This window comes from Salminus brasiliensis, chromosome 1 (genome assembly GCF_030463535.1).
Source record: "Salminus brasiliensis chromosome 1, fSalBra1.hap2, whole genome shotgun sequence".
Lineage (NCBI taxonomy): Eukaryota > Metazoa > Chordata > Actinopteri > Characiformes > Bryconidae > Salminus > Salminus brasiliensis.
The window spans coordinates 50982086-51265374 of NC_132878.1; the positions used below are offsets into that span (position 1 = coordinate 50982086).

The 283289-nt window shown below is 42.8% G+C and overlaps 11 protein-coding genes and 45 non-coding genes across 62 annotated transcripts in view; 47 read left to right on the forward strand and 9 right to left on the reverse strand.

The window, feature by feature from the left end:
• Window positions 1–2226: 2226 nt before the first annotated feature.
• Window positions 2227–48987, reverse strand: ipo13b (importin 13b). 2 transcript variants are annotated; one of them, XM_072681886.1, is made up of 21 exons: window positions 48435–48987; window positions 34941–35066; window positions 33461–34071; window positions 22447–22587; window positions 20723–20864; window positions 18534–18700; window positions 18141–18261; window positions 17667–17814; window positions 17306–17487; window positions 17084–17110; window positions 15751–15885; window positions 11305–11454; window positions 10566–10646; window positions 9965–10102; window positions 9482–9578; window positions 8288–8340; window positions 6627–6693; window positions 5252–5310; window positions 5048–5137; window positions 4770–4951; window positions 2227–3977 (listed from the first exon to the last, which is right to left on the reverse strand). In XM_072681886.1, exons 1-21 carry the CDS (start codon window positions 48504–48506, stop codon window positions 3881–3883), a joined length of 2886 nt encoding a protein of 961 aa, XP_072537987.1. In that variant the 5' UTR covers window positions 48507–48987; the 3' UTR covers window positions 2227–3880. The 2 variants fall into 2 exon arrangements, with proteins under 2 accessions (XP_072537987.1, XP_072537997.1); XM_072681896.1 differs by lacking the exons at window positions 2227–3977; window positions 4770–4951; window positions 5048–5137; window positions 8288–8340.
• Window positions 48988–51030: 2043 nt separating this feature from the next.
• LOC140557461 (uncharacterized) lies at window positions 51031–75001 on the forward strand. Its single transcript, XM_072681909.1, has 5 exons — window positions 51031–51563; window positions 66051–66272; window positions 69059–69556; window positions 71693–71838; window positions 72157–75001. Exons 1-5 carry the CDS (start codon window positions 51482–51484, stop codon window positions 72199–72201), a joined length of 993 nt encoding a protein of 330 aa, XP_072538010.1. The 5' UTR covers window positions 51031–51481; the 3' UTR covers window positions 72202–75001.
• Window positions 75002–76960: 1959 nt separating this feature from the next.
• LOC140557467 (uncharacterized) lies at window positions 76961–88699 on the reverse strand. The gene is made up of 12 exons (XM_072681922.1): window positions 88658–88699; window positions 88169–88243; window positions 87905–87947; window positions 87481–87626; window positions 87204–87285; window positions 85764–85962; window positions 85455–85528; window positions 83983–84059; window positions 82734–82834; window positions 82330–82418; window positions 82084–82224; window positions 76961–77619 (listed from the first exon to the last, which is right to left on the reverse strand). Exons 2-12 carry the CDS (start codon window positions 88232–88234, stop codon window positions 77459–77461), a joined length of 1179 nt encoding a protein of 392 aa, XP_072538023.1. The 5' UTR covers window positions 88235–88243; window positions 88658–88699; the 3' UTR covers window positions 76961–77458.
• A 258-nt stretch (window positions 88700–88957) lies between these two features.
• mmachc (metabolism of cobalamin associated C) lies at window positions 88958–91871 on the forward strand. The gene is made up of 4 exons (XM_072696015.1): window positions 88958–89047; window positions 89675–89872; window positions 90893–91045; window positions 91242–91871. Exons 1-4 carry the CDS (start codon window positions 88958–88960, stop codon window positions 91578–91580), a joined length of 780 nt encoding a protein of 259 aa, XP_072552116.1. The 3' UTR covers window positions 91581–91871.
• Window positions 91872–93638: 1767 nt separating this feature from the next.
• LOC140538267 (U5 spliceosomal RNA) lies at window positions 93639–93753 on the forward strand. The gene has a single exon (XR_011977727.1). It is a non-coding gene; the product is annotated as a U5 spliceosomal RNA (small nuclear RNA).
• Window positions 93754–94289: 536 nt separating this feature from the next.
• Window positions 94290–94361, forward strand: trnad-guc (transfer RNA aspartic acid (anticodon GUC)). The gene has a single exon. It is a non-coding gene; the product is annotated as a tRNA-Asp (tRNA).
• Window positions 94362–98214: 3853 nt separating this feature from the next.
• Window positions 98215–98286, reverse strand: trnad-guc (transfer RNA aspartic acid (anticodon GUC)). The gene has a single exon. It is a non-coding gene; the product is annotated as a tRNA-Asp (tRNA).
• Window positions 98287–98829: 543 nt separating this feature from the next.
• Window positions 98830–98944, reverse strand: LOC140538269 (U5 spliceosomal RNA). Its single transcript, XR_011977728.1, has one exon. It is a non-coding gene; the product is annotated as a U5 spliceosomal RNA (small nuclear RNA).
• A 1614-nt stretch (window positions 98945–100558) lies between these two features.
• trnad-guc (transfer RNA aspartic acid (anticodon GUC)) lies at window positions 100559–100630 on the reverse strand. Its single transcript has one exon. It is a non-coding gene; the product is annotated as a tRNA-Asp (tRNA).
• Window positions 100631–104369: 3739 nt separating this feature from the next.
• On the forward strand, window positions 104370–104484 carry LOC140538275 (U5 spliceosomal RNA). The gene has a single exon (XR_011977729.1). It is a non-coding gene; the product is annotated as a U5 spliceosomal RNA (small nuclear RNA).
• Window positions 104485–105041: 557 nt separating this feature from the next.
• On the forward strand, window positions 105042–105113 carry trnad-guc (transfer RNA aspartic acid (anticodon GUC)). The gene has a single exon. It is a non-coding gene; the product is annotated as a tRNA-Asp (tRNA).
• Window positions 105114–106859: 1746 nt separating this feature from the next.
• Window positions 106860–106931, forward strand: trnad-guc (transfer RNA aspartic acid (anticodon GUC)). The gene has a single exon. It is a non-coding gene; the product is annotated as a tRNA-Asp (tRNA).
• A 497-nt stretch (window positions 106932–107428) lies between these two features.
• Window positions 107429–107543, forward strand: LOC140538282 (U5 spliceosomal RNA). Its single transcript, XR_011977730.1, has one exon. It is a non-coding gene; the product is annotated as a U5 spliceosomal RNA (small nuclear RNA).
• A 553-nt stretch (window positions 107544–108096) lies between these two features.
• Window positions 108097–108168, forward strand: trnad-guc (transfer RNA aspartic acid (anticodon GUC)). Its single transcript has one exon. It is a non-coding gene; the product is annotated as a tRNA-Asp (tRNA).
• Window positions 108169–109914: 1746 nt separating this feature from the next.
• Window positions 109915–109986, forward strand: trnad-guc (transfer RNA aspartic acid (anticodon GUC)). Its single transcript has one exon. It is a non-coding gene; the product is annotated as a tRNA-Asp (tRNA).
• A 497-nt stretch (window positions 109987–110483) lies between these two features.
• Window positions 110484–110598, forward strand: LOC140538289 (U5 spliceosomal RNA). Its single transcript, XR_011977731.1, has one exon. It is a non-coding gene; the product is annotated as a U5 spliceosomal RNA (small nuclear RNA).
• Window positions 110599–111155: 557 nt separating this feature from the next.
• On the forward strand, window positions 111156–111227 carry trnad-guc (transfer RNA aspartic acid (anticodon GUC)). Its single transcript has one exon. It is a non-coding gene; the product is annotated as a tRNA-Asp (tRNA).
• A 1746-nt stretch (window positions 111228–112973) lies between these two features.
• On the forward strand, window positions 112974–113045 carry trnad-guc (transfer RNA aspartic acid (anticodon GUC)). Its single transcript has one exon. It is a non-coding gene; the product is annotated as a tRNA-Asp (tRNA).
• A 485-nt stretch (window positions 113046–113530) lies between these two features.
• LOC140538295 (U5 spliceosomal RNA) lies at window positions 113531–113645 on the forward strand. The gene has a single exon (XR_011977732.1). It is a non-coding gene; the product is annotated as a U5 spliceosomal RNA (small nuclear RNA).
• A 557-nt stretch (window positions 113646–114202) lies between these two features.
• On the forward strand, window positions 114203–114274 carry trnad-guc (transfer RNA aspartic acid (anticodon GUC)). Its single transcript has one exon. It is a non-coding gene; the product is annotated as a tRNA-Asp (tRNA).
• Window positions 114275–116020: 1746 nt separating this feature from the next.
• On the forward strand, window positions 116021–116092 carry trnad-guc (transfer RNA aspartic acid (anticodon GUC)). Its single transcript has one exon. It is a non-coding gene; the product is annotated as a tRNA-Asp (tRNA).
• Window positions 116093–116589: 497 nt separating this feature from the next.
• Window positions 116590–116704, forward strand: LOC140538302 (U5 spliceosomal RNA). The gene has a single exon (XR_011977733.1). It is a non-coding gene; the product is annotated as a U5 spliceosomal RNA (small nuclear RNA).
• Window positions 116705–117261: 557 nt separating this feature from the next.
• trnad-guc (transfer RNA aspartic acid (anticodon GUC)) lies at window positions 117262–117333 on the forward strand. The gene has a single exon. It is a non-coding gene; the product is annotated as a tRNA-Asp (tRNA).
• Window positions 117334–119079: 1746 nt separating this feature from the next.
• Window positions 119080–119151, forward strand: trnad-guc (transfer RNA aspartic acid (anticodon GUC)). Its single transcript has one exon. It is a non-coding gene; the product is annotated as a tRNA-Asp (tRNA).
• A 497-nt stretch (window positions 119152–119648) lies between these two features.
• LOC140538308 (U5 spliceosomal RNA) lies at window positions 119649–119763 on the forward strand. Its single transcript, XR_011977735.1, has one exon. It is a non-coding gene; the product is annotated as a U5 spliceosomal RNA (small nuclear RNA).
• Window positions 119764–120320: 557 nt separating this feature from the next.
• On the forward strand, window positions 120321–120392 carry trnad-guc (transfer RNA aspartic acid (anticodon GUC)). Its single transcript has one exon. It is a non-coding gene; the product is annotated as a tRNA-Asp (tRNA).
• A 1746-nt stretch (window positions 120393–122138) lies between these two features.
• Window positions 122139–122210, forward strand: trnad-guc (transfer RNA aspartic acid (anticodon GUC)). Its single transcript has one exon. It is a non-coding gene; the product is annotated as a tRNA-Asp (tRNA).
• A 497-nt stretch (window positions 122211–122707) lies between these two features.
• LOC140538359 (U5 spliceosomal RNA) lies at window positions 122708–122822 on the forward strand. Its single transcript, XR_011977745.1, has one exon. It is a non-coding gene; the product is annotated as a U5 spliceosomal RNA (small nuclear RNA).
• A 557-nt stretch (window positions 122823–123379) lies between these two features.
• Window positions 123380–123451, forward strand: trnad-guc (transfer RNA aspartic acid (anticodon GUC)). The gene has a single exon. It is a non-coding gene; the product is annotated as a tRNA-Asp (tRNA).
• A 1746-nt stretch (window positions 123452–125197) lies between these two features.
• On the forward strand, window positions 125198–125269 carry trnad-guc (transfer RNA aspartic acid (anticodon GUC)). Its single transcript has one exon. It is a non-coding gene; the product is annotated as a tRNA-Asp (tRNA).
• A 497-nt stretch (window positions 125270–125766) lies between these two features.
• Window positions 125767–125881, forward strand: LOC140538311 (U5 spliceosomal RNA). The gene has a single exon (XR_011977736.1). It is a non-coding gene; the product is annotated as a U5 spliceosomal RNA (small nuclear RNA).
• Window positions 125882–126438: 557 nt separating this feature from the next.
• trnad-guc (transfer RNA aspartic acid (anticodon GUC)) lies at window positions 126439–126510 on the forward strand. Its single transcript has one exon. It is a non-coding gene; the product is annotated as a tRNA-Asp (tRNA).
• Window positions 126511–128256: 1746 nt separating this feature from the next.
• trnad-guc (transfer RNA aspartic acid (anticodon GUC)) lies at window positions 128257–128328 on the forward strand. Its single transcript has one exon. It is a non-coding gene; the product is annotated as a tRNA-Asp (tRNA).
• A 497-nt stretch (window positions 128329–128825) lies between these two features.
• Window positions 128826–128940, forward strand: LOC140538365 (U5 spliceosomal RNA). Its single transcript, XR_011977746.1, has one exon. It is a non-coding gene; the product is annotated as a U5 spliceosomal RNA (small nuclear RNA).
• Window positions 128941–129497: 557 nt separating this feature from the next.
• trnad-guc (transfer RNA aspartic acid (anticodon GUC)) lies at window positions 129498–129569 on the forward strand. The gene has a single exon. It is a non-coding gene; the product is annotated as a tRNA-Asp (tRNA).
• Window positions 129570–131316: 1747 nt separating this feature from the next.
• Window positions 131317–131388, forward strand: trnad-guc (transfer RNA aspartic acid (anticodon GUC)). Its single transcript has one exon. It is a non-coding gene; the product is annotated as a tRNA-Asp (tRNA).
• Window positions 131389–131885: 497 nt separating this feature from the next.
• Window positions 131886–132000, forward strand: LOC140538347 (U5 spliceosomal RNA). The gene has a single exon (XR_011977742.1). It is a non-coding gene; the product is annotated as a U5 spliceosomal RNA (small nuclear RNA).
• A 557-nt stretch (window positions 132001–132557) lies between these two features.
• trnad-guc (transfer RNA aspartic acid (anticodon GUC)) lies at window positions 132558–132629 on the forward strand. Its single transcript has one exon. It is a non-coding gene; the product is annotated as a tRNA-Asp (tRNA).
• A 2314-nt stretch (window positions 132630–134943) lies between these two features.
• Window positions 134944–135058, forward strand: LOC140538323 (U5 spliceosomal RNA). Its single transcript, XR_011977738.1, has one exon. It is a non-coding gene; the product is annotated as a U5 spliceosomal RNA (small nuclear RNA).
• A 557-nt stretch (window positions 135059–135615) lies between these two features.
• On the forward strand, window positions 135616–135687 carry trnad-guc (transfer RNA aspartic acid (anticodon GUC)). Its single transcript has one exon. It is a non-coding gene; the product is annotated as a tRNA-Asp (tRNA).
• A 1746-nt stretch (window positions 135688–137433) lies between these two features.
• On the forward strand, window positions 137434–137505 carry trnad-guc (transfer RNA aspartic acid (anticodon GUC)). The gene has a single exon. It is a non-coding gene; the product is annotated as a tRNA-Asp (tRNA).
• A 497-nt stretch (window positions 137506–138002) lies between these two features.
• LOC140538249 (U5 spliceosomal RNA) lies at window positions 138003–138117 on the forward strand. Its single transcript, XR_011977724.1, has one exon. It is a non-coding gene; the product is annotated as a U5 spliceosomal RNA (small nuclear RNA).
• A 561-nt stretch (window positions 138118–138678) lies between these two features.
• trnad-guc (transfer RNA aspartic acid (anticodon GUC)) lies at window positions 138679–138750 on the forward strand. The gene has a single exon. It is a non-coding gene; the product is annotated as a tRNA-Asp (tRNA).
• A 5183-nt stretch (window positions 138751–143933) lies between these two features.
• Window positions 143934–144048, forward strand: LOC140538328 (U5 spliceosomal RNA). Its single transcript, XR_011977739.1, has one exon. It is a non-coding gene; the product is annotated as a U5 spliceosomal RNA (small nuclear RNA).
• A 557-nt stretch (window positions 144049–144605) lies between these two features.
• Window positions 144606–144677, forward strand: trnad-guc (transfer RNA aspartic acid (anticodon GUC)). The gene has a single exon. It is a non-coding gene; the product is annotated as a tRNA-Asp (tRNA).
• Window positions 144678–145297: 620 nt separating this feature from the next.
• trnad-guc (transfer RNA aspartic acid (anticodon GUC)) lies at window positions 145298–145369 on the forward strand. The gene has a single exon. It is a non-coding gene; the product is annotated as a tRNA-Asp (tRNA).
• A 247-nt stretch (window positions 145370–145616) lies between these two features.
• On the forward strand, window positions 145617–153258 carry mgst3a (microsomal glutathione S-transferase 3a). 3 transcript variants are annotated; one of them, XM_072681942.1, is made up of 7 exons: window positions 145617–145781; window positions 145894–145970; window positions 150747–150878; window positions 151023–151096; window positions 152573–152630; window positions 152710–152782; window positions 152986–153258. In XM_072681942.1, exons 3-7 carry the CDS (start codon window positions 150762–150764, stop codon window positions 153123–153125), a joined length of 462 nt encoding a protein of 153 aa, XP_072538043.1. In that variant the 5' UTR covers window positions 145617–145781; window positions 145894–145970; window positions 150747–150761; the 3' UTR covers window positions 153126–153258. The 3 variants fall into 3 exon arrangements, with proteins under 3 accessions (XP_072538043.1, XP_072538051.1, XP_072538035.1); XM_072681950.1 differs by lacking the exons at window positions 145617–145781; window positions 145894–145970 and adding an exon at window positions 150197–150367; XM_072681934.1 differs by lacking the exons at window positions 145617–145781; window positions 145894–145970 and adding an exon at window positions 150368–150449.
• A 5976-nt stretch (window positions 153259–159234) lies between these two features.
• On the reverse strand, window positions 159235–159306 carry trnad-guc (transfer RNA aspartic acid (anticodon GUC)). The gene has a single exon. It is a non-coding gene; the product is annotated as a tRNA-Asp (tRNA).
• Window positions 159307–159935: 629 nt separating this feature from the next.
• On the reverse strand, window positions 159936–160007 carry trnad-guc (transfer RNA aspartic acid (anticodon GUC)). Its single transcript has one exon. It is a non-coding gene; the product is annotated as a tRNA-Asp (tRNA).
• A 524-nt stretch (window positions 160008–160531) lies between these two features.
• Window positions 160532–160646, reverse strand: LOC140538353 (U5 spliceosomal RNA). The gene has a single exon (XR_011977744.1). It is a non-coding gene; the product is annotated as a U5 spliceosomal RNA (small nuclear RNA).
• A 9643-nt stretch (window positions 160647–170289) lies between these two features.
• lrrc52 (leucine rich repeat containing 52) lies at window positions 170290–207435 on the forward strand. Its single transcript, XM_072673282.1, has 2 exons — window positions 170290–170983; window positions 199135–207435. Exons 1-2 carry the CDS (start codon window positions 170290–170292, stop codon window positions 199452–199454), a joined length of 1014 nt encoding a protein of 337 aa, XP_072529383.1. The 3' UTR covers window positions 199455–207435.
• A 15694-nt stretch (window positions 207436–223129) lies between these two features.
• LOC140576555 (uncharacterized) lies at window positions 223130–243108 on the forward strand. Its single transcript, XM_072696016.1, has 4 exons — window positions 223130–223571; window positions 229303–229481; window positions 230849–230981; window positions 241245–243108. The coding sequence occupies exons 2-4, from the start codon at window positions 229304–229306 to the stop codon at window positions 241777–241779; spliced, it is 846 nt and encodes a 281-aa protein (XP_072552117.1). The 5' UTR covers window positions 223130–223571; window position 229303; the 3' UTR covers window positions 241780–243108.
• A 2608-nt stretch (window positions 243109–245716) lies between these two features.
• On the forward strand, window positions 245717–255272 carry echdc2 (enoyl CoA hydratase domain containing 2). Its single transcript, XM_072681984.1, has 9 exons — window positions 245717–246150; window positions 248655–248722; window positions 249131–249218; window positions 249465–249551; window positions 250691–250783; window positions 251025–251081; window positions 252240–252427; window positions 254233–254331; window positions 255022–255272. Exons 1-9 carry the CDS (start codon window positions 245937–245939, stop codon window positions 255097–255099), a joined length of 972 nt encoding a protein of 323 aa, XP_072538085.1. The 5' UTR covers window positions 245717–245936; the 3' UTR covers window positions 255100–255272.
• Window positions 255273–255990: 718 nt separating this feature from the next.
• On the reverse strand, window positions 255991–274823 carry zyg11 (zyg-11 family member, cell cycle regulator). Of its 2 annotated transcripts, XM_072681971.1 has the most exons (16): window positions 274435–274823; window positions 272894–273059; window positions 270881–271395; window positions 269873–270118; window positions 269120–269260; window positions 267583–267759; window positions 265723–265787; window positions 265039–265138; window positions 264790–264840; window positions 264489–264650; window positions 264232–264279; window positions 263034–263231; window positions 261747–261799; window positions 261548–261645; window positions 261173–261352; window positions 255991–259469 (listed from the first exon to the last, which is right to left on the reverse strand). In XM_072681971.1, exons 1-16 carry the CDS (start codon window positions 274435–274437, stop codon window positions 259453–259455), a joined length of 2220 nt encoding a protein of 739 aa, XP_072538072.1. In that variant the 5' UTR covers window positions 274438–274823; the 3' UTR covers window positions 255991–259452. The 2 variants fall into 2 exon arrangements, with proteins under 2 accessions (XP_072538072.1, XP_072538062.1); XM_072681961.1 differs by having other exon boundaries at window positions 255991–261352.
• coa7 (cytochrome c oxidase assembly factor 7) lies at window positions 274236–277850 on the forward strand. The gene is made up of 3 exons (XM_072681996.1): window positions 274236–275317; window positions 275574–275714; window positions 277124–277850. Exons 1-3 carry the CDS (start codon window positions 275212–275214, stop codon window positions 277564–277566), a joined length of 690 nt encoding a protein of 229 aa, XP_072538097.1. The 5' UTR covers window positions 274236–275211; the 3' UTR covers window positions 277567–277850.
• Window positions 277851–279738: 1888 nt separating this feature from the next.
• Window positions 279739–283289, forward strand: part of ralgps2 (Ral GEF with PH domain and SH3 binding motif 2) — a 134326-nt gene continuing 130775 nt past the window's right edge. For 2 of the 3 annotated variants that reach the window (XM_072682021.1, XM_072682042.1), the window contains exon 1: window positions 279739–279960. The gene's annotated coding sequence lies outside the window, so the exon portion shown is untranslated. The remainder of the gene's footprint in view (window positions 279961–283289) is intronic. The other variant, XM_072682029.1, reaches the window with a different exon arrangement.

The window sequence follows — 283289 nt, forward strand, 5'->3', positions numbered from 1 at the left end:
CGAAACCGTCCAGCCTCTATGTGTATGTACACACATCACTCTACTGTAAAACTGTGCTCCTCAAGACATTGCAAAACTAACTCATGATAAAGAAAAAACCTATACTAGACCTAGTATACTATACTAAACCTATACTGTTCCTGTTCTTTACATCTGCTAAAATAATATTTTTCAGCATTAATTACACATACATATATTGAATTACTAGGTTAAAAACACTAGAACACAGGATTTTTAAAAGAAGATTAGAGATGGAAGTATCACTCCCTAAAACGTGCTGAGAAAAATCACTGAAAGGAAATTAGTCCTAACCCATAAATAATGCAAGATCTATTCCTGTTCCTAGAACTCATTACAACAGCTGACTAATTCTAACATACTTCATGAATATTGATTATTTTGGCTAATTTTAAACATCCCCAGTAAAATAAAATGACAAATGCTCACCTTAGTAAAAAACTAACCTGAAAATAGTGTAAATAAATGTACATTAGATTTTATTTCACAAAAACAAAGACAAGACAAAAAAAAAAAAATTGAAAGATTATTTCTTTGGATGTTCTATAATTTCATAACCTGTAGGAATCCTGATCTGAAAGGAGCTTTGTGGCTCATAGAACAAAGAAACACTTGTGCTAGCGTCCTAAAGTTGTCCTTAAAATTTTATAGTGCTTCCCATATTGAGTAATCAACCCATCAGAATTTATAAGCAAATCCAATTAATCTGGATTACAAATGACACCGTTTTGCACAGTCATATGAAACTGAGCATAAATCTAAACACATTTAAAGTACTATTGGCAATATTTTGCAACAAATGACTACAAAATGACTACAGTGCGGTTTGCATAAGTATTCAGCTATACAGCTTTATACAGATGAAAGATACGGCCTTAACATGGACACAGTTGGATTACGGCTGGCCTCTACTTGTTAAATATTAAAAGGTTCACCTTTTCTGCATACAACACCCCCTTACCTCTAGCACCAGTAGTCAAACTGAAAATCTGAAGAAAAGCTGCAAAATGAAGACCAAATATGTCAAAATGTTTTATTATCCCAGTGAGCACCGTCTGATCCAAGTGCCAGGACCCAGAAGCTGCATCATACCACCCAGACACCAAGTAGACAAGGCAGTCTCTCAGAAGTCAGCATTACAGCAAGAAGTGTACTTGTGTACTTGAGAGAATCCACAGAGAGGCCAACAATCACTTTTAAGGAGCTACAGAGTTTAGTGACTGAAACTGAAGTGGAGGAACTCTATTCAGTGATAAAGAGGCCTGCATACAACTGGCCTGTTGGGTGGCTAGATGCCACTACTAATGTAAAACACATCAAAGCATGTGTGGAGTTTGCCAGACTGTTGTAGTGGTCATGGGCAACAAGTTTTTGCCAACTCTCCCTAGCACTAGCAATGCTGACACTAGGGTAAGGACTCTCCTTTGATACATGCAAAGCCAGCCACCACTTCATTTTCAAACTGGTACTTTGTGGGGAAAAAAAACCACCCAACAGTGAAGCATGAGGGAGGTAGCATCACGTTGTAGAGATGCTTTTCCTCATTTCCTCAGCAGAGAACTGTTGCAATTGTTAGACGTATGGATGCCGGACAATACAGGCCTGCTTCAGTCTGCTAAAAACAAAAGAGTTAGTTAAACAACAAACGTAAATGTTCTACTATGACCAGTCAAAGTCCAGATCTCAATCTAATCAAGAATCTGTGGCTCTGTTTGAAAACTGCAGGCCACAAGCATTGTCTAACCAACTTGGACATCCTGGAATAAATCAAACAGAAAGAAAAGACTTAATAATAAGTTCATATTGTTATTGTCATGCAAAAACCTTTGTCTCCATTATAGACTATTTTCTCTTTTTGATGATGTAAATCTGTATGTTGCTTTTCACATCATGTCAAATATTTATGATGAATGGACCAATAAAAATGCTCCAAAATTACCTATGATTTGTTTTACATAGACTTCTATTGAAAGTAAAAAATATTATGAATGAAATAATAATAATTATAAAACAATATAATAAAACAATTACTGGCTGGAACAATCCGAGTGTCATTCATAATCCAGGCAAATCTGATGAATTTAATGAGTCTGAACACTTTTACAAGGAGCTGTACATGCACCGTCCTTTGTTAAAGCAGTTGAGCTGTATTGGTTTCTTTACATTTAGCCTCAATTCAAGACACAGACACAAGTCAAATGATGCCATCTTAGATATATTTAATAAATTAAAACAAAGTACAAAAGAAAAGAAAAAAAAAAAACAACAAAATCATGTACATGTCCCTCCTCCCATCTTTCCCTCCCTTCCCCTAGAATCTATCACCACTGGTAAACACATGCAGGAAGAGAGCGTCTCCTCCTGCTGAATGCTCACAACACATTCGCTTTGCGCACACCCAATTCCCCAGCCCAAAACTTTTAAAACACACATGCTACATGTTTGCAGGCAGCGACCGGGCAGTAGACTGGGACAGAGAGAGGCCTGGCCACAGCAGTGTCCCTTTTCAGGGGCCTCAAACAGCCATGAAAAAGAAAAGAAAAAAACTTGTAAGGGTTTGTGTTCAGTTCCTTGATAAGTGCACTCAAAAGTCTACAGAGGCTGCAGTTTGGACGAGCCCTCACACACGCAGGTCTACAAAGGCACATGCGCACACGCACGCGCATACACACAGACACGCACGCTAAAGGACCGTTTGTTTGCGGTTCTAAAACATGATAAATAAGATTTTCGCTTGGCTTTACAGTGTTGAGTGCACAGCTCACAGTTACGAACGTGTGACCTCTCCTCTGTCTTCGCAGATGCTGTGGAAACTATACACACATTCTGAAAAGACACACAGGGAACATTCACAGGTAGATTCTTCCAAAGCCGTCCTGGGCTCCCAGCAGCTCTCCCCGATGGACACCACAAGCAGAGCAGAAAACTAAAGTAGCGAGTTGTGGATCTTCCTCCATGAATGCAAACGCGTGATGTTTGTACAATATATTGTTATGCTCCTAACATCAGTTCTTGCCAGTCTCACATGTGCTGCTAATTTCACATATCAAAAATAATTAACTCACAATAATAATAATAATAAAAAAACTTGACACATGACAAATTTCACAATGTTTTGGCAGATTAATGGCTTGAGTGGGTGTGGTTAGGTAGACAAGATTATATATATATATATATATATATATATATATATATATATATATATATATAGCCATAGAGAACAAAATCTAAATAGTTCTTCATTGGTCCCTCTCTCTGTCAGTAGCAGTAGCTATGTAGACTCACATACACACATCTCCCGTGGTTTGCTAGATATATAAGTGTTTATATATAGATTTAAATATATGTGTGTGTATATACTTATTTAGCTTTCAGTATCTCTAAATTAAAAAATAAAACATTTAACTACCACTAGATTCTTTGTTCGTACATTTTCAAATCGTCACAAGGAAAACAGCCTAGGAGCCACGGAAGATCGAGGAAGAACGTTAGAAGGGGGCGGTGAAAGGGTTTACAATCCACATGCTGCAAGGGTGGAGGTGGGGACAAATAGAGAAAAGAGGAGGGAGGGGAGAAGGGTTTTGTATGAAAAGTTCTGCCGCTCAAAACGGGCAGCACTGACCACCTTCCAGAGGGCCCGAAACAGGCCGGCGAGAGCAAGACGGAAAGACAGAATAAGGAGGAGAGATAGAAAACGAGATAGAGCACCCTCCTCAGGTTCTTACAGTGCATGCTCTGAACGTCTTCTGTTTGTCAGGCTGTCACGCTAGCATTCCTGATGTCTGTGTTGAGTTTCCAGTCGGGGCTGCTTGGAATTGTAGTTTTGGATCGCTTTGGACTTGGCAGGGGAGGTGGGGGCTGTTCAGTACTCTGCTGCATATTCTGTCCCATGCAGCCCTCGACACACCAGAGTAAACTCTTTAACTATGTCCTTCACACGCCGTTTATTCACTCGCTCCCTGAGAGAGAAAGAAAGAAAGAAAGAAAGAAAGACAAAGAGACAGTAAGAGAAAAAGGAGAAAGCAAGTGAGTAAGAGCAGTGAATAAGAGCAAAGAAAGAGCGAGCAGAGAGTGAAGCAAGAGCACAAAAGCAAGAGAAGGTGAGAGATCAGCTCAATTGTGTGCAAACAGTAGATTCTGTATTGATTCTATACATAAATGTAAATATGTATTCAGTACCACAAAGCCTGGTCCTGATAAAGAATGTGCTTTTCCCACCAGACATGATATAAAAGTCAGCCGTGTCTCAAAGCTAAGGATGCAGTCAGAAGGCCACTTAATTTGAGAAATCGAGGGATTCATCAGCCGCAATCTTTGACATCTCCAATACTCCTACAATACAAAGCTATTTGAAAAACCGGAACAGCAGAAACAGCTGTTAGTGAAGAGATGCTGTGGCAGCAGATGTGCACTGAAATGCAATGCAATGAAGTTTACATTTATTTTGACTAAATATGTCAAGCTCAGGCAATCTTAAATGTGCATGAGTGACCACTGAAGATGAGCCTCGGTAGACCTTTGTCTCTCACATCTTGGCTGCAGCCTTTACTGTGAGACACGTCTTATACTGAAATGCATCAAGTCCTTTCTAAGACAAATAAGATATTATGGAAGGTCATCTAAGTCATTTAAGTAGTTTTGATGTACTACTCCGGCGAGTGGTATAGAGTGGTATAGTGTGTGTGTGTGTGTGTGTGTGTGTGTGTGTGTGTGTGTGTGTGTGTGTGTGTGAGAGAGAGAAAGAGTGCTACCTGAGGACTTGCTGGCTGAAGGTGTCTTTCTGTTCGTCTGAGACGCGGGAGGAGGGGAAGCCTGGAGACTGCAGAGCTTCTTTGAGCCACACAGTAAGCAGTCCGAAGCAGTGCTTATTCATAGAGAACAGCACCTCGGCAAACTGGTCCATTAGACTGCGTGAAGACTGACCGCCGATCGCCTACGAGAGACCGAAAGATTGTTTTGTTTGTTGGAACAAATTTGGAGAAAGGCGGGGTTAAGGTAAAGAGTCGAAAGCTGAACATCATGCACTAACCTCCAGCACAGCCAGCAGCAAGAGTTTGCCATCTTGCTGTACCACCTGACCCACAGGAGGGATGTCTGCACAGTGTGGCAGCAGCTCAGTCTGTTCAATGCACAAATACACAAAACAAAAAAAAATCTCATACTGCCACCCTTATGGAAATCAAATGTATACCAACTTTTGCTAAGCAGTACATAGTATTACTGTTCAACTTACAAAGAAAAGGCAGGTAGACTTGACTGTAGGGGCCTCTGGGAATTTGAGTGACAATACTCCTACAGATAGGAATATAAACAACACATTCCTATTACCATCACTTTCACTGAGGGGCAGTTATAAGGCGCGCATTAGTTTCAGTGTATTTGATACAGGAGTTGTGAAAGAATGTGAATTTAATACAGTTCCATTTTCTGTTATATAAAATTGTGACATTAGAAATGCTGACAAATTGTAATGGCTTCCACAGTAATCAAAAAAGATTATTTATCAAATTAAAACAAAATAGAAACACCAGGAGGCTGTTTACACCTTATAGCATGTGCTTCATATCTGGATAGTATAATATATACTATATAATAATAATACTATATAATATATGTGTTTACGGCTTCAGGAGAGTGTAAACGGTTCAAGGAACGGTGGGATTTTCCCACAACACAGTAGATTGACAATAAATGGTCTACACATTCCTGTATTTACTTCATCAGAAATTAAGATAGTTTCAACCGAAAGGTAACACACTGTGTAATATTGCAAGCTTTGGTCAATCATCTACCGGTAGATAAGGTTCACATGCCCACACTCAGAGAGCGAGAGAGATAGTGGAAGAGATGAAGAAATAATCCATAACATTCTGTAAACGTCAGAAAGACTCAGTTTCTTTTGACCATTTCATTAACAGATGCATCCCACATCATCTCCGAATGTAGCTTGAATCATTTGGTCTTCAAACCAATCACAATGTCTGAAACAGAAGGCAGTAGGTCGCTGACTTGCTGCCTATGCTGTCTAAGTCAGTACCTAAGAAGTCATTGTGATGAAGGTACCTAGACCTGAATTGCGAGTCACACTTCAAAAGGCAGCAATAAGTCATGATGTTGCTAGGATTCAGAGAACTGCTGTCAGATGCTGGCACAACTAATTCAAATCATTATAGATACAAATTCAGCTATTAAAGTGATAACTTCTCAGAAATCAAATATTAAGGGAAAAGAACTGCATCTTTGCTGGCATCATTGCAAGATGACAATACCTTAGCATGCAGCATTTTATACAAACATTTGATTCGGTCATTACTCAATGTACAATCCTGGCTATGAACACTGTCTGGGCCAATGTGTTCTGGCCGTGTTTACACCTGGTTGTTCATGTGGTCAAGTAAAATACGTACATGATCCAATCCCCAAAAGCACATTTTAGAGCAAGCTGTAAACAACCTCTAGCATGTTCTTAAATGAGAAGTGTACCATGGCACAAAAACGAATGTATTGCAAGACCCCTAATTTCTACAGGAAGCTCATGATCAGATGCGCAGACCAGTGTGACAGAGTGGCATTTTGGGCTTCAGACCTCCGAGGTCCGCATCACTTACCACAGTGGAACACCGCTTTCACGTCAAGATTCTCAGATAAGAACAAATCTGGCTTCCGTTTGAGGGCCTACAAAGCAGACAGAGCCAGTGAACATGGCACACAGCACAGACTCGACATCTGGACGGTCGCAAATCCCACACACTCCCCTCCCGCTTTCGTTACCTCCCTCTCCTACATTCTATTCCAATTAACAAAAAAACAACCAAATGTACGTCAACTTATTCAATGCAAACAGATCAGGTAAGTAAGAAATCAACTGCAAAACACTGAAATCAAACACTGAAATTTAACTTAAGTCAAACTAAAGGTGGTATGACTTGCTCTGACTCTCTTCTTGTATTAGTCTCTCCTTGATCTCTACTTTTGCTCAGTTGAACTGAATACTCAACAGAAATCTAAGTAACATGTACGGATAAAGACAACTGATGCATTAAGGAACTCATTGAGGATGAGAGGATCCTTAGGGAGGGAGGGAGAGAGGAGAGGGAAAGAAGGACAGAGAGAAAGGAAGAGAAACAAAGAGACGGACCTGGAGTCCAGCCAAAGGCAGAAATGAGAGGAGGCATGAAAACCAAAGAGAAAAACCAAATATGAAACATATGGTGCCAATCAAGTATTATTCATTAATTAATTCAATGGGAGATTAATTAATTTAGGGATTGAATTGGTTTGGGGGCTGGAATGACAGTGGGAGGAGGGGCTTCAGGGACTCTCTAGCCCTGATTGGCTGACTGTGAGGGCGTCCTTTCAACTATAACCTGTTAATAACCTGTTCCCTTTTTTTAACTACACATTCAAACTATGGCTTAATAATACTTCTCTGTTAATCACTGCATGGTAGGACAGACTCACAATCATACATTGTTATATATAACAATTATAATATCTATTTTCATGATAATGAATTACACCATAGAAAACATTATGAAAACAATATTATTGTCATCCAATTTGATTCATTTGAACTGTATCAGTGAAGTAAATATTTACAATAACAATTTAATTTTCTCTACAAAAACATTTCCTCATTCCAAGCTTAAGCTTGAAATCTGAAAGCTCGTCATATTTTGGGGGTGTTTTTACACATTTAATTCCCAGTGTGACAGCAACAGCTAATGAGAACTAATAAGTAAACAATATCACATAAATTCCAATATCAAATGATCTAGGTGTGATTTTAAATGGGTTCTTTGCTATATCTGAGTATATATTACTGTATACAATGCTAACTTTAGTAGCCACTTAGTAAACTAACCCCAACATAACCTGGAAAACTGTCTACAGGTATAGTTGACAGTGAAGGACCCCTAATTCACAGTTCCCTCAGCTGTGTATATGTACGCTGTAGGACCATACACAGCATATGTTCACATCTGAGGGGTGGCATCCTTCCTCTGAAATGAGCGGTCACATTTCTGAGGGTCTCAACAATGCCTGACAGATGCAAGACTATTGGAGGAGAGAATGCCAATCATCCAATAGTGCCCCTCAGTCTTTTTCACAGCCCAGTTTAAAAAAAGAAAAAAGAAGAAAGGGCAAAAGGGCCCCAAAAAAACAACACAGGACAGAAAGAAGGAGAAAGGGAGAGAAAGAAAGGGGATAGGAGAGAGAAAGAGAGAGAGAAACCCAAAGTGAATGAAATAAGAAACCAAAAACACACCTGAGCTTGGAGTTGCATAAATGAATCAACAATATCAGGATGATCCCTGGGCCCTAAAATATAATAAAGATGTAACTTAAGAAATAATAATAAGAATAATAAGAATATATACAAACAGCAACAGAACAGATCGAACAGTCATGTGGAAAGAAAAGGCAACAGAAAGGATCTCGTTGAAATAATTGCACGCGTGAGAAAAAGAAGGGGAGAGAAGGAAGGGAGGAGCATGTAAGGCGCTGAAGGCAGACTCCAAAAACAAAGAACTGAAAACCAGACGGAGTCATGAGTCAGTTTGGAGAAAGGATAAAGAACGAACCGAAAGAGAAGTAATCAAAGAAAAAAGGAAAAAAAAGAAATAAACCTAAAAAACAACAACAAAAAAAACAACAAAAAAACAAAACAAAAACAAAGTGGGTTTGGAGTGGGAACCCAGGAGGCACCTGTTACTGTGACATTTCTTTCTCTCTCTCCTTTTTTTGTTGATTTCTCTCTTTTACATTTTTAACTTAACTCAAATCATACACACTTTCCCAACTTGCCCCACCCCAGGGTTTGCTGAGCTCTTGGTCACCACGGCCGCCTCGGAGAGCGGGGCAGCAGTTAGCCCCAAACTTCCCTCCTCTAGCTGTTCCGACACTCCAAACAAAACCCCAATCAACACCTTCAACTCTGATCCCCAATCCTCCCAGAACACCCCCCCCCCCCCCCCCAAAAATAAAAAAGAGCAAACAGTCAAAGGAAAACAGGCCATGGCAGGTCATCAGAGCCACAGTAATGGGACCTAAGAGGAGATAAGAGGGTTAACGAGCACAGAGAGACATGATGTCTGTTAATTGGTGAACGACGTGGCAAAAAAACTGAAAAAAACAAACAAAGTGAAGGACAAGAAAGGGGACGAAGGAGAAGCGAAGGGGAGACAGGAGCAGCAGACGATGAGCAGCCACATCTGAAAAACAGCTTGACAAGTGTGTGTGTGTGTGTGTGCATGAGTGTCATATGGGAGGTAGAGGGCTGAGACCTGTATATAATCGGCTTCATTTAAACGTATTACAGAGTGTTTTGCAATTTAGAAAAAGGGTAATGCTGCAACCTAATGTGATGAAGATCTGTGGGACATGTGTGCATAAACAGTACTTTCAGGAGGAGATTATTAGTCATTTAGGCACAGAAACAGAATAAAGTTGCTCTGCATACCTTGCTGGAAGATGGTGAGCGTGACAGAGGTGACTAACTCAAACAGGGCTTTGATTGGAGGAAAGTGGTCTGTCTCACTGGCAAATATATGCACCATCTGGACATAAATGAATAACAATAAGCAACAATGAATAAGAAAGCCATCTAAGCACATGGGGAGCAGTTGAGAATTAGGTGTCTAGCTCACAGGCACCAGAGCTGTGAATGTTGATGGCGGAGAAAGCACTGTTTCTTCTTTTAGCCCCCCAACCCCTTCTTTTGTTCCTGCCGGTCCAGGGGATAACACGGCAACCTTTCAGTTCCAAGTACGCCTCTCTAATCTTTAGGTCATGGCTGCCCCACACAAGTAATAAAAGCAAAGCATGCATATTATATAATATAATTATGTAAGTCGGCAGGTACCGTAGTAGGTATTAATGTGGGACCTGAAGCGTTTAACACATGAACTTCTGAAATGCACTGTGTGTGACACTGTGAGTTTACCTGGCGTGTCAGATCCAGTGCAGAGGCCTGCGGAATAGTGCTGTACATCTGGCCAAGCATCTCGCTCAGCTGAGCCACCATAGGAGCAAAATCGTGGAGAAGAGTCTTGACTGATTTTTCAAAGATAGCACATACAGCCTGAGATGGAGAGAGTTTAACTGTTTAATCATGCAATTATTTAACAATTACTTTTTCATGTTTAATATTTCTCATTTACATGTATTACGGATGTTAGTCTTAGAACTCTTTACACAAAAAAACAGACAGCTCATAATTTTAATTATGTTAGTTGTCCAATTACTTTTGAGCCTGCAAAAATGGAGACTATGCAAAAAAAAAAAAAAAAAAGACTAATTCCTAAATAATGAGTGCAATATATTTATTTAACTTCTGAAATGAAATGTGAAAATCTACACATCAATGCTTTATTTCAAATCTACTGTTCCAAAATGACTGTCCAAATCCTTATGGAGATGACAAAATATGTAAGATAAAAAATAAAAAAATAAAAAAATAAAAGCAAATCCATTTTTGTGGCAGTATGTGATAAATGTTGAAATGGCCCGTTGGACTTGCTACTAGTGCTGGTAAAAAATCTTACCTCTACGACCTGTGAGTCATTCAGCCATTTACTGAGGACTGTCTGAATAAGGGCAAAGACCTGCTGCAGCACCACCACCACCTAAGTGACAGACAGACAGAGAGAGAGAGCCAGAAAGAGAGATGAACAAAGGCACACAAATACAGAGCGCTCTAACAAGCAATGCCTTAGATTGAATACCATAGTAATGCCTTTCTGAATAACCACGTTGGGTAGCTGGCAGCTACGTATTAACAGTTTCTTGTGCATGACAGGTGCAGCACGGAACCCATGGAAGAGCAACACTGCCCTGCACCATTAACACAAGATCACAGTATTCTACATATATTAGTGGTCATCTATTTTCTTTTGCAAAAAGCCACAAATAATCCTTCTCCCTTTTAAAAACTCCAGACGTATACATCTAAGGCCTGACACTGGGTTGCTTGGGCTTAATTAAGTTCTCTCTACTCAGAAGAATCTCTACTCAGAAGAATCTCACTTTTGATTGGTTTTAAACAGAGATAATTCAGATCATGTGAAAGTGATGAGGGCGCTGCAGTCATTTTACATCTCATGAGATTTTGTCTCCTCTTCCCTTTTTTGCCTTTCCTTGTTTAGGGAGCTAGACACACTTAACAAGAACTATTACATCTACTATTTTGATGATTAATAAAAAAAAGGATAAACAACAACACTTTTGGTAAAGGGTAAGAAGCATTTCTATATCATCTCTGCTGCTGAACGGTGCAGTACTCACTGGGTTGGGGCCAGTTTGTGGCGCTGTTGATTTGACAGGCGGCACACTCTCCCCAGACTCATCCTCCTGCTTGGTGATGTCGAGCGTGGTGAAGAGGTTGGACAGCAGACCCAAGATGTGGATAATCGCCAGTTTATTAGAGGGATTGGGCTGCAGGGAAGAAGAAGGCATAAAAAGAAAAATGATTTCGTTACCTTTGCCGAGTTGTAGAAAACTCAACAGCAGTGTTAATCAACAAAATTAGTACTGTTAGGACTTTTGTATTTTTCAATGCGATTGGCTGCAGAATTGCTGAACTGATAATAAAAGCAGGGACAAATGAACAGAGTCAGCAGTCCAGGCACTTGAAAAGATGGCAAATTATAGTGTTTGAGGAAACTTTAAAACAAGCCCTTAATTACAGACCACTGGGAGGGAGAAGGATAGTGAGAGAGAAAGAAAGAGAGGGAGGGAGAAAAACAGAGAGATGGGGAGAGGCCATATTGCAGCAGAGCTTGTGGGAACAACAGGAGTAATTAGGGCCCGATGGTTGTTTAACGACTCTTTAATCATTGCTGTTAGTGCCATGACAACAGCCAGTGTGATTGGGAGCTTGAGTCATGATAAAGTCCCTTTGCGCCTCATGACATCATGCCAAAAACCCAACATCAGCAACCACAGACTATCAGGGGGGATGGTTTCAGGGTCGTGGTAGAACAGAACAGCCCTTGTCTGTATTAGCCTATATTTAGGCTTATACAGAACGCTCACATGTAGTGAATAAATACATGTATGGTAAAGATGCATACATATACACATTATAACTACTCCACAAACCAAAAACACAGCAGCTCATCCAATGTGTCTACTGAAATCAACAGTATTAAAAATGAGGCTGCCCCTCCTTGAAAAAAACCTCTACCATCAAGCATGGCAGTGGCAGCATCAATTTCACCCCTGCAGAGTAGTCCTAATTGTCTTGGTGGTCTCCTTCACTGATCTCCTTCTTAAACTGTGACCCATGGTGTAAGGACGATCGGCTTGGGCAGCAGATTTGCACACCAATCCCATATTCCTTTCTTTTCTTAATGTTGGATTTAACTAAACTCTAGGGGATGGTCAGTGACTTCAACAGACTCTTCTCTGAGCTTTGTGGAGTGTTCTTTTCTGGTCTTCTTGGTGTTTTTGTAGCCAGAAATACTGATTAACCAGTGACTGGACCTTCCAGACAGGTGTCCCTACAGTCTCTTGAGACACATTCACTGCACTCAGGTCATCTACATATCTCCATTTGTACTAATTGTAAGACAAAATTTATGATCATGATTCCATGAATAAGAGCAATAAAAGGGATTGAAAGGGGTGAATACTTTTAGATGCTGGTGTGAGGATTTGACTGATTTCATATCATGATCATTTTAATAAGGTTCAGATACTAGATGACTGATGCTAGATGATTAGCTCTGGTTCACAGACACCACTCTAAATCATCCCAAAGGTATTGGACAAAGCTCCATCTCTCCAAAGAAGCCAGTGTCGCTGCTCCACAGACCAGTACTGGCACACTTGGAACTGGGCATGGTGATCTTAGGTTACATGTGGCTGCTCCAGGGCATCTCACTGTACTAGCAGTGCTTTTCTAAGGAGATTATATAAGCCATGTCCACAAATGAAGATCTGTGTCAGCAATGGCTGCTGCTTAAAGTGGCTGAAAATAAACTCTTGGGTATTTAATGTACCATTTACCTTTGTGTATCGTAATACAGCCTCGTATCATCATAGCCCTAACAACGTTAACAAAGTTAACCATGGCAAAACGGAATGTTGTTACATTAACAAATTAAAAAGTACGAAAAAATGAGGGTATTCCTGTCAAGTTGGGAAAAACAAAACGAAATGTTGGTTTCTAAAGAATCAGTCACTTTTCAAATGGCCATTAAAACGCCCTGCTCCTTTCTGTTATTTTCCTCACCCCAGGCACTTTAAAAGCTATATAAATAACATCAGTCAACTGACACATGAATAGACCCGCTGAACAGACGCTGTTCTTCTTCAAGCCTGCCACGATTTCATCATCTAATAATGCTCCTAAGGGTCCGCCACGTTCCTAAAAATAACCACACAGAGCTATGGTTCCTCTCATCACTAGGTGTCACTGTTTGACAGAGCATAAAGAGCAGAGCCTGCTCTCAGAGTCTGATGTAATGCCTTCTTCTTAAAAAAAAAAAAAAAAAGACGTAAGAGGAAAACTGTGCATGAGTGAGAGAGAGACAGAGAGAGACAGAAAGGCAGAGAAAGAGAGCATGTGAGAAAGAGATGAAACCCTTCATATGTTCGAACAGTTCTGATACTTGAGCCACTAGTTCATAAATAAACATTTACACTCTGTTCAACTAGTCAGATGGCGTTATTTACAGGGTCCAACATGTGCGACATTCGGTTTCTTTGTGTGCGTGTTGATGTGGGGGCAGCATTGTGGCAGTGTGCCTCTCTCTGAGGGACTCTATGCATGCTCATTTGAAAACAGTTGCTAATAAAACTAGCAGGGCTTAATACGTGAGGTCAGTTTTCTGTCTGGGTGTGTCTATTTTGGGGTGGTGTGGGAATATCCTCCTGTGAAGAACAAGGGGTAAAATGCAGTTTAATCTTCACAATCTATCTGCTCTAATGGCTCTCTAGCACTCCCTACTAATGGCTACCATTAGCAATCGCAGAGCCTATCAGCTTCAATTAGTCAAGTTTGTTGGTGTAAAGTCTGGAGGCAGGATTTTTTAACATGTTTCATGTGTTGTGAGCTAGGGATGGGCAATGTGGTGCATGATTTGTTAAAAAGAGATTTTAACAAGCTTCAAATGTGGCACAGCCTGAAGCTTTTTGTCCATTTCAACTTCTCTAACCTCAGGAAAACTATAATTTATGATCCACATAATTTATGATCAATTCTGTGAACTATGGAAAGCAGTTTGTACATCTTTCCATGCATGTTTTCTTTTACGATCCAAAAAAAAAAAATCATCAAAACAATTTAAAAGCATTTGACAAAAAGGCTTCTGTGCATGGAAATAAATTCAGCCTACAGAATGCCCCAATTTGCCCTCATATATCTGTACATTTCCAGCAAGTCCACCTTCTTTCATGCAAACAGTAGTGAGCTTGAATGATTTCTGCATGATGTTCACTTTGTTGGTGACCGCCTAAGCAAATTGTTTTATATATATATATATATATATATATATATATATATATATATATATATATATATATATATATATATATATATATAACTTTTGGTTTTGAAACAAAGCAGGCATTACCCAACCCCAGAAATACACTGTGACTGCATATGGTATTTCAATCACAGATAGAGATTAAAAGATAAAAAGAGTGTGTGTGTGTATGTGTATGTGTATTTGTTTCATTAGTCTTAGGTTAGCCTGTGGCATATTGCTTCCGGAGTCCGGTGAAATGCCAGTCTGGCCCCACTGAGAAATGTTCCATAATAACAGTGAGCGCACACACACACACAGGTCTGTTCATATGGAGCAAGGCCAAAACGAGAGTCAGAACTACAACAAAAACCTGCCCCTTTTCCAATTTGTGACAACATAGCAACAACCAACCCCAATCAAATTCAAGCAGACAGCTGATGTTAGCTATCTGATCTGAGAGATCTGAAAAACACATTCAACTAAATAGGAAGGTTCAAATCAACTGAAGCTTCTGCTAGGAAATGCTGCTGCTGGAAAAGATCTTTGGCAGTGACTCAGCTTGTCAGATTAACAGGGAAAATACAATCACTGTTAATGTGTTAATGTTTTGCAAAATACTACACAGTAAGTTGACACTGTCAAGTAATACTTTTAAGCATTTTTTTAAACATGAAATTACAACTGAAAACACTGAAATGATGTCTAGAACAACCGCCAGATTCATGAAGGCAAAAATACATCAAATAAATGGCGATACAAGGTTTTAGCTTCACACAGATGATTTGTTTCCATACATTGAAAAACAAAGGGACCTTGGACCTTGGACCCCCGGACCTTGGTCGGTCTGAACGTCCATCATAGTAAGTGCTGCTGGGGCATGTCCAGCAACAAAGCCTACATTACTCTTTGACTAGTTCAGAAGTTAGACTGTATGCTATTTTCTTATGCACCCTGGAATATTTTAATTAATCTGTCAGTTTTCCTGGTCAAACAGGAACCCTGCCACTGGGGTATGAACTACTGGACTGGAGCAAGGACAAGACTAAGACAGAAAAAGAAAAAAAAATTCAGAGGAACTGTCATTTAAGGAATTACATTTAAGGGATCTGTATAGAGTCTGATGAGTCTGTCGTGAACGGCCATTGAATTTTTGACTGTAGATTGAATCTTTGACTGTAGAGAGATCTCTGAGTGGGACAAAGTTAGTTTAAGTCTAACTGTAGTAATGCAGGTCTGTAATCACAGGTAAGATTCTTACCGTCTCCTCAGCCAGTTTCTCCAGCTGCTGGATGTAGGGTGTGATAAGAGAGTGGAGGTTCCTCAGAATGTCCTCCACTGGCAGCGCTGACAACAGAAAGCCTAAAGCCTGCATCAGCCACATACACTGACTCGTCTGCCAGGGGGAAGAGAGATAAGCTATAGTCAGTTTTGTTATTTAAGACATTTATTACAAAAACAAGAGGAAAAAAAAAAATCTATATAGGGCTGCAACAAACAATTTACATAATCATTTATGTAAAGCAAAGGCATCAGCATGCCAATAATTAGCACATGGTTGCACATGGCTCATTTTTAGTGTGTGATTTCGTGTGAAGAGGCCCATGTGAAGATGCCCATGTAATTGGTTGAGTGTTACAAATACACTAGTAATACCCATCTAATTACATGTAGTAATCACAGCAACCATTTAGCAACACCCTAGTAGCAACCACCAGGCATACTTTAGCAACCCCTAAGCAACAGCACTGCAATCACCTGAAATACTATAGCACCCATCTACCAAACACTCTGCATTACGATAGAAGGCACCAAGCAAAAACTGCATGACCCTTGTTGCCAAGTAGCAAAAGCTTAGCAACTGCCCAGAAGTGGGACCCACTTAAGCTGTTCAATCTTTAGAAAATGTAATTTTACTAATACCAAAAACACACACACACACACACACACACACACACACACACACACACACACACACACAAGTGCACACATTCAGATCTGAAGCTCAGTGCAGCAAAATGGTAAAGTTTTGAAAACCTCCACTGTGGAGAACATTTTCCAAAAGCTCAGTTTTCAGTGACCTGAAACGCTATTTTTGCTAAGGCACAGAAAAAAAAGAAAGTAACCGTGGTAACCGTACAGCAGAGTGTAGACAAGCGATTTCAAGATACAAATGACCTCTTCAACCAATGTCGGCCACTTTTTTAGTTGCTAAATCTGAACAGAGCAGGCAGAAAAGCAGACAATGATATGCTACTTGACTTCTCACTAAGGTTTCAGCATCTCAGGTACTTACCATTCCAAGCTTCTCTCGTGGGTGCAGTGAGTCTTATAAAAAGATGCACATGCCTGACCATGCTGCCATGCCAGGTGTTTTTTTATTTTAAAGTGAAATGTTGGCATATATGTGACAGTCATATTTTATACTGTCTACCAACAGTATTTTTCCACAGTTCAAACAAGTGGTGTAAACAAACACTATTAAGGCAATTCATTGATATGGTGTGTTGCTAACATTTTACTATCAGCATTCTCCTTGTTGAAAAGCTGTTGCAGCCATAGTTAACCTTAGAGCGAAAATGAGAGCCACTGACCTTGTGGATCTGTTTAATCAGCACTTCCTGTAGGGCAAAGAAAGCAAAGGACAAACATTAACACATTTGTTATAGTGCACTTGTTCAGTGCATATAATGAAATGAAACTTTAGTTCAAAAGGAAACCTCCATGTTCTGGTAAGTGCAGAGCTTGTATGTCTACATTTAGGTCTGCTCTGTAAAGTCAACTGTTTCGAGTGTTTGTGTGGATGAATTCATCACCTGTGACACAGCAACTATGTTTGTGGCGTAAGGGGGCAGGTCGTATTTGCACTCTCTGCAGATTTTCTTTAAAGTGGACACACTGGACACGGACAGGTCCGGATTTCCCAACGCCTGCAGCACCAGCGGCAATACGCTGCTCAACATCACTGGGTGATCTGCTAACCATTCTGCAAGTGCACCTAGAGCGAGAGCAGACGAAAGAATATTTTACACTTTAACTCAGCATGATAGCCAAACCACATCTACATATACATACATATATATATATATATATATATACACACACACACACACACACACACACAAACATACACAACTTGAATTAGGTTAAGCCCATTATAACACCTTTAATACAAACCTATAGTGAACATGACTGTGTCTGCAAGCTGTACATTGTTGATGTTGATTCGGGGAATAAGGCCAATCAAGCCGGGAATGACATCAGAGTAGTTCACATCTATCGTTTCTGCTATGGACTGGAAACCGTACAGCAGAGCTTCGGTGTGCTGTAGAAACCAAACATACAAACAAATGTTTAGTCCCTTAACCCTCAACCTAATGATTCAGTTTTCAATCCTACAGCAAAAATGTCCACATAGCCATTTAGTTTACCAGATTCTGTGGAGTGCCAAAGGTTCTATTTAAGGGTTTTTAATGTAACATAATTTATACAAATAATGCAGTAGGGGGTCTACATGCAGGGTTAAAAGGATTTATAGGGGTAAACAGCATACAAAAACATTGATGTTAATCAAGTACTGTGTATTAGCCAGAAAGTTTCTTCTTTGGCATTGTTTGCAGATCATAGGGGTGTGTGTGTGTGTTTTCTTACCTGCCAGGACATTGGTTGTTCAGCATTGGTAAGCAGTCTGCCTAGCTTGTCATACAGATTACTAAGCAGCTCTGCTCCCAGCATCTCATAGACGTACATCAGCGTGTCTGATATGTCCACCCTAAACAAAGAACGAAAGTTACTGACAAAATATATATTTGGTCTCTCAGTCCCTCGCTCTCTCCGACACATTTACTTCTGGAGGGCAGCTTTGTCTTGCATTTTAGCCTCTTGCTCTGGTGCCAACTCAACAAAACTCAGCAAAAAATGTGCTGAGTATAATAATTGCATTTTATTTGTGTGACAGGCATAGGAGGTGAAACATGCACATGTTTTTCATTGCAGCAGCATATCTTTTCCTCTCTCAAAATACACACACATGCCCCAACACACCTGTAGATCCTGAACTGCTCTTTCTCGTCAGAGGACCAGGAGGCGTATTCTTCATCAGTGGGGAACTGGGCTTTGTGGAGCAGGACGTCCACCAGCTGGAAATACACCGGCCTGTACACCTGGAGATACACGGCCTGCTTCTCTGCTTCAAATGACATGATGTCGTCCTGTGGCACACACAGAGAACCATAGGGTTAACACCACTACATCCTTATTAATAAAAACAGAAATGTAATAATCATCATGTGGCTTTTGGAATTACAAACACTGATTATTTAGCACCCCAGTTGTAGTTCATACATTCTCCGACACCTTTATATTGAGTGGGTGTGGGGTCAGCAGAGATTTTTCTATTCTGTACAACTCACTAAGGGTAGCAAAGTTATAGGTAAACCCAAACACAGATCAGAGGTTGAAACCTCTTACAGGCAAGAATAACTGAATAATAATTTATAATTGTAATCATTTACTTTTATTTTTACACACGCTGGTAGAATACAGTGACATTCAACTTTTTCACATATCCCAGTTTAGCCCATGGAGCAGAGAGGGTTAAGGGTCTTGCTGTAGGGCAGCTTAGTGAACACAGGTATTAAACCCATAACCCTGTGATTGATGACCCAGCACCACTGTCCTACATACAAATACTATACCAATAATGTTATGCTCTACTATTGAAGAGCGGAGTACAAGACCGAAAATAATGTAAAGGATTACATTACATTACAGTCCTGTCTGCGTTAGCTATGAACATTTCTACTAATATGAAAGATAAATAAATTCCAATATCTTTTAAAAGTCAAAATTTAAAACAAACGCGCTGTTCACGTGAAAGACAGCTGCTCAGTCTGAATGTTTTCAGGCCACCCATGTCAAAACAGCTGCCCACCCTCCTGCCACTGCTATCTGCCTAACGAGCATGTTAAAATTCACATGGACTCTGGATTATCTGCCACTGTTATTAATATTATTATTACCACTATTACCCATAATTACATGCTTTATTCTTACCATCTCTACCATGATTATATTAGTTATATCAGCACACCTAAGCAAGACAGTCTTATGTGGTGATACTATGACAATTAATAATAAAAAATATATATATATTTATAAATATATAATATATAAATATATAAAAAAATCTAAATTATCACTAATTTAGAAATAGTTCTGATTAGAGGAGGATTGGTCCCCCTTGTGAGCCTTGGGTCCGCCTAAGGTTTCTTCCTCCTGCTCTGAGGGAGATTTTCCATGCCACTGTGGCCCTAGGCTGCTCACTGGGGGTCTTCGGTTTCTATGTTGTTGCTCTGTTGTCCTCTTACTGATTGCTGATTTTCACTGCAGTTCTGTGTCCAGACTGAGGGGATTATTACTGCAAAATGTAACAGCGGCAGCAGAAATATATTCCACACTGTTATGGTTAAACTTTGGCGATTAATCCGTGGTCCACGTATGTGCAAACCTGTTCCTAGTTAGTGCAAGTAATATGCATGTTGGTGTTTACGATGCAAATTTATATGTACCAGCCCAGCAGCTCTGTCACATGTTCAAACAGCAGAGAGGCAGATATAAAGAATGAATAATTTGATGTGCTCTGAGCTGAACAAATTATTGTTTGCGTTTCTGTAACAGCACATGACTGTGCACGATTCTTGGTGTTTGAGTGGGTGTGGGATGCGGGGGAGGAGGGAGGGAGAGAAGGAAGGAGGGCTAGAAAGAAGGGAAAGGAGGAGAGCTATACAGAGAAAGGAGAGGAATGAGGTCTACAACATTGATGCATCAACAAGTACATACATGTACATGGTCAATGGGGAAGGACATAAAGGACAAAACACCATTGAACATGCACAGCAGGGATGGGCTGGTCTAGAGTGACCTGAGCCGCAGTTTAATGTTCACTGGCAGCGTCTATTATCTTGACAGTAAAGGTCGAACTATTTATATACATCCCTAACGCTCTCACAGACACGCACAGTCACAGTGTGTACGTGCATCTGTGGGCATGAGTAGGTGACAAAACAACCAGACAAAAGCCAGTTTGTTTTCTTCTTGTTTACCAATTCTAAGAAGTCTAAAATTCATACTCAGAATCTGTACATCACGCATGATTGTGAAAAACTGGACTATGGAAGACTGTCACTGCAACCCCAAACATACTGGAACTGGTTCTGTGAGATGCTGCATACCTGCAGAGTGTACCAGAAAGTGAGAGTGAGGGAGCTTGTGGTCTCGTTGACTGGGTAGTGTCCAGGGATGCCTGTGCAGAACATGATCATGTTGACCAGTGCCAGGAAACTCTGCCAGTGCTCCACCTGCTCCAGCAGTGCCCTGAAGGGGTTACAGCAGAATAGAGATTACAAACAAGCACTCCAAAGTCACTTTTATGAAATCTATATGGAACACCAGCCTAAGGCTTGGACAAGACTGACCGAAAGGCATTTTCACTAAATGAAGAGTTTGAAAAATAATGTTCTATTTAATGCCCCCAATAGGTCTGCAAAAGCACCCAAGGTCGCTTCTTATGAAAAAAGCATGTTGTGCGCCGTCATTCACCATCACGTCAGAGTATGTGTTTTCAATTTATTTGTTATCGGGGTTCAAACCAATGATCATCTGCTGCATGTCCATATGTGAATGTGGGAGAACTGGATCTATTGAGTGGTACTGGCAATGAAGCTATCCTTTTTATTTTAGCCAGTGTGACTCAAAGAGGCAGACAGTGGGTCACAACAGAACAGTATACGTGAGTCTCTGCATCAGCTTGAAGTTCTGAGCATTAAAAGGAGTGAATAAGCATAAGCAACCAGAAACTCTGGTCTGAAAGGCAGCATTAGTGTTCATTTTCAAAGCTTGACATGCAATTACCCCCTGGGTAAAGAGTCAGATAGTGTGAAAAGACCTTAAGGCTTTGTCGTCTCCTCTGGACATAACTGTCCTAGATACACTGAATATGTGCTTATAAATGACACAATTTGAAATAATTATTATATTAATATTCGGGGATAATCTTGTTTGAATTGATTTGATCTATTTTGAGCTCAACTTATGAAGATTTTTGGTCACTATGATAAGTATGTACAAGATGAACTTTAATTAATTTTAAAATGAGATATTCATATTAGGGATTAAAAAAGCTACTAAGCTAAAATTTAGATCACCTCAAGAGATTTGAGCTTTCAGGTCTGGTCAAATGAGCTTGTTCGAGCTTCAGCTTGTTCAGTCATCATTAGGAAAGTGATGCAATAAAAAAAAAAAATCATTTAACCATGTCCCGACAACCAGCAGCCATTGCCTCCTCTAAGCAGTTGCCTGTAACTTTAAATTAAAACTTTAAATTTGTGATGCCCACAAAGCAGAGGAAGGCTATAAAAAGATTGTGTACCTGTTTTCAGGTAGCTGTTTTCTCAGTTTGTAAAGCAATTGAGAAATGTCGGTTAACAATGCAAGAGATCATATATACAGCACTTAGCGAGAGAAACCAAAGCATTCATAATCAAACTGCAAGAATTCACGGCAGCTGCAGATATGTTTCAACTCTACAGGTATGGTTAAGCTCCTATAGAAGAAAACAATGCAATGGCTGCATCAGTATGTTGTTCAGCGTGTAAGGAGAAGCTATGGACACGGGCATGGGTATGTTGTCTGAGCAACACTGGAAAATCTGGAGAGCTATTGTAACACCATCGTGCTGCAAACTGCTCACTCAGCTAGTGCACTTGCTCACTGAGACCAACTGCCCTAGTGATGAGCGCCACATAATTACTCAACAGCACACAGGTTTACTCATACACAGCACAAAGGCACATTAGAAAATATCCCCAGCAGAGAAGCTCATGTTAAAATAAACGATTGCCTTCCAACCATGTGTACAGCGAACCATATGGTAGTGTTAGTTGCATTATACGAGTACCTGGAATGGTTCTCTCCTAGAGAGACTGCGATTCGGCAGATGCCATGCGATGTCTCCATGTCTCCATTTTGTACTGCTTCTCGTAACTGCTCCTGTAGCTGCAGCACCTGCGGAACCAGCTTCAGCAAAGTGTTCACGTATCTAAAATGGGAAAAAAAAATGTTTAAAAGAAAAAAAGGTTCTTTAGAAGAGGCCATGTTTCTATGTTAAACAGCGTCAACCTTTTGAGTGTTTAAATGGTTCTTTGCCTGGTTAAAGAGTTCTTTAGATTCATTGAAATTCATCTATTGACTGTTCCTAGCTATAATCTTACAAAAAAAAGGTATATATAGCACCAGAACATTCAAACAAGAAGCCTTTTCAGCACAGTACGTTGATTTAGAGGTCTCAATCGAATCCAGTGACCCTGGATCGGGGATTTAAATTGGTCGGCTATCGACTTTTAAAGCCCAATCCAGTTCCGAGCTTTGGTTTTGTTGTTGCAGAGATCCCTCTGGTGTCCTATAGGCACCATTAACAGACACAATTCTCAGCTGCCGCCTGCCACAGTGAAGAACTTGAAAACCACCCCAAACTAAGCAAAAAAAAAAAGAGCTTTATTTCAGCTGATCAGTGGACTGACTTCCTCTTACTCGTTCCACCTTAAAAATAGCGCTTACACTCAGTGGCTGCATTATTTAAGGTGGAATGGAGAGTTATAATTAGAAATCTTGTTTTTGGCTGCTAACAGTTAATCTCACTTCACTTATCAGTTTAAATAAAGGGCATCTTGTTTAAGGTACTTTTCGAAAAAGAGCATCATGCAACCATGTGGAATGGAAAAGTTTGTGTAAGACTCAGGTAATCATAACTTAGCTACTCTAAAACATGACGCATTGTAAAGGACATGACTGAGATGGCGTAGCTTCAGGCACTTCAACTTATATAAACTAGATATTAAGTATTCTAGTTAATGTTAGATGAAAAAACATGTATATAAATGTACATCATCCACTGGGAAGAAAAGACCTCAAGTGGATGTCACTGGGTCTTCCTTAATATGCAAATACTGGGTTAGCTGTGTTAGCTCTTTAGCTCCTCCTTTTTCTCTGCCAGCAACTTAACTCTTTATACTAGCATCATCACCTAAAATTAACACTACAGCTCCACATTAGTTTTGACCATTTTTTGGCCGTTGTTTATTTCCTTCCTTACTGTTAACCCATTAGCCATTGAGCATTACTCCAACATCACAATTACGCTGAATGCACAGCCCTAGTTGATCCTAAAAGAGTGGATATATTCGGTGATTCATGCAAGCTGAAAAGACACACAAACACAGACTCCCACTCACAACACATTTTCCTTAAAAGCAACAACATGACTGCTCTTTCGGAGTGCCCCAGGGCCAAGTACTGGGTCCAACCCAGATTGCTCTGCCCGAATACATTTCTCAAACCCTACCGTTACGGACACCTCGATTCCTATAACATAACGAGGTTTTTGTTCACATCAGATTCATGCTAACCTACATTTCTTCAAAGCTCTCTCTGACATCCTCTGCCAAAACAAGCGCATAAACACACAGCCTGCCAGCCCAGCTCTTTTCCCTCACAGTCTATTCTTCTCTCTCTCTCTCTCACATGTTTTCTTTTCATGCTCTTCTGTCAGCTACTGCCACCTAATCTCCCCACCTCGACTTGTGTCAATTACTTCACTGACTTCCTGCCGCTTTAGCCTTTCTGGAACAATCTAAGAATCTGTCTCTGCACCGTGCCCTCGAATACACACAACACATTAGCTCATAGTTCCCTCCTTCCCCCCAGATCGATACAGCAGAGAGGACCTGCGAAAGGAAAATCGCTAACGAGGCGCACACTAAGAGAAAGACAGTTATAGCCTCGTTATCTCTAGTTCCACCAGCGCATCTGCCCCTGCTGCCTTTGTTAGAGTGAGGGTTCTGACAGTGCACCAAGCCCCATAGCCCCTGCTGTCTCGCTTCCTATGAAAAACTAAAAGAGTTATTGCAGAGATGTTACAGAGACTCGGTTATTCATTTTAGGATTGAGCAGACCCGATGCACTCAACTCAATGAGGTCCAAGGTCTGTTTTTAAACAAATGAAAAGGAGCTAAGGCAACGGTGCTATTGCTGCAACTGTCAGGCCAGGGCAGAGCCACAGAGCCAGCTATATTTTTCTCATCATTCAGGATTTCTGTCATTTTTCTGGCTTGCGCATTCATAAAATAATTAATGAAATAAATAACAACAACAACAATAATAATAATAATACAAAAACATCTTCCAATAATCTACACTACAAAATAATCTTGATGGCACTACTCCTTGTCTGGGAGGGCAGTGCTGCCTTGAGTTGACCCGTCATTACGCCCAATTATATCCTACGATACGATGACACTAAATTATAGATGAGGCCAGTCGGTGCGTAAGGGAGGCTGGTTCACGCTTTGATAGTCTTCAACTCCTTTGTCTAAATCCTCTTTAAACAGTGGATAGAGGAAGAGACCAGACTCGTAAGAGGCAGTGAAAGAGAACTGCTGTTGAATTATAGAGGAGGCCAAGGTCATCGCTCGTTTCTGAAAAGCTCTGCATCCTTATGCTTTGTTTAGCATCCTCTCGCCCTTTCGCTCTTCTTTGTGGTAAAGTGGCTGGACTGGTTGGCAGGCCTTCTTTAGGTCAGCAGCATACCATGCCATAAGTAACTATCTGCATAACTGAGATTCTTAAGAGAGGAGACTGTGTAGCCCTCAGTAATTACAATAAACTCTCTAATGCCCTTCATCTTCATTTTGAAGCCCCTAGTTTTTCCACTACATATGACACTAAGCAGACTAAGAGTAGAGATTTGAATCTGAGAGAACCTGGCTGCTATCAATATAGGATTAAATAGAACCTCACAAAGAAAAGGAAATGAGACGGAGTAGAGTTTTTATATACTCTGCTTCTACTCCTCAGTACAAAAGCCAGGCAACCTTGCCATCACCCTCAAACACAAGAGTACACGGTGACCTCAAAAGCAGGCCGTTAAAAATGAATGGAGTGTGGATGGAAAAGCCAAACAGCTGAATACCGAGATGAGTATATGCGGTGGCGGGTCTCTGAATGAGGACATATACGTTGTGTGCTCAGTGCGTAATGTGGCACTACTCAAGCTGGGCATGGCTTCATGGCTTCTTTTCTTCTGTTAATTTCATGTTGTGGAAGTCGTGAGACAAATCTGGATGGTCAAGACCCATCACCTGATCTTAAATACTGCACTACTGATCAGTCATGCGTGCCCCCAATGATACCAAGGACACAAGGGCATAACTGTTCAGTTATGACAGGAGAGTGTAAATGGGGCAGTACACATACATACATAGCATACATACTAACAGCACTAGTATTAACATTACCTTAGCAAACTCTATACAAATAAAAAACAAACACCTATTGATCTCTCAGAAAATACCAATCTGATGCTTGTAATGGCCATGTGTGTGGTGGTCAGTCTGAAAAACTAAAAGATTAAAGATAAAAACTGAAGACAGGCACAGCTGGGATCACCCTTACATTAGTGTGCATTATTGTTTTAGTTTTTTTCTAAATTAAAAATAATATTGTACAGCAATCACCTAAATAGAAAGGCTTGTGGTGGTTATGGTCAAATGTTATGGTAATGGTAATACTGTTTTTACTGTTTGAATAAGCAATGGTATTGATAACAGGATAATTCCATTTAATTTATTTCATACAGGACCAAGACTTGACTGTAGTACAGGACCAAGACTTGCAAATGTGCGCATATATATATATATATGTGCACAATCGCAATGAGAACATACAGTAATTTCACAAGCTCCCGACTAAATATGTTGCAAACCATGAGGTCCAAACCATGCTACCAAGTGAACTACACTATTACACCCCTAATAACTGTCTATATCCAAGATGCTGGGTGACAGACCTCCATTACGCATTAGATACATGGGCTGATCGAAGCAGGGCTGAGAAAGGCAGAAACATCAGGCTTTAATTGATGTTTACCTGTTCTAATTACAGCAGAATCGTTTACATTTACAGTGTTTGGCTGATCATCTTATCCAGAGTGATTTAAGTGTTGGAGGAATCTTGCCAGGAAGACAGTGTTGCTACCAACTACATTAAACTAACTAGGTTTAGAAATAATTAAAAGACAAGGACGCTTCTGTAACTCAAACCTACCAACCTTCCACATCCATTTTGATGAACAACCCATGTTTTCAAACTGTAACATCTTAAAACCAGTGCAATCATCTACAAATGAAGCCAATGGCACTACTCTGGCACTACTTTCTTGCTTGCTTTTCACCCTGGTCATTCCTTTCAATGGAAATACAACTACATTTTCCCCCCAAACTGTTTAGTCTTACTCCACTCCCTCCTCCTTCTCCTCCTTATTGCTCTCAATTTTTTTTTTCCATCCATGTTCACATTTATTTATTTCTTCTTCTGTCTGTCTCTTTCTCCTGTTCTCTCTGAGGAATGTGTGTTAAAAAAAAGAAAAGAAAAAAAAAGCACAGATTATGTTTCTAACAGTGACCTCACACACACTCTCATATGAAATCTGACATCCTGTAATTTGCCCAGACACATGCTTTGCACCCCTCTCTCCCTTCCTGTCTCTCCCTGTCTGTCTATCTATCTATCTATCTGTCTCTCTCTCTCTCTCTCTCTCTGTCTCTCACTCACTCACACACGCAGACACGCTACTGCTCTCTCCCAACTCTTTCCCGACTTCCTCTCCTCTCCCTCCCCCCCAAAAAACCCTGCAATTATCCTCAGACGCCAAGAGACAGACGAAATGAGTTGCCTGGCAACAAGATGCACTTGGTCCAATAGCATCCTCCCAAGTAAATAGATTGTAATGTGTTTAAACAGTGAGAGAGCTGTGAGGGAAATACGGGGAGAAATTGGGGAAAGGAGAGAACGAGAGCCCTGAAACGTATAGAGAGGGTGATGACAGAGCGAGTGATAGGCGGTAAGATGGATGGGAGAAATTATGATGGGAGAATGACAGGGTGCTATGAGGCAGTGGGAATCGACAGCCTGGCCTTTAAATCCAACAACAACCCTTTAGGAGCAAGGAAAGTAATGTGGTGCATTTGGGGACTGAAAAATTGATAACAAGCCCATGCTGAGCCTGAGCCCAGTCCTGCAGCGCTGCAAGCCCCATCTGTTACTGTACAGAACACAGTGAACGTGTGTGTGTGTGTGTGTGTGTGTGTGTGTGTGTGTGTGTGTTCCACTATCCTACTGGGATTTAAATCAGTCATCCTGATCTCTCTGGCGGCGAAGGACACTGCAGGTTTGGTAGAAAATGACATGGAGGTTTTACATTATTCTCTTAGTATATACACTCATTATCATTATTATAGCGCAGTAACAATGTACTTGATCAGTATAAGGTACTCTGATCAGATCTGAGCTTTTTAATCCTGACTACCGGCAGACTTCAATCCGATATTTGTGTTTCGAAAAATAACAGCACAGCAACTTGGGTAAGATGTGTTCCACAATAGTAAACAGCAGTATGATCACTATGTTTAGTACCAGTTTCTGTAATCAGACTAAATTCTAATCTGATCTACTTTGTTTGGAGCAACTTTTTAAATGACTGTTTTAAACTCTATAGTGTTTAATATCTTACAGTCCAGTCTGACTGACCCACCTGACCATTCAGCATCCAGTTCCTTTACAACACTACATTCAAATCACTCCGTTTGTGTACACCAGCTTTAGTCTCCTTCTCGGTTCTGAACGTGCCATTCAGAGCTGGTTTAGAACCAAAGAAAGGAGCGTGGTTCTCTCTCTGGTAGAGCAGAGCATTCCCACCATAGTTTTGTTTGCAACCAGGCAGAATTCAAGAGTATAGACAGGATGGGAGTAACGTTAGATCTTCCCAAATGGATCTAATGGGATAAAATATCTCTGTCGTTGCACAACTACAGCCTAACTGGGTGGTTTTTGGTGGTGCGGACAAAAATAGTTAGCAAATAGACAAACAAGTGTTTTTTCCCCCTCCTTTCCGGACGTGGCTCTCCTCTACCCTCCTGCCTGCTGTCCTGCTCTGGTGCCTCAGATTAATTCATCCTCACCTCAGTGCATGATGCTATGCTGGCTGTTTAGCTGCAGGACTTACTCACATTTTTATATTGTATGGCTTGACGTCACATTTACCATTGTTTTCTTAATTCAGTTTAGTTTTATTGTTTATTGCATATTGCTTTTTATCATTATCCGGTGTCGACCAGAGGAGGATGGGCTCCCCTTTTGAGTCTTGGTTTCTTCCTCTCAACCCGACTATCCTTGCCACTGTTGCCAGTAGTTTGCTCTAAAGAGGTTTGGACCCGGATCACTGTAAAGCTGCTTTGTGATAACATTTGTTGTAAAAAGCTCCATATAAATACATTTTGATTGATTGATTGATTGAAAATCATTCACTTCTGACATGAACTAACAAACTCTTTAATCGCTGTTCTATGCACTGGTTGTTGCTGCTGCGTCAGGTTTTCCTCTTCCCCAAACTTTCCACTCCACCTTAAAAAATGCAGCACTTAGGTTCTGCTGTTAAAATGTACACAACATGACACTAAGGTGGAATGGAGAGTTAGGAGTGGGCTGCTAACGTCAAACGTATTCGCAAGATCAGATTTGCGGCTGTTTAACTTGAGTCTTGGGTGTGTTTACACTGGCTTTTTTTATGTGGTTTGGCCTGATCCAGATATAATCCTGATGCTGAAAAGAAGCATGATGAAGTAATCAGGCATATCATTTATGTCCAAGTAAATTTAGCCAATCGGGACAACATAATCAGGACAACATAATTGGTCAGATGTGACTAATCCATTAAATACTGTTTCTCAGTAGCGGTAACAGTGCTAGTGTTATGAACTTTCCCCATTTAAAAGGGAACTCATACATACTGACTGTTAAGAGGTGTACATTTACATTATCATTAAAGATGACTTACAAAAATGATTCGCTGTTTACTCTGAAAAATATCCTTAGCTAGTTTGTATAGACTAGGATCCAGACGATACCTTAGCTTAGATACTACCGAATACAAAAGCCAGTATGGAGACCACGATACCTAACACTACACTTCACTCCTGGAAGAGATGGGTCCTCAGTCTGAGTGTGAAGACAGCAAGCGACTCTGCTGTTCCAGCACCCTGGTGCCAGAACAGAGTCTCTAGGTGCTTGTCATGCATCTCGAATGATGGTTAAACAGAGTCGTACTTGCAGGGTCCACTGGTAGCCTGCCATTTTTATGTCATGTCCTAAAATGACTTCAGGGTTGCTCTTGCTTCAACAGTGAGGACCAGGTAAATATTTAAATAAACTAAAATATATCATTCAATCTTTTTAGCTTTAGTGTGAAGTCACCTTGAGAGACACATCTTACTCACCTAGCTGATTCTCAGCAGGACTGAGTATAGAGCAACCAAATTACATCACACAAGTACTTTTTTTAATAAACAAAGCATTTCCTTTTACTACATACAGCCTATTTTAACAGAACTCACTATACAAATTTAAACAGTCAGTGTTCAGCTCTAAGAAGATTGTGTCTCATTCATCTTCCCAAGAACCTTAAATTTGTTCTTGAGAAATGACCAAAAGTCTACAAAGGTGAACGTAAGAATCTTTGTAAAAACTGTACAGGTAGGTTTTAAGAAAACATTTTTTCCTAAGAACATTTGGTGAATGAGGCCCATTGTTTGTGTATAACCGTCTCTATTATGGTATAAAACAGATGAACAGCAATGTTTAGAAGTGCCTTTGGGTCAATAGCAGCCAGTGCTCAGATATCAGAACTGCTAATGAGAGAGAATAAGTGTATATTCTCTATTTCTCACAGGGGTGGGGACGGTACACCTCGCCCTATCATTGTCTTCAGACTTCCTGCCTGCTTCAAATGCCACATGCACTTAAAGTGCCACGTGCACTTTTAGTAAGGGAAACCAAGTCCAGAAGGTTCTACCTGTGTGCACACCCTGCCATATGGTCTGCCTTACAATTCGTTACAGCAGAAACACCACAGCATGTCTCTGAGGACACATGCAGTAGCTATGCATAGTAATGACATGGATGGCTGCAGACACACTGATGTACCTGTGTGCAGTAGCAGTGACGCACTATGGCTCCAGTGTGAAGTCAAAACACTAACTGATGTAATTTTGAAGCAACATTTGATGCAAAAATAAATAAATAAATAACCTGCTGCTTTCGGATGACTTCAACAAAACCTCACAACAACCACCTGCTGCAGCCTTTCTAAGCCTACTCTCCCATTTGATTAATCACGTAGCCACATCAAATCAGCAACCAGCTTGCTCTTCACTGATGATTTAACACCTTCACCATGTAGGTGGATGCTGTAAACCTCAAAAATATTATCTCAGCCCCTTTTTACATGGTCCCGGAGCTGTACATGCTTTTGTATCTGTGACCAATCCCATTGCTAATGATGCCCCCCAGATTGCGACCAGAGGAACACTGTGTTCTGCTGTTAATTGGAATGCAAAAAACTGGCATGTTTATTCTGGAGCAGCTGCTTACAGGGTTCGGGGAGGCATTTACTTTGGTCCAGAACATACTCTGAAACAAAAGAACAACAAAGCACCAGTCTCTGGCTTTTATTTGTCGAGCAAGCAAAAAAAGTTTAATGCAAATAAGCAGGAAAAAGTGGTGGGAGTGGAGGTGATGGGTAGGTTTTGAACACATTGGTCTGCGTTATAGACTACCAACAGGCATTCTTTAAATGAAAACCTATGGCAAACAGCCACTCAATAGTCAGAATGTGGCTTTCTAAAGCTGTTCGATCATCAAGTTGAAGCATATGGATTATTGGGGAGTAAACAAATGACATTTCTTTGTTTTATAGCACTTTTCAGACATGCACGGTAATCCAGAACGCTTCCGGACATTACCTGGAGAAGCTGTACATTATCCAGGCTTTATCATGCCAGTCCCCTAGTACAAAATCCGTGTAATATCCGCGTGAGCCCAATATGTGCAAATAGAGCAGGTAATTTTCCGGTGAATTCACAGGGCTCCTGTGACGCCCTAAACCGGCGCTGCCCCTTGCCTAAACCACAAAAACATTCTGGCAAAGGGCAACTGCGCAAAATGAGAAATAGGTCTGAGAAATATCAGAAACAGATGATCCTAGCTAAGACAGGTAGCTGATAAAACCCAAATACGAAGCAGAACAGCAGAACACAGTAACAGTCTCATTATGATTACGGTGTGCATATAATTTCCAATAGCCCTTCATGCAGCACTAATTCAATACCAATAATGCTTAGTATTTTTGGTACTAGCCTGAGAAACCTTCCAGTGTTGTTGAAGTGAGGGACATTTCACCAGTGATGGAGGCATCACGCATTCATTGATTGGGCTGTGCTTATTTTTCGCTCTTAAAATATTCCCTTTTACAACATTCCACTCTGAGTTCAGTATCCATACCGCTTTGGATCTAACAAGAAATATCAAGCAGAGTCATCCCTCATTCCTGGAAAAAAAAGACCTCTCTCTGCCTGGTCCATCCTTTCTCCTGGTCTCTCTCTCGATATCTCTCTCAGAGGGAGGGCTGGGGGGTGAGCTTAACGTGTCTGTACCAACCAGAGCGTAAGACATCGCTCCCTTGCTCTATCTCCATGGAAACGCCAGCCAGCCTTGAAATGCACCCCCCCCCCCCCCCTTCTCCCATCCCCTCTCGGCTGTTCTCCCTCGGTCCCTCTGCGTTTTCCCCTCGTCCTCTGATGTGTCTGTGTTTCAGCTCAGCTTTGTTTTCCTGCCTCTCCTCCATGTCAGAGTAACCACCCAATCACTTGTGCTCCTGCTGTCTGGATCATGCCTCTCACAACTCCCCTCTTTTACACTGTCTGCCCGTCAGCTCCTCACACCCTGTCTCCCAAATCCCCACAGCACCTTGACCTGCAGTGATATTCCATGTTTATGAAGATGCAAGTTATTAGTGGATGGACAGACATTTACACAATCTCCCTTCAGCCAATCTTGGTCAGCCATTCTATCCCTCACAGCTCTCACCGTCTCGGTCAGTGTAGGTCACCCTCTCCTTGCCCAATACGTCACACCTTTCTTTCTCTCTCCACTGCCTTTCTGCCTCACTGCAGAGGACCAGAGTCACCTTACAGTGCCTCTGCCTTCTGTGTGGCTCCTTGAGATTATGTGAATGTGCAGAATTATCTATGATGTTAGCAGCGTCAGCTGCGCGCTTGTTGCTCTAAGGTGATAGCTGTCTTGTCTTTGCTATACGAGTGTGTACTCAGCTCAAGTACTTGAGCAGTGAAGGCTAAAAACACTCGAAGCACTTAGTCCTATTCATCCTGTCATGCGTCTTTATCTACGCCTCATAAGTATCAATTCAGCACTTTATCAGGTAATCGAGAAGGTGACATGATGTCCAATCTGAAAGATCAGCACTGAAGCCAGCCAGAGCACATCAGAGCTGTAAAAACAAGAATGTTAGCTTTACCGGAGGAGGGAAAAGCTTTTTCACGTTCAATAGATTTCAGGGCATTTCTATTGGTCCAGTCATCATGAAATTCTAAAGGACTATGCCAAAAACTACTCATTCAACTGATCCACATTGTGCCACAAAAAATGTCATATGATCCCCTAAAAACACGTTGTGTGTTTTCTACCTTAAAAATGTATAAATAATTAAAAAAAAGAAATACTGCAGGACAATTCTACTCCGGTGGCACAGTGTATCCACAACAAAGGTAGCCCCAAAGGGTCTACTATTCAATCGTCAAAGGAGCAAAGTGATGTAAAATGTGCTAAAGGAAGATTTTATTTTTACCATATTGCCCAGATAAATGCTGTTTATTGCCATCATTACTGTAGATATTTCTAGTTATTGTGAGAGGCCTAATAACAGTACAGACCACTGTGCTATGAAAGTTACCTGGATATATGCATTTTTTGTGTTAAAAAAAGGGGGGGGGGTATTTTAGCCTCACCTTTGCGAGTCAGGTTGTGAGATGGCGTTGACGATGGCCTCCACGGCGGTGTCGAAGAGCTCTGGGTCGGAGAGTGCAGCGAATCCAGCCTCCAATAGGCCCTCGCTCTCACTAAGTGGCACATCCAGCAGCACCCAACTGGACAGGCACTTGAGCACTCGTGCCTTGACCAGTGCTGGCGAGTCAGGCTGGCGCAGCAGCTGCTGGAGGAGCGGGTACACAGCAGCCCACTCACGGCCCAGGGCTCCCCGCACCTGCCCCTTGCGGTACTGCGGCAGCCGGCTGGTCTGGAACTCTTCAGGCAGTACAGTGAGGAGCTCCAGCAGGGCCAGGCAGCGTGCGCGGCCGTCCACTCCGCCGCCCTCCTCCTGGAACATGCGCACCATCTCAGACACTGCGCCTGGCCACGCCTCGGGCATCATGTTGAGGGCCAGCGAGGCCAGGGCCACGCACAGGCGTGTGAGAACGATCTTGGAGCCAGAGGCAAACAGGGCAATCTGGGAGAAGAGCTGCGTCTTCAGGGTGTCATACTGCTCGGCTGGAATGTCTCCCCAGTAGCGGGAGATCTTAGTGTGAAGGGCACTGGCGCCAAAGTACTGGATCTCTGGGACCTGGGCAAGGAGGAGAAAAGGAGGGGAGCTTTAACAGACAGTTCATAACCAATAGTTAAACAAGGGCGAAGAAAGATGAAAACTGAAACTGTAAACATTTCCCTTGGGAAGGATGTAAGCGCTTTTAGGATTTCTCGTTTCCTTTGCAGCAGACTATACAAGTACAAAACCTGACAGTACATATTCATCACCATAATCTTGGTTCAATCCCGCGGGCTATGAAGCCCATCATGCATGAAGCTCTAATCTGGGACCACGCAGAGAGGATGCGCCTCTTAGTCAGCTCGGATCAGTTACAGTAGAATTAAATATGCACCAGGGCACATGATGGGCCAGGTCACATGTAGACTGTTGTGCCCAGTCAAAGCGTGGAGTGAAATCAGGTGTAAACAGTTCATTATGGGATCAGGAGAAGTAAAGAGGAGTGAGTAACAGAAGGAAGATGCTCTTCTACTCATCTCTTATTTCTAGACAAAGCAGGACTTGGGGAAAGAAGAGGAGGATAGGGAACGATCAGCAGTGATGTGATTTCAGTAAAATAGAATGTAGCTGCAGAGCAGAGTATTACAGATAAATAAATATATATAGGAGCACATTAGATGAAGATAAAGGCATAATGAAGCAGAGGAGTCGTGTAGAGGCAGCATACAGCAGATTGCAGCGGATTGAGGTAAAGTGGAACAGAGAGAAGTGGAGCAGAACAGAAAGCAAAAGAAGAAACGCAGAGAGCAGAGAAGAACAGGGGAAGAACGGGATCAAGTAAAGAGGAACGAAACAAAACAGTGCATGGGAAGGAAACAGAAATAGAGCACAGTTCCATACAACAGAGCAGTAGAAGTTAAAAAGAAAGTGGAAGACATTGAGCTCACCTTGTCTGGACTGAGCAGAGCCCAGCAGAACTGCCAGGCCTGAGGGGAGATCTGGGCCTGCATCAGCCACTTCTGAGCCAGGTTCTTATTCTCAATGTTCGGGTCATAATACAACTGATGAAGAGCCTGGGAGACAGAAAGACAGACAGAAGAAGGGAGAGATCTGTTGAGATGTTCAGACAACAAACACAATGAGAATAATGCCCTGCCCGCTTCTACATAGTCACATAGTCCAGAATCTGGCAGGTCGAGCCCAGATTGGGAATGGTATCGGTGCTACTCGTCCTATTTAAGGTCAGTGGAGCATAAACATGATTTTGAGGCCGTTATTTTAAGGTCAAACTGCTACATAAAGGTTGCTTTAGCTGGAGTTCTACATTCATAACTACAGGTTGTCCAAAAACATCAGTTTGTATTTTAAGTGAAAAACAACAACAACAAAACCCCAAAACAATAAACATTATTGCAGCCCTGACCCCTGATGCAGTCGATCAGCCAAGGCATGTTTTATATATATTTTTTTTTAGTTTAGAGCTGGAAAATCTAGGCTAATAGTCGTTACCAAACACTGGATATTAATCACCAACGTCATTGTGCTAAAATAATAAACGTGTGTAAATGAATATAATAAGCCTAATTTAACGGTCTAAAAAGTCTAACAAAAAGCTATGTAAACACTGTATTCTCTATTCCACTTTCAAATTGGACCGTAAAATTAATAACATTAATAATGCCTCACACAGTGCTAGCATTAAGGTGGCTCTGGTTACAAAAAAAAAGGTTGCCCCGCCATTCAGCTACACAGAGATGTTCATAGACTAACGTAAGCCATACTGTGTTCTGAACCACGTTGATTTGTCCATGTGAAACAAATAAAAAGTTCTAGATGCACTTTGGGTGGTGCAAGAGACCTTTTTGTCGGCATGTATTTATGGAGATAAGATTGGTGATCATCTAAGGCCAGTGTTTATCGGCAATGCTAGCCAACAACCTCCCGTTCTAAACTAAAGAAGCAAACTTCAGATACCAAACGTGGCTTGGCTGACAGATTGTGTCTGGGGGTAGCGATAAATCATGTTAATGAGATCTGTTGCCGATACATTCCTTTAAGAAAGGTCAGTGAGGGAATAGCTAGATGAGGGCTAAAGCAAAGTCATAGCTCAGGTGTCACTGCATGACTCCTTATTATAATCCCACTAGTTTGCTCTCGGTCACTTCTGATGAGATAACATGACAGCTGAGCACAGCTTGTGCTATATTAGACTGAGTGAAATCTGTCCCATTGAGACGGACAAGCAGAGTAGAGACCCGCAGGGAGCTAATATAGAGGGGGGTGGAGAGTGGAAGGAGGAAAGTGCGAGAGCACCCCTAGAGATCTGGGGTGGGTAATGAGAGGCAAAAGGGATGGAGGAATAGGACGTACATGAAAAGGAGACGTGGGGAGGTAGAGTTAATAGCATGAAGAAAGCAACAGAAAGGAGCTAAGTGTGTCAAAGGTAACGGTGACTGCATTTTTGCCATGTACTTTTTTTTTTATTATTAAAAATGTAACAGCTCATCGATGTCGCTTCATATATAATAAACGTGACCAACCGAGGTCAAATTCATAGATAGATTTTTATTTTATTATTGCCTGAAAACCAATTTAACTGGGCTCTGAACAAGCTAGTATGTTTACTCAAAAAATACAGTGCATCCAACAACAATGAAAGCCTCAAATATCAGTTATATAGCAATAAAAACATAGTAGTGCACAGAAAGCTCTGATTTGACATGCTAATCTATTTTAATATGCATAGCGCACTCCTATGGAGACAAATTTAAACCACAATATTTAAACCAGTCAATGTGGGGATTAGAGTAGTTCAGTGGTTTAATGCAATGCCACTATCGCGAGTTCAAATACAAAGTCATTAAACACTTTGCCATCAGCATCCAGAGTCCGGGAGAGCACAACTGGCGCTCTCCCTTCATCACTCTTAAAGCCATTTTGGCTTGCACAGGCATCTGTTGGCTGGTGTGGCGGGGCTGGGGACCCGGAGCTTTCCTCCAAATGTGTCAGCTGCCGGGCACTGTCTGGTTTCACATGTATCGGAGGAGACGTGCTGAGACCTTATGCTCCTACTGTTGGAAGCATTGCTAGTGCTAGGTGGAGCTACGAACAGGTGGGCGGTACCAAACAGAAAAAAACTGAAGAACATTTCAAAGAAATAAATAAATACATAAATAAATGCCCATTCTCCCAGCAAAATGGCCTGTCGGGGGCCTGCAGAAATTTAAGTAAGTGCAACCAAACTACCTGGTTTAACAACTGATATTAGCCAAAACATTTATTTGTAAAAATCTGTGTGCAAAATCTTCCATATGTTATACGTTATCACACACAGGTCATCATCTCCATATATCGTCTCCCTGCACTCTCTTATAATACATAGCTGCTCAAAACACAAGGTTACTATGACGACCCTCAATTCCACACCATCTCATCTCATCCTCATACGACTTCAGACAGTGCAGGTCCTGAATGACTGTGGTCCACTGACAAGAAGACTGACGATTGCAGCCCAGCATGTGTGCTGTAAAGGAAGGCTGCGTGTGTGTGTGTGTGTGTGTGTGTGTGTGTGTGTGTGTGTGTGTGTGTGTGTGTGTGTGAGAGAGAGATGAGAGATGCTCGGCGATGACTCACTCTGTCCTTGTGTTCCGCTCTGTTCACCCGGTCATTAATCACCGCGGCTCCCCGCAGACTGCACGGGTGGCGGCCAGCACATTAGCCACATTACTCCCTCGCTTCTCTTCCACAGCTCGCACATTTGATTTTATTTGCCTGCTAAAGCTATGCTCTGTGTCTTCTGACGCCACACATCAGAGATTGTCTTTTAACAAGTAGTTTTCATCATGACAAGGTTTGCGGGCGTTTAAAGACCGGGGAACGCTGAGCCAATTCACATAATTGCAGCTTTAATCCAACTAGAGCAATAGACTCCTGAGCTGAAAGAGTGTGATCAAAAGTGATCAAACCCAGAATATAGGAAAAGCTGCCTTCAACTTTTCTCTCCTAAGACCCATCCGCCTGCCATGCTAACTGTTTAAAGGGATATGGATATGTACCCCTGCCCACTCTTACACAGTATCACAATTAATTACACTAAAGGTGCCCTAGAATGCAAAACTGCATTGAGCTTGTCATAGTTAAATAATGAAAGTCCAAGACACAGAAGTGACATAGCATAAACCTTAAACACGGCTGTTTTCCTCAGCAAGGCTAAAAAAAAGATAAAAGCCAATACAATATCGACTACACCAAGCAAGGATGTGGCTATCCAGTGGTGTGCTCTACTCTAAAAGTAGAGATAGAAGGACAATTGGCTATGTATCAATCAGTTTCAGGCCAAATATGTGATCGGCCAACAAGTTAGCCCACCTTGAGAGATTTGCTGCAGCATTGCCAAGGTCACTAGATGTTGCATTTCCAATATTACAGGCAATATGAATCTCACAGCTGCAGAAACTTCACTGAACCACTGTTGAAATCTGGTCCCGGTGGTGAATGTGTGGCGGTTTTAACCGCACCTGACAAACATATTTGTAGACTGTGTAAAACTAACAGTGCTTTGTGGTGGAAGCAAGGAAAGACATCCCTTTCAAGAGTACTCAGTTCAGTACAGTGAGTGTCAGAACACAGCAGAGCTAACAAACAGAGCCAACACCACCTTGAGCTATACAGTGCCGTCCTGTACTTGAATTCGCAGGCTTAGGCTCTCTGATGCTGGGAGTCCACCAGCGTTTAAAATGTGGTTGAAGCACATTTCATCTTGAAAGACAATGTATTACAGAAACTCTACATGACGAAGCATTGCCAAGTTCGCTCCCAAAAACACTGGTCCATTTCTAGCTAAAAGTTAACACTATGCCAAATAAAGCAAGCTTCAAGGATGTTATTGAACATGAGAGAGTCTCTGGAACAGCTAAAAGCTAATGTTAGGCCAAACGAAGCATGTTCTGATGCTGCCTCTGGACTGGCTAACACCTAAAGCTAGGCTGACTGGTTACAACCTCTTCAGCGAGCTAGCCACATGTACACTGTGCCAATAAAATGGGCACAAAGATGACCCAGGGAGGACAGCAATATGATGTTTTTAATTTGTCCTTCTTGCAGTACTAGGCTATGCTTTGGTAGACTACGCAATCCGGATGTAGGCAGTCTCAATGATGTAAACCAGTCAATGAAAGCAGATTTTTTTGGGTTTTGGCTACATAACAGGGCTGAGCATCTGAGCATTTTTCACATGCCTCCTAATTTATACATCGAATAACCTACAATACTCAAATGCATTCTATGGCACCTTTTATTTTAAATACACAGCATTCTCATATTTAGGTAAATAAATAGCTTGTCTGGGCAGTGCTTTGGCTAATGCCTACTGTCCAGGAACTTAGTGAGGTGCCCATCATTATTTTTTTAACTGTGAACAGCTCAGTAGAAGCCAGCTGACAGAATTCCGTTCCTCAAGCAGTCTGGCTTTAATTCGCTTAAGTACTCTCACAGCCCACAGGGACATGAGGAGTGCTGTGACAAGCGTATCTTCTGAATCAGACAGCTGCTGAGTTAAAGATGCATGAGACAAAGCCAGAGAGAGTCTTTAACTTGCTGCTGTAAAGTTTAATTCTAGGGTTCAAATACAGGTTTCTCATGAGCAAGTGAAAAGTGAAACAGCGATGAACTGATACATAGCTTTGATCTAATCTTAATCCAAGTCAAATATCTGATTACATGGAGATTGCTCTGAGGTATGTGCAAAGATTGATGAATAGGAATGTCCTGTGCAGAGAAGTGCATTGGCTGTTGCGCGAGCTGCGTTGAAAGGGCCATGTAGGATATCTTGCACTCTTGACCATGCATGTACTTGTGTGAAAGCCCACTTTTGCACTGTGCCGTGAACTCCCTGCTGTTAGACCCAGGTATGAAATAATCCCCTCTGTCTGCAGTGACTGGTTAAAACCCAATGCAACCAATACAGACAGTAAAATATCAAATACGGATATGAATGGAGTCTTCTGTCTAGCGAATGTATTGTTTAACATCACTGCCAGCATAAAGGATGCATAGAAGCATGTGGGCAATGGACAGTTAGATCATTAAAACAGCCCATATCCCCTTTCGTACATGAAGGGATTATAACTGCATCAGCAGAGGCGTACTCGGTACTAGGGTTGGGTGGTATACTGTATACCACGGTGTTTAAAAATGTTGGTGGTATCTAAAAATGAGGACGGTATTTTAAAATTACGGGGATGGTGGGCAACAGTCCATTCATCTCAGTACAGAGGGTGGGGGCGCTATTTGAGCTCACTGATTGGTAATGTCGCGCTTTGAAAACAGGTGGGGGGGGGATGCCATCGTAATCACAAGTTAAGGACGCTCCGAGTTCATTTAAAAGGGAGATCAAGCAAACCTGGATACCAAATATGCCTGAAAAACAGTCCTAACAGTCGCTCGATCCGAGTCACTAATGCTAACCAGCTTAGAGCAATTAATATGTGCAGTTGTTGTCAGGCTGAAGATGTAACATTTATTAAATGACAAATATATTGCACTTGTCCACTTTTTCACCCTGTAAACAAACTGAACTTTTGTATTTGACCATTTTTAGTTGTAAAATAAGGCAGATTGAGGTGATACAGAAGTCATGTCATACATGGAGACCATTAAAAAAAAAAAAAAAAGTGGATACAGCCCAACCCTACATAGTACAGTGATTTTTATTCAAATTTACTGCACAGCAGCATTTTGTTCTTAATTAAAACAGGACTTATTATGTTCTTTGTAATAAAGCATGCAGCTGGAATCAGAACTGATGATATCCACAATATCCTCAGGAAAGCACATTAAAATACCACAACACAATAAAATACTGTCATACTGCACAACTCTACAGGTAGGTCTTTTCATGAATACATTTTGGAAATCCCTGCCTTCAGCTGTAAGCAACATGCCATGCTAAGGTTAGCCCAATATGATTAGTGACTTCAATTTCGATAGATAGATAGACAGATAGCTAGAAAGGGGTGTAGGCAGTCAGATAGAAAGACAGCTATAGAGAATCACACATAGATATACAGATAGACACATAGATCGATATACAGACAGACAGACACAGACACACACACCGTGGCATGTACCGAACTGTGACTCTACGAGCACAACCATCACTACTAACTATCACCATCACAAATACCATTACCATTACTGTTGCTGCTACCACTACTAGCATAATCACAAATCCAGCACTAGTACTGCTGACTTCTAACTCTTCGTTTTTCTGGAAATTAAGGTTTTACCATTTTAGGATAGCCTCATGACGAGTGCATATCTGTTACTTGTTCGAGCCAGCTCACAGACCTTTGTAACAGGAGAGCAGCAAACGTGCAGAGATTCTTCCATTTACAAACTACCTTACAGCAGACTGGGTTTAAAAAAAACAACACCACTTAGGATCCCTACAGTCTTATGAGCCTCAACAGGGCTCAAGGGTGGTGCAATGCCTCCAGGAAACGGAGGCAAGTGGAACTGACTTCACACCATTCTTCATTAAAAAGACTTGGGTGCAGTGTGGGTCAGTGGTGTACGTCAGAAAATGAAGAGATTACGATGTGGCTGTTGACAGTTTCGTACAGTCAGTGCAGACAGAGGGAGGGAGAGAGAGAGAGAAAAAAAAAACCTTTCAGGTTGCCATTGACGACCAACTCCCAGTACACGGTGTACAGAATATAATTAATGTAGCTTAAGCCCAGACTGATGCTGAAACAGCAACTTCTGGAACACGTATAAATCAACCTTCATACAAAACAACAACAACAAAAAAAACCCAGGTAGGGTGGGCAACAGTCCATTCATCTCCCATGATCACATAGAGACAAGACAGAGCCTTTAACCTCAAATGGGAGACAACACTACATGTGGTTGACAATTATGAGCTACATAGTACATAGTCGAACACTGAACTGAATGAGAGCTATACAGAGATTACTGTTATACAGTAAATATGATACTGGAAACATCAGGACTTCTCTGGAAGGAAGAAGACATAAATCAATGAGCTAAACAGGTAGGGCTGAAAGCCAGTCAAGGTTTAGTTCAGCGGCGCTACTGAACTAAACCATGACTGGCATTTTTTTGGAAACTACCATAGTATAAAAATCAACATACCATCGTATGTATAAAATAAAAAAGGTCAAATCTAAAGGCTGACTGTTTCTGCAGTCAGAACGGTGAGATCTGAAGGCAGAGTACAACACCGCTACTCAGTGATCTGGGTTTAATGCCACCATAAAATGAATCACTGTCTGACCCCAGTCTTCGCATGCAAACTATTGTGACTGTGCTTTCAAGAATCAACATAGAACTATAAAAAAAACACATTACTTTTGGAAAAGGCCACTGCAAATGTCTGATTAAAGCTTTTTTATTCCTGGTCAGGGTTGCGTTTTGCCACGGCCTACTCAGAAACTTCAGACACAAGGAGGGAATATCCCCTGAACAGGGCGCTAGGCCATCGCAGGGTAAAACACACACCCATTTACTCACACACTCAGACCTAGGGGTAATTTAGCATGGCTGCCATGGGACAGGAGGAAACCGGAGTACCGGTAAGTAACTAGGAAGAGTACACCAACCTCTGATCCCACAACCCCTGAGGAGCTGTGCAACACAAACAGTACCTGCAGTGCCACAGTGACCCTCTACACACCTTACAGGTTTGGTGCTGCTAGTAAAGCTAGTAAAACTGTCAACAGAAATTCCTGTCCAGAACAATAACCATTTTAGCTAATCCATATGCAAATGCTCTTGAAACCAAAGGATGTATTAATTGATGTATCCTTAAAATCTACATAACAAGCAAAAAGCAAACTAATCATGAAGGTTAAGCAATTTGAATTGTTTACATTAAAACTAGCGACTAACGGCCAACACTACAGCCCCTGGAGATGCACAGTTGTACAGCTGCCTAGTCTAACACTGGAAAAAAAGGTCTAAAAGTGAGAGGAGGTTTTTTAGGCCCAAACAAAACATGTGAGTTTAGAGCAGCATGTCTCTCTCTGCATTGTCCAGAGCAAAGACTTATCTTTGACCAGTACAGCATCTGACCATTCACTACCAGCCACGTTGCCTGACTATCGCATCCTTTCAAACAATACACAATACAACCTTCTGAGCCACAGATACAGAGCCACATAGTCCTACACAAAGGTCATTGTGAAAGTGGAGAGAAAAAAAGACAACCGCAGATTTACAGAGAAAAACAGGAGAGAGACGACTCGAGAAAGGATGGAACGGCTGCGAGAAAAGATGGAGAAAATGAGGGTCGAAAGGGACACTGGAGATGGCAGTAGAATGCACACACACTACACTGCTCTGACGCACCGAAGCATCAGTTTAGGCAGATTGGTGCTTGATGGGTTCTGAGCTTTGAGTCCAGGGGTGAGGTAGGACGAAAAGTTGACAACCCTGTCAGTTGTTGTTTTTTGTTTTTTTTGCAGACAGACAAGACCTTTAGAGAGTTGTGAACTTAAGGTGAAGTAAATGTAAGTAAGGCAAAGGCTTTCATGGGGGGTCCTATTTTTTCTATTGACACACACAGGTCTCCATCAGGTCACTGTTTGAAGCAGTTTCAGTGAATTTTTAAAGCTAATAAATGTGTTTTATGCCCTGCTCTCTGAATAAACCAGCTTTTGAGATTATTAATAAATTGATCTCAGTATTTTGGACTGCTGGTCACGTTCAGAGCAGATGTCTATGTCGCTTGTCCCTGCTGGAAGAGCAAAGGTCCATATGATATGAACAAAGATGCTGCTGTGGGATTGCAGCATGAGAGCCATCCAGTCCTCTCCTCAGTCCTTTGCCTGAAGCTCAGTCATTTCCTCAATCACTTCGCCACCCCCGCACCACTCTTTTTGATCTTTACATTTTTCAAAGCCCCGACTGCATGCCAACTGTCACCAATGAAAAGTCATTAGCCATGCATGAGCTTCCTCTCTGTGAACTACAAACCCCATCCTCTCTGCGCCATTCATGAAATCACGACTTACATCACCATCTCTAAGCCCCCTACCCACCTCTTGCGTCAGACACAGATATCCATCCCACCATCTTTCTTCTGCTTCATTTGATCCACAGTTTTATTTCAGCTGTTCTGTTGCTGCTACCTTGCCCAACCCCCTCCTCTATTCTCTCACTGCGTCTGCCCCAGAGTCACAGACTGCACCTGGCAACAGCCAGACACAACCTGCAACAAGAGATGTGTAGGCAAGAGACAAACACACACATACACACAATAGGCAGACAAATCATTTCACAGTCCACATGCTCACAACAGGTGTATGGGAACATAACGGGTACTTCAAAAATATTATAGAGATACACTGCACTGTCATGACATCAGAAATGCGAGAGAAAGAGGGAAATCAATGATAGACAGGGTAGCGAGAATCAGCTGACAGACATCTCATCTGGCTTAGCTAATGCCTCTACTCTCAGCTACTCACAGACTGGTGGTGGTGAGGAGAAGATGCATGTACAGATGCAGATTTTCTCTCACCAGATACCTGATATGTGAATGAAGGCCAATTTCAGTACTGATACAAAACCACTGCTCTGTTGGGGCACTCAGAAAAAACCCTAACTATATGTACCCTTCAAAAGATGTTTTTTAAGGGTTCTTTAGTAAAACCTAAAGAGCTTCTATACACACAGATCAGCCCTAACTTTAAAGCCACAGGCAGGTGAAGTGAATAACACTCTCCTTGCAATGGCATCCATGTATTAGGCAGTGTAAGTGTAAGTATGTGAGCAACTTTGATGGACATGCCAGATTATGGTGGCTAGACAATGGGGTCAGAGCATCTTCAAAAAAGAAGGTGTTGTGGGGTGTTCAAGGAATTCATGGTTCATTACCTACTACGTGGTTGTCCAAGAAAGAACAACCAGTGAACCAGAAATGGAGTTATGGGCACCCAAAGTTTATTGATGTGATCTATGAATGCTGCTCCTCACAATTACAGCACTTATAGGGCCGGTCTTGATGCCAGATATCCCAGGACACCTTCAGAGATCTTGCAGGGTTCCCACCTCAATGGATCAGAGCTGTTCTAGCAGCATGAGGGGGGACATACACAATATTAGGCAGGTAGTTTTAATGTTATGGCTGATCTGTGTAATTCCTGTATTTCTACGACTAAGAACCCTTTTTCAGTCCTACAGAACTCTTTATGTCCCCACAGAAGAATTAGTAAGTTGCGCTGAATAAGGATCAGTTATGTCTGCTGTATAACCAATATCTGATGTTAAGGTCAGTGCTTGCGCTGATCCAGTATATTAGATCAATGCATCAGTAACAGGTACAACAAACCCATTCCCTATTGTCAGTGCTCCTGGCTTCAATATTTCACATCCTGGCCACTGAAAATACAGAGCCTCTAGCATGATCACTCGGCTTAAAGATTTCCTTTCCCCTTCAAGCAAACCTCTGGACCGCTGAACTTCACACACATTTCACGAACATCCAACATTAATAGCAAAACAATTACTTTTTCACACTCCCACATACAAATCCACACTGCCACTGACACTGATGAGGAGTATTTAAAAAAAAGAAATAGGTAGGAAGTTCAGAATGAAGGATTATTTTAAGAAGGATGTGATGTTCTGTAGAGCATGTTGTGAGCTTCTGTGACAGGAAGGCATAAGATCAGTTTTTACTGGCAGTGTACTGTATAACCCAAAGCATAGCTGCTGCATAAAACATAGGCACTGGTGTAATGGAAAAGATCTTTAGTGATCACAGCAACAACCCTGCAGATGAAGGTGAATCAGGAGGATGCTAAAAATCTTCATCAGTTAGACTAATTTTCCAGTCTGACTGGTATAACGAAATAAGTGGATATAGGAAATTAGTAGGAAAAAGAAACACCGGACTGGTTTTTGGTAAAGAAGTAGATGCACTGACTAAAAATTAAACATATTCCTTAAAATTCTGTCTAAAAGGTGCATTGGCTCAATGCCCAAATAGTCCAGTGCAATTTTCATCTCTCTCCAGGCCTGCATTAGGGATGGGAAGGGTAGATATGTCCGATTTACATGGCCTGACATTTTTATTTGCAGTAATTTGCTAACTTTAATCACTGTGGTAGCTGGTGCGATGGTGTGATCACAGTAGAACTGCCAGCCAAGCCAGTTCACCTGATCTCAAATGTTGTTATTTCATTGGCTGAAATTTGTAATGTCATGACACCGATCAAACCAGGAGTGACTATCGTAGAGTGGGATATACATATTAGGCAGCAACTGAACAGCAGTTCTTGAAGTTGATGTGTTGGAATCAAGAAAATGGACAAGGATCTTAACAACTTTGACAAGGGCCACATTGTGGTACCTGGACAAGTGGACCAAGGCACATCCACAACGGCTTGTTGTGGTTGTGGGTGCACAAGGGAAGGCTAGCATGTTTGGTCTGATCCCACATCCGCACAAACGGCTGAAAATGATGAAATTGTGTAGTCCATGCCTCGCCAAGTCAGAGCTGTGCACAAGAACAGGGGACCTACACAATATTCTGCAGGTGGTTTTAACATTAAGGGTGATGAGCATCTGCAGTCAGGGAGGACACATTCTTGGTAAACAGCATCTTTACCATACCTTCTTCCACGTTATTGAACATTTCAAATATTATTCATAAAATTACACCCACCGCATAGTTCACACCTGAGGAGGTCTAAACCACACACAGCTTGTAAGCAAAATGACATCACATCTTATAATCTGCCTACTATTTACAAAAATCCTCCAACTCATGCCTGAGTAATCAGAGCCCCTTAGTTCTCAGTTCTCAGCTCATCCTCAGTTGTCCTATTGTGAGAAGTACCAGTAGACTGAAGATTATGTCAATCAGTAGTCTGAATGTGGGTGTATCGATACAAGACAAAACAAAGCACGTATATACTCTCAACAGGAAAGTGTGCGTTTTAACAGACAGTGGCACACGGAGAGCGGCATTCATTTTTCAGACAGTGCATGTTCTGTAAAGACCGACAAAGGCACACAGTATTATGGAATTAAGTGGAACTGTATATATAAAACATCTCGTCGCAAGACCTAATATACTTATTAAATATTATAGATATGGATATTAATCAATGATTAATGACCAGATTTTGTTACATATCTTCCCCTCTGACTAGCACAAAATGCAAGGCTTGGAGGCAGTATACCAGTAAAACATAAGCTGGAAAAGATTTCTAAGGTATAACTTATGTAACTTATATATTAAATATGCTTCTTGTTGTAACTGAATGTACAAAGCTATTAACTTATAGACATCCTATACAGAGCAGCAACCGTGTGAGTCCCATAAACCAAGTGTGATCATGCTCCTTTCCCTCCTCAGTCTCCATAGCGGTCATAAGACCCTATTAACTAGCTGTACTTAGGAAATCTACAGTAATCATATCTGAAGATGACACACACACAAACACACAGGTTTACAAATCATTACTACATCATCCTGGCTGCCACTGTGAAAGTTACAACTACAAACCAGCAAAAAAAAAATCCAGCTCAAGACAAGCTTTAGCTGGGAGCTGGTTTCAGATGGTCCAAGTTGGTCTTTGATGGTCAAGGTGGTCAGGAAAACTGGGGAATACACCCTACGGTTGTAAGCGAACTGGTTCAGCTGACTGACCAGCACCCACTCTTGACCAGCTTAGTGTAATGTTTTCATTTGATCTGATGGACTAGTTGGTCTACCAGCACAACCACCACCACCAACAACAAAAAATACAGCCTGTCCAACTCTTAGCTGGTCCAGCCTGTTGGGATATGTTTTGTGCCTAAGCTCATTGTCCAGGATGACCACACTAGCCAACCAGCCTTACCTGGATGGACACTTAGCATGAAGAACCTGACCACCTTGGTCCACCAGTATGACTGATCTGGTCACCCAGCTTGTTCATCCTGGTAGACCAGCTAAACCATCTAACTCAACCCCTAGGCTCATAGGGTTTGTTTTTAATCAAGCTGACCAGGCTAGTCGACCAGCATGACCAACCTGTGGTCCACCACTATGATCCCTTTGACTGAACTGCTCCGCCGGCTTGGTCATCTCATCGTGTTGGTCTTGCTGGTAGATCAGCTAAACCACCACACTCGAACAGACCCTCTAAGTCTAAGGTGGTCAAGAGTGGAGCTGGTCAACCGGCTAACCCAGCAGCAGTGAATAAGCGCTTTATTATCTAACAGGGCTTAGGCATCTTGGGCATCTCCGTGCGATGACCGCTGCTATTCTCAGACCACCAAGCATAATTCACATTAATTCAGATCTAAGGTTTATTCGAACAGTGTAAAATCAGTATCTTTAGGCCAACCTTAACCCGGTCCTGAGAGTGTAAACACCACACATGGACACATGGACTACAGGATATTAGAGAGTAACGGGCGGTTACCTTCTCCACGTTCTCCACTGTGAAGTCTGCTGTGTCCGCCGGGCTGGCTGCTATCCTCCCCGGCGTGTCCATGCTCTCTGTCTGTCTGTCTGTCTGTCCGTCTGTCTGCTGGCTTGTCTGTCTGTCTGTCTGTCAGCGCCCAGGCACACGGGGGCGAGGATGACAGACGTCCAAGGTAGGTTTACCGCTACCTACCAACGCTTCCAAGCCGACCACACTACCGGCACTACCCCTGCTTTTCCTCCCGCTTAAAGAAGCCAAGACAGCTGCCAGTGATAGGTTAGCTAGCTAACCGGAGCCTCGACTAGCGCTAGCGTTGCTTAGCTAGAAAACAACCATGTTCGTGCTCCTGTACTCCGTCTGTCCCGCGTTTCTGTGTGACACCGACATTAACTATCCACATTATAAGACATTGGAGTTGCCTACAGAAGTAGCTAGCTAATTAGGTAGGTGTGAAAGCCTATCCGCGTGTGTCCTAACCGGCGAGCTGTTCCTGACTTGTCTAGCTAACAGCCGCTCTTCCTTTCTCCCTCTCCTTCCCCGCCCGCTCTCTCTCTCTCTCTCTCGCTCTCTCTCGCTCTCTCTCGTGCTCGCGCTCGCGCTCGCGCTCCCTCTCTGCTCACACTGGACACTGCCTGCCTGCCTGAAGACTGTCAAACCAGTTTCTCACATAAACACCGCGAACCCACCACCTTTTTAGTAACACCAGGACACGTTTTGGACGATCAATGACACATCATTGATATAGCTAAATAACAAAGGATTTATTACGATTACAACGATTTTTTTTTATTTCTCTTCCTTCCTCGGACATATGAGTTATTTAATAGTATAGATTACCCCCTGGCTTTACACTGAAATGTACAATACGCATTTATTTTTAAAAAATTGTTTTATCAAATTTTTCTTATCATCGCTTGTTATAGACAGGCGGCACTACAGCTTTTTGAAAAGGTCCCTCGCGCTGCACTCTGGGAAGCGTAGTTTTGTTTTTCAAAAGTGCATTTTTACTCGAACAAGTAGCGTACTGGCGTCCCCGTGTGTCGCTGGGGGAAATTACAAGTGTAAACGTATGTGTGGTGAGTCGAGGTGTGTGTACATACACCTACACACACCTAATTGGGAACACTTGTAGACTACTCATTTATGATCTGGTCAGCCAGAAGTGTGGCAGCAGTACAGTGCATGAAATCATGTAGCCCATCAGAATAAGAGGAAAAGTGAGCGTGGCCAGACTGTGCCAGTGTTTGGAGAATCTGCTCTCCTCGCTGATCTCCTGGGATGTTCAGCACAACAGTCTTTGAAGTTTAATCAGAATAATGTCATAAAAAAGACAGCTAAGAACAGAAAGCTGAGGCTGCAGTAGCTCACCATTATGGACTAGAAAAACATAGTCTGGTCTGATGAATCTGGATTTCATCAGGGGTCAGAATTTGGCACCAACAGCATGAATCCATGGACCCAGCCTGCCTTGTGTCAGCGGTCCAGGCTGGTGGAGGTGGTGTAATAAGGTGGAGGATATTTGTTGGAACATTTTGGGCCCATTAAGACCAATATATCAATGCCACAGACTATTTAAACCCCATTCCAATTCTTACAATATTTCATACAGTACAGAAATGTACATCTTCTGTGCTCATTTCTACACTTAATACTTGGTTGAGCTTCCTTTACCACGAACTACTGCATCAGTGCAGTGTGGCATGGGGGCAATCAACTAGTGGCACTGAAGCCCAGCTATCATTGACAGCGGCCTCCAGCTCGCCTGTATTGCTGGGTGGGGTGTTTCTCATCTTCCTCTTTACAGAATCTCTATGTGGTTCAGGTCTGGAGAGTTGGCCGGCCAATCAAGCACAGTGATAGCATGGTCAGCAAACCATTTGCTATGGCATTTGGAAAAGGAAATCTACATCTCTATAAAGCTCTATAAAGTCAGTAGATGGAGGCGGGCGTCCTTCAGGCTGCGTTTGACTTTGGACTTGATTAAAAAAACACAGCGGACCAACACCAGCAGATGCAGACATGGCAGCCCAGACCATCAGAGACTGTAGAAACTTCACACTGGACTTCAGACAGCTGGGCTTCTGTGCCTCTCCACTCCTCCTCCTCCTCCTCCTCCTCTAGATCTTGATTTCCAAACATTTGAATTGACTTTCTTCTGAAAAGAGGACTTTGGAGCACTGAGCAACAGTCCAGTTCTTGATATTAGGAATGCAGCTGTTGTAGCCCTTTTCCTGGAGGACATCTGTGCATGGTGGCTCTTGCTGTCCTGACACCAGCCTCTGTCAAAGTTCTTGTGTTGACTCTTCTTGACAAGGCTGAGGTCGTCCCTGTTGCCTGTGCACATTTCCCCCCCACATTCTCCCCTTCCAGACAACTTTCCATTAATATGCTTCTCAGCAGCCTTGCCCCTGATTGTGGCTGTGTGTGTTGAACTAGACTGAGAGATACACGGTATTTACAGTGTTTGAACAGTAATTCACTTAAAACTCCAGGCTGCTTTCTGGTTGTCCTCCGGTGTCTGACGTTGATGCGTGTGGGGGTCTGAGGGCGTGTCCTGCTCCCGTCTGTTCAGCGGCTCGTCCCAGGAGCTCCAGTGCTGTACTGTAGGCTACTGTGTGAGCTGAGAGCGGAGCTCTGCTGGAGGACCTGCGGTGTTGGGGCTCTGATCTCCGCACTGTTTGAGTGGACCGAGGCCGTTATGAGTAACCGTGCCCGTGGGTGAGATCCTCTGCGATGGAGACCGCTCTCTTCTTTGCTGTGAACAGCTGAGCGCTGTAGGAGTGAAGGGTGAAACACGTGGCATATGAGCTCAGAGAGAGAGAGAGAGAGAGAGAGAGAGAGAGAGAGAGAGAGAGTGAGTGAGTTAGAGTTGAGCTGCTGATTCAGTCAGAGGAGCTGAGCGCAAACGACAGCGCGTACACCGAAGTTCACTCAGTTAGCAGCTTAGCCACGAACTCAGCACAGACCGCCGCGTGTTCAGTTTTACAGCAGTCTGTTTCAGTCAGGCTATTTTTATTCGCATTTTACCGAAAGACAAGAGAAAGATGAGGGATCCAGCGACCGCTGCTCCGCGCCTCCCCCTCCTCCTCCTCCTGCTGCTCTGCTGCTTCTCTTCTTTCACAAGAGGTAAGAGTTGACACATTTCTCTGCTTTTATGGGTCTTAAGTGAAACAGTGAGTTCATGAAGTTAGCTGTAGTGCGACCCAACGTCCTGTAGGTCTTCGGTCCGTCCACAACGGGGATCGATTTTCGTGGTTCAGATGCTTAAAAGAGTAGAAAAACTAATACAAGTCATTTAACATGTTAACATCCCCCCTCTCTCTCTCTCTCTCTCTCTCTCTCTCTCTCTCTCTCAAACATATTTTTACTTTACCCGTTTTTATCTGTATTTTTTCTTTCTTTTTAAATATATTTTCTTCTTTATTTTTATTTATTTATTTTATCTGTCTATATGTCTAGCTATCCCTATACATCGCTTTGTCTTTTATTCTATCTATCTATCTATCTATCTATCTATCTATCTATGTGTATCTATCTACATCTCTGTCTCTCTCTCTTTCTCTCTCTCTCTTTCTTAAACATGTCTAGCTATCCCTATACATCTCTTTGTCTTTTATTCTATCTATCTATCGATATATCGATCAATCAATCTATCTATCTATCTACCCCTCGGTCTGTTTGTCTGTCTGTCTATATATCCCTCTACACCTATCTATCTATCTATCTATATATTTATCTATCTATCTATCTATCTATATATTTATCTATCTATCTATCTATCTATCTATCTATCTATCTATATATTTATCTATCTATCTATCTATCTATCTATATATTTATCTATCTCTATCTATCTATCTATCTACATCTCTGTCTCTCTCTCTTTCTCTCTCTCTCTTTCTTAAACATATTTTTACTTTCCCCGTTTTTATCTGTATTTATTTTTCTCTTATTTTTCTGTCTTGACATTTTCTTTATTTTTATTTATTTATTTTATCTGTCTATATGTCTATCTATCCCTATACATCTCTTTGTCTTTTATCCTATCTATCTATCGATATATCGATCAATCAATCTATCTATCTATCTACCCCTCGGTCTGTTTGTCTGTCTGTCTATATATCCCTCTACACCTCTATCTATCTATCTATCTATATATTTATCTATCTATCTATCTATGTGTATCTATCTACATCTCTGTCTCTCTGTGTCTCTCTCTCTCTCTCTCTCTCTATATATATATATATATATATATATATAATTTAGCTTCAGATTCTCTGTATCTTGTTTGTTTCCTGCTCTTTCCCCTTCTGTTTATTTACTTACCTCACCTTTCTTTCAGTTCTCTCCCTGCCGCCCCTGCTCCCCTTTCACTCTCTTTCTTTATGTTTTTATTTATTTCCATATTTTGTTTCTGCTTTTTCATTATTAATTCATATCCCCCCTCCCCCCTCTTATTACTTTCCCGCTCTCATTGTTCTCTCTCTTACACATTTGAAATCGCATATGTCCTCTCAGACCTTCTGTACCGTACATTGTACATAACACTCCAGCCTGACTGTACAGGGCCATATTACAGTCCAGATCCTTTCTGAAGGAACAGCTTCATTTTTCCTCACTCACTTTCCCCGGCTGAGGTCAGTGTGCCCTGCCTCGCTCTTTTTAATTAACAGTATTTCCATAGGAGAGGAAACCAGATGACAGGGCTGTGCAGTTGCGTTCTGATGTATTCAGAGAGAGCACTGGCAAGCTCGCTGCCTTAATTACAGCCCAGCGCTGCCACCACAAACATTCAGCTCAGCAGAGCTGCTCACAGGACCGTAGGCCTGAAAAGGAGACTGCAGATGATAACCAGCACAAGGGGTGCCTTTGAAAATATGACTCATGTACGGATCACCTTGCAAGTTACGCAGCCCAAAAGTTCAAGTAGCTGCTTTTTGCCTTTTGGACGTGGTCAGCTTGAATTATGCTGCCATAGATTCGCTCCATAATTCGCTATCGCTGCTCTCTAAATCACAGCTGGCTTTCTGTTTTGCTAAGGCCTTCCTGCAAATAGCCTTAACGCTTTCATTGCAGATGCATGTGTTTCTACGTCAGTGTGGCAAGACTGGCAGGCTGTCGATCTTGATATAAGCTGAATTCATGGACTGCGCAACAAAGAGGCCATCTGTCTTCATCATAATTATTCTGTTCTCTGGGGCTCTTGGGCCATATTACACCACTATTACATGGTGTCAATCAACGTCCAGTGATGACGAATGACTGCGGACTGGGCATTCAGGTCATGTGACTCAACATAAATGAGGGACTTCTATGCACCTACTCAGAGCCTGTATAAGCAGAAAGGTTAAGAAAGTGAATCACATGATGGGAACATTGGGCTGATGGTGTTTATATATAAAAGGTGTGATGTCCTCCATCTCTCTCTCTACCCCCAAAGCATGAGTGAAAAAGGCACAGATATTTGGTATCTCAGTTACATCACTCACATTAGGGTTGTTCAGGATGTGTTCTCATCTAAAACCACAACACACTCTCTCCTCCGCTCTCTGTGGCATCCCTTTAACTACTTGTTATTAGATGTTCGTCATTGGCTCACAACTCCCCTTTTCCCATTTGCCTTGTAGCTTCTTTTGTGTTTTAAGCCGATGGGTTTTTTTTTTGGTCCGGAGACAGACCGCCGCTCTGACCTCCTTGAAGTTTCAGCGGTGCGTACGTGGGTGAGTGAGACTGTACTGAACACGCTGCTGAACAATCACAGTTTATTTTTAGAGCCAAAACCTCCCTTTGTCACACTCCATGTCCTAGCTGACTGCCCGCCAACGTCTTGTTCCACACAGCTTGGTCTTGTCCTCGCTGCCGGAAACAGGCCCTTTCCAATAGCCTCTCTGAGCTAATCTACTTTCTTGTTGTACAAGAAAAGAAACGCCTTCAGACTGTTAAAGCAGAAGTCTGATGTCAAATCTGATTTACAGAGTTGTGCCCTTACCCCGACCCCTAAGTCTTCATCAGCCAAGACAAAGTTGCCTCTATAGTTGTGCACTGGCTATTGTTGCTAATATATGGCATCAGTTGGCATTGTGTAGGCTTAAGTAATTGCAGATCAAATCTCCAAAACCGTGTCACACAGCGATCTTAAAGGTGTCATAGAATGCATTGATGGAGTATTTTAAGCAGCTCTTCGATATAAATAGTATGTATGTCACTTTGGTTGGGGTGAAAAATGCTCAGATGGGATTTTACAAATCCACTGATAGCCATGTTATTTTGCCATAAAGAATTACTGACTCATTGCCATGAAAAGAAGAAGCTCTGTTTTTATTAGCTGGTTTACAGCATCACAACAGCTTAGCATAGTGTGATTTCAAGTGTATGTTGGGCGAGGAGAAATTCATTCACCTGACTTGGTCGCATTCATGTGGTTTGTGTAGAAAAAGTTAAAAGTTACTTTTTTTGTATTTTAATAAATAGTTTTTATTCAAAATAACATGCATTGATTGTAGATGTTAATAAATATGTTTCTATTATAAGTAATTGCCCAGTTTGTGCAGAATTAAAAATTTCGATGGCTCCAACTTCAGCTTCCGACTTAAGAGTGTGTTCGTGTGGAGCCAGTAAAACCACTTGAATGCAGCAATAGCCCAGCCTGGCTTAGCACTGTAATGTGAACGAATTATTTTGTGTAATTATTCCTTACTATCCCTGTATGATAATGCCCATGTCCTCTCTGTATCTTCTCAGATTATCTATGTCTGAGAAGAGACTGTAGCCAGTGTCCAGGATTAGCTTTTAGCCTAGCACCTGCATCTGCTAACGGCTTCCTTGCAGTGAGCGGTAGTCCCCTGGCTTCTTCCGGTTGGCCCGTCTCCCATTCTCTGGTTGGCATTAGCTTTTATACCCTTGTGTCCATATTCTTCGAAAGTAGCCATGTGTTTACAAAAAAAGGCTTTCGCTAGTGGGCTGGGTGTATGTAAACATGTGTTTGAAGGTTGCGGTAGGTCACTTTCATGTACTGGACTCTCATTATTCAGCTATACAAGACAGATAGAACGTTCTAAGGCACCTTAAGGTGGCCTTAAGGTGCCTTAAGCAATCTGTCAGCAATCTTCCACCTTATAGATGGGAGAAAGCCTATTGGCACATTGCCATTACTTCTAAACACTATGAGAAGTGTTTTATATTACACTCACCTGCCATTCTCCAAAGTACTGTAATATCTGAACTGACCGTCTTAAGCTGCAGAGAAATTTGATATTAACTGACCTCAGTTGCACTGTCTCATATGCTTGCACTTTTGCACTATTTACGTGGCTTCTTTGAGAATGAACTGATGTGGCATTCTTTCGTTTTCTGTTTGGTTTATGTGTGCGAGTCATATTTATTGGAGCTAGCACACAGAGCTGAGCCAGCTTTGTCAGTATTACTTTGCAGAAACGGTCAGCAATAGACAGCTGAATGGAAAAGAGCCACAGGCACTGGGAGATTGCTGACAGTGTGCCTCTGCCTGGCTTAGCAGTTTCTTGTTTCTGTCATATGGCTATACTTTTTAGCTTGAGTGATATTACAGGATAATAGTACCATTTGCTAGAATTGGTCATGATTCATTGGGTGTTATTAGAATCTTGTAGCATGTCTTATAGCTGTGCGCTGTATTGTGTTGGCATCTCTTGGCAGATTTCGTACTTTACTTCTTGGAGTCGGAGGTGTGCATCAGTGTAAGTGACTATGTACTGCTGCCGCTTTCGCATGCACATTAAGCAGCCATGTGCGTCTGTTAACAAGGTGCAAATGAGTCACATTAATGTGGAGGTATTGACCTTTATTCAGACTGAAAGGATCATGAGCACAAGTACTTACTGGTAAATAGGAGTCTGCAATTATCTTAGCACATCTCTAGTGGAGCAATGTTATTCCACCCATTGTCTCATTTTGAAAAGCATATATATGCAATATATGAGATCTATGATTGGGATCTATAGATAATATTATTATAATGAATATTTCAGTAATCTCAGTTTACAATGAAAATGAATGTAAATATTTTATTCTAAGTAGAGAGACTTTTCTGGGCATAGGGCTGGGCAATATGACTATTTTATTATATTGTGATACATTTCTTTCCTTTTCTAATCATAACGAAGATATCAGTTGGAGGAAGTGCAGCAAATTATGATTTAATTGTGATTCAATTATGAAATTATAATTAAAATCACTGTACTAAGTTTGGGAGAGTATTTTAACAGCAGTTTCTAAGAATCTGTTGCTACTTGTGTATTTTTCCACAATCATGTGTATAACAGTATATATTGTGTATCGTGAAAAAGACCTTTTTTAAAATTGTGATATTTAATCATTTTTACCATATTGCCCAGCCCTATCTGGGCATATCATGGATAAAATCATCGCAACACTGTGCAACTGCACTCTTCCTTATGTTTCATTAAAGCAAATGGTTCAATTCATTAAAGTAAGTAATTAGTGCAGAACAGTGAATAGAATCAGTATACTAAGTATAGGATAGTATTTGGACAGCAGTGTTTAAGAATTTGCTGCTTCTCTTGCATTTTGTCTGCATGTCAACATATTGTGATAAATGCTGTGTACTGTAAAAACATCTTAAATGTTGTAATATTAATGTAATAATAATATTCTTACCATATAACCCCTAATTTGAAGTCATTGTGGAGGATTTCTATTGGTCCATCCATCATGAAATTATGACAAAAAAGAAAGAATGGCTTTTTATCAGATTCAAATAATGTTAAATAGAGAAAAACAGCAAAAAGTGAGTTTTCTAGAGATCTCTACTTGTTGTGTAGTGTAAGATTGGCCTGAGAATGAAATAGGTGTCTGTTGTGTACCAGACAATTATGATAACTGCTAAGGTGGTTGAATACATCTTTCTTCCATTCCTTTCTTTTCCAGCGACCTCAACTGACCTTTCTGGTTCTAGTCAAAAGTAAAGCCTCTCCTCTGCTTGGGTTGGTAAACTGTCATAAACAACTGTTATTCTGCGACTACCTGTCTAGTGCCTTGTTTCACATCATCAGCATCTCCTACTTGTTTGAGCTCATCAGATCAGAGGCTGTTGGCTTTTCTCTTTGAACTGCCTTCAAAGCTGCGATTAGCAAAACCATGTGGCTAGGTTAAAAGCACAAGCCTTTTCAAAGTCGGCTGAGCCCAGGTGTGTATGTGTGTGTGCATGTGATAATGGCTAGGATGATACAAGTAGTGCCCTTGTGCTTCTGCTATTGCCTCTACTCATTTGCTGACGTGATTCAGTTCCCACTGACGCAACTGAAACAATAACTGATCCCTCGACTCCATTAACCCGCCTTTATCTCTCGCTCTCTCTCTCTCTATCGCCCAGCTGTGTGGGAGGGGGAGGGATATGTAAAAGTTTCATAACGTCACAAAAACGAAGAGAACGGGCTGTTTTTGCAGCATGCATTCTGTTTATGGACTGTGTAGACTGTATAGAGTTGTGAATGGTCGAGTATAACGGAGTCTTGGTTTTCCAAAAAGCAAGAAGAATTGGTAATGGGGAAGTGTTGGACCCCATCAATGGGAGATTGCCGGTTTGATACCCGGTGATGCCACATCCATCCGTGGCCGGGGGTCCCAGAGAACACTGCTTGCTGGACTTTCTCAAGGTGTGTAGGATGGCCTATCGTATCTCCCCATCAGTCAGCTAACCTGTGTGGCCAGTACACTACAGTATTTTAGCCCCAATTTTCAAAGATTGCAGACAAAAGCCTCAGGTCAGGCAAATCAGTGTTCAGGTGTTCAGTTGACATTGGTTCAGTTATGTGTGAACTTCTGAAAGACATGATCCGAGAGCTTGCCGAGTGATCGCCAATGCCTTACAGCCCTTTGACTAATATCTAGCAGGTCTGATATCTGAACCTGTCAGTGACTCTAAATTCGGTAGCATGAAAAGTGTTGTGGGTGGAAGTTAGTGCAGCGACTAGCTACAGCCAGTGAGAGTGCAAAACACAGGGTGAGGAGAAAGCCAAAGGTGGAGGGTGTCACTGGTTTCTTACACATCCATTTTAGAAGGGAAAATGTGTCTCGCGCATGGCATCACCAAGCGTGGTTTTGGAGATTCTGGTTAATTCTGGAGGTGGGAACTGGAAATTAGTCAAATTGAGTGGGGTGAAAACTAGAATAATAATCAACAACTGAATGCATTATTAGACATATATGCTAATTTTGGAATGTGCTTGAATACTTTAAGGTACCAGTATTCAAATACAGAAATCACTATTCAGGGCTCCAGATGATGACTAAACTGATTGATTGGTTGCAACCAAAACTATTAATTGGCAAGTAATGTAATTAATAAACTCGCAAGTGGCGACAGATGGCAACTTTGAATTATTATTTTTATAGGTAACTTTACTTACTTCTATTTGTCTTACTTTTTCTTAATTTAACAAACATTTAAGTCTTTATTTAAAAAAGTTAATGATAGCAACAAAAAAGGAGGAAACAAAAATGCCTGCTTGCAGAATTTCGACTAAAAATGTGACCACCAAAGCAGCAGCTGAGCCAAGCTGAGCTCAGAGTATTAAACATCAGCGTGTAGAAAATGGCTCTGTTAGCACCAGTGGGTTACTGGAAGAGTCTACATGATATCACATGATGACATGAGGAATTACCCATCCCCAAATTCACATCCCAAGTCTTGCTAATGGAAAAAAACTGAATGTGTTGATATTTTTGTCTCCTTAAGCTTTTTTTTCTGCAGCCCTGCTATGTGGGTCTGTCGAATCATGGACTGTTTACAGCCTTTAATAATGTTTATGTGTATTTGGGTTCTCGGAGACCTCAGACATTCAAAGTTTATTATTAATAATTTATTAGCAGTCTTAATAAAACAAGGAAAGGTCAATGTCAGGCTGATAAAACAATGTCAAGTGTGTTTTTCTTTGACCTTTTAAAAAAACTAATGCAACAAATACAACATGAGGCAAAATGCTGGCAACACTCATTTCTGTCCTCTAGATCATTTAGAGGACATAAGTGGTACCGGTGGAAACACAACGAAATGTCTAAAAGCCACTATTAAGAAATTAGTTATATGTATTTTTTTATTCTCCACCTGCATAATGATGCACTGGCATATCTCGCTGCAGAATTAAGGAACACAGATCTCACCTGCCCAGTAAAGGTCAGTGAAATGACAGGGCAGGAGAAAGAGACTCGTTGAGGGAGTGAAAGAGCAGGAGGAAAGTAGTGAGTATCAGTGAAAATGAAAAGGGCAGAGATGAGCATCAGTACGCTTGGAAAACCTTTTCAGCTCTGTCTTACGAGCCCCGCTTATTCCAGTGAGAGTTCTGGGTAAATGCCAGTATGTGTGCTACTTAAACATTTGTAGGAGTGTAAATGTTGTAGATTGTGTTTTGTTTTTTTAACTTTCTGGGGAAAACGGCAGTGGATGGGGGCATTTGCTGTAAAGATCTCTTGAGGAAAAGCGCTACACATACATTTGAATTAAACAGAATTGAATTGAGAGAGCATGCCATTCCCAGATCAGTCTGGCTGTTGACCGATCTGGCATTAAAAGTCATGTAGTAAAGCAAGGCACTCCATATCCATTATGATGATGCACTGAATATTTTTGATTAACATGAAATTGCCTTATTATTATTTAATTCTATGATAACCTTTACACAGTTTTGATATGGCTGTTCTTGGGACACATCATCTAGGTTATTCAGATTACCTAAGTAGAAGTAGCCGTACTTTCACAAGCAAAGCACACAAAGAGAATCAGAAATATTATTAGATTTAGTGCAGCATGCTTGTGACATGCTGAATAAAAACCAATAAATGTGACTTGCCTGTTCCAGCTGACCAAAGGTGCTGCATTAATGACAGTGTCCGTGTTTATTCGTGACAAATTTCTTAAAATGGAACAAAATATTCATGGGTGACCATCAGTATACACAAGGGGAGGTGCCTACTGTGATCCTAGGACTGGAGAACTGTTCAAAGCTCAAATACACACAGACAGTGATGCGAGTTAACCTAAAAGTGTGTTATTTACACACCAGTCACACCCAAAATACTAATTCTCTAGTCCCGAGGTCTAATATGAGCCTCTGTGGTGGCTCTTGCTCCGATGGGTGGGAGGTTTGCGTTCTCTCTACAGGCTCTCACTACCTAACTGTGAGGCTAGCACCCTCTATTGCCTCTACTCATTTGCTGACGTGATTCAGTTCCCACTGACGCAACTGAAACAATAACTGATCCCTCGACTCCATTAACCCGCCTTTATCTCTCGCTCTCTCTCTCTCTATCGCCCAGCTGTGTGGGAGGGGGAGGGATATGTAAAAGTTTCATAACGTCACAAAAACGAAGAGAACGGGCTGTTTTTGCAGCATGCATTCTGTTTATGGACTGTGTAGACTGTATAGAGTTGTGAATGGTCGAGTATAACGGAGTCTTGGTTTTCCAAAAAGCAAGAAGAATTGGTAATGGGGAAGTGTTGGACCCCATCAATGGGAGATTGCCGGTTTGATACCCGGTGATGCCACATCCATCCGTGGCCGAGAGTCCCAGAGAACACTGCTTGCTGGACTTTCTCAAGGTGTGTAGGATGGCCTATCGTATCTCCCCATCAGTCAGCTAGCCAGTGTGGGTGTCTGTTCTTTAGGATTTTAGCCCCAATTTTCGAAACAACAGCTGTTTTTCAGATCGCAGACAAAAGCCTCAGGTCAGGCAAATCAGTGTTCAGGTGTTCAGTTGACATTGGTTCAGTTATGTGTGAACTTCTGAAAGACATGATCCGAGAGCTTGCCGAGTGATCGCCAATGCCTTACAGCCCTTTGACTAATATCTAGCAGGTCTGATATCTGGACCTGTCAGCAACTCTAAATCCGGTAGCATGAAAAGTGTTGTGGGTGGAAGCGACTAGCTACAGCCAGTGAGAGTGCAAAACACAGGATGAGGAGAAAGCCAAAGGTGGAGGGTGTCACTGGTTTCTTACACATCCATTTTAGAAGGGAAAATGTGTCTCGCGCATGGCATCACCAAGCGTGGTTTTGGAGAGTAGACTGACTCGTGCTAGGTTTCTCCTGGTGAAAGATCTTGTAATTGGTGGCCCTGTGTGGCCCTGTGTCAGTCTGTGAGGCTAGCACCCTGTCTATTGGCTCTCGCTACTTGGCCCGGAGGCTAGCGCCCTGTCTGTTGGCTTTTGCTACGAGGCTGAGAGGCTAGCGCCCTGTCTGTTGGCTTTTGCTACGAGGCCAGGAGGCTAGTGCCCTGTTCATTGGCTCCCACTACTTTGCCAGGAGGCTATCGCCCTGTCTATTGGCTCTTGCTACTTGGCCCGGAGGCTATCGCCCTGTCTGTTGGTTTTTGCTACTTGGCCAGAAAGCTAGTGACACTTTCCTGTGCCTGCGAGAGCTTAACCTGTAAAGCCACTAGGAGCATCTTTTTTACAAGCTGCAGGTAAAGGTAATGGGTTCCCAGCATGAACTGGCTAGCGAAGCGGTTACCCCACCTTTCTCCCACAAGTAACTAGCAACTAGCTCCTCATGATCATCATGGATATCAGCCAGAGCACACAAATACACAACTTTATACTAAAGACACCACTGGGCCTGTAGCAGCTTTTTTGCATGCACTGCTACCATACAGGTATACTTAGTTTTTTTTCTTTTCATGGACAGACTGTCCTCCCTCTTTGGATGCCCCACTCATGATTTAGCTCTGGCGCCATGCCTGGCTCTCTAAAGACCTAATATTAGGACTGGCATAGAACGAGTATGATGCTAGCTCTCCATGCATATAGACAGCAGCAAAGTAAAACACTGCTGTGGTTCTTGCTTTTCATTGCCCCCGTACATGAAATAGTGAGTTCCTCAAAATCCTTTCCAATTCGCGCTAGCCCCACTTAATTGCTCTTGATAAATGCTGGCCTTGTGTACCGTGGCTGTGATATGTGAGCTGCATTAAGCTTGTGTTTGCGTTAGGTAGCTGTAAGCCATGATTTTTCCTGGTTGCAGGGGGCTCTCAGGCTGGGCTGGACAGGCTGGGGCTGGGAGGGCCAGGCTGTAGCTTGTGAGAACAGGGCCATTATTGTGGGGCTTGCCCTCAGGAGCTGTATTCTGCTCTCAGGGTGTGGTGGAGGGGTCTACACACACACACACACACACACACACACACAAGCTCCCTGAGGAAACTGACCTACATGTGTGTATGTGTGGGTGTAAGGGAGAGAAAGACAGAAAATGGTTGAGGGCCAGCTACTTACCTAAGAGCTGTGTGGTTTCCAGGAATTGAGGGGAGGGGGGGAGGGGGGTGAGAGAGAGAGAGAGAGAGAGAGAGAGAGAGAGAGAGAGAGAGAGAGTGAGAGTGAGTGTGAGAGAGAATCATCATGGATTCTGTCAGGTAAGTGTAACGTACAATACCCAATAGAAACCTTTGTGTAGCCTCATTCCTCTCACTTCAGTTGAGGGACTGAAAGGCAGTCTTTGAGTGTGTGTGTGTGCGTGTGTGTGTGTGAAGAATGGGGATTGGTATGAGGGTGACATGCCTCTCTGTATCAGTGCTCTAATGACATTAACATGAAGTATCTGGATTTTCTCAAGATTGCAGCAGCAGCAGAGAGCAAGAGGGCTAAAGCGAGGACGTGTGTGATTTGTCTAATGCATGGCATGAAAAGCAAACAAGAAATAGAGGCAGTGTTAATATGGTAGTACAACTAGTGAAATATTATCCATGAGGACTAGCTTTGACAACAGATATCTGCTCTTGCTGAACAATTACTCAACAAATACGACTTAATATGACAGCTAGCCAGTCAGACTGTGGCAAAATACAAACGTCCTGGTGGGTTTTATAGTTTAATGTGGTGAAGATGATCAGTAGCTGGAATTGACAGGCCAGGGTCTTTTGACTGGCCTGCAGAACAACCAGTCACAGAGTGTTGTTTTTTAGGTGACATGGAAAGGTAGCTGCAGCACTGTGCAGCAACAAAAACAGACCCACTTAAAATGTCACTTAAATGTGGCGTGACTGTTAGTATTTCACTTGATTTTGTCTTTGTTTCCCAGCAGACTGCCAACGTTCCGACAGTTGTGCATAGGTTGGCATACTAGATGCACAAGATGGCCTGCACTGTATGGACAAAGTGCCTGAAGCTGCAAGTAGAATGGTAGTGTCCAACACTAGTGAAACCAGTTTGTTCCACTGGTCCAGAACAATGTCATTTCTTCTTTTTTATATCTTACTTCTGATTTTGATTTTCAGAATGGAACTAAATATGCACAGGTGGCTGTTAGTATACATCAGGGGAAGTGCCTTGATCTATTTCTTCTATTTTAGTGTTTTTGGTGCTATACAGAACCTTTTACAAAGTTTAGATATGAACTATTCTAGCTTTTCTCAAATATGGAGAACCTTTGAACAAGACGAAAACCATTTAAGCAAGTGGTTATTTGAGTTGTCAAAGATCTATATATATAAACCATTTCCAGTACTAAAGAACTGTCAAATGTCCCATAAAAACATATATCCTCTGCCTCGTTTTCCTTCCTGGCTTCCTGTAGCTGCTGCCTATTTCAGATTCAAAACCCTGACGCTGGCCTACAAAGCCAAGAATGGACCAGCCCCTCTGTACTTGATGGAAACGGTCAAAAGCCGATCAGTACCAAGAGCCCGTCCAGCTTCAAGTATAGCTCGGCTCGACCCGCCATCCTTTTAGAAGAAGGAAAGGGGCTAAGGAAGTGGGTAAATTATTGGCATGTCTTTCTGCCAACACTAGGTCATGGTACATGCCTGTGCAGCACTGTGAAAATACGTGATGCCTTGTATTTAATTTATTTCCTCACTCCTCCCTCTTGGGACCGCTGCCAGTTCTGTGGTGCTGAGACTTGAGATGATAAGCTGTAATCACTTACAAATTGAGACAAGCTTTTGAGAGACAGGAGCAGGAAAACATAACAAGGGAAGTGAGTACCATGAGTCCAGTGAGGCGAACCGTGTCCAGCTGGACTCGGCGCTGTATGACTCAGCAGTTACTACTGTAGCATGATAAAACTGTGAATATTCTGGCTGACGAGACAAGATTTCGTTAAATGGTTGAGAATGTTGTGCTGGCTGGATAGTAGTAGAGGATGTGCTGTTATTATGTTTCATGGACCATGTCATGTGACCCTGCTTGGTAAAGGACACAAGCCTTGCCCTCAGAGCCTTAATATAGAGACCACATATTTACCAGGCTGGTGCGGCAGTAATGCTACCATTGTTATAGTGATAATACAGATGCTTGTAGGGGTCAGTGTATGCCGCAGTAGCGATGCTAATGCCATGGAAGCGATGCTGATGCTGTTATAGCGATGTAGGGCGAGGCCAGCAGTTGACACGACAGCACTCCTAACACCGTGGTAGCAATGTTGGGCGAGGCCGGCGGTTGACAGAGTAGTGATGCTATCATCACAGGAGTGCTGCCGTATGTAAGCAAAATTGGCTTCTCTAGGCTGGCCCACCAGATGGTCATATTGTGAAATAGTTTATCACAATTATGATACAATAGCACCATATTGTCTGGTGTCTGGTGTTTTGTATTGAAGACCTAGAGGGCCATGGATTAGAATAGGTTTTCCTGAGAAACTGAGACAGCAAAACATTTTTTTTTTAATTCAAGGTGTTTTCCTGAGAGCTGAGGCCATTGCTTAAACATATGGATGGTCTGAGCTGTGGTCTGATAATCTGAGCGTAATTCTGCCTGCTTTTAGTTTTTTGATTATGAGAAAAGATATAAGATATAATAGTGATGTTATTTATCCCCATTTTAATTTGTAGCTTTTAAATGAACAAACAGCAGTTTCTCAAAATAGCTGTAGGTTAGATGTCAAACTTCTACTGCAATAAAGTACCACTTCACCCCACAGCCACTGAATTGCTGGATCAGACCTACTGTGTTGTGCTTTTGTGTTTATGTGTGTGTGTGTGTTAAATGTACCGCATATCACTGTGGGCTAGAGTAAGCGCAAGTGTCTGCTGGAGAAGCTGGAGTGAGTCAGCACCCCTCTAGGATTTTAATGTGGTCCAAACACATTTTCTCATTTTTTATTTATGATGGACAGATAGTGCTCATTTCCATTCAGAAAATCCAGGCTGTCCTGAATAATGTATATTTCAGAGCCAGCTTTTAACAGCGCCTTTCCCCGTCTTCTGTTGGTGACTCACTACATCCGATTTCCCCATTTTCCCCCCGATTTACTGTTCATTTCCCCTTCATTACACATGCAGACAGATGCGTCGTTCTACTTCCTCTCTATATATATTTCTACCACCCACTGACACACACACACGTAGGTGTATGATTAGCCTGGTACTGTTGTGTAAAAGTTTGTTTGCCCGCAGGAAGTCATCAGAAAGTCTTTTTTATCATCGACCCTACCATCAGGAGGCCGCAGCTTCGATCCTCTGTGACGCCACAGCCATCTATGGCTTGCTCGCTCTGGGTGGCCCTCCCAGTTAGCGTGACGCTCATTAACACGTCTGGCTATTCAGAAGGGCTGAGATATATTAAGCAGCTTGATTCAGACCTCAGTGTAAGATCATTTTTAGTTAAACCTGCTTGTGTTCCCCCTCTAGGTGAGCATGATGCAGGCCCATTCACGTCTCCTCCCAGTCTTGGACCACCAGAAGCCTCCACACCTACACACTTCTTCAGTGCAGAGGCCAGCTCCCCTACAAACTCTACAGCTCATCAGCACATGAACATCTCAGCAGTGGACAGCAGCACTACTGAACATTCTGCTAATGGCACCCTCTCCCAGGGTGAAAATAATACCACAGACAGCACAGAGGCTCCAGGTGAGGTTTCCATGGACAGTGATACTAGTCTGTCTGTTCGTGTGCTTGTGTGTTGCACATTTATCAAACTTTTTAAAGTAAGAATGCTGATCTGGGATCAGTTAGGGTTCACTGAATTCAGTTAGACAGCTGATGGGAGGTGATCTTAGTTCAGTATGTTGACTCTGAGATGCTTAAGAAATGAGGTACCCATAATCAGTTAATAATAAAAAAAACGTGCCCACCAGACAGGGATGAAATTGAGGATGTACCCATTGTAGAAATATCATGTGAAGACTCACAATTTGCTATGTGGCTTGAAGCATATCCCACCAGGGCAGCTTAAATACATTGTACAGACCACAAAATTACATATAACAGTGGATCCTGCCCTTTCCCAGACTGAAAACAGTGCTGAAAAAAATCAGAGCAGCAAGAAGGAGCCCTTCTTATTAAGTGCAGGCCAGTATGTCTGTAAATGAACTATAGACCTAGCATTCAGCAGCTCTTTCTGATTCCCTCTTTCTCTCTGTTGGTGTCTTCTGCCAAGTGGGCACACCAAGGCATTGCCAGACGTTCTCAACATAGCCCCTCTTCACTTAGGGGGTCAAAGGCCAGGGTTATTTTTAACTGCCAGCCTGGATTGCCCTAGTGAGCTGGCATAGCAGGCACTGCTGAGACACTGACTGCTGTTTACAGATCACATTTGAGAAAAAATGAAAGAACAAAAGGGCCTGGGCTGAAGGGCAGAGAGAGACTGGACAGTCTGTGTTGTAGTAGTGTGGATTGGAGAATGAGCGGGGTGTCCATCACAGTCAGTGCAGAATCCAAGACCACTAAAGAAGGTTCATGTCATGGAAAGAATATGACTCATCCCTGACCAGGGAGATTACAGAGACCCAGGTGTGAGGTAGCGGTTGCCAATGTGGCAAAATGTCATATGTGTTTGGCAGCATGCAATGCATATCATGATATCGGGGTTTTTTGTTTTTTGGGGTTCTTTTCCCACCAGAGAATTGAAAAGCTGGAACAAAAGTTGGGACTGTGTTGTTACAGCCTTAGTAACTACAAGTTCATTGTCACAGCATTGTCCCCTGTATTTTCAGGTCATGTGTGAGGCTTCCTGAGGTTTCTTTGCCGTCTGTGATCTCTTGATCTACGATGGATAAAGGGCTTCAGCTGGCCAGTCTGCCGAATTTGTAGAACAATGGCATCAAACAAGCCTGGCTGCGTAGAATCACAATAGAGAAGTGGAGAACGTTAGGCTAGAGGAGAGGAGAGGAAGGGGGCTGGGGGTTGGGGGTTGGGGGTAGGGGGAGGGCGGGGGGGTGGTGAGAGAGGAGAGAGACTGTGTGATTAAATGCAGTGCGAGATTTGACAGGAAGGTGAGAAAGTTTGAACGCTCATGGCGCTTCTCGTGCTCCTCTTCATATACGAATGCAGAGAAACACCTCCTCAACACGGTTCACACGTTTCCAACAGCTGCTGGCAGTGGTGCACACACTCGCACACACAGGTGTATGTGCTAACGCGCAGCATGAAAGTGAGAGAGGCATGATTTTACAAATCAGACATCTCTCTCTCTCTCTCTCTCTCTCTCTCTCTCTCTCTCTTTTTTTTTAAACACACACAACATGGGAAAAGTGAAGTTGGTTGTACTGTGTTTGTTCTACACTATCACATCTCACGCTCTGCTTCACAGCTTGACTTGCTCAAGCCAGCTCACACATAAGCTCCATACACTCCCTCTCAAACCAGTCTCGGGGCTTCTCTCTCGCTCCCTCTCTCCCTTCCTCCCTTATACAAACACACACATACACATACACACACACACACAAAATTGCTCTGTTCCAGTAGCAACAGCACCATGATGATCACATGACAGAATCACATGGACTATTTGGAACGAATCCGTGTACGTGTGACAGACATTGTCTAATTCAAGTTAAGAATCTCCTGTTTCTCAATTAGACACTAATTAGAGTCTAAGGTCATAACATTCCTTTTTTAGCTTGATATCGTACAGTGGCATCTTGATTGTTTTTTAATACAGCAAAATTAAGGAGTGTCTGAAAATCGGCATAACATTTAATATGTTAGTAATTCCATTTCTTTTTTTAAACTACTAGGGGCCACAGCTCCACAGTGGGCTGAGTGCCATTAGCCCATGGGCTGAGGAGAAAATGATGTGTTTTACAAATTTAAAAGTCGGTACTACATCAAACTTGTTTAATTTGAAAACGTGATGGTTTTCTGGATATGGACCCTTTAAAAACCTCCAATGAACCCTCCATTGAAAGGTTCTTTAAAGGACTGGTCTGTGTCACTTTTCTATTTACAAGTCTATAGATATTATTCAACCCTCAGTCAGTTGGTTCTATTGAAGGCCTGTGTCTGTCCGTGCATGCGTCCCACTCATGTGAGATATCTGTGCCAGCTGGGAGGACACAGCAGACAAAAGCTGCATTTTCTAAAGACGATTGTTCATTCACTTCTTTAAAAAAAAGAATAATAAGCTAACGTAGCACACATGTTGCATGCCTTTCAATTATTGAGCATAATACAATTTCCTTATGAGCAGAGATCCTATACAAACGCACTCGAACTAGCGTTATCATTTCCTCTGTCTTACAGTTTGCTGATTCCATAGTTACTGTCATGGGTTCATTAATTCCTAATCTAGGCTAATGCTGTCATTTCCTGTGTAATATGTTTAGTTAATAGCCGTAGTGTAGCACTAATGCCTTAGCTGAGTGATGTCTTATCTAAGCTAATGTGTTTCTTCACTTCTGATTCTTCTCATAAAGCCTCTGCTGCCACAGTGGCTGGAACTACAGTGGACCAACTCGCAGCAGGAAATGGTACAAGTGTCCCTGGCAACCTCACAGACACCCAAGATGGCTCTGACCTTTCAGCAGCAGATAACCCTACTCTCTCCACCATGACAGCTCCCACTACAACTACTACTACTACTACCACAACCCTGCCAACCACCCAACTGCCCAAAACTGAGCCTCAAACCAGCACGCCAGCTCCCACCACTACACTTCAGACTCCCTCTGCTACTCCTTCTTCTACCACCAGTCCCCAAAGAACCACTGTTACCCACCCGTCAGCAACCACCAGCTCGGAGCCAACAAGTGCTCAAACCAGAAGGAGCTCTTCAACAGCTCGTACTAAGAGCACAATGGCGCCAACCACCACCGTGCCCCAGACTACCGAGGCCAGCAAGACCCACAGCAGCACTCCGGTCCAGGCTAAAGCCCGTGCAGACACCCCTTCTGAGCTGAATGTTGGAGATGAGGGTGAGTGAGCACTGCATTGAAGTTTAATACCTTCATTTTGTTCTTTAGTCCCGCAAAAAGGGTCTAGCGGAGAAAGGTAATGACGCTGTGACCTGAGTCATGCTGCCTGTCATCAGCAGCCAGAGCCAGAGAGAGCACAAAATGGACAAAAATGCAGATAAAATTCAAGCTTCAAGATAGCTGCTATTACTATTGTAGCCATGTTATCTGCATTTGTTCATATAAAGGATAAAGGATAATTCGTCGTATTCGTCACTGTACAGTGTGGACTGTACAGCGAAATGTGTCCTCCGCATTTAACCCATCTGGTAGTGAACACACACTCACACACACACACGTGTTAGGGGCAGTGAGTACACACACACACCCAGAGCGGTGGGCAGCCAACTCCAGTGCCCGGGGAGCAGAGAGGGTAAAGGGCCTTGCTCAAGGGCCCAACAGTGGCAGCTTGCCGAGCCCGGGAATCGAACCCACAACCCTGTTATCGATATCCCGGCGCTCTAACCGCTGAGCCACCACTGCCCACTCCATATAATAGACAGCAGTATATCATATAAACTAAATGAGCCAACTTTGGACACCAACCACATGAATAATCAAATGTGTTTGGGGGTAGGAAAAGTTGACGTGGTAATAAATTGCCACCTTAAATGCTACATTAATGGCATAATTTTAGATTGGCTAAGGTTTCTTCTGTTGAAGCGTAGTTCTTTTCTTGTGTGTGTGTGTGTACACTTAAGACAGTTGCCATGTCGCTATGCGCGCACATCACTTTCTGTTTGTTTTCATAGGGATACGTCATGTAGTCTGCTATGCTGTTATCAAAATGCAGCTGTGCACACGCTCCCCAACATACAGTTTGCACATCTGCCCCTTTGTCTAATTGAAGGCGAGCTGTTCAAAAACCTGCAGCAGACACTTCAGTAAAAACTGAAAAGGGGCCAACCACAGCCCAGGCTGCTGGTTATTTATGTGTGTGTGTGTGTGTTAAACAAGAGCGTGCTTATACCTTTTGGAGGCTCTGAGGCTAACCAGGGGCAGGGACGACTTTACGCTGACAAAACAAAAGAACAGACTAAGCTTTGTGCCACTGCCAGTCCTGTGCGTCAGCTTGGTGCACGCGCAGACACACACACACACACACACACACACACACACACACACACACACACACACACACTGACACAGACGCATGCTCTTGTATACAGATACATAAACATTTCCTGGTATCTCTTTGTCAATAACTGCTGCTCACTTGTTATCTTTTAGTGACAGTGCGTCTCTGAAGACATTTCTCCTCTCGTACGGTTCACTCGTTTATGTCCATACAGTACATATTTGGAAATGAAGCTGCAAAAATGGCTTATTTTGAATCACATGAACCAACACATTTTCAGAAAACACCTGTAGATCTGCTTATTTTGCCTAAAGAATCGTAGCGTGGCCCACCTAAGCTATTCTAATGATCAACAGGGTACAATGGAAGACAGAATGAAAATGCATTATATCTGTTTTTGCATTATATCTCTTTTTACAAATATTCTGATATGCTTACTATGTGCAAATTGACAGGTTTCAGGTCATTACTGGGTCAAAAATGTCAAATATTAAATATTCAGAATTAATTTTTTTCTCCTTGCCCATCCATTCCCAAATGCAAATGTGCATCATGTCGACCTGTTCCTGCCCGCCGTCCTGTAGTAACTCACTGACCTCTAATTAATTTTTATTTGTTAATAGACTTTAGGCAGTTTGTTCACAAATGAATGAATTGTGTTGAAATAATATGGCAATAATGGTCATCAGGCCCTGTTTGAAGTAACTTCACCATTGGCTCTTCATTCCTAATAAACACAAAGGAAGAAGTCAACCACAGACGGTTTTTCATAGTTATGTATTACAGTCCCAGGCTGCAAGATACTGTGGTGAGTCCCACAGGACTGCAGACCTCTACCGCAGATGACTGTTCCAAAATCCTTAAAATGTTGAATATCTAGTGTAAAATCTATAATGTGTCATTTATAGTACATCCATATTATTGACTTATTGATTCCAAACTTTTAAACAAGTCCTAATTTTGTTTGTCTTTGTCTCCTCCGCTCCCTCTCAACGTTCTCGTTTGGCTGGGATCTGCAGACTCCAGTGCTTCCTTGGATCCGCTCTTGGCTGGCCTCGTGTCTGTCTTTGTGGTAACCGCTGCCATAGTCTCACTCCTAATATTCCTGAAATTCAGACACCGCAGCGAGCGTCCAGAATTCCGTAGACTCCAGGATCTCCCCATGGTGAGTCGCGGTCTTCTGCACTTTACCCGCTGTCTCAATACAAACATCAGTACTATGGATCCTGTAGTTAAAGCTCCAGCATTTTGTCATATCTGTAGTATATGCTTAATTTGATCTTGGACGGTAAATCAATGCAGTAAAAGCCAGACTGCCAGGCACCTGTTCTTTTTTTTTATACGTTTTCTGGAGAAATTCTTGTTCGTAGTAAAATGCTGGGGTATTCCTTTGATGCACAATTTCTAGGCACAAGGAAATAATAATAATAATAATAATAATGTACCATAAATGTAGCATTTAATGCATTTCTTTTCTTTGTAGGATGACATGATGGAGGACACTCCTCTCTCCATGTACAGCTACTGAGCAGCCGAGAGAAACGCTTAATTCCTTGAATGAGACACAGGCCTCCTCTGAGCACACCCGCCCTAAAGCCACCGTTCCTGTATTTAAAAACAGATGTTTTGTTGTTAGGGTACACTGCTGTTAATCTGTCACTGTTTTTAGAAGGGGAATGCCATGCACTCTTGTTCTCTATGGGGACGTTAACTCAAAATCCTGGGCCAAAGTTATTTATTATTTCTTTTGCTGAAGGAAGATGAAGATTGTTGCCGAAATGAGGGAGCAAGGTTTTTCAAAATCCCTCACAGTGAGGGTGAACAACCCTGCTTATATACACCCCACATCAAGCCCCACCTTCCAACAGGGGTAGTTCGATGGCCATTGGCAAAACGCATTACACCAGTAACACCTTTTATGCGAGCAGATTTAACCCTGGAACTTTAAATCCTGGATTACTTTGTGAAATGCTGAGCCTAACGTCAGTGGGGGTAACCAAAGGCAAAGACCAAAGGAGCAATGTGCCTTCATCACAAAATACTAAAGCTCCAAGCCAGATGTAAGTGGACGTCAGTGTATTAAAATGATTCTGTATGGTTTAGGATTTTTTTCTTTTTTTTTATGTGTGTTCTGGTTGCTGTAGACATGGATATTTATACACGACTCCTCTGTTCAGAGACGCAGTGCGGTCTTTGATTTTTGGGTCGTTTTTTACGATAATTATAAACTGCATGTGTATTACACTAGTGTGGAATTCACATACAGTTTATTTTTGATTTATTCAATCTAAATCAAACACAACTTGATCGTCCTAAAACTGAAAAAAAAAAAAATTTTGTGCCCCTTAAATCTTATTTACTAGGTAACCTCAAAAACGTGGTTGATCAGGCAGATACGGTTCTGTGCAAAAGTCATATACAATTAAAAAGCTTGGCATCAGGACAGTACAGAGCAAATGTTTATGTGCCCGGGAAACACTAAAAATAGATCCAACTATACATTAATACAAACAGTAGTGATTATGGCAGTGTGTTTTGCTTAGCTATTTCCAAGCGGAAGCCCTCTTTTCTTTGTATTTATCATCCAACACCTGATTTAGCTGTTCATTAACACTGACAGCATTTGGCCGATGCTCTTATTATCCAGAGCAATTTCCATCTGCATCAAGTGACACAGGGAAGGTGAATGTAGCATTGAAGTCATGCCCAAAGATTCTTATTAGGGTCGTGAGGTAGGCTTTTCCAACTGAGGAATCAAACCCCAGTTTGGGGGGCTGGGGGGGGGATGTAAGCCACCATTCTTCATTACAAATCTGGAACCAAACTTCTGTACTTCTCAAAAGATATCAGTGACTTTGCTTGTGAAAAATGTAACAACAAAATACATGCAAACAAAACATCAATACTGTACTGCATGGTTTAAAGAAAAACACACTAATTGCCACATTAAATGAGTTAAAACACTTTGCTTTGGTGCCTAAGACTTTCACACAATACTCTGTGTGTGTGTGTGTGTGTATATATAAATTCCTAAACTCCAGACAACAGGTTTTTGGAAAGTGGCTCTAGAGGCAGTGCTGCCTTTACAAGGTTGAGGCCGTTAGACACAAAATGGCCTAAACTTTGAAAGGATACAAGAATGTGAAGCCACAGACAGCATTCATTTAAGTCAGTGTTGACAAACTTTGATTCTAGCATAGCCGCAGATACTGTTCTCGGTCACGAGAATACAGTAATTACACGTAATATCCCCCAGCAAGTGAGTTTCCTGCACCGCTGGCTTTTGGTGCCTCGCTATATGGTAGAGAGTTGTTTGCTTGCACTTTATTGTGGGGTTGTGGGGGTGGGGTTGTGTTGTGTTGCGTTGGGGAAGGTTTTAGGGAGTGTGTAGTTTTTTTTCTTTGTTTTTTCTTTAAAGTAGTGTTGTCTTTGGACTTTGTATGAGTGAAAACCATTTCCTCTCTCCTCATCAACGAGAGAGGCTTTTAAGAGCCACTTGTATATCAGATCCACGTTCTGATAGCATCCTCTCCTGGAAAGCTCTCATTAGATTTGCTTGCTCAGAGAGTTTTCCTACATTACTCAATCCTGGGCCGCGTACAAGCGAATCACTTGTTCCACGCTGCAAGTTGATACTGAATTCAAAGCATCCATCATTTCATTTCACTCACGATTCACCGCATTGTGCGGAATGTGGTCACATGTCTGAGCAGCAGTCCTGAATACGAGTCTGTGCCTGCATGAGAACTTTTAACTGGAGGCGTGCTCTTAACTTGGACTGGTCGTGTCAGTCAGGAATGGGAGAGAAAGGCATTGACTGCAGGCTGACCTTTACATGTCTCACCGAACACTTACAAGATCACATGAGTATTCTTATATCTGTCTGTCTCTCTCTGTCTCTTTCTCTCCTGGCTAGTCACTTCTTAGAGCTGGGTTTAATATTGTAAGCCTACTGCACGGTCGGAGATGCTGAACTGAAAGTGAAACAGGACACCATGCTTGTACCCTCTTTGTTCAGAATGAAAAGCCATATAGGTAGTTGTGTAGAGAACGTACAGGTTTTTGCCATCACAAAGTTTGGCCTTCATATGTCCAGCTTTGTGGAAATCAACTGTTATTTAGCAGGAAACGGCTGAATGAAGGTTTCACTTTTTTGTTTTTTCCACAACTATGTTCCACTGAAATCAGGATCTTCAAACTTTGTTTTTGTGGTTTGTTGTTGCTTCAAGTGAAATGTGCCAAAAGTGCTTTTGTATGATAGAATTCTACCTTTTTTGTGTTGATGTTTCACATTTCTTTTTTATTATTAAAATCTTGACAACACATAATTTGTTATTGTCTGAGTATATATATTATAATCCTTAAGTTACAAGGGCTTCACAATTACATGATTAAAACTTCTTTTTAAGCTAATTAACTTGATTCACATTTACATTTATCTCTATAAATCAGCTTGGTGTTTGGTTCACAGTTTTGGTGATAAACCGGAGATCCACAGATTAATTATAAAGCTGTATTCAGCAGTCTGAACATTCTTCACAAGGAGTAGTCCTTTAGCTTTCAAGAGGTTTTTGTGTGAATCACTGAAAAAGAAGACACCCAAACCAGCATGATCTCATTAAGTCATGTTTGGTTGCTACAATTTTATGAAGTAGAATTAGATACTTGTTATACTAAAAAAATATTGTTGCCAACCCTTAAAATGAAAAATGAAAAGAGTGAGCCCGTTGGCAATACACATTTCTATTAATTTTCAAAATGCTTCCCTTTTAGATTTTCTGAAAATGTAAATATTCCAAGGTGTCATAAAAAGGAAATTGTTCTTAGATGTGCTGTTTTTTTTTTAGCTTCATACTTAAGATCAATGGTTACTGGTCAAAAATCTTATCAAAAAGGTCAAAAAAAAGTATCACATTAATTAATTTTCACATCTTTTTCTCCTACTAAAATTCAGAGAACTACTGCTATTCTTAAACATATCTATTTTTCCCCTTATAATAGTCCCACACTTGTCTTAGACTGTAGGTTCAGATAATAAGACTATAAAATGATAATACTTTATTAGAATTAATTAAACCAGCTGAAGTACTGTTAGTGTCTTCATAAGGAAAATAATGGACTTTCACACCACGCTTTATATTTTTAAAGCATATTTCTTTTCCTCCACTGTCACTTCTAGCTCTTGTTTATTCATTTTCTTTGAACAGTAAGTCGGACTTGTTTTCCCCCTGCTATCCTGCACAGGTTTAACTGAATCATGGGAAATTTCAAATGTCACGTCATTTATGATACGTTGTCAGATCCAGAAGGGAAAAAAGGCTATTACAAATTTCCTACATAAGAAAAAGTCCTCAAATATTCCTTCCCAATTTTAGATATTCAGTTACCTAACCCACTCATGAGTACCCTCCCTTATCAAATGTACTGTTCCCAACACTGGGAGGGTAAAGGGCCTCCTCCAACACATGCACAACCAGCCATGCCTCTTTAAACTACTGTCGATGCAACGTCACCAGGCAACAAATGCTAGCAGAATCACCCTGAAGTGACTTGGGGAGAGAGAACGCCATCTAACCCCACCCCCAAATATTATTTTAAGAAAGTCTTAAAAAAAGAAATAGAATAAAAATAGTCTGTAGATCACTAGATTTAATATAATTGAGAGGCATCCCTATAAAGATACACAAGGTACCCATACTTATTGGTAATTCTTATAGATGAACATTATAGGTGAGTTTACTTGCTGTAGTCTGCTACTCCATCATTTTTGAATACCCCATTACTCTGTCCATCAATGGAAAGAGACCACTATCGAACCAAACACTGACAAAAGCCAAAATACAAAAAGTTTGGTCATACAGCACTTACTGTGGTGCATACAATCTGAATTTGTGCACACACTGCAAAAGAAAAGTATAGGATGTGCACAGAGCAGATAGAGACAGTAAATGAAGAGGAAAAGGCATATGAGGATTATGGGGGATTGTAGACAAGGCCGGTGCTTCATTTAATATCTCTAATATTTCTCTGGGAGCAGGCCTTCTTTTAAGCCTCCCCTAAAGAGGTAAAAGAAGTGCGTGTGTGGGAAGGGGGTTATAATAATATTCATTTCAGACGAGTTCAGGTTGGGGTGCTTCAGCACAGTGTGTTCTCTTAACTCTCTCAAGCTCCTGCGAACAAAGCCCTCAGTCTGCCCAACTGTTTAAAATAGCCCAATCTACGTCAAGCCTAATTTGCACTGGAGGGGAAAAAAAAAAAATCCACTCAATTGCCAACCAGTCTATCACTGAATGGAGCCAAATGTAAAGCACCTTTATTCATTTTAGTACAGCCACTGTGAACAGGGAACTGATAGAGAGCATAAATGAGGAGTACATGCCACTCAATCTCTCTTTAAATACTAGTTCTCAGCTAACTTTCTCCTGGTTGACCTCAGCATGGGGATCATATTTTTAAAGAACAAGTCTCTTAATGTTTTAAAACCTGTAGCCAGACGCCGTAGCCTGGCTAACATGTCTCTCATAAAGAGACAGAGCACAAAAAGAGCTTAGTGTGTTCACAACGATGCTTTTACCACTCCGCAGATCGATTACACAGAGTGGAAAGCATGTTCCATTTGATAAATACGGCCGGGTCACGAACTCCGCTACAGTCAAAAGTGAAGATGTGTCTTCGGAACCTCAGAACAACAGGAATGGGAAAAACTCTGGTCAGTCAGATTCTTTTAATTCTGGTGACTAATCGGTCATGTGCGCCACCGACTGCAAACTCATGTTTTTTTTGTGTCAGAGGTCACTGAGACTGAGGTCTGGAGGACTGTCTGAACCTCCCCCCACCTCACCAGCTATGCCATCGTGGTTGCTCTCAAGTCCACTGCCAGCATCACTGAGGTCACTCCCAGAGAGGCTAAAGTGTGCACCTCGTCTACGGCTTCTTACTTTCGGAGCTAAAAAAGGAAGAAAAAAAAAAAAAACAAGGCTGTTATTCACAAGGCTGTTATTACTGGACTGTAGGAGAAATTGACATTTCTTGACCGAAAAATTATTCCTAAAGAATTTACTATCTATAGGAAGTGATTCAGTGAATAATGAAAGCTCACTTGTGTACTCTATAGAGAGATATGACAAGAGTACAGTAGTTCAGTTAAAACCGGGCAACCTAGAAAAGTGGGCTTGGGGCCAAAAGGGGGGCCAGTTCAATCCCCTGAACTGGCAGAAAGTGGAGTAAAGAAATAAGGCTTTCTCCTCCCTCAACATCCACTGTTCTCTCACTGGCCTAATTTACTTGTGTGAGCATGCATGCATTTCTAACTCAAAGATGTTTATTGTTTCGATATCAATCACAATATTTTACAAAAAGCTTCTATAAATTTACGATGGATATTATCTGTAACTGTCCAACACTGAACAACTGATGCAATGCTTAAAATAAGAAAGGAAAGTTGTTGAATGAAAATGATAATGTTGGGGGAAATAAACGTGCAATCACAGGTTACATCAAATATCAGAAAAAATAGAACATATAAACAGTCATAGCAAAATATTATATACACCTACCTAATGGAAGTAACCACATGGATAACACTAGTGAGCCATTGCGGCATGAGCTGTATTAGGTGACGGTAGGTGTTCACTATTGATGTTAACTGCTCACTGAAGTAGTCGTTCCCCTCTAGCATAAACGTCCCATAGGGCACCACTGTTCTGCCGCTGCAAGGCACTCAACATGTGAGAAGTCCATTCTCGGTACACCTTCACTACAGCGGCTCTAGAGCATCCCACAAAGTTAGAGGTTTCCAAGATTCTACCACCCTTTGCACAGTACCCAATCACATCTTTCAAATCCTTTGCCTACGATGATAGTTTTGCACTGAGCTACAACTGATTGGTATGCTCACGAGTGGTACAGAGCAATTGACGTGCCACAGTAATTCCCACTATTAGGTAGGTGTTCATAATATTCTGATGCGACTATGTAGAAGTGCATATTTCATTGGCTTTCAGGTTGGTGGTGTAAGAAAACATCATCAATATATCGATAAGTATTGCAATATTATGTTTTGTAATACTGTATTGTTTCTCATACATGGTACTGATTTTATAATGAACAGTTTACGAAGACACATGGCAGACAGTGGCTACAATGAGACAGTGGCTTAAAAAAAAGAAAGCAATATATCGCCTTGTTCACAGTATCGATATGAATATACTGAACTCCTGTCCCTTGATGCATATTGAATTGCCAGGTTCTTTGCCAACACCGCTCTATTTAATTATAATCAATTCTGAACTTGATTTTAAAATGAACAGAGCTGAATTGAGATTTGCAAAAATTTGATCCTGAACTTTTATAATAAATGCAAATATGTTTGCGTAGGTCTTACAAGTGTCCCTATCAGGTCATCACAGTGCAAACATACAGTAGGTCTATGACTGCCCCAGTTCTGGAGAGCTCAGCACCCCTCTCCCCAAATATAGCAGGAGATGAACGAGCAGGAAATTATCTCTCCTTCCTGCTCCTGCATTAAACACCCTCAGGCAAGGCACTGCAGAACTGAAGCAAATTATTACTACAGGAAACAGAACTACTAGCTCTGTGTGCACCAAGTGAATGAACGCATCAACAAAAACACACCAGCACCAGGTAGCAGTGTGTTTGAAAATATATATTTCAATATCTTTGTGTTAAAAATACTGCAGCTTGTGAGTAAGCACACAAGTGTGTGTATGTGTGTGTGTGAGTCTGTGAGTCTGTGTGTGCATACTTAGGTCTTAGGGGACATTGCTGAGCTCCATATTTGGTGCAACCAGATGCTCTCATTGGAGACAAAATATGACTCAGACAGGAACAGTGCCCAAGAAAGGCAAGGGCCTTGGCAGTGTTAGTAGAGAGTGCCATTAAAACACACATGCCAAACATCCCTCTAATGATCTTAATTAACACACTGTGGATCTTAGCTTCATGTACAACAATAACAATAGCACACACCCCTCAATAGCAGCACTACAACTATAAATTAGATAACCTTGTACTTTCTTATGCAAAAGCTTTGCTGTTTTATGTAATTTTGTATGTTTTTGTCAGGGTTATTGAATCTTTTTGTGACTGTCCATGTACTACAGATAAAGATTAGCCCAGATGTTAGCAAAACCTAACAGAAATCTTTTATTTCTCATGCAGTGTTCTTGATTTTCTGAATAAACTACAGTAAAGTAGTCAAGTAAAGCTAATATGGCCACAGTGACAGATGCACTTGTCTGGCTGTGTGTTTGTTGCATGTGGGCACTGTACTTGTCTCTGTTTAAGCTCCTTGTTCCTCTCTCTCTCAAATTGGTCTCCTTATGCAGCTCTTTATTTGCCTCTTTGTCTCTTTCTCTGAGCTATTTTTGGGAAGTTGACACTTGGTGGGGTGGCATGTTTGTGGAGGGGGGGGGTGAGGAGTTAACACCACCTCATCCTGGAGCCTGCCTACAAATTCTTACTGTCATTTTCCAGTCTAACACGGCTTTAGTGCTTCATCACACTGGCAGAGTTATTACAGTTTTAACTGTTTCATTAATTTTTTATTTTGTTTTTGGAAACACAGACAGATGCAATCTCTTTAGCTAGCTAACCGCACATTGCACAAAGAGGACGCTACAAGGATGGCAAAACTATCCGTCAGAAAAAAAAGCTACAAATTAAAATATTCTTTGTACAGTGCTAATAACTAGAAACACCCCGATCAAGAAACTGACTATCCCTTGATGCTGATTATCGGCCGATACAGATCTGATCCAATTTTTGTGTTTCTGTAAATAATACAGCCCCACAAAGCTGTGCAGTAAACAGCAGTAAAATCTTTAGTACCAGTTTCTATAATGAGACAGATCTGATCTACTTTGTTTGGAGCAACTCTTTAAACTGTTTTAAATTCTATATTGTTTAATATCTTACAGTCCAGTCTGACTGACCCACCTGACTATTCAGCTCCCAGTTTCTATACAACTCTGCAGTCAAATCATTTAGTTTAGTCTCCTCCTCAGTTCTGAATTCTATAATGGTATAAAAATGTGGTGTTGCAGAACTACAACAAACTGGGTGGTTTTTGGCAGCGCAAACAGCAGAAAATAGACCACCTAACAAACTCTCTACCTGCTGTTCTCTCGTTTACAGCGAGTCTCTGAGCTAAAAGTTTCCCTCTTCCACAAACTGTCCGTTCCACCTTAAATAATGCAGCAGCTACATTCTGCTGTTGAAATGGACTCAACCTAACTTTAGCTTTTGTTTTGGCCGCTAACTGTTAACATCGCCGCACTAATCAGTTCAAACTAAGTTCTGTTTAGTTTTCCACACTGGAATAAAGTCCCAGATGAACTCTGTCTGAGGTAGCTTTCCTAAAAATAAAACGTTTGTCTGCAGAAGCTAAGGATCATGTCTAGTAATGGCAGATTTCCGATCCATTAAAAATTCCTGGATCGGGATTGAGTCCCTGGATCGGCTTGGGACATGCCTACTAATAATAAAGCTATGCTATTCAACTGTGAGCCCTCTGAGTGACATAAATCAGAGCAGAGTCCTCCATAATAGGAAAATAACAATTTAAATGCAAAATAACTGGGTTTTAATGACATGAGCATTTTTCACCCCTACCAAATACACCAAAGATACATTAAATAACTTCAAATTCTAAATGAATTTCATTCAGTTTCAAAGTGCATTAATAGTTTAATACAGTTTTGTTTATAATTTCTGAAAACGGTTCTAGATCTTTCAGAGTTGTTAGCTTTGCATTTCATAAATAAACTGTTGAAAACTGGACCCCCTGCCCTGTACATTTTAGTGGTTTTCTGCTGTAACACTACCTTCAACTCAGGAAGTTCATGTTATGTAGCTGATCAGGTGTGTTGGGAGCAGGGACAACACTAAAACGTGCCAAGCTGAGGGCCCTCCAGAACCAGGGTTGGAAACCCCTGCATTAAAGCACTAAAACTATAATAATACCTAGAGAATAATGGTAGCAAAAATAGTAATTACAGGATGGATCTAAAGTGCATGTTCAATTCAGAAAAGATGGTGATTAAACTAGTCATAGCAGCCACACAAGTAAACATTTCAGTAATGGCCAACAGCAGCTGACCTGCATTTAATTTCACACAATCAATCCGAACCAAAAGCCTTGTTTAGATGTTTGTGGCTGTCTGTGTGTCTGGTTTAATGTATGTAAACAATACCACAAATATTTGGATTAGTACCAAAGACTACTCAGAACTAGGTAGTCCAAAAATTCATGAGGTAAATATTTATACTTAGGATGTAAAAATAAATAAATAAGTAAATATGAAAGACTGTTGGCCATATTGTAACATCCTAGCGTGCACAATTATTATTGAATTGCATGTGAATTATCATGTGTCTGCTGCTGCCTAACCTGATTCTCCGAGCCAGGATGCATCCAGATCATCCGAGCTAACCTCTCCAAGACTAGGGGTGGGGCTAAAGTCGTCTTCAGAGTCCGACAGCACTCGTCTCGGAGGACTTGTCTCCACAGCAACTGCTGATGCTAAAGGAGCTGGGGAGAGAATGCAGGAGGTGAAGGAGGAGGCAGTCAGCAAAATGAGCAGAGAGTGTCACACTTGTGAGTTCGTGTTGGCATGCACGCATGTGTGTGTGTTACTTGATTTGCGCAGCACTTCTGCAGGTGTGGAAAGTCTGTCTCTCAGGATCAGGCCTCTCACTTCATCCTTCATTTCAGATACTGTTAGCCTAAAAATGTGGGCAGTATGTGGACAATTTTAATACAACAGAAGAAAAACTACATCACTGAAAAACTAACTGAGAGTTAATAAATCACTGTACATTCTGGGACCCATTACCCTGGCACACATTGAGGTATTTTCAGATATTTCTTTCAAGTACATATGATTGCCGTGACTTGTCGGTGCTCCAACAGCACCGACAGTTACTGAGGAATATCACTCCTATACCAGGAAAGCTCTAGAAAGGTTTCTCCTGCCTTCCCTTGCAGACCCTGGACTAGGCTTGGCAACCACTAGTATATTGATACGAGTGTGTGCATACCTGAGCTCTCGCACTTCTTGCTGTGTGTGCTGGTACTGGGAGACAGTCCTGGCCAGTTCAAAACTGTGCGTGCGGTAGGAATCTGTAAGGTTCTCCAATGTCTGTAAACACAGATCCAACAGGAATACATCCATCATGAGCACAACAATCACCACAATAACCAATCAGTCAAACTTTCAAATTGATCCCTGGGGAGGGTGATAATGTTTGAGGCATATTTTGGACAACATTATCCAGTTGTAGAAGCTGACCCTTTTTTCCGCTTCACTTTTTTGATCATGCTTTTATTTAACATTTGCATCCTGGATTTGCTGATATTTTGTAGAATCCATTTTCCCTCCACCTGTGTAATATTGCCAATGCAACTAGTGACAGCTCAACCCTAAAATATGGAAAATACACCCAGATGCTTTACAGCTGGCCAGATTCTTGTCATACAGCGCACACAGATTTTTGCTGATTGTAGCCAAAGAGCTGGTGCATTTCCTCTGGCTTCTTTAGATGTTTGCAGGTAGCTCTTCTTCCGGGGGCTTAGGAAGACTTCAATGCTGCACACTGGTACAGTGCACTACTACTCTTCAGCTACTCTTCTCTAATCAGTTTTGACTGTCTTTCATACCAGCATAGGAGCAGTTCTCGGTGACAGGTTTCTGCCTGAACTGCCAGTTCCCAATAATATTCCGTACTGTAGAAATAGCATGCTAAAAAACCTTGGCTGGCTTCTTATAGCCTTCCTTTGCTTCAGTTACTTTTATTTTCAGATCTTTAGACGGTTCAGGAGCCCATGTTTGATTGAATGTTCTTCAGAAAATGTATAAAGCTTGGAAATTTTATTTAGCTGACAGTTTCAAATTATAGTTGGTGACATGCCTCAAGTCTAATTTTGTGACTTGAGATTTGTGTAAATATATATTTGTATATGTTTACCAATTTTCAATACAAATAAAGAAAGATATAAACTGTAACTAATATTACATCAAAATCCTATTTGAAATTACACAACCAAGGTTGCATGGTTTGGGAGTTGAGGATGGCGTGATCAATTAGACATGCAGTTAATCTGACAATTGGTGGTGTATGAGATTGCAGTCTCTAGCCAATGTAACAGCAAGATGCTGTAAAAGCAAAACATGACTTAGCTGACAAAATGCATTTGGGATGAGAAAACTGTGAATCTGATTTCGTACCAATCTGTCGCTTAAAGACTGTGAATGTTAATAGTTTAGCACTGCTGCGGGACATTCAGTACCTTGCAGCTGCGTTCATACTGCCTCCTTGTTTCTCTTGCCTCCGACTGCTGTTGGTACATATCCTCCTCTTGCCTTACTACAAAGACACAACCAAAAAGTTCAGAGTGCAGTACATCACCATGCCCATTCATCATCAGAGACATGAGATAGCAAGTGTGTGTACACACATGTATCTGAGTGCAGCAAGATGGTTTAATGGTGCCCTTCTTAGTTTTTGTTTGTGTATGTTGGCTAAGGGTGCAGTTTGGCCAGCTCAGTGTTTTTGTTGGCTGCAGCGCTAGGGTCCTGACACCAAAATATGGTGGGACAGCACTGCAGTAGGCTGTCCCATTAAACAACACACATTACACTTAATTGTACACTAATTGACATGCTGAAAACGTAACAAAGTACTAGTAAGAAAAGTAAGAAATTCACAAATTTGTTCACAACATAAAAATGATCACACCCACCCAGCCTTCACCCAATCATTAATCAGCCAAGACATGCAGGTATATTTTTTCTTGTGTAGTTTTGTTTTGGAGCTACAAGGCTAATGTAGTAATGATGAAAGCTTACAATATGCCTCAAACCATGTCAAGTTACTAAACAATCTCAACCACAGATTAATTATATTCATTCATACACTGATCTATAAAACTATTTATAAAGCATATATATTTGTTTATGATTGCCGCTTCTACAGTTTGAGCAATGAGATGAATGTTTGCCCATTTACATAAATAACTTTTAAACAACCCACATAAGCAAGTCTTTTATAAAATACTTAATCTAAGACAGTTTAAGGCAACATTGGTCCAAGAGATCCAGACTATTTCCAGCAGAAAGCACTTTCCAAACTAAACACATGCAACATTCTGATCCAAATCAACAGGATTAGTGAAAACTTTTGAATTAATTCATTTTAAACAACAAATTAATTTTAAACCACAGCATGCCGTAAGTATAACAGTATAACATCTGCACAATAAAATCTACAGCGTGTTCTTAAATTTAAATGAGTTGTATGGATTTCTTCCTCCATTTCTTTGGAAGGCTTAGTTTGAACATGTGTTACAGGTAAATCTGCAGTGTAGAGTGTGTCGGTCAACAAGACGGTGATTAAAACATCAGTGTGAATTTTGAACTTAAACACTCACAAATCAATTCACAAAAAACACTGGTGGAAAAATAAATGGGACGTTTAGAAATATCTGTCCAAATACCATCAAAGCTCTTTGGTTTTCCATTTGAAATGTTACATTTTACCCTGTTAGATTATGCCGTGCTTTCCCTTAATCTTGTGCAAACAATTGAGACACACAATATTTAACCTGCCTTCACACCTGTGCAGGAGTGATGTGCCACTGAAAGTGATTCGATTTGGAAATGGTATAAATAAACTAAATTCAAGCCAAAATTTTAGAATTAGTCCCATGAACATAAGCACAGGCTAATTTCAATAGGAATGTATGGTTGTAAATTAACTTACTGAGTTTGTTTTTAAGCAGGTCCACCTCTCTCCTAAGCTGTTCCACCTCTTCCCTGCGCAGCTTGGAGCTGAAACTGAAGCCAAACATCAAATGCCGTTACAAACATCAAACAATTCAATGCAACACGCTAGAATTATATTTCCATTATATCTGTCCGGCAGACTGAAAACATGCCCAACTGCACTTTTTTTTTTTAGCCGTGAGCAAGAGTCTCCTAAAAGATCAAGAACGGTTATCTGTGCTGTTGAAGGACAGGTAACATTTCACCACACACCTAAATGCTAACGCCCCTAGCCAATGCAACTGACCTTTCCTCCTGGTTGCCTAGCGACGTGGTCCTGTCAATGTGGCCTCTGAGGCTGCTCAGTTCTCGTCCCACTTCTCTCTTCCACTGCTCCAGTCGTCTCTCTGCCCCGGGGTCCTTCTCTCCATCCCTGTTCCTCTCGCGCTCTCGCGCCCTCTGCCTCTCCCGGTCCTCCAGTTTCTCCTCCAGCCTCCTCACCTCCTCTGGAAGTGTGAAAAACAAAGATAGTCTAGGTGTGTGTTTCTAAAAACTGAGTGAAAAAAAAGTGACAGGTGTGCAAACCCCATAGGTAGGGTTAACTGTAAGGGGCTAGTTGTAACAGTCAATAAGAAGTCATTGTGAAATCATTCAGCACAATTCTATGTTCAAATTTGACAAAGTTCGCAACCAAAATACATAATGCATTAAAATATAAAGGCGAATGTATCAAACAAGGCATTTACACTTTTCTGACCAAAACACTTAAGAGACAATATTTAAAATATATTTTAATGCAATATATTTACATTACATCTATAGTTCAGTACTGATTAATCTGAAACATTCATTTTAGTTTATAATGGGAAATTACAACTTATTATTTTTAAAAACCCAACACAACTAAATCCACTGCATGGAGGTTGTACTTCAGTCTGGTTAGTTTTCAATGTGAGTTATGTACATGCAACCAAATAATAATGTTATATGCACACAGATTGTATGTGTTGCCAAATGTACATTTTAAAAACTTACATACATACAACACGGAAGGCGACTCAAGATGAAAGAAGTTCAACATATTTAACAATCTCAGCAGACAGTGTGACTATATACTAAGAATAATACTAATGAACACAAATGCAGCAAAAAGGACCAAAAATTCTGGGCTGGCAGACGTTCAGTAAACATATACACATCAGTGATGGCAAACATACCGGCCCAAATAAAGGTTATAATCATGTAGAAATCATGTTATATCATGTTATGAGTTCAGTCGCTTTTAAACAGAACTACGGTTTCCCTAAACTGCCCTAAACACTGACCTTTAGTCAGAACCAATCAAAATCTAATATTTTCTTCCAAACAGCGAAACCAGCTCAAGTTTATTAATGGAGCGACCACAGCTCTAATCCAAAAAATGTTTTTTACAGCAATGCCTCAAATTATATTTATAGTTTATGTTCTACACCATGTAAAACTGAGTGGTGTTTTTACTGCTATCTGCCTAAGAAAAGATCTGACATTCTTCAGAGATGCTCACTAGCATCATAAATAATATTTATATCATAAATAGGTATATTGGGGTGTCCTTACCATTTAGCTGACTCACACTTTTTTTTTTTAGGTGAACACAGTGTCAGGTGTTCCCATAAAACCTTGACACTGGAGTGCATGAAATGTGGCCTGTTACCTGAAATGAGCGTGCCACCCCTGATTATCAACACAACAAAGAGTGGATACTCACCTTGTAACGTCTGTATTTGTCTTTGTTGAGCATTTCTTTCTCTCTCTACTGTCATCAAGCTCTTTGTTAAGAATTCAATAGTCTGCAGAACAACAATAGCAGTGTTTTCCATCAATATGCTAACAAAGATATACATGCTGGAAAGTAAATGAACATCTGTACAGTCAATTTTTATAAGAAAAAAAAAATCTATCTTGTGCTTGTTTGCTTTCTCTTACTCTTTCTATTTCTCTTTCTCACACACACGTAGGTGAAAGGTATGAAGTGTGAGGCCAACCTGGCTGTGGCTGTGGAGCTGGGCCTGTAAGCCTGCCAGGTCTGCCCACTGAACAGCACCGCTGAGAGCTGGGGATGCCTGGGGGAGAGGAGGAACACAAGGATCCAAACCCACAGAATGACTTCTCTCCCTCACTGGATACACATCTATGAGAAGTCAGGAAATACAGGCCTTGAGTTAGATGGAAGCCATCAGAAACAAATCACATCTCATATTATTAACATGACGTCATTTACCCATCATTTACCCAAACATTAAATACAATCCAACACAGAGGAAATAAGGATGAAAATTGGGTAGACCTTCAATGTCTACTGTACACACGTCTTTGGTGCAAATCTGGGGGCTCAGACTACCTATGACTGATATAGCAAAGCACAAGTAAAGCAACCACAACACTCACATGGTAATTAAATATAATTACCTTCTCTTGCTCTGGAAAGTCGTCCATGTGTGGTAAGCCGTTCCTTGTAAAACAAAACACCAAATATTTCATTTGTGTGAAATAAATCGGCTCACGATCCTGACGATTGAACTCAGCTATAGCACAGGTTCTATTATGGCGCCATCTAGTGGTCCACGTCTGCCCCTCACACATTACCTATGCTGTCTTCACAGTGTTCAAGCCTATAAACAGCAATGAAACACTCCAAACAGAGAGCTGGATGAAAGAAATCCTAAATCTTACCCGCATTTTAGCAACACTGCCATCAGCTGCTGATATAATAGAGCTCAGCTGATTATCCCAGTTCATTTCAGTGGTCTGTGAAAACAACAGCAGAACCAGTCTTAGTAGAAGCGGATCAGGTTCTGATAAACTTAGTAGCTAGTAGCATTCAAGAAAATGAAAAAATACACAGCCCTAGATTTATCCCAAAATAACTTGACTTTGACTGCAGATTAAACGCAATTAGCTAGCTGGCTACACATTTTAAGTCTTGGCTAATCCGCCGTATCACCGGCTGAGGAGCGTTATTCACACAACTGGGTCTAACGTTAGGGTTATTGACCTACGGCTAGCTGTCAGGCTAGGCTAACTTAAACTTCATGAATTCTTGAAGTCTTCCATTCAGCCACACATACATATATTCTATTAGGGAGGCCATATAATGCCAAAATACAAGCAAAATTCAACGCTGTTAATGATCCTCTCTCAAACGAGCAGCTCAAAACTTACAACCAGCAGAGCCACAGTTTAAACCCTGGAGCCGCTTCCAAATACGTCAGCACGTTTGAGGGACGCGGCACTGACTGAGGATTCTGGGAAATGTAGTTTTAAAAATAAACTTAATTTCTTCCTTGCTTCTGGTTGGTTTGTTATCCTAATAAGGGACAAAAGCTGACATCGATTAACTATTTTAATCGTCGTACGTGTAAGCATTGAAATATTAACTGTCACATTTTTTAAAGGCAAACAGTTTTGTACATGAAAATTAAACTACATTACCCAGAAGCTGGGCATTTAGTATGTTTCCATATGGCGACTTCCAGTGACAATGTGGACAATGTTGTTCGGACTCTGAGGGAGTCTTTAAAGTCGTTAGGGTTTGAAGTTTATCCTTTTAAGGTACCGTGATTATTTTTAAAGGACAGTTTAATGATATGATTATCTTGTCACGTGATTAAAAGCTGGCGTTATTATTTTTCTCTTTAGCTGGTGATGAGTAGCACAGCGCCAAGCTAAGTCCTGCTGCTTGAGAAGCCTGTCAACAAAAGAGTGGACTGTGCATATTAATATTTAATACTTCTTAGAACATAGGTTTTTTTATCCGAAGACAAACTAGTAGTTTTTCATGTCGGAATGAAGAACGTTTGAATGTAGAGCTCAGAATCAGGATCTGCATCTGGTGGATAGAAATGTGCTACACAGAAACTCAATGTTTAGATGTAAACAGAGTCTTTCAGAGGGGGTTCATATGAATTGGTTGGTACAATTATGACTAGAGATTCATGTGAACTATGATGTGTCTTGCATATAACGCTCATTAAGTATATTCATACTGATCAGTGGTAAAGTAGAAGTAAATCCAAAATCTCTACCATGAATTAGTTGTTAACAAATACATTCTAGGTCAAAACCATACACATTTTTAATGCATCAGGCCACATTTTCATATTTTCTTTTGTGTAAAAATTCCTGTGGTGGCAACTCCTTTGAAACTATGCTTGTGTGTGTTTGTGTGTTTTTGTACAGATTGGATGGTACAATGCAGTTGTTTCTCAGGCCCATCACCTCCAGTATTCAGCAGACACTCTGGCTGTGGTGGTGCTGAGCACTCCATCCATGTTTGAGAACTCATTCCTGCCATTCCTACAGAGATGTTCCTGGAAAGGCATCAGAGATCCCGTGGACCAATGTGTAGCCCATGCCATCTCCACCTGTGTCTCTGAGGTACAATCCAAATGCTGTTGATCAACATGTACAATATCTGATGTGTGCTTCGTCAGTGTACAATATGGTATTATTTTTGTTAACAAACATATGCATAGATAAGGATTTAGTAAAACTGCATGGATAGATACACTGCTGTTACTGCTATCTGGTGTCGACCAGAGGAGAATGGGTTCCACTTTTGAGTCTTGGTTCCTCTCAAGGTTCCTTCCTCTCAATCTGAGGGAGTTTTTCCTTGCCAAAGTTTGGATTGCTCAAAAGAGGCTTGGACCTGGATCTCTGTAAAGCTGCATTGTGACATTATATTGTTGACATTATAGTGCTACATACACAAAATTTAATTTAATAAAACATGTAGGCTAAACTGGAATGTCATCATGTGCAGTACATAGGGTGATACTAACCTTGTGTCTCCACCTTCAGATGTGCTGAGAAGTTTATTTTTGTCAGACCGTGCTTTAAACCACATCAATTTTTCTGCATGAAACAAATGAAAATCCGGAGGCATTTTGAGTGGCTTGTATTTCCAAAGCCGTCTAAGTTCAGTGTTTCTTAGCAAAGTTAGACTAGAAGACTTAAATAAACTTAATCTGGGGTAACTGATAAATCAGAATTGTTTGATTTATGTTTGCCCCTCTATTTCGTTAAGTATGTGGACATTATATGTACATAATCTTCTAAATACAGAATTTCACTACATTAAGGTGTACAGATAGATGAGACAGATGTTCATTTATACACACAGCCACTAATGAGTCCTTAGGTCGTTATGCCCAATTGCAAGTGTAGGCTAAAGAGGTATCAAGCTGCGCTGTGGAGCAGTGGAACTGTTCTCTAGAGTGATGGAGCTCCACACAGTACTTGCTCTTGTGAGTGAATAAAGCTAACAAATCCTGTAACTGCAGCAAAGTGGGGCAAATTCCCTGTTAATTCTGATGAAGATTTGCTCAGACTTGTTCTCAAAGGCACTTTCTCCGCAGTTCTGTGTTCTCTTACCTTAATTGTCTCCTGCCTTTTCAGCATTTCCCTGACCAGTCTGTGGACATGGCTTTTGACTATGAGATGCTGCCCAGCAGAAAACCAAAATTTCTGGCTCAGACTGCAGCTCACGTAGCAGGAGCAGCACGCTATTACCAGCAGTCAGATATTCAAGATCCTCCATGGGGGAACAAGGTACAGTACTATATTCAACCCCATATTCAACTGTGTGTTTACTAGGGATACTAGTGAGCTGTCCTTCACTTTAACGTGAGAGCTTTAACGTCATAGCTCTTTTAAACGAATTTCTATAATTTCTGCTGAGTGGTGGAACAGTCAGAATTCCTAATCCTCCCCATTTCTGAAGTGTCTTCTCCCTCTGTCCTTACAGAAGATGTTTGGAGTGTGTATACACCCTCGGCTGGGGGGCTGGTTTGCCATCCGTGCTGTGCTGGTGTGGAAGGATGTGGAAGTGGGTGAAGAACTGCAGCGGGTTTCCCCTCCTGACTGTGTCAGCTCACAGGAGGCCAGGATAGAGCTGCTGGAGAGATTTAACTACCGCTGGCAGGACTGGACCTACAGAGACGTCGTACCAACAGAGGAAAGCTATTCTCCTCAGCAGAGAGAGTATTTTATTACTCCTCCAGCTCAGCGGGAGGCGCTGCTCCGACAGTGGGGATTTCTACCAGACACAGAGGCTGAAGCACAGACTTCAGTGAACCAGTGCTGACAGTAGTCAGCAGACCTTTCTTTATATAAGAACTTCTGTATAGAAGACATGTACATCATCTGGATTTCCTTTAGATGTGAAGAGGTGGACTATAAGCACGTTAAAAAAACCTACAATAGTATCTTTTTCTTTTTATATAGATATACTTTATGGACAAAAGTATTGGGACACATTGCTCATTTATTGTCTCTTCTAAAATCTAGGTTATTAAACGTTCATCCTGCTTTAATGGAGTAACTCTCGCTACTATCCAGGGAAGGCTTTCTGTGGTTAGGATGTTAGACGATCACCACCTCACCTCACCTCACTCCCAACTGCCCAACGCTTTGTCTAGAAAAACACAGCTGTTAGTTGTGGTGTAACTGGTAGGTAGTTTTACTGGTGTTTAGCTGGTGTTGAACTGTTTTAAAAGTGAGCTACTCTGATAGATTCAATACATACACAATATGACTGGTGTCTGTACATACCTATGACCTCTACATAAGACTAATGAAAAGAGGAAAACCAGCTGCTCACCTCCAGACGAGTATCCGTGTGCATACACCACCCTGCTGACAATCCAGATCAGTCCCAAAGCACTAGCCAGTTGAGTCAGTTAATTGAGACGTAGGAAACACAGCCTCTGCAGCTTTATTAAAACATTACATAATATCTTTAGCCAATACTGAAGCAGTTTCTCTGTCTTTCATATCATAAATAATAATAATAAAAAGAAGAAAGACAATCAGCAGCATCACCTGTGCAAAAGTTTGGGCATGTTTCAGTGTCAGGACTGGGTAACACCCACCCACTGGAGGAAATCACAGTTCTGCAGCACTGCACAAGGTATCTCAGCATATGCCATCTAATAAATTAAGCTGAAGAGTTGGACTCATTCCTGCACTGAGGTTTAGGGTTGTTTTACTGAGGAGTTTTACTGTATTCAGAGCAGCAAACTAAATATCTGGTCTGCGGTGACTGCTGAGCCGCCTCACGCCAGTATACACATGCTGGAACCAAAGACTTGTAGACACCTGAAATCAAGGGTTTACACTGGAAATGCTTTACACTCCATTCTGGAAAGTTGCTGTGAGGATTTGATTGTGTTTGACCACACAGGTATTGGTGAGGTCAGGTACTGATGTTGGAGGATTAGTTTTAGATAACACTCCTCCACTCCGACTCATCCCAAATGTAGTGGATGGAGCTCCATCACTCCTGAGAGCACAGTTCAGACAAGGCTCAACACCTCAAACCCATGTTTTTTAAATGACTTCCTAAAGTAACAGAATTCACTCATTAGAAAGAGTGTCTAGATATTTATGGACATATGGAATATGATTTTTTTATATTAGCATTAAGAAGATGGCGGGTATGTGATCCGTGCTGGTGGTGTTACCGCTGTGTTCAGGGTAGATGGTGGTGAACATCAGGTGTGTATCAGGTCTAATGGGAGAGAAACAGAGGAAATGAGCTCTATTAAAGTTATAAACCAGCTGGATCGGCTGAATCATGCTGTCCTGTGTTTGCTCTCACTGTAGAGGCTTTATTCTCCTGCTGTAAACAAAGACAGTAGTTGAATGAAACTTCATGTGCGCCTCGATTTCTGCCTGACTAGAAGTCCATGACCTTACATTCACTGGAGCAGCGGATGAACCTGGATCCACGTGTTGAGCCTATCAGGAAAATCAGATCCGGACAGATCCGGACGCGTCGCTCCTCCTTTACACAGTTTTTCACTATTGAAGAGAAACTTTACACAAACCTGTCCTTTAAACTCTTTTAGACATTTCTGGAGGGACAAGATCCTCCACAGACACGGAAACACTGAATCAACCAATGGCAGGACGGAGCTCGGTTACCCAGAATGCACCGCAGACCTCAAACTCACATGTTTTCGGTAGTTTATCGTAGTTTGGAGAGACAGTGAGTGTTCAGACACACAGCAGTAGATCTTACTGATTTTATTGTATTTTGACTCACAGACTCGGTTTATGGTGGTCCTGGTGGTCTGGTCACCATGCAGTGGAGGTGTGTGGTGTGTTGGTGGGGTGGTGATTGAGCGAGGTGGTCTTCAGTACACTCTTGTTTCTCTTCAGATCGTATAAATCTTTCGCCTTTTACTAAAGATTTCCGTGGGGAGGAACATTATGAGTATCAACTAATTTTTTGATGCCCTGCTGAAAGGCGGGGTTCCTGAACTGGTACTAAAATAAGAGTGGGATCATCAGATGGGGAGAACAGGAGGAGCTGGGAGCTTCTGCGGTTTCTCTGAAGGTCGTGGTCAGTGCTGTAGGCAGTGCTGCTGTGTTTAGTCGAGATCACAGGCAGTGTGAGCCATGCTGGAGGAATCTCCTTCATCCGGGTATTACAGCTCAGATCCACCTATAAGGAGCACTGGGAGAGTCAGTGTTGATGCCCTGATGCTGCTGCTGCTGCTGCTGAAATGAGGGAGACTTACTTGTGTGTGAAAGGAGAGCTGCAGTGCTGAGAGAGTAGATACGTGTGTGTGTGTGTGTGATCAGCTACTGAGAGGATTTCACAACATTAGATATGTGTGTGGATCAGGTTTAGGATCAGATCAGGGGTCTGATCTCTCTCTATCAGACTGATGATCGGTGTGAAGTTGTGGGGATCTGTCGAGAGTGCTGGTGCACGGATCTGTCGTTTGCACGTGCGTGTTGTGGTGGAAGGTGAGTAGACGGGGTGGAGAAGGGTTAAGGGTCGTCCTCCTCGTTAGTATAGTGGACAGTATCTCCGCCTGTCACGCGGAAGACCGGGGTTCGATTCCCCGACGGGGAGATAAGAGTTTTTAATCTTTACATGTAGAGCTATGAAACTATGTGTGTGTGTGTGTGTGTTTTAGTTAAAGCTGTTAAAATGGGAGGAACAGAAACTGGACTGTTGTTGGACAGGGACTGTATGAACAGGGAGCTGCTGCAGAAACCAGAAGTTTACACTCACTTTATTAAAAGACACACGAGCTTTCTTTCCTCACTGTCTGACATGAAACCAGAATAAACTTTTCCCTATTTTTATTACTTTCTTCAAAGTCAAAAGTTTAAATACACTAAGATTACTGTGCCTTTAAACAGTTTGGGACCGCCCATATGATGACGTCATGTCTTTAGAAGCTTCTGATAGGTCTACTGGAAACATCTGGGTTAATTAGAGACACACCTGTGGATGTATTTTAAGGCACTCCTGAAACACACTGCTGCTTTGTGTATATATATATTTATATACATATATCTGCATGCATGTGTGGGTGTGGTGAAGGGTTAAGGGTCGTCCTCCTCGTTAGTATAGTGGACAGTATCTCCGCTTGTCACGCGGAAGACCGGGGTTCGATTCCCCGACGGGGAGACACACAGGCTTTTTTGGGGAGGGGGACAACTGCTGAGCTCACTGACCCCTGCTGGCCATGAGAGGAACTGTTTTGGAGTACTGAATTTCTCTGTGACAGGGTTGTAGGAAGGTGGTGTTTCAGTTTACACCCAACAGGACATGTCCTAAAAACATACTGACTGCATGTGATGAGTATACTTTATCTGCTGTAATAATGATCTCAGCAGGTCAATGCTATTTATTGATTCAGATGCTATTTATTGATTCAGATGCTATTTATTGATTTCAGCTCTGCATTCAACACCATCATCCCCCAACAGCTCGTTCTCAAACTGGACAGGCTGAGGCTGAACACCTCATTGTGACCAGGAGACCACAGGGAGTACGATTCAGCAGTAACACATCAGCACCATCACATTAAGCACGGGGCCCCCCAAGGATATGTGCTGAACCCCTTCTGACTCACGACTGCACCCCATCGCACAGTTCCAACACCTTCACTGAGTTTGTGGACGACACAACTGTAGTAGATGTCATCAGTAACATTGATGCGACAAACTCCTCTTCATCAACCTTTCTCCTCCCACAATTTCCAATGTATATAAGGCCCTCTCAAAATACCCCTAATCAGACTGGGTTGACCGTGACCGATCGAGTTGTACATCTCTGTGTGTATCAATAAACTCATCAACACTGAAGATTCAGGAGTCTCCTGGAGTCTCCTGTCTCCTGACTCCTGAATCTGTCTCCTGGACGCCGGATTTCTAACACTACAGAGACGAGGTGAACCAGCTGCTCCTGTGGTGTGGACACAGTCTCTCTCTGAACGTGGAGAAGACAAAGGAGGTTGTTGTGGACTTCAGGAAAATGCACTCCCAGCATGCTCCTCTGTCCATCAGAGTGAGCAGCACCAAGTTCCTGGAAGTGCACGTCTCAGAGGACCTGTCCTGGAGCAACAGCTCAGCATCACTGGTCAGGAAAGCTCACCAGCGCCTCTACTTCCTCCACAAGCTGAGAAGAGCCAGAGCCCCAACCCCCATCATGTGCACTTTCTAAAAAGGTGCCATCAAGAGCATCCTGACCAGCTGCATCAGCTGAGGAAGCTGGGTCTGCCTCAGGAGCCAGTTCTACACTGCAGTCATCGAATCCGTCCTGTGTACATCCATCACTGTCTGGTTTGGAGCAGCCACTAAGCAGGACAGGAACAGACTGCAGCGAACAGTGAGGGCAGCTGAGAGAATCATCTGTGACTCTCTGCCCTCCATTCAGGACTTGTACTGCTCAAGTACCAGAAAACGGGCAGAGAAAATCCTTAGACTCCTGACACCCTGATCACAACCTCTTTCAGCTACTCCCGTCTGGCAGACGCTACAGAACTATGTCCACTAAGACGGTCAGACACAAGAACAGTTTTTATAGTTTCCATCAAGAAGCTGATCACCATCATCAGTTACAGGCCATAGATACTACTGATGAGCTATTCTCACTCTTATCCTACAGTCACTGCATTACTGCACCATCACTCATTTCATGTTTACACTGCTGTGGGTCACAATATTTAATCTGTATAGTGTGGCATAGCTCTATTCTGTGAAAAACACTGTAAAGCTCACTGTATAGAAATGTGCTCGTAAGGTCTGTGTGTACTATTGTTCTCTATATTGTGTATTGTCTGTAGATTATATGTAGAGTAGCTGTATATTGTTAACACTAGAGAGTCGCTAACAGCCAGAACAAAGTCCTTGTGTGTGTGAACATACTTGGCCAATAAATCTGATTCTGATTCTGTGTGGGGTTCTCACAATGCGCTGCAGGATCTTGTTGCAGGTCAGATTTACCCCCTCAGCTGGCTCATCTGGTCAAGCTGGAAAAAATTTACTTCTAAGTATGAATAAAAAACTAAATCATTTTCACTCTTTCTAATGAGTGAATTCTGTTACTTTAGGAAGTCATTTAAAAAACATGGGTTTGAGGTGTTGAGCCTTGTCTGAACTGTGCTCTCAGGAGTGATGGAGCTCCATCCACTACATTTGGGATGAGTCGGAGTGGAGGAGTGTTATCTAAAACTAATCCTCCAACATCAGTACCTGACCTCACCAATACCTGTGTGGTCAAACACAATCAAATCCTCACAGCAACTTTCCAGAATCGAGTGTAAAGCATTTCCAGTAGAGAAGACTTTAATCTTACTTTAGTTTTAATGATATTTCATTATTTATTATATATATATTGTGACCCACAGCAGTGTGAACATGAAATGAGTAATGGTGCAGTAATGCAGTGACTGTAGGATAAGAGTGAGAATAGCTTATCAGTAGTATCTATGGCCTGTAGGTGCAATGGCTGTGGTGCCATCTGAGTCAGCAGAGTGAATAGAAGGGGGCTCAGCACACATTCTTGGGGGGCCTCAGTGTTCAGTGTGATGGAGCTGGATGTGTTACTACTGACCCGTACTCACTGTGGTCTCCTGGTCAGGAAGTCTAACAGCCAGTTACACAATGAGGTGTTCAGCCCCAGTCTGTCCAGTTTGAGAACGAGCTGTTGGGGGATGATGGTGTTGAACGCAGAGCTGAAATCAATAAATAGCACCTGAATCAATAAATAGCACCTGAATGTCCTCTTGAGTGTAAATTGCAACCCCCTGTTGGAACAGTTCCTCTCATGGTCAGCAGGGGTCAGTGAGCTCAGCAGTTATCCCCCTCCCCAAAAAAGCCTGTGTGTCTCCCCGTCGGGTAATCGAACCCCGGTCTTCCGCGTGACAGGCGGAGATACTGTCCACTATACTAACGAGGAGGACGACCCTTAAGCCTTCACCACACCCACACATGCATGCAGATATATGTATATAAATATATATATACACAAAGCAGCAGTGTGTTTCAGGAGTGCCTTAAAATACATCCACAGGTGTGTCTCTAATTAACCCAGATGTTTCCAGTAGACCTATCAGAAGCTTCTAAAGACATGACGTCATCATATGGGCGGTCCCAAACTGTTTAAAGGCACAGTAATCTTAGTGTATTTAAACTTTTGACTTTGAAGAAAGTAATAAAAATAGGGAAAAGTTTATTCTGGTTTCATGTCAGACAGTGAGGAAAGAAAGCTCGTGTGTCTTTTAATAAAGTGAGTGTAAACTTCTGGTTTCTGCAGCAGCTCCCTGTTCATACAGTCCCTGTCCAACAACAGTCCAGTTTCTGTTCCTCCCATTTTAACAGCTTTAACTAAAACACACACACATTTTATCACTCTCACACACACACACACATATAGTTTCATAGCTCTACATGTAAAAATTAAAAACTCTTATCTCCCCGTCGGGGAATCGAACCCCGGTCTTCCGCGTGACAGGCGGAGATACTGTCCACTATACTAACGAGGAGGACGACCCTTAACCCTTCTCCACCCCGTCTACTCACCTTCCACCACAACACGCACGTGCAAACGACAGATCCGTGCACCAGCACTCTCGACAGATCCCCACAACTTCACACCGATCATCAGTCTGATAGAGAGAGATCAGACCCCTGATCTGATCCTAAACCTGATCCACACACATATCTAATGTTGTGAAATCCTCTCAGTAGCTGATCACACACACACACACGTATCTACTCTCTCAGCACTGCAGCTCTCCTTTCACACACACACGTCAGTCTCCCTCATTTCAGCAGCAGCAGCATCAGGGCATCAACACTGACTCTCCCAGTGCTCCTTATAGGTGGATCTGAGCTGTAATACCCGGATGAAGGAGATTCCTCCAGCATGGCTCACACTGCCTGTGATCTCGCTACTGCTCACCGACTAAACACAGCAGCACTGCCTACAGCACTGACCACGACCTTCAGAGAAACCGCAGAAGCTCCCAGCTCCTCCTGTTCTCCCCATCTGATGATCCCACTCTTATTTTAGTACCAGTTCAGGAACCCCGCCTTTCAGCAGGGCATCAAAAAATTAGTTGATACTCATAATGTTCCTCCCCACGGAAATCTTTAGTAAAAGGCGAAAGATTTATACGATCTGAAGAGAAACAAGAGTGTACTGAAGACCACCTCGCTCAATCACCACCCCACCAACACACCACACACCTCCACTGCATGGTGACCAGACCACCAGGACCACCAGCACCAGAGTACCTCAATAAAAACTACACATCAGGTCGAAATGCAGCTCTGTGCTCCTCTGTTCTCTCATTTGATCACTAAACTACGATAAACTACTTCGTTAACTAGGAAAGTGGAGGAGTTGGAGACCTGCAGTGCATCATGGGTAACACAGCTCCGTCCTACCATTGGCTGATTCAGGCTGCGTCCAGAAACTCCACAAGTTGCTGCTTTTCTTACCGGTGCTCCTCTTCAGTCGACACCAGTGCTGCACTCCCAGACTGCCAGTGAGCAGCAGAGCAATGATAGAAATGTAGAGTCTAGATGAACTACCATGTTCCTCTGTTTAGTGGAACTGAGCTGAACTGTGTTTCTGCAGTGAATACAACCGCAGGTACTGTGTGTGTTCAGTACAGCTTTATTAACTAATATATTATTTATACAATCTTTATAAATGATCCTTTATAACCAGATATTATCAGACTTTTTAAATATTATATTTATTTAGATTTATTTAGTTTAATTCACGATTAAGTTATAATGACACAGTTGTAGTATATGTGCTGCTCTAAGCAACAGCTGTGATTGGCTGGGCAGTACTGGGGGTGTGCTGAAAGCAAGTGATGTGATTGGCTGAGTTCATCAGTAGTCAACATCATATCTAAAAGGGATCAGCTGTCCCATTCCCCCCATCAATGCTTCTTCTCTCCATTTCTCCTGCTCCTCTCCTCGCCTTGATTCCTCCACCATCTTCTGGGGTAGGCGAGGAGCAGTAGGAAAGGAGGAGTAGCAAAAGTTTTTGGACGCTGCCTCTGTGTTCAGTAAGAAGTGAGGGTTTTAGACATGTAGGCATTCCCTGAAGTACCCTGTACCCACTCCTTCAAATATACAAGCACGTTAATGGACTCCCTTTCTTCTACTCTATCTCCACAGCCATTTCCACAGATCAGAAAAGTCTCTGTCTCCTCATTCAACAGTCAATGGAGACTCCACCATGTCCTCATACTTACAGTTAAAGATGTTCACTCTCCCAGTTCACAACACCCACCAAACCGCCATCTATACCATCTGAAGAACAGAGTCAGCGCTCCTCCTGATAAACTGCTATTTAGGAGATATGGGGATGTCTTTGTTCTTTGTGGGGTTTCTTTGTTTCTTTGTGTCTTTGTCTGTAACTAAACAAAAAGTTAGGAAGTTTGTGTTCGGTAGATTATTTCTGTGTTGTAACGATGCTTCTTGGCAATAAATCTTATACCACTGGAAAAGCCTGGAAAGCCAGGAGCCTCAGTAGCGTGTGGAAGAACCACACACAGCCACAACAGCCTGGCACCTTCTTCTCATGCTGGTCACCAGCCTGGTCACACACTGCTGTGAGATGGCATCCCATTCCTCAACCAGCATTTGTCACAAGTCAGCCAACTTGGTTGTGTTGGTCACTCTGGCTCGAACAGCATTTATCTGAAGCAGCTCCCTGTTGGAACAGTTCCTCTCATGGCCAGCAGGGGTCAGTGAGCTCAGCAGTTGTCCCCCTCCCCAAAAAAGCCTGTGTGTCTCCCCGTCGGGGAATCGAACCCCGGTCTTCCGCGTGACAGGCGGAGATACTGTCCACTATACTAACGAGGAGGACGACCCTTAAGCCTTCACCACACCCACACATGCATGCAGATATCTGTATATAAATATATATATATACACAAAGCAGCAGTGTGTTTCAGGAGTGCCTTAAAATACATCCACAGGTGTGTCTCTAATTAACCCAGATGTTTCCAGTAGACCTATCAGAAGCTTCTAAAGACATGACGTCACCATATGGGCGGTCCCAAACGGAATCGTTTCTGATTTAACTACCGCTGGCAGGACTGGACCTACAGAGACGTCGTACCAACAGAGGAAAGCTATTCTCCTCAGCAGAGAGAGTATTTTATTACTCCTCCAGCTCAGCGGGAGGCGCTGCTCCGACAGTGGGGATTTCTACCAGACACAGAGGCTGAAGCACAGACTTCAGTGAACGAGTGCTGACAGTAGTCAGCAGACCTTTCTTCATATAAGAACTTCTGTATAGAAGACATGTACATCATCTGGATTTCCTTTAGATGTGAAGAGGTGGACTATAAGCACGTTAAAAAAACCTACAATAGTATCTTTTTGTTTTTATATAGATATACTTTATGGACAAAAGTATTGGGACACATTGCTCATTTATTGTCTCCTCTAAAATCAAGGTTATTAAAAGATTCATCCTGCTTTAATGGAGTAACTCTCGCTACTATCCAGGGAAGGCTTTCTGTGGTTAGGATGTTAGACGATCACCACCTCACCTCACCTCACTCCCAACTGCCCAACGCTTTGTCTAGAAAAACACAGCTGTTAGTTGTGGTGTAACTGGTAGGTAGTTTTACTGGTGTTTAGCTGGTGTTGAACTGTTTTAAAAGTGAGCTACTCTGATAGATTCAATACATACACAATATGACTGGTGTCTGTACATACCTATGACCTCTACATAAGACTAATGAAAAGAGGAAAACCAGCTGCTCACCTCCAGACGAGTATCCGTGTGCATACACCACCCTGCTGACAATCCAGATCAGTCCCAAAGCACTAGCCAGTTGAGTCAGTTAATTGAGACGTAGGAAACACAGCCTCTGCAGCTTTATTAAAACATTACATAATATATTTAGCCAATACACGCCAGTATACACATGCTGGAACCAAAGACTTGTAGACACCTGAAATCAAGGGTTTACACTGGAAATGCTTTACACTCCATTCTGGAAAGTTGCTTTGAGGATTTGATTGTGTTTGACCACACAGGTATTGGTGAGGTCAGGTACTGATGTTGGAGGATTAGTTTTAGATAACACTCCTCCACTCCGACTCATCCCAAATGTAGTGGATGGAGCTCCATCACTCCTGAGAGCACAGTTCAGACAAGGCTCAACACCTCAAACCCATGTTTTTTAAATGACTTCCTAAAGTAACAGAATTCACTCATTAGAAAGAGTGTCTAGATATTTATGGACATATGAAATATGATTTTTATATTAGCATTAAGAAGATAAAAACAGCGGGTATGTGATCCGTGCTGGTGGTGTTACCGCTGTGTTCAGGGTAGATGGTGGTGAACATCAGGTGTGTATCAGGTCTAATGTGAGAGAAACAGAGGAAATGAACTGCATACCGTCCAAACCGTTCCACAGATGATGCCATCGCTCACCTTCTCCACACATCGATGACACATCTGGATGCTGGGAGGGGTAATTATGTTAAAATGCTGTTTGTGGACTACAGTTCAGCATTTAACACTATTATTCCCTCAAGACTCACCACAAAGCTGGAAGATCTAGGTCTCCACCCATCCATCTGTGACTGGATCTCCAACTTCCTGACTAACAGACCACAAGCTGTTCGGGTAGGCAAGCATGTCTCACCCACCCTCACCCTCAGTACCGGAGCCCCTCAGGGCTGTGTCCTTAGCCCTCTGCTGTACTCGCTGTACACCTCAGACTGCAAAGCCACTTCCAGCTCCACCAACATCATTAAGTTTGCTGACGACACAGTTGTGGTGGGCCTGATCTCAGGAAATAACAAGAAGGCCTACCTGGAAGAGATTAGAACCCTGGAGAACTGGTGCCAGGATAATAATCTCCAGCTAAATGCCAGCAAAATGAAGGAGCTGATTGTGGACTTTAGCAGGAAACAGCAGAGGAGCTACCAACCTGTCCACATCAGTGGAACGGCGGTGGATAGGGTAGGAAGCTTCAAATACCTTGGAGTGACCATCTCTCAGGACCTGTCATGGAGTTGCCACATCAACACATAACGAAGAAGGCTCGTCAGCGCCTATACCACCTGAGACGACTGAGGGACTTCAGACTGCCCTCCAAGGTACTACGATCCTTCTACTCCTGCACCATCGAGAGCATCCTCACGGGGAACATCACAGTCTGGTTTGGGAACAGCACCAAGCAGGACAGGCAAGCGCTACAACGAGTGAGACGTTCAGCAGAGCGAATCACTAGGATGGAGTTTCCTGACCTGCAGTCCATCTACAAGAAGCGGTGTTGGACCAAGGCCAAGAAGATTGTGAAGGACCCCAGTCATCCCAACAATGGACTGTTCTCTCTGTTGCCCTCGGGGAAACGCTTAAGAACCCTGAAGGCTAACACAGAGAGAATGAGGAGGAGCTTCTTTCCACAAGCCATCCGTGCCTTGAATGGGGACAGGGACTTAGGACACTAAATCAAAGTATCTACATACACAAACTGGACCCTCACTCACTACAATACACAACCATGGCTCACGGAAAACACACTACGGACAACAATGAAAATATTTCTTTTTAACTCACACATACACTCACATACAGATAAATATGTACATATGTATATGTATGTATATATATACACACACACACACACAGACACGCACTATTTCATCTCTGTATATATATTTGTATATTTGTAATCTGTATTTTTTTTTGCTTATATTTCTATATTTTCATATTTTTATATTCTATTCTTTAACTTAAATGTAACTTATTCTATTTTTATTTTCTTCATTTTTATTTTATTTTTCTTTTGCACTTTTGCACTTTACTTCATTAAGTTAAGGTTTAGTTAAGTTTAAATGTAGATTTTTATTGTATAGCTTGATGTGGGCAGACTGTCAAAAAAGCATTTCACTGCAAGTTATACTGTGTATGACTATGTATGTGACAAATAAAATTTGATTTGATTTTTGATTTGATTTGAAATGAGCTCTATTAAAGTTATAAACCAGCTGGATCGGCTGAATCATGCTGTCCTGTGTTTGCTCTCACTGTAGAGGCTTTATTCTCCTGCTGTAAACAAAGACAGTAGTTGAATGAAACTTCATGTGCGCCTCGATTTCTGCCTGACTAGAAGTCCATGACCTTACATTCACTGGAGCAGCGGATGAACCTGGATCCACGTGTTGAGCCTATCAGGAAAATCAGATCCGGACAGATCCGGACGCGTCGCTCCTCCTTTACACAGTTTTTCACTATTGAAGCGAATCTTTACACAAACCTGTCCTTTAAACTCTTTTAGACATTTCTGGAGGGACAAGATCCTCCACAGACACGGAAACACTGAATCAACCAATGGCAGGACGGAGCTCGGTTACCCAGAATGCACCGCAGACCTCAAACTCACATGTTTTCGGTAGTTTATCGTAGTTTGGAGAGACAGTGAGTGTTCAGACACTCAGCAGTAGATCTTACTGATTTTATTGTATTTTGACTCACAGACTCGGTTTATGGTGGTCCTGGTGGTCTGGTCACCATGCAGTGGAGGTGTGTGGTGTGTTGGTGGGGTGGTGATTGAGCGAGGTGGTCTTCAGTACACTCTTGTTTCTCTTCAGATCGTATAAATCTTTCGCCTTTTACTAAAGATTTCCGTGGGGAGGAACATTATGAGTATCAACTAATTTTTTGATGCCCTGCTGAAAGGCGGGGTTCCTGAACTGGTACTAAAATAAGAGTGGGATCATCAGACGGGGAGAACAGGAGGAGCTGGGAGCTTCTGCGGTTTCTCTGAAGGTCGTGGTCAGTGCTGTAGGCAGTGCTGCTGTGTTTAGTCGGAGAGCAGTAGCGAGATCACAGGCAGTGTGAGCCATGCTGGAGGAATCTCCTTCATCCGGGTATTACAGCTCAGATCCACCTATAAGGAGCACTGGGAGAGTCAGTGTTGATGCCCTGATGCTGCTGCTGCTGCTGCTGAAATGAGGGAGACTTACTTGTGTGTGAAAGGAGAGCTGCAGTGCTGAGAGAGTAGATACGTGTGTGTGTGTGTGTGATCAGCTACTGAGAGGATTTCACAACATTAGATATGTGTGTGGATCAGGTTTAGGATCAGATCAGGGGTCTGATCTCTCTCTATCAGACTGATGATCGGTGTGAAGTTGTGGGGATCTGTCGAGAGTGCTGGTGCACGGAGATCTGTCTCTGTCGTTTGCACGTGCGTGTTGTGGTGGAAGGTGAGTAGACGGGGTGGAGAAGGGTTAAGGGTCGTCCTCCTCGTTAGTATAGTGGACAGTATCTCCGCCTGTCACGCGGAAGACCGGGGTTCGATTCCCCGACGGGGAGACACAGAGGCTTTTTTGGGGAGGGGGATAACTGCTGAGCTGACTGACCCCTGCTGACCATGAGAGGAACTGTTCCAACAGGGAGCTGCTTCAGGTAAATGGCTTTTGGAGTACTGAAGTCATTTGATCTGATGTTCTGATGAAGGCTCTGGAGCAGGGCTGAAATGCCATATTTGGAATGAAATAAAGAAGCTTGTCTACGGTATAGAGTGCTACACCTTTTTGTATAATGACTCGAGGTTGCAACTCAACAAAAAGTTGGTTGAAGCAACTTTTTCCTTTGCATTGTCATAATGCTCCCACCCCCATGTTTCACTGTTCTGATGGTGTTTGCTGAGGAATAGGCAGTGTCCATGCCACACATAGCATGTTGAGCTTTTACTTCAGGAAAAGGCCCCATCCCCCATCATGGGCACTTTCTACAGAGGCGCCATCCAGAGCATCCTGACCAGCTGCATCACTGTGTGGCACAGCGCCTGCAGCACGTCCTGCCGCAAGACCCTTCAACACTTCAGCAGCTGAAAAGATGTTTAGTACCTCTTTCCCCTCCCTCCATGACATACACAGCACCCACCTCACTCGTAAAGTCCTCTGCATGCTGGGGGTTCTTATCACTCTGTTTGTCCAGAGAGACCCCAGTGTCAAGTATTGGTGTATTTTTATACTAAAGGGCTTAACATGGTACACAGTCTCAATCTGTGAATCTAGGCTAAAAACTCATCTGTTTAGTTTAGCTTTTGGTAAGTAATGTTTCCTTTAGATAAAGGTTGTAGGTACAGGGGTTTACGGACAAAGGGAATTGTAGAATGCTAAGATGCTGGCGCTGTCGTCTCGCTCCTTGCACGCCATCACTCAGGTTTGTGGACGGTGGAGCAGGTGCACGCTAGCATTTCAGGGTGCTCCCGTGTCTGTGTTACCTTCTGGCTCTCTCCTTTCAATTAGGCTGTTATAGTCATACCTGCCGGAGTCGTCAGACGCACTTTGATACTGCTCAGTATTCTCTGCTCTCTATAAATACATTCCTCCTCCGAGTAAATGGTCACCCAGCCCGACCTGCTGGAAGACTGCCCGCTGAGGTCCCCTCTACCTACCAGTCGACCAGCAGGGAGACTTTCCTTGCCACTGTCGCCGTTGGCTGCTCGCTGGTAGTCTTGGATTTTTTTATGTTGTTGATTTTTCCTTTTTTTTCTTTTGCTAATTACTGATTGTGTAAAGCTGCTTTGTCACAACAACAGCGCTATACAAATAAATCTGACTTGACTTTACACTCGATTCTGGAAAGTTGCTGTGAGGATTTGATTGTGTTTGACCACACTGGTATTCTTGAGGTCAGGTACTGATGTTGGAGGATTAGTTTTAGATAACACTCCTCCACTCCGACTCATCCCAAATGTAGTGGATGGAGCTCCATCACTCCTGAGAGCACAGTTCAGACAAGGCTCAACACCTCAAACCCATGTTTTTTAAATGACTTCCTAAAGTAACAGAATTCACTCATTAGAAAGAGTGAAAATGATTTAGTTTTTTATTCATATTTTAAAGTAAATGTTACAGAAATACAAAAAAAAACCTGTAAAATTTAGTCAGTAATTAAACACAGGTGAATGATAATTCTAACAACCTGCTGCTGTAGAGAAAAAACATGTAGATCAATGCAGATCAATAAAGTGTCAGATCAATATCGAGAGGGAGTGGGTGTTGTGGTAGAAGGTGAGTTGAGGGGGTGGAGACGAGGGCAGTACAGCCTTCCTCGTTAGTATAGTGGACAGTATCTCCGCCTGTCACGCGGAAGACCGGGGTTCGATTCCCCGACGGGGAGATAAGAGTTTTTAAGCTTTACATGTAGAGCTATGAAACCGTGTGTGTGTGATCAGCTACTGAGAGGATTTCACAACATTAGATATGTGTGTGGATCAGGTTTAGGATCAGATCAGGGGTCTGATCTCTCTCTCTATCAGACTGATGATCGGTGTGAAGTTGTGCGGATCTGGCTTTTGCACGTGCGTGTTGTGGTAGGAGGTGAGAAGCCGGGCTGGAGAAGGTGTAAGGGTCAGAATCAGCCAATGGAAGGACGGAGCTGTGTTACCCATGATGCACTGCAGGTCTCCAACTCCTCCACTTTCCTATTTAACGAAGTAGTTTATCGTAGTTTAGTGATCAAATGAGAGAACAGAGGAGCACAGAGCTGCATTTCGACCTGATGTGTAGTTTTTATTGAGGTACTCTGGTGCTGGTGGTCCTGGTGGTCTGGTCACCATGCAGTGGAGGTGTGTGTGTGTGTTGGTGGGGTGGTGATTGAGCGAGGTGGTCTTCAGTACACTCTTGTTTCTCTTCAGATCGTATAAATCTTTCGCCTTTTACTAAAGATTTCCGTGGGGAGGAACATTATGAGTATCAACTAATTTTTTGATGCCCTGCTGAAAGGCGGGGTTCCTGAACTGGTACTAAAATAAGAGTGGGATCATCAGATGGGGAGAACAGGAGGAGCTGGGAGCTTCTGCGGTTTCTCTGAAGGTCGTGGTCAGTGCTGTAGGCAGTGCTGCTGTGTTTAGTCGGTGAGCAGTAGCGAGATCACAGGCAGTGTGAGCCATGCTGGAGGAATCTCCTTCATCCGGGTATTACAGCTCAGATCCACCTATAAGGAGCACTGGGAGAGTCAGTGTTGATGCCCTGATGCTGCTGCTGCTGCTGCTGAAATGAGGGAGACTTACTTGTGTGTGAAAGGAGAGCTGCAGTGCTGAGAGAGTAGATACGTGTGTGTGTGTGATCAGCTACTGAGAGGATTTCACAACATTAGATATGTGTGTGGATCAGGTTTAGGATCAGATCAGGGGTCTGATCTCTCTCTATCAGACTGATGATCGGTGTGAAGTTGTGGGGATCTGTCGAGAGTGCTGGTGCACGGAGATCTGTCTCTGTCGTTTGCACGTGCGTGTTGTGGTGGAAGGTGAGTAGACGGGGTGGAGAAGGGTTAAGGGTCGTCCTCCTCGTTAGTATAGTGGACAGTATCTCCGCCTGTCACGCGGAAGACCGGGGTTCGATTCCCCGACGGGGAGACACAGAGGCTTTTTTGGGGAGGGGGATAACTGCTGAGCTGACTGACCCCTGCTGACCATGAGAGGAACTGTTCCAACAGGGAGCTGCTTCAGGTAAATGGCTTTTGGAGTACTGAAGTCATTTGATCTGATGTTCTGATGAAGGCTCTGGAGCAGGGCTGAAATGCCATATTTGGAATGAAATAAAGAAGCTTGTCTACGGTATAGAGTGCTACACCTTTTTGTATAATGACTCGAGGTTGCAACTCAACAAAAAGTTGGTTGAAGCAACTTTTTCCTTTGCATTGTCATAATGCTCCCACCCCCATGTTTCACTGTTCTGATGGTGTTTGCTGAGGAATAGGCAGTGTCCATGCCACACATAGCATGTTGAGCTTTTACTTCAGGAAAAGGCCCCATCCCCCATCATGGGCACTTTCTACAGAGGCGCCATCCAGAGCATCCTGACCAGCTGCATCACTGTGTGGCACAGCGCCTGCAGCACGTCCTGCCGCAAGACCCTTCAACACTTCAGCAGCTGAAAAGATGTTTAGTACCTCTTTCCCCTCCCTCCATGACATACACAGCACCCACCTCACTCGTAAAGTCCTCTGCATGCTGGGGGTTCTTATCACTCTGTTTGTCCAGAGAGACCCCAGTGTCAAGTATTGGTGTATTTTTATACTAAAGGGCTTAACATGGTACACAGTCTCAATCTGTGAATCTAGGCTAAAAACTCATCTGTTTAGTTTAGCTTTTGGTAAGTAATGTTTCCTTTAGATAAAGGTTGTAGGTACAGGGGTTTACGGACAAAGGGAATTGTAGAATGCTAAGATGCTGGCGCTGTCGTCTCGCTCCTTGCACGCCATCACTCAGGTTTGTGGACGGTGGAGCAGGTGCACGCTAGCATTTCAGGGTGCTCCCGTGTCTGTGTTACCTTCTGGCTCTCTCCTTTCAAATAGGCTGTTATAGTCATACCTGCCGGAGTCGTCAGACGCACTTTGATACTGCTCAGTATTCTCTGCTCTCTATAAATACATTCCTCCTCCGAGTAAATGGTCACCCAGCCCGACCTGCTGGAAGACTGCCCACTGAGGTCCCCTCTACCTACCAGTCGACCAGCAGGGAGACTTTCCTTGCCACTGTCGCCGTTGGCTGCTCGCTGGTAGTCTTAGATTTTTTTATGTTGTGGATTTTTCCTTTTTTTTCTTTTGCTAATTACTGATTGTGTAAAGCTGCTTTGTCACAACAACAGCGCTATACAAATAAATCTGACTTGACTTTACACTCGATTCTGGAAAGTTGCTGTGAGGATTTGATTGTGTTTGACCACACTGGTATTCTTGAGGTCAGGTACTGATGTTGGAGGATTAGTTTTAGATAACACTCCTCCACTCCGACTCATCCCAAATGTAGTGGATGGAGCTCCATCACTCCTGAGAGCACAGTTCAGACAAGGCTCAACACCTCAAACCCATGTTTTTTAAATGACTTCCTAAAGTAACAGAATTCACTCATTAGAAAGAGTGAAAATTATTTAGTTTTTTATTCATATTTTAAAGTAAATGTTACAGAAATACAAAAAAAAACCTGTAAAATTTAGTCAGTAATTAAACACAGGTGAATGATAATTCTAACAACCTGCTGCTGTAGAGAAAAAACATGTAGATCAATGCAGATCAATAAAGTGTCAGATCAATATCGAGAGGGAGTGGGTGTTGTGGTAGAAGGTGAGTTGAGGGGGTGGAGACGAGGGCAGTACAGCCTTCCTCGTTAGTATAGTGGACAGTATCTCCGCCTGTCACGCGGAAGACCGGGGTTCGATTCCCCGACGGGGAGATAAGAGTTTTTAAGCTTTACATGTAGAGCTATGAAACCGTGTGTGTGTGATCAGCTACTGAGAGGATTTCACAACATTAGATATGTGTGTGGATCAGGTTTAGGATCAGATCAGGGGTCTGATCTCTCTCTCTATCAGACTGATGATCGGTGTGAAGTTGTGCGGATCTGGCTTTTGCACGTGCGTGTTGTGGTAGGAGGTGAGAAGCCGGGCTGGAGAAGGTGTAAGGGTCAGAATCAGCCAATGGAAGGACGGAGCTGTGTTACCCATGATGCACTGCAGGTCTCCAACTCCTCCACTTTCCTATTTAACGAAGTAGTTTATCGTAGTTTAGTGATCAAATGAGAGAACAGAGGAGCACAGAGCTGCATTTCGACCTGATGTGTAGTTTTTATTGAGGTACTCTGGTGCTGGTGGTCCTGGTGGTCTGGTCACCATGCAGTGGAGGTGTGTGTGTGTGTTGGTGGGGTGGTGATTGAGCGAGGTGGTCTTCAGTACACTCTTGTTTCTCTTCAGATCGTATAAATCTTTCGCCTTTTACTAAAGATTTCCGTGGGGAGGAACATTATGAGTATCAACTAATTTTTTGATGCCCTGCTGAAAGGCGGGGTTCCTGAACTGGTACTAAAATAAGAGTGGGATCATCAGACGGGGAGAACAGGAGGAGCTGGGAGCTTCTGCGGTTTCTCTGAAGGTCGTGGTCAGTGCTGTAGGCAGTGCTGCTGTGTTTAGTCGGTGAGCAGTAGCGAGATCACAGGCAGTGTGAGCCATGCTGGAGGAATCTCCTTCATCCGGGTATTACAGCTCAGATCCACCTATAAGGAGCACTGGGAGAGTCAGTGTTGATGCCCTGATGCTGCTGCTGCTGCTGCTGAAATGAGGGAGACTTACTTGTGTGTGAAAGGAGAGCTGCAGTGCTGAGAGAGTAGATACGTGTGTGTGTGTGTGTGATCAGCTACTGAGAGGATTTCACAACATTAGATATGTGTGTGGATCAGGTTTAGGATCAGATCAGGGGTCTGATCTCTCTCTATCAGACTGATGATCGGTGTGAAGTTGTGGGGATCTGTCGAGAGTGCTGGTGCACGGAGATCTGTCTCTGTCGTTTGCACGTGCGTGTTGTGGTGGAAGGTGAGTAGACGGGGTGGAGAAGGGTTAAGGGTCGTCCTCCTCGTTAGTATAGTGGACAGTATCTCCGCCTGTCACGCGGAAGACCGGGGTTCGATTCCCCGACGGGGAGACACAGAGGCTTTTTTGGGGAGGGGGATAACTGCTGAGCTGACTGACCCCTGCTGACCATGAGAGGAACTGTTCCAACAGGGAGCTGCTTCAGGTAAATGGCTTTTGGAGTACTGAAGTCATTTGATCTGATGTTCTGATGAAGGCTCTGGAGCAGGGCTGAAATGCCATATTTGGAATGAAATAAAGAAGCTTGTCTACGGTATAGAGTGCTACACCTTTTTGTATAATGACTCGAGGTTGCAACTCAACAAAAAGTTGGTTGAAGCAACTTTTTCCTTTGCATTGTCATAATGCTCCCACCCCCATGTTTCACTGTTCTGATGGTGTTTGCTGAGGAATAGGCAGTGTCCATGCCACACATAGCATGTTGAGCTTTTACTTCAGGAAAAGGCCCCATCCCCCATCATGGGCACTTTCTACAGAGGCGCCATCCAGAGCATCCTGACCAGCTGCATCACTGTGTGGCACAGCGCCTGCAGCACGTCCTGCCGCAAGACCCTTCAACACTTCAGCAGCTGAAAAGATGTTTAGTACCTCTTTCCCCTCCCTCCATGACATACACAGCACCCACCTCACTCGTAAAGTCCTCTGCATGCTGGGGGTTCTTATCACTCTGTTTGTCCAGAGAGACCCCAGTGTCAAGTATTGGTGTATTTTTATACTAAAGGGCTTAACATGGTACACAGTCTCAATCTGTGAATCTAGGCTAAAAACTCATCTGTTTAGTTTAGCTTTTGGTAAGTAATGTTTCCTTTAGATAAAGGTTGTAGGTACAGGGGTTTACGGACAAAGGGAATTGTAGAATGCTAAGATGCTGGCGCTGTCGTCTCGCTCCTTGCACGCCATCACTCAGGTTTGTGGACGGTGGAGCAGGTGCACGCTAGCATTTCAGGGTGCTCCCGTGTCTGTGTTACCTTCTGGCTCTCTCCTTTCAATTAGGCTGTTATAGTCATACCTGCCGGAGTCGTCAGACGCACTTTGATACTGCTCAGTATTCTCTGCTCTCTATAAATACATTCCTCCTCCGAGTAAATGGTCACCCAGCCCGACCTGCTGGAAGACTGCCCGCTGAGGTCCCCTCTACCTACCAGTCGACCAGCAGGGAGACTTTCCTTGCCACTGTCGCCGTTGGCTGCTCGCTGGTAGTCTTGGATTTTTTTATGTTGTTGATTTTTCCTTTTTTTTCTTTTGCTAATTACTGATTGTGTAAAGCTGCTTTGTCACAACAACAGCGCTATACAAATAAATCTGACTTGACTTTACACTCGATTCTGGAAAGTTGCTGTGAGGATTTGATTGTGTTTGACCACACTGGTATTCTTGAGGTCAGGTACTGATGTTGGAGGATTAGTTTTAGATAACACTCCTCCACTCCGACTCATCCCAAATGTAGTGGATGGAGCTCCATCACTCCTGAGAGCACAGTTCAGACAAGGCTCAACACCTCAAACCCATGTTTTTTAAATGACTTCCTAAAGTAACAGAATTCACTCATTAGAAAGAGTGAAAATGATTTAGTTTTTTATTCATATTTTAAAGTAAATGTTACAGAAATACAAAAAAAAACCTGTAAAATTTAGTCAGTAATTAAACACAGGTGAATGATAATTCTAACAACCTGCTGCTGTAGAGAAAAAACATGTAGATCAATGCAGATCAATAAAGTGTCAGATCAATATCGAGAGGGAGTGGGTGTTGTGGTAGAAGGTGAGTTGAGGGGGTGGAGACGAAGGCAGTACAGCCTTCCTCGTTAGTATAGTGGACAGTATCTCCGCCTGTCACGCGGAAGACCGGGGTTCGATTCCCCGACGGGGAGATAAGAGTTTTTAAGCTTTACATGTAGAGCTATGAAACCGTGTGTGTGTGATCAGCTACTGAGAGGATTTCACAACATTAGATATGTGTGTGGATCAGATCAGGGGTCTGATCTCTCTCTCTATCAGACTGATGATCGGTGTGAAGTTGTGCGGATCTGGCTTTTGCACGTGCGTGTTGTGGTAGGAGGTGAGAAGCCGGGCTGGAGAAGGTGTAAGGGTCAGAATCAGCCAATGGAAGGACGGAGCTGTGTTACCCATGATGCACTGCAGGTCTCCAACTCCTCCACTTTCCTATTTAACGAAGTAGTTTATCGTAGTTTAGTGATCAAATGAGAGAACAGAGGAGCACAGAGCTGCATTTCGACCTGATGTGTAGTTTTTATTGAGGTACTCTGGTGCTGGTGGTCCTGGTGGTCTGGTCACCATGCAGTGGAGGTGTGTGTGTGTGTTGGTGGGGTGGTGATTGAGCGAGGTGGTCTTCAGTACACTCTTGTTTCTCTTCAGATCGTATAAATCTTTCGCCTTTTACTAAAGATTTCCGTGGGGAGGAACATTATGAGTATCAACTAATTTTTTGATGCCCTGCTGAAAGGCGGGGTTCCTGAACTGGTACTAAAATAAGAGTGGGATCATCAGACGGGGAGAACAGGAGGAGCTGGGAGCTTCTGCGGTTTCTCTGAAGGTCGTGGTCAGTGCTGTAGGCAGTGCTGTTGTGTTTAGTCGGTGAGCAGTAGCGAGATCACAGGCAGTGTGAGCCATGCTGGAGGAATCTCCTTCATCCGGGTATTACAGCTCAGATCCACCTATAAGGAGCACTGGGAGAGTCAGTGTTGATGCCCTGATGCTGCTGCTGCTGCTGCTGAAATGAGGGAGACTTACTTGTGTGTGAAAGGAGAGCTGCAGTGCTGAGAGAGTAGATACGTGTGTGTGTGTGTGATCAGCTACTGAGAGGATTTCACAACATTAGATATGTGTGTGGATCAGGTTTAGGATCAGATCAGGGGTCTGATCTCTCTCTCTATCAGACTGATGATCGGTGTGAAGTTGTGGGGATCTGTCGAGAGTGCTGGTGCACGGAGATCTGTCTCTGTCGTTTGCACGTGCGTGTTGTGGTGGAAGGTGAGTAGACGGGGTGGAGAAGGGTTAAGGGTCGTCCTCCTCGTTAGTATAGTGGACAGTATCTCCGCCTGTCACGCGGAAGACCGGGGTTCGATTCCCCGACGGGGAGACACAGAGGCTTTTTTGGGGAGGGGGATAACTGCTGAGCTGACTGACCCCTGCTGACCATGAGAGGAACTGTTCCAACAGGGAGCTGCTTCAGGTAAATGGCTTTTGGAGTACTGAAGTCATTTGATCTGATGTTCTGATGAAGGCTCTGGAGCAGGGCTGAAATGCCATATTTGGAATGAAATAAAGAAGCTTGTCTACGGTATAGAGTGCTACACCTTTTTGTATAATGACTCGAGGTTGCAACTCAACAAAAAGTTGGTTGAAGCAACTTTTTCCTTTGCATTGTCATAATGCTCCCACCCCCATGTTTCACTGTTCTGATGGTGTTTGCTGAGGAATAGGCAGTGTCCATGCCACACATAGCATGTTGAGCTTTTACTTCAGGAAAAGGCCCCATCCCCCATCATGGGCACTTTCTACAGAGGTGCCATCCAGAGCATCCTGACCAGCTGCATCACTGTGTGGCACAGCGCCTGCAGCACGTCCTGCCGCAAGACCCTTCAACACTTCAGCAGCTGAAAAGATGTTTAGTACCTCTTTCCCCTCCCTCCATGACATACACAGCACCCACCTCACTCGTAAAGTCCTCTGCATGCTGGGGGTTCTTATCACTCTGTTTGTCCAGAGAGACCCCAGTGTCAAGTATTGGTGTATTTTTATACTAAAGGGCTTAACATGGTACACAGTCTCAATCTGTGAATCTAGGCTAAAAACTCATCTGTTTAGTTTAGCTTTTGGTAAGTAATGTTTCCTTTAGATAAAGGTTGTAGGTACAGGGGTTTACGGACAAAGGGAATTGTAGAATGCTAAGATGCTGGCGCTGTCGTCTCGCTCCTTGCACGCCATCACTCAGGTTTGTGGACGGTGGAGCAGGTGCACGCTAGCATTTCAGGGTGCTCCCGTGTCTGTGTTACCTTCTGGCTCTCTCCTTTCAATTAGGCTGTTATAGTCATACCTGCCGGAGTCGTCAGACGCACTTTGATACTGCTCAGTATTCTCTGCTCTCTATAAATACATTCCTCCTCCGAGTAAATGGTCACCCAGCCCGACCTGCTGGAAGACTGCCCGCTGAGGTCCCCTCTACCTACCAGTCGACCAGCAGGGAGACTTTCCTTGCCACTGTCGCCGTTGGCTGCTCGCTGGTAGTCTTAGATTTTTTTATGTTGTTGATTTTTCCTTTTTTTTCTTTTGCTAATTACTGATTGTGTAAAGCTGCTTTGTCACAACAACAGCGCTATACAAATAAATCTGACTTGACTTTACACTCGATTCTGGAAAGTTGCTGTGAGGATTTGATTGTGTTTGACCACACTGGTATTCTTGAGGTCAGGTACTGATGTTGGAGGATTAGTTTTAGATAACACTCCTCCACTCCGACTCATCCCAAATGTAGTGGATGGAGCTCCATCACTCCTGAGAGCACAGTTCAGACAAGGCTCAACACCTCAAACCCATGTTTTTTAAATGACTTCCTAAAGTAACAGAATTCACTCATTAGAAAGAGTGAAAATGATTTAGTTTTTTATTCATATTTTAAAGTAAATGTTACAGAAATACAAAAAAAAACCTGTAAAATTTAGTCAGTAATTAAACACAGGTGAATGATAATTCTAACAACCTGCTGCTGTAGAGAAAAAACATGTAGATCAATGCAGATCAATAAAGTGTCAGATCAATATCGAGAGGGAGTGGGTGTTGTGGTAGAAGGTGAGTTGAGGGGGTGGAGACGAGGGCTGTACAGCCTTCCTCGTTAGTATAGTGGACAGTATCTCCGCCTGTCACGCGGAAGACCGGGGTTCGATTCCCCGACGGGGAGATAAGAGTTTTTAAGCTTTACATGTAGAGCTATGAAACCGTGTGTGTGTGATCAGCTACTGAGAGGATTTCACAACATTAGATATGTGTGTGGATCAGGTTTAGGATCAGATCAGGGGTCTGATCTCTCTCTCTATCAGACTGATGATCGGTGTGAAGTTGTGCGGATCTGGCTTTTGCACGTGCGTGTTGTGGTAGGAGGTGAGAAGCCGGGCTGGAGAAGGTGTAAGGGTCAGAATCAGCCAATGGAAGGACGGAGCTGTGTTACCCATGATGCACTGCAGGTCTCCAACTCCTCCACTTTCCTATTTAACGAAGTAGTTTATCGTAGTTTAGTGATCAAATGAGAGAACAGAGGAGCACAGAGCTGCATTTCGACCTGATGTGTAGTTTTTATTGAGGTACTCTGGTGCTGGTGGTCCTGGTGGTCTGGTCACCATGCAGTGGAGGTGTGTGTGTGTGTTGGTGGGGTGGTGATTGAGCGAGGTGGTCTTCAGTACACTCTTGTTTCTCTTCAGATCGTATAAATCTTTCGCCTTTTACTAAAGATTTCCGTGGGGAGGAACATTATGAGTATCAACTAATTTTTTGATGCCCTGCTGAAAGGCGGGGTTCCTGAACTGGTACTAAAATAAGAGTGGGATCATCAGACGGGGAGAACAGGAGGAGCTGGGAGCTTCTGCGGTTTCTCTGAAGGTCGTGGTCAGTGCTGTAGGCAGTGCTGTTGTGTTTAGTCGGTGAGCAGTAGCGAGATCACAGGCAGTGTGAGCCATGCTGGAGGAATCTCCTTCATCCGGGTATTACAGCTCAGATCCACCTATAAGGAGCACTGGGAGAGTCAGTGTTGATGCCCTGATGCTGCTGCTGCTGCTGCTGAAATGAGGGAGACTTACTTGTGTGTGAAAGGAGAGCTGCAGTGCTGAGAGAGTAGATACGTGTGTGTGTGTGTGATCAGCTACTGAGAGGATTTCACAACATTAGATATGTGTGTGGATCAGGTTTAGGATCAGATCAGGGGTCTGATCTCTCTCTCTATCAGACTGATGATCGGTGTGAAGTTGTGGGGATCTGTCGAGAGTGCTGGTGCACGGAGATCTGTCTCTGTCGTTTGCACGTGCGTGTTGTGGTGGAAGGTGAGTAGACGGGGTGGAGAAGGGTTAAGGGTCGTCCTCCTCGTTAGTATAGTGGACAGTATCTCCGCCTGTCACGCGGAAGACCGGGGTTCGATTCCCCGACGGGGAGACACAGAGGCTTTTTTGGGGAGGGGGATAACTGCTGAGCTGACTGACCCCTGCTGACCATGAGAGGAACTGTTCCAACAGGGAGCTGCTTCAGGTAAATGGCTTTTGGAGTACTGAAGTCATTTGATCTGATGTTCTGATGAAGGCTCTGGAGCAGGGCTGAAATGCCATATTTGGAATGAAATAAAGAAGCTTGTCTACGGTATAGAGTGCTACACCTTTTTGTATAATGACTCGAGGTTGCAACTCAACAAAAAGTTGGTTGAAGCAACTTTTTCCTTTGCATTGTCATAATGCTCCCACCCCCATGTTTCACTGTTCTGATGGTGTTTGCTGAGGAATAGGCAGTGTCCATGCCACACATAGCATGTTGAGCTTTTACTTCAGGAAAAGGCCCCATCCCCCATCATGGGCACTTTCTACAGAGGTGCCATCCAGAGCATCCTGACCAGCTGCATCACTGTGTGGCACAGCGCCTGCAGCACGTCCTGCCGCAAGACCCTTCAACACTTCAGCAGCTGAAAAGATGTTTAGTACCTCTTTCCCCTCCCTCCATGACATACACAGCACCCACCTCACTCGTAAAGTCCTCTGCATGCTGGGGGTTCTTATCACTCTGTTTGTCCAGAGAGACCCCAGTGTCAAGTATTGGTGTATTTTTATACTAAAGGGCTTAACATGGTACACAGTCTCAATCTGTGAATCTAGGCTAAAAACTCATCTGTTTAGTTTAGCTTTTGGTAAGTAATGTTTCCTTTAGATAAAGGTTGTAGGTACAGGGGTTTACGGACAAAGGGAATTGTAGAATGCTAAGATGCTGGCGCTGTCGTCTCGCTCCTTGCACGCCATCACTCAGGTTTGTGGACGGTGGAGCAGGTGCACGCTAGCATTTCAGGGTGCTCCCGTGTCTGTGTTACCTTCTGGCTCTCTCCTTTCAATTAGGCTGTTATAGTCATACCTGCCGGAGTCGTCAGACGCACTTTGATACTGCTCAGTATTCTCTGCTCTCTATAAATACATTCCTCCTCCGAGTAAATGGTCACCCAGCCCGACCTGCTGGAAGACTGCCCGCTGAGGTCCCCTCTACCTACCAGTCGACCAGCAGGGAGACTTTCCTTGCCACTGTCGCCGTTGGCTGCTCGCTGGTAGTCTTAGATTTTTTTATGTTGTTGATTTTTCCTTTTTTTTCTTTTGCTAATTACTGATTGTGTAAAGCTGCTTTGTCACAACAACAGCGCTATACAAATAAATCTGACTTGACTTTACACTCGATTCTGGAAAGTTGCTGTGAGGATTTGATTGTGTTTGACCACACTGGTATTCTTGAGGTCAGGTACTGATGTTGGAGGATTAGTTTTAGATAACACTCCTCCACTCCGACTCATCCCAAATGTAGTGGATGGAGCTCCATCACTCCTGAGAGCACAGTTCAGACAAGGCTCAACACCTCAAACCCATGTTTTTTAAATGACTTCCTAAAGTAACAGAATTCACTCATTAGAAAGAGTGAAAATGATTTAGTTTTTTATTCATATTTTAAAGTAAATGTTACAGAAATACAAAAAAAAACCTGTAAAATTTAGTCAGTAATTAAACACAGGTGAATGATAATTCTAACAACCTGCTGCTGTAGAGAAAAAACATGTAGATCAATGCAGATCAATAAAGTGTCAGATCAATATCGAGAGGGAGTGGGTGTTGTGGTAGAAGGTGAGTTGAGGGGGTGGAGACGAGGGCTGTACAGCCTTCCTCGTTAGTATAGTGGACAGTATCTCCGCCTGTCACGCGGAAGACCGGGGTTCGATTCCCCGACGGGGAGATAAGAGTTTTTAAGCTTTACATGTAGAGCTATGAAACCGTGTGTGTGTGATCAGCTACTGAGAGGATTTCACAACATTAGATATGTGTGTGGATCAGGTTTAGGATCAGATCAGGGGTCTGATCTCTCTCTCTATCAGACTGATGATCGGTGTGAAGTTGTGCGGATCTGGCTTTTGCACGTGCGTGTTGTGGTAGGAGGTGAGAAGCCGGGCTGGAGAAGGTGTAAGGGTCAGAATCAGCCAATGGAAGGACGGAGCTGTGTTACCCATGATGCACTGCAGGTCTCCAACTCCTCCACTTTCCTATTTAACGAAGTAGTTTATCGTAGTTTAGTGATCAAATGAGAGAACAGAGGAGCACAGAGCTGCATTTCGACCTGATGTGTAGTTTTTATTGAGGTACTCTGGTGCTGGTGGTCCTGGTGGTCTGGTCACCATGCAGTGGAGGTGTGTGTGTGTGTTGGTGGGGTGGTGATTGAGCGAGGTGGTCTTCAGTACACTCTTGTTTCTCTTCAGATCGTATAAATCTTTCGCCTTTTACTAAAGATTTCCGTGGGGAGGAACATTATGAGTATCAACTAATTTTTTGATGCCCTGCTGAAAGGCGGGGTTCCTGAACTGGTACTAAAATAAGAGTGGGATCATCAGACGGGGAGAACAGGAGGAGCTGGGAGCTTCTGCGGTTTCTCTGAAGGTCGTGGTCAGTGCTGTAGGCAGTGCTGCTGTGTTTAGTCGGTGAGCAGTAGCGAGATCACAGGCAGTGTGAGCCATGCTGGAGGAATCTCCTTCATCCGGGTATTACAGCTCAGATCCACCTATAAGGAGCACTGGGAGAGTCAGTGTTGATGCCCTGATGCTGCTGCTGCTGCTGCTGAAATGAGGGAGACTTACTTGTGTGTGAAAGGAGAGCTGCAGTGCTGAGAGAGTAGATACGTGTGTGTGTGTGTGATCAGCTACTGAGAGGATTTCACAACATTAGATATGTGTGTGGATCAGGTTTAGGATCAGATCAGGGGTCTGATCTCTCTCTCTATCAGACTGATGATCGGTGTGAAGTTGTGGGGATCTGTCGAGAGTGCTGGTGCACGGAGATCTGTCTCTGTCGTTTGCACGTGCGTGTTGTGGTGGAAGGTGAGTAGACGGGGTGGAGAAGGGTTAAGGGTCGTCCTCCTCGTTAGTATAGTGGACAGTATCTCCGCCTGTCACGCGGAAGACCGGGGTTCGATTCCCCGACGGGGAGACACAGAGGCTTTTTTGGGGAGGGGGATAACTGCTGAGCTGACTGACCCCTGCTGACCATGAGAGGAACTGTTCCAACAGGGAGCTGCTTCAGGTAAATGGCTTTTGGAGTACTGAAGTCATTTGATCTGATGTTCTGATGAAGGCTCTGGAGCAGGGCTGAAATGCCATATTTGGAATGAAATAAAGAAGCTTGTCTACGGTATAGAGTGCTACACCTTTTTGTATAATGACTCGAGGTTGCAACTCAACAAAAAGTTGGTTGAAGCAACTTTTTCCTTTGCATTGTCATAATGCTCCCACCCCCATGTTTCACTGTTCTGATGGTGTTTGCTGAGGAATAGGCAGTGTCCATGCCACACATAGCATGTTGAGCTTTTACTTCAGGAAAAGGCCCCATCCCCCATCATGGGCACTTTCTACAGAGGCGCCATCCAGAGCATCCTGACCAGCTGCATCACTGTGTGGCACAGCGCCTGCAGCACGTCCTGCCGCAAGACCCTTCAACACTTCAGCAGCTGAAAAGATGTTTAGTACCTCTTTCCCCTCCCTCCATGACATACACAGCACCCACCTCACTCGTAAAGTCCTCTGCATGCTGGGGGTTCTTATCACTCTGTTTGTCCAGAGAGACCCCAGTGTCAAGTATTGGTGTATTTTTATACTAAAGGGCTTAACATGGTACACAGTCTCAATCTGTGAATCTAGGCTAAAAACTCATCTGTTTAGTTTAGCTTTTGGTAAGTAATGTTTCCTTTAGATAAAGGTTGTAGGTACAGGGGTTTACGGACAAAGGGAATTGTAGAATGCTAAGATGCTGGCGCTGTCGTCTCGCTCCTTGCACGCCATCACTCAGGTTTGTGGACGGTGGAGCAGGTGCACGCTAGCATTTCAGGGTGCTCCCGTGTCTGTGTTACCTTCTGGCTCTCTCCTTTCAATTAGGCTGTTATAGTCATACCTGCCGGAGTCGTCAGACGCACTTTGATACTGCTCAGTATTCTCTGCTCTCTATAAATACATTCCTCCTCCGAGTAAATGGTCACCCAGCCCGACCTGCTGGAAGACTGCCCGCTGAGGTCCCCTCTACCTACCAGTCGACCAGCAGGGAGACTTTCCTTGCCACTGTCGCCGTTGGCTGCTCGCTGGTAGTCTTAGATTTTTTTATGTTGTTGATTTTTCCTTTTTTTTCTTTTGCTAATTACTGATTGTGTAAAGCTGCTTTGTCACAACAACAGCGCTATACAAATAAATCTGACTTGACTTTACACTCGATTCTGGAAAGTTGCTGTGAGGATTTGATTGTGTTTGACCACACTGGTATTCTTGAGGTCAGGTACTGATGTTGGAGGATTAGTTTTAGATAACACTCCTCCACTCCGACTCATCCCAAATGTAGTGGATGGAGCTCCATCACTCCTGAGAGCACAGTTCAGACAAGGCTCAACACCTCAAACCCATGTTTTTTAAATGACTTCCTAAAGTAACAGAATTCACTCATTAGAAAGAGTGAAAATGATTTAGTTTTTTATTCATATTTTAAAGTAAATGTTACAGAAATACAAAAAAAAACCTGTAAAATTTAGTCAGTAATTAAACACAGGTGAATGATAATTCTAACAACCTGCTGCTGTAGAGAAAAAACATGTAGATCAATGCAGATCAATAAAGTGTCAGATCAATATCGAGAGGGAGTGGGTGTTGTGGTAGAAGGTGAGTTGAGGGGGTGGAGACGAGGGCAGTACAGCCTTCCTCGTTAGTATAGTGGACAGTATCTCCGCCTGTCACGCGGAAGACCGGGGTTCGATTCCCCGACGGGGAGATAAGAGTTTTTAAGCTTTACATGTAGAGCTATGAAACCGTGTGTGTGTGATCAGCTACTGAGAGGATTTCACAACATTAGATATGTGTGTGGATCAGGTTTAGGATCAGATCAGGGGTCTGATCTCTCTCTCTATCAGACTGATGATCGGTGTGAAGTTGTGCGGATCTGGCTTTTGCACGTGCGTGTTGTGGTAGGAGGTGAGAAGCCGGGCTGGAGAAGGTGTAAGGGTCAGAATCAGCCAATGGAAGGACGGAGCTGTGTTACCCATGATGCACTGCAGGTCTCCAACTCCTCCACTTTCCTATTTAACGAAGTAGTTTATCGTAGTTTAGTGATCAAATGAGAGAACAGAGGAGCACAGAGCTGCATTTCGACCTGATGTGTAGTTTTTATTGAGGTACTCTGGTGCTGGTGGTCCTGGTGGTCTGGTCACCATGCAGTGGAGGTGTGTGTGTGTGTTGGTGGGGTGGTGATTGAGCGAGGTGGTCTTCAGTACACTCTTGTTTCTCTTCAGATCGTATAAATCTTTCGCCTTTTACTAAAGGTTTCCGTGGGGAGGAACATTATGAGTATCAACTAATTTTTTGATGCCCTGCTGAAAGGCGGGGTTCCTGAAGTGGTACTAAAATAAGAGTGGGATCATCAGACGGGGAAAACAGGAGGAGCTGGGAGCTTCTGCGGTTTCTCTGAAGGTCGTGGTCAGTGCTGTAGGCAGTGCTGCTGTGTTTAGTCGGTGAGCAGTAGCGAGATCACAGGCAGTGTGAGCCATGCTGGAGGAATCTCCTTCATCCGGGTATTACAGCTCAGATCCACCTATAAGGAGCACTGGGAGAGTCAGTGTTGATGCCCTGATGCTGCTGCTGCTGCTGCTGAAATGAGGGAGACTTACTTGTGTGTGAAAGGAGAGCTGCAGTGCTGAGAGAGTAGATACGTGTGTGTGTGTGTGTGATCAGCTACTGAGAGGATTTCACAACATTAGATATGTGTGTGGATCAGGTTTAGGATCAGATCAGGGGTCTGATCTCTCTCTATCAGACTGATGATCGGTGTGAAGTTGTGGGGATCTGTCGAGAGTGCTGGTGCACGGAGATCTGTCTCTGTCGTTTGCACGTGCGTGTTGTGGTGGAAGGTGAGTAGACGGGGTGGAGAAGGGTTAAGGGTCGTCCTCCTCGTTAGTATAGTGGACAGTATCTCCGCCTGTCACGCGGAAGACCGGGGTTCGATTCCCCGACGGGGAGACACAGAGGCTTTTTTGGGGAGGGGGATAACTGCTGAGCTGACTGACCCCTGCTGACCATGAGAGGAACTGTTCCAACAGGGAGCTGCTTCAGGTAAATGGCTTTTGGAGTACTGAAGTCATTTGATCTGATGTTCTGATGAAGGCTCTGGAGCAGGGCTGAAATGCCATATTTGGAATGAAATAAAGAAGCTTGTCTACGGTATAGAGTGCTACACCTTTTTGTATAATGACTCGAGGTTGCAACTCAACAAAAAGTTGGTTGAAGCAACTTTTTCCTTTGCATTGTCATAATGCTCCCACCCCCATGTTTCACTGTTCTGATGGTGTTTGCTGAGGAATAGGCAGTGTCCATGCCACACATAGCATGTTGAGCTTTTACTTCAGGAAAAGGCCCCATCCCCCATCATGGGCACTTTCTACAGAGGCGCCATCCAGAGCATCCTGACCAGCTGCATCACTGTGTGGCACAGCGCCTGCAGCACGTCCTGCCGCAAGACCCTTCAACACTTCAGCAGCTGAAAAGATGTTTAGTACCTCTTTCCCCTCCCTCCATGACATACACAGCACCCACCTCACTCGTAAAGTCCTCTGCATGCTGGGGGTTCTTATCACTCTGTTTGTCCAGAGAGACCCCAGTGTCAAGTATTGGTGTATTTTTATACTAAAGGGCTTAACATGGTACACAGTCTCAATCTGTGAATCTAGGCTAAAAACTCATCTGTTTAGTTTAGCTTTTGGTAAGTAATGTTTCCTTTAGATAAAGGTTGTAGGTACAGGGGTTTACGGACAAAGGGAATTGTAGAATGCTAAGATGCTGGCGCTGTCGTCTCGCTCCTTGCACGCCATCACTCAGGTTTGTGGACGGTGGAGCAGGTGCACGCTAGCATTTCAGGGTGCTCCCGTGTCTGTGTTACCTTCTGGCTCTCTCCTTTCAATTAGGCTGTTATAGTCATACCTGCCGGAGTCGTCAGACGCACTTTGATACTGCTCAGTATTCTCTGCTCTCTATAAATACATTCCTCCTCCGAGTAAATGGTCACCCAGCCCGACCTGCTGGAAGACTGCCCGCTGAGGTCCCCTCTACCTACCAGTCGACCAGCAGGGAGACTTTCCTTGCCACTGTCGCCGTTGGCTGCTCGCTGGTAGTCTTAGATTTTTTTATGTTGTTGATTTTTCCTTTTTTTTCTTTTGCTAATTACTGATTGTGTAAAGCTGCTTTGTCACAACAACAGCGCTATACAAATAAATCTGACTTGACTTTACACTCGATTCTGGAAAGTTGCTGTGAGGATTTGATTGTGTTTGACCACACTGGTATTCTTGAGGTCAGGTACTGATGTTGGAGGATTAGTTTTAGATAACACTCCTCCACTCCGACTCATCCCAAATGTAGTGGATGGAGCTCCATCACTCCTGAGAGCACAGTTCAGACAAGGCTCAACACCTCAAACCCATGTTTTTTAAATGACTTCCTAAAGTAACAGAATTCACTCATTAGAAAGAGTGAAAATTATTTAGTTTTTTATTCATATTTTAAAGTAAATGTTACAGAAATACAAAAAAAAACCTGTAAAATTTAGTCAGTAATTAAACACAGGTGAATGATAATTCTAACAACCTGCTGCTGTAGAGAAAAAACATGTAGATCAATGCAGATCAATAAAGTGTCAGATCAATATCGAGAGGGAGTGGGTGTTGTGGTAGAAGGTGAGTTGAGGGGGTGGAGACGAGGGCAGTACAGCCTTCCTCGTTAGTATAGTGGACAGTATCTCCGCCTGTCACGCGGAAGACCGGGGTTCGATTCCCCGACGGGGAGATAAGAGTTTTTAAGCTTTACATGTAGAGCTATGAAACCGTGTGTGTGTGATCAGCTACTGAGAGGATTTCACAACATTAGATATGTGTGTGGATCAGGTTTAGGATCAGATCAGGGGTCTGATCTCTCTCTCTATCAGACTGATGATCGGTGTGAAGTTGTGCGGATCTGGCTTTTGCACGTGCGTGTTGTGGTAGGAGGTGAGAAGCCGGGCTGGAGAAGGTGTAAGGGTCAGAATCAGCCAATGGAAGGACGGAGCTGTGTTACCCATGATGCACTGCAGGTCTCCAACTCCTCCACTTTCCTATTTAACGAAGTAGTTTATCGTAGTTTAGTGATCAAATGAGAGAACAGAGGAGCACAGAGCTGCATTTCGACCTGATGTGTAGTTTTTATTGAGGTACTCTGGTGCTGGTGGTCCTGGTGGTCTGGTCACCATGCAGTGGAGGTGTGTGTGTGTGTTGGTGGGGTGGTGATTGAGCGAGGTGGTCTTCAGTACACTCTTGTTTCTCTTCAGATCGTATAAATCTTTCGCCTTTTACTAAAGATTTCCGTGGGGAGGAACATTATGAGTATCAACTAATTTTTTGATGCCCTGCTGAAAGGCGGGGTTCCTGAACTGGTACTAAAATAAGAGTGGGATCATCAGACGGGGAGAACAGGAGGAGCTGGGAGCTTCTGCGGTTTCTCTGAAGGTCGTGGTCAGTGCTGTAGGCAGTGCTGCTGTGTTTAGTCGGTGAGCAGTAGCGAGATCACAGGCAGTGTGAGCCATGCTGGAGGAATCTCCTTCATCCGGGTATTACAGCTCAGATCCACCTATAAGGAGCACTGGGAGAGTCAGTGTTGATGCCCTGATGCTGCTGCTGCTGCTGCTGAAATGAGGGAGACTTACTTGTGTGTGAAAGGAGAGCTGCAGTGCTGAGAGAGTAGATACGTGTGTGTGTGTGTGTGATCAGCTACTGAGAGGATTTCACAACATTAGATATGTGTGTGGATCAGGTTTAGGATCAGATCAGGGGTCTGATCTCTCTCTATCAGACTGATGATCGGTGTGAAGTTGTGGGGATCTGTCGAGAGTGCTGGTGCACGGAGATCTGTCTCTGTCGTTTGCACGTGCGTGTTGTGGTGGAAGGTGAGTAGACGGGGTGGAGAAGGGTTAAGGGTCGTCCTCCTCGTTAGTATAGTGGACAGTATCTCCGCCTGTCACGCGGAAGACCGGGGTTCGATTCCCCGACGGGGAGACACAGAGGCTTTTTTGGGGAGGGGGATAACTGCTGAGCTGACTGACCCCTGCTGACCATGAGAGGAACTGTTCCAACAGGGAGCTGCTTCAGGTAAATGGCTTTTGGAGTACTGAAGTCATTTGATCTGATGTTCTGATGAAGGCTCTGGAGCAGGGCTGAAATGCCATATTTGGAATGAAATAAAGAAGCTTGTCTACGGTATAGAGTGCTACACCTTTTTGTATAATGACTCGAGGTTGCAACTCAACAAAAAGTTGGTTGAAGCAACTTTTTCCTTTGCATTGTCATAATGCTCCCACCCCCATGTTTCACTGTTCTGATGGTGTTTGCTGAGGAATAGGCAGTGTCCATGCCACACATAGCATGTTGAGCTTTTACTTCAGGAAAAGGCCCCATCCCCCATCATGGGCACTTTCTACAGAGGTGCCATCCAGAGCATCCTGACCAGCTGCATCACTGTGTGGCACAGCGCCTGCAGCACGTCCTGCCGCAAGACCCTTCAACACTTCAGCAGCTGAAAAGATGTTTAGTACCTCTTTCCCCTCCCTCCATGACATACACAGCACCCACCTCACTCGTAAAGTCCTCTGCATGCTGGGGGTTCTTATCACTCTGTTTGTCCAGAGAGACCCCAGTGTCAAGTATTGGTGTATTTTTATACTAAAGGGCTTAACATGGTACACAGTCTCAATCTGTGAATCTAGGCTAAAAACTCATCTGTTTAGTTTAGCTTTTGGTAAGTAATGTTTCCTTTAGATAAAGGTTGTAGGTACAGGGGTTTACGGACAAAGGGAATTGTAGAATGCTAAGATGCTGGCGCTGTCGTCTCGCTCCTTGCACGCCATCACTCAGGTTTGTGGACGGTGGAGCAGGTGCACGCTAGCATTTCAGGGTGCTCCCGTGTCTGTGTTACCTTCTGGCTCTCTCCTTTCAATTAGGCTGTTATAGTCATACCTGCCGGAGTCGTCAGACGCACTTTGATACTGCTCAGTATTCTCTGCTCTCTATAAATACATTCCTCCTCCGAGTAAATGGTCACCCAGCCCGACCTGCTGGAAGACTGCCCGCTGAGGTCCCCTCTACCTACCAGTCGACCAGCAGGGAGACTTTCCTTGCCACTGTCGCCGTTGGCTGCTCGCTGGTAGTCTTAGATTTTTTTATGTTGTTGATTTTTCCTTTTTTTTCTTTTGCTAATTACTGATTGTGTAAAGCTGCTTTGTCACAACAACAGCGCTATACAAATAAATCTGACTTGACTTTACACTCGATTCTGGAAAGTTGCTGTGAGGATTTGATTGTGTTTGACCACACTGGTATTCTTGAGGTCAGGTACTGATGTTGGAGGATTAGTTTTAGATAACACTCCTCCACTCCGACTCATCCCAAATGTAGTGGATGGAGCTCCATCACTCCTGAGAGCACAGTTCAGACAAGGCTCAACACCTCAAACCCATGTTTTTTAAATGACTTCCTAAAGTAACAGAATTCACTCATTAGAAAGAGTGAAAATGATTTAGTTTTTTATTCATATTTTAAAGTAAATGTTACAGAAATACAAAAAAAAACCTGTAAAATTTAGTCAGTAATTAAACACAGGTGAATGATAATTCTAACAACCTGCTGCTGTAGAGAAAAAACATGTAGATCAATGCAGATCAATAAAGTGTCAGATCAATATCGAGAGGGAGTGGGTGTTGTGGTAGAAGGTGAGTTGAGGGGGTGGAGACGAGGGCAGTACAGCCTTCCTCGTTAGTATAGTGGACAGTATCTCCGCCTGTCACGCGGAAGACCGGGGTTCGATTCCCCGACGGGGAGATAAGAGTTTTTAAGCTTTACATGTAGAGCTATGAAACCGTGTGTGTGTGATCAGCTACTGAGAGGATTTCACAACATTAGATATGTGTGTGGATCAGGTTTAGGATCAGATCAGGGGTCTGATCTCTCTCTCTATCAGACTGATGATCGGTGTGAAGTTGTGCGGATCTGGCTTTTGCACGTGCGTGTTGTGGTAGGAGGTGAGAAGCCGGGCTGGAGAAGGTGTAAGGGTCAGAATCAGCCAATGGAAGGACGGAGCTGTGTTACCCATGATGCACTGCAGGTCTCCAACTCCTCCACTTTCCTATTTAACGAAGTAGTTTATCGTAGTTTAGTGATCAAATGAGAGAACAGAGGAGCACAGAGCTGCATTTCGACCTGATGTGTAGTTTTTATTGAGGTACTCTGGTGCTGGTGGTCCTGGTGGTCTGGTCACCATGCAGTGGAGGTGTGTGTGTGTGTTGGTGGGGTGGTGATTGAGCGAGGTGGTCTTCAGTACACTCTTGTTTCTCTTCAGATCGTATAAATCTTTCGCCTTTTACTAAAGGTTTCCGTGGGGAGGAACATTATGAGTATCAACTAATTTTTTGATGCCCTGCTGAAAGGCGGGGTTCCTGAAGTGGTACTAAAATAAGAGTGGGATCATCAGACGGGGAAAACAGGAGGAGCTGGGAGCTTCTGCGGTTTCTCTGAAGGTCGTGGTCAGTGCTGTAGGCAGTGCTGCTGTGTTTAGTCGGTGAGCAGTAGCGAGATCACAGGCAGTGTGAGCCATGCTGGAGGAATCTCCTTCATCCGGGTATTACAGCTCAGATCCACCTATAAGGAGCACTGGGAGAGTCAGTGTTGATGCCCTGATGCTGCTGCTGCTGCTGCTGAAATGAGGGAGACTTACTTGTGTGTGAAAGGAGAGCTGCAGTGCTGAGAGAGTAGATACGTGTGTGTGTGTGTGTGATCAGCTACTGAGAGGATTTCACAACATTAGATATGTGTGTGGATCAGGTTTAGGATCAGATCAGGGGTCTGATCTCTCTCTATCAGACTGATGATCGGTGTGAAGTTGTGGGGATCTGTCGAGAGTGCTGGTGCACGGAGATCTGTCTCTGTCGTTTGCACGTGCGTGTTGTGGTGGAAGGTGAGTAGACGGGGTGGAGAAGGGTTAAGGGTCGTCCTCCTCGTTAGTATAGTGGACAGTATCTCCGCCTGTCACGCGGAAGACCGGGGTTCGATTCCCCGACGGGGAGACACAGAGGCTTTTTTGGGGAGGGGAATAACTGCTGAGCTGACTGACCCCTGCTGACCATGAGAGGAACTGTTCCAACAGGGAGCTGCTTCAGGTAAATGGCTTTTGGAGTACTGAAGTCATTTGATCTGATGTTCTGATGAAGGCTCTGGAGCAGGGCTGAAATGCCATATTTGGAATGAAATAAAGAAGCTTGTCTACGGTATAGAGTGCTACACCTTTTTGTATAATGACTCGAGGTTGCAACTCAACAAAAAGTTGGTTGAAGCAACTTTTTCCTTTGCATTGTCATAATGCTCCCACCCCCATGTTTCACTGTTCTGATGGTGTTTGCTGAGGAATAGGCAGTGTCCATGCCACACATAGCATGTTGAGCTTTTACTTCAGGAAAAGGCCCCATCCCCCATCATGGGCACTTTCTACAGAGGCGCCATCCAGAGCATCCTGACCAGCTGCATCACTGTGTGGCACAGCGCCTGCAGCACGTCCTGCCGCAAGACCCTTCAACACTTCAGCAGCTGAAAAGATGTTTAGTACCTCTTTCCCCTCCCTCCATGACATACACAGCACCCACCTCACTCGTAAAGTCCTCTGCATGCTGGGGGTTCTTATCACTCTGTTTGTCCAGAGAGACCCCAGTGTCAAGTATTGGTGTATTTTTATACTAAAGGGCTTAACATGGTACACAGTCTCAATCTGTGAATCTAGGCTAAAAACTCATCTGTTTAGTTTAGCTTTTGGTAAGTAATGTTTCCTTTAGATAAAGGTTGTAGGTACAGGGGTTTACGGACAAAGGGAATTGTAGAATGCTAAGATGCTGGCGCTGTCGTCTCGCTCCTTGCACGCCATCACTCAGGTTTGTGGACGGTGGAGCAGGTGCACGCTAGCATTTCAGGGTGCTCCCGTGTCTGTGTTACCTTCTGGCTCTCTCCTTTCAATTAGGCTGTTATAGTCATACCTGCCGGAGTCGTCAGACGCACTTTGATACTGCTCAGTATTCTCTGCTCTCTATAAATACATTCCTCCTCCGAGTAAATGGTCACCCAGCCCGACCTGCTGGAAGACTGCCCGCTGAGGTCCCCTCTACCTACCAGTCGACCAGCAGGGAGACTTTCCTTGCCACTGTCGCCGTTGGCTGCTCGCTGGTAGTCTTAGATTTTTTTATGTTGTTGATTTTTCCTTTTTTTTCTTTTGCTAATTACTGATTGTGTAAAGCTGCTTTGTCACAACAACAGCGCTATACAAATAAATCTGACTTGACTTTACACTCGATTCTGGAAAGTTGCTGTGAGGATTTGATTGTGTTTGACCACACTGGTATTCTTGAGGTCAGGTACTGATGTTGGAGGATTAGTTTTAGATAACACTCCTCCACTCCGACTCATCCCAAATGTAGTGGATGGAGCTCCATCACTCCTGAGAGCACAGTTCAGACAAGGCTCAACACCTCAAACCCATGTTTTTTAAATGACTTCCTAAAGTAACAGAATTCACTCATTAGAAAGAGTGAAAATGATTTAGTTTTTTATTCATATTTTAAAGTAAATGTTACAGAAATACAAAAAAAAAACCTGTAAAATTTAGTCAGTAATTAAACACAGGTGAATGATAATTCTAACAACCTGCTGCTGTAGAGAAAAAACATGTAGATCAATGCAGATCAATAAAGTGTCAGATCAATATCGAGAGGGAGTGGGTGTTGTGGTAGAAGGTGAGTTGAGGGGGTGGAGACGAAGGCAGTACAGCCTTCCTCGTTAGTATAGTGGACAGTATCTCCGCCTGTCACGCGGAAGACCGGGGTTCGATTCCCCGACGGGGAGATAAGAGTTTTTAAGCTTTACATGTAGAGCTATGAAACCGTGTGTGTGTGATCAGCTACTGAGAGGATTTCACAACATTAGATATGTGTGTGGATCAGGTTTAGGATCAGATCAGGGGTCTGATCTCTCTCTCTATCAGACTGATGATCGGTGTGAAGTTGTGCGGATCTGGCTTTTGCACGTGCGTGTTGTGGTAGGAGGTGAGAAGCCGGGCTGGAGAAGGTGTAAGGGTCAGAATCAGCCAATGGAAGGACGGAGCTGTGTTACCCATGATGCACTGCAGGTCTCCAACTCCTCCACTTTCCTATTTAACGAAGTAGTTTATCGTAGTTTAGTGATCAAATGAGAGAACAGAGGAGCACAGAGCTGCATTTCGACCTGATGTGTAGTTTTTATTGAGGTACTCTGGTGCTGGTGGTCCTGGTGGTCTGGTCACCATGCAGTGGAGGTGTGTGTGTGTGTTGGTGGGGTGGTGATTGAGCGAGGTGGTCTTCAGTACACTCTTGTTTCTCTTCAGATCGTATAAATCTTTCGCCTTTTACTAAAGATTTCCGTGGGGAGGAACATTATGAGTATCAACTAATTTTTTGATGCTCTGCTGAAAGGCGGGGTTCCTGAACTGGTACTAAAATAAGAGTGGGATCATCAGACGGGGAGAACAGGAGGAGCTGGGAGCTTCTGCGGTTTCTCTGAAGGTCGTGGTCAGTGCTGTAGGCAGTGCTGCTGTGTTTAGTCGGTGAGCAGTAGCGAGATCACAGGCAGTGTGAGCCATGCTGGAGGAATCTCCTTCATCCGGGTATTACAGCTCAGATCCACCTATAAGGAGCACTGGGAGAGTCAGTGTTGATGCCCTGATGCTGCTGCTGCTGCTGCTGAAATGAGGGAGACTTACTTGTGTGTGAAAGGAGAGCTGCAGTGCTGAGAGAGTAGATACGTGTGTGTGTGTGTGTGATCAGCTACTGAGAGGATTTCACAACATTAGATATGTGTGTGGATCAGGTTTAGGATCAGATCAGGGGTCTGATCTCTCTCTATCAGACTGATGATCGGTGTGAAGTTGTGGGGATCTGTCGAGAGTGCTGGTGCACGGAGATCTGTCTCTGTCGTTTGCACGTGCGTGTTGTGGTGGAAGGTGAGTAGACGGGGTGGAGAAGGGTTAAGGGTCGTCCTCCTCGTTAGTATAGTGGACAGTATCTCCGCCTGTCACGCGGAAGACCGGGGTTCGATTCCCCGACGGGGAGACACAGAGGCTTTTTTGTGGAGGGGGATAACTGCTGAGCTGACTGACCCCTGCTGACCATGAGAGGAACTGTTCCAACAGGGAGCTGCTTCAGGTAAATGGCTTTTGGAGTACTGAAGTCATTTGATCTGATGTTCTGATGAAGGCTCTGGAGCAGGGCTGAAATGCCATATTTGGAATGAAATAAAGAAGCTTGTCTACGGTATAGAGTGCTACACCTTTTTGTATAATGACTCGAGGTTGCAACTCAACAAAAAGTTGGTTGAAGCAACTTTTTCCTTTGCATTGTCATAATGCTCCCACCCCCATGTTTCACTGTTCTGATGGTGTTTGCTGAGGAATAGGCAGTGTCCATGCCACACATAGCATGTTGAGCTTTTACTTCAGGAAAAGGCCCCATCCCCCATCATGGGCACTTTCTACAGAGGCGCCATCCAGAGCATCCTGACCAGCTGCATCACTGTGTGGCACAGCGCCTGCAGCACGTCCTGCCGCAAGACCCTTCAACACTTCAGCAGCTGAAAAGATGTTTAGTACCTCTTTCCCCTCCCTCCATGACATACACAGCACCCACCTCACTCGTAAAGTCCTCTGCATGCTGGGGGTTCTTATCACTCTGTTTGTCCAGAGAGACCCCAGTGTCAAGTATTGGTGTATTTTTATACTAAAGGGCTTAACATGGTACACAGTCTCAATCTGTGAATCTAGGCTAAAAACTCATCTGTTTAGTTTAGCTTTTGGTAAGTAATGTTTCCTTTAGATAAAGGTTGTAGGTACAGGGGTTTACGGACAAAGGGAATTGTAGAATGCTAAGATGCTGGCGCTGTCGTCTCGCTCCTTGCACGCCATCACTCAGGTTTGTGGACGGTGGAGCAGGTGCACGCTAGCATTTCAGGGTGCTCCCGTGTCTGTGTTACCTTCTGGCTCTCTCCTTTCAATTAGGCTGTTATAGTCATACCTGCCGGAGTCGTCAGACGCACTTTGATACTGCTCAGTATTCTCTGCTCTCTATAAATACATTCCTCCTCCGAGTAAATGGTCACCCAGCCCGACCTGCTGGAAGACTGCCCGCTGAGGTCCCCTCTACCTACCAGTCGACCAGCAGGGAGACTTTCCTTGCCACTGTCGCCGTTGGCTGCTCGCTGGTAGTCTTAGATTTTTTTATGTTGTTGATTTTTCCTTTTTTTTCTTTTGCTAATTACTGATTGTGTAAAGCTGCTTTGTCACAACAACAGCGCTATACAAATAAATCTGACTTGACTTTACACTCGATTCTGGAAAGTTGCTGTGAGGATTTGATTGTGTTTGACCACACTGGTATTCTTGAGGTCAGGTACTGATGTTGGAGGATTAGTTTTAGATAACACTCCTCCACTCCGACTCATCCCAAATGTAGTGGATGGAGCTCCATCACTCCTGAGAGCACAGTTCAGACAAGGCTCAACACCTCAAACCCATGTTTTTTAAATGACTTCCTAAAGTAACAGAATTCACTCATTAGAAAGAGTGAAAATGATTTAGTTTTTTATTCATATTTTAAAGTAAATGTTACAGAAATACAAAAAAAACCTGTAAAATTTAGTCAGTAATTAAACACAGGTGAATGATAATTCTAACAACCTGCTGCTGTAGAGAAAAAACATGTAGATCAATGCAGATCAATAAAGTGTCAGATCAATATCGAGAGGGAGTGGGTGTTGTGGTAGAAGGTGAGTTGAGGGGGTGGAGACGAGGTCAGTACAGCCTTCCTCGTTAGTGTAGTGGACAGTATCTCCGCCTGTCACGCGGAAGACCGGGGTTCGATTCCCCGACGGGGAGATAAGAGTTTTTAAGCTTTACATGTAGAGCTATGAAACCGTGTGTGTGTGATCAGCTACTGAGAGGATTTCACAACATTAGATATGTGTGTGGATCAGGTTTAGGATCAGATCAGGGGTCTGATCTCTCTCTCTATCAGACTGATGATCGGTGTGAAGTTGTGCGGATCTGGCTTTTGCACGTGCGTGTTGTGGTAGGAGGTGAGAAGCCGGGCTGGAGAAGGTGTAAGGGTCAGAATCAGCCAATGGAAGGACGGAGCTGTGTTACCCATGATGCACTGCAGGTCTCCAACTCCTCCACTTTCCTATTTAACGAAGTAGTTTATCGTAGTTTAGTGATCAAATGAGAGAACAGAGGAGCACAGAGCTGCATTTCGACCTGATGTGTAGTTTTTATTGAGGTACTCTGGTGCTGGTGGTCCTGGTGGTCTGGTCACCATGCAGTGGAGGTGTGTGTGTGTGTTGGTGGGGTGGTGATTGAGCGAGGTGGTCTTCAGTACACTCTTGTTTCTCTTCAGATCGTATAAATCTTTCGCCTTTTACTAAAGATTTCCGTGGGGAGGAACATTATGAGTATCAACTAATTTTTTGATGCCCTGCTGAAAGGCGGGGTTCCTGAACTGGTACTAAAATAAGAGTGGGATCATCAGACGGGGAGAACAGGAGGAGCTGGGAGCTTCTGCGGTTTCTCTGAAGGTCGTGGTCAGTGCTGTAGGCAGTGCTGCTGTGTTTAGTCGGTGAGCAGTAGCGAGATCACAGGCAGTGTGAGCCATGCTGGAGGAATCTCCTTCATCCGGGTATTACAGCTCAGATCCACCTATAAGGAGCACTGGGAGAGTCAGTGTTGATGCCCTGATGCTGCTGCTGCTGCTGCTGAAATGAGGGAGACTTACTTGTGTGTGAAAGGAGAGCTGCAGTGCTGAGAGAGTAGATACGTGTGTGTGTGTGTGTGATCAGCTACTGAGAGGATTTCACAACATTAGATATGTGTGTGGATCAGGTTTAGGATCAGATCAGGGGTCTGATCTCTCTCTATCAGACTGATGATCGGTGTGAAGTTGTGGGGATCTGTCGAGAGTGCTGGTGCACGGAGATCTGTCTCTGTCGTTTGCACGTGCGTGTTGTGGTGGAAGGTGAGTAGACGGGGTGGAGAAGGGTTAAGGGTCGTCCTCCTCGTTAGTATAGTGGACAGTATCTCCGCCTGTCACGCGGAAGACCGGGGTTCGATTCCCCGACGGGGAGACACAGAGGCTTTTTTGTGGAGGGGGATAACTGCTGAGCTGACTGACCCCTGCTGACCATGAGAGGAACTGTTCCAACAGGGAGCTGCTTCAGGTAAATGGCTTTTGGAGTACTGAAGTCATTTGATCTGATGTTCTGATGAAGGCTCTGGAGCAGGGCTGAAATGCCATATTTGGAATGAAATAAAGAAGCTTGTCTACGGTATAGAGTGCTACACCTTTTTGTATAATGACTCGAGGTTGCAACTCAACAAAAAGTTGGTTGAAGCAACTTTTTCCTTTGCATTGTCATAATGCTCCCACCCCCATGTTTCACTGTTCTGATGGTGTTTGCTGAGGAATAGGCAGTGTCCATGCCACACATAGCATGTTGAGCTTTTACTTCAGGAAAAGGCCCCATCCCCCATCATGGGCACTTTCTACAGAGGCGCCATCCAGAGCATCCTGACCAGCTGCATCACTGTGTGGCACAGCGCCTGCAGCACGTCCTGCCGCAAGACCCTTCAACACTTCAGCAGCTGAAAAGATGTTTAGTACCTCTTTCCCCTCCCTCCATGACATACACAGCACCCACCTCACTCGTAAAGTCCTCTGCATGCTGGGGGTTCTTATCACTCTGTTTGTCCAGAGAGACCCCAGTGTCAAGTATTGGTGTATTTTTATACTAAAGGGCTTAACATGGTACACAGTCTCAATCTGTGAATCTAGGCTAAAAACTCATCTGTTTAGTTTAGCTTTTGGTAAGTAATGTTTCCTTTAGATAAAGGTTGTAGGTACAGGGGTTTACGGACAAAGGGAATTGTAGAATGCTAAGATGCTGGCGCTGTCGTCTCGCTCCTTGCACGCCATCACTCAGGTTTGTGGACGGTGGAGCAGGTGCACGCTAGCATTTCAGGGTGCTCCCGTGTCTGTGTTACCTTCTGGCTCTCTCCTTTCAATTAGGCTGTTATAGTCATACCTGCCGGAGTCGTCAGACGCACTTTGATACTGCTCAGTATTCTCTGCTCTCTATAAATACATTCCTCCTCCGAGTAAATGGTCACCCAGCCCGACCTGCTGGAAGACTGCCCGCTGAGGTCCCCTCTACCTACCAGTCGACCAGCAGGGAGACTTTCCTTGCCACTGTCGCCGTTGGCTGCTCGCTGGTAGTCTTAGATTTTTTTATGTTGTTGATTTTTCCTTTTTTTTCTTTTGCTAATTACTGATTGTGTAAAGCTGCTTTGTCACAACAACAGCGCTATACAAATAAATCTGACTTGACTTTACACTCGATTCTGGAAAGTTGCTGTGAGGATTTGATTGTGTTTGACCACACTGGTATTCTTGAGGTCAGGTACTGATGTTGGAGGATTAGTTTTAGATAACACTCCTCCACTCCGACTCATCCCAAATGTAGTGGATGGAGCTCCATCACTCCTGAGAGCACAGTTCAGACAAGGCTCAACACCTCAAACCCATGTTTTTTAAATGACTTCCTAAAGTAACAGAATTCACTCATTAGAAAGAGTGAAAATGATTTAGTTTTTTATTCATATTTTAAAGTAAATGTTACAGAAATACAAAAAAAAACCTGTAAAATTTAGTCAGTAATTAAACACAGGTGAATGATAATTCTAACAACCTGCTGCTGTAGAGAAAAAACATGTAGATCAATGCAGATCAATAAAGTGTCAGATCAATATCGAGAGGGAGTGGGTGTTGTGGTAGAAGGTGAGTTGAGGGGGTGGAGACGAAGGCAGTACAGCCTTCCTCGTTAGTATAGTGGACAGTATCTCCGCCTGTCACGCGGAAGACCGGGGTTCGATTCCCCGACGGGGAGATAAGAGTTTTTAAGCTTTACATGTAGAGCTATGAAACCGTGTGTGTGTGATCAGCTACTGAGAGGATTTCACAACATTAGATATGTGTGTGGATCAGGTTTAGGATCAGATCAGGGGTCTGATCTCTCTCTCTATCAGACTGATGATCGGTGTGAAGTTGTGCGGATCTGGCTTTTGCACGTGCGTGTTGTGGTAGGAGGTGAGAAGCCGGGCTGGAGAAGGTGTAAGGGTCAGAATCAGCCAATGGAAGGACGGAGCTGTGTTACCCATGATGCACTGCAGGTCTCCAACTCCTCCACTTTCCTATTTAACGAAGTAGTTTATCGTAGTTTAGTGATCAAATGAGAGAACAGAGGAGCACAGAGCTGCATTTCGACCTGATGTGTAGTTTTTATTGAGGTACTCTGGTGCTGGTGGTCCTGGTGGTCTGGTCACCATGCAGTGGAGGTGTGTGTGTGTGTTGGTGGGGTGGTGATTGAGCGAGGTGGTCTTCAGTACACTCTTGTTTCTCTTCAGATCGTATAAATCTTTCGCCTTTTACTAAAGATTTCCGTGGGGAGGAACATTATGAGTATCAACTAATTTTTTGATGCCCTGCTGAAAGGCGGGGATCCTGAACTGGTACTAAAATAAGAGTGGGATCATCAGACGGGGAGAACAGGAGGAGCTGGGAGCTTCTGCGGTTTCTCTGAAGGTCGTGGTCAGTGCTGTAGGCAGTGCTGCTGTGTTTAGTCGGTGAGCAGTAGCGAGATCACAGGCAGTGTGAGCCATGCTGGAGGAATCTCCTTCATCCGGGTATTACAGCTCAGATCCACCTATAAGGAGCACTGGGAGAGTCAGTGTTGATGCCCTGATGCTGCTGCTGCTGCTGCTGAAATGAGGGAGACTTACTTGTGTGTGAAAGGAGAGCTGCAGTGCTGAGAGAGTAGATACGTGTGTGTGTGTGTGTGTGTGATCAGCTACTGAGAGGATTTCACAACATTAGATATGTGTGTGGATCAGGTTTAGGATCAGATCAGGGGTCTGATCTCTCTCTATCAGACTGATGATCGGTGTGAAGTTGTGGGGATCTGTCGAGAGTGCTGGTGCACGGAGATCTGTCTCTGTCGTTTGCACGTGCGTGTTGTGGTGGAAGGTGAGTAGACGGGGTGGAGAAGGGTTAAGGGTCGTCCTCCTCGTTAGTATAGTGGACAGTATCTCCGCCTGTCACGCGGAAGACCGGGGTTCGATTCCCCGACGGGGAGACACAGAGGCTTTTTTGTGGAGGGGGATAACTGCTGAGCTGACTGACCCCTGCTGACCATGAGAGGAACTGTTCCAACAGGGAGCTGCTTCAGGTAAATGGCTTTTGGAGTACTGAAGTCATTTGATCTGATGTTCTGATGAAGGCTCTGGAGCAGGGCTGAAATGCCATATTTGGAATGAAATAAAGAAGCTTGTCTACGGTATAGAGTGCTACATCTTTTTGTATAATGACTCGAGGTTGCAACTCAACAAAAAGTTGGTTGAAGCAACTTTTTCCTTTGCATTGTCATAATGCTCCCACCCCCATGTTTCACTGTTCTGATGGTGTTTGCTGAGGAATAGGCAGTGTCCATGCCACACATAGCATGTTGAGCTTTTACTTCAGGAAAAGGCCCCATCCCCCATCATGGGCACTTTCTACAGAGGCGCCATCCAGAGCATCCTGACCAGCTGCATCACTGTGTGGCACAGCGCCTGCAGCACGTCCTGCCGCAAGACCCTTCAACACTTCAGCAGCTGAAAAGATGTTTAGTACCTCTTTCCCCTCCCTCCATGACATACACAGCACCCACCTCACTCGTAAAGTCCTCTGCATGCTGGGGGTTCTTATCACTCTGTTTGTCCAGAGAGACCCCAGTGTCAAGTATTGGTGTATTTTTATACTAAAGGGCTTAACATGGTACACAGTCTCAATCTGTGAATCTAGGCTAAAAACTCATCTGTTTAGTTTAGCTTTTGGTAAGTAATGTTTCCTTTAGATAAAGGTTGTAGGTACAGGGGTTTACGGACAAAGGGAATTGTAGAATGCTAAGATGCTGGCGCTGTCATCTCGCTCCTTGCACGCCATCACTCAGGTTTGTGGACGGTGGAGCAGGTGCACGCTAGCATTTCAGGGTGCTCCCGTGTCTGTGTTACCTTCTGGCTCTCTCCTTTCAATTAGGCTGTTATAGTCATACCTGCCGGAGTCGTCAGACGCACTTTGATACTGCTCAGTATTCTCTGCTCTCTATAAATACATTCCTCCTCCGAGTAAATGGTCACCCAGCCCGACCAGCAGGGAGACTTTCCTTGCCACTGTCGCCGTTGGCTGCTCGCTGGTAGTCTTAGATTTTTTTATGTTGTTGATTTTTCCTTTTTTTTCTTTTGCTAATTACTGATTGTGTAAAGCTGCTTTGTCACAACAACAGCGCTATACAAATAAATCTGACTTGACTTTACACTCGATTCTGGAAAGTTGCTGTGAGGATTTGATTGTGTTTGACCACACTGGTATTCTTGAGGTCAGGTACTGATGTTGGAGGATTAGTTTTAGATAACACTCCTCCACTCCGACTCATCCCAAATGTAGTGGATGGAGCTCCATCACTCCTGAGAGCACAGTTCAGACAAGGCTCAACACCTCAAACCCATGTTTTTTAAATGACTTCCTAAAGTAACAGAATTCACTCATTAGAAAGAGTGAAAATGATTTAGTTTTTTATTCATATTTTAAAGTAAATGTTACAGAAATACAAAAAAAACCTGTAAAATTTAGTCAGTAATTAAACACAGGTGAATGATAATTCTAACAACCTGCTGCTGTAGAGAAATAACATGTAGATCAATGCAGATCAATAAAGTGTCAGATCAATATCGAGAGGGAGTGGGTGTTGTGGTAGAAGGTGAGTTGAGGGGGTGGAGACGAGGTCAGTACAGCCTTCCTCGTTAGTGTAGTGGACAGTATCTCCGCCTGTCACGCGGAAGACCGGGGTTAGATTCCCTGACGGGGAGATAAGAGTTTTTAATTTTTACATGTAGAGCTATGAAACTATATGTGTGTGTGTGTGTGAGAGTGATAAAATGTGTGTGTGTTTTAGTTAAAGCTGTTAAAATGGGAGGAACAGAAACTGGACTGTTGTTGGACAGGGACTGTATGAACAGGGAGCTGCTGCAGAAACCAGAAGTTTACACTCACTTTATTAAAAGACACACAAGCTTTCTTTCCTCACTGTCTGACATGAAACCAGAATAAACTTTTCCCCATTTTTATTACTTTCTTCAAAGTCAAAAGTTTAAATACACTAAGATTACTGTGCCTTTACACAGTTTGGGACCGCCCATATGATGACGTCATGTCTCTAGAAGCTTCTGATTTATTGGCAACATCTGAGTTAATTAGAGACACACCTGTGGATGTATTTTAAGGCACTCCTGAAACACACTGCTGCTTTGTGTAACATCATGGGAAAGTGGAAGGAAATCAGACAAGATATCAGGAAGAGAATTGTGGACTTGCACAAGTCTGGCTCATCCTTGGGTGCAATTTCCAGGTGCCTGAAGTTGCCACGTTCATCTGTACAAACAATTATACGCAAGTACAAACAAGATGGCAATGCCCAGCCATCATACTGCTCAGGAAGAAGACAGGTTCTGTGTCATTATCCACAGTGAAGCGAGTACAGTATCCACATGGGCTGAAAGGCCACTCTGCCAGGAAGAAGCCGTTTCTCCAGAAGAAACCTAAAAAAGCCAGATGAATGTTTGCAAAAGGCACACAGGGACAAAAACCTTCATTTTTGAGACATGTCCTGTGGTCTGACGAAACACCATCCCAACTGTGAAACAAGGGGGTGGCAGCATCATGGTGTGGGGTTGTTGTGCACTTCACAAAATAGATGACATCATGAGGAAAGCGCATTATGTGAAAATACTGAAGCAACATCTCAAGACATCAGCCAGGAAGTTAAAGCTTGGGCAGCCTACAAACATGGCTCAGTTACACCAGTTCTGTCTGGAGGAATGGGCCAAAATTCCTGCCAACTATTGTGAGAAGCTTATGGAAGGATATCCAAAACCTTTGACCCAAGTCATACAGTTTAAGGACAATGATACCAAATTCTAATGAAATGTATTTAAACTTTTGACTTTGGCGAAAGTAATAAATTTCCCTCTCTCATTATTTTGGCATTTAGACAACAGAGATAATTTTGGTAATCCTAACTGACCTAAAACAGGAGACGTTTATTCTGATTTCATGTCAGACAGTGAGAAACAAATGCTTATGTGTCTTTTAATAAAGTGTATATAAACTTCTGGTTTAACTGTAAATGTTTTTTGTAGTACTGAATGTCTTAAAATAATACTGACTGACATGATTATACTTTGACTGCTGTAATAATGATCTCAGCAGGTCAATGCTATGTATTGATTCAGGTGCTATTTATTGATTCAGGTGCTATTTATTGATTTCAGCTCTGCATTCAACACAATCATCCCCCAACAGCTCGTTCTCAAACTGGACAGGCTGGGGCTGAACACCTCATTGTGTAACTGGCTGTTAGACTTCCTGACCAGGAGACCACAGTGAGTACGGGTCGGCAGTAACACATCAGCACCATCACACTGAGGCCCCCCAAGGATATGTGCTGAGCCCCCTTCTATTCACTCTTCTGACTCACGACTGCACCCCGTCGCACAGTTCCAACACCTTCACTGAGTTTGTGGACGACACAACTGTAGTAGGTGTCATCAGTAACATTGATGAGACAAACTACAGAGACGAGATGAACCAGCTGCTCCTGTGGTGTGGACACAGTCTCTCTCTGAACGTGGAGAAAACAAAGGAGGTTGTTGTGGACTTCAGGAAAATGCACTCCCAGCATGCTCCTCTGTCCATCAACAGTACTGCGGTGGACAGAGTGAGCAGCACCAAGTTCCTGGAAGTGCACGTCTCAGAGGACCTGTCCTGGAGGAACAGCTCAGCATCACTGGTCAGGAAAGCTCACCAGCGCCTCTACTTCCTCCACAAGCTGAGAAGAGCCAGAGCCCCAACCCCCATCATGTGCACTTTCTACAGAGGTGCCATCAAGAGCATCCTGACCAGCTGCATCACTGTGTGGTACGGCACCTGCACTGAGTCTTGCCATAAGACCCTCCAGCGCATTGTGAGAGCAGCTGAAAAGATCGTCAATACCTCTTTCCTCTTCCTCCATGACATATAAACAGCATCCGCCTCACTCGGAAAGTCCTCTGCATGCTGGGGGTTCTTATCACTCTGTTTGTCCAGAGAGACCCCAGTGTCAAATATCGGTGTATTTTTATAACGTGGTAATGTAGAATTAAATTAAATAATAATGAAATATAATTAAAACTAAAGTAAGATTAAAGTCTTCTCTACTGGAAATGCTTTACACTCCATTCTGGAAAGTTGCTGTGAGGATTTGATTGTGTTTGACCACACTGGTATTGGTGAGGTCAGGTACTGATGTTGGAGGATTAGTTTTAGATAACACTCCTCCACTCCGACTCATCCCAAATGTAGTGGATGGAGCTCCATCACTCCTGAGAGCACAGTTCAGACAAGGCTCAACACCTCAAACCCATGTTTTTTAAATGACTTCCTAAAGTAACAGAATTCACTCATTAGAAAGAGTGTCTAGATATTTATGGACATATGGAATATGATTTTTTTATATTAGCATTAAGAAGATGGCGGGTATGTGATCCGTGCTGGTGGTGTTACCGCTGTGTTCAGGGTAGATGGTGGTGAACATCAGGTGTGTATCAGGTCTAATGTGAGAGAAACAGAGGAAATTAGCTCTATTAAAGTTATAAACCAGCTGGATCGGCTGAATCATGCTGTCCTGTGTTTGCTCTCACTGTAGAGGCTTTATTCTCCTGCTGTAAACAAAGACAGTAGTTGAATGAAACTTCATGTGCGCCTCGATTTCTGCCTGACTAGAAGTCCATGACCTTACATTCACTGGAGCAGCGGATGAACCTGGATCCACGTGTTGAGCCTATCAGGAAAATCAGATCCGGACAGATCCGGACGCGTCGCTCCTCCTTTACACAGTTTTTCACTATTGAAGCGAATCTTTACACAAACCTGTCCTTTAAACTCTTTTAGACATTTCTGGAGGGACAAGATCCTCCACAGACACGGAAAAACTGAATCAACCAATGGCAGGACGGAGCTCGGTTACCCAGAATGCACCGCAGACCTCAAACTCACATGTTTTCGGTAGTTTATCGTAGTTTGGAGAGACAGTGAGTGTTCAGACACTCAGCAGTAGATCCTACTGATTTTATTGTATTTTGACTCACAGACTCGGTTTATGGTGGTCCTGGTGGTCTGGTCACCATGCAGTGGAGGTGTGTGTGTGTGTTGGTGGGGTGGTGATTGAGCGAGGTGGTCTTCAGTACACTCTTGTTTCTCTTCAGATCGTATAAATCTTTCGCCTTTTACTAAAGATTTCCGTGGGGAGGAACATTATGAGTATCAACTAATTTTTTGATGCCCTGCTGAAAGGCGGGGTTCCTGAACTGGTACTAAAATAAGAGTGGGATCATCAGACGGGGAGAACAGGAGGAGCTGGGAGCTTCTGCGGTTTCTCTGAAGGTCGTGGTCAGTGCTGTAGGCAGTGCTGCTGTGTTTAGTCGGTGAGCAGTAGCGAGATCACAGGCAGTGTGAGCCATGCTGGAGGAATCTCCTTCATCCGGGTATTACAGCTCAGATCCACCTATAAGGAGCACTGGGAGAGTCAGTGTTGATGCCCTGATGCTGCTGCTGCTGCTGCTGAAATGAGGGAGACTTACTTGTGTGTGAAAGGAGAGCTGCAGTGCTGAGAGAGTAGATACGTGTGTGTGTGTGTGATCAGCTACTGAGAGGATTTCACAACATTAGATATGTGTGTGGATCAGGTTTAGGATCAGATCAGGGGTCTGATCTCTCTCTCTATCAGACTGATGATCGGTGTGAAGTTGTGGGGATCTGTCGAGAGTGCTGGTGCACGGAGATCTGTCTCTGTCGTTTGCACGTGCGTGTTGTGGTGGAAGGTGAGTAGACGGGGTGGAGAAGGGTTAAGGGTCGTCCTCCTCGTTAGTATAGTGGACAGTATCTCCGCCTGTCACGCGGAAGACCGGGGTTCGATTCCCCGACGGGGAGATAAGAGTTTTTAACTTTACATATTGAGCTGTGACAATATTTAGTGTAAGTTAAGGTTAAGGTTGTATAAGTCGCTGTTTAACAGATAGGTGTGTACGCTGTGTTTTATGGGCTATAACTCGGGTCTGTGTAAAGAATGGACCAAAGTAAAACTGAGTGAAGATTATTGAACTATTCTGCATAAGTGTATTTGCTCATGGTCTATTATGGTAAATCACTCTCAAAGGCTGTGTTAAAGTCAGCAGAATAGGGTAAAAGCAATTGCTTCAAGGGGTGCTGGTCACCTGAAACTGCCACGGGTGTTTTCTCAGGAGGCAGAGTTTTGTTTGTCCTGGGCCTGTTCAGGATCTTATTATAAGGAGCCCCTGTTGGACTGAGCTACAGTTCACACCTCTGATTCTTTTGCTGTGGAACACACTGTACTGCTAGCTTTAGCATTAGCATCTCAGAGAGTATCACAGTAAGTCTGGTGATTTTGTTGGAGTGTAAAATGTGATTATGTGATGATTGACTAACTGAACGAGAAGCTGCTGTATTTATGGACTGGTCAGTTTGGTCATGCTGGTCATACTGGAGTCGTACAGTACAGATACGCTAAACCTGCCTCAGCTCTCAGCAGCTCCTCGTTAGTATAGTGGACAGTATCTCCGCCTGTCACGCGGAAGACCGGGGTTCGATTCCCCGACGGGGAGGATCACAATTTTTTTGCAGGGAATCGGATCATTTTCTTGTCCGTGCTTTTAGTTTGACTAAGACTGCTTTTAGTCTTCCATCTCAAAGTAAACATAACCCAGTCTTTATACTGACTCTGTGACTCGGACTCAGGGCAGCTCATGCAGGCTTTCTGTCACTGGAGCACAAACACATCTGAGCTGTGTCGTTTCAGCACTGTGCACGATGTGCCTCTGGGGCACACAGCGATTTCTCACTCGTTTATCAGAGAAATCACATTCAGCCTGGCCACAAACCTCTCCAGGCTCCTAGTGGCCATCAAGCTCTCAACTGCACACAGCACTGAACGCAGTGGTTGAAGAACCGGGATTCAGCCAGCACACTGACCCCTGCTGGCCAGGAGAAGAACTGCTGCACCAGGGAAGGCTTTAGGTTAATGGACTGTTTTCAGGAGTCACTGTGGTGAAGTGAACTGCTCTGATTGTGGAAGCTTCTTGTGAAGTTTCTGTGCTTTGAGATCTCATGACTTCATGTTTCTGCACAGGGCTCTGAGTTGCCAAGAGAGAAGACTGCACAGAGAGCAGCAGAGGCAGGACAAGCACAAGCATGTAAGACCACAAGGTAATGTGTGGATACCACAAGTCTAATGATGAAAATCACTGAAACATACAGGGCAAGATATATATCCCTGTATCTGCAAAACAGTTGTTGGAGTAAAGGTGTCTTGAAATACTGTGTATTCTCATAATACGTGCACCTTTACCTTTACCTTTTTTTTTTACCTCTTTTGATTCATGAGTGCTAAAGCTAGAATATCAGAATCCGTTGGCATACCTGTTTCTCAGTGGAAGACCTCTGATATCTGCACTTTCTGTAACTTGTCTTCTTTCACCTCACTGTCTCTGAATTCTCTTTCTTCTGTCCCCATTTCCCACCTTTTCTCTGCCCACCACTCTTGCATAATGAGGTCATGTCACAGAGCGTATTTAACAATTCAGAGGATCACCCTTCACGATTTAAATGTCTACAGTCCCAAGTTACATGCATGCATACCTAGTTTACACGTGTCTTCACATATACAAGTGTGTGTGTGTACCTCAATCTCAGCACTGCTCCTCTGGTCCTGCAGTATCAGTAAAGGTGTTTGGTGTCAGCGTCTGCTGTCTAGTCTCTACTGGTTTTGGGATGGGCCATTGCTGAGACGATTACACAACATACGGACTGTCATTTTGAGAAAGTTTGAACATGCAGTTCATGTTTAATTTTGTTTTGTGCATGTTACACACACACACACACACACACCATATCTAAGACCATGAACTGCAGTGTATGGCTTTTCTATTGCAGATTATTTTAGGGAAATGAAAAACACTTCCCAGTACATAGGAACTAAAATAGTAAGAAGCATTTCTGGAAATTATTTTTTTGTCTGGAAAACATTAATAAATGTATGTAAAAAGATACTGTTGGATGTGCTGCAGTGTTGGTAATCCCTGACCCTCTTCCTTGCCCTCTAACACCAGCGGTCTTGCCAGATCATTGTCCAGCATCACGCCAGCCTCTCACCTTACTGATCTGCTGCAGGGTAGTGTAGCCAGAGGGAGGGACCGGTCTAGGCCTTTCATTCCACTAAGTATAGATTACCATGAGCTGTGAGATAATCGTTCAGATAGAGAGAAATCTAGAAGGGAATGATCAGAACTGGCCAGTCTGGACTGGAAAACATCTCATCCTCTTAGAAGAAGTGAGCTGCCACTGCTGTCTCACCTTGGCAAGGAGAGAGAAATGATCCACTCATCTCAGTGCAGCTCTAGGGCTCACCGTGGGATCATCAACCAGTGGTAACTGACCCTTGTCAACTGATATAAGGCTCCTTTTCCTCCTTGTATCCTCAGTATCATCTGTGCTCCTGTAATCCAAAGCCAGAAGCGCAGTCCACTGGGTACAAGAGCAGATGTGTGAGGCTGGCAGCGTGTAAGCGTGAATCGCTGAGTGAGTTTATTAGAGGGTGTGGACCAGGAACGAGCATGAAGATGTGACATTTCACACGAAACTCCAGCTGCTAAAAGCAGCACCTGCACTGCACTCTCCTCCATCTACTCACCATGAACTCGTACAGTGCCCAGTCTACCACCTTTGAAACTTCTGCTAGCCATAGGTAACATGTACAGAAAGGAGGGGCTTGAATCTGAATCCGGGAGACTCTAGTGCTCTAGGTCTAGTGCTGTTCTCTGCTCTTGCACTGTAACATGCCTTTGCCAAGGTGAGACCATGTGTGAGCTCAAGGTGCGATCATATCAGCCCATGTTGTTGCAGAGGCAAAACTACCTATCGATCGTAGGAGTGAAGGTGACTGGCGGCTGAATTACGAGCCTAATGGAGTGTGTGATGATAGATGACGCATCTAAATCTGGATGGCGAATGTCTATAAAATTGCAAGGCGTCCAGTCTGTGCAGGAGGGGAAGAGTGAGAGAAAGAAAGATGCAGAAATGCATCTCAGAGGAATAGCTCAGATTCTCAGATTCTTATTATTATTATTCATGAAGAACCTATTGACAGACATCCAAATACATCCAAATAGTACGGTTTTAAAAAGGAATCTGTGGAAAAGCTTTCTAAAAAAAACCTTTATGAAAATGTTGCTTTCTAATGGGAATTTGCTTAAAGGCAGCATTTAGAGAACCCTGTTTTCTTGTAGGACACTTTTATATCCCACTGGATCAGCCTCAGATCACGTTAACCCAGTAGGATTCTTTATTAGTGATATTATCTCATAACGAAAGTAGAAAATACCAGCACTGATCATTAGACACCATTACTGATCCAACAGAAACCTTTAATGGCTTGCTTGATTTGTTATTTTAGTGGGGCTGAGAAGATTGGAAGTTTCTTTTTGTAGAAAAAGTAAGCAACTTTGTTTTATAGAGGATACTACCATCTAGTGGACATTCATGTGTTTTTAAATTTAAACATGGAGCTAGTTCACTGGAGTTAACCTGTACATGTGTTGAGTGCAAACTGAAATCCCGTTAAATAAGGTATCATCATTGACTAATGTTTTAATATGAAATGTCTTTGTTAATTATTCGACCAGCTAAAGCTACACAAATGTAGACTGTATGGGTGTGTTTGTGCAGAATCTGGACCAAGCACAGCTTTTCGGGTTGTACCAACTAAAATCAGGCCATTACATGCTCACACACCCTTTACCAGGACACACCCTGATTCGTGTTTTATGTCGAATGAAATACGGGTGAAAAGTCACATTATGAATGGGCACAGTTTGTTTGCCCAGTGCGCTATTTAACCTTTGGTAGAGGTGCTCGCTCCAGCGAGCGAGCACCTCTACCTTCAGTGTTTGAAATGTGAGTGATAGTTATCAGTGCATGTTCATGGTTGAACCTACAAAAGCATGGATTAGCTAAACACAGTTGCAACATTAAGTAATACTGTAACACACGATAGTACGCGATCTAAATAATGTTAATATAATGTCTATATAACACTAATGTAGTCATCTGTATTTGCTTGTGTATAATGTATTCAGGTCATGTCCTCATAGGAATGATGTAGAGATCGCTGTAGTTGTTATTCGTAAGGGCGCACAGGGTCAGCTTGAATGCTTTCTGTGTCTTTGAAGCCTGTTCATGCTAATGAAATAGAACCTACTTGGACACAAATGACACAGTAACTGTTAGATCTAAATATTGAATGCAATATTTTGTTTATAAAAATAAAAGAAACTTAAATTAAGTCTACACTTCAGTCACATCTTAATTGCTTCCTTTCTAATTCATTGAGGCGGTGTACAGATGCAAGTTTACAACTAATGTAGCACTGTGCACATACTTATGGATCTGGCTGTATATACATACACAAAGGTGTATATATCAACACACAACTGACTGAGTCACACATTTCAAACAGGAACTCGTTCAGATGCCCTGAGCATAACTGTATGTGCTCTTTGGTAATATGCAGCAACAGTGGTCAGTGGATGACCCTAAACCTTTACTTTTTCTTATATGGTTGAAGTTTTTAACCAGTACAGGTACCGGTATTAATATTGTTACATAGACTAGTGAAGTATGGGGTAGGAGAAGAAAAATACAGTGCAGTGGAAGAATTACAGCATGGACCCAAATGTGACTGGCTTACCCTGCAGAACTCAATGGCATCATACTCATAATAATAGGTCCATACCATGGTCTCCCTCCAAAATGGAGAAACCATCTGGATTATTTAGCATACAACAAAGTAAAGCAGGGAGAGCTGAAACAGCTCTTGTTGTTTGGCCAAAAGACACCATCAACTCAAAGGGCTTCTGATCAACAACCATCGTAGACAAAGGTAACCGGTCTAGACAGTGTCAGAACTAGGTATAGTTATATGTTGTGGTGTTCTACCACTGGTTGTTCACTCTAGCTCTGCTGAATCTGAGGTGCTTCCATGCATCTCGCTACAGATGCTTTTACATGCTGTTGTTTGTAAATCATTCATTCATTCATTCATTTAATAATTGCAAGAATGGAATGGGTCACTCCAAGCAGTGGCACTTCCGTCTGGATGTTATGGGTGGACAACGTGGGCCGGAGTCGAATGTGGGCATGACAGCTTGCAGATTTCCCTGCTCTTAACACCACATCTACTAAACCTGCCGATACAAACAGTTGAGTTCAGTCAGGAACTGCGTTTTCTGCACTATTGGGATGAGCCGAGTGATGAGTTCACCACCAGCACCCCCTCCTCACTGTGGCTAAACGCAATCAGATCCTCACCGCCGTGTTCCAGCGTGGTGTAACGCCTTCTCAGAAGAATAGACGCTAGCTAGTCACTGTTACAGCAGAGGGGGATGGCTTGATTTCAGGAGAACGGCTTAGTGGAATGGCGTCTGCATACTTTTGGACATGTTGTTTGTATGGCGTCCTAGCAGGCTACCTTTGCTTATCTACTTTGACTGACCCAGCTTCAACGGTGTAGGTCCCGCCCCTGTCTGACTAAACCAGCACTGAACGAAGTGAGCACGGAAACACACACACACACACACACACACACACACAGCGGGTTTCCACTCGAACGCAAGCGACCTAGCAGCCTAGGTACGTAAACCCCCGGCTTTTATGAAGGGCTCGTGTTAGCTAGCATTCATGGAGAGCGACTTCGTACGGGCTGCTCTCCGCGGAGAACCACCTCGAAAACAAGTGTTTTTCGAAATGAAAGTAACAGTAACCTTGCTCATGCCCTAGCCTTCGCACTTTCACTTCGAGAAGTGAATACCCGCACCTTAAACACCCGTTTCTCCTGTAGGAACTTTGCTCTGTCTGTCTGTCAGTCTGTCAGTCACTGTTATTGCTAGCTATCTGCCACACAACGTCCTTTCCTCTGTCCTGCTTCAGCTGACAGTGTTGAGCATGGCGGTGTTCTCTAAGGAGTACGGCTATGTGGTGCTGACAGGAGCAGCTAGTTTCCTCCTCATGGCCCATCTGTCTCATTCTGTGATCAAGGCACGGGTCAAATACAATGTACAGGTGAGTGGACCATACAGCATTACCCACAGGAACACATGCTGATGTATCTTTTCCACTATAGTAAAAGGCAGTAGTGACTTACAGTATATTTCCATGAGGGAAATGCACAAAATGATTGTTGTCTTTTCTTTCTTTCTTGCCTAGTACCCCAGAATGTACAGTGATGACCCAGAGACCGGCCATGTCTTCAACTGTATCCAGAGATCTCACCAGAACACGTATGTGCTCTCTCACACAGTCAATAACAGAGCGGCAATGTGCAGAATGCAGTACTTTCTTCAGCAGTAGGCAGTAGGTTCAAGGTTCCTCTTGTGTGGCACATTCGAGAGATCCTACACAAATAATTCTAGGTGGGCATTGTTTACAGTTATGGCATTCGGCAGACAGCCTAATCCAGAGTAATCATATAACAAACCGTTATACATTATATTAAACATAGTATATTATACAGTATTCAGCAAGGTTGGGCTGTTATTGTTGTGGAATCGTACAGTGGAAAAAAAAGGGAACGTTTGGGAACCTAAAGAGATTTGAGCTCTCAAACACATTTACCCAGACCTTATTTGGGTTGTTAGGGCCTCATTAGAAAAAGCCAGGTGATGCTTGCCAAAAGTTTGAGAAAAGAGAAATGAATGGATTGCAGCAATCTGTAGAAACAACTGGAATCCAGGCACCGAAACGAGTGGAAGCTCGCTGATTGGTGATGTCACGCTTTGGAAACAGGTGGGGAAAACCAAGCCCACCATAGTTCCCAGTTTACAGACATGCTTCAGTTAAAAGGCAGAGCAAGCAAACCTGGATGAGCCAGTCTACTAAATGTGCCTGAAAACAATCAAAACATCTTTGTGCTCTCAGCTATGAGGCTTTATCCTCTAAACGTGTGTGATTTGGGCCTCAGTTGGCTGGAAATTCCTAGCTACATATCGATGTGTATGGGAACAGTTTGGCTGTTTTCCTTAATAAACGCAGCCGTGCTGCCAAATGCCAATGCATACCCTCTACAAACTCCATAAATGCTCCTTAGGAGAAGGCTAGAATGAGAGAGCCAAGCCTTTTTCAGGTAGCTGTTTGATCTGTGTGTAATGCAATGGAGAAATGGAAGTTAACTGGGACCGTTGAGATCAGGTCTGGAAGACCAAGAAAACTTTCTTAGAGAAGTGTTCATAGGACTGTTAGCAACCTTTCCTGCATCTCCACTGCAAGCGTTAGTGTCAGAAGATGTGGTTGGTGTGGCACAACAGATAACACCACTACCTGCCAGTGAGCAAGCTTACCACATGGGAGACTGGGGTTTGATTCCAATAAGATTCCTAACATTGCACTGGCCCACCTCTGTAATATGAGTAACCTTGTAAGTTGCTCTGGATTAAGAATCTCAGCTAAATGCCATAAATGTAAGTTGTCAAAGAGCATAAAAAAACAAAAGGCTGATGCCCTGTGTATTGATGAAATTAATAGCACCCAAGCTCACAGTTATGATTGGAGAATCAAACTCTAGCGTATTGTGACCTTCCATACTATATAAACCACTGCAGGCCTGATGGTACAGTCAGGTATTAGTGCATACTATATTCTTGTGCTACCCGGGACTGTTTGTACTCTGTACAGTTAGTTTGTATATGGACTAATTAAACCTAATTTTGCAAATGTACATGGCCAATGAGTTGACTAGGGTAACAGATTCCTTGTTGCAGTAATGAAATCCTACCTCTGTTCCTGTTCTTCTTGACTGCTGGAGGCGTACAACATCCAGTGAGTACAGTCAGACACAAACATCATGAGATTCTCCTCAGCAGACAGTCGTCTTTATGGTTTTCTGTGTGTCTGTTAGCGTCTGGCTAGTGCTTTGGGACTGATCTGGATTGTCAGCAGGGTGGTGTATGCACACGGATACTCATCTGGAGGTGAGCAGCTGGTTTTCCTCTTTTCATTAGTCTTATGTAGAGGTCATAGGTATGTACAGACACCAGTCATATTGTGTATGTATTGAATCTGTCAGAGTAGCTCACTTTTAAAAACGTATAGTTCATGGTGTTTCATACAGTTACACCACAACCAACATAATTATTCGTTAGAATGATCAATGCTTCTGTGTTTTTCTGGACAGAACCTGCTAAGAGGAAGCGTGGGGCATTTGGGAATGTAGCTTTGCTGGGTCTGTTCATCTGTACTGTGGACAGTGGCATAACCATGCTGGAGTGGAACTGTAGGCCCAAGTGGTCCAGAGGGATTTTTAAAACCGTCTAAATGAAGGCAAGCTACATCCAGCAGACATCCAGCAGGGCTCCATGGCTAGCAGATACTAATGCACATCTGGTTTTAATGTGACTGATTTTTGTCAAGTTAGTTAATAAAGAAAATCTTCCTCAAAACACAATAACGTGTGTAAATGTTTCTCACAATCAGAGCACCTGTCAACCTATAGTCTACCTCTTCACACCTAAAGGAAATCCAGACGATGTACATGTCTTCTATACAGCAAGTTCTTATACAGTGGGGAGAACAAGTATTTGATACACTGCTGATTTTTCAGGTTTTCCCACTTGCAAAGCATGTAGAAGACTGTAATTTTTATCATAGGTACTCTTCAACTGTGAGTGATGGAATCTAAAACAAAAATCCAGAAAAATACATTGTATGATTTTTAAATAATTAATTTCCATTTTATTGTGGGAAATAAGTATTTGATACACCAGAAAAAGAAACTTAATATTTGGTACAGAAACCTTTGTTTGCAATTACAGAGATGAGACGTTTCCTGTAGTTCTTGACAAGGTTTGCACACACTGCAGCAGGGACTTTGGCCCACTCCTCCATACAGATCTCCTCCAGAGCCTTCAGGTTTCGTGGCTGTCGCTGGGCCACACGGACTTTAAGCTCTCTCCAAAGATTTTCTATTGGATTCAGGTCTGGAGACTGGCTAGGCCACTCCAGGACCTTAAGATGTTTCCTACGGAGCCACTCTTTAGTTGCCCTGGCTGTGTGTTTTGGGTCGATATCATGCTGGAAGACCCAGCCACGACCCATCTTCAGTGCTCTTACTGAGGGAAGGAGGTTGTTGGCCAAAATCTCACGATACATGGCCCCATCCATCCTTCCCACAATACGGTGCAGTCGTCCTGTCCCCTTTGCAGAAAAGCATCCCCAAGGAATGATGTTTCCACCAGCATGCTTCACGGTTGGGATGGTGTTCTTGGGGTTGTACTAATCATTCTTCTTCCTCCAAACATGACGAGTGGAGTTTAAACCAAAAAGTTCTATTTTTGTCTCATCAGACCACATGACCTTCTCCCATTCCTCCTCTGGATCATTCAGATGGTCATTTGCAAACTTCAGACGGGCTTTGACATGCGTTGGCTTGAGGAAGGGCACCTTGCGTGCACTGCAGGATTTTAATCCTTGACGGCGTAGAGCGTTACTGATTGTTTTCTTTGAGACTGTGGTCCCAGCTCTATTCAGGTCATTGACCAGGTCCTGCCGTGTAATTCTGGGCTCATTCCACCCCTTCCTCAAGATCATTGATGCTCCACGAGGTGAGATCTTGCATGGCGCCCCAGACCGAGGGAGATTATCCGTTATTTTGCATTTCTTCCATTTTCTAATAATTGCACCAACAGTTGTTGCCTTCTCACCAAGCTGCTTGCCTATTGTCCTGTAGCCCATCCCAGCCTTGTGCAGGTCTACAATTTTATCCCTGACGTCCTTACAAAGCTCTCTGGTCTTGGGCATTGTGGAGATGCTGGAGTCTGACTGATTGAGTGTGTGGACAGGTGTCTTTTATACAGGTAACGAGTTCAAACAGGTGCAGTTAATACAGGTAATGAGTGGAGAACAGGAGGGCTTCTTAAAGAAGAAGTAACATGTCTGTGAGAGCCAAAATTCTTACTGGTTGATAGATGATCAAATACTTATTTCCCACAATAAAATGGAAATTAATTATTTAAAAATCATACAATGTATTTTTCTGGATTTTTGTTTTAGATTCCATCACTCACAGTTGAAGAGTACCTATGATAAAAATTACAGTCTTCTACATGCTTTGCAAGTGGGAAAACCTGAAAAATCAGCAGTGTATCAAATACTTGTTCTCCCCACTGTATGAAGAAGTTCTTCAGCAAAGTCTTCTACTGTCTGCACTCGTTCACTGAAATCTGTGCTTCCGCCCTGGTCTCTGGTAGAAATCCCCAACCCCATCTTCATTTTCTAAGAAGTATTAAATATTAATATGCACAGTCCACTCTTTTGTTGACAGGCTTCTCAAGCAGCAGGACTTAGCTTGGCGCTGTGCTACTCATCACCAGCTAAAGAGAAAAATAATAACGCCAGCTTTTAATCATGTGACAAGATAATCATATCATTAAACTGTCCTTTAAAAATAATCACGGTACCTTAAAAGGATAAACTTCAAACCCTAACGACTTTAAAGACTCCCTCAGAGTCCGAACAACATTGTCCACATTGTCACTGGAGGTCGCCATGTGGAAACATACTAAATGCCCAGCTTCTGGGTAATGTAGTTTAATTTTCACATACAAAACTGTTCGTCTTTAAAAAATCTCACAGTTAATCTTTCACTGATTACAAGTACGACGATTAAAATAGTTATTCGGGATCAGCCTTTGTCCCTAATTAGGATAAGAAACAAACCAGAAGCAAGCAAAAAATTTAGTTTATTTTTAAAACTACATTTCCCAGAATCCTCAGTCAGTGCTGTGCCGGAGAAATTAAGATTTTATTCATTATTTAGAAATAATCAGTCATTTGACAAACAACAAGATGTTTTGGAAATATTGGACGTCTGCTTTACCTCTACTGGACTTAAATGAGATTAAATGTCTGCGTTAGTTAGGAAGAACTAAATGACTGTTCACAAAAGATATTGTTACTTCAAACAATATCTGATATGTGGTTCTCAATCTTTTATGGTTATATTATGTAGGCCTACCTTTATCTTGTTTTAATGTACTAACTTTATCAGAACCTGATTGGCTTCAACTAATACTCTCTGTTTGGAGTGTTTCATTGCTGTTTATAGGCTTGAACTCCACTGTGAAGACAGCATAGGTAATGTGTGAGTGGCAGACTTGGACCACTAGATGGCGCCATAATAGTACCGCCACTGTAACTGAGTTCAGTAGCCAGGATCAATAAAAGACAGTATCTGGTATTTTGTCTTACAAGAAACTGCTTACCACACATGAATCTTCATTAGTGTTGTAGTTTGTTTACTTGTACTTTGCTATATTAATCATAGGTAGTTTACAGTCATTGTGTTCTATGTACTTTTATATATTTCAGATTATATTAATGATGATGTGCAGTGTGGTTGTTTCTAGTGACTTCCTGTTGATTTTCTCTGTAGTCTTTATTAAACACACAAATACACTTTACTGGTATTGGATGCAAATGCTGTCAGAATGGTAGTGAAGCAATAAATAACACTGAATCTTAAGTTGTGTATTTTCCATTCTTGCATAGATGTGTATCCAGTGAGAGAGAGAGGAATCATTCTGTGGGTTTAGATCCCTGTGTTCTTCATATAGAGCTGGTTTTCCCGACAGGGATTGTTTTTATTGTTCTACTGTTCTATTGTTCACTCGTATCACATTCTCCTCTCACCTTCTCATTAAAATATAGTATAAGAATCTGAGAATCTGAGCTATTCCTCTGATGGTCATTTCTGCATCTTTCTTTCTCTCACTCTTCCCCTCCTGCACAGACTGGACGCCTTGCAATTTTATAGACATTCGCCATCCAGATTTAGATGCGTCATCTATCATCACACACTCCATTAGGCTCGTAATTCAGCCGCCAGTCACCTTCACTCCTACGATCGATAGGTAGTTTTGCCTCTGCAACAACATGGGCTGATATGATCGCACCTTGAGCTCACACATGGTCTCACCTTGGCAAAGGCATGTTACAGTGCAAGAGCAGAGAACAGCACTAGACCTAGAGCACTAGAGTCTCCCGGATTCAGATTCAAGCCCCTCCTTTCTGTACATGTTACCTATGGCTAGCAGAAGTTTCAAAGGTGGTAGACTGGGCACTGTACGAGTTCATGGTGAGTAGATGGAGGAGAGTGCAGTGCAGGTGCTGCTTTTAGCAGCTGGAGTTTAGTGTGAAATGTCACATCTTCATGCTCGTTCCTGGTCCACACCCTCTAATAAACTCACTCAGCGATTCACGCTTACACACTGCCAGCCTCACACGTCTGCTCTTGTACCCAGTGGACTGCGCTTCTGGCTTTGGATTACAGGAGCACAGATGATACTGAGGATACAAGGAGGAAAAGGAGCCTTATATCAGTTGACAAGGGTCAGTTACCACTGGTTGATGATCCCACGGTGAGCCCTAGAGCTGCACTGAGATGAGTGGATCATTTCTCTCTCCTTGCCAAGGTGAGACAGCAGTGGCAGCTCACTTCTTCTAAGAGGATGAGACGTTTTCCAGTCCAGACTGGCCAGTTCTGATCATTCCCTTCTAGATTTCTCTCTATCTGAATGATTATCTCACAGCTCCAGGTAATCTATACTTAGTGGAATGAAAGGCCTAGACCGGTCCCTCCCTCTGGCTACACTACCCTGCAGCAGATCAGTAAGGTGAGAGGCTGGCGTGATGCTGGACAATGATCTGGCAAGACCGCTCGTGTGAGAGGGCAAGAAGAGGGTCAGGGATTACCAACACTGATCCTCACGCACAACTGCTGGTCTTATTGCTGGGCAGTACTGATAAAATTCCATACCACAATATTTCCAACATGTGAGCGCATTACAGTATTTTATGCTATTTTAAAAATCGTGTTTGTGCAGGTAATAGACTCAGCAAGACAATCACTGATAATCCACCAGGAGTTTCGTACTTCAGTCAAAGTAGACCACCCACCTGAAGGTGCTGACGAGAAGTTCAGTTTAACTAGACTCTGTTCAGCTTTGTTTAATTAGCTGCACAAGCTGATCATTCAAATCTCAGTCAACTGATATATTTTGTCCCTGAAGATCATCTGATTACTGTAGTAGAGGTTTGTCTTTTTTATAGCAGAAGTTGATTAAGGACTAATTTTAGATGTTTTTTATGCTTAATGAAGTTGGTCTTGGTAATGCTGTTGGAAAAAATTATTGCCATTTCTTGTTCCATATTCCTCTCTCAAATTCACCCCTCAGGGAACATTATTATGTATACAGGAACCAAAATGATAAATTGAGGATTTATCCCAAAATGCTTCTTACTATTTTAGTTCCTATGTGCTGTGAAGTGTTTTGCATTTGCAACAGAGAAGCCTCACACTGCAGTTCACGTCCTGGATATGGTGTGTGGGTGTGTAACATGTCCAACTTTGAGAATTAAGGATTAAGCATGAACTGCATGTTCAAACTTTCTCAAAATGACAATCCGTATGTTGTGTAATCGTCTCAGCAATGGCCCGTCCCAAGACCAGTAGAGACTAGACAGCAGACGCTGACACCAAACACCTTTACTGATACTGCAGGACCAGAGGAGCAGTGCTGAGATTGAGGTACACACACACACACACTCGTATATGTGAAGACACACATGTACACTGGGTATGCATGCATGTAACCTGGGACTGTAGACATTCAAATTGTGAAAGGTGATCCTCCGAAATGTTAAATACGCTCTCCCTCCCCCTCACATACACACGTACGCACACACACACACATATATATATGCTGAGTTTACTTCAATCAGATCATCAATCTGATCTGAGATTCAGAATTAGGCTGAATGAGTTAACGCTTCAAGATACTGATGAAGAGCTAACCTGCCCCTGCTGCTCTCTGTGCAGTCTTCTCTCTTGGCAACTCAGAGCCCTGTGCAGAAACATGAAGTCATGAGATCTCAAAGCACAGAAACTTCACAAGAAGCTTCCACAATCAGAGCAGTTCACTTCACCACAGTGACTCCTGAAAACAGTCCATTTACCTAAAGCCTTCCCTGGTGCAGCAGTTCTTCTCCTGGCCAGCAGGGGTCAGTGTGCTGGCTGAATCCCGGTTCTTCAACCACTGCGTTCAGTGCTGTGTGCAGTTGAGAGCTTGATGGCCACTAGGAGCCTGGAGAGGTTTGTGGCCAGGCTGAATGTGATTTCTCTGATAAACGAGTGAGAAATCGCTGTGTGCCCCAGAGGCACATCGTGCACAGTGCTGAAACGACACAGCTCAGATGTGTTTGTGCTCCAGTGACAGAAAGCCTGCATGAGCTGCCCTGAGTCCGAGTCACAGAGTCAGTATAAAGACTGGGTTATGTTTACTTTGAGATGGAAGACTAAAAGCAGTCTTAGTCAAACTAAAAGCACGGACAAGAAAATGATCCGATTCCCTGCAAAAAAATTGTGATCCTCCCCGTCGGGGAATCGAACCCCGGTCTTCCGCGTGACAGGCGGAGATACTGTCCACTATACTAACGAGGAGCTGCTGAGAGCTGAGGCAGGTTTAGCGTATCAGTACTGTGTAGCACGACTCCAGTATGACCAGCATGACTAAACTGACCAGTCCATAAATACAGCAGCTTCTCTTGAGTTTCGTTCAGTTAGTCAATCATCACATAATCACATTTTACACTCCAACAAAATCACTTACTGTGATACTCTCTGAGATGCTAATGCTAAAGCTAGCAGTACAGTGTGTTCCACAGCAAAAGAATCAGAGGTGTGAACTGTAGCTCAGTCCAACAGGGGCTCCTTATAATAAGATCCTGAACAGGCCCAGGACAAACAAAACTCTGCCTCCTGAGAAAACACCCGTGGCAGTTTCAGGTGACCAGCACCCCTTGAAGCAATTGCTTTTACCCTATTCTGCTGACTTTAACACAGCCTTTGAGAGTGATTTACCATAACAGACCATGAGCAAATACACTTATGCAGAATAGTTCAAAAATCTTCACTCAGTTTTACTTTGGTCCATTCTTTACACAGACCCGAGTTATAGCCCATAAAACACAGCGTACACACCTATCTGTTAAACAGCGACTTATACAACCTTAACCTTAACTTACACTAAATATTGTCACAGCTCAATATGTAAAGTTAAAAACTCTTATCTCCCCGTCGGGGAATCGAACCCCGGTCTTCCGCGTGACAGGCGGAGATACTGTCCACTATACTAACGAGGAGGACGACCCTTAACCCTTCTCCACCCCGTCTACTCACCTTCCACCACAACACGCACGTGCAAACGACAGATCCCCACAACTTCACACCGATCATCAGTCTGATAGAGAGAGATCAGACCCCTGATCTGATCCTAAACCTGATCCACACACATATCTAATGTTGTGAAATCCTCTCAGTAGCTGATCACACACACACACACACGTATCTACTCTCTCAGCACTGCAGCTCTCCTTTCACACACAAGTAAGTCTCCCTCATTTCAGCAGCAGCAGCAGCAGCATCAGGGCATCAACACTGACTCTCCCAGTGCTCCTTATAGGTGGATCTGAGCTGTAATACCCGGATGAAGGAGATTCCTCCAGCATGGCTCACACTGCCTGTGATCTCGCTACTGCTCACCGACTAAACACAGCAGCACTGCCTACAGCACTGACCACGACCTTCAGAGAAACCGCAGAAGCTCCCAGCTCCTCCTGTTCTCCCCGTCTGATGATCCCACTCTTATTTTAGTACCAGTTCAGGAACCCCGCCTTTCAGCAGAGCATCAAAAAATTAGTTGATACTCATAATGTTCCTCCCCACGGAAATCTTTAGTAAAAGGCGAAAGATTTATACGATCTGAAGAGAAACAAGAGTGTACTGAAGACCACCACGCTCAATCACCACCCCACCAACACACACACACACACCTCCACTGCATGGTGACCAGACCACCAGGACCACCATAAACCGAGTCTGTGAGTCAAAATACAATAAAATCAGTAAGATCTACTGCTGTGTGTCTGAACACTCACTGTCTCTCCAAACTACGATAAACTACCGAAAACATGTGAGTTTGAGGTCTGCGGTGCATTCTGGGTAACCGAGCTCCGTCCTGCCATTGGTTGATTCAGTTTTTCCGTGTCTGTGGAGGATCTTGTCCCTCCAGAAATGTCTAAAAGAGTTTAAAGGACAGGTTTGTGTAAAGATTCGCTTCAATAGTGAAAAACTGTGTAAAGGAGGAGCGACGCGTCCGGATCTGTCCGGATCTGATTTTCCTGATAGGCTCAACACGTGGATCCAGGTTCATCCGCTGCTCCAGTGAATGTAAGGTCATGGACTTCTAGTCAGGCAGAAATCGAGGCGCACATGAAGTTTCATTCAACTACTGTCTTTGTTTACAGCAGGAGAATAAAGCCTCTACAGTGAGAGCAAACACAGGACAGCATGATTCAGCCGATCCAGCTGGTTTATAACTTTAATAGAGCTCATTTCCTCTGTTTCTCTCACATTAGACCTGATACACACCTGATGTTCACCACCATCTACCCTGAACACAGCGGTAACACCACCAGCACGGATCACATACCCGCCATCTTCTTAATGCTAATATAAAAAAATCATATTCCATATGTCCATAAATATCTAGACACTCTTTCTAATGAGTGAATTCTGTTACTTTAGGAAGTCATTTAAAAAACATGGGTTTGAGGTGTTGAGCCTTGTCTGAACTGTGCTCTCAGGAGTGATGGAGCTCCATCCACTACATTTGGGATGAGTCGGAGTGGAGGAGTGTTATCTAAAACTAATCCTCCAACAAGACTTTAATCTTACTTTAATGATAGTTCATTATTATTTAATTTAATTCTACATTACCACGTTATAAAAATACACCGATATTTGACACTGGGGTCTCTCTGGACAAACAGAGTGATAAGAACCCCCAGCATGCAGAGGAGTTTCCGAGTGAGGCGGATGCTGTTTATATGTCATGGAGGAAGAGGAAAGAGGTATTGACGATCTTTTCAGCTGCTCTCACAATGCGCTGGAGGGTCTTATGGCAAGACTCAGTGCAGGTGCCGTACCACACAGTGATGCAGCTGGTCAGGATGCTCTTGATGGCACCTCTGTAGAAAGTGCACATGATGGGGGTTGGGGCTCTGGCTCTTCTCAGCTTGTGGAGGAAGTAGAGGCGCTGGTGAGCTTTCCTGACCAGTGATGCTGAGCTGTTGCTCCAGGACAGGTCCTCTGAGACGTGAGGACCCTGAGACTCACGACTGCACCCCGTCGCACAGTTCCAACACTTTCGCTGAGTTTGTGGACGACACAACTGTAGTAGATGTCATCAGGAACATTGATGAGACAAGCTCCTCTTCATCAACCTTTCTCCTCCCACAATTTCCAATGTATATAAGGCCCTCTCAAAATACCCCTAATCAGACTGGGTTGACCGTGACCGATCGAGTTGTACATCTCTGTGTGTATCAATAAACTCATCAACACTGAAGATTCAGGAGTCTCCTGGAGTCTCCTGTCTCCTGACTCCTGAATCTGTCTCCTGGACGCCGGATTTCTAACACTACAGAGACGAGGTGAACCAGCTGCTCCTGTGGTGTGGACACAGTCTCTCTCTGAACGTGGAGAAGACAAAGGAGGTTGTTGTGGACTTCAGGAAAATGCACTCCCAGCATGCTCCTCTGTCCATCAACGGTGCTGCGGTGGACAGAGTGAGCAGCACCAAGTTCCTGGAAGTGCACTCACTGTCTCTCCAAACTACGATAAACTACCGAAAACATGTGAGTTTGAGGTCTGCGGTGCATTCTGGGTAACCGAGCTCCGTCCTGCCATTGGTTGATTCAGTGTTTCCGTGTCTGTGGAGGTTTTACACAGTTGTAGGACACTTCGGAGAGAGATAAATCAGTAAATATAGAAGAGATTTAGTTTAATTCAGCTGTAGCTATACAGATATGACCGCTACGCCGGCTATTCTGCCGGAGGAAACACGGATCCGGATCGGAGTTGTCTGCTATCTGGGTACTCTCGGAGTCTGCTAGCTAACGATTTAGAGGTTCGTTTCCTCTCCGTTTTTTCAGCTCATCCCTCGAACTGCTGCTCGTTAGAGCCATTTCGAATAATGTGGCTCAGGTATCTGATGTAAAAGTGCTGCATAAAAGCATATTTAATACAAAAAGTAAAATATGGGGGGAAAAATCCCAATGGCTATCTGGCGACACACAGCGGGGAAAAGATGCAACACTCCCACCACAAACTCCAGGCACACAATGTTAATGTTAAAACACTGTTAAAAAAGTAAAGCTCCAACCCTCAGCTCTCTCAATTCCTCGAATGTTCGACCACCTTAATGGACCCCTCCTCAGTCATTTCAACAGCCTAAGTCTTAACCAGCTCCTCCCTTTCGTCTCCACACACACCACAGTGTGTGTAAACTCCACTATGCCCTCAGGAGTGATGGAGTTTAAGGTGTTCACTCTCCCAGCTCAGTTAACAAACCACCATCATCTCCATCATCTTCCTCTCCTTCACCTGTCACTGTCTGAATGAAGAGCTTCGGCCGGATTGGCTGAGTGCCTCTGATTGGTTTATGTTAGAGCATAAGTCATAGCAGGTGGTAAAATCACAGCACAGGTTGTAGTGTTGTGAACTGATGTCCCTTTAGCAGAGTGAAACCCCCTGTAAACCAGTTCAGACCCTTTATTTATCTACATTAATCTTCATCATTTTATTTAGATGTCGATACAGGTTGGGACATTTAGACAAAGGCAGTGGGTTCGGGCTTTGTCTAATTTGTATATACCCTATAATAATATGCTGAAGTGATTTGCTAGCCTGCTGTTATTGGGCTTAGGGCTTTCAGCATTACAGTAATGTATTTCAGGGTTCCAGGGTTCATGCAGTGTACAGTTCAAAGGAATTAGCTGTTTAGACTTAGATGCCAAGGTTCTGCTATTTGACACTTCATTCATCTATAATCTAATCAAATTAAATGTATTGGTATAGCGTGTTTTACAACTGGTGCTGTAAAAAAAGCAGCTTTACAGAATCAGTAATCAGCAAGAGGACAGGAGATCAACAAGACATAAAAATTTGACACCCCCAGTGAGCTGCCAAAAGCCACAGTAGCAAGGAAAATCTCCCTCAGAGCTGGAGGAAGAAACCTTGTGAGGAACAAAGACTCGAATGGGGGACCCATCCTCCCTCCTCTGGTCAGAACTATTTATAAATTATTGATAAAGTCACCGTACCACTGCATTAGACTGTTCTACTGCTCGGGTGTGCAACATAATTATATCACAATGTGATAATCATAATATTTATGATTTCATATAACTCAATATAATCATAGTAGAGATGGAAGAGTAATGAGAGTAATGATGGTAATATTAGTAGACGCTGGTAGTAGTGGAAGGAGGGTGGTAAGCTGAGCTAAACAAATGAGTTTTTAGCCTAGATTTGAAGATTCAGACCCGAACATTTTCTGGAAGGTTATGCAGAGTTGTTGGGGGGGTGGGGGGTTTATGTCAACTATCTATATTAATCTGCATTTTATTTAGCTGCTGCTACAGGTGGTGATACTTAGACAAAGAAATCTATCTCCTATCTGAAAACTGTTGTTTTTGAGATGTGGGGTTTCTTTTGTGAGCAGTCTCAGTTGCAGTGAAACCTGTGAGGCAGCTCAGCCATCACCGCAGACCGGACATTTAGTTTGCAGCTCTGAATACAGTTAAACTCCCCAGTAAAACAACCTAAACCTCAGTGCAGGAATGAGTCCAACTCTTCAGCTTACTGTCTAGAGACGGACAGACTGCAGAGCACAGTGCCCAGGGAACAGCTTCATTATCGAGCCCATCTGATCTCAGTAAGTGTTCGAGTGATGGAGGTCCTGCTGTGAAGCACAGGAGAGGGAATTAGACGACATATGCTGAGATACCTTTTGAACTGCTTCTGAAGTCTAGGCAAATCTTCTAGGCAGGTTAATTCTCTGTGTACTTTGCTCTGCATTTTGCTCTAAAGGCAGAACAGGTTTGTGATGTTCACCGTGGATCGTGGACTCCCATGCTGAAGCTGAAGATGGAGGGTGCTGCTAGGTATAAACGTTTAACACGTTTATACCCCGCAGTTTACGAAGACCATCCCAACGAGGCCCAGGGACTTCATATTTAACATGTCCGATAAGGAGACAGGGTAATCAGACTGGATTTAGCAGCGATGATACAGAGGTTTCGATCCTATTGCTAACTTTACGTTTGATTGCGAGTGAAATGATTTTGATAGATAACGCTTATGCATGATTAAATTATAATTTTTTTTCAGCAGTTCATACATTATAGGTATACACTGGAGTGATTAGCTAGCCTGTTGTTATTTGATTATGTAATATCAAGTACAATTATAGTTACCTTATTATTCTTTTGAATGACCATGGTTTCTAACTGCACCTTTGACTATCCAAAGCTCATGTAGATAGCGCCCGATTTTGACCCTGCCAGGAAAAACACCCAATAACCCAAATGCAACAATTTGCAAGCAATACACAATTCCTAGAAGATAAATGTAGAGATTACCACACTATGCAAAACCCGTGAAGAAGAAGAAGACAAGTGCAAACGCACTGCAAGCTTTCAATAAATATAAGTGCTCTATCCTCTTCCGCTAATCAAGGCCTAGTTTCCCAAAAGTATCTTAAGTTTTTTAAATAATCTTTAAAGGTAAATCCAGGATAATGATGCATTCTCAGCTATGTATGAAAGGACAGCTTGCTGTCAAGGAGCAGCCTAAAACTTTCCAAACCAGTTGAGGCCGGATAAAGTGTAGCTGTTAGCTAACAGTTACCAGGAAGAACATGATCCTGGCTTAATCAGTGTATTACGTGACGCAAAGTAGACACGCTGGCTGCTTCCTGGATTGAGTAGCGAAATTCCTGAGATTTTAGTTGTACTTGTACTGATGGGTCTGAATTAGTTGAGAATGAGAATGACTACTTCTGGCATTGTTAAAGATACATATTTATGCAATATACTGTCAAAAAGTCAAAACGTTGGAGTATATTGGTTTATTTAGAGTATAATTTGAATGTATAAAATTCAGATTGAAATACTCTTGAATCATGAAGTTAAAGTCAATCTTCTTCACCTTCTTCTGCACAGCGCACCAAAACATTAGGCTGTGATTGGTTATTTTGCATGTTAGTCAGACTGCCTGCAATTCTTGTGCTTGTTAGATGGCAAGCTTATTTGGAAAATCACCAGATTATCTGAAATGTATGCGTTCTAGTCTAAGGTCTAATGAAAATGATATTTGGTGAAGGAGGCTAGCCTTTCTAACTTTGGGACCCCTTACTGCAGGTGCCATTAAAGAAATATCCACATATTTTAAAGGTTGTAATCCAACCTTGAGGTAGATAACACAAATTATTATAAATCAAGTTTGTCAAACTGGTTTCCTGCCAGGCCATGGCTCTGCAGAGATTGACGCTCTAACTCTGCAGAATTGTGGCCCACCAGTCTGGTACAAGATATCAATAGACAGTTGCAGTATATTTATCATTAACTAACTGCTTGATGAGGCGGAAAATAGGTTTACGTGTCTATATTTCACAGAATAATCTAACAAAGCTGACTAATTGTAGCATATTCTAGCATATGTGTGTCAACTGTGTCATAGATTTCTCTTCAAAACACGTCCTCTTCTCTCTCTCCATGGACAGTATCCCCATACCAGGCGATGCAGAGAGTCCTCTGACAGGTGACCCTCCACCCCCCAACATTAAATAGTAACGAAGTCTCTCTCCTCACCCTCACCTGACACCCTCCTGTCTGCAAGTCGAGCCCCTGGCGACTGTCCAAGGATGAAAGTTACACTAATGAGCTCAATCGTTCGGTTTACGCTGACATTAGCCAGAGAACGCCGGTCACCTGCTGCCAGGGCTGCCACAGACACACCGCCGGCCGGCTAATGCTTCTGACCTCCCCCGCACTATTTAACCAGGGCTTTCAGCTTGTCTGAGGGCATGCTGTGATGCTAATTTCAGCTAATAGAAGTCACAATAATTGAACAGTGTACAGTTAACTGGTCCGCTTGGACTCGTAAGGGCATGAACTCACACAGGGCTGTTGATTCTTTATGAAAATGAACTTAGATGAAGGGAATTTTATTTGTTATTTATTATTACAAACTATTATCAAAGAATAGTCCCGCCAGTTTGTAGTTGTCTGTTTGAGTTATATGCCTTAGTGTGTAATTGTCAGGCCCTCGTTATCGTTGCAAAGTCAGGTTAGGTCGGCCTTGCCTTTTGGTCTAGCGGCTGGTTCCCCAGCCTCACCCCTTTTGTACACAGAGCACGGCTCTGTCCTTGGTTTTGTATCTCCCCTTTAGTTCTCCCCGTACTTTCTCCCTGCTCCTCCCAGTCCCAGGTGTGTTTTGTTCGCCATTTTGGGTTGTCACGTTTTGGTTCTGTTCATGGTTTTGCCCTTAGATTGCTGCACATTATGTTTCTTGTCCCTGTGTTTTGTGTTTGGTTTCGTTAATAAACCATCTTGCTTTGATTTCCATCTCTGCGAATGTTCATCCCACCTTGTCTGGCCATACACACCATGACAGTAATAAGCCATATATAAGCACAGAAGATAAACATCTGTTGCGCCCAATGATTCCCAGGAAGCTCCAGAACTTCCTATCTGGAAAGAAGTGGAAACATATTTTTTTTTATCTTTATTCCTGTGCAAAAATAAATATATTAGGGATGCACAATCAGAATTGGATTTTTATATAATTTTTCAAACTCCAGAGAGGTAACATGTAACACTGGTCAATACTGTGCTAAAATATCAGCATCAGCAGATGTTGTGTACATGCAAAAAAGTGGGATATTGGCATCAGCCCAGAATTCCTGTATCGGTCAATCCCTAGAATAAATACATTTTGAGGTGCCTTTTAAAGCTGCTTGCAGACTACACTCCAGATCTTTAGAGCATAAAAATAATTAAACTTATATCTGATGACTTTGGGATCTGATTTGGAATCCATTCTGACAGATACTTTGTGATGCATGAAGGTGCCAAGCCATTCATAGCTTTAAGAAAAATAAATAATAGAAGAAGGTTAAGCTCAGCAACGGGAAACCAGTGTAGTGATGTAAGAAAAGCTGTTCTCTCTTCGACTATGAGTTATTACTAACAGCTGTAGAAGCTGTACCTGGTCAGTAGTCTGCAGGATATCAAGTAAATGGGGCATTGCACTTGTAGGCGAGAGAAAGCAACCATGCATCAGCCTCTCAAGGTTGTGGAGTGTGACAAAGTATCTTCATGGAATAATCTCAGCTGCACTACACCTTGGGATGTTGCACAACCCCAATTACACACACACACAGTTCAACATCAAGTTCACAGTATTTTCATCAATTTCCCCTTACTGTCAATGTAATTGATCAGCCAAGACATTGTCTGAAAAGAGTAAAAGATGTGAGCTCAGTAGGCGGAGCCGAAGAGAGCACAATTGGCCTTTCTCTCTCCGGATAAGTAGATGGCTCTCCCTCCCTACATCCCTACATGATGCTGGCCAGCATGGGTGTCTGCTAGCCGATGCATCAGAGCTGGGTACCTGGAGCTTTCCTCTGAGTGCGTTGGTTGCCCGGTGACGTTGCATCAGCAGCAGTTCAAAGGGAGCTGGTGGCTGGAGGAGGCATGTGTCAGTCCTCACTCCATCAGTGTCGGGAGCATTGCTTGTGATAGGGGGTACTAACAAGTGGACTGGAGAATTGTCTAAAATTGTAAAAATGTTTTAACACCTCAATTCTTGCCACATCATGCAAACCGTAAGTGAATGTGACTCGAGCACAGAATACTTTTCGCATTATCTTTCCAAATTAACGATGTTACTATTCGAAACCTCCTGAGTAAATCTGCGATTGCTCGGTTTCTTTCCTGATCCTGAGCTCATTTCCCAGTATGACAACCATCGAGGCCCACGTACCCCACCGTAGCTCTGCCTCTCTCCAGCTCGTAGATTTCCCACGCAATCTTCACAGGGCCACGGCCAGCGGTCATTGACGGCCAGCGAGTGGGCTTCTCCGTGGGAGGGCTAGACAAGCGCAGACGAGTATTACTGCCCTATTCTGAAAGTTATACAACCAAGCGAATCACTGATATAATGTAAGTGCTTTTGTGTGGGCTTGTGAGAGTGCGGGGAATGGAGAGAGAGGCATACAGTGGGGTTTCAGGCTGATAAACAGACAGCAGGTATGAACTCCACAGCCTCTCTGCTGCTATATGAGGGGCAAGAGATTAGCCTTGGCTATAATAGAACTAAGGCACCATGTTATAGGACAAAGGGATCATGTTTCCTTTAGACCTGCATGGTTGTTAGGATCCAGTCTCCTGTGATCCTCTCTCTCTCTCTCTCTCTCATCCTCGTTCCCTATTTCCTTCTCTATAGAGTTCTCTAGTTGTTCCTGTTTGTCTTCAGTTCTCTCTTTCGCTCTGTGTCTCTCTCCATTTGTTTATATGTTTCTTCGTCTGGCTCTCTCCCTGTGCCTCTCACTCTGCCCCCCCCCCCCCCCCCCATTTGCCTCTCTCTCATCTGTTTCTTTCCCCCTCTGTTTACCCCCCCCTCTCTCTCTCCATGTACTAATAAGTGTGCACACGCTGTATGCTCAGTGACAGACAGACGCACGTGCCACTAAATGAAATTACAGAGCAGTGGAGCAGTGGCAGCGTGTGTGAGCGAGCGCGCTTGTTTGTGTGGCGCAGATAAGCCTCGCGCTAAATCCACGCTCTGCTTCTGCGCGGCTGGATTTCTAGTGCTCGTTAAAACCACGAGACGTTCTTTGTTTTCTTCCTTTTTGTCAGAACAAAAACAGAGAGAGAGAGAGACGTAGAGAGAGAGAGAGAGAGAGAGAGAGAGAGAGACCCCCGTTCTGCGCGTTTTCCTCTCTGAGGCGAAATAAACACCTGATTACGTCAGAATGGCTATGAACGCGCGTGTCCTCTCGCTCCAGCAGGTAGTCGCCCTGTGAGCCACACAGACACGCGCGCGCACACACAAAGGGAGTCTCAGCCCGCGCGCATCTCCCTCCCCCCCTCCCTCCCGCTCTCTCTCTCTCTCTGTCTGTGTAACACACACACACACACACACACACACACACTCAGCAGCGGAGAGCGGAGCGTTGCCCACGAGGACTGCAACCACAAAACTCGAGAGCCGCTCAGACACACAGCACGCACATACACACGCGCACACACACTTACAGGGACAGGACGACGGTGCACCGGGAAGGATGAGACCGTGAGCTCGCACGAATGAGAGCGTGACGGACCCCCGTTTCGCCACGCGCACACCCACCCCCTCCCCGCCCCGCGTACCCTGCGGAACGGGACGCCCGACTAACGGACTAAAGTGAGCGCGCGAGCGGCTCCGTCCTCGCCCGGCCGCGCGCCGCTCCTCCATGCGGGAGGCGCGGGCGACTCGTGCTCCTCGCGTGCGCGCCGCCGCCGCCGCGTCCCCGCCATGCGGCCGCGGGCCGGCGCGCGCTCCGTCTCCTTCACTCTCTCGCTCACCGTCTCGCTGCCGTCCGCGGCGCGACTGTGCGCGCTGGCGCTCGTGCTGCTGCTGGCGGCGGGCGCGGCGCCCTCGCCGGCGCTGAGCGCGGGCTGTCCGGCGCGCTGTGTGTGCGACGAGCAGCTCGTGGTGCAGTGCGCGGGCCAGCGGCTGGCCGAGTTCCCCGCCGAGCTGCCGCTCGCCACGCGCCAGCTAATCCTATCGGACAACGGCATCGGCGAGCTGCCCGCGCTGCAGCTCAACTACCTGGCCGACCTGGTGTACCTGGACTGCAGTAACAACTCACTCGCGGAGCTGTCCGAGTCCACGTTCGGCAACCTGCGCAAGCTCGCCTACCTGGACCTGTCGTTCAACGCGCTGGCACGCATCGACGCGCGCACTTTCGGGCCCCTCGCCAGCCTCGTGATGCTGCGCATGACGGACAACCCGGGCCTGAGCGAGATCGACGCGCGCGCTTTCGCCGAGAACGCTGCGCTGCAGGTGCTGGACGTGAGCCGCAACAACCTAACGGCGCTGAACGTGAGCGCGCTGATGGCGCTACCTGCGCTGCGCGCGCTCGGCCTCAGCGGCAACCCGTGGAGCTGCGACTGTCGCACCGAGGACCTGTGCCTGTGGATGCACGTGGAGGGCTTCAAGTTTCAAGGTGAGGAGGGGGAGGAGGAGGTGTGGGCATGATAATGTCATACTTTATTGGGGTGACAGGGGGTCTGCAGTGTGTGTGATTATTTGTATATGTGAGCGTGTCAGCGTCACAGTTCGTGAGTGTGTTTTGTGTGTGTGTGCATGAGAGTGTGTTAGAGTTTTAGTGTTGAATGTGTGTGAATTTCTTTGTGTGTTAGCGTGTTCAAGTGTATGACTGTGTAAGTGTGTGAGTGTGTGTGTGAATGACTGTATATATAATAAAAGATGAAATAGCAAAAACAGACAGTAAGAGACAGCAAGAGACAGAGAGAGAGAGACAGAAAGAGAGAATGAAGAGAGGCAAACACTGAGATATAGAAAAAGAGAAAGAGAGAGAGACAGAGTGAGATAGAGACAAAGAGAGGGAGAGAGGCGGAGGTCATTAGATGACTGCAAAAAGAGAGAGAGAAGATCTGTGAAGCCCAGTGTAATATTTTTCCTGCCCTGTATGTAACATTCCATAGCAATAAAGACAGCTGGTGTTAGAGAGAGAGAGATAGAGAGAGAGAGAGAGAGAGAGAGAATGTGGGAATGCGAGACAGGGACAAAAAAGGGGCAGGGAGAGTAAGAGCGGGGATGGGGAGAGAGACAGAGAGAGGGATCAGCTAATTATCTTTGGTTGGGACTGAGTGAGGTCAGGTCTTTATCGGGCTTATCACACCAGATTAGCCTATCTCATTAATCAGGCCGCTAATGTGCTCTTAAAGCAGCCAGTGTCTGAGCGAGGACGAGGATAGAGAGGATATACACTCACCTCACCTCGCACGGACGCGGTACCTGCTCTAAGATCCTGCTCTCACCCTGGTTCTGTTTACAGCTTCACACAAGCATGTGAGAACCCTAGCCCATCAGCACGCAGCCCTGTGTGGATGGATATGAAAGAGAGAAGGCCAGTGGGCAGCTGCACTGTGGCCCATAGTTCAGAGGCCCACTTTACTGGACGTTCCTTACACAGTTTCACAAACCGGTCAAATGTTTTAGAACACTGCCAGTTTCTCCAGTTATTATTGACATTTAAGCCGCTCACATCAAGCGAATAACCTGAAATGGACAAAGGTAAGCAGCAGGTCTACTGCAGTATTTACTTAACACTGCACGTCTGATTTGCTATCATAATGACTGGAAAAAGATACAGTGGAGCTCTTTACTTTAGAGGTATTACCAATAAAGCCAGAGTGTGGCGAGTACAGTTTCCTACAGCATCACTCATCAGCTCTTGGAAACTGGAAGAAAGTGAAGAGGTCTGATACAGGAAGAGGTCTGCCAAGTTTCTGAGTGTCAACAGCTTGTGTGATAGGCAGCTTGTGTGATGGGCAGCTCACACCTTGTGTGCAAAGCGTAACGCTGGACCAAGTCTCAGTTTCAGCTGTGAAGAGCAGACCTGGAGCTGCAGGTCTGACAGATGGAGTGGCAGTGAGAAAGTCAGCGCTAAGATGGCAAAATTAGAAAAAGCAGGCATGTCTGCTGGTGGACTACTGAAGATATTAGGGTGTAATATCTAAGAGCAGTGTTCAAAGCAGTGCTGGTCACATGGGGAACTCCAAACATTGACCAGGCACCAATCCTTGACCGCTCAGTCGTGGTTGGAAAGCCTTGTCGTTTTCCCCATCTCTTTCTGTCTCCCTCTGTCCTGATGAGCTCCTCTGACGTTTTGGTGTTGCTGCCTCCGCTGGGAGTAGACGGCTAATTATGTCTTCTTTTTAAGTGGATATGAAGAGTGAGAATTCCTGTCCCGTTATGTAATCCAATCAGTGCTCTGCTGCTGCGCTAACCCGCTAAAGCGCTAGCAACTTCTCCCCCAGTCTTTCTGGCCCTACCTCTGTGTGTGTGCTTGTGTTTGAGTGACTGAATGGCATTTATGTCTCGCTTTCTGTTCGTGTGAGACCGAAGATTACAGAATGCAGTGTGTGTGTGTGTGGTGAGAGCAATGTGCTTGATGGATTTGGTGAATAGTATGTGATTCATGGCACTTTAGCATTTGTGAGTCATTGTGTATCCTCTCCGTCTTGAAGGTTTTTGCTGGTGCTCTGACGTCAGCTTCTGTTGTACATGCAGCATCATCTTGGCTGCTGTCACTTCTGAATAGTCTGTGTGATTGCTATTGATTTCACTAAGCGTTTCCTTTCTTCTGAAGCACCGTGGATGTTTCAGATTCCCTCCCATTTGCCTAGTCTTGCTACAGTAACAGCCTCTACTCCTCTGGCTTTACACTCAATGTTGGAACATTAATGAGAGAATTTGACTGCATTCAGGCTCTCAAGAGCACGAGTGGGGTCAGGTACTGATGTTGGACGATTAGTTCTGAATCACAGTGGAACACACTCAAACTCATCCCATAGGTACTGGATGGAGCTCTGTCATTCCAGGGAATGCGAGGGGGGGCTTTTTAGTTGATGATTGGTATTTGGCATGCTCCAGAGCAGCCCATTCCATTGCCAGTGCTTTTCTATGGAGAGTATACAAGCTGTGTGTAATTGAGTTGCAACTGAACATCTGTCAGCAATGGATGCAATTTAAAGAAGCTGATTTTACAAAAAAGTAGAGTGGAATGGAAAGTAGACGCCATTGACTTAAGCAAAGACATGAAAAAGAATGAAGAGTCACACTGATTTATGTCTTGATTTAAAAAACATGACGTCTACCCCAAAAAAGGTGAAGACAAGTGATGAAGATTAATCTGCTCAATTCATTATGTTATGTCTGAGTTGCTAATTCTGCATCCAACTTCATCCTGTGCAGTAGTAGTGCATTGAAGAGGTGCGGGTGGGATACTGGAGCATTGAGGTGATGGGGTAGAGTAATATGGCATTGAGGAGAAGGGGTGGAGAAATAGCATTGAGAAGATGAGGAGGAGTAATGTGGCGTTGAGGAGATGGGGTGGAGTGATGGGTCGTCGAGGAGATGAGGTAATGGGCTGTTGAGGAGATGAGGGTGGAGAAATGGGCCGTAGAGACGAGGTAATGGAGTGTTAAGGAAATGGGGGTGGAGTAATGGGGTATTAAAGAGATGGAGTGGAGTAATGTGGTGTTGAGGTGATAAGGAAGGAGTAATGGGGTGTTGAGGAGATGGGGTAGAGTAATGGGTTTTTGAGGAGATGAGGGTGGATGAATGGGCTGAAGAGATGAGGGTGAAGAAATGGGGCGTTGAGATGGGATGGGGTAGAGTAATGTGGTGTTGGGGAGACTGGGTGGAGTAATGTGGTGTTGGGGAGACTGGGTGGAGTAATGGGGCATTGGGGAGATGGGGTAGGGTTATAGGGTGTTTAGGAGATGGGGTAGAGTAATGGGGCATAGAGGAGATGAGGGTGGAGTTAAGGGGCGGAGTTTGTGGAAAATGTTTAGTATATTAGTGTGTATTTCCTAAGCCAAAGAACTGAGCTCTGTTAAAGTTGTAGGCTGCTCTGATTGTGGCTTTTAGAACTGACAGCTCTGACCAGGCCGTAAATCTAATAAAGTATACATTCCGACAAATGACATGCACAAGCACAAATACCTCAAGGTGTTTTGTGTTGTTGTGATGCTTGTCGATGTGTGTTCTGGTGCTGGCAGGGTTTATCTGGTGACCTCTGGTGCAGTAAACACAGCGCAGCCGAGTCTCGCCGGTGCATACTGAGCGCACAGGGCGGCATGTGGAGGCTCCAGATGCTGTGGCTAATGGAGTTTGATTTAAAGGACAGCCCCCGGCTCACAGCGAGGGCGTTCAGAACAACCTTCCTCCATCCTCGTGGAATATTTGTAAACAAAGTCTTGTAAGGCAGTTATTCATGCTTTTTTACACTGAAAGCACAGGAGCAGGTTGATTTTGCAGGGTTTATATAAAATGTGAATGATATCCTCTTGGGGAAGGGTCTTCTCTCCCGTTCAGGTGGGATTAGCATGAGTTTGTGTATTAGCAGGTCTCTTATGGTGTGACACCCCTTGCCGAACTCCTTGACATTTGGTTTCTGAGAATTGAATGGCTAATTGAATGGAATTGGATTTAGTGGTGTGGAAGGGCAGTTTAGAGGGGATGCATCCAGGGTGGAGATGAATTAAAAATAAGGAACTGTCCACAGTGGAGACATGGCTGCAGAAGAGGAAATGTGGGTTGTTGACCTGTCTGTTCCCCTCACGTTCTCTTAGATGAGTCATTACCTATGAGGGTGATGCATGGTGGCAATTTAAGGACAAGGATACTGAATCACAATCTATTATGACCCCAATATTCTGGTGCTTGTTTCTGTTCCATTGCACTTTTTTTTAGGTTTACTAAACTAATCAACTAGTTCACAAGGCCTTAAGTGTGTGTGATAGAGCAAAGGAAAATGAAAATGTGAGAGGTACAGAGGTACTTCAGCACCAGGGTTGGAAATCAATAGCCTAGACAAACTGCACCAGCAAACTGGAATTTGCTCTCTGCTTTAAAGGTGAAAACATCGTTCAAGTAGAAGCATCTTTGCAACAAAGCACATTAATGCAATGTGCTGGGGCAGTACTGGTAACATTAAATATGGCAGTATCACAGTATTGATACATTTTTATGTCATCATTAATAAAGTTATTGAGTCTTTCTAAGCTTTCTAAGCATCGGTGAAATGCTAAAATGCATTTTCAGTACTGAGTTTTCTAAACATTTCTACTTTAGCGAGACTGTGGTTCTGTAGCTTCGATGGCAAATGCTTGCTTACACACTTTTTACATACAAAAACTAGAACAAGTTAACTAACATTTCTAAGTTAATGATGTATTGTATAAAAATCAGAGACCAAAAATGCTATTATAAAAATAAAGGTGTTGCAAGGTGCTACAAAGAGTTTTTTAAGTGATGCCATGAAAGAAACACTTTTTAATGGAGATGAATGAACTATTAAACTGAGAGAGAACCATTACATCAAGTGAAGGTTTGTTAAACCCTAAAAATGTTCTTCACACTCAAACATGGCTCTTGAAAACAAACTTCTTGGCAAAAGCGACTGGCGTTTAAATAGGCCCTAATATGTGAAACTGTATTTTTTTATTATTATTGGCCTAGTTCAGTAATGAGAGTTCATGTAAGTGACATCCTGGATAGCCAAAGAGCTGTAATACCCCAGACCCACAAACCCTAAAACTATTTACCCAGCTAGCAAAGAAGTAAAATGCAACAGTGACTTTAGGAGAATAGAGGGTATGCATGTGACATCACCGGCAGCGGTAGTCACTGCAAGCATGTCCACTGAGTGGCAAAAAGACTGACTGAGTGGCAGCATTAGGGTTCAGTGTAAATGAGAATAAGAAAAGTTGTGTGACCGCTCTTGTGTGTACAAACAGATTCAGCAGGAATTCAGAGCTCTCCTTTTACAGACTGTCGAAAGCTCAAGAAAAGAGAAACGAATGGTTTGCTGCAATTTTGGAAAACCGGCACCGAAAGTGAGAGCTCACTGAGTGGTGAAGTAACACTCTGAAAACAGTTGCCACTGCCCAAGCCCACTGTAGTTGTGAATTTAGTGACAGGCTGAGTTTAATTAAAAGAAAGAGCAAGCATAGCCCAAATGAAGCAGTATACTAAAACACTAAAAACAATACTATATATATATATATATATATATATATATATATATATAATACTAAAGCCTGAAAACAGTCAAAAACACTCCTAAGATCATTGACTTGACTTGACTCATTTAGCTGGATGTTCCTGGCTACACATCGATGTACATGGACCATTGGTTCTTTGTTAATTTGGGTGGATTAAGTTCAACTGCCTTGTTCAACTTGAGTGAACAATGTTCAGTCCAATTAAAGGGGGCGGGGGCGTGGCGTCAATGCCTTCCCCTTTATATGGTGTTGTTGATCACCTTCAGCCTCTGTCAATAATAGGAATAAAGGTTGTTCTGTGAATGAGGCCTTGTGCTGGTGGCTTTTCCTGTGCTGGTGTCCGCAAAAGGGGAGCTCATACTTAAATAGGTCTAACAACAGAAGCCGTAGAGAAAAGTGGCGATCTGTGCCATGCTAAAAGGTAATGCTAATCTTACCTCGGCTGACTAACAAAATGAAGCTAAACACACATCAAAGAGGAAAGCACCTGCTTAAGTAAGACTCAAGAAAGCCAAACCTGGAAAGCGTGTGTAGGCAAGGCTATGAGATAACCGCCTACAATCTCTTAAGCTTGCTACCAGCATATCTCGCTAAGAGGACACAATAAAGATACTTACTATTTTGCAAGGAAATCGATTATACTAAAGGTATCATTGGGGAACAGAGCTGTCGTTCCCAGTTAGCTCCATTTAGATTGCATTCCATGTGATGCCAAACTTGGACAGAACTTTCAGCCAACAGGGTGACTGGAGTTGAGTGTGTTTTTTGCCCTATGCATGACCCTTATCAGACTGGCGGAAACTTGAATGCAAAAAGCGCGTCAACTGTCGTTTTGAATCAACAGCTTATCAAAACAATTAACGTGCATAAACAGTCGGCAGGCCACAAAGCTCATTATGGCTTTGCATCACGGCAGATCCTCAGAAAAAAATGCTCATTACCACTATCACAGATATATTTGCAGTAACGCCGTTCATTTGCAATCATGGAAACAAAAGGCCAGGCTTGGAGCATTTGTCAGGCTGTCCTAATTACGTCCTAATGACGACGATTATTTTGCTGTCATGACAAATGATGATATTCCTGCAAGTTCTCAAACTGGCAGTCTGCTGTTCTGAGGCACTCAGGTGACTCCACACTGGGTCTGTCAGCACTTTCCGGCTGTTGACTGGCAGTGCAGAGCTGCTCTGTTGTATGCTTAATTGCTTTGGCCTGTTCTAGAGAGAAAGACAGAGAGGAAAAGAGAAGGAGGGAGATGCAGGCACAGCCACCTGCCTCCAGCAATGGGAGAACGGCATTTTCATTTTTAAACATCCTGCTCTGCCTTCAGCTAGCTGTCAGAAGCAGGTCTGCTCTGGTGTCAGCTCTTTGAGAGGCTTCGATAGGGATGAGCAGACTGCAGCCAGACTTCATCCAGGATTTTGTGAGGTTCTACTGCATAATACCTCTTGTGAATTCACACAGCATGTGGTTCCTGAAACCATGGCCCATAAGCACCAGAGTCTCATCATGATTATAAATCTGTACTCTTTTATTCTGATGTCTTCTTTGAAATGTATTCCAATGGGAACCTTACACATTACTGTGAACTATCGTACCATTGTAGTCACTCCACCATCTTGTAGTGATAGTAGTACTGTGATGTTGGGAAATTATTCTAGCCCAGTGGTAATAGGTTTAATGCCTAGAAGTCCCAGTTATGGGAGTTGGTGGTAGGAAGGTCATGCTGTAATTTGTGATCCAATTTTCCAGAGGTTGGTAGAGTAGCCTGTCCTCTAGTAGAGTGTTGCTAAATAATGACCGAAAAGATTTACATGAAGGTCTGAATAGTCTTTATAAGTATAACAGAACATATTTGCATTTTATTAGTGTCAGAACCTTACATTTGTAAGGCTCCATTCTTCTATTTTTTAATGCACTTTTGAATAATAAATAATAAAATAAATAAATTGATGTATCCATGCATATTGGAAGTAGATTAATTTCTATACATCCAAAGCACAGTTCCTTTGACCAAAAAGAAACAAAATTCCAAGGGCACCCTAAACTCTCAGTTGAAATGTCATTTGTAGGTAGAAGAGAAGATTACATTTTAGATTTATGATTATGATATTAATTGTTGTACATACAGTATTGTTTTTAAGGAAAGAACAAAAATATTATGTCAGAATTAACAATTTAAAGTTTAAGAAGTTTAAGGCCCAACAAAATTGCAATATATTACTATATCATTATGGACCATTTCTGCAAACATCTAAGGGGCAAAATGTGCACAGGACGTTTTGGCATTTTTGTTTCAATAGAAAGATAAAGTGGTGATTTTCAAAAATGGCACTGGCCTTTTCCATAAAGGAAGCCAGCTTAGACCTGGAATTCCTAATATGAGCATGACACTGACTGTGAAATGACGGCATGACGCCTGTTTTAAATGTTTTCACAATGTAAAGTGAAGCTGGGGTTTTTAAAAGGGTGAAAACATTAAATACCAAGGCCATGACAAAAACATAAAACACACATTTAGGCCGTATGTTCTGGACACCTAATGAAGGTGCCAATAAAGTACACTGACTTGTCTTTTCTATTTCAGCTCAAGTTCCACAATTGAAAATCACAGAATTGATTTCATGTCACATTATTACACCAACTAGTATGAAATGTCATTTCGCAATGTTCAGACGATCGACAGCAGAAAACGGAGGCTGTAGAGGAGCTTAAGCTCAGTGTTTGCCCTGCCTAAACATTTGTCCATTGCTAAAGTGTCTCTCCCTGTGTGGAAGATTGATCATTCAGTGTAGCACTAATGTACAGAGACAGTGCTGTGACCTGTAGGTCATGTGAATGTGGGGGTCAGTGTTTTGTGACCTGCCGGATGTCTGTGTGTGGAGGGCAGTGTCTTGTGGCCTATAGGTCAGCTGTTGAACCCAATGCTTTCATTTCTGCAGTTATGCTGTCTCTCTAAATATGACATGTAGCACAATAGAATACCATGAATGTGTGTGTGTTGGTGTGTTCATGAATTATGCAAAAGATACAATGTCACAATACTTTTTATAACACATTTTATACTTTTTAAACACATTTTTAAAGTATTACAATACAGTTTTGAATCTGAACACATCACTTTTTTCAGTGTGTGTGTGTGTGTGTGTGAGGGTATGCAGGCGTATCTGTTTTCGTGTGTGTGAAGCAGAGAGGACTGGCGATAAGATCAGATTGTTATGTGAAATGTTGAGTGCTGTGCCCTCCAGCAAAGCTTGGTTTGAAAGAAGAGAAATAGAGAGCGAGAGAGACTAAGATAGGAAAGCAGTGGATGTATAAGTGTACCACTCTCTCTCTCACCCTCTCTCTCGCTCTCTCTCTCTTTGTCCATGGCTTAACTGTACACTCAGCCTCTGTACTGTACATCTGCCTGTGTAGATTCCTGTTTTATGTGGTGGTCAGTGGTTTGGTCGTGGTGTCCAGAAGCTGGATGAGGTGTGCATTTGTGTGTGTGTGTGTGTGTGTGTGTGTATGTATGAGGGTGGTGTGTTGTCCAATTCACAGCTGCTAGGCATGGAGCCAAAGAGGGGGTGGACATAGGGCCGGCCACAATTGCATATTCATTAAGAGAGAAAGACACAGAGAGAGAGAGAGAGAGAGAGAGGTATGTGTGCCAAACATCCCAGGAGTCTGTATTTGGATGAAGAAAAGATAAAGTGGAAGGAAAGCAAAAGTCTCAACGCAAGCGGTTTTGCAGGCAAGCTCTGTACGGGATGTTCTGACAGGCAAAAGATCCTAACCTGATCGACTATTTTATTTGTCCACTGGCAGTTGAGAACGTTTCACCATTTCCTGTTTGACAATTTCCTACACTTATTGCTGTATTTTTGCTATGCATTCAACACAACGTAATTTCTTATATATAGTCATGTAAAAAAAATTAGGACACGCTTAGGAGCAAATCTGAGTCTTAGTCTAGTTTCTGGGAGGGAGTCTCAGTTAAGTCTCTGGAAGGGAGTTTGAATCAAGTATTAATTCTGTGGTATTCAGTTAGTGTCTCTGGGAGGGAGTCTCTGAGTCTGTGGGAGGGAGTCCGAGTTGAGTGTATGGGAGCTAATCTGAGTTTAGTCTCTGGAAATGAGTCTGAGTCTAGTTTCTTAGAGGGAGTCAGTGTCTGAGGGAGTCTGAGTTGAGTGTCTGGGAACTTGTCTAAGTCAAGTCTCTGCAAGTGAGTCTAAGTCTAGTTTCTGGGAGGAAGTATGAGTTCAGTCTCTGAAAGAGGGCTTAAATCAATTATGTGTTAATTATGTGGTACTCTGAGTCTGTGGGAGGGAGTCTGAGTTGAGTCTCTGAAAGTAAGTATGAGTCTAGTCTCTGGAAGAGAGTTTAAATCAGGTGTTAATTCTGTGGTAGTGAGTCAGGGTCTCTGGGTCTGAGTCTGAGTTGGGTGTTTGGTAACCAGTCTAAGTCAAGTCTGAGTTAAGTTGAGTCTAAGTTGAGTATTTACGCCAATACACAAATCTGAGTTATGTTTCTGAAAGTGAGTCTGAGTCTAGTTTCTGTGGGGGAGTCTGAGTTAAGTCTCTGGAAGAGTGTTTGAATTGAGTGTTAATTCTGTGGTAGTGAGTCAGTGTCTCTGGAAGTGAGTCTTTGGGAGGGAGTCTGAACTGAGTGTCTGGGAACCCATCTAAGTTAAGTCTCTGGGAGTGAATTTGAGTCTCTGGGAGGGAGAATAAGTCCAGGGTTTAGGAGCGAATCTGAGTTAAGACTCTGGAAATGAGTCTAGTTTCTAGGAGCAAGTCACTGGATGGGAGTTTTAGTGTTGATGTCGATGTTGATCAATCCATCTGGCCTGGACTTACAATACAAACATAAAAATTGTGAGAAACAGAAAATAGGAGTAAATGTAAATATCTAAATCAGAGAGACACCAACCAAGTATGAGGTACTCCTTAATTTTCCACATCTTTTGTAAACATTGTGATTTTATTGGCAGACAGCAGCACAATCGTTGCCTTGTGACCACAGAGGGTGTGCATGTCTCTGGAACATGCATGATGCTTTCTTGACCTCAGGTCTCAATGAAAATAATTGAGGGCCACATGACTGCCACTTGAAAAGCCATTTATTCATATAAACTGTGGAGCTTAAAACCTTTTTGTGACTGCCAGTAACGGCAGTTGTCAAAAACCCTAACTATTACTGTCATGGAGAAATTTAGCACACACAGAGAGTTCCTACTATGAGCATGGCAACTACAGAATGAGGGCATGATTTCAGAAGTGTGTTACAGTAACAGTCGGTGTTAAGAAGTTTGAATCTACAGTTTAGACTTTCCCAAACTTTTCTCAAGCACACACACACTAGAATTCCCCCTTTCACTTAAAATGTTCCTGAGACTAGGAGGGTAATGAGAGGCACATGCCTATTCTGTTACAAGTGAAGTCAGCCACCACCTCATTTTGAACTGCCGCCAATGTAGCATCACCAGGCAGCCGACACGCTCAGAGGAAAGCACCGGATCCCCAGCTTCGATATATCAGCCAACAGAGGGCCAGCATCACAGTGGGAGTATTAAGAGAAGAGAGCATGGCCAATTGTGCTCCCTCAGGTTCCGGCTGCCTTAACAGGCACTCCTTACTCCTGTGCTGTGGCACGTTTGCAAATGATCTCATAGTACGCTGGAACAGGTCATACCTTGCAGACTCAGACGAAGGTCGATAATGATCTATGCAGTAATAACCTAAATTGTCAGGGGCTGGAAATGCTACGATGTATGCTGTTTGGTGGGGTTGGAAAAGGCGCCGCCGTAACAAGAAAGTCTTTTACTCTGTGACATTTCTCCGATTGCCACAAGGTCTTTCTGCTTTTCCTTATTTACTTGCGAGCCGACACTCAGTGGAGTATTACTCCCCCACTGCATCTGCACACACAACCTCCAGATGGAATTTTCTCTTTGGAGTAGGCCCAACAGCGGGCAGTAGTCGTGGCAGTTCATTATTTAGTGCGCACTGGACTCAAGTGGGGAGGAGAAGCCTGAGCAAGGTCATTTTGTCACAGGCCAGTTGAATAGAACAATGCCCCGCTTTTCTAACACTGGAGTGCATGACACCATGAGCACACAGTCAGTGTCATAGCACACAGCAGCACTACACATCAGCACTGCAGTGCACCCCAGTCTCATTCCTGAGGAGTGTTCGAAGGTTAGAATGCTGTTTGAAGCTGTGAACAAACCGACTGCATATAATTCATACAATATATATATTCGGGGCTGGTTTTCCTGAAAGTATCTTTAGTATCTAAGATTATCTTAACAGACAGAAATCGAGTGTTCAGTGTGATGCTCACTCTAACATTCAAGTGTCTAACAGTAGCCCATATATCATCACTATTTAAATGGGATTTGTAAGACTCTGTAGCCCTAATCTGCTGTTGTCAGAGCCTGGCTGACCTAGCATTTTATGAAATGTTAATTTGCACGTTTCTTCCAAATCTTTGAAAGTTTTCTTTGATCTTTGGTCTTTGAACACAAGTATTAGTTGATAAAGTACATTTGGGGTGAGTGGAAGATTGCATACACCAAATTGTTTCCCTTGAATCAAAACACTTAATGCATTATGCATTGTTTTGTTCTGGGAAGGGTCTGAGAAAGCTGAGCATTTTTGCCCTGTGGTAGATGAGGGTTGTGAGAGGTGGAAGTAAAACGATATCATTGGTTAATATTATTTTACCCCACCCGCTGGTGGCTGATTGCACCATGATTTTAACCGAAATTATATGAATTCTGCTAAATATGACCAGTAACACCAGTAACAGATCATGCAACGCCATTTGGATTTCCATGATTGACTTTCTGGGTTATTCTGGGTTATTGTTAAATGGCGCAGTAGAGAACATGCGAAAGTGAAGTGCAGCTGTGGAGTGCAGGGTGTGCGGCACTGCACAGGGGAGGTTAGTTTGCTGAGCTGAGCTCAGTATAAAACAGCTTTGTACAGTAATTCTCTCACTGTGCTGCTATCTATCTCCCCGTACGACCTCATTGATATGCAGAGAGGGTGAGCGTGGGGAAAGTCTTCCGCCTACTACCTCTTCATCTCCTTAAAGATTAACATATGCAATTATATAATTAGCGGGGTTAAAAATAGGAGTGTTTACTGGGCGGCTGGTGGTAGCCCCACTCCGTTGTGTGTTTGAACTTAGCCCTCGAGGGTTAACTGCTGAAGCAGAGGCAAAGAGACAAACAGTGAATCAGTGAAGGCATGGCAGTATGTGTGTGTGTGTTTTAGGGTTCTATAAGAAATAAGTGGGTGTGTTAAAGATAAAGGATAAGATGTCACGCAATAGAAAATGTATTTAGGTGGAATTTAAATATGGTTTCATAGACAGAAGCATAAATACATCATAAATAGTGCATGTGTGTATTCCCGCAGTGAGTGTATGTACTTGTCTCAGTGCTGTAATGAACTTTCCACATCTTTTAAAGAGCCTGTGACACACGTCATCATGCTATGTGTTAAAACTAAAAGATATGTTGGTTGTGGTTAGGATTAGGTTAATTTATATAATGTATAAATATAATTTATATAATATAAAAGTTAGTTGCCCTGTCCAGAAATATATTTCTTCATAGTAACTTTACAAACTTACAAGCTTTAAATAATGTTACAGAGATATCACACATTATCCAGATACCCCTCCAGGGAGCAATTTAGCAACAAAAGTGCACCCTTTATGCATAGACCCGTTATAAACAAAAAGCAAGGAAGTTTGTTTTTGGTAGATTATTTCTGTGTTGTAACAATGCTTCTTGGCAATACATCATATGCCCTTGGAAAGCCTGTTCATTTCCCTTTTAAATGGTGCCACATTTATAAGGAACATGCATTTGTGGGATAAGCAGCAGAGCTGAGTATGTGGGTTGCACCCATGAAAAATGTGTTACCCCAGGTGCTGCCTGATTGGCACCTGATTGGCAGTACCTGTAAGCAAGAGCCGTGCTACAGTGGTCAGTAGATGTCTGCTCCAAGAATCGGCATGCCACATTTGACTGATCTGGATAGGGCCTGTGCGATAGGGCAACTTCAAGGTGGTGTTTCACAAAACCAAACTGTGGCATTATTTGGAGTGAGCCCTAGTACCATCTCAAAATTGACAGCCAATATAACGGGGGATGTCAGAGACATGCCATGAAGTGAGCGTTCCAAGAAGAATGCCCTAACCCTAACCCTAGTTTCCTCACCCTGTCAGCACTTACAGATTTGCAGCCAGGGTTTGCAGGACGATATGGCCGACCAGTGAAATGAAATTCTGCAACCAGTGGCAATCCCATATCTCCTCAGTCAGGGATCTGGGGCTCCTGTTTGTTAAATAATACATTGATAAATTGTCAATATGTCTCGTTTCTTCAAATCTCAATCATCCAGTCCACCAAACATCAAACGAGTCAATGGCAGAATTAGCTGTTTTTCATAGAGGATGGCAGAGAGGATTTGACTATTTTTTCATTAGCTCAATCTCTGCTGCTCATCCCACAATTGCATGTTCCTTACAAATGTGGCACCATTCCGGAATTTAACGATTTTTACAACAAAGAAATAATCTACCAATCACAAATGTCCTTACTATTTGTGCTCGGTACTTTTTGTCCAAAGATAAGCATTGCCAAAATAGTAGCACATTTTGGAGCATCCCCACATGAACCTAAGGCCACTAAAAACAAGACCAATGCCAAATGTGCCAAGCTAGAGGACAATAAAGCTCTCTAACATTAGGCTATGCAACAGTGGAACTGCAGACTCTGAAATGGTGGTGCTCCTCCACCCATAGGATGAGTAGGAGAGGCGTTCGTGATCCAGAGCAAATTATCCAACTTGACTTCATTAATGCTCTTCTGGCTGAATGCAGTCAAAACCTCCAGCATAGAAGAGCTAGAGGAGTAGAAGCTGTTACTGCAAAAAGGGAGACGAACAGTATGAATGCTCATGATTTCAGAAGACACGCTGGGTGAACTGTGGACTGAATTAAACACTAATTGGCCTAATTTACATATGAAATGCATTATTTACATCAGGGGGTATTTTTATGCTCATAAAAGGTCACAATGTTAGGAAATATTGGATATTGTTTTTTTTTGTTGTTGTGTAATGAGGATTACATTGTCTATCTCTCTCTGTATATACATATATACATGGATGTGTGTGTGTGTGTGTTTAGACTAGAGCGAGTAGTGCAGGCAGCGCACATACACTCAGGAAAGGCTCTTGGATTTTCTCTTTAAGAGGATTTAGTCATAAAAGTCACCAGGGCACTCACACTTGTGAATCATGAGAGATTCCTGTGGTTCCCTCCAGCTAAATTAAAGACGTGTTGGTCTGTATGTGTTTTTGGCTGCGCTGCTCCTCACTGCCTTCTGTTTACTTACAGCTTTCTTGGTGGATGCAGCACATACAGCCTACATTACTGTTAGAGTCAAGAGATGGTATTCAGAATCTATGTGCTATTCAAAGCTGGGTCTTGTTTAAATGGCTGTCACTTCTTAAAGGAGTAGTTTGGTGAAAAAGCCTTACATATCAGTAATTCACTACATAATAAATATTTGGTGTCTGAAATGTGTTTCTTACACTAGTTTAGGAGCTATGAGTATTCTGTTTTTAATGCATACATTTACAAGCCCATTTACAAGCCTGTTATATTGTCTTGGCTGCAACAGCTCACAAGCACAACATAGCTTAGCCTAGCATAGATTGTTTTTACACTGCAATAAAAGTCTTACTGAATAGTGATGTCTCTAGGTCCACTTTGGGTCCAGTCGACATGGAGTGTGTTTGGCTAGCTGAAGAGATTGCAGTTAGCTTTCAGCCTAGCACGAATACCCGCTTACTTCCCCAGCTCCTTGGGCTTGCTTTCATGCATGGCACTCCCCTGGCCTTCGCATGAAAACACACAGCAGTGTTTCTAGACTAGCTTATGTGGTTTTGTACATTGTATGGTATACTGTTATCCATAAATATGGACATAAATAGACAAGAGGCTTCAGTCAGTTTTATCTTATATGTGACCTCTGCCCAATTCCTCACTTCATTCATTACTTGTTATAGCCACATTAGCCTTGCAGCTTTAGTGCAGAATTAACCAAGTAAAAACACCAGAAAAACTATGATCCCTGTACGAAGTGCATGGGTCACCATGCCTTAGGTAAACTCTGAGGTAGATGTCAGGGTGGCTGCAGCTAAACTACGCTAACAGAGTAGTGTTGTGTTCATTAGCAGGGGTGATGGAGCAGTCAGCCCACTGCACACTCAGCAGTATTGATACAGTCCTTAGGCTACTTCACTGTATGTATGTGTGTGTGTGTGAGCGTGTACAGACTATGCTGATAGCACTGCAGCTAACTGCATCACTCCATACACATTCACTCTGGGGGTTCACAGAGTTTAGGGCGAAATGGGAAAAACACTCTTGTTTTTTCGATTAGGGCATTTTAGCACAGAGTTATTCAAGGTTTCTGCTTGCGCAGGGCTTTTTCCCCCTGCTTGGAATGCACATAGGAGTAGTTTGATTTGTAAAGGCAGTATATTGTTCACACGGATAGGAAACGGACCGCAAAGCTTTGCGTGTACGGCTGTATTCCCTGATGTATGGCTTAGGCTGGTGAAAATGTCTGTTTAAATGAAAGCATGATTCAGTATCGCCCCACAGTGCTATCACACTCGCTGTTTATTGATACCATTTCTCTCTGTCAAGAGGAGATCCGCAGGCCAGCGCATGTGGGATTATATAAGTCTCATAGAGCTTCAAATAAAGAACTTGTTTCTTTTTAAAGCCATTACAGAAAACACTGACGCCTTCTGCCTAAGGCAAAGCTGGAAGGCCTTCCATTGGGCTTTGGTCTCGACAGACATAATGAAAAATACGACATTTTATATTTAAAAAATGGATATGATATAGTATGTGAACGTTTGGGATTTTAAAAAATATACTATTCAGTTCATACATAGAAACGTAACAGCCTGTTTTCACATTAACTGCTTTTGTGATGCAATGAGAGGTGTTTGATTTGCATATACTCATCTAAGGTAAGGTAAGACCAGATATTTATGCAAATTGATGTTACCTTTTTTCATGTGAACTGTCAAACACATACATTCATAAAGTCATGTGTGGCAGGAGGAAGGCGGAGTTGCCGGTTTGCTCGCCAGTATATGTGGGGAGCCCTTCCCCTGATTATGGACAACTGCAGCTTGTTAGAAAGAAGCTCCCAGCAACTTACAAAGCTCTGCTTTCTCAGGTACGTGGGAGAAGACGCTAGCCTCCCGGCTAAGTAGTGTGAGCAATGAAAGAGACATGTACTAGAGACTCAGGACTGGAGAAGTACTGATTTGGTTGTGATTGGTGCATTTATTAACTCCCATCACTGTCCTGTTGGGCTGACTAGGATGGCCCAATCTGGCCATGTTGGCAGTTGTTGCACTTGTAAATGTTAAATCTGTTGTGTGTTTTTTTTTAATTCCAGCTGTTTAAATATATTTTAAAACTGTTTTCATGAGGTACACCAATTTCCTAAACTGTGTGTGTGTATATATATATATATATATATATATATATATATATATATAGTAAATGTATTTTTATGTATATGTATGAAAACATAGATTTATGAATACACCAGTTTTCTTTAATTGTTTTCTGTAATCTTTGTTAAAACAAATTTCTCAATTAAGTACAGTTACTCGATAGCATCATAACAGTGTTTTCAGGATGAATAGTCTTTTCTGTATTGACCTTTTTTGAGGAATATTATGTATATTATATTTATATAATCTAAAGACAAGTCATTGAAAGCATTTTGGCTGACAAAAGTCACTTACAGGGCATCAGATAAATAGAAGCTGGAAAGTGGTCATGTAAAAATGATCATACATAAATTGAGAAAAACATCATAAGTGGACCTCTGGGAAAAAATTAAATGCAGGAAAGGTGTCAGATATGGCCCACTTGAAAGAGCTATTCATAAAAAAGCTGATTTGAAAGCCCCTGAGGGCCACTATAAAGAGACAATAAGAAAAAAACTGTTGATGAACTGTGGAAACATTTGATTTGCAGTGTAATGAGGACGAGGGCACATGCTGCCAGACGTTTCATTACTCTAATAGTAAAGAAGGCAGCAAGAAGGAAGAAAGCGGGGGAAATATGTCAGATCGGATACAACGCTGGGCTTTTCCTCAGACGGAGAGCCATCTGTGGACCGTGTGCTGTGTTGGCAGAGCAAACAGATAAAAGCACAGCTCATTTGTTCTGTTTTCTTTTTTTCATGTGTGTAAGTGTGTGTGTGTGTGTGTGTGTGCAAGACACACAGATACAGCTCTGTCTAGAACATTTAGAAAATCAAGCTTGTACACAATGAGCCATTTGCAGTAATTAGGTTGCACAGTACAATTCATGGTGGCACTGACTAACAGCTGAGATGAGCCTCACAAGCCCATCACTATCCAAGACTGTTTACATTTACTGACACGCACTTAAAAAGCATGCAGACTGTACATTGTATACAATGTAACGAGTGGGGTTTTGTGCTGTGGTTGTAAAGCTGTCACTCTTAATGTAGAGCAGTGCATGGGCCTGCCAGTTGTTATTCTATGGCAGGACTTTAATAGGATCCAATATAGATTATGGATGGAAAAACATGAACATGACATAGGGTGTACTGATGATTTACTCATCAAAGACATGTTCCTTTAATAGGTTTAGTAGTATTTTTAATTTTAATTTGAAACAATGTCCTGTTTACATGCATTTTTGGTGATCAGATCATGTTCAGATTTCACTTGTCTGTATGAAAAGGTAGGTGTAAACACCTCCAAGACACATTTTAATCGGATCACTCTAACACACATTTTCCACATTTAACACAAGAGTAAACAGAATTAGTTTTCTGTGATCGGATTCCACCCGGAAAGTGGAAATACGCTTTCATAAGATCAGATCTGAGCTGGTCTCACTGGGGGCACGTTTAAATGACGGGTGTAAACAGAATCCGGTCGAAGTAGATCCAGATACTATCAAATACGATACGATACAATACAAAATGCCTGTTAATGCCAGGTGTAAACAGGCCTTAGGTGTCCTAATTCAAGACTCTTTATATATATCATCGCTGTCCAATGAAAAACATGTATCTCCAAAATGGTGACCATTTACAGGAGAAGGCAAAATTTTTCTTAACTTCCAAAATAAGTCAACGTAAAATAAGAGGTAACTTAGAGCATTTCCTTTGGTCTATCCATCCAAAATGATTCACACAGTGTACAGAAGCAGCTACAGGTTTCAAACCATGGAGAAAACTAGAAACGGACAAAAATGGAGATACATGGTTTTCACTGGACAGCAGTGATGTACTACCTCAGATTTGTTGTGGCTCAAAAAAGACACTTTTTTTTTTTAAAGATTACAATCATAAATATTACATAAACAGGGCAACTGGGTTATAAACAATACACAAACTACACCAAATAAAACCCTACAAATCTCTGTTTTCATTTAGTGCACATAGCATCCTCCCTCTCGTTTGCCCACTTTACTCTCAAGTACTCAGGATGTACCCAGAAGCCTTGTTTTGATCATTGACAGTGGTTTTCATGAAACACGACCAATAAGAGACCCTCACAGGAAACCAGCTATACGTGTCTATCAGCAATATGGCACAATACATTTTGATACACTCTTCAGAGTCTGTATTAATTATGCAACTGAATCACAAAACATGTTGTTTACTAGAACACAGGGACAGTGTATGTGCGTCTGTGTGTGTGTGTGTGTGTGTGGGGGGAGAGAGGAAAATTTAAGGTCAGAGGGCTGGTACACTGATAGTTCTCTCACATGGTATCTCGGCTCCTGTTCGCGGCTCAGTTTGCCCGGGCAGTGCCCAGGTCAGCTGGCTGGTCATTTCAAGGTGGAATACCTCACAGGAGTGTTGGCACCGGCGTGAGCGTCGGTGGCAGCCTTGCCGGAAGCGACCCCACTCAGAGAGTTCCCAATTACAGCCGCTGAGGGCGGCTAAAACATCCAAGCAGGCTGCCGCGCTAAAAAAGGCTCCCCTTCAATACCGGTTTATTTGTTTGTATCCAGTTCTCCTCTCTATCTAGGTTTCACGTGGCGTGTGGCATCACATTTTACCAGCTTATCAGTTCTGGCTCCAAGGCCCTGATAGGGTAGGGTGTCTCACCAGAACTGCGTCCATCCTCGTCCAAATTAAGCCTCCGTACTGCTGACTCCTCAGCTAAAGTCACATTTTGTCACCTTGTGAATTTTTGATGACAGTATAAAAACGCCCGCGTTTCATCAGCACTTTCAGATATTTAGATTTCTACACAATGTCAGAACTCCTCAGAACCCCCTGAAACAATCTAAATGGCACTTGCACTTATAATATGGTGACTGCAGTGGTGAGTGGTAAGCAGGAGCATATATGTAATGTATTAAAGAGATTTCTCTGCAGTACATTTCGGCCACATTGCTGGGCTGCTTTTAGTTATAAAATGTGTCCTCATGGGCAGATTGATGGTGTGCAGGTTGTCGATTTAATCAGTGGTTGTGTGAGTGTGTGTGTGTGTGTGTGTGCATGTCCACTGAGGGCGCGATGCAGATGAAGCACTTCAAGCTTGTTGAATCCTGCATTAGTGTGTGTAGTACCCTTAAAAGCACTCTACATCTCACCTCTATTCATTCACACACACACATACACGCGCACTTTCCTGGCAGCGCTGTTCATTTATTCCCTCAGATGTTCACTTTAATCTCAAACTTAAACGTATCCTTTAGGGAATATTTGCATTGATATTAAGTGAGAGTCTGCATTTCAACCCTGCAACTTATTAAAGTTTTGGAGTCAGACCTTGTGTGTGCGAGAGAGAAAAGGTGGCTCCTGAGTTTTACTTTATACTGATGTAAGGTATTTTGCAAGTAGTCGGCCTCTCTACAGGGCCCCTGCTAAAACTTTTATGATGCCTTGTGCATTATGTACGTGGTCTAATGATAGACAGCATTGTTGGAGAATAAGGCCAATTTTTTGTCTTATAAATGTGCCTTTAAACTGTACTAATATGATGGGCTTGTCTGTGATTGGCCTATATTTGATAAGTTTCTGATTTGTTGGCCTATGATTGATCAGACTATGATTGATCAGTGTATGACTGATTTGCTTGTCGTTGGTTAGATTATGATTGGTTAGTCTGTGATTGGTCAGTCTGTGATTATTTAGCTTATAATTAGTAGGCCTATGATTGATCAACCTATGATTAATTAGTTCATGATTGATTATCCTGTGAATGGTTAGTCTGTAATTGGTTAGCCTGTGATTGGTTATCCTATGATTAATTAGCCTTTGATTGACCTACCTATGATTGATACGTTTATGATTAATTATCCTGTGATTGATTCGTTTATGATTGGTTAGCCTATGGTTTATTAATCCATGAGTGATTAGCTTATGATTGGTCAGCCTATGATTTGTTAATATCTGAGTAGTCAGGCCATGATTGGTTTGGTCTGGGATTGGTCAGCATATGATTGATCAGTCTGTGATTGGTTAGCATAAGATTGGTTAGTCTGTGATTATTTAGCCCATAATTAGTAGGCCTATGATTGATCAACCTTTGATTAATTAGTTTATGATTGATTATCCTGTGAATAGTTAGTCTGTAATTGGTTAGCCTGTGATTGGTTAGCCTGTGATTGGTTATCTTATAATCATAAGATAACCAATCACAGGCTAACCAATCACAGGCTAGTTAGCCTATGATTGACCAACCTGTGATTGATACATTTATGATTAATTATCCTATGATTGGTTAGTCTTTAATTGGTTCGTTTATGATTGGTTAGCCTATGGTTTATTAATACATGAGTGATTAGCTTATGATTGGTCAGCCTATGATTGGGTAATGTCTGAGTAGTCAGGCCATGATTGGTTTGGTCTGGGATTGGTCAGCATATGATTGATAATCCTGTGATTTTGCAAGTCGGTGATTGCATGGCTGTTCATAGATTCGTTAATCTGTGAGTGGTTAGCTTGTAATTGGCTTAGTTTATGATTGGTTAGCCTGTAATTGATTAGTCTATGATGGATATCTTGTGAATGTTAAAGCTGTGCCTTTCAACTTGTGATTGCACAGCCTTTGATTAATTAGCTTATGATTGTAATTGAAGATTGTTTGATTGGTTACCATTTGCCGTTGTCACTCTCATTTACTCACAGCTCACAATGCTCTACGTTTTGTGCACTGGAGCAAACTGTTGTGCTAATTTGATGAGTCACAAAGCATCCATCTCAAGACTGACAGAGAAGCAGAACTGTCCAGAGGAAAGCTTTCATATATTTAATGAAAACAACCAGTAAATCTTACACCCACCCCAATAAATTGCCAATGGTGAATGTGAATGTGAGTGTTATAATGAGGTCAGGTGACCTTGGGCAGGGTGCTCGCTCTGTTCTGGAGCAGCTGGTGGCTGATGGGTAGTTTGTGAGAGCTGAGTGAAATTCTCAGTCTGCATTAGGAGCATCTAATGAAGAGAGTCCACCCCGTGTGTTTGTGTGTGCGTCACAGATGGTGACAGTGTCGACGCAAGGGACATCGACATGCGCTAATGTGCCCTTGAGTTGAAAGGGATGGGGAGGGGGCAGAGAAAGAGAGAGAGAAAAAGAAAAGCAGAGAGAGATTGAGAAAGGCAGAGAGGGAGACACATAGAGAGAGAGAGAGAGAGAGAGAGAGAGAGAGAGAGACAGAGGACGTGTGTCCTCCAGTGTCCCTTGTCTGGATGTTCTAGAGGTCACTGGGAAGACATGGGACGAGCCACTTTCACAGGAACATGCGTGAGTGTGTATGTGCCTTTGAATAAAAAAGAAGGTGTGAGAGAAATGCTTCAGAAATGCTGTTGGCTACAGGTCAGAATCAGCTGATTTCTGTCATACATACAGCTTGGTTCAAAAGTATTTAGACAGTGACCCATATTTTTTTTATTTCTTTTTAAGGTACATTACCTTAATGTATTTGAAATGTGGACTTTTGTCTTTACTGCAAGGGGTTTAATAAAATGTTGCAATTTTATAGGCTCAAATAATTATTGGACAGTAGTCTGATAAGCAGTTTAATAGCCAAGTGTGGTCTGTTCCCTTATTATTTTATGACAAATTAAGGAGCTAAAAAATTTGGAGTTGATTCCAAGTGTTGAATTTGCATTTGGTGGCTGTTCATGAGAACTTTCAATATACAGTTCAAAAAAGAGATGTCAATGCAAACGAAGGAGGCCATCATTAGACTGAAAAACACCACAAACCATAGAAGTAGCATAAATCAGCAGTTTGGTACATTTTAAAAAGAGGGTACGCACTGGTGAGCTCAGCAGCACCAAAAACCTGGAAGACCACATCTGAGGAAAAACCCCTTCGTGTATCACTGTCAAATACTACAATCAAGAGACCTCTTCATAACTGTAAATTCTACAGAAGGTTTTAACATGCAAACCAGTGGTAACACTGTGGTAAAACAGATAGGCCTTAGGATTAGACCACAGTATTAAGACGAAACAGATGGATAATGACACAAACACACCGCATAAGCAACCGAAGAACTTCCAAAGGCAAATGAATATAATTGTTTTTAAATGGCAGAGTCAATCAGCTGCCCCCAATTCTGCTTATCATTTACGGAAATTCTACCTCTACTTACGACGCTCTAAAAAAAAAACATTTTGGGTTCCATAAAGAACCGTTTTTGTAATAGAGATGTTGATAAAGAGCCTTTACATTAAGGGTCATTTTGGGGGTCTTTTTAAGGTTTTTCCCCCCTCACACATGTCTCTATGGTGATTCTTCTATCTTCCAACTTTATTTTTAAGATTGTACAGGACCTTCTGTACAAACTAATGCTAATGGGGGGGGGTTCTTTTACATTGGGCTAATTTCATTATGGCTTCAGTGAAGTAAATGTTAGACTACAGCTCATTACTTGAAATGACCACACCCTCCCAAATCGGGGCCCATTGTTAAGATCATCTTAACTAACAAAGAAAGGTTCATCTTTGTGCTTAGATGCTTTCGGAAAAACCAGCCCTGATCAGTAGCAGCCAATCTTGCCCATATAAAATCAGATATCGGATCAGGCCTGTACCATCCTCACAAGCCCATGCCCCAGTCATGTACCATCAGGCCTGCTGCCTCCTCACAGATCCGGCCCTAAAGCCAGCCCAATATAGCTCAAGCATGTGTGCAGCCTTATAGTCTGATGCCTTGCCAGTGTGGAATGTGCATCCAAATCATTGCACTGATACTGGCATAAAGCAAGCGGAGCAGTCACAAAAGGCTGAGGCAGTGGCTTTCCCCTTCATCATTTGGAAAGCCGTGGGCTCAAACCTTTGGCATGCTATGCTATAAATACATGGTCTACCCCTAAAAGCATGGCTGGGTCTCTGGAAGTGAGTAGTTCTCTGCAAAAGACAATGCGGCAAATTTTCTCGCTTACATTTAATTTAAATGCTGCTCCAGGCAAAACATTGCATAATGAGACAGCTTTGCACAGTATCATTAATCCGTAAAAGTCGCAGTTATCACTGGCAAAATAGGCTAATTTTGAAACAGTTATTTCTCAAGAGTGGTAGAAGAAAACATTTCATTTTTATGTGCTGTAGAATATGTAAAAGTTTTTGAAACAAATTCAAAAGTATGCTCAAATCAGATCTAATGGATATATATATATATATATATATATATATATATATATATATATATATATATATATATATATATATATATATAAATATCACAGTAATATATATATAATGTGACAAATATGCAAATAGGGGTCTAGAACCCTAGGTTCTAGAAGAATGCCTAGGGTTAACAAGCCATCCCATATATAAAAGCATTAATACTTGAAATATTATGTTTTTAAAATATAGGCAAATAATAGAATAGATTGCGTAAAAATGTTTAAGCGCAAGCTAATCAAGGCCTGATTATATATCAGTTGTTTTATTTGCAATATACAGGCATATAGTCATAATTTGTTATTACTATTTGTTATTATTATTATGGATTTCTATGCAGTGTCTAAATCTCATTTCAGCAATTTTTGAGTTAACAGCTGTATCCATTAACGCCTCCTGGGGCCATTGGATTCACTGAGGCACATAAACAGTACACCTTGCTGATAGTTGGTCAGTGAAAGTCAGCCAGAAAGTATAACACTACTTAACTTAATATATAAAAATCATTTTTATGACATGGCTACCCGAGTCTGCTCCAGTCTACTAGTCTACGTTTTCCAGTGCGGTAGCGAACACAGACTCAAACCTCAGCCTCTCCCCCCACTTCACACTGCATTGAATCTGTGGCGCAAGCTACTAGCCCATGTACTGTCTATCAGACAGGAAGCTATTTCATATTCAGCTTGTCTCTCTCTCTTAGCCTCGCTGTGTAGTTTGTTTTCAGAAATACGAGGACACTGATGGAGCTCACTCTCTTCCTCTGACATACTCCACTAGAAATGTTAGCTAGCTAGAATTAGACAGTCATGTTCTGCACTGGCCTGTTATTACTCCTGTGTTATTGTGGCCATGCCTTCATGTAATTCATGAGCATTAATTCACTATCCTTAACTATGGGATATCTAGCTTACCATTTAAGGTGACAAAAACATATGAAACTGTCTGGCCATCTGTTACAGCTAACAGTAATGTTAATGCCAGCTAATGTTAATTTCACTAATATTTATTTTTCTACTCAATTTATGAGAAATTCCCACCCTCTAGGGAAGTCTTGTAAACCTGTGTCTTTGTACAGCTGAACATGCTTGGGAACCCCCCCCCCCCCCCCCGACTCTTAATGTAACTGTGTAAATGAGTACAAGCCACTGCTCAGTATATCAGTGTAGTGTCCTTTAGGTCAGTTTTCAGAAGAGCAGGCCTTTAGCATTTAGACTTTTCTGTGCATCATTTAGCTAACTTAGAAAGTCCTCCTCGTCCCTGTGGAAACTTCATTTTCATAGTATATGAGGTTCTATTGCCCCTGTATCCACCTTTAAAGCACCTTTATGTAGCATTTTACCTCCTGATCCATTCACATGTAATAGAGAGACCATCGTCTCTGTTTGTTGCTACTGCTTGTCACTATGTAACTCTGGTGAAGCGGGCAGGTAAACGCTTGCGAAAACTGTGTATCGCTGCATAACCCGACTGCAGGGGGAGCCCAGAAGCAAGAAATATCAAACCTCACATAATGCTCCTTTAAAATGAATTAACACATTAGTGTTGCACTTACTCTCACACTTTAACACACTACTTCTACTTATAATTAGCCTGGATCTTGTCTCGGGACAGGGTTAGAGATCAGTCTTGCTGTTCTGACAGATAGTCTTAGCTCCCTGGTCGACAAGAGTAAGGTAACCAAGCCACTAATCATCATCATGACTTGCATAATGCAGCTCTGCTATTTTTTTGTTGTTTGGGGACAAGATTAGTCATCTCTGATCCTTTTCCTCAAATGACCTGCACGCAAAAAAAGTGTCCCGAACCTCTTAGCACCTGTCTGTCTATTAAGCCTGTCGTATGTGTGTGTGTGTGTGTGTGTTTGACACAGTTGGTTCCTTAAATGGCAAGGCTGCCCAGGGAATGTTTATTAACGTCCTAATATGGCTGGATAAGCAGATTGTTTTTGTCTTTTTTTTATTAATAGCATCTAAGCTAGCAGAAACAATCTACAGGGTGAGCTGAAAGTCAGGATCCATCTTAAAATGACCAGACATCATAGGTACAACCAGAGGTCCATGAAAATAAATGGTAATAATGACTCATTTCAGCTGTTTGAGTGGCTCCTGATTTAAACTCAACCAGTATGAACAGATAGAGGATATAATAGGAATTAAGGAATATAGCCTAAATGTGTAGCTCCTTCTTTTTATCTCACACAAACATGAGGTAACCTACCTAACCTAAGTGCTACCATAAACATCAGACATTTCTCTTACCGTTTGGGTGTTAGATTTGCTTCAGTAGCAGAGCACATTTGGCCTTAGACATGACTCCCATATAACAGTCTTACCTCAGCCTAGAGGCCAGCCAGGCTGTGTGACCCATACATTATTCATCAAGTCTCTCTCTCTCTCTCTCTCTCTCTCTCTCTCTGCCCCTTCATTTTTTTCTACTTTATTGGAAAATGAGCACCATTTGATTAACACTATTCATTATAGTAATGAATCAAGGAAAGGGCCCTCTCCCTGCCAGAACAGATCATCCATTAATGTCTGTGAGGCAGAGCAGAAAAAAACAAAAGAAAAGAAGAGAGGATATGCCTCTGTATTTCTCTCTCTCTCTGTCTCTGTCTCTCTGTGTTTTGAGAAAGGACACGTGTAATTAGAGACTGCTGGTGGTGGATCTGAGAAAGATCAGTCACAAACTGGAGTCTTTGTGTGTTTGTGAGTGTGTGTGTGTGCATACATTTCTGTGTGAGTATGTACTTAGTGTGGGCATATTTTTGTGGAAGTGAAAGATTATGTGTGTGTGTGTGTGTGTATGAGATGGATATCTCTCAGTGATATGCAGAGCTGACAGGCTGTTGCTTTGCTAGGCTCAGCGCCTGAGATGGGGATGATGGTCACTGACCTGTATCTTCCTCTGGGGCAGGGCCACTGGGCCGTAGACCATGTGTATGTGTGTGTGGCGGGGGCTGGTGTTTATGTGTGGGTGTGGCGGTTGGTGAGACGTCATGGGGATAAAAAAGAGACAGAAAAGCAGAGCAAAAATAGAAAGAATGAAATGCATGATTCCCTGTGTTCCCTGCGTTTTGTTAATACAGTACTAAAAATGTGAGTTCCTGGCTGGATAATAATAACCTCTCAAGTATTTCTGCATATAAACTCTAAATGATGACAAAAGTGCATGCTCTCCTATTTGTCTGACATGAATTGCTCAAAAAAGGTTTTTTTAATTAACCTCTTAAACTCTTCGAAACCACAGATGGAAAGATGACTTTCCATTGCTTTGTGTGTAATTACTGATAAGTAATCCTTAGGATGTAATAAATGTCATGGATACAATAAGAGTTTGGTTTCTGAAGTTTGTTTTTTTAATTTTTCACTTAAGCCACAAGGCTAATGTAGTTGACAAGTACATCTATCAGTTAGCATATGTAAACTGCATAGGCTTTACTTAGGTAAATCAAAAATCTCAATCACTATTGACTGAGAGGCTGCCATTCAAGAAAGAAGGCCCTGCTCCAAAATGTAGGCTTTCAAGGTTCGTTAATGTTTTAACAATGAACAAAGACAAGCTTTCTGGAGGAAAGTTGTATGGTCAGATGAGACAAAGATTGAGTTGTTTGGCCTCAGTGACCAGAGATATGTTTGGAGGAGTAAAGGTAAGGTATTTAACCCCTAGAACACTGTACCAACTGTTAAGCATGGTGGTGGTCGCATCTGCTCTTGGGCTGTTTTGCTGCCAGTGGAACAAGTACATTGCACAAAGTAGATGCAATAATAAAGAGTAAAGAACCTTCACTCTCTTCACTCCACCCCTTTCCTCTCTCTCCTAGATGAGGGTCAGACGGTATGCCAGGGTCCGGCAGAGATGCGTGGACGACGTCTGTCCGAGGTGGGCATGCAGCTGCGCTCCGAGTGCCACCAGGGCCTGGGCTACTGGGACTACCTGTTTTTCATCGCCATCGGCTTCGTCATCTTCTCAGCCGGCACAGTCTCGGCCTGGGTGATGGGCGTGCTGATGGTGCTCTATGAACGCTACAGCAAGAGGAAGAGTGAAGAGCTGGACAGCGACGACGAGGAGGACGGCGCCGCCCGAGGCGGCCCAAGTAGCCATGGCAACGGGGACCTGACCAAGCCCAGCATGCAGGTGTGACCGAGGGAAAAAGGGATCACCGGGACAACCCTAACTCCCGATGAGGAACGTCGGGAACTGCAAGGACTGACGGGGAAAAGGGGGATATTCATCAGTGAGGGGAGGAAATAGCAACCCATGTATAAAGGATGCTGGGATTAGGAGTTTTGATGATGTGTGGATTTAAGTGTGTATGTGTGAACAAGAGAGAGAGGGCGAGCGAGAGAGTGTTGGACGAAGAGCTCTTGAAGTGCTGCTCTCCACTGCGGCTTTAAGAAGTTTCAGAAGGCCATTACCACTTAAGTAGTATTAAGGATATTAAGGAGTGTATCGGGGGAATTACTAAAAAATAATTGACCCAAAACCCCCATGCGCAGTCCGTATTCATGTGCGTGAGGATACACACACGAGCGCAGAGCAGCAAGGAGCTTGTGCACGGCCCAGACAGGTCCTTCTTTATTGAACAGGACTGATTCAGATTCAGAAATAAACTGGGAAAGAAAGAGAGAGAGAGAGACAGTGAGGGGAAGTCGAGACAGATGTGGTTAAGAAAGGCCAAAGTGTGTACAGGTCACTGATCTTTGCGGTCTGAAATCTGGGCTGGGTTAACTGCACATTAGTAATGCACTCATACACTCTCTCTATCTCTCTCTCTCATTCCACGCACACACATTTTGGTCAGAGAGCGAGGCAGTGATTTGAGGGGATAGAGTGATTCACAGGCCAGTCTGACCTCTCCTTCCGTTGGGTCAGCAGACGGAGGGTGCATATGAATGACCAACACTTGTTGTTGGTGGAAGTGAGAAAAAGAAAAAGGAGGGGTCAACGTTGCAATTCGAGATTAACCTGGTGGAAAGCGGGCACGTTCGTCCTCTTTGGGGGGGAGGCGATTGATTGGTTGGTTGGTTGGTTGATTGGTAGTTTGATTGCCTGGATCAGTCAGGACAGCCCTGATCTCAGTACGCCTGTATGCACTGCACCCATAAGCCTTACACACACAATGTAACCAGTCCAGCAATAACACACCTGCATAGGTGACACTGAGAGCAATAGTGTATGTATGTGTCTGTGTGTATGTATGTATGTATATGTATATGCTTGTCTATGTGGCAGTGTGCGCGTGTGGGTGCACAAAAAGGAAAGGGACGTTTAATCCCTTAAACTGCAGACTTATTATTCAGCTATAAATGGCTCAGCAGGTACGGTGAGTTCAGTCATGAAAATGAACGTGCATACAGGCCCTTGCAGTTTTAGGGGGCTAAACCTCTTTAGCACGCTATAGTTTTGGCAGGGCTACAGCCTCATGGCCTCAGCACGACACTCATATCCAAAGCTAGAGCCTCCCGTCAGTTGCATACCTCCATCTGTTTCTCTTTTGTCTCTTATACTTCTGTTCTGGCTTCTTCTCCTCTCTTCTCTTTCTCTCTCAGAGCAGCTAAGTTGGCATCTTGAGGACCTGTTTGTTTGTGACATGCTAAATCTGTAAGTCAGCTTAAAGCTTAGTGAGACCTAACACTGTAGGCCTAAGCCTATCTGGGATACTTCTTTACTCCTTCGTTCTTCTATCACACTTTATTTTATCCACCTCTCCTCTTGTCACCCCTGCTGCCACTCGTTACCTCATATCCAACCCAATACATGCTTAGCCAGTCTTAGCTTGAGGTCAAAAAAGGACGTCCAAGAATGCTAGCGACAAATGCCAGTGCTTGGTGACAAAGTAAACACACTCCACTATCTCTTATGTCACTGGTTCAAAGCCGCCGTCCCTCCGTCCACCTCAGTCTCTCTCTCTCTTTGTGTACGTCTCTCTCTCCTCTCTACTGTACAGTTGACTAGAGGGGTTTTAGGTTTCAGGCCACACTGGGGTGTTGTCATGTCAACAGCGCCAGGCTTTTGAGCACACTCATAAGCGTTTAGCCCTTAACCAGCCTAACTTGGCATGCTTGTAGAAATGACTGATGGTCATTATTGAAGGAATGGAACAAACCTACAGAAAAATGGTGGTCTTTGATGGTTAAGGTGGTTGACAAGCTGGACTAGGCAAAAACATACCCCCTGCTGGTCAGCAGTTAAGTTGGTCTTCCAACTTTGAGTTCAACAGTTTGACCAGGTCAGGCTGGGTTTTGTATCAGGAGGGGATTCACATAATTGAAAATGATACAGTGGTGTCTTGATTCAATACAGTTTTCGATACAAGAAAATGTTCCCATTTTGAGCCAATTGGAACATTAAACAGTCTAAAACTACAACACTGGGAATAAAAGCTGAGTTGTAGTCACCTTATTTTCATTAAACAATGGTGAACAATGGGTGAACATCTTTGATTAAGACCTTCAGTGCAACAGTGGATCCGTTGATAAAGATTAAACCACAGTGATAATAAACATATCCTCAGTACTATAATATGCTTAAAGGGTCACAATAACTGAAACACTTGAACAACAGTGTTATGAACATAACACAAAAAGATCTGAGTGTTGTGGGTCACCACATGACCCTTACTATGCCTCGCCACCTTCTAAAGCAGAGGCCCTGCGTCAATGGTTGAGCATGCTAAATTTGAACCATCCACCCAACCGTCCATACTAATGCTCATACTACCATTTTGTAGAGGAGGAACCAACACAGAAACATCCTTTACCTAGAGAAATGACTTGGTTATGAAGCGCTGAAGAAATGCGGGTGCATCTAATGCTTGTAAGGTTTTTAAGTTAGCTCTTAGGCTAACGTCTTACCTGACTGCCTCACAAGCACCCAACGTGTCTGCTTTACCAGAGCTTCATTGCCACGTTTCCCCTCCACAAAGTGGTATGAACAGACATTTGGATGTTTTAGTGGATGTTTTAGGTTCACTGTACATGCTTCACTGTACTGTACATGTAGGCCCTCTGCATTGGCAGGCGGTGAATATGAGTTAAATGGTTCCCCACAATCATTTTGTGTTGGAAAGCTAGGTAGCTCTGCTCTAAATAGAATGTTAAAAAGCCTGTTGAAATGTTGGGTCAGCATAGCTAGCTACTTTATGATCAGTGTCTGCAGCAGTAGCCTACCATAAACCATTTAATATTAAATGACCGGACATTCTCCTGAGGAACCCCTGACAGTGCCCGATTTTGCACTATCCCTGTGTGTTGTGAACTGAGATACTGTGGTAGCATTGAAGCATTATAATAAAAAAAAGTGCACAGGTGCGTGATAACACAAGACAGTTAGATACATGCGTATGCGCTTGTTGTTGCTGGCCACTTTAAACCTCTGACCTCTACACTCGGCCGTGCATCCGTGTCCATTTTTTCTAAAGCAGATGCAGGGACAGGGGCACATTAGTACGCTTGGTGTTCTACTCCTCTATGAATATTAATGAGTAATTGTCCAGCAGATAGAGGAGAGGACATCTTATGTCACCTGCTAGTCGGGACAACAGCACAACAGAGTGGCACGGCAGCACTGCAGTCTACTGGGCTTCCATAGCAATTACCCACCACCCTGTAGCCCAAAGCCTAGCAGACGGAGAAATGTGTGTGTGCGGGGATAAAGAGACTCACCCCCCAAAAACAAAGTAGTACAAGGTGGCCTGAGTTAGAGAAAGCCTACAGCACACAACCACACACAGAGACACACCTGAGTGGCTGAGATAACTAACGGACTGGCATATTCTCCGCTTTCTGTCCGAGGCTGAAGGATCTTAGTGTAAACAGAGACACAAGGGCAACTGCAGGGTACAACAAAGGACTTAACACATGGTTCCCTTTGCAATTGACAGCACCAGTAATTTAAGAACACAGTCAATGTTAATCTTATGAATATTACAGAAATGAAACAAGGCTGGACTTTTTGTTTACCTCGTCTTACCTAACGCTAGCACACCCTGCCCAAAAAACATTGCTCTTAGTTGGGTCCTTGGGTCCTTGTGCATATTTCTATGTGCAGTTTTGTAAAATGTACAATCTTAAAACTAGTGGAAATGAGCTAAGCTATATTTAGTAGATTGTTGAGGAAGTTGTAGCCTACTTCCTAGCAGAAATCATAAGAGATTTAGACTAAAAGCTTTAGTGTAACTACAAACTCTGGTGTGTGTGTTCCCACCCAGAAAAAACTTTGATGGTGTCTTCACAACGTTGTTATTTGGTTAAAGAGTGGAAGGTGAAGAGCTGTCCTTTTCAGGACGTTGAAAGGACGTCTAGAAGACACATCCCTCTACGTCTAAATTTGCTTGTCAAGTGAAAGTTGAAAAGCCATCATTTTCAGATTGCTCCGGCAACTTCAACCCAACCCTAAACTTGCAGCAGCATCCCGCTACACCCCAGCACTGCCCTACCCCAGGCCTTTATCCGTGCATTGGGTGGCGGCAACAACGTTTATGTGAAGATAGACTAGTCTGGGCATCATCATCATCATGGCTGTATTAGGGCTAAATGTTTTCCCAAAAAGACGTCCACTTTGGGCAACATTTGGACCAAATTAGACGGACTAAACACAGCCCAACTTTCAGCCTCTCTTATTTTTGGGGCTAAATAAAGTCCATGACGGCCCAACTAGATTTAGCCCAAAAAACAACCTCTATATGATGTGTGGTGCTGGGTGTGGCTAGCTGTGTGCTGTATGAGAGCTGTTGATTTATTTGTGGGGTGTAGGAGAGTGAGCTAACTCTGTGTTGTGCAGTGGAAAATACTTTGAATAGGTTTTATTAAGAAAGATTTGTACTTTGCTCGGGTGACATGGTGGCACAGCGGGTGGTATGTGATGCACAGCCCCTGGCACACAGCCTTATCATCCAGTGCTTGGTTTAATATATGAGTATTTGCTGTGTGCCACCATACAGTTTTGGAGGACAAAACTTCCCCATTACAGGATTTTAGGATATTTTAGGATGACGTTTTTTTCTTGGCAAGAACATGACCTTGTTTATTGCCCATCCTTAAACGTCCCCTACCTATAAAAAAGGAAACGATTTGAATTAACACTTAATATATCCTTGAAATAAAAAATAAGCAGTCCTGATATTAAAGTATTTTTGAGAGGCGGTTAACTTGAGGTAATTGTGTATATAATGAGAGAGGGTGTCTCTCTTTGCCACAGCCAGCACCCCTTCATGTAATTTCCTTTTCCACTCCAGGTTGTACTGTACTGTCGTTGCGTTAGCTCTGGGCTGTAGGACAGTGCAGCTGTAGTTCTGCTGAATCGATTTGTTGTCTGCGGCAACGTGTCCGTCACGCTCTGTCCACCATGCCTAAAGTTCTGCTGCATTAAACTCCACACTGAGGATTTCCCCTCACCCTGCTCCGCTCCAACATATGACCAGCCCTCTAGCCTTACTCTTCCTCACCTACCCTCTCTCCCTTTCTGCAGCTCTTCCTTCTGCTGCCCCTTAACTGTTTGGTTGTCACAGCAGCACAGCAAAATCCACAGTGTTGAATTAACAACCAATGTAGGTTTCTCTCCAGCTCAGTTTAACACTGATAAATACTGTAAGGATAAGGATTCAACACTAATTCAACACTGTATGAGTCAATTTAACAGTAATTCAACACTTTTTATGTTACTTCAACACTAATTCAACACTGTATAGTCAATTTAATACTAATTCAACATTGTATAAGATAATTCTACACTAATTAAACACTGAGAAAGTTCAAGACTAATTCCACAATGTATGAGATAATTCACTACTAATTAAACACTGAGATAATTCAACACTAATTAAACACTGTATGAGTTAATTCAACACTAATTCAACATTTTATGAGATAATTCTACACTAATTAAACACTCTGAGATAATCCAACACTAATTAAACATTCTATGAGTTAATTCAACAATGTATGAGTTTTCAGTACTATTTCAAAACAGTTGAACACATTGTTTATTCAACAGTGTGACAATACTAACAGAGTGCATTTCACTGTTAGAGTTAATTCAGCACTATGAGTTTATTCAGCTCTGTGAGAATTAATCTAGCAGTGTTTTATTTTTTATTTTGCTGTGTGCAACACCCCCCCCCCCTTCTCCTCCCCCCACCCTCTCGTCATTCTCCTTCTAATTTTTTTCTTGCCGTCTCTTTCTTTCTGTCTCCTCCCTCTGCTCTGTTCTTTCTGCAGTGCTGGAGTGTGTAGGGGGATAAGGTAATAGCCTCTAAAGCACCTCTCCCTCTCACTTTTGATGAGGAAGAGGGAGAGAGGAAGGCTAAATCAAAGCGGATGACAAGCTTCCCTCCCAAAACGCTCCCTGTGAGAATCACAGCGGCCAGGACTCATGACGCAACTGTCTGCAGGACAAAACGCACACTGCAGGGCATAGGCACTGCACATACACACAGGGCAGCTGAGAGAAAGAGAGAAAGATAGAGAGAGAGAGAGAGAGAGAGAGAGAGGACAGAGATTTATGCATTTTGAGCCAGTTGGCCTTTTAACTCCCAACACTTTTCGCACGCTGTATGCGAGAATTGATTCTCAGGACTGGCGTTGTTAAAAGGCAATTCTGCACTGCTGCATTGCACCCAAGGCAACAGTGCATTTTGTAGAGAAGCCAATCTGGCCCTGGTGTGCCATCACACTGCACAAGGGACATTAACCCTTCAACAGCTAGATCCCCTGTTGTTGTTTTGCTAAGCATAGGCTTAACAGGGCTTATCATTTACAGCAAACATTATATAATTACATAACTGGTTACACAGAGTGCTACATGAAACATACTGGATTCATATACATGTACATTATTTCCACATTTATAAAATATATTATATCACAGTCGTCACCAAAGTTGATAACCTGAAAGACTCAATTATGGTTTATTTATGTGGAAATTCTATACTTTTATGATGTATTTTAATTGACTTTGCTGTCAGAAAATGACATTAACATGGCAGTCTTTCGAAACTTATGAACCATTGGAAGTTTAGCCAAGAATCTGCTCTTTTAATATAGTTTCTCAGCATATTTCAACGAGTAATTAGTGATGAGACATTCTACACTACAGTACACCTAAATGCACCCAAGACTAATAGCCTACATAAGACTAACAGCCTACGTCAAATTTATGGTTTAAGTCAGCTAGTAAGAATGGCTTATATACACTATATGGACAAAAGTATTGGGACACATGCACATTACCCTTACAAGAGCTTTTATGACATCCTTTTATACATCCACAAGCATTAATATGGGGTTGGCTGCCTTTGCAGCTCTAACAGCAGATCTCAATAACTGCAATAACTGCAAAAACTTCACGTGGTCTGACACTTCATAGCTGAATCACTGTGCTTCCTAAACACTTCTCAATAACACCACTCACAGTTGATGGTGGAATATCTAGGAGGGATCAAATTTCACCAACTGGCTTGGCAAACTTTTACAGTACCATGCTAGAATTAAGTGAGCTCTTTAGAACCATTCTTTAATCAATGTATGTAAAGGCAGACTACATGCTTAGGTGTTTGATTGAATATACCTGTGGCAATGAGACTGAATGAAAAACCTGAATTCAATGATTAAGAGCTGTGTCCCAAAACTTTTGTCCACAGTGTCCTTCAGGAAATGAGCTAGTGTTACTGAAATAATCATCCAATTACAACATGCTGTTGCTGTCACTAACAGGTAACGTCCATGCTGAAGTATAGAACAGTCGTATTTCAGCTGTGCTTAAAAGGCCAGGATGTCCTCTGACCCCCATGCTGTGTTACGTCATGGTTACGATGTGTTCTTTAGCTGACACAAAAATAACTGGTGGCTGTCCTGGGCTTTGGGACTGTGTACTGTCCTTTCCACCTGAACAGAGCCACTGTGAGTGATGTTTGACTCCACTGCTTAACATTTAAACTGCCCTGGTTCCGACAGGCCGCTACTCTGTACCCCTGAGCAATGAGGTAAGAATGCATGCGCGCTGAGAGCTGTAAGTGAATGAGCAGATTAGGCATTTAGACATTTATTAGAATCAGCATCAGAATGGACTTTACTGACCCTACATTATGTTCAAAGGTTTGTGGACACCTGCTTATCCAATGTTATCAAAGGCTTTAGAATCAGAGGTTTGATTGCAGTCAGCCTAAAAAAAAGCATTAGTGCAGTCAGGCACCAATGTTAGATGATTAGTTCTGTATTACTCTCCAGATCATCCCAGAGGTACTGGATATAGCTCCATCCCTCCAGAGAAAACAGTTCCACTGCCCAGTGCTGGAGGGCTTTATACCCTTGTAAATGATCCTTGGCATTGGGCATGTGGCTCATTGAATGTCCAGAGGGTCTCATTCCATTGGCCGTGCATTTCCATGGAAATTATACAAGCTGTGTGCAGCTGAGCACCTGCATCAACAGTGAGTGCACTCTCAGGTAGCTGGATTTGCTAATTAGACCATAAAAACAAAGCAAGCCATGATGAATATGAAAATCTACGGACACATTCTGTATGTAGAGGCTGAACAACATCATGAATATGGTGATTTCACTCTATATATTCTGTTTACAGAGAGGAAAGGAGTAACTATATATAGACAGCAGAATGCTGCAAACGGAGTGTTTTGAAAAAGTGGAGTGAGAGCTGAACTTGGCTGAATGACAGATACTGGTGCTTTGCTGTATTCGGGCAGCAGAAGTAATAATGAATGTTGGAAACGGGTTTATGCAGTCTGTTATTGGACACGGTTGTGTCCAGGTGCTGCTGCTGAGACCAAGGGGTGTTGCAGGGTGTGGAGGATTACAGAGATGTTCAGAAAAGCTGCACCTTTCTGCTTCCACAGACATTCATACACACCCAGACACAAACAAATGCTTATGTGAAAGCAGCTCTTCATTCTGCTAGCCAGCTCTCAAGACACTGGCACATTGTTGTTACGGCGCAGGACGGAGGGGTGGGGTGGTGGTAGCAGTGAGGAATGTTTTTTATAAAACACTGTGGGAAAGTGGGAATCGTTGTTTAGTTAAGTCAAAAAACAGACTGTAATCAGTTGCTGTATCATTTTAAGTCGCCCTAAATATGTTTTACAGTCCGACCTTGAAAATGTATGAAAACATATATCATACAGCTGCATAAAACCACCCCACCCTAAATATCACCTCTGGGAAAAGAAAACATATATCACCTAATATCACCTATTAATCATCATCTCTTTCTATCTTCTTCTTTCTCTCCCCCCCCCCTCTCTCGCTCTCTATGGAGGTGCATGCAGAATGCTGCAGTGGGGAGAATGCTGTGAGTGTAGCTGAGGTCTAAAGCTGCTGTAGAGAGGCTGTGTCATGCCAAGGCTGTTCACTCACACTTGCCCAGAACCACTTCAGAGCTGCAGCTGCATATTCCAGCTCTGGCTACTACACTACAGACTACAGCATATAGCACCTTAGAGTGGAATTTTGGGATATTAGGATCCAAAGAGGAAGCATCAGGTGATGTATTTGTCTAGACATTTCCTGTCCACTCTGACTAAAGCAGTTATGAACAGTTATGAATGGGTTGGCCATGACTGAAGTGACAGTATGCAATACATATGTCTGAGTTTAACCCATTAAACTAGCCTTATTATTCAGTAGCTACTGTTAATGATTAAGTAACTACTGTTAATGATTCAGTAACTATTGTTAACATTCAGTAACTACTGTTAATGATTCAGTAGCTACTGTTAACATTCAGTAACTACTGTTAATGATTCAGTAACTATTGTTAATGATTCAGTAGCTACTGTTAACATTCAGTAACTACTGTTAACATTCAGTAACTACTGTTAATGATTCAGTAGCTACTGTTAATGATTCAGTAACTATTGTTAACATTCAGTAACTACTGTTAATGATTCAGTAAATATTGTTAATGATTCAGTAGCTACTATTAATGGTTCAGTAACTACTGTTAACATTCAGTAACTACTGTTAATGATTCAGTAGCTACTGTTAATGATTCAGTAACTATTGTTAACATTCAGTAACTACTGTTAATGATACGGTAGCTACTGTTAATGATTCAGTGACTATTGTTAACATTCAGTAACTATTGTTAACATTCAGTAACTACTGTTAATGATTTAGTAACTACTGTTAATGATACGGTAGCTACTGTTAATGATTCAGTGACTATTGTTAACATTCAGTAACTATTGTTAACATTCAGTAACTACTGTTAATGATTTAGTAACTACTGTTAATGATACAGTAGCTAGTGTTAATGATTCAGTAGCTAATGTTATTGATTCAGTAACTTTTGTTATTGATTCAGCAACTACTGTTAATGATTTATTAACTAGTGTGAACACCTGTTACTTGAAGTTTAACAGGTTATAGATGGCGATTTAGCGTGACCTTACAATATATGGCATATAATCTAGACTTGTGTGCACCAACATATGTGTGTGTATGTGTGTGTCATATGCTGTCTCTTCTGTTCTTTACTGATGGCAGAATTAGAGCATGGGGCTAGAGCACACAGACCAGCTAATGCAATCCATCAATAATATGGTCCACCATTGCACAAAACACACACACACACACACATACTGAAAGACCTCATGACTGCTGATGGTACTGACCCTTCAATAAAAAGAGAGAGAAAGAGAGAGAGAGGGGGTAGTAAATCATAAGATTCTGTAGTAATCGCATGGCATGAAGTATTCAACAGCAGTTAGTGCCCATTTTTTAAGACAAACAGCTCTGCTGATCACATTGTATTGTGTGTGTGTGTGTGTGTGTGTGTTATGGGGCTGTGTGTCCACTGCTGCACGTTCAGAAGGGATTTCGTGTGTGTGTGTCTCTGAGACAGCTGTTTGCCCGTTATGTAAGGGATGACACACACACAGACACACACACAATCACACAGGGGCCCAAGGGGGACCCTGACCTATTTATGGGCCCCAAGCCTGTAGCTGACACTGGTCATATACAGTCCACACACACGCACCATGACACCACACAGTATCAACACACACATACTGTACATAGAATGTCTCTGGCACATACATGTAACTACACACACACACACCACTGGATCTATTGTCCTTGCACACACAAACACACACACGCACACAAAGATAAATGATCATTTGGTTAATAACACATATAAAATGATAATAAACGACAGTGTGATGTGTGTGTGTCACCTCTGCTTGTAGGGCAGGTCAAGCAATGTGTGTAAGCATTTCATTCAGACTGTAGGTCAAATGTGAGCGTGTGTATGTTTTGCTGCACTCCAACACTTGACACTGGCTTCTCAAAGACATTGTAAGTGTGTGGGCTGGTTTTCAAATGGCACCATGGCACTTTTTCACTTGGGGGTCATTCAAGATTCTGCTCGGCAGGTCAAGGCAGTGGCCCACTCTGTCACTTTCAAGTGTCTGATATGTCATCCAACTCCTTATGAATCATGTGCTTACCAGACCTGGAGCAGAACTGGTCTTTACGAAGGATCTGACGTTCTGGAGATGGTGAGTCAGTTCCCAAGGCAGTCAACCTCGGTTCAGTCATCTTGAACACACCCCCAAAGCTCGGCTGGACAAAAAGGCTGCATAATGGAAGGCCCTATTCTGAACCAGCACTTTTGGGCACTGGGCTCTGTCCTCTACTGGCATGTCACACTGGAAATCCCTCCATTCTGGACTAGAGGACTGGGAGAAGATCCCACAAAACATGTCAAGCAAGACAAGTGAGATGCTCCTCAATGGATAAAACCTACTGAGCTTCATTTCTACAAGGAGCTCCATCTATATACAGAAAACATAGTAGCTTATATTAAGTACCATATATCTTTTATTATGACAGAATTATACTGTTTATGATTTTTTTTCCTTTGGGGAGGGGGAGGGACGGGGGGGGTGGTATTTTCTCTTTTATTTTTCTTACTCTGATATGGAGGTTCGCCTGTGTCAGCACAAAAAAGGGAGTGAGGAGGAGAATGGCTGATTGATTGCTCTCTCCGTGCAGTTTTGGGGTGAGGAGTGAACGAGCAAGCAGGCATTTGCATGTGCAAGTGTGTGATCTCAGAACATTTGAGTGTGTGTGTGTGAGTGTGTGTGCGTGTGTGTGTTTGCGTGTGGCACTCACCTGTCCATGCATTCTGCACTGCAGCCTGCCAACTTTGTACTCATTCCCAACAATAAAGGTTATCAGAGTGAAGGATGTGTCCAATGTGTCCAGTTCTTCACATCTACTCCTTCTACCATGTTTGTGTTGTGGTCTTCTACCTATATTTCCCTTACAGACACTTTTTGTGTTGTAATTGTACACTAATATTTAAAAATGACCAAATATAATATATAATATATAAAGCTGATGTCCTCTAAATAGATCACTCTATAATTTACAGTAAAGTGAACGATCCTCATGGACCCCCCAGGCCCATTAATGCAATCAACAAATGCCCCACCTCACAACTTAGAGGGCTTAAAGGATCTACTGCTAATATCTTAGTCACCAGCAGACGGAGTCAGATAGAGCACAATTGGCCTTGCTCTCTCAGGGGTGGGTTGATGGTACTTCCTTCCCACATCACTCTTAGGCTCTGCAGTTGGTTGGCTTCACTTGTGTCAGAGGAGACGTGTACTAGCGTTGGGGGCATTGCTAGGGGTAGGGGGAGTTTACATGAACGGGGTTTGGGTAACTGGCCTCCTATACGTTTCTCACCAACTACATCTCAGGCTTTATCAAGAAGGCGCCTCCCTTCTCGTGTTGCTGTGGATTTTCATGATCTGATCAGCAACATTTCCTTTTTGAACATTTAGCTTTTTGAAGTAAAATAATACATAAAATTGACAAGATCCTACACCTATGAGTATTAGTTGTCTCTACACTGCTTTACACTAGACGCTGAAACACTGCTGTAAGGACCTGATTGCACAAGAACATTATGCCTCAAAGGTACTGCATAGACCTTCATCACTCTTTACCCTTGCTTCCTATTTTATACACACACACTGACCTTATGCCCATGTGTGACTGCTCCCGAGTGGAAATTATACAAGCTGTGTGTGTACACTTGAATGCATGTGTCAACAAGGGGTGCACATTAAACTTAGAAAGGTTGTCTGGATACTTTTGGACACTTTATTTAATATATGTACCCACAGTTAATACACATGCACTACATATTTGACTTATTTTTAACCCACCCATAGACCAAGCCAAATGGTAGGCTTATTTGGTTTGTGTGTGTGTGTGTGTGTGTATGCGCAGCCAGCTCATTGAAAACTCAATTGCAGCTGACAGTTATGTGGATCATCAGGACAACGGTGCGGCAGGGCAAAGACAAAAAACACACACAGTGCAAACTCGCACACACACACAACAGAAACGTCATCAATCACAGATTCACTCTCACACACACTAACATTTCAGGGCCTAACCAGTAAATCCTTTGAATGTGAAGTCGAACTGAGTGAGGTTTTAATTATCACAGATAGCTGGCTGGATGCCTCTTTGAAAGGCCAGTAACGGCTCCTCCAGCTCTCCCGGGTTGGAGGAGAAAGAGCCAAGGGGAGAGCAAGGGAGAGCTACAGTTGTATTTAGAGACACATTAATGCCACATTTGAAGACACATTGCATTATGTGCACTTGCTTTATGCCAGCTCTAGCAGCTCCATGTACCAAGTGTTTGCTTTAAACGCTGCGACATAAGGTGGCACAACTGTGCCAAAGTGTTTATTTGGAGATCACATCCTAATACCCTGGTGATGCCACAGCCATCCGTGGCCTCGAGTTCAAAATAGCATAACAGGTCCCATAACTGTCTCTGAGTGGGCAGGGTGGTCCTCTGTCTCCCACATTACTTAACGCAATGCTAGCCAGTGCTAGGGTCTGTTAGTTGGTTGCTTTATGTTTCATTTATGCTTTATGAATCATGTGTAGGCCTTAAACCTCCCAGCATTGGTAGCGGAGGGCAATTTCCATTGCCTACATCAGTATTTCCTAACTCTGGTCCTGGAGGCACTGTGCTGTGCACATTTTCATGGATTTGCCCCTAACAAACCACCCCCTGCAAATCCGAAAGGGCTTATTAATGAGCTGATTAGTTAATTCAGGTGTGTTGGGAGGAGGGAAAGCATGAAATTGCGCAGGGCAGGGTGCCTCCAAGACCAGGGTTGAGAAACACTGGGTTTAAATGACGTTAAATGAAGTTTAAAAAAAAAAAGAAAAACAGGTAGGGACCTGTAGGAAAATCTCTACAAGGCTGACAGCTTGACAGTGGATTAAGCTTTTAAATTTTTAATAAGAACAGTAATATTTGTTATAATTCACATCACATTCCAGCATCAGTTAATAAAATTCATCCTCCGATTGTTTTTCAAGTGGTCTCAGTGGCTTCCCAGGTGCTCTGTAGATGGGACACAAAAAAAACTAAACGAATGGAGGAGCATGCACTTTAATTTTGTCTAATTTGGTGACTCACCTACATTAGGGAGCACAGTGAATTGGTGTGACTCGCCGGATTCAGCTAAAGGCAGATGAAGGCCATGAAAAGGGGCACACACTTCATTGTATTTGCTAGGCAGGTAATTATTTAGCACAGCATATCTGTAGCTTACAAAAACTCCAAGGGTTTGGGTGCAGCAAAGATAATGCTAGGTAGTTAGCTATCTTTTGTGCATATGTGACAATCAAGTACAGCTAATTCAGCATTTAGGAGTTTTAACCTGCTGAAGGGACGTTCAATTCTGTGGAGAGCCTGTGATGAGAGATTCCTCCAGACTCTTTTGCCTTGACCTTGGCATCTTCCCGTTCCACTGCTCTGACTCCCTCTGTCTCAGAGTAAACGGGGGAGGTGCTGGCGCCACTCCTTCAACTGAGACGTTCTCTGCTTGGACCCTCTTCCAATCCAGTCAGGCTTTTTTATTATTATTATAGCCACCTGTGTTCATTAATAAGGAGGACCTCTCTGGAGAGGATGAAGCTCATTATAGGGCTGCAGCTCATTTGGGTGCTGCTAGGTTCATCTGGGATCCTTCCTCTGCAGCTTGGCCTCTGTCGACACCTTTTCTCGATTTGGACAGCTCACGTAAGAATTCCCCACCTCAATCTTCTTTCTTTCCCAACTTAACCACCCCCGAGAGAGAGAGAGAGAGAGAGAGAGAGAAAGAGAGAGAGAGAGAGAGAGAGAGAGAGAGAGAGAGAGAGACACGCCTCTTCTCTTTGTGAGTTGTGGGTCTGTTAATGAGCTTTGAAAATGACACACGCTTTTACCTTTTCTTCTCTTTCATACACTATGTGGACAAAAGTATTTGGACTGCTCGTTCATTGTCTCTTCCAAAATCAATGGCATGGAATACATTCATCAACAAGAGCATTTGAAGTATTCGATGGAGCACCATCATTCCAGAGCTGGGGGGCTTTATACCCCTCTAGCCCACATCTGGCATTAGGCATGGTGCCAATAGGTTCATGTTTATCTGCTCCAGAGAGTCCTATTCTATTGTCCTATTCTAGTGCCTCTCTACAGGGACTAAACAAGCTGTGTGTGTATCTGTGTCAGCAATGGGTGCAACTTAATGTAGCTGAATGCATTCATTAGAAGGGATGTCCATAAACTTTTGGCTATATAGAGTAAAAGTGCTATGTGATACTGTCTTATGTTGGTCAACGATGTAATTTAACAAGGTTTTCAGGCAGAAAAGTAAGATTTAATAGCATTATTATTTTACTATTGTCATGCTAGTGTTTCATCACATTGCATTGCATTTAAATGAACTGACAATTACTATAATTACTGTGTTTTCATCAGACAGATTTAAGTTGAAGAACTGCAGAGTAATTAAAGAACTATGTGAGATATGTATCCACAGATAAACACTAATTCATGCTCCTCTGCTAGTGCCTCCAGTACAGAGCTCATTTGAGCTGTAAGGGACGGCCCCAGATGCAGTGCAGTGGGGAATTGCTGGCTGTGTAATTGGCAGAGGATCATTGTTGGCGCTTTGACATCTTGAACAAACAGAGATGGCATTTATCTCATTGGGACTATGTACACTATGCATTTACAGCTGCTTGTGAATGCATGTCTGTAAGAGAGTGTGTGAGTGTGTGTGTGTGTGTGTGTGTGTGTGTGTAGCATAGGCCAGCACAGCCCTGGAAGGGAGAGTGAGGATTTATGTCATTATCAGTTAACAATTACATTCTAAATATAACTTTGCACATGCGTGAACATGCACACACACACTTTGATGACTATAATGCTCTATATAGTGTTATAGTGTTATAGTGCTTCACAATGGCCTATATTAGTCATTGGGATTTTGTAGAGGGCAGATTGGGGAGGAGGGGATCTTTCTTCCTTTAGCAAGAGATTTAAACTGATGGCTTGAAATTAGAAGCTAATGTTCTTTCCCCTGGCCTGCCAATCCTGCCTGCTTTGAAAGACAAGCACAAAAGTGAAGTACACATCGAGCTGCCTGATTATTTATTTAACGCCTTTTCATTCAGCGGGGCTGGGAGATAATGTGGTTCATATGAAAGGGAGAGAATGAGACGGGTCCGAAAATGACCAGTTAATGGTACCAAATGTGTGCAAACGCAATTGATGGTAACTGTAGGACCAGTCTTTCAAAAAAAAAAAAAGGATACACAGGAGTTTAAATACAATTTTCTAAGACTCAACCATAAAGCTTACCATTGTGGCCAAAAGTAAGCTCTTTGTTTACACGGTGAGCCAGATACAGTCCTAAATGTACAAGCTTTTACAAGCTGTATAATTTCATGGCAATAAAAAAAAAGATGATTTCCTTTATTAATTAATATGCATTTAAGGAATTTGGTTATGGTGCACATGGTTGGTGTGGCTCGACAGCTAAAACCACTACCTGCCACTGAGCTACCGCACCATGTGGGAGACTGGGGTTCGATACCCAGTCGGGGTGACTATGCTGCACTACACCAATAAGAGTCCTTGGGCAAGACTCCTAACACTACATTGGCCTGCCTCTGTAATACGAGTAATCTTGTAAGTCGCTCTGGATAAGAGCGTCAGCTAAATACCATAAATGTAATGTAAATAAACATTTGACATGGGCATTATATGTTTTTAGCTATCTCCATTATTTGAACCCTGTAGCTGCTCTGTACACTGTGCGAATATTTCTGCATGAAATTACCAATATTAATGTTAATTTGTAATATTTGTAATAAGCTCAGAACAGTTTTGCCTTGTTCTGTAAAATCACCATTTTGGAGATACATGTTTTTCAGATATGTATATATATATATATATATATATATATATATATATATATATATATATATACTTGGCTGCACCAACAAGGCTGGAGGTATTCTCCAACCTCTTACTGGAATTTTCTGTTCCACCTTAAATGGTACAGAATTTACTTGTGTTATTTTTTTGTTTAGAATTATATTTTTAAACATTTTTTAACAGTCAGATTTGGTAAAGACATGAATCTAAGTCATGAAGTGTCAAAAAGATGGCTATATTGATAACAATACCACAGGATCTGTGATCTGGTCTTGTCTGAACAGTAACTCCCTGCTGATCCCTCACACTGTTCTACAGATGACGAACAGCTGAGCTGCTGAATAACTCAAGTCTCAGTCTGCGTTCTTGTCTGTACTTGTGTTTCTGTGGACTTGTGAAACATCATCAGTTGCAGCCCAAGTACTTTTCCATTCTAGCCAAGTAAAATCCAAATGCCCAGATGTGTTCTTGTTCAGGATGTGACTGGGACCAAATATTCCAGAATGCATCACACATTGCTGTTCCAATTGCAAAATTACCGTATATCGTCCTCACGTCCTCGGGAGTGTGTACTCGCAAGTCGAACTTGCCAAGTCGGTACCACCAAGTACACCAGTCTGAACTTGCCGTACTTTGCATTGAGAATCCCCCTCACTCTGTGCAGACCATCACAGAGAGCTAGGTTAAGACAGCATTATGGAGAATTGGCATTTCCTGTTCTTGCGTTCCCCCTAGGGGTTAGGAAGTGCAATTCATAATTTGAGCCACCCCTACAGGACATGCTTTACACATGCTTTTCTGGACAAGCTGAGGGATACAGTAATATGACAGGATTTTACACAAACATGACTCAGGTTATGCAGTGTCACTCAGTTCTCTCGAGTGTCATCCTGCCTGCTTGGTGTTCTCTATTACAGTTCAGTGGAGCATTACAATGATTTTGAAGTTGTTGGTGAAAATGCTACAGTGCATCATCATGTTGCTTAGGGAAATTATTAACAGCAACATAGTCTTTATGTCAATAAAAAAATGTGAACCATTTCAAGTCTAACCAAAACTTCGTGGGTCAGTTTTTCCTATTTAGTTAAAATGTAACAAGTGCTATAAGTGAACGATATGAAAAAATACATTATCATTACTATGATATATATATATATATATATATATATATATATATATATATATCATAGTGGTAATACTGTATTTTTTCATATTGTATATATTTGCATGTATTGTAATTACAGTGGATTTCTGCTGCATTGCTAGTGTAACAGAATGTCTTGGTTATACTGGAGACATTAGAGAGCATCAAGCAAATGCTGAATAAAGCTGAATGAATATTAAAATGGCAATGTGAGGATGGGAACCGACAGACTCTGCTCTGACAGAAAAAGCTTTGCTTGGATGCCTCTTCAGATTGGACAGTTTTAGCAAGCTTCTGTAAAAGTTGCATGTGTTTGTGTGTGTGTCTATGTGTGTGTGTCTGTGTGTGTGTGTGCCTTAGCCTAATGCTGCAGTGCATTACTGCATTACTGAACGGGTGAGTGTGCATATCAAGAAGTTTGTCTGTTCTAATACTGTAACCCTCCCCCTCTCTGCTTCTCATGATGCCACCATAGAGTGCTGATTCAGCAACTCAGAAAGAGGGGGAACTGCAGGGTACATGCGGACCCCTGACCCAATTCCTCTCTCTTTCTTCTCTCTCTTTTCCCTTTCTATCTCACGCTCTCCATTTGTCTTTCTATAATTCTATCCATTCGTTCTGTCTCTCTCTCCCTGCCTCTCCTCCCTGTTTCTATCTCTTCCTTTCTCCTTCTTATCTCACTCTCTCCTCTCTCTCTCTTTCTCTCATTTTCACACCTCTCTCCATCTTTATCCTTCTCCCCCTTCTCATTCTATAACCCCCCCCCCCTTTGTTTCTCACTCTTGCTTCATGTTGAGGTCAACACAACTCACAGATGGAAGATGAATGATGTCAATGTGCGTATCATATTATTTTCGCACAGTGTTCCTACGTACAGACACACTTATCACCATCCAGTTCAGCCTGTCCTCCCTTCCACTCTCTCCCTCTCTCTCCCAATACAGGTTTAGATAACTGCAGGCGTGGTTAATGACACTGAGGTCAGGTTCTGTGAGATGAAGTCATGTGACCGCTGCACTGTTCACATTCATTCACAGCTACTGTGTGCTGTATGTAAGCCTAATGGTGTTTAGTGCACAGTGCACGTGAATATTTGACCAATCAGACTTTACTTGCAGCATCTTCTTCCATCTTCACCAGGTCTCTTCATCGGCTATTCAGCAACGCTGTCCTTCCACTCCTACAGATCCGAATGTGAGGGTTTCTCACGGTGCCAGTTTCACCTAGGACTTTTAAAAGCATGGGAGAGCAGTACAGAGACACCTTCCTGTTCAGCTCTACATGAAAGCTAGGGAGAGAAGGTAGAGAGAAATTGAGAGAGGCACGGGAGGGAGTGAGAGAGATAAGAGATACTGAGAGAGAAAGAGCGAGAAAGAGAGAGGCAGGGATGGAGAGAGAGCGAGAAAGAGTGTGTGTGTGAGAGAGAGGGAGGTTAAGAACCTTGCCTCATGCTGCAGGCGTGCACTAAAAACAGTTCCTGCTTTAGCAATCAATAAAAGAGAGACTGAGATAGAACTACAGTGAAATCACAGATAGCTGCATGTTTTCTTCTGTAGATGGACTCCACTCTTCTCCCTCAGAGATTAAAGTATTGATTCAGGTGGAAAAGTGTGCATGTGTGTGAGTGTGTGAGAGAGAGAGGGGAAAAAAAGAGAACCAGAGACCAGAGATATAAGATAATAAATATGCTGAATATGTTTTGCATATATTTAATAAATGATCATATAAATAAATATGTTGGATAGTTTTAATATTCTATTCTTCCACACTAAATAAAACATCAAGCACTTCCCAGCTGTTGTGACAAAGCTTTGCATTTCTGAAATGGGAGCGATCTGAATGGGGTCAGACTTTTCCATGTACTCGTCTCTGAATGTTGTGGCAAAATGAAGCTTTCTGTGATTTGAACTGCTCCTTTTCCGGTGCAGAATGAGTTAGAGGATACGTCTTTGGTGCACAAGATACATTTCTTGGAGGCTTTTACAAATCAAGACAGGGTCTACATTTTAAAGACAGGGTCGAAAATGCACATACAGCACACCTAATATTTGGTTAAATGTCCCCTGGTAAGTTGCACCTTGACCAGACACTTTTGGTAGCCATCAAGCCAACAAGCCTCTGGAAGGATTCTGGATGGATCTTTGACAACTGTTATTGGTAGTATTGGTAAGTTTAATTAAATGAGTTGGGTTTCCTGGCATGGACCTAACTTTTAAGCAGAGCCCACATACACTTTATAGACAAAAGTATTGAGGCACCTACGTATTCCACCTACAGGAGCTTTTACGACATCCCATTCTACTGTAAATGCATAGGCATTAATATGGAGCAGGCCCCCCTTTTGGAGCTCTGCAGTTATTGAGTCAGCAGAGTGTTGGAGACTTTCTGCACTATGCTCTGAGCTCAGCGTTCGGCCCGACCTCTTTACGTGGTCTGACACTTTGTAGCTGAGTTCCTTTGGTTCCTAAATACTTTCACTGTTCAAAAAGACCACTTACAGTTGATGGTAGAGCATCTAGAAGAAATGTCACCAACTGACTTGTTGCAACGGTGGCATCCTATTCCAGCACCACACTGGAATTCAGAGAGCTCTTTAGAACCACCCATTCTTACCCTAATGTGCGCAAAGGGAGAGCATGGCTAGGTGGTTAATGGGACTGAATGAAACACCTGGATTCAAAGGTAAAGAGGTGTGTCCAAATACATTTGTCCATATAGTGTATGTTTCATTAGGCCACATTTTTGGGAAGGCTTTTTGTCCATGTTTGGGGTTTTTGATCTATTGGAACATCCAGTTATGCATATTTTTACTGGCTATCTGATGGTTTGAGGTGATGCTGAAGAGTCCTGACATAATACCCCTTCTTCATCATTATTCACTCTCCTTGTACAGCCCCAGAGCATGATACTGCCACCACCACGGTTGGTACAATATTCTTGGAGTTGAGTTCCTGACCTTAACATCCCTCTGGTCATTAAAAACAAAACAACTGCATCTTTGTCCCATTTGAACATAAAACTTTTTTTTGCCCATGTGATCAGATGCAAACTTTCGTCGAGCTTGAAGGTGTCAATTTTGGAACAGGGGCTTTTTTCTTCGACGGCAGCCTCACAGTGCATGACATAGTAAATATTGCTGGACTGTAGACAGTGACGCTAGTGTGCATCGCAGGCCTTGTCTTGGTGGTTCTAAGGTTGTTCCTGACCATTAAAACCAATTTCCATTAGGCGGGGGTGACTGTCTTCCAGTCCTTGGCTGCACCTGCCGTGTACTAAATTACAATTGGTTGACCTGCTAAGCTTGGAATCTACAGTTTAGAAATGAGTCCAAGAGACATTCTTCTTGTGTGCAAATCTATGATCATACATATGGAAATGCACATCTAAGCACAACACATCACACATTGGGATAAATATGTTACAGGATTGGACTGGATTCATTCTTTTTCCCCTCTTACATTTCTGCTGATAGTAGCCCTATACCAATACCCGTTGATACTGATACACCATCTGTAGGCCATTCATCAAGAAGTGTGATGTAAAAGGCAGCAGCATTATAGCACTCTACTGTATATGTGAAGCCACTGCATATGTGAAATCAGCTCAATAGGAATAACACAGTCCCATAAAATTAGATTAGAAATATGGCAACTTTAATTCTCATATTATAGCCACATTAGAACAAACAGAGTTCATCATGGTGTGCACAGTTCACAAGTGAGATCTGTTCCTACCTTATGCTCCAGCCCACACAATGAGGATAAGTACAGAAGTGCATACATCGCTAATTTCTTTCACCGAGACTATTTTGACTATTCAGCCCTATCTCTGTGCAGCATGAGTCTCAGTTTAATTCCTAATCCAGCACTTGGCGTGATGGCCGAGCGGCACCGCTCAGAGATAAACGTCAGTGCTTTGGCTCTCCTTCCCTCTGATGCCCAACGGGACCGAAAATTTGCCATTTACAAGGCTGACCCAAATTGGTCGGATCCTATTATAATTTATCCTGCGGCATTGCTCTGCATTTGACTGAGGGAGGTGTTGAAGGCCACGCTGAACCTTGGTACCATGGAAAATCCTATCTTTATATGCATGCTAACATAGTTACACAGTTAAATAAAGGCTATTAAAAATATAGGCTATAAATATAACATAACAATTCAGCTTTGAATTATTATGGAGCTTTTAGATTATATGGCCGTTCTATACAGTCACTGTATCAGTAACGAAAGGTTCACTGAAAGATTCTTAAAGGAACCAAATGTGGTTCTTTTTCTAGTTGTATCGAACTAAAGAACCCTTCTGGCACAAGTGTAGCTCATTTTATTGTGATCATTGTAATCCTACTACCTCCCTATTGGTCCATTTGCTATGTAGCATCAATGGTCTGTGTTTCATTGTAAGGCATTGCTGATATGAACATAGATATCTTTAGATCACTGTTGTAGCCAGCAACCTTGCTAGCATGTCCATGTGGGGCCTATATGGGTAGCCCAACTGAGAACAATGTTGGCCCCACATCTGGTCAGTGATTGAACCCTCCTAGCCCACGTTCCACCCATGTAAGCTCCACAAGAGCTTGTTGGCTGGATAGCATAAGACAATTTACTGCTATACTAATACTAATACTGTTGCCATGATATAAATCATTGGGAACCCCCTGTCTTTATACCTACTTTCAGACATATGTTACTGAATCACCCCATGAACACTTTGTTAGCAAACTTAGCATGCTTAGCAGACAATTAGTGAGCCGCCAAATAACAGCACTACATATAAGGCAGCTAAACTATACGTGCCTCTGGTGGGAGCATGTAAACATATGAGATGTGTCTTACCTCATTAATCTATGCTCCAACACTTTCAGGCCGCAGGCAGTGCTATTAGCACAGCGCTAAAAAATGCAAATAATCAGTTAAAGAGGGAGTACATTGCAAAATGGTCAGTGTATCCGATGCCCCAGTGCCCCAGTGGAGTCCCTGTGATTACTGCTTTCACCACTTGATGGACAGTTTTGTCTAAGGCCAACTATCAGCGGTTGCATGTGTTGGGCTTGATAAGCTCTTGTCACAGCACACTGAGACAGTGGGGTGTAATTATCTGAAACATGCAATGCCCAGCTACATAACCGTGTACATAAGATAACTACAAAGTCCGAGCTTCTCCAAGCTGAAAAGGCTTTAATTCCATCAGTCACGCGTGTCGTCCCGTAAACAGAGTAATAAACGTTTAACTGGCCAGTCGCTTCAACCACACCAGCCTTTTCCCACACACTGCATTGGAAAAGCTTTGAGGTAGTCATGGAGACACTGCCAGTGCCACTGATCACAATGCTTTGTCCTGAGCCCCAGTTACCCTTGGTAACCCACCGGGTGGTTGGGGAGCTTGCAACAATATAGGAGAAAGTGCAGACACTCAGTGATGGTCAAGAAGATTACTTGTGCAAAGCAACGAGAATGGTTTGATTTTGATGGCTGATAACCCTTCTTCTCCATACTTCTTCATCATGTTCTCCATTCTCCTTCTGGAAACCAGATCAGATCATTATGAGTGAGGCAGCTCACTGGACTGGAAACATCTTCCTTGCCAGCTTCAGGCATGTCAGGACAAGCTCATAGTCTACACCTCAGTGGACACTTCAGACACTTTCTAGATCAACCTTCCCCGAAGGTTTTCATCTGACTTTCAGCGGAGCAAATCACCTCTGCCACTGTCTGTTTACAGATGTTTACTGACAGTCACGCAAAAAATCTGGTTGTTTTCCTTTGGCCTCTGGCATTGTGGGACCGGTGGATTTCCAAGTAAACTGACATTTGGAGACTTACATGATTATATGCTGCTTCACGGTAAGTTCATATCTTATGATGATTGGATTTTTCTGATTGGATGATTGGAAGGCTGTTGGATAAAGGTGCTACAAAAGGTTCTTTGAGCAATGCTGTAGAAGAACCTCATTTGGTTCCATGAAGAACCATTTTTGTGACCATTGAATTGATAAAGTACTTGCATCAAGATGTCTTCACAAAGGTTCTTCACACTCTTAATTAATCTCTATGATTGTTTTTGTGGAACCAAAAGTGGTTCTTCTATGGCATTACTCAAAGACCCCTTTGTAGCACCCTTATTTTATAGCTTGTAGACATTTTTGATACTTCTAACTTACATTCAACTAAATAATTGCTAAATTAAATTTAAGTTTCTCTAACTCTAAACTCAAAACTCTTTAACACAAATCCTTAACCTAACCCTCACCCCAACTAACTAGCACAATTGAGAATGTAGCTACCAAATAGTTCACCAATAGTTTACCAAATAGTTTGTATAACAATTTGAACATTTGTTTAGTTGGGCTCAAGTGTCATGTCCACATAAAGTGTAACTCTTTTTGTCTATTTTGTTCATAGGGCTGCAGTATGTGAGAAGAGAGAATGTTTACGTTCACAATAGCCTTATTCAAAATGGGGCTCTTAACAATGATAATAATAAGGCTATAGCAAAAATAATATATGTAGCCAAATGATGACAGTTTAAGCAAGCTTTAGGTACCTCCTGTTCAAATTAATCAGCTTACAGTTCCTAATAACGGTTTGAGGAACAATATGTTAGTCACCTACGGTCACCTATGGTTGTTCTCCAGCCATGCATGCTATAATAAAACCGTAATCCTCAAGTTGTTATCAAAACCTACTATAATAACATAATAAACCAAAGGTTTTGTATGGTGTCAGAACTGAAAGGAACCCAGCCCACCATCCTTTAAGATCCTTTAAGATCCACGGACAAGACAAGCATCCAGGCTTCGTTCTGTCCTGGCATGGAAGTGGTGGAGCGAACTTCCCCTGGGTGTCCGAACGGCAAAGTCGCATCGCTGTCTTCAAGTGCAAAGTGTCGAGTATTATGGTCTCCATACTGACTTTTGTATTTAGTAGTATCTAAGCTATCTTTCGGAGTAGTATATGAGGTATCTTTTGGATCATACCCTATTAAAAACTATTCTATGTTTATGGAATTCTATGAAAGGCCTCCACTTTTAAGGGATTTAGATATTCAGGCTCAATCAGAAGATCTGCCAAATGTTTCAGTTTGTGTTGAAGAGGTGCCTATATTCTATATTCTGAAAGAACCCCCCTCTCCTAACATATGTGTAACACACATTACCTCACTTTTGACTAGTTACTACAGTAGATTATTCATCAACTAATACTGGAAGTGGAATGTGATTAGATCAGTGTGAAGTGCTTGCTCTCTGGAGTCATGATCAAACCAAAATCAATCCCAAAATACACACAGCAGCATGTTTCCTGTGATTTGTAGTTGAGTATGTGTTAAATATTTTTGTACGTATCATTTTACTGTATTTTACTCCAGACGTCACAAAGATCTTTCCTTTTTAATATCTGGAAAAAGACTTTTAAAGGTTTTAATGTCCTTGTATGTTAGCTTTGGTATTCCTTCTGTTTTGGATCAAAAATAAAATTCCCTACTATAAGGCTCTGTTTCAGATGGCACTCACTTCAGTTTCTCTAATAAAGCCCTCAAACACAAAAGTGCAAGAAGCAATTCATTTGTCGTTTATATTATGCCTTGGCCATAGGCCAGCATACTTCATGACTTGCAAATGAATTAATGTCAGATGAGCAAATTGTGCCGTATGGTCATAATCATCGCCATATTAGGATGGTATAAATGAATTTGATTCCCCCTCCCTTGCTGGTCCTCATTTGTGCTTAAAACTAATTGCTTGTTGGAGAGGCTCTTTTCAAACATAATGAATATGCGGTGCTGTCTTCATTATTTTTTTAATAGCTAACATACTGATAAAGTGTGGACCACCATCCCAACATCTTTACGTTCAGAATGTGCTTTCATCCAGGCCTCATCCAAGCTTCTGTGCTGAGGGGTGGAGGGGTAGAACCCAGTCTGTGTTATTTCTGTGGTTATCTTTTCAGATGTTGACAGCTTACTGTATTTGAATTGGTCATTTGAATGGAGTCCATTTGGTCAAATATGTAGATTTTGTTAAACTGATCATTTACTTGCGCAAAAGGTGTGTGTCTCGATGGCTTTTCAGCACATTTGTGAATGCGGCCTCGTGGAGGTAGATGATGATTCATGGTTGTGGATGAATAGATGGATGGATGGATGAATGGATATTGCTTCTGTAATAGAAATATCAATCTTTAAAAGGTCAGTGAGCAAGACAATCCCCTGCTCATCTCCGATATATGGAGCTAAACTGCCATCCCCGTCCACTTGTAATATTGGAAGATGGCTCTGAAAATGAAGAAGAACCAATCATGTCCACACATCTACTGAGGCCTGTGGCTCGTATTATGCCCCACTATAAATAAGCACAATAACTTTCAGCAGGGTTAGACAGATATAAAACTTTGCAATGGCCACTCAGGCCACTGAAGCCTAAATGAACTTTAATGCCACAATTAGAATGTCTGAAAATATTCCATATATGTTGTATTTACAATTAATAGGTATGCTTCTGAGTTAAACACCCGTTTCTTTTCCATTGAAATACATTATAAGAGAATCTTGTATTTCATTCAGACTGAAATTTTTTAATCATGTGATTCTGCTGACCCATCTCCATCCCTATCAGGTTCGGTCTGTCATGCAAGTTTATTATCGGGATGGAGGGTCACCATGCTTTTAGGTATTCTGTTTTCTGAACTATTTACACTGGTACACTGGTATGGAATGGACTTTATAATGTGGTGAAAAAACATATTTCAATAACACGGCCAGTCATCACAGCTACATGGCTACACATAACTGTCATTAGCTAGTAATGTTAACAATATAATTGACAAAATTTGACTTCATGCAAACAGTTCGGTGTCAAACACCAAAAACAGGCTATGGGTCTTACATGGGATTGCCCTAATGTGGGGCATCTGAGCCTAAATGGATGTAGGTCAAAATCACATGACGTCTCAAATTTCCAGTCTTAGTTTAAAGTGGAGCGATCTTCAAACAAGAAGCACCCCCAATGCAAAAATGTCCCACATTAGGCTAATTCATAAACCATGACTGTGCATTTTAGGGGGGCTGGGACCAGAGACACCAGACAATAGGTGATAGCATCTGGCTTCCAGCATGGGAAATGGTTTCCAATGAAAATGCTCTACAACCAGTATAGATGACAACTCTGAAATCCTCCAGTTAGCATAATACCCCCCCTCATTGACTCAGCAAGATAACGCAGAAAGGTTACTAAAGCTACAAGCTCATACATGTTGTTCCTGTTCAGCCTGTTTCCACCAACACATGCTTGCAAGCTAGCACACAAACCACACAAAACCTAAGCATGAAAAGTTCAAAATATCTCTAACACACACACAAACACTTCAGCTAAGGCTGCTATGTCTCCATTAGCATAATTTTCACTGCCATTTACAATCAATTTATTGCATCCTCAGGCGTTAAAGCGTTGAAAAAAGAGAGACAGAGCGAAACAAACAGATGGAGGGAAGAAGGTCATTTTGGAATAATTTAAGACATTACATCACACACTTCATTTTCAATTTTAGAAAGGCTGCTAGACTTAATCTCATGCTTTACCCGTATGACAAGCCTGCAGGGCTCTGTTTTCAATGTGCTAGCTCTATTAGACTTTGCCCTTAAATAAAGCTAGAATCCTTAACCCTAGTGTAGTCTTAGTATTCTGTATATTAGTAAAGGTCAAAAATGTCAGAAGACTATCTGTTTACCCTGGTGGTGTACAGCTTGCATGGACACAAATGTACAAAGGCAATGTTGTACTTTCTCGAATTATGGGCCACTCTAGAAAAGGTCAAATTTCAAGCCGAAAAAGACTGAATAAGACTCTCCAAAGCACAGTGACTACCTGAGATTAACTCCTTGACAAAAAACTCAATGGTTATAACATGTTGTACAAACGTACAACCGATAACCAGAAAGAGGAGGAAGAATAATGACCAGCAACACATGACCCCTAATGATCCCATTAGCGACTGTGCACACTTGGTTTATTTTTAATGGATTACAAGCTAATAAGGCTGATGCAACAGCGAGATTTAGAGCTTATCGGAGGACTGCCACTTTGCTTTATTTGTTCCCATTACTCATTCTCAAAGGCCTAAACAGGCAGAGCCCTGCCTCCTCACTCAAGTGTGACTGATGGAGGCCATCGACAGAATGCTCCATCAACGGCTGTATTTCCTGCTCTCTCTCCCTCTCTCTTGCCCTCTCTCTCTCTACGTCACCACAGTGTGAAAGAGGTTGTTGATGAGAGCATGCCACAGCTGTTATGATATTGCTATAACTCCAGTGCTAATACTTTTTGGACCTTGTGAAAATGTATCTGTCAAGAACTCATACATCACATTTACGTCATTCTATGCTGCTTTTGCCCCCCTCCCCCCCCCCCCCCCCCCCCATTTTCACAAGAACACAAACCTGAAGCTTACTGGCAACAACTCTAAACCAGTGTTGTTCCAAAGTTCTATGTTTTGTATTGATATTAAGGTAACAACAAATAGTTCATTATGAGTATGTTATGATTAGTATCATATTATACTATAATAGCACCAATGGCACATTTCAACTGAATAAAAAAGTCCTTTCTCTAGAATAAAATCTAGGTCAATCAGTGGTCATTTTGTATTAAATAATGGAAAATGCTGAATGTTTTAACCTTAAGTTAACTTAAGTTAAGTAGGCTAAATAAGCAGGACAATTTACTGCAAAAAGCACTTTGAGCTTTCTGGTATAAGACTAAATTAGCATTCCACAATGAGAACAGCATACTAACAGTCAAACATGGTGGTGGTAGTGTGATGGTGTCAGAATTCTTTGCCACCAAAGCTCACTTGCCAGAAACATCAGGAATGCCTTTATTAATATTCCTGCACAGGCTTGATACTATATAATTATGATTTTATCATTGCACTGCATCCATGAATAATTTCCCAGCTGAATGATTGGAGGAGCTTGGAGGAGAGATTGTTGGTGATGGTGCTTTGTGATGGTGTAAGGGTGTAATTAAATCTCATGGGTTTGATTGGCCTGATTTAGTTAAGGACCAAATATGTGATCTCTGTCCTTCTATCAAGGCAGACTCAGCTCATATGTTCTATGTGTGCCCCAGACTGTGCTTTAATTTTATTTCAAGAGACAACTGGCTACAACAAGGCCTTTACCTCAGCCTCAGCACTGATCATCATCAACCTACAGTCGCATACTGGCTTAAGTGACCTTGTACTTTTCACAAAGTTCAAAAACCTTTAAAAATGCCTACACTGAAACCTTTTTACAAAATGCATAATAAAATGATGTCATCATCATCATCACATTTTAAAGAATCAATACACAATATTCACAAGTTCAGATAATTCAGTAACACCATGCGCCTTAATTACAGCCTTATGAAATGAACATCTAACATCTAACATTCAGTGTTGTGCTGAATTTCAGTTAACTCCAGCTGTTGAAGAGCTGTATGAACTAGGCTGTATAATCATATTCCTGTGAGTGGTGGGACAGATGTGCTGAGTATGGCTAAAATAAAGAATGAATGTGTATATGTGTGTGTGTAAGTAGCATGCATCGCACAGACTGGATGGAGTGGCCGAAGGAGGCTCAGAGGAGAGAGGAGAAGAGGGCTAAAGCACGGCTGGCTGAGGGGCTGCAGAGGCTTGACGAGGCCAAACACTACCAGCTTAACTCACTAAGCCGAGAACAGCGCACACTACACCGTCACCTCATCGCCATCAAAACAGGTGTGTTCGTGCGGAGGGTGGCACGACATCTAGCTTTTTTGTTTGTTTGCTCACCAAATTCTATTAAATAGGAAAATTATTATTATTAATATTATTAATGACAATAACAATAATAATTATAGTAATAATAATATAATAAGAAGAGAAAACAAGAGAATACATTTAATGTACATTGACTTACCAGTTTATTGGTAAACCTTCTCTTCTAATGTGCCTACATTCCTTGTCCATAGCTTGTTACCATAACCAGCAGTCAGCAGTGGTCCCATAGTGTTGTCTTTCTATTGATGAATGTGGTAGTAGGTGGTTGACAAGCTAAAAGTCAGTGTGTGTGTATTAAGTGCTCCTGTGTGGTAGGTGTATAAAATACAACCAGTCCAATACAACTATAAAATACTGTCTAATAATTACTAATGAATTACACCTTTCTCTTACCCAGAGTTGCCTTAAAGAAATACACAGAATTAGTATAAATATCCAGTATCATTATTGCTCTAATAGGCTTCACAAATCACATAAATATCAGTTGTCTCCCTCTGCCCTCTGCACTCTGCGTGATACCAGTCTGCATGGATGTTTGTTTGTAACAGAATTAGCAGTTAGTCCATAGCATTCTAGTCCAAGCAGGTTCAGCTGTTCAATGGCATTGCGTTAGCTGTAGTTCCTGTAAGATGACTCCTGTTAGCTGTAAGATGACTCTGGGGAAGCACATGCTAGTGTTCAACGTTCCAGTGAAGCACTGTATGATAGGGGATTACTAGATATCTAGGTTTTGAAAGTGACAATGACATATATTGAAGTATATTGAATAAATAACACTTTGGGATATATGGAATATCTATCTATAATAAGAAATTGCGTTATGGTAATTTTCTCTGAGGACAGTATTGGAAATTTTAGGCCCTCAAATCTAAGCATTCATAGACTGAACAAATGTATTACTCTCAGTAGGTGACATTACACCTGCTAACTGATCCGCATTAGAATCAAGTTCACCGAATGCAGACAAATATCTCGTTCAGCCTAACGAGAGAGACTGCAGCATACGACCTAGTGCTTGTCAAAATACGCTTAGAATGTATACAACTTCACATAGTTTCTATATTTATAGTTCTATATTCTATATTCTTTTATATGTAGGTAGACAGTCCCACTGCTTAGAGTAGTTTAAGGCGTATAGCACAAGAAATACGAATTTGAAATCAGTGTGTGTATATTATGTAACATAATCTGAGGTGTGCGCAACAGCCTTTGCTAGGTTGTATTGGATTTTTGCAAAAATTCTGTACAGCTTGTCCAACCTGGCAACAGCAACAAGCAAAAGCCTCTGTGGGTGGAGCATGGAAAGGATATGTTTTGTGCCTCAGGGAATCGGTGGAGAGGATTGCATGCTGTGGGATCACGACCCATCAATCATGACTTCAGCCACCCTGCTGTGTCCTATAAGAAGACCCTGTTACCCATAATCCCACCTACAGGCAGGGACCAAGACAGACCCAGGTGAGTTAAAACTTATGCTGCCTTAATGAGTGCACATGAATGCCACCACAATATAATATTTACAAGTATGAAATTATATGCTCTGACTTTTTGAGTTGTGGGTGTTTTTTTTTACACCCACATTTTTTACATTAATTTAAATAACTCTTTTAATGAGTCTATATATATGTGTATATAAGTGATATATATCACTTAATGCCCAAAGTACAGTATGAACGCTCCTCCTAATTACTGATATCATGTGTTTCAGCTACACTCATTGCTAACAGATGTATAAAATCTAGCACATAACAACATAATCTGTAAGGCCAAATACTAGCAGTAGAATGGGTCATACTGAAGAGCTCAGTCACTTTTTATGTGGCACCCTCATGGCATACAACCTTTGCCCCACCTCTAACCCTAACCCTAGTTCTAATATATATATATATATATATATATATATATATATATATATATATATATATATATATATATATATATATATGCCATGCTATATCTGCCCAAGTCAACCATAAGTGCTATTAGCTTCTAGTACTAATAGACTCTTCTAGTCTAGCTGTTCATGGCTGAGCATCTGCACACAAGCCTAAAATGTGCAATGCCAGCTGTTGCTGCCGCTGGACTGGACTCTGGAGCATTGAAAACGTTCTCTGGAGTAATGCTGAGTGATCAAAAGTCGCTATCAAACTGGGAAGTACACTGAGGGTGGGTCTCATTTTCAGTGTAGACGAGTATATACAAAGAACATAGATTGAAATAAGTAATAAGTGTCAAAAATAAAAGCATAGTAAAACTAAAAATCAAAACATAGAACAAGTAGAAATCAATCAAATCTAATATGTGTCAAATTAAATAAATAAAACTGTAATACAGTAATAAAATGCCACATGTTTTTTAGGTCCTTGGTGTTTGCATAAGTTTCCTCTGGGTATTCCAATTTTTCCCACTTCCTAAAACACAGGGTAGATGTCTTGACTATGCTATATTGCCCTTCAGGTGTGACTGAATGGGGGTGTGGTACCCTGTGATGGACTGACATGCATATCTGTGAATCACATCGCCGTAATCCAAGATAGATTAGATAGATTAGTTATGTTGCTTCAGAAATCTTCAGAAAGCACATTTTGTGTCGATACAGGAAACCATGGTTTTCCCTTATTTTAGCTGTGAGCTAATGAACATGGCATTTAAAAGTGCATTTATCATCTAGCCCTAAAGCAAGGTACTTATATTCAGTGACTCATTCAGTGATTCATCCCTTCAGGGTTGTGATCTTAAAGGTGTTCAATGTCAAAGGCTTTGTGGAACAGCATACATTTAGTTTTCTCATTTAAAACTAGTTTACGGACGTAAAGAATAATCAAGAGTACAGAATAGTGTCATCAGCATTAAAGTGTACTTTCCATTTGACAAAGGAGGTGGCAATACCATTAATATAGACATTAAATAGTAGCAGGCCACAGACTGAACCTTGAGGTACCCCCTATAGTTGCTAGACTCTCCTAGTTAAACAAATAAGCCAATAGTCTCTATCCCCAGTGTTCTGTCAAGAGCTCTTGCTTCCTTAAGTAAGGAAGAAATTTCAGTATTAAATCAGAGATTATATCGATCCCTGATCTCTAGTCTAAAGTTTTTTACAAGTGGCATGTTTGTTTACCACTACAAGACAAAATTGCTAAAATGCTAAAATGGTCCAAGTTGATATCTGGGATTTTCTAGACATTTAAAAATGTTTGTTCATTAAAATATCCAACATTTCTTTTGACCACTATGCAAGAACTTTATTCATACTAGTTTTTCTGATGAATCTGAACAGGCTTCGGACAGGTCGAAAACACCTACGGGAGCAATTCGACTTGGTGAGATCCCTTAAGTTTGGCCTTTGGGTCTGCAATTAGTTGTGTGGGACAGCAATTACCACACCCTTCCTTCAGGTGATCAGAACCATTAGTAATAAAGATTAAACTTGCCTAGGATCAGCATTTCTGAATCAAATTAGTTATTCTGCTGTATGATGGACAAATCTGGGTTTGGTGGATTCCAGGAGAACTCTACGTACCACACACCATAGTAGCAACAGTAAAGTCTGGAGGAGAAAGAATGATGGTCTGAGTCTGTTTTCTTTTTTTTATCCTCCAGTGAAGAGTCATGTTAATGCATACAAAGAATTTCAGACAATCCTATGCTTCCAGCTTTATTGCAGCAGTTTGTGGAAGGCAGTTTTTTCCTGCTTCAGCATGACTGTGCCCCGGATTGCAAAGCGAAATCCATAAAGACATGGTTTAGCTAGTTAGATGTGAAAGAACTGCAGAAGAAGACTGATCTACACAGAGCTCTGACCTCAGTCTCACTGCACATGTTCGGGATGAACTTGAACATCAATTATGAGCCAGGTCTTCTCATCCAACATCAGTGTCTGACCTCACAAATGCTCTTTTGACTCAATGGGCACAATGGAGGGACTAACTCAGTATTATTGACCATTGTTTTTGGAATAGGATGTTCAGGAAGCTCATAGAGGTGTGATAAGCAGGTGTCTGCACACATTTAGTTTTATAGTGTATCTCTGAAAATAGACAAAAGTGGTTTTAGCTAAAGAATCTTTAAAACTTACGAACTGTAAGACACCAAATATCACCTACATTGGGGTAAATTTCCATTTTCTCCAAACTGTTGCTTTAAACCTGGCTCATGCTACAGTGGAGACACATGCTGAACATTAGAGGAACTCAGTATCACTCCACTGTCACCCAGCTGAGATTGCCATGGTCGTGAAGTGTTCCTTTTCAGAGAAGAAAGTGGGGGAATGTTAATTCCTGCGCTCAAACTTGACGCAGTGCAACACTTCAAACGGAATATGGAAAATGGAGCTATGGCAATTAGGATCAGCGCTTCAGGCTTAAAAACATGCAGTCGTAGCGTGTACTTGGTGCGATGTCTGAGGCATGCTTCGTATTCCTATAAACTCAGTACATGACAACAGGGCAGATGGTTCTGGGCCTGGATGAACTTAATGGGCTTTAATGAGAGACCTTTCTTGTAATACTGAGGAACGTGGCCTTATTACTACATTTTTCATTTTAACTATGATGACTTTGATTCATCTCAAATCTCCTCTCAGAGGAAGAATTTGTATGATTGTCCTCAGAAACACAAGCCTGCGTGTCTCGCAAGTCGATTCCTTTCATGTGCTAATTCCCCTGTGCTGATTCTCCGCAACGGACTCCCTCTGTGAGCCTGAATAGTGTAAGCTGGTAAAATATGCATCTATTGTGTGCAGTTGTTTAGTATTGTGAGTACACCCAGATAGAAAGCCTGCTATGAGAAGCAGGGGGGGGGGGGCTAAGAACCATGTCAGTTTTAGAATTAGTGGTCTGAAAGTTTCATGGCTAGATGTCATTGTTGGTGTATATCCCCTCATTTACAATTCAGGCTTCTATGGATGTGTCTGAGTATGAATAACAATCATGCTCATTTGAATTTCTGTGTGCATGAGTGGCCTTTAGCACATGGTATCTATGAGGATTGCAGGGATTTCCTTGGTTATGTGCATCACTGACTATAATAACAAGAAAATCATATACCCACGCATATTGTAAAATTTCCTATTGTGAATCCTTCTGTATTAACAACAGATATAATACATGCAACTGTGTGTTTATAGTACTTACATCAACCTGTCTGTTGTTCCTTTTTTCTGTATCTTCCTCCCTTTCTTCTGCACTGTCTTCTTGTCTGGATTTCTGCTGACCAGCGCTATTGAGTGTTTGGGTTGAACAGAGTGTTGTGTTTGAGTGCAGGGCCGTCTTCATTATGCTAATCAGGAGACTGGGCCTGTCACACATATTCAGTCAGCAGGGACGGACCATGCAGTCATTTCCTGCAGACAAAACACACACACATACAGATGTTTATTTTTAGATAATACAAGGATGTGTGGTCTTAGATATGTATGATATACAGTTATGTGTGGACAATCACAACATACATCTTAAAGTAGTACAACCGATTTCAGCCCGGGGTTTAGGGAGGGGGTGGGGTGAGGTTCTGAAATCAACACAGGATCAAAATTATACATACAGGGTTAAAAATATATACCTTGACGCTTTTGGTTTCCTGGCATGGACCTGACTTTTAAGCACAGTCTACATGTTTTCAATAGGATTGAAGTAAGAACATTGGGAAGGCCATACCACAAGTAACCACATGTAAGCCTCTTTATTATTACACAAGCACCACAAGTTTCAACCAGGTAGCTATTGAAGTTGTGCTAAAAATCCCCTTTGATACATCCACTTTGAGCAGTGTACCATTTCCACTGGCAACAAAACACCATCAGAGATTAATGCTACCACCACCATACTTAGCAGTGTCCTTAGATCTCATTGCCTCACTGTTTCTCCTTCCAACAAACCTCTGGTCATTGTGGCCAAACAACTCAATCTTTGTCTCTTCTGAACTAAAAACTCTCCTCCAAAAGGCCTTTTCTTGGTCCATGTCATCAACTGCAAACGTTGGAAGGTGTAGGTTTTGCAGCAGGGACTTCATTTTTGGATGGCAGCCATGGTGATATGAAACTCACTTGACCGCAGAAAGTGATAATGGTGTTCCAGCAGCTTTCAGTTCATGGCAGGCCTGTGCCTTGGTGGTTCAAGGTTGTCACTGACCATTCAAACCTATTTCCATTTAGCTCTTTGATGGTGACAGTTTGGATTTTTTTTTCAGACATTGGTAAAGTGGTTATACCTCCCATACTCTCATAGCTTCTTGGAAATGAGCACAGAAAAACTACCAGCTCTAGCCAGTCATGATCAGGCCTTGGGCTTGGTAACTTAAAAGACTTATAAGAACTTTCAGCCCCCCTGAAGTAATCATTTAAGTGGAGGTATATATTTCAGACCACGTTTGCACACTTCTGACCCAGAAAAAGAACAGTACAAGAGAAAACCCAATATTGCCATGACATTCATGTCCATGCTGAGTGTGTGTAAATAGCTCACCTCAACCATATACTCAAATGTACCTCCAAAGAAAACACTGTTGATAGAATTAGAACATTCTGGAGTAGATTCACATTAGCCTATGGTCGTTATACCCAATGAAGAACTGAGTGGCATGAATACGGATAAGTGTTTCTTATCCGAAATGAATCACCCAACATCAGTACCTGACCTCACTAATGCTCTTGTGGCTCAGTGCAGTCAGATCTTTACAGTAGTGTTCCAGCATCTAGTGTAAAGCCTTTTCAGCACAGTTAAGGCTTGACTGTAGCAGCCCTTGCTTTGTGTTATGGATATAGCATTGTGACATTTAAACATGCTTAGCATTTGCAGCATGGTTTGTTTTTGGCCTAACTTATACTTCCTAGCAGGCTTGAACCCTAAATATCTGTGTGGAGAGTTAATGACTTTCCATTCAGCTAAACAGCCAGTGACGAAACATGCATGCATTCCTGCTTTAAAACTTCCCAATCCCTAACTACTAATTAAACCCATATTCGTTGTATAGTCAAGGTGTCAAGCAATATTTTTGACAAATAGCATATACTTGCATTAACATATGGAGGTTCAGGCATTCATTTAGTTCCTGCTATACTGCAAAAAGCTGTTTGGGTAATTGTTTTATCTAGCAGCCTTGCAGTGCAGTGACATAAGCAGCTATTAATATTTCATTTTTTCATTTTGCACATGAGTGAATGGTGCTTTTATAATAATTTTGGATTGTTTGCTGTTTGCTTAAATGAACGATTAGTCAGTCAGTGATGAATATAATAATAATAATAATAATAATAATGAATGGCTTCTCATGGCATTGCAGTAATATAAAAACCATGTCAAATGTCACAGTCTATGTCCCTATCATGCAGCCCTAGCATGTAACTGTACATAAGTATATGTAATAATATTATGTATGCTTAATTTACCCCTTAACGCAGAAAAGCTTATTACACATTAGGATGTATTACTCAGTAACTACAGGGCCTTCTGTACAAACTGGTGGGGCTATTCTTTGGTAATAGAAGTTAGCAATAACACCTTTGGCTCATCAGAGGTGGTTAAGCCTACACCCAAACCTAAACCTATCCCTAACACCAAAAACTAGCTGTTGTTTACCAGGCTTTCTTCTGGTTTTCTTGTTCTAAAAACACACACACAGACACACACACACACACACACACACACACACACACACACACAGTAGGAAATGATGAAAGACGTGCATGCATGGAAGAGGATAGGGACACAAAGAGAATGGAAAAGGTAGTGAGATTAAAAACAGTGTTTGATAATATATATTAATATCTGGCCTAGACAAGACTAGACCAGACAACACTACTAGACTACTAGACTCTCTCTCTCTGTCTCTCTGTCTCTCTCACTTTGAGGACCAGTCTGATGAGTTCTCTGTTTATTAGACTTAGGGCTCATGGGCAAATCAGCCAGTCCCAGCATGTCTCCCCCGTTGATATGCCTTCTCCTACAACAAAAAGGCTTGTCCTCTTCACTCTGCCACATCCTCCTCTCTTTGTCTGTCATCTATCCATCCTAATTTTCTCTTCTCATTTCTTCTCTTCAAATTCTGCCTCCTTTTTCTTTCTTTCCTCTTGCTTACTCTCTTAGGTATTCACCTTCACAGTGCTCACTCTGGTCCCCACCCATTCACTCATCTGAGCCAGAGAATTCAGGATTCAGGTTGTCTGGAGGACAACTTCTGTTTACGGCAGTGCTGGCCTGCTTTTGACTCTGTCCAAACCCAAACTTTGCCAACAGACGAGTGCAGACGACTGCTTCTTCTCAGCTATTGAGGACACCTTCCAGATACTGCTCCAGTAATTAGCGTTGGATTTATTTTTGTAATTAGCAATCAGGGTTCATACAGGGGGCAGAACAAGCCAATTTAGCCAAGTTAGCATCCAGCATTGTAATGAGGATGTTCTCGTGAATTCACTTGGCGCCTGGCTTCTGCTGCTGCCGCTGATAATGGCTGCATTCTCATTCAACTTAATGTGCGTTTTGCAAGTGATAAACTGAAAGACATGGTGGAGGTGGTGGTGGGGGCTGTGTTTCTCCAGTGGTTTTCAATAGGAGAGACATATTTTATTAACTGTTTTTACATCGACTTCCATTTAAAGTTAAGAGCATTTTTGCCTTCTCCTGTAAAGTCACCATTTTGGAGATGTTTTTCTATGCACAGTCATGATATACAGCTCCGGGCAAAATAAAATTCCAAATACAAATATGGCTAATCAGAGCATTTAACAACTGCTCAAATAATTCAAAGAAATGATTATAATAATTATTATTGATGTTATTATTCAAATTTAAACAACACAGTACTAATATTTGAAATGACATTGACTGCCAATCACAGCTTTCATGTCTTAGCAAGCTCTCCACTAGTCTTCCACATTGCTGTTGGGTGACTTTATGCCATTCATTGTATGCTAACTCAGGTTTATATATATATATGAATACATTATATATATAGCAATCTCTAGAATAGCTCAGCTTTTGTACTTTTGTACACATATTAAAGGTGTCTGGACTTTTACACAGTTACAGGTTTGGTGGCCATAATCACCCTCCAGCTAAAACGGTCACGTACACTCAAAAGATATGGCACAAGATATGGACAAGAACAAAGTGCACAAGGGTGTTCTATGAGAGAAGGACAAAACCTTCTGTAGGTAGAGATAGGGAAATGGTTCCCGCTCCCTATGCACCACCCTCTGCAATGAAGAGCATGATTTCATATGGTGAAGGGAATATAATGTAGGAAACTAATGAACATTCTATTAGTCGCTTACTTTCAAGCTTTCTTTCAGTGGAAAATTATACCAGACTGCCTCGGGACTACTGCAATAGAAGTTCCGCTGCAGAATGTTCCCCATAAATCTTCAACAGAGTTATGAGCCTCAGTTTTTGCCACAGGGGGTCTGGAACGTGGCGTCTCTTCCAGGTCAAGAGAAATCCCTGCTCCATTTTCGAAATCCCTGATTTATTTTCTAAACTGAAGGTTCAGTTTGGATGAAACTTTTTGGATTGATGATCAATTAATCACAAATAATAATGAGGCTGGCACATGAATTCTGCATAGGTAGTGGCGAATAAGGAAGTATATGCAGTTCAAAAGTGTAATAAAGTACATTTCAGACAGCTTTATAAAATAGTTTTAAAAAAATGATACCTTTACCTTCTTGGCCACATTTCAATGCAAACATAATTTCTGCTTTCTGTAGCATGAGTTACTCGTTACTGTAAAGCAATCTAGACCATATGACTATGCACCTTTGACTTAACTCCTACATTTTTCAGTTGTGGCTTAGTAACTTTAAGGCCCGGGCACCTACTTTACTGGTAGTTTAGAGGGGGAGTGAGATTTGGTTCAGTTCAAAAACTGAAAGAGCAAGCTTGTAGATGTAGCACTCAAATCTCACTCAAATATTCAAATCTGAGACACGTATATGGTTGGTGTTGGTGTAGCATGGTGGGTAACAACACCGTCTTGGCAGAATAGGGTTCGGTTATCCAGCTGAGTAAGAACACCTCACTACACCAATAAGTGTCCTTGGGTAAGACTTGTACACTAATTCTACATTTGTGTACCTGTATAACATGATTTCATGTAAATGACCCTGGATAAGAGTGTCAACCAATTACTGCAAATGTAATCCAGTACAGGAAGATGACTGGATGTCATCTACATGGCTTCATCAGGTCCATACTGTTTATACCTTTCTGATATTTTGGATGTGTTGAGCCAAAAATGACTAAAAATAGCGTCTCATTTTTACCAATGAAAACTCTAAAGGTGGCATGGAGCCCTCAGTGGCTTGTCAGATATAGCAGCGTTTACAAAAGGGGATGGTGAGGCCTAGGGAAGATTTTGCACCAAAAAAGAGACTCCAGTAATGCTGATTTGCTGTGCCACCAGTGTACCAATGCTGTGCTGTTGTTTTCCTATTTTGTTGGATCTGGTTTATTAACTAGTATGTTCTTTATTAAAATGTTAAACATATCAGATTCTACATGGCCTCCCTTTGCCTTTCTTGTTTTTCTCTCAATCAGCTTCATGAGCAGCCACCTGGGACACTTTTCCAGCAGTCTTTAAGAAGGTCCACATATGCTAAGCACCAGCTGTGCACCTCAGACACCAGCCTCATTATTTCTATTTGCCTTAGAAACAAACTTTAAGCATCAGCCATATATGCTTAAGATTCTGAAATAAAAATGCAGTACATTCAACAAGATCCTGAGAACATGCGAGTGTTTTACATACACTATGATCTCTTAAATGGTGGTGACATCAAGGGTTAAAGGCCTTAAAGGAGTGAGTAAATGCCCACACTGGTGCACATTGTTTCATCATAGCTGTCATTCACACATTTCATCATGTCATTTCAGAAGTTCTTCCTTTCTAGTGTGATGCAATTCAGAGATTCACGTGCAGGGGCTCATTATTTCAGATTTCTGCAGGTTTCACTCTAAAGGCCCTGCTCAGAAATGTTTCAGTTCAGTCTCATGTAAGAGCAAGTGGACTTGTTTTGAGCTGAACAGGGAATAGGGAAAAGGAACAGCGGACGATCTGCTTTACTCAATTCAGTCTAAGGACAGTGACGTACACTTACTGACTTACACCAGTAAATCATTTGTATTGCCTGGTCTGTGTGGGTGTACCAATCATATATATATATATATATATATATATATATATATATAAAGACAGATAAATATGATATTTTCTCCATATATAGTTAATTTATGCTTGATTGTGGTTACCTGAGCTACCTTAAAAAATTCTGTATCAAAAGGAATGAAGTATTTATTTAACCAGAGAATAACAAAACTGGTGTGCATGGTGTCCCTCAAGTCTATCACTTTGGACCCCTTTATGTTTGGAAGGAGCTCTGGGAATTGCAGTAAAGTTCAGTTATATTGAGCGGTCACACTTTATTATGATATCTGCTACTATACTGAACATCTGTAGGTGCTCTCCAATGTAAAATTGGTGTTTTTTGATTTAGTAAATGTCCATTGATTATAGAACAACATTGGGATTAGGGTGAGGTTTAGGCCTTAAAGTTGGGGTTAATGTTAGAGTTATGTTTGGGTTTACAGGACTTACATTCATTCATTGAAGGTAGGATCAGCAAGCTCAAAGCATCTACAAGGGACCCCCAAAATCAAGAGGTACCAGTTAAACCATTAAAACATTGCTTACCCTCCCTCTCTGTTTTTCTCTCTTTCTCTCTGCTTGTAGGCCAACGAAGCCACAGTCCAGCTACTCTCTGCAGGCTCGTGTTCAGGAGTTTATCAGCAGCGGAGAGAACAGGGTCGATAACACCACAGCTCCACTTTGTCTGCCAGAACTCAAACTACTGCCCACCAACACACTGCCCCCAGCTGCTCCAGAGAGAGAGGACTACAGAGAGAGAGAGACACACAGGGACAGAGGGAGGGAGGGTCAAAGGTCACTGTGGGAAACAGCAAAAGACAGGCCCAAAGACAGTCAGAAAGGAAAGGAACTTGTAGCAGTGAGAGAGAAAGACAGGGACAAACCAGAAGAAACAGATGACATTACGTCCCCCTCTTCTCCTCTTTCTCCCCTCCCCGAGTCCCTCGCTCCTGATGGCAGGTTGAGGACGGTTCATGTTCTGCCCAACTTCGCCCAGGCCCTGGCTGAGGCACGCAAAGCCAGATACATACGACACCGTGGCAGGGCACCACACGAAAGAGAGCTGAGCATCAGAGAGATATTCGCAAGAAACTCTACAGACACACACACCAAGCACTGACTGTACCACACGTCTCTCCACTGATCAGGCTTGTCTATCACACTGTCACACACAAGCAGAATCAGACAGATAGAACCTCAAGCCTGCAGCAAGCTCTAAAATGTCACATACACTGATCAGCCATAACATTAGCACCACCTGCCTCATATTGAGTAGGTCCCCCTTTTGTGCAGACACAACAGATCTAAGCATTCGAGGCACGGACTCCACAAGACCTCTAAAGATGTCCTGTGGTATCTGACACCAAGATGCTAGCAGCAGGTCCTTTAAGTCCTGGAAGTTGTGAGGTGGGGTCTCCATGGATCTCATCCCTGATACTCAGGTGCCAATGACCCAGTCATTGGTTCACCACTTGTCATTTCTTGGAGCACTTTGGGTAGGTACTGACCACTGCATAGCAGGAACACCCCACAAGACCTGCCTGATGTTCTGGAGATGTTCTGAGATGTTGTGTAGCCATCACATTTTGGTACTTGTCAAAGTGTCTCAGATTTCTATGGTAGTCCCCTTTTCCTGCTTTTAACATCACCTTCAAGAACTGACTGTTCACTTAATGCCTGATCTATCCTATACCTCTTGACAGATGCCACTGTAAGTGAAGTTATTCAGTATTCAATGAAGATACAGATTCAGTGTATATGACAGAGTATGTTAACCTTCAGTTATACTTTATTTGGATAGAACAGTCTGGTGAAACCTCTTCTCAAGGGGATATGCATTGATGCCACAGCCCTTTAATGCGGCTTGAGTGACAAGACATTCTGCAACACGGCTGCGTTTATATGGAAAAAAAAGTTAACGACAGTTGAAACTGACAGCCATCCAACCAAGTTACCAAAGAACCAATGAAAAGCAATGTGTAGCCAGGAACGTCCAGCAAACTCTGTGCCTGGATTCCAGAATTGCAGCAATCCATTTCTTTCTCTTTTCTTTGGTAATAGTATGTCAAATGAAATCCTATCAAAAGGAAAGCTATGAATTCCTGCTGAATCTGTTTGTACAGTCAGTCTCACAACAGCTCTTGAACACTCTCACACTGAACCCTAACGCTGACTCCTGCAAACTGTGACGTCACATGCATACTCTCTATTTTCAACAGTGTAGGGGTTGAGTTAGGACCAGGGTTAGGTTTAGGTTTAGGATTAAGTTTAGGCTTTGTCTTAAGATTAAGGTTAGGGTTAGAGCCAGTTTTAGGGTTCCAGGAAATGAATGTGAATTTAATAGATATTTAGTTGAATGTAAGGTGTCCTAACTATCTACACAACTGTACTATCCAAATAGTGTTACGTATCGCTGTCTGGACTGTAACTGGATAATAAATACTGTAGAAATGTGTAGAAAGAGCGTCTCTGTTCTATGTATTTTCACTATGCTGTAACAGTCAGGCTGTTTTAATACAATGTACAGTAGGGGAGAGCAAGGCACACCCTTACATAGTTTAGCTTCTACTAAACAACTCTAATGTATTTGACCAAGATTAACTATGTGTTTACACAGGCAATCGAAACGTCTCTACTACAAAGGGAAAAAATGAACTCCAGCACCTACTGTTCACCACCTACAATGTGTAAACATTCCAACGAACATCATAGATGGTGTTAATGTTACAGACAGAGGGGCTAGTTGTAACAGTCGTTGTAACACTAAAACCCTGCTAAAAAGATGCAAGCACAGTTCATTCATTACAATTCTATGCGGTTTGATGGAAGTTTTCAGCTTTTACATATGCCATCACATTTACTTTTGACCACAGTGGTAGAACTACAGGAACGCTAAACTTCAAATCACACTGTACTTTAACCCGCCTAGAGCTCATCTCCATATATATATATATATATATATATATATATATATGGAGGTGAGCTCTAGGCAGGTTAAAGGGAGAGAGAGAGATACATAAAGACTTACAGAGACTGAATAAAGAACTATATAGTAACCTTAACAGTATAAACCACCACACCAGTACAGTATAAGTCTGCATAAATAACACAATATGGACACTGTATTACCCAGAGAACTGAGGTTGCTAACCACAGCAGCTGTCATCATGTTGTAATGCAGCACCTTGTGTAAAGTGTCAGTAATAAGTAACAGGTTTTGTGCTGATGAGAGATTTAAAATATGAGCTGAAAATAACCTTAGGTTACAGTAGACAGAAGTCATGATATTGACCAAATCATTGATGCTGAGCAAAAGCCTATTGACAAAGTGGATCTAGCAGTTCCTTTACAGCGTGTCAGAATGTCAGTCGAAGGGACCAGTAGAAATGCTCCAAAGTCAAATCTTTTACACTCCTTTTCCTCGAAAGCCGATTTTTTGAGTGACAGCAACAATATACATTGTAAAGTTCAACACAGACGCTAATATTACTAATAGCCTTGACAAGCCAGTGTTAGCGTGTTAATACAACATAGATGACAATGGTATTGAGGCAAAGCAGTTAAAAAGAGGGTCTAGGTAACCTAAAATCTATTTCGGTGGGTAGAATACTACTGTTAGTATTGCAGTACAGTGCAAAACCTAAGAAACAATCATTGGACTGAAACATGTCTGGGCTGATTAGCTCTGTGTAGGATAAGTGGGAAAATGTGTGTGTGTGTGGGGGGGGGGGGGGGGGGGGGGGTTGGAGGCTTGTGACTGTGTGAAAACCTAGTCATATTAGAGTTAAATCCTGTAATATTACTCTACCGAGTCAGTCCACATACTTCTTTCACTTTCAGTGATGTTTCTGAATCTCTCAGCTTGTCCAAAAATTACACATAAGCATGTCCTGTAGTGGTGGCTCAAAGTGCAAATTACACCTCCTGACCGTAGGGGGAGCCCAGGAGCAAGAAATACCAAGTCTCACATAATTTAATCATTTCCAAATAATCAAATAATATATATTTATTTTTTTAATTGTTATGCCAAAGTAAAAAAAATACATATATAAATGCATATATAAATACAATAGTCAGTTTCCATTAAAAGAAAATCACAGTTTCACTAGACACTTCAGTCCACTTGGTGTGTCAGGCAGGCTATAATTTTGCGTGTCACATTTATTTGAGTTTGAGTTTGCCTGCGGGCATTGTGCACTAAAAGTCCGGACAAAGACGCTGTCGAAGTGGACATACGTCGCCTTGAAGATAGAGACCGCGGTAAGGGGCAGTGTGCACGGTGTGCCCTCTGAGTGCACCTGGAGAGACCTTTGCAGATGAAAACCCCAGTGTTTAACATGCTTGACCAGAGCTTTTCATGATGCAGGATAAATATATATTACAGTATTTAATGTGTCTTAATGTGAGGTGTGGCAGATTAGAACAAACACAATGCAGATAAACATGCTATGAAAGACTTTGTATTTTTAATGTTTTGAGTCAGTGTTCAATGTAGACCACTGTAGATCACTGTGCTTCACTGCTCACATTTATTTGAGTTTGAGTTTCGATGGGTTAAAGGCGGAGGACAAATTCCATCTGTGTCCAGCAGGAATGGTGAATATGGTTGTCTCGTCTTGTCACATAACAAAGTGTCCGAAATCTGCCCCCTGTGAGAGCGCTCTGTGCATGTAGGGGATAGTGTACAGTTTCAGACACAGCTCAGCTTTGACACCGAATGTACATATGCTGATATTATTGCTAAAATTGTAATTTTCCAAAAAAAAAAAAAAAAAAGATATTCTACATTTTTACAATTAGTAAGAAAGGGGCGAGAAAGCCCACTGATGCTCCTGTTGGGGGCACGGTGTGGATTTACTGCTGCACTGGCTGTCCTCCACACTGCTCTCTATACCATTATCGCCCTCTGCTGATGCGCCTCTGCTCACAGAGTGGGGTGAACCGGACACACTTTTCTTGGTTCTGAAAGTCTAGAAATGTGGGGACAGGAGGGGACAAGAGGGGACAGGCGGGGACAGGCGGGATTCAGAGAAGCCATGAAGCAGACAGGAGCTGCTCGGTCAGTGTTGACAGCTTGAGCTACCATGGCGACGGTGTTGCGGAAGTAGAGGGAAACTGAAACTGGAGGGTAAACAGACGTGCGGCCGGAGCCGAGGCTCTTTGGTGAACTCGGAAAGTTAGCGGTGTGAAAAAGAGCAGAGCACAACCTCCTCGCTTTATGACTTCCCCCTTCCGCCGGTACTGCTGACACACTGTGCAAAGACTTCTGCTGTGACCATGACCGTGCTCCGGAGGTTTGCTGCGGGGGTTTGTTCGCTGGTCCGAGGTCCCAGTCCAGCAGGCTTGGGGTTCACTGGCCTTCATGGCTCCTTCCCTCACACTGCCAGAGTGTCCACGACTGAAAGGTGCTGCCTGCGGGCATTGTGCACTAAAAGTCCGGACAAAGACGCTGTCGAAGTGGACATACGTCGCCTTGAAGATGGAGACCGCGGTAAGGGGCAGTGTGCACGGTGTGCCCTCTGAGTGCACCTGGAGAGACCTTTGCAGATGAAAACCCCAGTGTTTAACATGCTTGACCAGAGCTTTTCATGATGCAGGATAAATATATATTACAGTATTTAATGTGTCTTAATGTGAGGTGTGGCAGATTAGAACAAACACAATGCAGATAAACATGCTATGAAAGACTTTGTATTTTTAATGTTTTGAGTCAGTGTTCAATGTAGACCACTGTAGATCACTGTGCTTCACTGCTGGTGTTGTCAGGACTTGTGATCTGACAAGATCCACCATGTGGCATCTGTCTAAATCTGCTGGTAAAGTCAATGTAAGTCAGAGATTATAACTCATTATATTACCAGGGCTCGATTCCTGGTTTGGGTGACTGTGCGGTGCTACACCAATAAGAGTCCTTGGGGAAGACTTCGAATACTGCATTGGCCCTCTGTAACCTCTGTAATGCAAGTAACCTCGTAAGTCTGGATAAGAGTGTCAGCTAAATGCCGTAAATGTAAATGTATCAGGAAGGTTCTCAGCTAGGCCGGGGTTTTCTCTCCTTGATAGGAGAAGTTTGTGGGAGCGTGCTGTAAAAAAGTGAACCCATAATATAATTGGTTAATACCGTTATCCCTGCCTACTGGTCGCACAGTGATGTAATCAAAAATCCCAAGACATTTTGGAGACAGGCAAAGTCATTAGACCTTGGTAGATGTAGAAATAATTTTTTTTACTTGAGGGGTGCATTAACTAACCAGGTGAAAAGATTAAAGCCCCTTTAATACTCACAGTATGCTCAAAAACCCTAAAAGTGATAACAATGTCATGTTGCAATATCGCCCATGCTTACCTCAAAGGTCGTCAAATAATGACTCGCACCCAGATGTGTGCATTACACGATAGGCCCAATAGAGAGCCATTGTGGATTCAGCTGTGACCTGTTGGCCTAGTGGGCAATATTAGTGAGACTTCTATTCAATCATCAGTAATAATTAACTCCTACAGTAATGATTAACTTGTAGACAGAGGCCTTTGGCCACATCGGGCCCAGACAATGGCAAGACAATGGCACCGACCAACAAATCTCATGCTAATCATGTGTATCGATTACAGTGAAGCCACAGTTTTTCCCTAAAAAACTAGGAGGAGAGTCTACAAACAGCTTTAGCGGTGCTATTAACATGCACTGCTAAAGTAAGATAACCCACATAAATTCCTTTCCACAGGCTTTCACAAAGAATAGACCTGCATCCAGTTTCACACTACAGAACACTCTGCGATTCACAGAGAACATGGTGTTGTTAGACTGTCTGTGCTTGTGATTATACTTGTATTTTTAATGTGTTTTTTAGCATTTAGCATACATTCGTTCTTTACCTGCTAGTTTAATGGCTTTATTTAGCTACCGGTCTTCCCATACCTGAGAAAGGGACAGCGTTCAGGTGTTCGACATTAAAACAGCATCACACAGACGATAAAAACACCTTGAATTCTGTTGCGTATATGTGGTATCGTAAGTTGGAAATATTGTCATGCAGATAAAATCACCCATCTAGAGCTGTTTTGGAGAATTGTGCTGTCTCATTCTGGGCCTGATGGAAGCCTATGGGATTTAATTTGCTTATTTTAGTGCAGAAAGTTACGGTAGATACAAAAAACAACAAATATAAACAATAAAAACATCAGCAAATTTTTTTACTTTTTTTTTTTTTTTACAGAAAACTTTAAAAATAAAGTGGGGTGGGTTAGTTTGGTGTGGGATAGGATGCTGGGATGGGCTTTAAATCTGCAATAAATAAATAAAGAAAGAAAGAAAGTGTGCATGTAACAAGCACATCTGGCAAATTTAGCAGTGCAGATGGGTCGATGTGCAACAACCATGAAGGTTTTTGGCACTCTTCTGTGTTTGCGCACAGTAGTGAATGATCTAGTGATATGCAGAGCACTCTGTCAGCTAGCTTACAACACCTGACCCTCAGTCAGATTCCAGCAAGGAGAACGGTATAGGTGTAGTGCAACCTAAAACCACAACCAGGGCATGCTAGGACAAGGGTTTAATGTCTTCTGGACTTTAAACTGTATGATTGTACTGGAGTCATTCAAATTTTTTCTGACTGGAGTACTTCAGACATTTGTGTGTGTGCATGTTCACATCTGCCGTTGGAGAAGTCTGGCTTCTGTCTTGAGAGATGTTAAATAATTAACAGAAGGAGTAACACTGCCCTGTTACTCAGTGTTGCACAGCAGGGTCATGTTCAGATGCATAGACTGGGCCTAAAGCTAGAAGATAGTCGTAATTGAGATCATACAGCTGTCACAATTATTTAGTGTAATTAATTCAAATGTGGCAGCAATGATTTGTTGGTCTTTTGCAGAATGAGGAATGCCAATTCTCCTATTGGTTATACAGTACACTCCTCTGTGTCATTGGCTGCCACCCCTCCACAAACTCCTCTTACTGTTCTCTCCATCCATGTCTGTCTGTCTCTCTCTGCTCAGGTATCGTGGAAGTGTTGATGTGTCGGCAGCGGGCGCGCAACTCTCTGGGCCATGTGTTTGTGGGTCAGGTGAGATGATGCCTGTGCGTATCCGTGGAAACAGCCTTGTTGTTCCGCATCTGTCTCTGCTTTGGACACAGCACAGAAACTAAGCAGGCAACCTCAACCCATCCATACTCCCTTCCCTCTATTTTTTCCTCTCTTGTTAGTTTGTTCTTGCGGTCTCTTTAGGCCTTTTCTTCATCTGTCAAAGTCAGACTCTCCAGGCAGGGAGAATTTGTCTCAGGTTGACAGCAAAACTAAATCAATGCATGGAATATAAAGACAGATAAAAATAGTTGCGATTTATGGTGTTCCTTCGCTCTTGTCTCCCATTTGCGTCTGTCCATCTGCCTGGTCTCCATTTCTCAGGTTCCGTCAGTGTTTCTCCTTCTCATTGTTTCAGGTGCTTTTCTCTTTCTCTCTCTCCTGCTGTAGATGCGAGAGTTGGTGACAGGCTTGCACTATGACTCAGAAGTTCGTGTGGTGATCTTTAGGAGTCTGGTGCCTGGAGTGTTTTGTGCAGGTCAGCCTTCACCTATAAAGATAAGCTAATGTCATAGAAGAGCCACATACAGAACCTTGCAATGTGTGGTCCCCAGTAGAATCATTGTTGAACAACCTTTACACAATTAACATGTAAAGACTCTGCCATTTAAGGGTCACTCCTAGAATCATACATCTAAGCCAAGAACCATGTAGAAACCTGTATATAAACCATGCCATAAGATGGATGTCTGCAGTGTTATATAGACTTGTGTTTTTCTTACAGGGGCAGATCTTAAGGAGAGAGCTCAGATGAGTAACTCTGAGTCTGAGAAGTTTGTGCATGGTCTTCGCTCACTAATGAACGAGATAGGTGAGAGATGACTAAAAAACATTGGTCTTGCAGTGCTGATCCTTAGAGTGATGGGACTTAGCACCACGGTCAGGATTACAACAGTGTGGTCTGACTGAGATTTGTGAGCATTCCACTGTAAAGAAGAGTGCATACACTGCTCAGCTATAACATTAACCAAATATTGAGTAGGTGGCCTCGCAAGGTGCCACCACAACAGATCTGACCATTCGAGGCCTGAACTCTACAAGACCTCTCAGGGGGTCCTGTGATATCCAGGACCAAGACGTTAGCAGCAGATCCTTCAAGTCCTGTCATGGGCTTCCATGGATCACATCAGTGAGCCCTAGGTGCCCACGATCCTGTTGCTGGTACACTGCTTGTTCTTTTTTGGAGCACTTTTGGTAGGTACTGACCACTGCATACCAGAAAAACCCCACAAGACCTGCCTGATGTTCTGACCCAGCCGTCTAGCCATCACTTGCCTATTGTACCTGCTTTTAACATATCACCTTCAAGAACTGACTGTTTACTTGCTGCCTAATATATCCATTCCTTGACAGATGCCACAGTAGATGTAGATTTTTTTAACTTCATATGTGGTGCTTATTTTATGGCTGATCAGTGTTAATTGTCTGCAGAACGATTTCTTCGATCCATTGCTCTTTGGGCGTAAGCAGTGAGGGTCTAAGCTCATGATCATGTGCTGCCAAGATAAGAATTCATTTGAATTTTGCCTTCAGGTCTAAAGTAATACCTGTAAAGTGTTGGAACAGGTACAATCGTATAATCATTTTTAGAGCAGTGCTGCCCACACAGAGGAAACCAGTGATAGGCTGGTCTCTACAAACCACTTGACATATAACATACAGTTTCCAATTGCACATTCTGTCACCTAGAACCACTGTGGAGCAAATGATGGAAAAGCCAAACGTGTAATCTGACCTTTTTAATTGGATTTGAAAACACATAAAAACAGGAGGATTAATATCTTTACCGTTCAGATTCAGCCAGTGTAGTTCAGCATGGGCTTGTTAATGAGCTGCTTAGTTAGCTCAGGTGTGTTTAAGCAGGGAAAACATCAGAGGTGCTCCAGTCAAACTCATGCAGTTTTGATGTATGATCTGTCTAATGCGTGCTCTGTGCCCCTTCTGTGCCAGCTGCGTTGCCCATGCCGACCATCGCTGCTGTGGATGGCTTTGCTCTTGGGGGAGGACTGGAGCTGGCGCTGGCCTGTGACCTCCGTACTGCAGGTGAGTGTGTGCGTTGACCATACTGAGGCAGTTTCTGGCAGGTGAGTGACAGAAGTGGCATTCCCGCTGAATGGGGGAGAAGGGAGGGCTTGTGGGATTTGTATTTATTTACATAAGCGGCAGTGGCAGACACATCAGTCAGCCGTGAATCCCTGTGGGGTGCTTATGGCAGGGGCATGCAGGGACAACGTCCTTGAACTGTCTTCATGTGTATGTGTGTCTGTGTGTATGTGTTTTGCAGCATTCTCTGCACAGATGGGCCTGATTGAGACCACACGAGGCCTCCTTCCAGGGGCAGGTAAGAAAATGAAGAAGAGGAAAGACAGTTACAGATACATGTAGCAAGACACACCTCTACTGTATCTGAAATCAAGTGAAGTATGTACAGCACTGTGCAAAAGACTGAGGTATAAGAGAAAATGACATGTACAGTTGTATGCAAACATTTGGAAACCCCTGTTAAAATCAAATCAAATGTATTTTTAGCGCTTTTTACAACTGGTGTTTTCACAAAGCAGCCTTACACAATCAGTAATCGGTACAGAGAGATCAATAAGACATAAAAACTTAAAACTCCCTGTGAACTGCCAAAGACAACAGTGGCAAGGGAAAGCTCTTTCAAATCTGGAGGAAGAAACCTTGGGAGGAACCAAGACTCAAAAGGGGGAACCATCCCTCTCTGATCAGAACTATTGACAAAGTCACCGTACCACCACATAAGACTGTTCTACTGGTGAGGTCTGCAAAATCATAATAATCATGATATATATAATCATAATAATAATTATAATATAGTATAATTAATATAATCATAGTAATGAGAGTAATGATGGTTAATGGTGGTAATAATAGTGGCAGATAGTTATTGTCCATGTAAAAACATAGTCATTATGCAGGTAGCAGTGGCAGCCTGGTGGTCAGTGTGGTGGTGGCAGCTAGTCTGAGGTACAGGGGACCCCAACGGTCAGTCTTCCAACAGGTCAGGCCGGATAAGTGGGTAGCTGTAAACTTGCATTTTTTTGTGGAGGGATACAGAACCTATACAGAACCAATACTGTCATGGTAGAGGTGGTAATGTTACTAATATTACAGGATTTTACACAAATATGACAGCCTTATGCAGTTCTATGCAGGCTATGTGCAGCTACGTAGTGCAGTCGCAACATTCCGGCCTGAAAAAAAAATATATTAAAATAATTCTGAAGCTCTTTTTCTAAGATACAGTTATGACACAATGAACCTTTAAATTTCACAAATAATCAGTTATGTTTATTAAAATGTGTGCTTTAAGGTGTATTACAATGTACAGAGTTCTCTTATATTCACTACAACAAAATAAGTAATTTGATCATATACCATATCACCATATGGTGAAAAAGTTCTGCAGAATTCAGCTTTATGCAAATGATTAAGGCTGCCATGATAAAGACTCTGCATTACTCTCCCTGTGCACTAGGGGGCAGTCAGAGGTTGCCTCGGGCAGTGGGCTTTGCAGTGGCAAAGGAGCTGATCTTCACTGGGCGGCGTGTCGGGGGGCAGCAAGCTCTGGAGCTGGGGCTGGTCAACCGGGCAGTCCCACAGAACGAGAGTGGAGATGCAGCCCATAAAGAAGCTGTAAACCTGGCCAGAGAGATACTCCCTCAGGTGGGTCAGACTGACACATGCATACACACACACACACACACACACACACACACACACACACACACACACACACACGCACACACACACACATCCTGCTGCTCTGTTTCAGAAAGGGAATCTTACTGACGCTGGTGTCTGACCGAGTTACTTCTGCTATGAGCACACTTGCTCAGAGTGCCTGTGTGTGGTAGCACTCTGTCCTGAGGGCTGCGTGCATGTGTGTAATCCTCCAGCACAACTAAAGACTGTGTGTGAGAGTGTGTGGGCATAAGCACACAAAACATCTTACAAGCTGTAGGCCTTATTGTCTATTTGTGTGAGGGAGAGAGACTGAGATTCAGAGAGAGAGAGAAAGAGAGAGAGAAGATAAAATGCCATTCCCAACATTTACTGGGTGCTATTGATGAGTGCAGAACTTGTCTTAATTCTTACAGCCACGCACAAACCTTAATCAACTATTAACAGTGAACTATAAACAATAAACTGTAGGTTTAGAACCACATAGTTTCCACATTCTTCTTTTAATGAATTCACCAGAATCAGTTAGAACCAGACATATACAGAACTATGCAGAAGTCCTAGGCACCTTAGAGAAGTATTAAAATGCTGACATCTGGACAGCAAGCATTTATTTCCTTAGTTAAACACTACAATTAATAAAAATAACATTCATACAGTAAATAACAGTGTTCACTAATTTTAAATGTGTTCAGCAATTTTCAAACATCCTCTCATGGAAGTTGTCATTAGCCTCTCAAACCTGGTTTAAACTAATCCTTCACTAACCATTAATAATAATTAGGTGTGTGGCTGGTGAACATAAGCAAATTACTGCCCAAAATAAGACATTTGTGGTACTTTTTACTGCATTAATGCGTAGTGTTATATATGTCTTAGACTTTTACATTTGAATAACCAGTATTCATAATGCATTACATGGCATACATAATACCCCATAGTGACTGTCATAAGCCATTATGTTAAATGTATAATTACTAATAAGCACTTGTCGCGCCATACATAACACTTCATAAAGTATGAGTGTGTGACTTTGTAAAGACAGGTTTCATAATGCATTAGAATATCTGTTCAAAAAAACATTTAAAAACCCTTAAAGCTTAAAACCCGCAATGACCTCTTATAATGTTACCTCAGTAAATACTCAATAAAGCTGTATGCTATAATGCATTATAAACTTGTACTAGTAGAGTATCCTAATCCTCTGTTCTAGTATTATAATGTTAACATGCATTAGGAAACTATCATGAAGCTTTTATATATGTTGCTCCATATGCTCTATATGTATGTATGTTATTTATGTTGCCATAAGTGCTTATAAGTAATTATGTATATTATGTTATTATTATGTATGCCATATAATGCACTATAATTGCATTCATAATGTGTCATGAATGCTGGGCTCATAGGAAGTGATGCTGAACTTACTACCTTTGTCAAACTTTCCCTATTTTCATGTAATGACTGACAGTTGGCCTATTTAGAACCAAGTCGTCTGCATAACGCCTCACATCCAAACACTATTAAGCCATACTTTAATTGTGTCCTCTTTCTGCACAAAACAAAATCAGAGGCCTATTTATAAGCCTCGATGATGGAGCTGGAGACGAGGTGACTATTTATATCTCTACGATGGACCCAGTTTAAGCAGAACTTTGTTGTCAATCCTTTTTGTATGATAATAAAGGATAGATCTAACAAGAATGTGAAAATCTGACTGACTTCCTGGACGGCAATGATTTAATTAGCACTGAGCGCCTCATGTCTTCGCGCTTTGTCTCGGGCAGGGTCCAATCGCAGTGAGGATGGCCAAGGAGGCCATGAACCGAGGGATCGAGGTGGACATCGCTTCAGGAATGGCCATTGAGGGCATGTGTTATGCCAGGGTGAGAGACTGATGCTGAAGTGTGAGATTCTGATGAGGTTTTCAGTGCAAGGATCATGCAAAGTCAGGCGCTGTAAGCCGAAACTTTAACTGTGGAGCAACATTAACTGTGTAAAAATATTCATTGAATAAGAGAATGGCCAAATATTTCATCCAAATCTCTGTCTGCTGCATTTAGTCATTTACGCAAGTCAGTATATTTGACTGATGCATTCATTCATTTATAATAAATACACTATTTTCTTTTGTAGTCAACTGTATGCCTCAGATGGGGCAATAAGTTGAAAATACTAAAGATTTTTGCCTATAATATGTAACAGCAAGAAGTGTTGAGGAAAACAGAGTGGCAAATGACCCTTCCCTCCACATTAGCCTCTACAGCGTACTGTAAATAAAGCAGTCTGCACTCCAGAAACGAAAAGATTACAGTATCAGCTTATTATAGAAAAGCTTATCTTGGCTACTGACTTAAATATAAATTAGTTTGGACACTTAACATAACTAATGCTTCCATGTTTTTGACTGCAGTGTATGTGTCATTCTTTTTAGCTTAGTATTATGTTGCTCAGTGTAACAGTAAACATAGAAATGTAGTTAGATTGGAAGGGAAATGTTTCAAACATGACACGCTGGTTTTTGCTTTTTCTGCACCTTTTTAATGCAAATGTTTGTTCTTGTTTCTCTGCTGCAGGTCATTCCAACACGAGACAGGCAAGAGGGAATGGCTGCTTTTATAGAGAAGAGAAGTCCCAGATATACTGGAGAATAAGCAGGCAAAATGACACAGACAGACACTTTGGTGGAGCAATATCATGATTTTAGAGGGAAAAAAAGAAGTCTCCTGCTGGTTCCTTGGCCTACTTCAAATCACACAGCACATATCATGTATACATATTTGCTGTCTATTATGTAAAATAAACCTAAGGCATTTTTGGAATCTTACAGTTGTGCTTCTTCTTTTTGCTTAAGTTGCAGTGAAATTTGATCATGAGGAGATGGACAGAACAGATTCAGATACTACAGGGAAGGCGAATGCTGTTACTCACTACACTACACCAAGAGCTAGTAGTATGTGATATGGGCTGCCGAGAGGTTATTGATGATACTGTGCCGTTCCTATTGTTTAGTATATTATTTATTGTGATGGTCCGTTTTCTCATTGTCTTTAAAAGCATTGAAAGCTAATCCCACTTGCCAAGGCCGAGAGTTTATAGAAGTAGCTTATTGCTGTGGGACAGTTATGCATATTGTAATGAAGTTCTGAATGTTGCAGTGTGTCTTACGAATGTCTGTAGGAAGCTTTATACCCCTCTAGCTGAAGCTTGGGGACCTTCATGTGCGGCTGCTCCACAGCGCCTCATCCTGGCATAGTGTTTCTCTGGAGATTATACACGCTGTGCGTGCATGTGTGCATTTGAACAACTATATAAAGCAGTGGTTTAATCTTAACTACATTTTTAATTCCATTTTTGTGTTTAAATTTATTACATAATGTTGGCTAACTGCATCTGTATTGCGTTGCGCCTTCAGTAGTTTTGACCCGCTACTTCTTATACTTTAGTTATTATTTCATTGCAGTAACAATTTGTTGTTGTTGAGTTTGAGTTTGGGCCACACTCACATTTACACACTTTCCACTGAAATTGAATAGAGGCGCAGCACAGGTTTACATTCTTTATTCAAGAAACACAATTTGCATATAATGGGAATCTGAGCAGCAGCATGATGCTTTAGCTTTATCCGGATAGGCTCCCACCCCACATCCCCATTGTTGGTATAAACAACTACTATAGTGCACAGGAACAACTTTATGAGGGGCCATGTACCAGTAATGTTGAGTTCAGAATAGGGAAGCCTTGTGTCTGTATTGAGATAAGCTGATAGGGTCTGGATTTGGTCCTACTACACTGGCAGTCTGGTACAGAAGTTTACAAGCTTGGCATCATGGCTGAATAGGCTCATTCCCTTTTACACTTTTACAAACAAGCTGTTGTTTAGATTGTGGAAAAGCCCATGTTTTAGCCAGAATGCCTGAGGATAGAGCGCTGAGCTTTAAAGACGTACTCCAGTGTTTTTCAGCCTAGCGACCACATCTGTAGCATATATTTTATTACCTTGTACCTAGAAAAGAACAGTATGCCCATTGTCTCCAAACAGACTCACAGTAAAGCCAATGGGTATATGCTGAAGCATGTTCCCACTGGCATCTGTTCTGAGTCCACAGGTTTTCTGTTCCCTTCTGTCCATTGCAATTAAGCACAAACTACAGAACTGGCAAACGGCGATCAACGCTGGAGTATTCCTTAAAGGTTATGATGACAAGCCGTCAAGCAACAGCGCTTCCAGACAGATATATCCAGAGGACAGAATCCAGTGGATCATTTTGACGATTGGCAGTTTAACAGTCAGAAAACTTCTATAATGTAACCACAGACAATGCATGAGAAGAGACAGTCTGTAATTTAGGAATGGTGGGGACATCAGCACATCAGTTGGATTCATATAAACAGATACTCTGAAGGGGAGTTTCACAGACTAAGCCCAAGCCTGGACTAAGTCAGTTTGTAACGATGAAACATCATTGGCGCTGCAGTTCAGGTCAGGACAAAAAAAAAAAAAAAAAAAAAAAAAGTACTTTAGAATTGGACTTAATACCTCACCCAGAAAAGTGATGCTATACAGAGCCTTTATTTAATAGAAAACCCAGGGGTAAATATACATAGCTGACTGGCGTCTTTGTTAAATGTGAAGACCAATGTGGAGACCAATAAGACAAGCAGTTAGCTCATTTAGCATCCAGCTGTGAAAAGTACTAGAAATGTACACTCACTGAGCACTTTATTAGGAACACTATTCAAACACAGTGCAGGGCTGCTTTTTGTAGATTTTTCAGGAGCACTTTCATTCTGAGAACCTCCCGTAGTACCACATCCCAAAACTACTGCATCAGAGTGGAAAGGCCACAGAATAACAGAAATCATGGCCATGTAAAGGAAACCAGTCTGATGAGACATGTGCTCTGTGATGTAGTGTGGTGCATTTTCATGCTGGGAGTAGCCAATAGACAGAGGGTATAATTTTGGCCATGAAGGGATGCACATGGTCACTAGTCTGAGGCATTCAACCAATAATTGATGAACTGGTATTAACAGGGCCAAAGCATGTCAAGAAAACACTGCCCACACCATAACCCCACCACCATCTGAAAAATAAAGGTCTCGGTGGGCGTAACAGACCAGTGTCACATATCAGATCAGTCTATAATTTTACAAGCCAGAAGTCCACACCCAGCCCTAATGTGACATGGAATATCTAGATTTTTATTCATTTATTTTGTTTAATATCATCCAACTTATTAATGATGTTTCCCCATTGGTTCCTAAATTCTAGAGTGCCTCATGGTTCAAGTCAATGGCCCCTCATTAGAAGTGAAGTTTAAGAAAAGAACTACAGAAAAAAAAGTAGGAGGAGTAAGCATACATGTACTGAACTAAAACGACACCAAAGGAGAAAAAAAGAACACCAATCAGAAGTGGTTGTTGGCTTTAGAAGACAAAGCGAGGGGTCATTTTTAACAGTAAACAGCTTTTCTTCCAGATAAGCTTAATCTGTCCATCAACATCTCATTTGATCTACTAACACAAATACTCAAATGTTAAACCATCAAACAGGTCTAGAGAGAAGATGACTTGCAAGACTTTGATGACTTGTCTGTGTTGATTTCCAAGGAAGAGACGAGACATCATGGTGTTGAGCAAACAGCTCATTCCGTTGTCACCAGGGACGAGGACGTGGCCTTCACAACAACTCAGGATTCTTCTTTCTAGAGCCGAGAAGTTGGAATCCCCAGCAGATCTGGAGGTTAACTAAAAGGCATCTATCTTGGGTCTGGTATCACAGATCATAGCATGGTCTATCTTCCCCCCTCTCCCTCTGTCTTTCAGAGCGAGTTAGGCAAGAAGAACAATGCTTGATCAAAAAGAAGTAGTCAATAAGAGGTCAATAAGAGGTCAATAAGAGCTGTGCAATAATGAGCAGCCAAGTCCAGCATAATAGGAATTAACCTTGGACACCACTCACTGGATAATAAAATAATAATAATAATAATCCAATTTGGCTTTTAGTTTTCTCCATTTGTACCATTTTGCTCACAACTGTAAACCAAAAACCAGGATAGCATTAATTCTTTGCGAGCAACACAGCATAGCACTCCTTATAACAGCACACCCGCCACAGTAGATACCATATACGGTACAGTGTACAGTATATATATATATATATATATATATATATATATGTATATTACAAAAAAATCAAACAAACAAAAAGATACTTCCCCATTAAACCTCCCATGCTGTCAAATGCAACGACACGTACAAAGAGGGCACAACCTAATAACTTGGCCGCACACTCAAGCATACGCGCAAACACACACTCGCATGCACACGTCTACGCACATGGAAGTATAAACATCTAGGAATAAACACCATCTCAAGACAATCAAAAATTCAATATTCATATACACTGTTGCCCATCTGTAAGGTTGAACAAGGTTTATTGCCATTTGAGCCCACGGGGACGAGGATCTGTCAGATCAGCTCGATTGTGAAGGAGGAACCAACCACATTTGAATCAATTCATCTATGCAAATGAAGCATCCAGAGAACCTAAAGCATGCTCTTTGAGCACATGCGGGCATGCACGCTCTCTCACACACACACACACACACACACACACACACACACACACACACACACTTTCCCACCTGCTATGTTATGCTATGCTAATCCCTTTAGTCGCTGCCCCTTTCCACCCAAAAATGTCCAGGTAACAGAGACGGTACAATAAAATACAATTTCTTATTTCTAAACAGAGACGAGACAAAAAATAAATAATTTGCTTTGTGCAAACAAACGCTTAGTAACTCTTCCCCCAATGCCCCTCACTGGAGGTGGGAGAGAGCATATGAGGGCTAGGAGGATGTAGGAACACACACAAGCACGCGCGCACACACGCAAATACACTCACACTTGCTTGCGCACACACACACACTCGCACACACGCACACTTTTCAGGTAGGTACGCCGAGTGCCGTCCCGAGACTGGTGAAGGGATATCCACGTCATGGAACGTCTCTCTCTAGAAGCAGAGAAATCAGCAGTCATTAAGAGATCTCCCACTAACCTATCATATGACCCAGTCTTCAGTCTGCAGTCAACAACACAGGGCTCACAGTGTTTCCTTGTATGTATATACACACAACTCACAAACATTTTAGGAGTATTTGGATTTCGGGTGAAATTTCAGGATGAACCTAAAATGCACTGTAACTATTACAGGTGAACTTAATGTGACCTTCTCCAAACATCTGAGCGTCAGTCCAACATGTCCAACTGTTCAATATTTCAGTACTTTTTGCATGACTTGCTGTTCTCCTACAAGGAGCTTAACGGCAAAATTCACAACAGGTGCTGCGCAGAAACGTTGGCTGCCAACGATGAAGGAGACGCCAACGAGAGCGATATGCAGTAGATCAACCACTGTCGTGGTGGTGGTGGTGTTACAGTGTTGGTAGGTGTGTCTATTCAACTAAGAACTGTCCTACACTACAGTCACAAGCCCATACTACTTAAATAACATCATTCATCCAGTCATTGTGCCTCAGCACAGGCCCAATTTCATCTTCATGAACGACAATGCCCCAGCTCATCGAGGTCACATCATTAGGGAATGGCTGCTGGAGACTCGGGTACCTCAAATGGAGTGGCCTGCACTTTCTCCAGACCTGAATCCCTGGGATCAGCAAAGCTGCCGTGTAGAGGCTTGTAACTCTGTAACCCCAGAACCTCAAAGACCTGAGGGCCACCCTTTAAGAGGAGTGGGATGCCATGCCTCAGCAGTCAATAAGTTGACTTCACAGATTCACATTATGTCAACAATCATAATTTTTTCTTAACTTTTTAATTTTCCTATTAGGTGTAATGAAAAATGGAAAACACTGGTGAATATCAGAATCTTTGTAAAAAAATTAACTGCATAAGTAGGTTTTAAGAAGACATTTTGACCATTAAGAGTATCAATATCACTATCACTCTTAAAGCTGATTAATCTTTCTGAGTAAATGTATGCCTGTATATCTAGGAACACATGGGTGCCAAATGTGCAGGTGTCTGCCAACATACTTGTACATAACATAAACATGCATGCTAGAAGGCATAGTGTTAATGCTAGTGGTTAGTCCTTGTATCGTTTGAATCATCCTGCCCCAACAATACCAGAGAGACAATACCAGTGTTGTCATTTGATGCTTAGCTCTGTGGATATACACACAGCTTAGTAAGCAAAGTCTCTGGCGGTGGCATAAATACGCACACGTGCATCTACACAAAATAATAAATCATTATTATTAAAATATGCTATAGCTGTGTATAAATTGTCTCTAAACCCCATACTGGTATAACTGTGGTGTTTACACCAAAACAGGAAATTAAATCCTGGTCTTCAGTGTATGGGGGTAATGGTGTTATCCACTCTTATATCCATCTGAGTGAGTTTAGAAGAATGGAAATGCTCTGGTCACTAGTTTCAGCAAATTATATTTAAAATTATAAATTATAGTACACCAAGCCTGAATGATAATGATAATAATAATAATAATGTTTTCCATTTATTGTTATAAATAATGTATCAGCTGCCAATATATTGTGTAGACCTACATATAATATATAATCAATGCAGCACAGAAGACAAGGCACTAGAGTTACTACAGCGTTTGGGGATGCTTTCTGTGGGTATCAGATGTTCTAGTTGTCTGTATGAGAGTGTGTTTGTGTGCATTGTACCTCTGTGTGTGTGTGCTTGTGTTGCACTTGTGTAGCCTGTTCGTGCTTGGTGGCGATGAAGACTATCCAGAATGCTCTCAGCCAATCGTCTTACATCACTGTGTGTTTCAGGATGTGACCTCACTGCCTCCAGATGCTGCAGCCCACCTTCCTCCAGCAGCATACTGCAGTACCGTGCAGCTACACGGACAAGGACACACACACACACACACACACACACACACACACACACACACACACACACACACACACACACACTTATGGATGCACATGCACAACTCCTTATTTATCATCATTCTAACCACAGCTATAACTGAAGGGTGGCATTTCCAACATTAAAACCAGAGGAACAGTTTCTGTTGGTGTGTCTCTCACCGTTCTTGCTGCACACATGCTGCATGGCCCAGGCCGCCCACAGCTGAACGCCGGGGGTCTGGAAGCACTCCAGTAGGGGGAAGAATGGGTTAAATGACCTGAAAGTCAATATGAACACAGTAACCGTTACGCATTTGTCTGAGTTCCAAGCAGTGTGGGTCAGGATTGGAAGACTGCAGCAACAACAGAGGTTTCTTACCTATAGGCCACCATCTCACATTCCGGCGTGGGCCACTTCAGAATCGCTGAGTGCTGAAAGAAGAAGACGACCACATCAGTGAACATGCTTACAGCCTATTTCAGCTGGATTTTACTGACTGGATCCAGAATCATTCTATGCAATGTCTGTCTGACCAGTAATAATCTGGACGTGAGTGACCGTTTGTAATTCACTGAATGTGAAGCTACCTCGGTAAGAGCAGACCTGTTCAGACTGACCTCACAACAATGAAAAAATAAAACCTGCTAAGCTAACAATACCTGCTAACACACTGCTGAAAGTTTGGGCACCCTGCATGGTGAGTATCATAGTCTGTAAATGCTTTTTTGTAGCCAGATAAGACTCCTTCAATTCTCGTTTGGGGTTGAGATTCCTGGGTTGTCTTGCACCGCTGCTCATTTAAGGTGTGTCTACAGACTTAGGTCAGTGGACTGTGAAAATCTTTTGAGACATGTTTAGGATCAGTATTCTCTTCCCTCTTAAGCTTTTTTTGTATGTATGTGTGTGTGTGTGTGTGTGTGTGATGTTTGCTTTCTCGATTTGCAGGTATTTAACTGAATCAGTTCGTCCCTCTGCCAGTAAAATGTTCCCCATGCTACTGGCTGCAACACACCCTCAAAGCACAATGGACCCACCCATGTGTTTAACAGCTGGAGAGGCGTTCTTCAGTATTTAATATTGCACCAAATATTTCTTTGCTAATCCAGACTTGCACCATTCCTGTTAACTACCATTTCTTAATCAGCCCAGGGGCCACTGGCTGCTGACTGTTGGAAAAGGGTTTAAGAGAGTCAGAGGTTGCATCCTAACTGTATACTATACACCAATACTGTAAGTTATCTACTGAATACTAATCTTTATAGTGGGAGTTTGGCAGGTCACTATACATATATTAATGTACTGACCTGTTTTCTACGAACATGAAGTGCTATTATGCCAGCATATGGTTCTCCAGCGCCATTTTTCCACCATTTTCTTCTAATAATTGCTCCAGAAAGTAATTCCGCTGAGTATATGAGTATACTTCAACACCTATGCCACATATTTCATACTCAAAAATGCACGCTGAGTGTTTATGAGGCAATTTGCATCACCTGGTCTTTCTTAATAACATTTATGAACAAGTCATAGCCCTAATGAGCTAATTATTGTCTAAGTCCATGTTGGAGGGTGCCCAAACTTTGTCATGGTGCTTCTTTCCATTTTTCCCCCCACTTTAAAATGACAAGAGCACACATACACACACACCCACACTGACATACGTACCAGCTGCTCCAACAGTGTGGCTCTGAGGGGCAGGTCGAGGGTCCACACTGTTTCCCCGCGAGAAGTGAGGTGGGCCAGAATTCCTGCAGCGAAGTAGCTCACCTCCACTTCAGGACTGTGCAGCAGAGAGCGGATATGATCCAGAAAGCCCTGTACCATCAGCTCTGCATGTAGCTCTCCCACCTCAGCTATGTTATTCTGAAACATCACACACACACACACACACACACACACACACACACACACACACACACACACACACAAGCTTACACCTATGGAACAGTACTAGGATCATCATCATCATCATCATCATCACACAAAACCGACACACATCTGACTTTTCCCACCATGTTAAGAAAAAGGGAGAAAGGCTAGAACAGCAGCATCTGTGCAGTAATTAGCCCTGTAAGCATCCCTGTCCTGCCCACATGGGTACGAGCTTTCTAAATAAAGGAATCCATTAGCATAAGCCTGTAGTGTGACTCAGTCAGGCAAATGATCATTCCTGCCCAAAGCGCTGGCTGACTTTCCTCTGCTCCTTTCTTATCAGAGCACTGCTGGGTGCTGCCCGTTTCAAATGAACACCAAAGAAACATGAAGGCACTCCCTTTTCTCGCTCAGACACAAGCTATGCACCACATGAACCAGTGACTCACAAGCCCTGTTTGGATAGGATTTTTTTTATAAATTTTTGTTTTTACATGTGGAGGTGGGTAATGTAATTATTACTGGCGTGTCTCAGCATATGTAGTGATTTTAGTCTAGTACGATCCTGTGAAGTCACTTTTACAGACTCGGAGTAAAGATTCAGACGCCTTTTACCTTCAATAAAACAAGCCAGAAATTAACCCCAGGTTATATCCATCCCATGCTGATTGGCATGTTGGTAAATATTCCACTCTCAGATATGGAGGCGTTTAGCTGGGCTGCAACGTTCAGCACAAATCAAGCAGGTTGTACAAGCCTGTGGCAAATGTGGAAACCCTCGAGCCTTATACACAGCAACATTCATGTCTCGAAGATTTTTTTAAAGGACTTCTGTGAGGAGCTAACTCCATCTCTGTCATTTATACTGAGATTACTTCAGTCACCAACATCACAGAAGTCCTGCAGTAGGACTACATTACCCCACCTCCAACTGTAAGGCTAATCCTGTCTGAATGGGGCTTTACACAAACTGTCATAAACAATTTCTCACCAGTAAGCCAAGGACCTTCTGCTGAATGGAAGACTCGGAAGGGAAGGACTGGAGGAAAGCAGAAAGAAGCAACTTCATTAATATGATGGCATCATTATTCAAATGCTGAATGAACTGACATGCTTTAAATAGGACTCCAATTAGACTTCACATCTGCTTATCGTTACCATCGCAACTAAGTGTTGCAAGGTTTCAATATGACAGCAGCTTGCACATACAGGAGCTACATATATGAGTGTTGTGTTATCAGTGTATACCTCCAGCACTTTGATAAAGAGCTCCAGGCCCTGGTTCTCTATGAAGTGTCTACAGGTGGTGGGCGACTCATCTGTCAAGTTCCATAGAGCACTGAGCGTGAACTTTAACGTAGCGTCCACCGTGCCCTGAGACGTCTTCTGCCGCACAATGTGCAGGAGTTGCTGGAGAGAGGGAGTGAGAGAGATACTAGTTAAGCAAGCAGGAGGTCAGCGGTGGACACCAATGCAATGCAGTGTTCCACATCATCACATTACGTTAGTTCTATTTATTCCCAGTATGGTGATCAAGCTTGCAATTCACCTTAACAATAAACAGCTCTGCTCCCAACTGTGCTGTCTGCTCGGTAGACAGCTGATGGAAAAAGCAAACAGAGAGAGACAGAGATGGAGATTAGTTGTCAGTTGCAGGGAATTTGAACTTTTAACCTGACTACTGCTTGAATGATGAACATGCTTAATGAGGCCGCAGATCTGACAGCAAGACTGACGCCGAACCGACATGGGTGACATTCGTGTTAGAAAAACAAACTCTCCATCTGTGTCGGCTCACCTTGGCAGCCAGGATGGATATGATGGCCACTGCCATCCTCTGCATGTTTTGATCTTCATGGTTACATAACCACTGCATGACCAGCTTAGCAGCATCAAACCTGATTGACATACAGACAAAACATTCAAATCATACACAATTTTGACTTAAAAGTACAGAAAAATACATCACAGCAGTAGTAATGCTTAGTATTCCCCTGATATGCAAACTAAATATCTATAAAACAGAAATTACATTTCTCATTTTGAGATTATTGAAGCAATGAATGATTATCTCCGCATTACTAACTAAGTGATTCTACATCCTAAGGGGTTTTTATCTTTTTATCCCCTGATTTTTACCCATTTTATCCCCAATTTGGGTCTCCAATTACACAACCCATCCATATTCTCCCCCTAGCACATGCAATGCTCACGACACAGGGAGGTTCAAGACCGGCACACGCCTCCTCTGACATGTGCGGAGCCAGCCAGCGCCTCTTTTTCTAAACTGAAAGTGAAGTCTACTCATCCTAGAGCTCACCCACCCCCTGAACAATCCCATAATAGTTGTTTTTTAACAATCTATCATTTGAGAGGATTTCACCTGTTAACACAGCATTTTTTTTTTGCTGTGCAGCTTTGATCCAAGCATAAGTAAACACAGAGTGGCATTAAGAGGTATTATAATTAGCTGCGGACGGACCTGTTGAAGGGTACCTCCTGCAGGATACGGTCACTGCAGAGAGAGAGCAGGCAGTTCTTCTGCAACTACAGGAACAAAAACATAGGACTAGTTATTTCACCACATATCATACACAACAGACCACAACTTCCCTATTCCCTGATGAACGTGTGTTTCTGGAAGTCATTATTACTACTTTGAAAAAGGAGGAGACTTGAGAAGTCCCTGTGCTTTTTGAAAGACAACTGTGAAGAATAAAAACCAACCTCTGTGAAGAAAAGCTCGGTTTTGGGGCAACCACTACAAACCACTACAAACCACTACAAATGTCTACTGCTGTGGGGATAAGGGCTGTGACTTTGTGTGACATATAGAACAGATCGGTTTACATTCTCTGTAACTGGATAAAAAACGACCTGGTTGATGTGCCATACTTGGGAGAACCGAACATTCGAATGCTGGAGTTGTTTATGCTTGTCTGGTCGGTGTGCTCTGGCCCTTACACAGGGTCAGCTTTCACTGTTGAAAGATTGATTACAAACATCCACACTCAAGCATTTAAGAACTCCAAAATATTTATTCCCATATTTCTAGCATGGTATGATGTTATTAAGGCAATATGTCATGAGATACTGTGGGTCATTGTAATTTTATCATATGTAAAGGGAGGTAAAATCCTCATTCTACTTCAACTCTCAATATACTGGAGGGTCCACACCAGCAGTAACAACAAGTCTGTTAACAGCACTGTGGTTATAATCACTTGCATTAATAAGAGAATTCAGTTGTTACGATATGTGCATGTGTATGGGTATTATATATTGTAAAATATTCCAGAATTGTACATTTTATAACAACATTTAACATACCGTCTGTCTATACGGTGCTGGCTGTTCTGTCTGTAAGTCACACACAAATCATGGAGCGTACAAAAAAAAATTGGAATGGTCGGATTGTTGGTGGTGTATCGAAATTTATGAAAATGTATGAAAGAATTTACACTGACATTTACAGCATCTGACTGAAGCTCTCATCCAGAGGATCAGTCAAATGCATCTGGGTCATCACAGGTAGATGAATGTAGTGTTAATGTAGTGTAGTGTAGTGCCAGGAAAACCAAAAAGCTGATAGTGGACTTCAGGAAACAGGAGATCACACCACATGTGTGGCAAAGAAAGCACAACAGCCTATGCACATCATTGAGGTTCAGCTTCCAAACCTTCTTGATTTATACACCAGCAGCTGCCAGAGAAGGTCCAGGAGGATTTTTAAGGACTCCACCCACCCATTCCACTGCCTGTTCTCACAGCTGCCCAGCAGCAAGAGATACAGAAGCATGAAAACAGGAACCAGTCAGTTCAGAGACAGCTTCTACCCTGAAGCAATTAGGCTGCTGAACGAACAATAGTGCAGTGTACTTGTCCACAATCCACAAGCCATCTCATCTGTACCATCACACCTCCACAAACCACCCCATACAAACACATTCTGCGTCCTGCACTTACTACTGGAACTACTATGCTCACACAGCAGCCACAAAGACTTCTCCCCACACCTACACTACACTTGTATTCACACCTTATCCAGTGCCTTTTGTAAATAATGTAAACATTCAGACTGTATAGAACATGTACTGTAAACTCAGTACAATAATGGAAATAGAGAGTATGTGCAGTGTGTGGTGTGTGTATAATCTAAGGTAATGCGTAAATATTCGGTGATTTGTAATAATATACTCAGCTGTTAGGTCAAGAAGTGTGTGATCACTCATGGCAAGTTTGTTATACTGTGTATGCATGTTGCATGTGCTGATGTAAGTCATCAGTAAATTCGGGAGGTGCATAGTAGGATGTACTTCAGTGAATGAGTGTATCAGAGTACCTGTTGGTGGTTAGGGAAGGTCTTCATGGCCTCTAGCAGCAGCTGGGTGACGTTGCCTAAAAGACGCACAGGCATTCCAAAGGCCAGGTCCTGTTTAGTGAGGTTGAAGACGCAGGCACTGGCTGCCAATTGCACGTTCAGGGTGGTGGGGTGGTTCTTCATCCCCAGTGCCACTAGCTAAGGCAGAGAAAGGGAAAAGCAGTGATTGACCGAGAGCAGGGAGTGACCAGACAACAAGGACAGGGCTGTTAATGAAAGTTATACAACATCCTCTGCAGGGAAGTGTTGCTGTGGTATATCTCAGGGGTGAATCTTGCAAGGGGATTGTGGGCTAATGCAATTCAATTTCTATTTTGTTTTCCTCATAAATTTGTATTTTTTTTATATTTCTATTTTAGTAATATATATTTATAGTATAAAGACTTAAAGACTGGGCATTGATTTAAGAATCGTGTAGTTTTCACCCACCATAAATATTACACTTTGGCATCCAAGACTAAATGTTTAGGCTCCCCTAGTCTAGAGCGAGAAAGTCATGAACCCAATGTAAACATAAGATAACACAAACTTGCACTGCAAAGTCGCTCTTAAGTGTAGCTCTGGTTGGTGAAACAGGCATGAAAATGCAAAACGGCCTTGGATACAATCGTTTGGTGCAGCTGGGCTATTCAAAATACAATGTCAATAGTTCATTTCGAGCTGACTTGGATGGAAATATCAAAAATGGTGAGGTCTAGAAGAAGAGTCTAAGAGCAAAGAGCAAAAATATCCTGATTCCAGTGCAATACTTTTTGCAAATTTTGCAAATGTAAGGGATGCACTGGAATAATTTTATTGATCATTTTTGTCCGAAACTAAAAAGAGTGAAACATTTGGCAGAAGGCAGAATACGGGATACAGAAAAGGTGTAAGGTGTTTTTTCACCTTTCCATAAATAAAATAGCCTACATTTTATTTTGCTTTTCAAATCTTTTTTTTGGTTGCAAAACTACAATTTGAAAATTGTGTGTTTTGATTTCAAGTGATAAATTAAAGCTGAAGTGATGTAACTCTTTGCAGATGTACCCGCCATTTCCTACGGTCATTCTTGGGTCATTCTCTGACACCATGAAATACTTTCACACAGTAAACATGTTTGCTGCATTTACAAAGAGTGCCTCACTCTGTGCTGGTTGCGATTTGATTGTGTCACCAAATACATCATTGTTCAGTATAAATAATTTCGGCTGCCAAATATTTAATGCATCCCTAGCAAATATGCTCGACTGGTGATGTGGTGGACTGAATCTATTGAAGCATTTATAAGCACAGAGAGAGACTTAAAACAGAAGCACATGCAGAGCAGAGAGAATTATAGAGAGTGCGGGTGATAGAAACGAACAAAGTATCAGCTGTGTGGTGGAGAGAGCACAAATAGGGGTGAGTGACCTGTGACTCATCATCGGGTTGGCTATATTAAGATAAAAGCACAGCTCTGAGAGTGTGTGGGAGGACTGCAGTGAGGAGAAAAAGACAGCATGTGCGACTGCGTGCATACTTTGAGGATGTCAGGCCGAGCTTTCTCCATCACGTGTGTGAGGCTGAAGAGATGGAAGAGCGCCTCCCTTACGAAACCCTCACGCTCACTGTAGCGCCTCAGAGCCTCGCAAATCTGCGTCTCGTTGGCCTCTCCGGTCACCTGTAGGCAAGAACACATAGACACATGCTCAGTCAGATAGGACAGAATTACATTAAGCTACCTCTCTGCTTGAACTAGAGATGCTCAGACGTGGGAATTTTGGGCCAATTCAGACATCCAGTTTGTTCCTTAGGTATGTCCATGTTAAGGTCAGTGCTATTACAGATGCATGCAGGATCTATTAAATATGACTAAATTCACCTGAATTAGCATTGTGGAGAAATGTAACATTAGGCAGAGGGTTATAAAATGTCCCCTAATGATGAATGTTTAAGACATTTACATTAAAATAACTGCCATTCTGTTTCTCAATCCATTTTAGCAGAGCAAGAATTTTACTCCCTCAATAGGAATGCAGAAGAAGTCTAGCCGGTCACTCATCACAGAACAACAACTCAGACAATTAGCTGGCTACATTCTGTGCTGGGATTATGCAGAGTAAAATGTGAATTTGAGGAATTTGCCTCTAAATAAAGGCAAAAAAGGCCAGACCTTCATCAGCAATGTTACTGATTTGACATTCTGCTTTCTTAACACCACTCTATGTCAAACAATATGAAAAATATATATGATGAGACTTTTTGGTCAGTTTGCTCATCTCTCCTAACCCACCTTCAAGCTGCCCTCTCCTGACAGGAAGTCGGAGAAGCCTGCGTCGGTAGCCAACAGACCCACAAAGGTCATGCCCGGTCTCTCCTCCACGAAAGCCCTGACTGCCGCATCGGTCACCTGCTTACGCCCCGAAATATCCAGAGACACCAGTGCTGGGAGGATGCCTGTAGTCTCCAGCAGTTGACGCGCCACGTCTGACGTGAACTGCTTATCATCTGAGATGTCTAGATGCTGCAAGCCCTCCAGCTGTCCAAGAGAAAGGTGAAGTTTGTTTTTTTGTTTTTTTAAGAAACTTAAGAAAACAAATATTTCGGTTGTGAATTCACTTCAGAAGAGACTGGGGAACACTAGACCGGCCATAGCTGTAGTGTAGTAGTAGTTTCAATAATCAAGCACTAGCTTCCTCTTTTAAAACATGCTGACTACAAGCGTAACTTTTAGAGGCTTGCTAAAAGACCCACTACTGTACAATGAGTGCTTAGTCCACAGTTCCCCTTTATATAAAAGTAATTAGCTAATTACACTATGAGCTACAGTTGAGTCACCTGCCCTGAGCAACTCTTTAGCGCACCTTTACAAATGTTCTACATTTCTGGTCTCTGAATGTGTGCATGTGTTATGTAAAACCTATTACACAATACTACCAGAGCTAAAGGCTGGCGTGCGCGTCTTCCGAATCAAAAGTCACTGCAAGTGGAACTTGGAAAAGAACAAAGCACCCCACTGTACTCTCTAGGAATCCTGGCCATGGACGGTTGTGACATCACCAGGGGCCGTGACCTCTAATAGGACCAACTCTGAGACAGCTGCGCCACTCTGGAGGCCTGATCTGACTAGCAATCTTAACCTAACATATTTTATAGTGTTATAACAGTTTAAAACACAGCTTTTATGGTTTACACACTGTAATGGTCATTTAATAGATGGTCATAACATAACATAATAAAATAATTCTAAAAATCAATAAGCAGCCCTAATATTTCATATTTCGAACTCTGGAATACTGACCTGACTGAGGACAGCCAACAGCTGGGCGGTGGTCATCTCCAGCCGTTTGAGCTGATGCATGGTGAGGTAACGGAGCCTTGCCTTGAGCCCCAACAGTGGTGTGAGGTTGGTCACTGAGGTGTTGGAGATGTCCAGGCTCTCTAGGCGGGGCAGCAAGCACACTTCGACCAGGCCCGAATCGTAGAAGTCCACGTTGGAGATGCTGAGCGCCCGCAGGCCCTGCAGGGAGCTGAAGCAGCGGCGACTGGGCTCCTCCAATGATGACATGGTTAGCCCATTCAGAACCAGCCGCTGCAGGCTCTCGCAAAGGCCCTTGTTGGCGGAGAGGCCGCGCAGGATGTCAGTGATGGTGAGGTCAGCGTTGACACGCGAGGCATCCAGCTCCAGCAGCCGGTGCGGGCAGAGGGCACGCTGGAAGGCTTCAGACGAGATGCGGGCAGTGCGGATGCAGGCACGCCGCAGCCGGAGCTGCTGGCAACTGCAGAATATACCCACTGTGCTGTCATTCAGCAAGCCTGTCAGGACAGGGAAGAGGATGTTTACTGTACCGTTTGGCATGTACACCATTACGAATTTATCACTATTCATCAGTTACTTCTTTTTCGTACGCTGAATCGTACAATGACTGTGGTGGACTTCCTTCTGCTTATGGAAATTAGTACTAAGTACTATAGGGGCTGTCCTTGAGCAAGGCCCTTAACCCTCTCTGCTCTCGAGTGTGCTCACTGTCCACTGTGTGTTCTCTGCACATATGGGTTAAATGAGAAAGTGTCTAAACACAAATGGTAATTGTGGTTGTCTTTGTCTTCATTCTGAAAAAAAGGTATTAACTATTTAACATTAATAATACAACAGTATAAGCAAAATCCAGGCTGCTACTAGTAGTGGGAGTCACTGGAGACCAAACACTAACTTAAATGTGCTTTAAATGGTTATTTGAGCAATGGCATAGAAAACTACCATCTGGTTCCAGAAAGAACCATGTTTGTAATAGGGATGTGAGCGCAAAACACCCTTTAGAGGTATAAGGAACCTTTGCTGGATGTAAGAGCTTATTCACACTTGCACCAAAATTGCTTCTTCTACTGAATTCCTAATAGAACCCTTATTAGCACCAAAATGTGTTTGCTAGAACATACCATTGCCACAAAGCAATTCTATTGCAATTAGTAAAAATGTATCATTATGAGATGAGAGTAATACGTATTACAATGTATGATCTTTGACTGCAAATTACTATTTATAATTAATTGAAATAATTCCTATTGCAATTCTGCCAAACAGAACTGAAGTAGGCAGAGCAGCCTCCTCATACTTATGTACATAAGAAGCTTTTATTGGTAATGAATCACACAGTGTCAGGAGTTCATTTGGGGCTAAAAAACAACTTAACATGCTTTAAGATGAGTGTGTGATGACGTAGGCATGCAGTTTGCATTATGCTAATTGGTGGGGTATGGGACACAGTTATTAAAATTTTAATGTAGATAACCTGTTATTATCAGCTATCTATTGTGACTATTACAACAGCTTGCAATTTCCTGATGGCAATATAACTAAGGTGGGCCAGCTCCTAATATCACTGAATCATTTCTAATAGTAACTACATGCTACTACATAAACTGCACAGGCAGCATTCAACACTGTTAACACCCGACACTTCTCATCTATCATTTTGTTGTACATCAGAATATTTCCAAACTGGCTAACTGGTCTCCATCTTCTGGACATGCTTACCCAGTTTCCACTCCGATCTCATGTACCAAAGCATTCTTACTGAAAATGCATGTTATTATCTCTCCCTAATGGGCTTCATAGTATTTGTGTGTGTGTGTGTGTGTGTGTATTAGCTGGTGACGTTCTGTTTGAATAGCTTGTATTTAAGTGTAAGCTTTTCTAAAAACATATCAGCATTCATTTAAATCATGATAATATTTTATGATATCAATTATCAAAGGCTTACAGCTTTTTTAAAACCAGCTTGCCCCAAAAGGAGCTTGAATTTGCGCTCACCCTCTGTGGCCATCTTGCAGAGCAGCTGATCAGCGAGCTCCTGAGGGAAGATCAGAGGTTCGCGGAGGCACAGGGAGCCATCATCAAACTTCTTACAGAACAGCTCCAGCCTGGAGCTCACCAGTGACAGGCACAGGTCAATCAGAGACGCCGGGGATGCCTCGTCCTGGAACAAAACACCCCTTTCAACTCTCAGCACAAAACTACAAGCCATGCTTTGTAATGATTTCCTGAAGGGCCACTAGCCATTTCACACAGTATGTCTAACAGACCCTCTCCATCTGAAACAGAAAGTATGGCACTGCCACACTTTGCCACACATAATACAGCAAATCTACAGTTCCCTAAGCTTGAGCAGGGAGAGGGTCACAATATAATCATGGTCATAACTTCAGTTCTATTCTCAGTCTCAAAATGATATTGTAATACGATGAACTCACTGAAACCTTCAATATTTTAAAGTAGACTACGGTATGGACTCGGGCTGCACAATATATCATATTAGCATCATCACTGCAAGGTTACTCGTATTTCAGAGGTGGGCCAATGCAGTGTTAGGAGTCTTGCCCAAAGACGTATTGGTGTAGCTCAGGTAAGTCACCCAGACTGGGAATCGAACCCAGGTCTCCCACATGGTGTAATAGCTCGCTAGCAAGTAGTGGAGTTATCTGTTGTGCCATACCAACCACACATTGCAGGATGTGCAATGTCTTCTGCAATGTCATGTTTTTAGCTGCTTATTACAAAAGGGAAATTCACACCGTTCTCATTTTCCATGACACATCTTCCAGAGGCAGCTCAATATTGCTTATTTTACTCTGGGGAATGTTCCTGTATGCTTATTAATATTCCCAAAATAATGCAATGTCAATGTTTCTCCAATATTGCGCATCCTTAGGATGACCAGATGTCCTGTGGACAATCACAATCCACCAGACATTAACTCAATCCCTAATTAAACGTGCTCCTTGCCTCACACAGCAATGACAGACGAGCTTTCTGCTTCTCCCTCTGGTAATGGGTAACTTAGAGGTTAGGGAGGTCACTCAAAACCTGTGTGCGCGACGATTCTGGGCATTTGAGCTGTTTAAAGGGCTGCTGAAGGTGGTCTCATACGTGTGCTTCCCTTTCCAGATCCACATCTACACATTATAACGGTCACAGTTTACCACGTTACCCCCAATACTGCAAAACCGAGGAGCTTCGAGACTACAGACCGTTCAGATCTGTAGTCTGGATAATAAGGCTGTACTTTTACGCGTCACCACTGTAGCTAGCTGAAGCGGTTTTACGCAGTAAAGCAATCATGAAGAAGCCACAGTCTCTAAAGGTCAGAGATCACTCTCCTCCTAAACGGGCTCGACATCACAGCACTATCAGGCTTCACCACTGCTGTGTGACAGTTTTCAGTAAAGTTAGCTAGCTAGCTTTTCAGCTCCGGTTACGCGTTCATTTCCTTCTCTACGATCAGACAGTAAACGAGCAGAGCCGTGTAGCTGCGAGCTCTGGCTCAACCAGAACCAGAAAAAGGTCTCACTCACCATCGTTAGAAAGTTGGGGGTATGCAGTACGCGTCTATGAGCCACAAGGTAGGACACAAAAAAAAAACAGTCCAAAATGAGCGCTAGCAGGCTGGCTAGTGTGTCCAACCGAGAACACAGCCGACAGCTCTGGTTAGCAGGTTAGCCGCTCAGCCAGCAGTTAGCTAGCTAGCACTAGGTGGCTCAGCACAACTTGTTGGTATTTGATCGCCGCGAAGCCCCGCCGTGTCCTGTCTCCTCCGAAGCATTTTCCTTTGGACCTTCGGTGGCAGCAGTGGCTGTCTCTCCTAACATGGTGATAGATCCGGGGGCATTTTGCGTGCTATTTCGCTCGGAAGTAACGCTGCAGCTGCGCCTGAGCAAGTAAACAAGGTCGCCACACGGGAACCACATCGCCGCGGACGGAGGCGGGGCGTACGGAAGCCGGGTGGCGCGGAGCAGCTGAGCAGCAGCAGCAGCAGGAGGAAGCAAGCAAGGGAGCGAGCGAGCTAGCAAGCACTTCGAGATATTTTATCCATGCTCAGTGGTTTTCTGCAGCTTTGTGAAACCATCAGATCGTCCTTAAGCTGGCTTGTTACCTCTGTGTTTGAGCTACCCCTCCTGAATGACAGGAGACGTTGAAGTCCATTCATGTTTCGCTCTGACAGCTAGCTAGCTAGCTAGCCACAGACCAAGGTCACACACACGTTAGATACACACTGGCAGCTAACACGTGAAGTTGGCAAACGTAGCGTTAGCTAGCTAATTTACATAGATATACTCAGTATTCCTCACAGAATGGCTGGACTGATCAATTTTGAGGACGAAAGCGAGGTTAAGCAGTTTTTAGACAACCTGGGAGTGGAGTACAGCTATCAGTGCTATCGAGAGAAAGACCCTGAAGGTACAGTAAGCTCTGCTAGACTACAGCGCTGTCCTGCTTTCACAGTGCTGAACAGTAGTGTCTCGCTATTTTTCACAGTGCAGTAACGACTCAGGTATAACTGTAGATTTAAAAAACTCCTGTAGATTTCAGTATTACCAGCTCACTGCCTGCCTGACTAAGCAGATGAAGTAATATGTAGCTAGCCTGTTGCTCCCCAACTCTGCTCATTAACAGGTTTGCCTGATGCACACAGTCATGTCTCTTGCTTTTTCAGGTTGCCACAGGTTGGCAGATTACTTGGAGGGCGTGAAGAAAAACTACGAGGCCACAGCTCAGGTCCTCAAGCAGAACTGTGAGGTGAATGGCCACGGCGAGAGCTGCTACAAGCTTGGAGCTTACCATGTTACAGGCAAAGGTAAAGTAAAGACAGTGCTTCTTTACAGGTACTGTCATTTTAGAGATGTACTGTGCTTTGTTAACTTCAGGTGAAGATGTTCAGAAGGTCAGAAGGAGTCATTTCTGAGTCATAGAGAGCAGATCAGGAATTACAACAGAGATGGCATTAAATATTTCAATATCTGGACTAATTTAAATGGCAATTTTACAGGTTTAATTAAGACTAACACCTCTTTAGTCTTTTTTTGCTACAAAACACTTTACACAATGATGCCATTTACTGCAAAACTGTGTCGGAATTCTATTTCCATCAATATAATTTCTGATTTCACATATTATTGTAAATTCCATGCCTTTGGATAAACGACTGATCTGGTCATTCTGTTTATTCTATGTTATGTCCCTCTGAGCCACTAGGGTGGGGATCCTGTTCCCTGAGCTGTTGAGCTGCTGAGAACTTGTCATTTCTAAAAGCTGCAGCCTTTTCTTGACATCTCTGTCTCTCTTTCTCTCTGTCTGTCTGTGAGAGCTGACTCTTGTCTCCTCCAGCTAGTCCAGCTATTGCTATGCTGGGTGTGTTTGTTTTTTCTGTGTTTTTTTTTTTTTTCAAACTGCACACTTCTACACTTTCATTACTACACTAACATAAGTACCCAATACATTTATTAGCCTTTGTGTTCGCTGTAGGAAGCAGGTAATGAGAAGGAAATCCACTACATACTAAATTAATGACTCAGAAAAATGTATGATTTCTGTTGAAGATTATGTGAAATAAAGCTGTTACAAAAGCTGGCAGTAAAATTAATACAGTTTTTGTGTCCTGTAAAGGTGCTATTTTGTAGAGATGGTGTTTTGTTTATGTGAAATTCAAGCTGGATGTTTAATATAACAGACCTGAACAGTTTGATACACGTGTCCACCTGGACAGCTTTTTAAATGAGGCATAGTACAGGACAGCCAATCAGTCTTTTTTCACATATATTGCATACATGCACACCAATCAGGCATCACATTAACACAACCTCCTTGTTTCCATGCTCACTGTCCATTCTGTCAGCTCCACTGACCATGTAAGAGCACTTTGTAGGTGTATAAATACAGACCATCTGTTTCTCTGCATACTTTGTTAGCCTTTTTCCACCTTGTTCTTTGATGCTCAGGACTTTATAGGACCACCTGATATGGTGGTGGTGGTTTGTTAGTGTGTGTTACGAGTGAAGCTGAACTAATGGGCTAAGTGTAGAAACAAGAAGGTGGTGTTAATGTGATGACTGATCAGTGTATGTGCGAAAAATGTAAGGACTGATTGGCTAAAGGACATCAGTTCTAAGGGACATAATAAGAGAGGGGGGGGGGGGGTAGGCTTTAACTTAGTCCTGTGTGGACTACATTAATTCAATGGACCTGTGTTCTTTTTGCCTTTACCAGGTGGGGTGACAGAGTGTCTGAAAACAGCCTACTCCTGCTTTATGAAGGCCTGCAACACCAAAGGGAAAAAGTCAGTGGATGCTTGCCACAACGTAGGCCTGCTTGCACATGACGGCCGAGCTTTGGAAGGGGGTCCAGACTATGTGGCTGCTCGTCAGTACTACACAAGGGCCTGTGATGCGGGTTTTGCCCCAAGCTGCTTCAACCTGAGCGCCCTCTACATCCAGGGCTCAGCAGGGGTGGACAAAAACATGCCTCTGGCTCTGAAGTACGCCATGCGGGCCTGTGAGCTGGGCCATGTTTGGGCCTGCTCCAACGCCAGCCGCATGTACAAACTGGGTGACGGCACAGAGAAGGATGACCAGAAGGCAGAGGAGCTGAAGAACAGAGCAAAGGAACTCCACGGACAACAGAAAGAGCGTCAGCTAAAATTCGGAGAGTGAGAGGGAGAGAAACAGTTGGACTCATGTTGACATCTGTGTATCCAGTGATGGGCTGCATTTCAAAGACTGTGTAGCAGTACCTCGGTTATAACTGTGCCATTGCATTGATGGTATGCCTTTTGTAAATCTAGCCTTTTGTTATCTGCAGGTGGATCCAGGCATTTCGGCAGGCACTGAGCTTTGATTTCAGTGATCCTTTGTCTCAACTAGGTTGGCACCTGGGAACAGTGCTGAAGTTAATAAACATGAAAAGTAAAGAATGTCAATTAAACATATTCTTTAAAACCTTACATCTGTTTAGTTGTGTGTGATGTGACTGATTATGTATTTAGGTATCAGGTGACTTTAGGTAGTTTTTTAGGTACTAAATTTCACAGTCAGTCTTTAATTCAATAAAAAGCATCCTCAGGTAACATAGTGTTACATTTCAATAGCTTCATATAGAGATATATTCAATAATATGGCCCTGTTTCTTTTATTTTGATCCTTTATACATCATATTTCGTTCTTACGAAATTAATTGATAGGTATGTGCTCACATTACTGTGGACTTGTGCCCAAACATGTTGAATGCCTGATCAAGCAGCATGGCTAATTTTCAACTGCAGTCTGTGCAGTTCCCAGGCCACGTCAAAAATAGTATAAAACCTACTGGCTACAAGATGGTTTATGCTGGTCTGGTTTTGATTGAAACACACACCAAAATGTGTGTGTGTGTACAGCTCTGGAAAAAATTGAGACCACTTTTTTTTCACCATAGTGATTTCTGAATGCTCTCAAGTCCAGATATAGCACTATAATATTAGCATTGTGTTGTTTAAATTTCAGTAATATCTTCTTTGCATTATAATTATTATAATCATTTCTTTGCATTATTTGAGCAGTTATTTTTGAGCAGCTTCTGCAAATAAATGCTCTAAATAGAAATATGAAATATTTGAAAATATGTTGTCCATGGTTTATGAAATTCAATGCAAATGTTAATTTCCCCACAACACATTTCCTATAAATAGTAAAACCAGGGAAACTAATAATGCAGGGGGGGGGGTCTCTTCATTTTTATCTGGAGCTGTATAGAACTAAACATTGTATCTCCAAAATATTAACAAGAAAGCCAAGCACACTGTTCATTTAAGGCAATGCAAAATTATATTTAAAAACTATTTAAAATGAGATACTGACAAGCCAAGACCTCGATTTATTCTCAGTCTGTCCTGTGTGTACCATTACTTGATATCCTACAATACCAGAATCTACCCTACATAACTGAGTGAGAAATGAAATTAACTGCATTTAATATAGTGCTACATACACACCATCACATATAATAAAAAGAGTGGTCTAAATATAGACCATGCTTATTTAGAGCTGTGTGGCTAATGTGGCTAAAAGGTAGGCTAATGGGGGTGCATGTCATCGAATATGGTTTTGGGTGAGATAGGGCTGGTTTTCCAGACAGGGATTAAGCCTCGGCCTGAACTACATCCCTCTCCGGCCTATGGAATATTACTGTCTACTAGTCTCATGGCTCCAATACAAAACTGAAGAAGCAAACTCCAGGCATTAAAACACGTCTTAGTTGGTTGAGAAGATTCTAAATAAGGAGTAAATAATGTCCATTTCTGGGTAAAATGCTTTTTTTTTCATTTTTAAACCAAACACAACCCTCAGCTCTAACTGATCTGCAGCCCAGCCTGCAACAGAGTGGCCAGTGTGGTCCAGCAGAGGGCGCTCAACTCTAACAAAACCCATTAAAGCCATTTGAGCAGCCCCCTTCTCTCCCAACACGGAATACAGCGTGAATTAGGCACATGTCGTTTTTTCTTTCTCATGTGAAATTAGTGTGTTTTTTGTAATCAAGTGTTTTTTTTTCGTCCATCTTTCATGTGAAACTATGAAACTATATGTTTAAAAATATTTATTTATGTTTAAATGTAACCACTCGAATACATCCGTAAAATCTCTTTGCTCAACCTTACTGTTTATTTGAGCAGTTTTCCTCTCCTGCCCCTTTTTTTCCTTTCCTTTATCGGATGGATGTAAACTCGGCTGACTCGTGCACGCGCGGTTCAGCCCAGTCCTGTCGTTAAGACGCTGCTCTCCCCGTTGGGAGTGTTGTGGAGTAGCCGGTGCCCCTCCACGCACAGGCGGCCAACCGCCTGATACCACCTCCGATAAGGCTGCAGTAGCGCCGACCGCAGGTTGCCGCCGGAGCTCCGCCCCTCTCCATCCCGCCGGTCAGACCCACACACACACACACACACACGCATCGACACGCTTGGAAACACTTGTCTTGCGGGGGCAGAGGAGTTACCGTTGAAGCGATTAAAGCTACAAAATCGAGCGGAACTGTCAACAGTTCACAGGAGGCCACGGAGCACAGTGCGCAGGCAGGTCAGTTTTTGTGTTCGCTGGTCTTCAGCAGCTGTGTGGTAGCGGGAGTCTCGCTAACAGCTAACCGAGCTAACGACCCGCTTTCGGAGGTAGCTCATTTTTAAATCCTGCGAGCCGGGCTAGCCTCGCAGAGCCTCTGAGATTATCCCGCCCTGTGAGCTGGACTCGTTCAGCTCATGAAGACAGCTAGCTAGCTAGAACTAGCGGTTAGCGTGCTAGCTAGCTGTGTGAGGGTCGCTCTGAGCAGGTTTCCGTTGGGATGGGTAGCTGGCTATGATGCTGGTGGTGTTTGCTTTAAGGTAGCTAACGCGTGCTGTGTTTGTAGCTGGCAGGCTAGCTAGCTAGCTGAGCGCGTAGACTTTGGTCAGGCATGTTGTTGCATGGTTAATCTCGTTAGTGTGTGTGTGTGTGTGTGTGTGTGTGTGTGTGTGTGTGCGCGCGCTGCTAGCTAACGGTAGTCCGTTATGTTTACATGCTGTGTGCTAGCGTCTCTAATCCCAGAGCTAGCTAGTGCTAGTAGATACATGCTTGGGCTCAATCGCAGCCTAATGTCGCACCTCTCCTCTTTACTTGCTGCTGGTTGGTGTTCAGTGATCAGGGGAGATGTGTGTGTGTGTGTGTGTTCACAGCGTCCCTGCCCAGACTCGGGGTGTGTCGCTGGGGTTCCCTCACCACAGCAGGGAGAGTTAACGGCTGTAGTCTTACAACTCGTGTCAAAGCGCAGACCCCTCAAACCCCTCAAATTAGAGCCCCCCCCCCCCACTTGAGCGAGGACTGGTTGGCTGAACAGATAGTGGAGAGAGCGTTACTGTAGCGGGGGCTACAGTCTCCTCATCCACCGTGAAAGGAGAGGCCGATCACGCCCTCTTCAGCAGATCAGCGCAGGCACACAGCAACCCGGAGTGATCAATTTTTCACGACATGATGAGCTGGCATTTAGCTAGCTGTATCGTCGTGCGGTGCCAGAGCCGGCGTCAATGGGTTTAAATCGAGCCTGCTGGTACCGGGTATTAAAGTCCTCCAGGCAGCAGATCAATACCAGTGACTGACAGGCCCGGGAAGCATGCGATCTGTCCCCTCGTGCTCATCTCGTTCAGTGAGAGCCGCTATTTCACCATTGATTCGTATCTAGTGCTGGACAGTAAGTTTGTGGACACCTGCTAATCCAGCGTTTCTTCTGAAAATCTAGCTACTGTTTTAGCAGGGAGTTAATACAGTACTCTCCTGGGATGGTTTTACTCCACGATGCTGCAAATAATAAGTAACTCTGGTTCACACACACACACACACTCCAACTCGTCCCAGAGGCGGTGGATGAAGCTCCATCACTCTGGAGAAACCCAGTTCCAGTGCTCTGTAAGCCCAACAGAGCTAGTTTTTGGGTATTTTACAGTGGTTTCAATGTTGCTTAGCCAACAGATTGATAAAAATTGAGGGGAGGTAATATGCTGCTCTTGTAGTGCAAGGTCTGGCCCTGCATCTACACCATATGGATAAAAGTATTGGGACACCCCTCTTAATCATTGAACTCAGGTGTTTCCTTCAGTCCCTTTGGAACACGTGTATAAAGTCAAGCACCTAGCCGTACGGTCTGCCTTTACGCACATTAGTGAAAGAGTGGGTTGTGCTGTAACAGGAGCCACCGCTGCAACAACGTCAGTTGGTGAAATTTCTTCCCTCCTAGATATTACACTCACATCTGATGGTGGATCTTACGGATAAGTGGAGCATTGAGGAATCACAGGATCTCAGTTACGAAGTGTCCGGCCACATAAAGTTGCAGAGCGGGGTCGCAGAGTGCTGAGAAGCATAATGCAGAAAAGTCTTCAACACTGAACCACCTCTGGCATTAACATCAGCACAAAAACTGGGTGCTGGGTGCTCAATGCCATGTGTTTCTGTGGCTGAGCAGCTGCATCACCAAGCACAATGCCAGGTGTGGGATGGGCGCAGGGTGTGGGGTGGGGGTTGGGGGGATTGGGGACTGAGAATGCCAGGAGAACGTTACCTCTGCCTGACTGCCTTGGGTCTCACTGTAAAGTTTGGTGGAGGAGGAGGGATGCTTTTGTGTAGTAGGAAACGTTTGTGTCTCTTTCCCTCTCCCAATGCAAAAATATGGTAGCAGCTGTTAGGCAGGATATTGGGTCCATAATGGTGTGCTGCCTTGTTTGACTCCAGCCATGCAGCACACATAGTTAAGTTAGTGTCTGCTAATATGTGCGTTGCTGAGATATTGGTTGCCCCTCTGACCCTGTCTGAGCAAATACAGACGCCCTTTATGTCTTTTCATCAGGGCTTGGTGCTGGTATTGGCCACTGCGTTGGACTCCATGCTCATGACCTAAAGGCCGTTTACATGTTTTAACCGAAGCTGCAGGAGTTGCACAGTTGCGCAGCAGATGAGCCATGGGTGTTGTAGTCTGTATCAGTACTTTTTTCCCTGTATTGCGGCAGGAAACAAATGTTGCTTAGGTAAGTGGTGCAGGTGTGTGAAGATGAAATGTGAAGCCCCAATCTGGTATTCACAGGCTTGTAGTAGTTTGAAAGCAGGTTAAGGTGGCTGGATGTTTAAAAAATCCAATGCAATCCAACCTAGTAGATGTTAAAAGAACAGTCGGTTCTCGTAGCGGACATGTTGGATGCAGAAATAGTGGTCCTGTGTGAGGACCTAATAGACTTTAACCAGGGCCAAATTTAGCCATTATGTCCAGACAACTGGGTTGGACCATCTTCAAAACTGCAAGGCTTGTAGGGCGTTGTCAGTCAGTTGTGCTAGATAACTACTGATAGTAGTTAGGAGATAGAGATAAATCCAAAACCGATGATCGGGTGTTGTGTGCCCAAGGCTTGTTAAAGTGTGAGGGCAGTGGAGGCTATCCCATCTGGGCGGAACTGATAGAAGGGCTACTGTGGCTCAAGTCTCAGACATTTTTACTGATTGTTATCGTCAGAGCTGCAAACCATTCAACCAATTCAGTCCTGCCGTGTTCAGTCGTGTTCAGTGTTTTCTTTTACATCACTTGAATGGCAAAATATCTAAGCACTGTTTGCCTGCTTACCTCTTAGTTCCAGACACCACAGGGCACCTTTTGTAGGTCTTGTAGATGACTGTTAGCCTATAATGCACGGGGTCTTAATGTTTTGGCTCCTTGGTGCAGCTTTCAGAGTTCATGCTCTTAGTGACACATTCATCACTTCAATCCCTAATGCACTGTTTATGCCCTGCTACATTAACAGGGATTAATCAAATAGTGGAGACAGTCACAAGATCTTGTCTGTGACTTTTTCGTTGGCAGTGTTCGCTGATTTATACGAATGCGTGTTCTCCTT

Excerpts from the sequence above, each read along its gene's own strand:
- ipo13b (XM_072681886.1), bottom strand. The coding sequence starts at position 48,506 with ATGGACACGCCGGGGAGGATAGCAGCCAGCCCGGCGGACACAGCAGAC. Across the intron at positions 6,694-8,287 it reads TTATGCAACTCCAAGCTCAG|GCCCTCAAACGGAAGCCAGA; the intron begins GTGTGTTTTTGG and ends TCTGCTTTGTAG. Across the intron at positions 3,978-4,769 it reads TTCAGCCAGCAAGTCCTCAG|GGAGCGAGTGAATAAACGGC; the intron begins GTAGCACTCTTT and ends TTTCTCTCTCAG.
- LOC140557461 (XM_072681909.1), top strand. The coding sequence starts at position 51,482 with ATGAGGGATCCAGCGACCGCTGCTCCGCGCCTCCCCCTCCTCCTCCTC. Across the intron at positions 51,564-66,050 it reads CTTCTCTTCTTTCACAAGAG|GTGAGCATGATGCAGGCCCA; the intron begins GTAAGAGTTGAC and ends TTCCCCCTCTAG. Across the intron at positions 66,273-69,058 it reads AGACAGCACAGAGGCTCCAG|CCTCTGCTGCCACAGTGGCT; the intron begins GTGAGGTTTCCA and ends CTTCTCATAAAG.
- LOC140557467 (XM_072681922.1), bottom strand. The coding sequence starts at position 88,234 with ATGAACTGGGATAATCAGCTGAGCTCTATTATATCAGCAGCTGATGGC. Across the intron at positions 82,419-82,733 it reads CAAGAAGTGCGAGAGCTCAG|GCTAACAGTATCTGAAATGA; the intron begins GTATGCACACAC and ends CCACATTTTTAG. Across the intron at positions 77,620-82,083 it reads ATCCTGGCTCGGAGAATCAG|CTCCGAAAGTAAGAAGCCGT; the intron begins GTTAGGCAGCAG and ends TTCCTTTTTTAG.
- mmachc (XM_072696015.1), top strand. The coding sequence starts at position 88,958 with ATGGCGACTTCCAGTGACAATGTGGACAATGTTGTTCGGACTCTGAGG. Across the intron at positions 89,048-89,674 it reads TTGAAGTTTATCCTTTTAAG|ATTGGATGGTACAATGCAGT; the intron begins GTACCGTGATTA and ends GTTTTTGTACAG. Across the intron at positions 89,873-90,892 it reads TCTCCACCTGTGTCTCTGAG|CATTTCCCTGACCAGTCTGT; the intron begins GTACAATCCAAA and ends CTGCCTTTTCAG.
- mgst3a (XM_072681942.1), top strand. The coding sequence starts at position 150,762 with ATGGCGGTGTTCTCTAAGGAGTACGGCTATGTGGTGCTGACAGGAGCA. Across the intron at positions 150,879-151,022 it reads GGGTCAAATACAATGTACAG|TACCCCAGAATGTACAGTGA; the intron begins GTGAGTGGACCA and ends TTTCTTGCCTAG. Across the intron at positions 152,783-152,985 it reads ACACGGATACTCATCTGGAG|AACCTGCTAAGAGGAAGCGT; the intron begins GTGAGCAGCTGG and ends TTTTCTGGACAG.
- lrrc52 (XM_072673282.1), top strand. The coding sequence starts at position 170,290 with ATGCGGCCGCGGGCCGGCGCGCGCTCCGTCTCCTTCACTCTCTCGCTC. Across the intron at positions 170,984-199,134 it reads GGAGGGCTTCAAGTTTCAAG|ATGAGGGTCAGACGGTATGC; the intron begins GTGAGGAGGGGG and ends TCTCTCTCCTAG.
- LOC140576555 (XM_072696016.1), top strand. The coding sequence starts at position 229,304 with ATGCATCGCACAGACTGGATGGAGTGGCCGAAGGAGGCTCAGAGGAGA. Across the intron at positions 229,482-230,848 it reads CCTCATCGCCATCAAAACAG|GGAATCGGTGGAGAGGATTG; the intron begins GTGTGTTCGTGC and ends TTTGTGCCTCAG. Across the intron at positions 230,982-241,244 it reads AGGGACCAAGACAGACCCAG|GCCAACGAAGCCACAGTCCA; the intron begins GTGAGTTAAAAC and ends CTCTGCTTGTAG.
- echdc2 (XM_072681984.1), top strand. The coding sequence starts at position 245,937 with ATGACCGTGCTCCGGAGGTTTGCTGCGGGGGTTTGTTCGCTGGTCCGA. Across the intron at positions 246,151-248,654 it reads CCTTGAAGATGGAGACCGCG|GTATCGTGGAAGTGTTGATG; the intron begins GTAAGGGGCAGT and ends CTCTCTGCTCAG. Across the intron at positions 251,082-252,239 it reads AGGCCTCCTTCCAGGGGCAG|GGGGCAGTCAGAGGTTGCCT; the intron begins GTAAGAAAATGA and ends CCTGTGCACTAG.
- zyg11 (XM_072681961.1), bottom strand. Across the intron at positions 271,396-272,893 it reads CTGCAAGATGGCCACAGAGG|GCTTGCTGAATGACAGCACA; the intron begins GTGAGCGCAAAT and ends CTGTCCTGACAG. Across the intron at positions 265,788-267,582 it reads CCTTCCCTAACCACCAACAG|TTGCAGAAGAACTGCCTGCT; the intron begins GTACTCTGATAC and ends TTGTTCCTGTAG.
- coa7 (XM_072681996.1), top strand. The coding sequence starts at position 275,212 with ATGGCTGGACTGATCAATTTTGAGGACGAAAGCGAGGTTAAGCAGTTT. Across the intron at positions 275,318-275,573 it reads TCGAGAGAAAGACCCTGAAG|GTTGCCACAGGTTGGCAGAT; the intron begins GTACAGTAAGCT and ends TTGCTTTTTCAG. Across the intron at positions 275,715-277,123 it reads TTACCATGTTACAGGCAAAG|GTGGGGTGACAGAGTGTCTG; the intron begins GTAAAGTAAAGA and ends TGCCTTTACCAG.